General features: G+C 43.3%; 10 protein-coding genes and 1 pseudogene across 33 annotated transcripts in view; 6 read left to right on the top strand and 5 right to left on the bottom strand.

Moving 5' to 3' along the window:
• Window positions 1–28,805: 28,805 nt before the first annotated feature.
• On the bottom strand, window positions 28,806–53,966 carry mvk (mevalonate kinase). The gene is made up of 10 exons (XM_036935558.1): window positions 53,594–53,966; window positions 42,032–42,179; window positions 41,480–41,627; window positions 40,531–40,686; window positions 38,102–38,205; window positions 37,688–37,733; window positions 37,145–37,235; window positions 35,636–35,755; window positions 35,274–35,427; window positions 28,806–29,856 (listed from the first exon to the last, which is right to left on the bottom strand). Exons 1-10 carry the CDS (start codon window positions 53,669–53,671, stop codon window positions 29,705–29,707), a joined length of 1,197 nt encoding a protein of 398 aa, XP_036791453.1. The 5' UTR covers window positions 53,672–53,966; the 3' UTR covers window positions 28,806–29,704.
• Window positions 53,967–54,069: 103 nt separating this feature from the next.
• On the top strand, window positions 54,070–58,309 carry mmab (metabolism of cobalamin associated B). Its single transcript, XM_021621001.2, has 9 exons — window positions 54,070–54,257; window positions 54,731–54,795; window positions 54,881–54,974; window positions 55,062–55,119; window positions 55,208–55,280; window positions 55,388–55,485; window positions 57,337–57,401; window positions 57,498–57,557; window positions 57,653–58,309. Exons 1-9 carry the CDS (start codon window positions 54,151–54,153, stop codon window positions 57,735–57,737), a joined length of 705 nt encoding a protein of 234 aa, XP_021476676.2. The 5' UTR covers window positions 54,070–54,150; the 3' UTR covers window positions 57,738–58,309.
• Window positions 58,310–62,901: 4,592 nt separating this feature from the next.
• On the bottom strand, window positions 62,902–88,054 carry LOC110535760 (ubiquitin-protein ligase E3B). Of its 5 annotated transcripts, none has more exons than XR_002475305.2 (28): window positions 87,154–87,896; window positions 86,826–86,995; window positions 86,601–86,712; window positions 86,347–86,406; window positions 86,132–86,236; window positions 85,919–86,015; window positions 85,715–85,800; window positions 85,520–85,602; window positions 85,123–85,228; window positions 84,847–84,967; window positions 84,475–84,652; window positions 77,268–77,431; window positions 76,886–77,053; window positions 76,623–76,794; window positions 74,746–74,864; window positions 74,522–74,636; window positions 72,627–72,726; window positions 72,400–72,519; window positions 72,027–72,203; window positions 71,671–71,781; window positions 71,319–71,456; window positions 70,896–70,961; window positions 70,754–70,812; window positions 69,991–70,173; window positions 69,641–69,752; window positions 68,609–68,701; window positions 66,095–66,596; window positions 62,902–65,131 (listed from the first exon to the last, which is right to left on the bottom strand). XR_002475305.2 is itself a non-coding variant. In XM_036935555.1 (28 exons), the coding sequence occupies exons 3-28, from the start codon at window positions 86,984–86,986 to the stop codon at window positions 66,405–66,407; spliced, it is 3,198 nt and encodes a 1,065-aa protein (XP_036791450.1). In that variant the 5' UTR covers window positions 86,987–86,995; window positions 87,154–87,313; window positions 87,915–88,038; the 3' UTR covers window positions 62,902–66,404. The 5 variants fall into 5 exon arrangements, 4 of the variants coding, with proteins under 4 accessions (XP_036791450.1, XP_036791451.1, XP_036791449.1 ...); XM_036935555.1 differs by adding an exon at window positions 87,915–88,038 and having other exon boundaries at window positions 62,902–66,596; window positions 87,154–87,313; XM_036935556.1 differs by lacking the exon at window positions 87,154–87,896 and adding an exon at window positions 87,915–88,054 and having other exon boundaries at window positions 62,902–66,596.
• Window positions 88,055–103,327: 15,273 nt separating this feature from the next.
• Window positions 103,328–109,355, top strand: LOC110535030 (annotated as a pseudogene).
• Window positions 107,305–154,482, bottom strand: LOC110535759 (unconventional myosin-Ih). Of its 5 annotated transcripts, XM_036935551.1 has the most exons (32): window positions 153,777–154,482; window positions 150,631–150,780; window positions 150,313–150,428; window positions 148,453–148,651; window positions 147,956–148,036; window positions 147,583–147,762; window positions 147,320–147,418; window positions 147,008–147,121; window positions 144,375–144,446; window positions 144,089–144,208; window positions 143,923–143,990; window positions 143,722–143,827; window positions 137,227–137,307; window positions 136,925–137,016; window positions 136,569–136,663; window positions 136,363–136,409; window positions 135,418–135,498; window positions 135,036–135,141; window positions 134,748–134,865; window positions 130,959–131,072; window positions 130,793–130,869; window positions 130,643–130,711; window positions 127,888–127,972; window positions 127,519–127,681; window positions 127,324–127,407; window positions 118,417–118,510; window positions 112,600–112,655; window positions 112,302–112,437; window positions 111,996–112,066; window positions 111,640–111,737; window positions 111,366–111,465; window positions 107,305–110,403 (listed from the first exon to the last, which is right to left on the bottom strand). In XM_036935551.1, the coding sequence occupies exons 1-32, from the start codon at window positions 153,780–153,782 to the stop codon at window positions 110,377–110,379; spliced, it is 3,105 nt and encodes a 1,034-aa protein (XP_036791446.1). In that variant the 5' UTR covers window positions 153,783–154,482; the 3' UTR covers window positions 107,305–110,376. The 5 variants fall into 5 exon arrangements, 3 of the variants coding, with proteins under 3 accessions (XP_036791446.1, XP_021476673.1, XP_036791447.1); XM_021620998.2 differs by lacking the exon at window positions 153,777–154,482 and having other exon boundaries at window positions 150,631–151,075; XM_036935552.1 differs by lacking the exons at window positions 130,959–131,072; window positions 153,777–154,482 and having other exon boundaries at window positions 150,631–151,075.
• Window positions 154,483–166,468: 11,986 nt separating this feature from the next.
• Window positions 166,469–184,062, top strand: LOC110535758 (forkhead box protein N4). Of its 2 annotated transcripts, none has more exons than XM_036935549.1 (10): window positions 166,469–167,046; window positions 167,715–167,815; window positions 171,537–171,724; window positions 175,510–175,622; window positions 175,747–175,854; window positions 176,742–176,869; window positions 177,090–177,186; window positions 177,639–177,846; window positions 181,245–181,628; window positions 181,980–184,062. In XM_036935549.1, the coding sequence occupies exons 2-10, from the start codon at window positions 167,736–167,738 to the stop codon at window positions 182,303–182,305; spliced, it is 1,632 nt and encodes a 543-aa protein (XP_036791444.1). In that variant the 5' UTR covers window positions 166,469–167,046; window positions 167,715–167,735; the 3' UTR covers window positions 182,306–184,062. The 2 variants fall into 2 exon arrangements, with proteins under 2 accessions (XP_036791444.1, XP_036791445.1); XM_036935550.1 differs by having other exon boundaries at window positions 166,473–167,046; window positions 182,049–184,062.
• A 1,507-nt stretch (window positions 184,063–185,569) lies between these two features.
• On the bottom strand, window positions 185,570–226,532 carry LOC110535755 (acetyl-CoA carboxylase 2). Of its 13 annotated transcripts, XM_036935535.1 has the most exons (55): window positions 226,203–226,532; window positions 222,073–222,730; window positions 216,463–216,595; window positions 216,192–216,250; window positions 216,010–216,089; window positions 215,691–215,800; window positions 215,415–215,496; window positions 215,169–215,267; window positions 209,803–209,912; window positions 209,392–209,502; window positions 208,967–209,176; window positions 208,528–208,698; window positions 208,148–208,309; window positions 207,877–208,040; window positions 207,401–207,551; window positions 207,184–207,287; window positions 205,017–205,098; window positions 204,678–204,823; window positions 204,391–204,541; window positions 204,141–204,275; window positions 203,674–203,820; window positions 203,182–203,370; window positions 202,399–202,499; window positions 202,208–202,296; window positions 201,960–202,084; window positions 201,499–201,612; window positions 201,194–201,307; window positions 201,010–201,099; window positions 200,796–200,914; window positions 199,591–199,614; window positions 198,873–199,013; window positions 198,339–198,438; window positions 197,923–198,030; window positions 197,633–197,689; window positions 197,100–197,141; window positions 196,756–196,971; window positions 196,407–196,562; window positions 195,907–196,110; window positions 195,482–195,637; window positions 195,246–195,368; window positions 194,817–195,086; window positions 194,073–194,170; window positions 193,649–193,769; window positions 193,404–193,514; window positions 192,690–192,833; window positions 192,283–192,403; window positions 191,975–192,071; window positions 191,495–191,591; window positions 191,122–191,257; window positions 190,631–190,808; window positions 190,345–190,469; window positions 188,628–188,782; window positions 187,325–187,495; window positions 186,939–187,075; window positions 185,570–186,848 (listed from the first exon to the last, which is right to left on the bottom strand). In XM_036935535.1, the coding sequence occupies exons 2-55, from the start codon at window positions 222,708–222,710 to the stop codon at window positions 186,722–186,724; spliced, it is 7,401 nt and encodes a 2,466-aa protein (XP_036791430.1). In that variant the 5' UTR covers window positions 222,711–222,730; window positions 226,203–226,532; the 3' UTR covers window positions 185,570–186,721. The 13 variants fall into 13 exon arrangements, with proteins under 13 accessions (XP_036791430.1, XP_036791428.1, XP_036791432.1 ...); XM_036935533.1 differs by lacking the exon at window positions 216,010–216,089 and having other exon boundaries at window positions 216,112–216,250; XM_036935537.1 differs by lacking the exon at window positions 216,010–216,089 and having other exon boundaries at window positions 190,357–190,469; window positions 216,112–216,250.
• Window positions 216,943–253,925, top strand: pole (polymerase (DNA directed), epsilon). The gene is made up of 48 exons (XM_036935548.1): window positions 216,943–217,000; window positions 227,667–227,747; window positions 229,903–230,038; window positions 230,538–230,618; window positions 230,726–230,770; window positions 230,869–230,961; window positions 232,157–232,311; window positions 232,686–232,830; window positions 233,047–233,127; window positions 233,364–233,471; window positions 234,580–234,690; window positions 234,804–234,889; window positions 235,042–235,161; window positions 235,288–235,420; window positions 235,734–235,847; window positions 235,940–236,152; window positions 236,250–236,357; window positions 236,746–236,874; window positions 237,010–237,112; window positions 239,367–239,513; window positions 239,612–239,757; window positions 240,009–240,157; window positions 240,323–240,415; window positions 242,050–242,352; window positions 242,656–242,851; window positions 243,173–243,387; window positions 243,545–243,647; window positions 243,842–243,922; window positions 244,174–244,296; window positions 244,391–244,819; window positions 245,154–245,297; window positions 245,576–245,716; window positions 246,146–246,299; window positions 246,569–246,675; window positions 246,866–247,042; window positions 247,367–247,590; window positions 247,843–248,063; window positions 249,173–249,377; window positions 249,592–249,765; window positions 250,078–250,203; window positions 250,607–250,739; window positions 250,894–251,092; window positions 251,244–251,375; window positions 251,694–251,887; window positions 252,151–252,351; window positions 252,735–252,860; window positions 253,101–253,190; window positions 253,326–253,925. The coding sequence occupies exons 2-48, from the start codon at window positions 227,680–227,682 to the stop codon at window positions 253,443–253,445; spliced, it is 6,882 nt and encodes a 2,293-aa protein (XP_036791443.1). The 5' UTR covers window positions 216,943–217,000; window positions 227,667–227,679; the 3' UTR covers window positions 253,446–253,925.
• Window positions 253,926–256,502: 2,577 nt separating this feature from the next.
• On the bottom strand, window positions 256,503–261,314 carry p2rx2 (purinergic receptor P2X, ligand-gated ion channel, 2). The gene is made up of 12 exons (XM_021620984.2): window positions 261,117–261,314; window positions 260,198–260,333; window positions 259,801–259,872; window positions 259,452–259,527; window positions 259,242–259,338; window positions 259,032–259,112; window positions 258,765–258,912; window positions 258,308–258,438; window positions 257,938–258,028; window positions 257,739–257,804; window positions 257,552–257,629; window positions 256,503–257,106 (listed from the first exon to the last, which is right to left on the bottom strand). Exons 1-12 carry the CDS (start codon window positions 261,254–261,256, stop codon window positions 257,002–257,004), a joined length of 1,221 nt encoding a protein of 406 aa, XP_021476659.2. The 5' UTR covers window positions 261,257–261,314; the 3' UTR covers window positions 256,503–257,001.
• A 1,751-nt stretch (window positions 261,315–263,065) lies between these two features.
• Window positions 263,066–281,644, top strand: pes (pescadillo). Its single transcript, XM_021620980.2, has 15 exons — window positions 263,066–263,233; window positions 263,801–263,880; window positions 264,135–264,288; window positions 264,436–264,545; window positions 268,393–268,564; window positions 271,128–271,217; window positions 275,317–275,433; window positions 275,748–275,825; window positions 276,030–276,119; window positions 276,612–276,742; window positions 276,915–277,040; window positions 277,750–277,934; window positions 279,045–279,184; window positions 279,673–279,858; window positions 281,082–281,644. The coding sequence occupies exons 1-15, from the start codon at window positions 263,210–263,212 to the stop codon at window positions 281,163–281,165; spliced, it is 1,767 nt and encodes a 588-aa protein (XP_021476655.2). The 5' UTR covers window positions 263,066–263,209; the 3' UTR covers window positions 281,166–281,644.
• Window positions 281,645–283,742: 2,098 nt separating this feature from the next.
• The window catches only part of gal3st1a (galactose-3-O-sulfotransferase 1a), a 20,355-nt gene continuing 15,739 nt past the window's right edge, over window positions 283,743–288,358 (top strand). For 2 of the 3 annotated variants that reach the window (XM_021620983.2, XM_021620981.2), the window contains exon 1: window positions 283,806–285,056. The gene's annotated coding sequence lies outside the window, so the exon portion shown is untranslated. The other variant, XM_021620982.2, reaches the window with a different exon arrangement.

Genomic DNA, 288,358 nt, shown 5'->3' with positions numbered 1-288,358 from the left:
GGGAGTCTGGGAGACAGCAGGCTAGAGGAAAAGCACATGGCCTTCAAGGGGGGACATTGTATTCACAATGATTCTATTGGGGTTATTTTACATACAGTAACGACTTGACCCTTCTGGGGATTCCACTCTGCATTCAGATGAACATGGTAATGAATAGATTTTTTTTTCGCTTCGCAATATTGCTGGTGGAGACACCACTTATATGCTGACCACTGCGATTATGAGGAGCCGAGTGGGCGTCAGAAGTGAGGCACTCATCAGGAAATTACATCAATATACAGCCCTACAGAGAAAGTAGCAGAACCCTGAAACAACACTAACTTTAACCTCTTTGATGGATGACGATGCCATGTCTGTACCCAGGAAAGAAACCCAAATTATCAGAGAAGACAAACACCATTATCTATTCCTCTGCTTTAAACTGTAGTTTAAAAACATTTCTTTCAATAAGTCAGAGTTAGCCACAGGCGTCTAAAATTGGCAGGTTGGCATTTATTGTCATGAATCTTGCCCTGGAGGCAGAACTGAACGATTTTTCCTAGATGGGCTAGCTACAAAGTCAAAATTGTCTATATTGTAAAATGCCATTGAAAACAAAAATGTGCTTTTTGGTCTTAATTTAGGGTTAGAAGTGTGGTTAAAGTTAGGTTTAAAATCCAATGTTATGACTTTCTGGCTGTGCTAGCTAGTGACCACTCTGCAGAGCTGCCTCCAGGTCAAGATTCACGACGATAAATGCCAACCAGCCTAAAATTGCCACTGTACGTTACTCATTGTGACTGACACAGCCAATTTCCTCTGGTCCCCACCACACAGCACCAGCAGTTTTAACCTAATTTTTTCCCTACTGTCCTACCCAGTCTCACACTGTCTGGACGAGAGGATTAGCTAGCCTAGTCTCCTCTCTCCTCCCAACCTGGACTTGGAGGTAGAAGTAACACAGTTAACATACATTTGCACCCTCTATTTAGTATGCTTAGTACGTTACCTTTCGTATGGTATGTATTCATTTGTGGATGTCCATCACCCATTTTGTATGACATGTTGCGAATTACAATTCATTACAATATGTTACGAATTTTCAATACGTATGATACAGTGCATTCAGAAAATCTTCACACCCTCGACTTTTTCCCACAGTTTGCTACGCTGCAGCCTTATTCTGAAATTGATTAAATTGTTTTTTCCCCCTCATCAATCTACAACAATACCCCGTAATGACAAAGCAAAAACAGGTTTTTAGAAATGTTTGCAAATATATAAAATATATATATATGACATTTTCATAAGTATTCAAACCTCTGACTGAAGCACTTTTAGCAGGGATAACCGTCTCGGGTCTTCTTGGGTATGACGCTACAAGCTTGGCACACATGTATTTGGGGAGTTTCTCACATTCTTCTCTTCAGATCCTCTCAAGCTCTGTCAGGTCGGATTGGGAGTGTCTCTGTTCTATCAGCTTCAAGTCCACATTCTGGCTGGGCCACTCAAGGACATTCAGAGACTTGTCCCGAAGCCACTCCAGCATTGTCTTGGCTCTGTGCATAAGGTCACTGTCCCGTTGCCCCAGTCCTGAGCAGGTTATCATCAAGGATCTCTGTACTTTGTTCCGTTCATCTTTGCCTTGATCCTGACTAGTCTCCATGTCCCTGCCGCTGAAAAACATCCTCACAGCATAATGCTGCAACCACCATGCTTCACCGTACGGATGGTGCCAGGTATCCTCCAGATGTGACCCTTGGCATTCAGGCCAAAGAGTTCAAACTTGGTGTCAGAAAACCAGAGAATCTTGTTTCTCATGATCTGAGAGTCCTTTAGGTGCCAGTTGGTAAACTCCAAGTGTACCGTTTTCTGAGGAGTGGCTTCCGTTTGGCCACTCTACCATAACGGCCTAATTGGTGGAGTGCTGCAGAGATGGTTGTCTTTCTGGAAGGTTCACCAATCTCCATAGAGGAAGCCTGGATCTCTGTCAGAGTGACCATCGGTTCTTGGTCACCTCCATGACCAAGGCTCTCCTCCTCCGCACAGTTTGGCCGGGCGGGCTAATCTAGGAAGAGTCTTGGTGGTTCCAAACTTCTTCCATTTAAGAAGGATGGAGGCCACTGTGTTCTTGGGGACCTTCAATGCTGCCGAAATGTTTTGGTACCCATCCCCAGATCTGTGCCTCAACACAATCCTGTATCTGAGCATTACGGACCATTCCTTTGACCTCATGGCTTGGTTTTTGCTCTGACATGCACTCTCAACTGTGGGACCTTATACTGTAAGTATATATATATATATATATATATATATATATATATACACACACACACAGGTTAGTGCCTAGATGAAAAGTTACTAATTAGCTAAAATACTAAAATTGTCTGCGATGTGAACACGCAATCTTTGGGTTGCTATAAATGTGCGTTATAGCTCAGACACACCGGTAGGATTGTCAAACGTTTGCCTGCCGACAGTACTTAGCACCTATGAACAGTGTCGGCAGTCAATCTCTTTCGTGTTCACACAGCAAAGACCTTGAAGTCGTCAGCCACTCAGCCTTTTTTAAATTCTCCAAACCAGAAGTGGCAGTAGCGTTGTTTGTCAAAGCATGTCCAAGTGTGTTGCTTTATGGTCTAGTCAATGTTAGCTAGCTAGCGGCACTAATGTTGCTATTGTTGTAGAACGCCTTTGTTGATAATAGCCAGATGGCCACAGCTAGATAACTAGCTAGCAAAGATGGCAAATAAATAATTTAATTCACTCTCCATAATCGCATACAGCCCAAAAGATAAATGTTAAGCAAGCTGGCTAATGTTAGCTAAATGGTTAGCATGATTCACTAGCTAGCTAGCTGTTGTGCTAGCTAGGTAAAGTAAAGACACTGCAAAGACTCTCGGCAGCCAGCTACAGGCAGCTGCTTCATGGAAACGAATCCATTGTGATTTAATTACAATGCATTAGCTACAGTGGCCAGACAGCTAGCTTGGTAAAGCATTTAGTGTTGTGTGTATTTTATTGCACTCACCACCCCATTCGTTTCATATGAAATGTGTGTGACTGCCTTGCTCAGTTAGCAAGCTAATGTTAGCTAGCTAGCTAGTTAAGTAATAAGCTAGTGCACATGATCAAACGTAATTTTAAAAATCCTTCTTCCAGCACAAAACTACTTAGCTAGACGTAAAAGACAAAGACCAGAAAAAAATGAATTATGCAGCTTTAATGTTCGTCAGAACAATTCTGATTAAGAGGGTGGATTAGGGGCCTCACGAGAGGCACAGTGGTCTACGGCACTGCATCGCAGTGCTAACTGTACCACTAGAGATCCTGGTTCAAGTCCAGGCTCTGTTTCAGCCGGCTGCGACCGGGAGACCCATGGGGCGGTGCACAATTGGCCAAGCGTCGTTAGGGGAGGGTTTGGCCGGCAGGGATGTTATTGTCACATCGCGCACTAGCAACTCCAGTGGCGGGCCGGGTGCACTGCACACTGACACGGTCGCCAGGTGTACGGTGTTTCCTCCGACAAATTGGTGCGGCTGGCTTCCGGGTTAAGCGGGCGTTGTATCAAGAAGCAGTGCAGCTTAGCTGGGTTGTGTTTCGGAGGACGCACGGCTCTCGACCTTCTCGTCTCCCAAGTCCGTATGGGGGTGGCAGCGATGGACCAATTGGATACCACGAAAATGGGGAAAAAAAAGCGGTTAAAAAAAAGACTAAAAAAATTAAATAAGAGGGTGGATTAGACTGGAAAAAGTTCCCTTCCTTTTTCTTGTCACTCCTGTCAGCTGCCCAATATGAAGGTTTGTGCTTTCTGATTGGCTCAAAGTCAAGTTGTCAGCCACTGCCAAGCATTGCGATTCTACAAGTAGAAACAGCAGGTTTGTCGGTACCAGGTCGGTACAAAGCAGGTACGTATTTTGTTCTAGCAAGAGATGGAATGGCCTCCTACTGTGATAAGTACCTTTCATGCTTTATACACCCACCCATCTTCCCCCGACCAACCTCCCTCCTTTCGTTTTTGGCTTAAGTAACCTCTGTCTTACGTAACATATTTGACTAATTTTAGGGTCACAAATTTATGTTTACTATGTTACGTCTAGTCTTTGAGACAAGGCTGCTCTTCCTGCTCAAATGAATTTGCCTGTCATGGCCACCTGATGATGAATGGTAGGAAAGATAATATGTAATAGGTAGAGGTAATAGGCCTCTGGAATCAGTTGGGGTGGCAAGGTGAAGTCCGGCCTGGCAGATTGCCCGTCTTCCACCTCACCTCTTCATCCACCCACGCCACTGGCCCAGGCAGTGACCCCCTGTGGGGTCTCCAGGTGCACATCTAATACACACACCTGCAGCCCGTCAGCACGCCAGTCAGCCAGCGAGCCAGTCAACCTACATCATCAGCCGGGCGTCTGTTTTGACAAGGTGTCCAATTTGATCATCACGTCTCAGGGACCTTGCTTGGACACAGTAGATATAGTAAGTCTAGTGTCTATTGCTCTCCCATCCATATCAAAGGTAGTCAGACCTAACACGAAGTATCCTGCACCTGCCAGGCAATGCACATGATCTTATTTTGGCTTTATTTCATCACACTAAAATATACATTATATGAAACCACACATCTGTCTTTAAGGAGGCTACAGTACAAATGAATAGAAACAGTACCTTAAATACAGTATTATCTAGACCACTGGTTTTCAAAGTGGGGTCCCCAGGGGTCCGCAGTCAGATCTCAAAATGTATAAAGAAATATATATATGAGAGAGAGATGTATTTACATTTCACATTTTTTTAATGAATATTACTAAGAACAGATGAAACGACTTTTGGCTAAGGGTTCTGTGAAATAAGTTTATAGTGTGTAATACAATACAATGTAATGTAATGAATACAATGTATTCATCTACATATTATGTTCTTAACCCTGGGCAACATGGACCTGGGAGGCTTACAGGGATATTGGTATCCACAGTTAATCAACCAATAATTGTTTAATTCCCCAAAAAAAGGATGTATATTTTTTTACATATATGCATTGTAATTTAAGCTTTGAAACGGATTCTCTCTGACACATAGCAAAATGGGTGGATATGGATGATTTTAGCTTTAAAGCTGCAACAACAACAAAAATCTCTCTGCCCCATGACAAAATGTGTAGAATTGCAGAAAATTAGCTTGGAAACGACATCATTTACTCTCGAATACCAAGAGATGAGCCTTTAACATTTTCATTCCCAGGACCCCGAGACTCTGTTCGTCCTGCCATGCACTGCCGAAGTCAGTAAAACTCCTTATACACTATTTGTATCTCGCTCGAGTTGTATTCTGATTATGAAGGGTTCCTGATGAATTTGGCATCACAAAAGAGGTCCCCAGAAAGTTTGAGAACCCCTGATCTAGTTTCTCAAAAAAGGTCCAAAGGCCAAATAGCCCTCTTCTTCACCTCACAAATTACTGCCACGCCAGGTCGACTGATCCAGTAGTAGGCTGATCCATTTTTGACCTGCACTGTTGGAGCTCTGTGATTACATCTGCAACCCTGTGCATGTGAATAATAAACTAATCTAATCTAAGGAAAGGTCATTGATTTTATCCAGAGAGGAAGAGGCAAAAATAAGCCCAATGCGTTTTTATGGAATTATTTAGAACCTAAGCTTGTAACCTGCCTTCCTGCCTTTGGGACAACGACTCCCATTGTTAGGGCAGAGACATGAGAATCTCGTTATCATACACAGATTTCAGTTTTATCACCTACAACCATGTATGAACATCATATCAATCTGAAGTTTTACCCACGCTATACGGAATGCAATAATATTTCATGTGAGTTTACTAGGTAGACAATATAGGATTTGAATCCAAGATGGTGTAGCAGTCAGACGTCTTTGTCCTTCATCTTGCCGTGTCCCATGTATATATCTTTTTACATATTTTTCTTCGCATATCTTTTTTTATATTTTTCTAAACCTCAACTTCAAAATACTCTCCTGCAACCTGCCTCACCCAATGTGGTGTGGATCTGTTTTTTCTAAAGTATTTTTATTTACCTCGGAACCAGAATCCCCCAACAGAAGCTAGCCAGCTCATTAGCTACTAGCTAGTAGTCAGCTAACCACTGCTAGCAGTCATCAGCTAACCTTTAGCTCGGAAAGCTCTCGCCAGTTTGTACAACGCGACTCAAACCAGAGCATACCGGACCTATTTTCTCTCCATATTTCCCGGATTCGTGCCGCAAGCTCTGAACCTCTTCACCTGGATCATCGCAGCTAGCTAGCTGCAATCTGAGTGACTACTCCTGGCTAACGTCTGTCCCGAAGCAAGCACCAATTAGCCTGGAGATAGCCCATGCTAGAACCATTCTCCCGGCTATCTGAAGAGGCCCATCAGCCACTCCTGGGCTACAATACCCAGACCCCTTCTACTGCCGGTACGGGGCATGGAACCCCGCCAATCCTTCTGGACTGGACTACCGACGTAATCTGCCACGGCCCGCTAGCTGTCGAGAGCATATTGGACTGTTAGCTGAATAGATCCATCGGCCAATTTCTTGGGCCACTATACCTATTTTGACAATTGGACTTGGTCTATTGACATCACGACTGGTCTATCGACGTCACCACATGCGGAGGCTAAAACAGACATTCCTCTGTCTCTCTAAGGCACTACTATTAGCTTGCTAGCCCCGGCCTGCTAGCTGTCTGAATCGTCGTGTCTCCAGCCAGCCCAACCACTCACTGGACCCCTATGATCACTCGGCTACGCATGCCTCTCCCTAATATCAATACGCCTTGTCCATTACTGTCCTGGTTAGTGATTATTGTCTTACTTCACTGTAGAGCCTCTAGCCCTGCTCAATATTCCTTAACCAACCATTTAGTTCCACCTCCCACATATGCGGTGACATCACCTGGTTTAAAAGTCTCTAGAGACAATATCTCTCTCATCATTACTTAATGCCTAGGTTTACCTCCAATGTACTCACATTCTACCATACCTTTGTCTGTACATTATGCCTTGAATCAATTCTATCGCGCCCAGAAACCTGCTCCTTTTACTCTCTGTTCCGACGTCCAGTTTTTTCTCTACTTTTACTCTCTGTACTAGACGACCAGTTATTTTAGCCTTTAGCCATACCCTTATCCTACTTCTCATCTGATCCTCTGGTGATGTAGATGTTAATCCAGGCCCTGCATTGCCTAGCTCCACTCCTACTCCCCAGGTGCTCTCATTTTAACCAACCATTTAGTTCCACCTCCCACATATGTGGTGACATAGGGGGATAGATATCATCCTAACCAACTTGCCCTCCAAATACACCTCTGCTGTTTTCAACCAAGATCTCAGCAATCACTGCCTCATTGCCTGCATCCGTAATGGGTCTGCGGTCAAACGACCACCCCTCATCACTGTCAAACGCTCCCTAAAACACTTCAGCGAGCAGGCCTTTCTAATCGACCTGGCCCAGGAAAACTGGAAGGATATTGACCTCATCCCGTCAGTAGAGGATGCCTGTTTATTCTTTAAAAGTGCCTTCCTCCCCATCTTAAATAAGCATGCCCCATTCAAAAAATTTACAACCAGGAACAGATATAGCCCTTGGTTCTCTCCAGACATGTGACAAATAAAATTTGATTTGATTTGATTTAGACATGACTGCCCTTGACCGGCACAAAAACATCCTGTGGTGTTCTGCATCAGCATCAAATAGCCCCCGTGATATGCAACTTTTCAGGGAGGTTAGGAACTGATATACACAGGCAGTTAGGAAAGCTAAAGCTAGCTTTTTCAAACAGAAATTTGCATCCTGTAGCACAAACAAATGTTCTGGGACACTGTAAAGTCCATGGAGAATAAGGGCATCTCCTCCTAGCTGTCCACTGCACTAGGGCTAGGAAACACTCACCATCGATAAATCCACTATAATTGAGAATTTCAATAAACATTTTTCTACGGCTGGCCATGCTTTCCACCTGGCTACCCCTACCCCGATCAACAGCCCTGCACCCCCCACAGCAACTCGCCCAAGCCTCCCCCATTTCTCCTCCACCCAAATCCAGATAGCTGATGTTCTGAAAGAGCTGCAAAATCTGGAACCCTACAAATCAGCCGGGCTAGACAATCTGGACCCTCTCTTTCTAAAATGATCTGCCGAGATTGTTGCAACCCCTATTACTAGCCTGTTCAACCTCTCTTTCATATCGTCTGAGATTCCCAAAGATTGGAAAGCTGCCGCGGTCATGCCCCTCTTCAAAGGGGGAGACACTCTAGACCCAAACTGCTACAGACCTATATCTATCCTACCCTGCATTTCTAAGGTCTTCGAAAGGTCTTCGAAACAGATTACCGACCATTTCGAATCCCACCGTACCTTCTCCGCTATGAAATCTGGTTTCAGAGCTGGTCATGGGTGCACCTCATCCAGGCTCAAGGTCCTAAACGATATCATAACTGCCATCGATAAGAGACATTACTGTGCAGCAGGATTCATCGACCTGGCCAAGGCTTTCGACTCTGTCAATCACCACATTCTTATCGGCAGACTCAACAGCCTTGGTTTCTCAAATGATTGCCTCGCCTGGTTCACCAACTTCTTCTCTGACAAAGTTCAGTGCATCAAATCGGAGGGCCTGTTGTCCGGATCTCTGGCAATCTCTATGGGGGTCCCACATGACTCAATTCTCGGACCGACTCTCTTCTCTGCATACATTAATGATGTCGCTCTTGCTGCTGGTGATTCTCTGATCCACCTCTACGCAGACGACACCATTCTGTATACCTCTGGCCCTTCTTTGGAAACTGTTAACAAACCTCCAGACGAGCTTCAATGCCATACAACTCTCCTTCTGTGGCCTCCAACTGCTCTTAAAAGCAAGTAAAACTAAATGCATGCTCTTCTAACCGATCGCTGCCTGCACCTGCCTGCCCGTCCAGCATCACTACTCTGGAAGGTTCTGACTCAGAATATGTGGACAACTACAAATACCTAGGTGTCTGGTTAGACTGTAAACTGTCGTTCCAGTCGCACATTAAGCATCTCCAATCCAAAATCAAATCTTCCTATTTCGCAAACAAAGCATCCTTCACTCATGCTGTCAAAAATACCCTCATAAAACTGACCATCCTACCTATCCTCGACTTCGTCATTTACAAAATAGCCTCCAACACTCTACTCAACAAATTGGATGCAGTCTATCACAGTGCCATCCATTTTGTCACCAAAGCCCCATATACTACCCACCACTGCGACCTGTACGCCCTCGTTGGCTGGCCGTCGCTTCATACTTGTCGCCAAACTCACTGGCTCCAGGTCATCTACAAGTCTCTGCTAGGTAAAGCCCCGCCTTATCTCAGCTCACTGAGAGACTCATATCCCCTCACTAGCTTTAAGCACCAGCTGTCAGAGCAGCTCACAGATCACTGCATCTGTACATAGCCCATCCAACTACCTCATCCCCATACTGTATGTATGTATTTATTTATTTATTTATCTTGCTCCTTTGCACCCCAGTATCTCTACTTGCACATTCATCTTCTGCACATCTACCATTCCAGTGTTTAATTGCTATATTTTAATTACTTCGCCACCATGGCCTATTTATTGCCTTACCTCCCTTATCCTACCTCATTTGCACACACTGTATATACAGTGAGGCAAAACAGTATTTAGTCAGCCACCAATTGTGCAAGTTCTCCCACTTAAAAAGATGAGAGAGGCCTGTAATTTTCATCATAAGTACACTTCAACTATGACAGACAAAATGAGAAAAGAAATCCAGAAAATCACATTGTAGGATTATTAATGAATTTATTTGCAACTTATGGTGTATTAATGGCACCTGTTTGAACTTGTTATCAGTATAAAAGACACCTGTCCACAACCTCAAACAGTCACACTCCAAACTACACTATGGCCAAGACCAAAGAGCTGTCAAAGGACACCAGAAACAAAATTGTAGACCTGCACCAGGCTGGGAAGATTGAATCGGCAATAGGTAAGCAGCTTGGTTTGAAGAAATCAACTGTGGCAGCAATTATTAGGAAATGGAAGACATACAAGACCACTGATAATCTCTCCCGATCTGGGGCTCCACGCAAGATCTCACCCCGTGGGGTCAAAATGATCACAAGAACGGTGAGCAAAAATCCCAGAACCACACGGGGGGACCTAGTGAATGACCTGCAGAGAGCTGGGACCAAAGTAACAAAGCCTACCATCAGTAACACACTACGCCGCCAGGGACTCAAATCCTGCAGTGCCAGACGTGTCCTCCTGCTTAAGCCAGTACATGTCCAGGCCCGTCTGAAGTTTGCTAGAGAGCATTTGGATGATCCAGAAGAAGATTGGGAGAATGTCATATGGTCAGATGAAACCAAAATTGAACTTTTTGGTAAAAACTCAACTCGTCGTGTTTGGAGGACTGTGAAGCATGGGTGTGGAAAACCATGCTTTGGGGCTGTTTTTCTGCAAAGGGACCAGGACGACTGATCCGTGTAAAGGAAAGAATGAATGGGGCCATGTATCGTGAGATTCTGAGTGAAAACCTCCTTCCATCAGCAAGGGCATTGAAGATGAAACGTGGCTGGGTCTTTCAGCATGACAATGATCCCAAACACACCGCCTTGGCAACGAAGGAGTGGCTTCGTAAGAAGCATTTCAAGGTCCTGGAGTGGCCTAGCCAGTCTCCAGATCTCAACCCCATAGAAAATCTTTGGAGGGAGTTGAAAGTCCGTGTTGCCCAGAAACAGCCCCAAAACATCACTGCTCTATAGGAGATCTGCATGGAGGAATGGGCCAAAATACCAGCAACAGTGTGTGAAAACCTTACAGAAAACATTTGACCTCTGTCATTGCCAACAAAGGGTATATAACAAAGTATTGAGATAAACTTTTGTTATTGACCAAATACTTATTTTCCACCATAATTTGCAAATAAATTCATAAAAAATCCTACAATGTGATTTTCTGGATTTTTTTTCTCATTTTGTCTGTCATAGTTGAAGTGTACCTATGATGAAAATCACCGGCCTCTCTCATCTTTTTAAGTGGGAGAACTTGCACAATTGGTGGCTGACTAAATACTTTTTTGCCCCACTGTAGACATTTTCTACTGTATTATTGACTGTATGTTTATTTATTCCATGTGTAACTCTGTGTGGTTGTATGTGTCGAACGGCTTTGCTTTATCTTGGCCAGGCCGCAGTTGTAAATGAGAACTTGTTCTCAACTAGCCTACCTGGTTAAATAAAGGTGAAATAAAATGTTAAAAAAATTAAGCGGTGCGTTTTTACAGTGATTGTATAATTCTATATAGTCTTTATTTAGTCTCTTTTAATTCCATTACTCATATTACAGGAGGTACAGAAGATGTGGATTTGGCGACTTTGCACTTGGTCAAAACAATATGTTGATTCTTTCCAAACAAGGCATTTCTTTGGTTGCATCCAACTTTTTATTTAGACTTTTTTTGGAAGTACATACTGGCCGGGACGGCAGTAATGGAGATAGTTGCTCAGCGAATCTCGATTCTTTGGTATGTACTGAACGTATTTTGACGTGATTATTAGGCTTGAAAGGCTGGTGAATGGCAAATTGAATGGCTGCTTCCTGGGCTTAAAGGATAATCACCATATTCAAAGTCTGGTTCTGGTTCACTCCACTCTCATCTTGCCTGTAGTAGCAGTGACCAAAAAAACAGCTCTAATTTCCTGTGTGTCCCTGGTCTCTGCAGCTGTTGCAGTCACTCCCTCCCCCTTCCATTTCAACTGTAATCATGTAGCCATGCAAATGTTGTGCGGTGAGAGGTTGTGTTCCCCTCTCCGGGACATTATTCCCAGCTGCCGGAGCCCTTGACTTGACCACCCAGGGGAGGGGTGAACGGGAAGTCATCAGCACTATCACAGCCCAAGCGGGTGCACTCTTCATACCGCCAGGCAGCCGCTCCAACTCATAAAGTCCTTGACAACTTGACTAAAACATCCAATTTGCAGTCAGACCCCATTTGGAAATGACAAATAGAAATCAAGTTTTTTATATATATATATATATATATATATATATATATATATATATGAATATCCACAGTATATGCTTGTTTGGCCGACCGAAATGGTACCGGAGAAAAGGGAACCTTTTTTCTCCCATTGCGCTGCTATTCTACCCACAACATCAAGGATATTCATCGTCTGCCATGTTGGTGGGGCTGGCTGGAATTAGCAACTCCTGGGAGCTGGCGCTAATATGTCGGTGGGCACGCTGGCACGCTAGCACGCGCACCCCAGCAAGGGGGTAGGGGGTTGGGGGGGGGGGGCCTTTCACACTCCTAATGTGTAATTAGGAGCCATTTTGGAGCACTGCCTTCCACCACCGAAATTAGCTGCCTTTTATTAATCAGGCAGGCCAGCACAATGGCACGCTGGGTCCCCCTATAATCTAACACCAAATGTTGTTCTTAATTACAGGGCTGGGGGAGAGGCAGCAAGGAAAGGCCTGGAGCTCTTATGTATGCACCCCCTCCCCTCCCATATATTCTGCTTCCCAACACTATGTAGAACACACAAACATCAGACTGCACACACACACACACACACACACACACACACACACACAAAGAAAGCAAATGTAACCTCATAGATGCATGGTCCATACATTAAACACATTTGCATGTGTTGAATGGCAGCTCCACTTGTGAATGAGATCTTCTTTTAGTCAGGTCCATTCTACTTCCGGCGCCGACAGAGATGGACGCCTCGCTTGGCGTTCCTAGGAAACTATGCAGTATTTTGGTTTTTTTTATGTGATATTTCTTACAATGTTACCCCAGAAAATATTTTATTACATACAGTCGGGAGGAACTATTGGATATAAGAGCAACGTCAACTCACCAACATTACGACCAGGAATACGACTTTCCCGAAGCGGATCCTCTGGTTGGCCTACCACCCAGGACAATGGATCGGATCCCAGCCGGTGACCTAAAACAACAGCGCTGTAGAAGGGGCAGACGGAGTGGTCTTCTGGTCAGACTCCGTAGACGGGCACATCGCGCACCGCCCCCGAGCATACTACTCGCCAATGTCCAGTCTCTTGACAACAAGGTATACGAAATCCGAGCAAGGGTTGCCTTTCAGAGAGACAGAGACTGTAACGTTCTTTGTTTCACGGATACATGGCTCACTCGAGACGCGCTATCTGAGTCGGTACAGCCACCTGGTTTCTTCACGCATCGCGCCGACAGAAACAAGCATCTCTCTGGTAAGAATGGCGGGAGTGTATGCCTTATGATTAACGAGACGTGGTGTGATCATAACAACATTCAGGAACTCAAGTCCTTTTGTTCACCTGACTTAGAATGCCTCACAATCAAATGCTGAACGCATTATCTACCAAGAGAATTCTCTTCTATCATAATAACAGTCGTGTATTTACCCCCCCAAGCAGACACATTGACGGCCCTGAAAGTACTTCATTCGACTCTATGTAAACTGGAAACCACATATCCCAAAGCTGCTTTTATTGTAGCTGGGGATTTTAACAAGGCTAATCTGAAAACTAGGCTCCCCAAATTCTATCAGCATATCGATTGTGCTACCAGGGCAGTCAAAACCCTAGATCACTGTTATTCTAAATTCCGCAACGCATATAAGGCCCTCCCCCGCCCTCCCTTCGGAAAAGCTGACCACGACTCCATTTTGGTGCTCCCTGCCTATAGACAGAAACTAAAACAGGAAGCACCCCGCGCTCAGGTCTGTTCAATGCTGGTTCGACCAATCGGATTCCACGCTTCAAGATTGCGTCGATCACGTGGACTGGGATATGTTCCTCATTTTGGCGAACAACATTGATGAATACGCTGATTCGGTGAGCGAGTTTATTAGCAAGTGCATCGGTGACCCACAGCGTCTATTAAAACATTCACCAACCAGAAACCGTGGATTGACGGCAGCATCTGTGCAAAACTGAAAGCGCGAACCACTGCTTTTAATCAGGGCAAGGTGCCCGGAAACATGACCAAATACAAACAGTGTAGCTATTCCCTCCGCAAGGCAATCAAACAAGCTAAGAGTCAGTATAGAGACAAAGTAGAGTCACAATTCAACGGCTCAGACATGAGAGGTATGTGGCAGGGTCTATAGTCAATCACGGACTACAAAAGAAAAACCAGCCCCATCGCGGACCACGATACCTTGCTCCCAGACAGACTAAACAACTTTTTTGCCCGCATTGAGGACAATACAGTGCAACTGACACGGCCCGCTACCAAAACTTGCGGGCTCTCCTTCACTGTAGCCAATGTGAGTAAAACATTTAAACGTGTTAACCCTCTCAAGGCTGCAGGCCCAGACGGCATCCCCGGCCACGTCCTCAGGGCATGCGCAGACCAGCTGGCTGGTGTGTAGACCAGCTGGCTGGTGTGTTTACAGACATATTCCATCAAACCTTATCCCAGTCTGCTGTTCCCACATGCTTCAAGAGGGCCACCATTGTTCCTATTCCCAAGAAAGCTAAGGTAACTGAGCTATATGACTACCGCCCTGTGGCACTCACTTCAGTCATCATGAAGTGCTTTGAGAGACTAGTCAAGGACCATATCACCTCCACCCTACCTGACACCCTAGATCCACTCCAATTTGCTTACCGCCCCAATAGGTCCACAGACGACGCAATCGCCATCACACTGCCCTAACCCATCTGGACAAGAGGAATACCTATGTAAGAATGCTGTTCATCGATTACGCTCAGCATAACACCATAGTACCCTCCAAACTCGGCATTAGGCTCGAGACCCTGGGTCTCGACCCCGCCCTGTGCAACTGGGTGCAGGACTTCCCGACGGGTAGCCCCCAGGTGTTGAGGGTAGGTAACAACATCTCCACCCCGCTGATCCTCAACACTGCGTCCCCACAAGGGTGCGTTCTCAGCCCTCTCCTGTACTCCCTGTTCACCCACGACTGTGTGGCCATGCACTCCTCCAACTCAATCATCAAGTTTGCAGACGACACAACAGTGGTGGGCTTGATTACCAACAACGACGAGACGGCCTACAGGGAGGAGGTGAGGGCCCTCGGAGTGTGGTGTCAGGAAAATAACCTCACACTCAATGCCAACAAAACAAAGGAGATGATCGTGGACTTCAGGAAACAGCAGCGGGAGCAACCCCCTATCTACATTGACGGAACAGTAGTGGAGGGTGGAAAGTTTTAAGTTCCTCGGCGTACACATCACGGACAAACTGAAGTGGTCCACCCACCCAGACAGTGCGGTGAAGAAGGCGCAGCAGCGCCTCTTCAACCTCAGGAGGCTGAAGAAATTTGTCTTGTCACCAAAAACACTCACAAACTTTTACAGATGCACAATCGAGAGAATCCTGTCGGGCTGTATCACCGCCTGGTACGGCAGCTGCTCCGCCCATTACCGTAAGGCTCTCCAGAGGGTAGTGAGGTCTGCACAACGCATCACCGGGGGCAAACTACCTGCCCTCCAGGACAACTACACCACACGATGTCACAGGAAGGTCAAAAAGATCATCAAGGACAACAACCACCCGAGCCACTGCCTGTTCACCCCGCTATCACCCAGAAGGCAAGGTCAGTACAGGTGCATCAAAGCGGGGACCGAGAGATTGAAAAACAACTTCTATCTCAAGGCCATCAGACTGTTAAACAGCCATCACTAACATTGAGTGGCTGCTGCCAACATACTGACTCAACTCTAGCCACTTTAATAATGAAAAAATTGATGTAATCAATTTATCACTAGCCACTTTATATAATGCTTGCATACCCTACATTACTCATCTCATATGTATATACTGTACTCTATACCATCTACTGCATCTTACCTATGCCGTTCGGGCATCACTCATTCATATATTTGTATGTACATATTCGTATTCATTCCTTTACACTTGTGTGTATATGGTAGTTGTTGTAAAATTGTTAGGTTATATTACTTGTTAGATATTACTGCATGGTCGGAACTAGAAGCACAAGCATTTCGCTACACTCGCATTAATATCTGCTAACCATGTGTATGTGACAAAAACATTTGATTTAGATTTTGATTTGATAATTATTGGCACCCTTCATAAATGATGAGCAAAAAAATACTATAAAATAAATCATACAAATAACGAGCTATATTTCATGCTAGAAAAAAATGGGAAATGTTCAGAGAAAGAGATGTTGTTTACACTACTGTTCAAAAGTTTGGGGTCACACAATTTCCTTGTTTTCCATGAAAACATACATGAAATGAGTTTCAAAATGAATAGGAAATATAGTCAAGACGTTGACAAGGTTATAAATAATGATATTAACTGAAATAATAATTGTGTCCTTCAAACTTTGCTTTCTTCAAAGAATTCTCCATTTGCAGCAATTACAGCCTTGCAGACCTTTGGCATTATAGTTGTCAATTTGTTGAGGTAATCTGAAGAGATTTCACCCCATGCTTCCTGAAGCACCTCCCACAAGTTGGATTGGCTTGAAGGCACTTCTTACATACTATACTAGCTGCTGTCAAGCTCCCACAACAGCTCAATAGGGTTGAGATCCGGTGACTGTGCTGACCACTCCATTATAGACAGAATACCAGCTGACTGCTTTTTCCCTAGATAGTTCTTGCATAGTTTGGAGCTGTGCTTGAGGTCATTGTCCACTTGTAGGAGGAAATTGGCTCCAATTAAACACTGTTCACTTGGTATGGCATGGCAAAATGGAGTGATAGCCTTCTTTTTACCCTGTACAAATATCCCACTTTACCACCACCAAAGCACCCCCAGACCCTCACATTGCCTCCATGCTTGACAGATGGCATCAAGCACTCCTTTTCATATTTTCTGCGTCCCATGAATGTTCTTCTTTTTGATCCGTTCTCTTGCCCATCTTAATCTTTTCTTTTTATTGGCCAGTCTGAGATATGGCTTTTTCTTTGCAACTCTGCCAAGAAAGCCAACATCCAGGAGTCGCCTCTTCACTGTTGACGTTGAGACTGGTGTTTTGCGGGTACCATTTAATGGAGGACTTGTGAAGCGTCTGTTTTATCAAACTAGACACTCTAATGTACTTGTCCTCTTGCTCAGTTGTACACCGGGGCCTCCCACTCCCCTTTTTATTCTGGTTAGTGCCAGTTTGCGCTGTTCTGTGAAGGGAGTAGTGCGCAGCGTTGTACAAGATCTTCAGTTTCTTGGCAATTTCTCGCATGTAATAGCCTTCATTTCTCAGAACAAGAATAGACTGACGAGTTTCAGAAGAAAGTTATTTGTTTCTGGCCATTTTTAGCCTGTAATCAAACACACATAATGCTGATGCTCCAGATACTCAACTAGTCCAAAGGCCAGTTTTATTGCTTCTTTAATCAGGACAACAGTTTTCAGCTGTGCTAACATAATTGCAAAAGGGTTTTCTAATGATTAATTAGCATTTCAAAATGATAAACTTGGATTAGCTAACACAATGTGCCATTGGAACACTGGAGTGATGGTTGCTGATAATGGGCCTCTGTACGCCTAAGTAGATATTCCATAAAAAATCTGCCATTTCCAGCTACGATAGTCATTTACAACATTAACAATGTCTAAACTGTAATTCTTATCAATTTTATGTTATTTTAAATGGACAAAAAAAAAGGCTTTTCTTTCAAAAACGAGGACATTTCAAAGTGACCCTAAACTTTTGAATGGTCGTGTATATATATTAAAGATAGGGGTAAAAATGATTTGCACCCGCTTTCAGTGCTCCAGCATTCTACTCTTGTGAGAATAACGTGTGTGTGGCCAAAGAGCTATATTTTCATGTCATCTGACCATAGCACTACCTGGAGTTTGATAAACAGCATTGGGACTTGGACTGGAACCGGTGCTATGGTCAGATGACATGGAAGATAGAGCTCTCTGGCCATGGATACTAGTTGTGGGTTGGCCGTTGAAAAAACGGAAGCACTTTTTCCAACATTTTGTTACGTTACAGCCTTATTCTAAAATTGATTACATTGTTTTTCCCCCCTCATCAATCTACACACAATACCCCATAATGACAAAGAAAAAACAGGTTTTTAGAAACGTTTGCTAATTTATTAAAAACATGACATTTAAATATGACATTTACATAAGTATTCAGACTCTTTACTCAGTACTTTGTTGAAGCACCTTTGGCAGTGATGTTCGTTCGGGCCACTCAAGGACATTCAGAGACTTGTCCCGAGGCCACTCTTGCGTTGTGTGCTTAGGGTCATTGTCCTATTGGTAGGTGAGTCCTTCTAGAACGTTCTCCAATCTCCACAGAAGAACTCTGGAGCTATGTCTGAGTGAACATCGGGTTCTTGTTCACCTCCATGACCAAGGCCCTTCTACCCTGATTGCTCAGTTTTGCCGGGCGGCCAGATCTAGGAACAATCTTGGTGGTTCCAAACTTCTTCCATTTAAGAGTGATGGAGGCCACTGTGTTCTTGGGGACCTTCAATGCTGAAGAAATGTTTTTGTACCCATCCCCAGATCTGTGCCTCGGCACAATCCTGTCTCTGAGCTTTACGGACAATTCTTTTGACCCCATGGCTTGGTTTTTGCTCTGACATGCACTCTCAACTGTGGGACCTTATATAGACAGGTGTGTGTGCCTTTCCAAATCATGTCCATTGAATTTACCACAGGTGGACTCCAGTCAATTTGTAGAAACATTTCAAGATTGATCAATGGAAACAGAATGCCCCTGAGCTAAATGTGAAGTCACATAGCAAAGGGTCTGAATACTTACGTAAATAATGTATTTCTGTTTTTCAAAAATCTAAATTTGCCACAATTTCTAAAAACCTGTTTTCGCTTTGTCATTATAGGGTATTGTGTGTAGATGGATGATAACAAATGTATCATTCTCTCTTTTATCCATTTTAGAATAAGGCTGTAACGCAACAAAATGTGGGTCCTGAATACTATCCCGAATGCACTGTACGTAGATAGTGACACACAGTGCTTATTCTGAATCGCTACCACCTACATAAAACAAACTCCCTCCAAACCTCTCCCAAATGCCCTTCGCTGCATGGCAGAAGAAAAACACCATCCTCTCTTCCATTCCGAGAAGAGCATCTGATTGCTTTCAACAGGCGATCAGTGGATGACACTGGTCCTTCCTTTGTCCGCTAGCCGCACTGCAGTGGGAGTTGTCGCAACGCCGAGGTCAATAATTCCTGTAAAAGCTATAGGTCGGCATCTCAAATGGCAGCATATATAGTGCACTATATAGGGAATAGGGTTTGATTTGGGACACACACCCATAGTCTGCTTTTGGGATTCGTTAGACGGCACACGTGACAAGAGAGCCTGTCACTCAAAGCGTTATTGACTGGGTGTGTACTAGGGGACAGAAAAAGAAGTGGGAGCAGCGTGTCAATGAGGGCCAGAGGTGTCTCTGGTGTTATGACCACATTGGAGCGCCAAATGGCGCAGCTGCAATCACAGAGAGCATAGGGACTAGGAGGACACTGGTGTATAAGGACATTATACACTAATCATATTCAGGTATAGAAAGACAACAAATATAAAATAAAGACCTGGGTCCATATTCACAAAACGTTTCAGAGTAGGAGTGTTGATATAGGATCAGATTTCCCTTTTAGATCATGGTGAATGCAATTATATGTACAAATGGACCTGATCCTAGATCAGCACACCTGCTTTGCGACACTTTGTGAAGACAGACTCTGCTTTCCCCTCACCAAGAAAAGAAAAAAAAGACTTTATAACAAAGTTACTTTCTAAATGGTTCAGTTTGTTTATAAGCATGTTGTGTAGGTCTATATAGATCTGCAAAAACTTTGTTGCAGTGATCAGGGTAGACTTTCCAGCAAGTTTTAATATTGCATCGACTGTCGTGCTTCCAAGTATGCCCCCATATTGTCACCCGCCTCACAGGTCTCCACAGGGTTTCCTGGCAGGGGAGGTGGGGTGGGGGCCTGGCAGGGGAGGTGGGGGCCTGGCAGGGGAGGTGGGGGCCTGGCAAGGCAGGTAAGGGAGGAAAAAGGGCTGTGCTGTCTCTCTGACTGTGAGCCACTGGGGATCGCAGGCAAGCTATGCGACCGAAGGTGCACTGAAGCCTGAGTGTGACACCTGGGCTGTCTGTCACAGGGCTACAAACACAGACTTATGTGGCACATGACAGGACAGCAGTTGAGGCTGCAGCACTAGAAATAAAGACCCTGGCGACAGCGTGGAGGAGGTGCACACGGCTAAACAGCCCTCCATCGACCACTGGAATCCCAGCCTGTCTCTCTCGCCTTCTCTCTCTCTTAAAACATGTCAGGTTCCTACTGGGTTCAGGTCCACAGCCATAGGCGTCTGAAGGGACTGCCTGTGAAGTGTGACTGGCTCAGAGGAGGGGAGCTGGTGTGCTGCAGTCAGACAGAGCTGCATGAGGAAACAGAGACGAACGGGCTCTTAAGATGAATTTCCCTCTCCGCATTACTAAACTAAACTGATATCCAATTATGTTCCCCACATTGACAGGCTAACCGAGCAGTGGCGAGGCGCTCCAGCTCTGCAGCCGGCACAGCGTTGGCCCGGAGTGTCAGAATTGGCCAGGCGCGAGGCAGGACCTTGAAACCCCCAGGACCTTGAAGGAGATGTCACGAGGAGGCCGGAGTAAGTCCGCCAATTGACTGAGCGATGGTCCACACACTTGTCTGAAAGAATGACATTGCCGAGGGGGGAAAGACACAATTTTATCATTCAGCACCATTCACACCCTCTCTCCCTGTCAAGCATGCCATATGTCCCCATCACAGGTTGCCCTGCTGGCTTATCGAGTGTGACAGGGCCATTCACACAATACTCCCAATCAGACAGAATTGTCTGCAGAAAGAAAGGGGGGGGGGGGGGGGGGGGGTGTAACAAAAACACTGCCACCATGGCACAGTGATGGGCTGTCAGACAGAGGTCACCAACCTCCACAGGGCTCTGGCTGAGGACCTGCCAGCTGAGGGAGAGGGGCAAAGGTCAGGGGTCAAGATTTGAAGACACAACCACACACACAGTCCAGTCACTGTATAATGCAGTGAAAGGACAACTGGGTTCATGCGTGTGCGTGTGTAACAATGGCAGTCTAGTCACCAGTCCATTTTCCTAACCCCCGGACCATACCAGCCCTTTAATATACTTCATGCCAATCTTCCTACGTGCTGGGACAACTAAAAGTCAAACATCAAGGAGGGAAACTTAAAGGATTGTATCAGTAGGCCATCTTCCTTTTCCTGGGTTGTGGGGAAATGTTTACTTTGATATTAAAACATCCCTGCGGTGCTTAGCCACTCAGACCCAGACACAACAACACTGCAGATTAACATATTCCGCCCGATGATAATATGCATGGACAAACAAATCAGAGAGCAGAGCAAGAGGGAAAATAGAAGAGAGACAGCCGGTGGAGAGACAATATCACCTGATCTGTTGCATCTTAAAAAGAGGAGGGATGCCTCACCCCAAGTCGTTTAAAAAAAAAGAAGGAAAAAAAAACAAAAAGAACTAAACTTCCTGGTACATTTTGATATGAAAAGGTTTCTGAGAAATGATTGCTAATCTATGCAAAAAAGCAATCAGCGACTCATTCATAATGCATGAAAAAAAAAGAGATACCAATTTTGCAACGCTTTCAGATTTGAGATGTTATCGTGAATGCAGCGGATGAAATATGAACACTCCTACCTGTCCCATAGTAATTACATGAGCCCGAGTGGTCTAAACAGGCAGTGGGAGAGAGAGAGAAGGACTGGTGAGAAATAGATGGGGGGTGGGGGAGTAATTGTGTGTGTGGCCCCCAGTGGAGCACAGAACAGCAGGATATAGGGATGTGGACACAGAGCTTGTAATGGGGATGAATGCGTTTCCCCTATCTATGGATCCCATTGTTCCCCCGCTTGATTTCTTCATTTTAAAAAGGCACAGTGCAGTCAAAATTCAGTTTTTTCCTGTGTTTAATATCATATTGTACAATAGCTGATGAACATAACGCTGTAAATGTGTGAACACATTTGATCAGTGTTATTTCCTGATAGTTGCTGGTTGAAAAATAAAATCTACATGGGACCTTTCAATCGCAGGTTTGCATGGGCAGGAGTTTCAGTTTTCCATAGTGACATCACTATGCAGTAAATTGATTAACAGACCAATAAAGAGAGTTCCAAGCCTCTCTGCCAGTAATAGCTGATTTTCAGATTTCCTCTCCCCACACCACTTATTACATGAGAAGGTTTTTGGCTGAAAAACTATTTTTTTTACACATTTCAATGGAAATCTATTACTGTAAGGTACTTAAATTGTGAAATAATTTTATATTGAAGTAAAAATGGCTCCCATTGGGCCTTTAATGCTGCCTTTTAAGTATGACCGGTTGACATAGAGTTTTTATTGTCCATCAAACCACACTGTGGCGGCACGTGATTAAATACAAAGATCAACATCTACCACTCAAAACCTCGGAGACAAACAGACACAGCAGGATGCAATGAATTGGCAACTATTCCAGGGGAAATTAGTGTATTTTCAATTCAAAAGGCAGTTCAAAGTATGCATGTTAGAGTACGCGCGTCTCTTATTAAATGAACGCTAATAACATTTGTGCTTGGATATTTTGGTTCTTTAGAGAGCCAAATGCAATTACATTGAGTTCTTCTCAACGCGAGGTGGTAGCATGACGAAAGGATTGGCATCCGATTTGGCGTCGCTGCATTTCGAATACTAGACGCAACGAATTGTGCATATTTCCGATTGAAGCGTAATAACAGAGATCAAGATAAATCACTTAAATTGATGTAATAATATCACAAGTGAGCAAGTTCAATATTCACTTTAAATATTCATCCAAATTCTAATGTAGATACCGTTCATTCTACAGAAGACAACCACACAACCTGAGTAATCATTATTGGCAATGTTTATTTGGGGGGGGGGGGGGTGACTTTCTACAGGGTCTGTTCATTTAACCATGACAACAGGAGCGTAGCTGCTTTAGAGTTGAGTTGAACTTGGCTCGTTCGGTAGAAGCCTTTAATATATAGATATATTTTTTTTTAACAGAGCCTTGAGCGGCCCCTTCCACAACACAGGCGGGGGGGATAAAATACAGCTTCAGTACATCCTCTCACTCTTTTTAAAAAGCAGAGGAGACAGATCTTTCACAACTTTAATGTCAAGACGACACCTGAAAGCCTGTGTGAAGAGCAAAAAAAAACAAAAAAACGCTGCCACATTTCATGTTTCAACATTCCCGGCAACTTTGCCATAAGGGATTTGCTGTTAAAACAAGGAGAGCATGGATGAGGGGTGGTATACAAATGAATGGGGCTCTTCAAAAGGCAACAAGAAAAAGAGAGGCCTTAGCCTGCAATTAAAGAAGAGAGCTGCCGGCACTAAGGGGATGACATACTACCGTGCAGGTGTCCTTCACAAAATCAATTACCCGATCAATGCAATGACATGATACAATTCCATGATGGAATATGGTATGTGGAGTGGAAACCAGTCATGGTTTGAACTCGGATTAACTCATGTGATAGTCACAAGAGTGTCCCATTGCTTTTCCACAAAGTGGCACCAACGTTTCAGACCTCTTTAAACGAAGGGTGGGGAATTCTGTCACAGATTCCACCACACCCCGCTGGCCTTAATTGGGTCAGCAGACCCCTGCTTTCATCACAATCAGTCGCCCCCTACCCCCCTCCGCCCCTATCACTTCCCCCAAAAGGGCAACCTCCCCGCAGGAGGGTCACAGAGCACGTAATGAGTGAGAGGGGTCGCAGGCTAGACCCGCGAGGGCTTTCAGAGGCTGATGTCTGTCAGCCCTGTTTGTCGGTCCGTGCGTCTGTCTGGCGACCTCTCACCCTGACATATAGATGTACTCTACATATACACACGCCATCACATATAGATGTACTCTATACACACCATCACCTCTCACCCTGACATATAGATGTACTCTATACACACCCTCACCTCTCACCCTGACATATAGATGTACTCTATACACACCATCACCTCTCACCCTGACATATAGATGTACTCTATACACACCCTCACCTCTCACCCTGACATATAGATGTACTCTATACACACCATCACCTCTCACCCTGACATATAGATGTACTCTATACACACCCTCACCTCTCACCCTGACATATAGATGTACTCTATACACACCATCACCTCTCACCCTGACATATAGATCTCCTCGTATACTGTATTAAACAAAATACACGTATAAACATATGCATGTAAATGACCACATACTGCACTCAAAATCTCCAACTGACATTCTGAACAAAAATATAAAACACAACATGCAACAATTTCATTGATTTTACTGAGTTACAATTCATATGAGGCCTTAATCTATGGATTTCACATGACTGGGAATACAGGTATGCATCTGTTAGTCACAAACGCCTTAAAATGGGCCTCAGGATATCATTACAGTATTTTTGTGCATTCAAATTGCCATTGATAAAATACATGTGTGTAGTCCATAGTTCATGCCTGCCCATACCATAACCCCACCATGGGGTACTCTGTTCACAACATTGAGATCGGCACTGCTCGCCCACATGACGGCATACACATGGTCTGCGGTTGAGGCAGGTTGGAGAAATTAATATTACATTCTCTGGCAACAACTCTGGTAGACATTCCTACAGTCAGCTTGCCAATTGCACACTCCCTCAAAACGTGAGACATCTGTGGCATTGTGTTTGAACATTTTTGAGTGGCCTTTTATTGTCCCCAGCACAAGGTGCACCTGTGTAATGATCATGCTGTTCAATCAGCAACTTGATATGCCACACCTGTCAGGTAGATGGATTATTTTGGCAAAGGAGAAATGCTCACTAACAGGGATGTAAACAAATGTGTGCACAACATTTGAGAGAAATACACATTTTGTGCGTATGGAACATTTCTGGGATTTTTTTTTCAGCTCATGAAACATGGGACCAACACTTTACATGTTGTGTTTATATTTTTGTTCAGGGTAGATACCAATATAATGAACTGCAAGGAAAAACATGCATACGCAAATATTAGTCATGGTCAAGAACTATGTGACATCTTGTCAGTCAGTTCCAATTGTGTGTTGAAAGTGAATGGCTCCTGGGCGGCGTCGTGGTCTATGGCACTGCATCGCATGTGCCACCAGAGATTCTGGGTTCGAGCCCAGGCTCTGTCGCAGCCAACCGCGACTGGGACGGTGCACAATTGGCCCAGCTTTGCCTGGGTTAGGGAGGGTTCGGTCGGCAGGGATATCCTTGTCTCATCGTGCACTAGAGACTCCTGTGGTTGACCGGGCGCAGTGCACGCTGACCACGTTGCCAGGTGTATGGTGTTTCCTCCGACACATTGGTGCGGCGGGTTGGATGTGCATTGTGTCAAGAAGCAGTGTGGCTTGGTTGGGTTGTGTTTCTGAGGACGCATGGCTCTCGACCTTCGCCTCTCCCGAGTCCGTAAGGGAGTTGCAACGATGAGACAAGACAAACTACTACCAATTGGGGAGAAAAAAGGGGTTCAAAATTAAATTAAAATAAGAAAATGAATGGCTCCTGACAACATTTCACCAACTTGTTGAGAACAGAGGCATGATTGGTGCCACAGTGATCAGGATACACGACCACTCCATTGCACACACAAAATTAACCATCACATTACTCATGCATGAGCAGTAAAACTTCTGCATTCCTTATTACTCTCCCACAATGATTCAAACTGCACACCGTGAAAACAAAACCACCCCCCAAAAAATTACCATTTTACATCTCTCTTATCTCCTGGGACAAGGCTTTTAGGCTTGGGTAGTGTTCTCATTTCATCTCCAGTGTTGACATTCTCCCTCTATCCTTGACCCCCTTTCCGTGCTCCTGCTGTTATCTGAAATAATGTCAGGGTCTCCTTAGAATCTATTCATCAGAGCAGAAAGAAGCGGGCGCTGACATTGATAAAAGAAAACATCTGTGCCACAGGGGTAAAAGGGAGAGAGAGAGAGAGAGAGAGAGAGGGATGAGAAAGGGGGTCTTCAAATGAAACGGGCGTGACTGGGCAAGCTTTCTCCCTCTTCTCCCCCCTTGTCAATGCCATTTCAATTGAAAAGCGCAGTGGTAATTAAATTGCAGCAGGGGTTAGGGGCGACTGTGCCGAGCAGTGACGGGGGCTGCCCTGACATACAGATGACACAATTCTGGGGGATGGAAGGGGCGACAGGCGGAAAGGGGTGGTGGGGGAATGTGACAAATGGTGTTCATTCATATACAATGGCCAGGTCCACACTACTCAATCTTCATGACATTTAAAATTAAATAAAAATGGAAATTCAAGACTCAGATATCCCCAACTGACCTTTTCCAAAATGAGAGGTTTTTCTATACTCGGCTAATCCATATCTTACTGTATACGCAGCACAGGCTGACAATTCTGTTATGCTTAGGGGGTGAGCAGTTACGCAAAACGATTGGAACAAATTTGTCAGAACAAATGGAAGCGTGAGTCTCTGCACGCCACAGAGCTGTTTATCCACATTAGAGGGAAGCTATTCCAGAGGCTCCCTGAAGAGCCTTACCGATCCAGCCTCCACTTCCTGTCCTACACCACTTTTCTCACTAAACATTAAAAATGATCAAAAACAAACTAAGATCAATTTACTTTCCTAACTTTGAAAAGACATCACGAGAAACATGGGATGCATATGTACTGTTACACATTTAGCAATTCAAGATACCCTTTTTCCCCTATGACTATTACAGTGGGTATCATATGGATTGTTCATATTTTATTGGTGTTATAAAGTGGGATTAAAATTAATTTAATTGCTCTTTTTTGTCAATGTCTACACAAAACACTAATGCCAAAGTGGGAGAAACATTTTACTTAAAAAATTAAAAAAAAGATGAATGAAAAATCACCACCAAGTCAATACACCTTTGGCAGCGATAGTCTTCTTGGGTTGTTAGTTAGTCTTCTTGGGTTAGCCTCTAAGCCTCTGCCCATTATTCTTTTCAACATTCTTCAGGCTCTGTCAAGAGATCATGACTAGACAGCAATTTTCAAGCCTTGCCAGAGATTTAAGCAGATTGAAGTCAAAACTATCTTGGCCAGGAACATTCACTGTCTTCATGGTAAGCAACTCCATTGTAGATTTGGCCTTGTGTTGTATGTTATTTTCCTGCTGAAAGTTGAACTCCTCTCCCACGTGTGGTGTAAAGCAGGTATTCCTGTATAATCAATCGTTCCTGTGCTTAGTTAGATCTCCCATCACAGCCATTAGCAGTTCTAAAATCACGATGGTGACATCCCTGAGCAGTTTCCTTACTGTCATGCAGCTCAGTTCAGAAGGACAACTATATTTGCTGTCTCTGGGTAGTTTAATAAATCATCCACAGCATAATTATTAACTTGACCATGCTTGAAGTGATATTCAATGTCTGATTTGTTACTGTTACCCATCTACCAATCACTGCCCTTCTTTATGAGGCTCCCTGGTCTTTGTAGTTGAATCTGGACTTAACATTCTATACTTGACTGGAGGGACCATGTAACTTTGTGATTTGTTAAGTCAAATTTGACCCCTGAACGAATGTATGTTTGTCCAAACGAAAGGGGTGAATACTTATGTAACGACTATATTTTAGTTATTTTGTTTTCATTCATTTGTAGATTTTTTTTTTTACATGAGTATTTTCTGTAGAACAATGACAACAACAAAAACATAGATATTTCAATCCCAGCATCATGGTTCATATACACTCCGTGGTCAGTTTATTAGGTACACCCATTTAGTACCAGGTCGGACACCACTTTACCTCCAGAAAAGCCAGAATTCTTTGGGGCATGGAAACGTTGCTCAACCGCCACCAGCCTGTACCATTGACACCAGTCAGGATGGGACTCATGGACTTAAGCTGCTTAAGCCAAATCCTGACCATTAGCGTTACGCAACAGGAAACAGGTTTCATCGAACCAGGCAGTGTTGGTGATCGCGTGCCCACTAGAGCCTTTTCTTCTTGTTTTTAGCTGATATGAGTGGAACCCGGTGTGGTCGTCTGCTGCAATAGCCCATCCGTGACAAGGACTGACGAGTTGTGCGTTCCGAGATGCCATTCTGCGCACTGTTGTGCTGCACCGTTATTTGCTTGTTTGTGGCCCACCTGTTAGCTTGCACAATTCTTGCCATTCCCCTTCGACAGGCTGTTTTCCCCCACCAAACTGCCACTGACTGGATGTTTTTTGTTTGTCACATCATTCTCGGTAAACCCTAGACACTGTCGTGCATGAAAAGCCCAGGAGGCCGGCCGTTTCTTAGATACTGGAACTGGCGCGTCTGGCACCGATTATCATACCATGCTCAGAGTCGCTTAGGTCACTCATTTTGCCCATTCTAACGTTCAATCAAACAGTAACTGAATGTCTCGATGCCTGTCTGCCTACTTTATATAGCAAGCCACAGCCACACGTGACTCACCGTCTGTAGTAGCGAACCTTTTTCGTGAACCGAGTGGAGTACCTAGTAAACTGGCCACTGAGTGTATATTACAACCGTGAACACCAATGTGAAAGGCGGAGGCAGAGAGGTAGCCTACCTACCAATAGTTATTTTTAAAGGCCTTACAATTCTTGGTCTGTGGCGTGATGTCAGACATATTTGATGACCAAAGAAATCAAAGAAATGCTGTCATTTTCAAGTTCATACTCATCTCTTGGAAAGAAGAGCTTGAGGGGCTGTCTTCAAAAGATGGTCTCTCGCCACCAAAAATATGGAGGAATTACATTTTTGCTTTGGACATTGAGAAAACAATTCCCCTTATGTGACACAGAGAATTATGCACATTTTATTTTCAGTTTTAAAAAGGTTTGTATACCTAGGAATGCATCTGCTTTGGCATTGTATTAACACCTGAAGCAAAAACTGAATGACAATCTCTTCGCTACGATTTGCTCATGTCAGTTAAGAGGTTAGTTCATTCTTACATTTTGCTGCCATCTATACGACAAATGGCTCACAGCACCCTCATTTGAAACGAAGAACAAGTCAACCAAGGTATTGATATTCAAAAACAAGCGTAAACTGCAAACTGAAAAAAAGAAAAATAAATCAGGTGACCAACTTTGAGTTTGATGCAATGCTAATATTAAAAAGAAAAACAAATATACACTGGAGTCAAGGTCGGTCGCCTGTCTTCTTTCAATACATTTTTTACTCGTTTTTAAATACTAGCACCTAGACACACTGCTACGCACTGGGTTTATCTTGCTTTTTTGCAACATCTTCTTTTGAAGTTTCGTGGTAAGCTCCTGCTAAACCAAAAACAGTTTAAATACACATTAGTAAACAATCATTTCAAGCCAGGGGATAGGGAGGGCTACAGTGCATACCAAATAATGAAAATAATTTTAAAAGGGAGGTGTGATCACCTGCCTAGTGCCCCTACAATCTTAGTTCCATGACCCCATGAAATGGCAGAAAAATATATGATGAGTGGGTGATTAGCAACTGTCCTTCCCTGAAACAAAGAGGCTGTCTTGACGGTTGGTCGTTAGAGAAGCTGTATTAGCATTTATGCATGTCCCATGCTGTATTGTGCTGTAGCCAACTCTTCTGTTGGAAATTGTCAGGCCTTAACAATAGAAGACTTGGTAGGCCAAAGTAATGGAGCAAAGCATCACCTGTTCACCCATAGGAAGGGGAGACCCATGGCCAGTGGGTCTCAGTAGCGTGCTAAAACCTCCAGGGCCTCCTCTTTGACAGCGAGGGGAGAGTGCTGCTGCACGCCTTCTGCACCTACACTGGTCTCCCAGCAGTCATAGCCACAGTCTCTCAAGTCCTGGATAGTGTTCTGGATCACCGAGCACTCCGTTTCTACCAGAGGAAATCACAAAGAAAAACAAAGTCACAAACAGTGAGCTACATTCAAAACACACAACTCGACAGTGTTTGCCCCTCCGTGCGTGCCTCTTGTGCAAGAGGATTAGTTTACATCTGCGTAGGTTTTTACCTAATTCATCTCTGAGAATGACTTTGGCTGCTACACAATTGGCACCCTTTGCCCTGGATGCACCCTAGAGCTCTGTGCTGTGGGAGTCTGATGGCCGCTGTGAGAGCTGCTCACAAAGCCCTCGCCAGCAAACAGCAGAAGGGCGCATTCCAGCGGTGCCAAATAAATGGGACAAAACAAATAACTGGATTTAAAAAATGTGTAAGGGCTAGGGGTAAAAAAAATATTTAAAAAACACTTAGGGTGTGAATGTGTCAAATAAGGGAGCTATTTTTTATTTATTTATTTTATTTCACCTTTATTTAACCAGGTAGGCAAATTGAGAACAAGTTCTCATTTACAACTGCGACCTGGCCAAGATAAAGCAAAGCAGTTAGACACATACAACGACACAGAGTTACACATGGAGTAAAACAAACATACAGTCAATAATACAGTAGAAACAAGTCTATATACGATGTGAGCAAATGAGGTGAGATAAGGGAGGTAAAGGCAAAAAAAAGGCCATGGTGGCAAAGTAAATACAATATAGCAAGTAAAACACTGGAATGGTAGATTTGCAGTGGAAGAATGTGCAAAGTAGAAATAAAAATAATGGGGAGCAAAGGAGCAAAATAAATAAATAAAATAAATACAGTAGGGAAAGAGGTAGTTGTTTGGGCTAAATTATAGGTGGGCTATGTACAGGTGCAGTAATCTGTGAGCTGCTCTGAGAGCTGGTGCTTAAATCTAGTGAGGGAGATAAGCGTTTCCAGTTTCAGAGAGTTTTGTAGTTCGTTCCAGTCATTGGCAGCAGAGAACTGGAAGGAGAGGCGGCCAAAGAAAGAATTGGTTTTGGGGGTGACCAGACAGATATACATGCTGGAGCGCGTGCTACAGGTGGGTGATGCTATGGTTACCAGCGAGCTGAGATAAGGGGGGACTTTACCTAGATGTAGATGACATGGAGCCAGTGGGTTTGGCGACGAGTATGAAGCGAGGGCCAGCCAACGAGAGCGTACAGGTTGCAATGGTGGGTAGTATATGGGGCTTTGGTGACAAAACGGATGGCACTGTGATAGACTGCATCCAATTTGTTGAGTAGGGTATTGGAGGCTATTTTGTAAATGACATCGCCGAAGTCGAGGATTGGTAGGATGGTTACAATGGTTACAAGGGTATGTTTGGCAGCATGAGTGAAGGATGCTTTGTGGCGAAATAGGAAGCCAATTGTAGATTTAACTTTGGATTGGAGATGTTTGATGTGGGTCTGGAAGGAGAGTTTACAGTCTAACCAGACACCTAGGTATTTGTAGTTGTCCACGTATTCTAAGTCAGAGTCATCCAGAGTAGTGATGTTGGACAGGCAGTCAGGTGCAGGCAGCGATCGGTTGAAGAGCATGCATTTAGTTTTACTTGTATTTAAGAGCAATTGGAGGCCATGGAAGGAGAGTTGTATGGCATTGAAGCTTGCCTGGAGGGTTGTTAACACAGTGTCCAAAGAAGGGCCAGAAGTATACAGAATGGTGTCATCTGCGTAGAGGTGGATCAGAGACTCACCAGCAGAAAGAGCGACATCATTGATGTATACAGAGAAGAGAGTCAGTCCAAGAAATGAACCCTGTGGCACCCACATAGAGACTGCCAGAGGTCTGGACAACAGACCCTCCGATTTGACACACTGAACTCTATCAGAGAAGTAGTTGGTGAACCAGGCGAGGCAATCATTTGAGAAACCAAGGCTGTCGAGTCTGCCGATGAGGATGTGGTGATTGACAGAGTCGAAAGCCTTGGTCAGATCAATGAATACGGCTGCACAGTAATGTTTCTTATCGATGGCGGTTAAGATATCGTTTAGGACCTTGAGCGTGGCTGAGGTGCACCCATGACCAGCTCTGAAACCAGATTGTATAGCAGAGAGGGTATGGTGAGATTCGAAATGGTCGGTAATCTGTTTGTTGACTTGGCTTTCGAAGACCTTAGAAAGGCAGGGTAGGATAGATATAGGTCTATAGCAGTTTGGGTCAAGAGTGTCCCTCCCTTTGAAGAGGGGGATGACCACAGCTGCTTTCCAATCTTTGGGAATCTCAGACGACACAAAAGAGAGGTTGAACAGGCTAGTAATAGGGGTGGCAACAATTTCGGCAGATAATTTTAGAAAGAAAGGGTCCAGATTGTCTAGCCCGGCTGATTTGTAGGGGTCCAGATTTTGCAGCTCTTTCAGAACATCAGCTGACTGGATTTGGGAGAAGGAGAAATGGGGAAGGCTTGGGCGAGTTGCTGTGGGGGGTGCAGTGCTGTTGACCGGGCTAGGGGTAGCCAGGTGGAAAGCATGGCCAGCCGTAGAAAAATGCTTATTGAAATTCTCAATTATAGTGGTTCTAAATTTCTTGAATGGGGCATGCTTATTTAAGATGGTTAGGAAGGCATTTAAAAAAAAAAAACAGGCATCCTCTACTGACGGGATGAGATCAATATCCTTCCAGGATACCCCGGCCAGGTCGATTAGAAAGGCCTGCTCGCTGAAGTGTTTCAGGGAGCGTTTGACAGTGATGAGTGGAGGTCGTTTGACCGCTGACCCATTACGGATGCAGGCAATGAGGCAGTGATCGCTGAGATTTTGGTTGAAGACAGCAGAGGTGTATTTAGAGGGCAAGTTGGTTAGGATGATATCTATGAGGGTGGCCGTGTTTACGGCTTTGGGGAGGTACCTGGTAGGTTCATTGATAATTTGTGTGAGATTGAAGGCATCAAGCTTATATTGTAGGGTGGCTGGGGTGTTAAGCATGTTCCAGTTTAGGTTGCCTAGCAGCACGAGCTCTAAAGATAGATGGGGGGCAATCAGTTCACATATGGTGTCCAGAGCACAGCTGGGGGCAGAGGGTGGTCTATAGCAGGCGGCAACGATGAGAGACTTGTTTTTAGAGCGGTTGATTTTTAAAAGTAGAAGTTCAAATTGTTTGGGTACAGACCTGGATAGTAGGACAGAACTCTGCAGGCTATCTTTGCAGTAGATTGCAACACCGCCCCCTTTGGCAGTTCTATCTTGTCTGAAAATGTAGTTTGGGATGAACATTTCAGAATTTTTGGTGGTCTTCCTAAGCCAGGATTCAGACACAGCTAGAACATCCGGGTTGGCAGAGTGGGCTAAAGCAGTGAATAAAACAAACTTAGGGAGGCTTCTAATGTTAACATGCATGAAACCAAGGCTATTACGGTTACAGAAGTCATCAAAAGAGAGCGCCTGGGGAATAGGAGTGGAGCTAGGCACTGCAGGGCCTGGATTCACCTCTACATCACCAGAGGAAAAGAGGAGGAGTAGGATAAGGGTACGGCTAAAGCAATGAGAATTGGTCGTCTAGAACGTTTGGAACAGAGAGTAAGAGGTTGTTTCTGGGGGCGATAAAATAGCTTCAAGGTATAATGTACAGACAAAGGTATGGTAGGATGTGAATACAGTGGAGGTAAACCTAGGTATTGAGTGATGATGAGAGAGATATTGTCTCTAGAAACATAATTGAAACCAGGAGATGTCATCGCATGTGTGAGTGGTGGAAGTAATAGGTTGGATAAGGTATAGAGAGCAGGACTAGAGGCTCTCCAGTCAAATTAGCCAATAAACACTAACGAGAACAGCAATGGACAAGGCATATTGACATTAAGGAGAGGCATGCTTAGTCAAGTGATCAAAAGGGTCCAGTGAGTAGTGAGGTTGGTTGGGGTCACGGCAATTCAGACAGCTAGCCGGGCCATCGGTAGCAAGCTAGCATAGGATGGAGGTCTGTTTTTTGCCACCTCATGCGTTTCCATCGGTAGGATTAGTGGGGTTCCGTGTGGTAGAGGGGATCAATCCAATTCGCCAAAAAAATGTGATATAGTTATAGAGGCCCAAAAAAATTGTCCGATAGGTCTAGTCAGAGTTTGTTTTGATATTTTAACATGCGTGTCGTGATCGCGTTTGGTGTGGGGGGACAAAATACATTTATGCACGATGGCGCACACGCGCAAACGGTTTGGGTTCCGTGTTAGCCATCATTGATTTGGTCTCACATGCTGAGTGCTCATTGGCTATTAGAAGTAGTCCTTGTCTAATCGCATCGTAGCAATGCTCATACTACAAGATGCACAACCAACAGGGGGTCTGGTGAATGGAACAGCCATCATTGTTGAGTCCTTGATCCGCTCAAACTACACAAGTCCTGACGTACTGACACTAGCCCAAGTTCATAGGATTTCACCCCGATCATGAAAATTAGCCTGGGACAGCAAAAACGTGGTGAAACCGTGTGGCAACTGGCATAAGTTGGAAATTGAGTGGCACTAGCAACTCCAGGGTTGTGGGTTCAATTCCCATTAGGGGTCAAATATACTAAAAAAAATGATGCTCTCACTTGCTGCTTTGGATGAAAAGCCTCTGCGAAATAGCATATACTGTATTATTAGTAATAGTAGTATTTACTTAGCTGAAGAGCCAACCATAAGCTAAAGTACATCTCTATGTGGAGGAAAAAACATTACAATGCTCATCAGCAAAGAAATTATAAATATTTAGCACGTCACCAGACAGTGGTGGATTTTAACAAGGCAGGAGGATAGCAGGTTACTTCTACTGCATGCTCGTCCCTGCTCTACCTCAAATCAAAGCCTTTAAGCCCAAAGCTGATCTGAGAGCACTGGGAGGGAAAACAGACACTTAAGTAAACTTTTTGGAAAATAGCTTCAAACCACAAAAATGTGCAACACTTGCTTGCTAGTACAACAAAGCAAATCAACATCAGTTGGGGATATATTTAGGAGATCTTTAGCTGATTTAAAATGCAACGTGTTACAGGCTGCAGGCATAAACAAAGAAGGCAGTGGATTCAGACAGGTTCTCTGCCTGTTTTGTTTTTGTGGAAGATAGGATCCTGTTTGTCACTCTCCTGGCGTACTGACATATCCCTACTTCTCTACGCCGTCGGTTTGAGACTACAGAGCTTTTCCCTAAAACGAGGAAGAAGATAAGTACGACTAAGGTAGAGATTTCCAGGACATACAATAATTCCAGCAGGAAGGGACCCACCCCCACCCCCACATCCAATCAATACAATGGAGCCAAATCTACAGATGTCCTTTCATAGATCTCTCACTTTTAAAAGGATTCATTACAAATAGAAAATGGTAACTCTCTAACCCAAAATTAAGGTGAGGACCAAAGATGATGGCGATGCAGTGTAAGAACAAATAGGCCCCCCCCCCCCCCTCCCCCCACCTGATTACTGTAAGCCAGATAGTGAGGTAAGTAGATAGCGAGCTACAGTACCTGGTCTAAGCAGGGTGATACCACAGCCCCCTCCGCCGGCACCAGTCAGCTTGCTGTGTAGCCCTCTGGCCAAGGTGACACGGCACAGGGTGTCCAGCGCCGGGTGTCCTACACCCATCACGTTCAGGTGGTGCTGGTTGATGTCAATGAGTTCCTACGGTAGACATAATAGCAGCTGTCGTTTTTATTTGAGCTTTTTTTTTTTTGCATGAAAATACTATTTTGTCTTTTCATGCAGCTGTAGTCTTTACCGTGTGTAAGAGGAAGGGAATCATTTCTACACTGTGTCACACTGGTAGTGTGTCTGCAGCACCAGGACACACTGTCCATAGGCAACGTGTGCATGCATTTCCATACGGTACCTCCAGGATATTGTAGTGCTCTGGTGTGGGGATGTCGTTGGTCATCTCTGATAAGGTCTGCTCGCAGGTGCAGGAGACTGCATTCACAGATTCCAGTACAGGGTTTATAATAGAGGGAAACTGAGGGGGGGGGGGGGGGGGGACAGCAAATAAACATAGAATTAATACTTTTTACAAATAATTGGGAATTGAATGTAAAGGAATTGAACAACACTAAATATACTAAAGGAAGTCCACAGTGCAGACTAAAGCAGCAAATACTCATATCTCATCTAGTGGTCATAATCATTTAAACAGTCAGATACCGTACAGCAGCAACACAAAAAGCCAGTCACTCAGTGCTGAGTGAAAAACATTGCTTGCTCCCCCCCCCCCAATCATAACACTGCCAGTAACACCACCTATGTCGATCTAACAGAACAGAAGTGCTCACCCCTGTGGGTGTCGTCAAGGCAACGCCACACAGGGGTGCTAGCTGAGTGCTTCATCTCCATGTTTTATGAACTGGCCATTCCATATGAATTCAATTACTTTCTGACTGCACCCCTTTAGATTAAAAAAAAAACCTTCCAAACATGTTTGGCCATGTCAGAAGTGTTCAGAAAGGGACTCTTTGAATGCCCAAAGATTCAGGAGATTGAGCTTACAAAAAGGGTTGTCAAATAATTGTTTGAATATAGGGGGAGGGGGGGTGTCGTTGCAGTCATAGAAACAGAATTTCCATTTCAATTACTAACAGAAAGATGGACACCAGTCCACCCCCCGTTGAATTTCAACTTGAATGGAAATGTCTATTCTATTATCTATATTTCTATGATTTCAATAGGTTTACTGTGGAAGATTGACAGTTTATTTTAAAACAATGAATATTCCTACTCAGGTCATCATTCTCTGATGTGTGGACATCCAACCATCTTTCCAACCATTTTGAAAGTAGAATTTTTTTGTTCATTAAATCAGCCAAAACATGACAAAAGTATTCAAGAGCATGCTGTCTCAACCAATGGTGGGCACAACACAAACACCTCGGATTATGTACAATTGTATCTAAGCTACAACAGATACTGTATTTAAAATTAAAATAAATCACATTTAGATTATTAATTTTAAAGGTAAAAAAAAAAACCCTGTTTGTAAGATTATATCAAACTCAAACATTTATATTTTTCATTGATGGTAGGGTGGTTTACATGTAAGGTGGTAGGGTGGTACATGTTTGCCCATGGTAGGGTGGTTTGAGCACCTCTATCTCCTGAATGTTTTGGCATTCAGGTCCAAAATGTCACTTTCTGATAACTTCTACCACGGGCAAACATGTACGGAAGGTTTTGTTGAAATCTAAAAAGTTGTGCAGTCAGAAAGTGATTGAAATTACATGGAATGACCCAAAGGCACTCAATGCCAGGCCCCAGAGTGCCTTTCCCATACAAATGAAAGCACAGGCGATTACACTAATTACAGGGCTGGGGAGGTGAACACAGGGGAGATGAGATGGCAGCCATTTAGTACCTTGTTCATTTTGTCCTTCACTCCAGCAACAAGTACCTTGGTGCTGCGAGGGACCTTGGTGTTTGTGAGTAGGATCCTTAACATTGGGACCCTGCAAATGGGAAAATAAAAAAAGGCAGGTTAGCAATATAATACCACATGATGCACCTGTATTTGTCCAGGTGTTGCTACTGTTATGGGTTCCCTCATACGAGTGGCAATAGTAGAGTCCACAGAGGGAGCATCGCCTATCTTTTCCATTGACCACTCTTGTGACAGCATGGGCAACGCCGTCTTCATTCTAAAGTAGTCAATTTCAACTTCACTTGGGGATTTAAATTCCACCTGCCCTGCTGGAATGTTCGCTCAAGTGTATAATTCACAGGCTGACACCACCCCCCCCCCCCACACTGACCTGGATAACATTCTGGGATCCCTTCCCAACCCAGTAGACTACTTTAAAATGATGTCTGCTATCACAGTCTGTAAATCTGTCAATGTAAATTAGGCCCAGCGAGCATATTCATGGAAAGGTGATTTGTTAGGCAAAAAACTGTTCAGTACCTGTTTAGGGGTGTTATTTTCCCAGAATGGTATCTCAATATGCCACCTAAACAAAGAGTCAAAACAAAGTGAAAGAAATGGGCATCGGATGAAAATAAAGAACACAATAGAGCATACATTTTCTGACCGCAAAACAGCCCTCGCAACACACAAAGGAATAGTGCAGCACATTTCCCCTCCGTTTACTGTAACATCCGCACAAATAACGTCTGCCTTCTCACAGAGATCCTACAACAAGATCAATCCCTACAACACTGAGTTCTGGCAACATTTGTCGTCTGCAGATTGTATCATATCATTCCGTTGTAGTGTCCACATACACAGTTCATGGTATCATACATCACAATGCAAAGCTGTGTGGTACTGTGGTGTCTGTGGTGTTGCGTGCAAAAGGCAGAGGGATCTGGGTCTTACCCCATGTCCCCACGACGTTGTCCACCCCCGACGGGTTCCCATGGATGATCCTCTCCCCCTGAAACGCCCACCTGTTGATCAGCTCCATCTCCACCTCACCCCACCTGTCGAAACATGATGAAATATAGTAGAGATGATTACAATGACAATGTACACTGGGCATTCAAGCCCCATCAGCATTGCCCTGCTGTCCTTCAGTCTGTGCTTGTGATGAGCCCGACCCATACTAACATGCGAGGACATCAGTAACAAAGTCCTAACTGATTTTTGGAATAGCATCCTTCAGTGGCGGCAGTACCCAATACATGTGAGATAAAACAGTTTACAATTTGGCTCATTCATCCTGTAACTATTCCCCAGGTTGTTGCTGCAAATGAGAACGTGTTCTCAGTCAATTTACCTGATAAAATAACGGATAAAAAAAGTTTATAAAAATAAAGAAATTGGGATTTGAAATCGACCAACATCTCTGAAGAAGACTGGAAAACAATATGTAGAACCCACTGTACCACTGACAACACAATGGCAAGAATTCTTCTGGAAAAACGTGCCATTTTTCATAACCTTAAAACTACAAATGAATTACAAATACTGGAGAAACTGCAACCAAACAGAAGTAAATCATTCACATTGTGGGCAGGTATACAGTGGGGCAAAAAAGTATTTAGTCAGCCACCAATTGTGCAAGTTCTCCCACTTAAAAAGATGAGAGAGGCCTGTAATTTTCATCATAGGTACACTTCAACTATGACAGACAAAATGAGAAAAAAAATCCAGAAAATCACATTGTAGGATTTTTAATGAATTTATTTGCAAATTATGGTGGACAATAACTATTTGGTCAATAACAACAGTTTCTCAATACTTTGTTATATACCCTTTGTTGGCAATGACAGGGGTCAAACGTCTTCACAAGGTTTTCACACACTGTTGCTGGTATTTTGGCCCATTCCTCCATGCAGATCTCCTCTAGAGCAGTGATGTTTTGGGGCTGTTGCTGGGCAACACTGACTTTCAACTCCCTCCAAAGATTTTCTATGGGGTTGAGATCTGGAGATGGGCTAGGCCTCTCCAGGACCTTGAAATGCTTCTTAGGAAGCCACTCCTTCGTTGCCCGGGCGGTGTGTTTGGGATCATTGTCATGCTGAAAGACCCAGCCACGTTTCATCTTCAATGCCCTTGCTGAATGAAGGAGGTTTTCACTCAAAATCTCACAATACATGGCCCCATTCATTCTTTCCTTTACACGGATCAGTCGTCCTGGTCCCTTTGCAGAAAAACAGCCCCAAAGCATGATGTTTCCACCCCAATGCTTCACAGTAGGTATGGTGTTTTTTGGATGCAACTCAGCATTTTTTGTCCTCCAAACACAACGAGTTGAGTTTTTACCAAAAAGTTCAATTTTGGTTTCATCTGACCATATGATATTCTCCCAATCTTCTTCTGGATCATCCAAATGCTCTCTAGCAAACTTCAGACGGGCCTGGACATGTACTGGCTTAAGCAGGGGGACACGTCTGGCACTGCAGGATTTGAGGCCCTGGCGGCGTAGTGTGTTACTGATGGTAGGCTTTGTTACTTTGGTCCCAGCTCTCTGCAGGTCATTCACTAGGTCCCCCCGTGTGGTTCTGGGATTTTTGCTCACCGTCCTTGTGATAATTTTGACCCCACGGGGTGAGATCTTACGTGGAGCCCCAGATCGAGGGAGATTATCAGTGGTCTTGTATGTCTTCCATTTCCTAATAATTGCTCTCACAGTTGATTTCTTCAAACCAAGCTGCTTACCTATTGCAGATTCAGTCTTCCCAGCCTGGTGCAGGTCTACAATTTTGTTTCTGGTGTCCTTTGACAGCTCTTTGGTCTTGGCTATAGTGGAGTTTGGAGTGTGACTGTTTGAGATTGTGGACAGGTGTATTTTATACTGATAACAAGTTCAAACAGGTGCCATTAATACAGGTAACGAGTGGAGGACAGAGGAGGCCTCTTAAAGAAGAAGTATCAGGTCTGTGAGAGCCAGAAATCTTGCTTGTTTGTAGGTGACCAAATACTTATTTTCCACCATAATTTGAAAATAAATTCATTACAAATCCTACAATGTGATTTTCTGGATTTTTTTTACTAATTTTGTCTGTCATAGTTGAAGTGTACCTATGATGAAAATTACAGGCTTCTCTCATCTTTTTAAGTGGGAGAACTTGCACAATTGGTGGCTGACTAAATACTTTTTTGCCCCACTATATATATTAGGACATACGTTACACGGTGAGAGAACCGTGCATTGTCTGACTGTGCATTGAGTGGTGCAAGTACTCTACATAAAACTACAGTACATGCAGACTAAGACAAATATGGCTTACATTGTTCCAATAGACAATTTAAATGTTGCAATGTTATTAGATCTAGTAGACAATTTGTTGTGCAGTCATTACCTGGCTGTGCTTTCCTGGTCACTCAGTAGAGAAGGGATGGTCCCACTGGCAGAGAGCAGAGCTGCAGCCAGGCACACAGAGTAGGCAGCACTTGACCCCAGACCCGCTCCAGTTGGCAACTCTGACCACACAGACACAGTCAGGCTGGGTAACTCCCTGCGATGGAGCAAGAACCATGAACCAAATTCTCATTCTCAGCTTAGATGTGCTTATATCTAGGAATAGGAAAGTAGTATGATTTATTAAGACTAAGATAGGCTAGGGAGAAAAGTATATCATTTGGGTGGAAAAGATACAATAAATAAACACTTTCCATTAAATCACTTTAAAACTGGGCTATTGTTTGTACCTACTACTGTTCGTAAGAGGCTTTTGGGCACCCATCTCACACAAAAACCTCACACTTTGCAACAGCTCATACAGCAAAAATATCCAGAAAGCACACTTCCTGTGATCTTAATCAAACAGGCCAAAGGACCGAGGCACAGCAGTACTTTCCCTCGGGAATGACTAGTGTGGTGTGCATATGTGCATGGGTGTGAGCTGAGTAGACTTGCTCCGCTGTCAATGTCCATGACAGTCAGACTCCTTTTGGGCAGACAGGAAACGCGGGTGCTCTAAACTAATTGTGGAGCTCTTCTCCCCAGGGACAAACACATCCAGACTTGTTAAGGCTGCAGCGGGGGCCCAGTGCCAGCCTCTAATTAGTGGCTGTCCGTCCTGTCAGAGCCCGTCCACTCCTCTCTCAAACACACTAGCCTAGCGCTGCCCGCGTCAGCCCCGATTAGGCCTACTCTTTAGCATCCGCCCAGCTCCCAGCTGCTTAAGTCTTCCTCACTAGCATGGGGTCTGTATTGTTCATTAGAGGTTTGGTTCTTGGGTGTCAAGATTAGAATTATCCTTTGTTAACACTCCTATATAAATTAGCTCTATCAATTTCAATTCTTACCCTGACCCAGCAAAGACAGAGAGGTAGATGTAGAGGAAGGCTAAGATGGCCATGCTGCGAGTATCCAAGGTTCCATTTGATACGCCAACCAAGTCTCGCAGCCTCCTGACAAGCTCTGCATCAAGCTCATTCACATTCCCCAGCTCGGCTGTAAGCAGAATTACAAAAATAGACAACATTACCATAGAAGAATAAAAACAAAGCAAACCAACAATTATATTTTGAGCTGTTGTTTTACAGCTTGATCAATAGTTTTGGGGTTCAAGTCCAGTTCAGGCTCTCTCCCAAATTTGCTGCATTGGTGTCAGAAGTGGAATGGAGCTGCTGGGAGGCCATTATGTCCCATAGCACGGACACAAGGATATGACTTTCCAAGGGGGTAGTGTAGCAAACTTAGTACAACACCTACCTTGTCAGGAGGTTTAAGCCTCTTGGTGTAATGGCTAAGGTGTTGGACTGAGTCACAGGGACCAGGGTTCCAATCCCACTCGGGCCACCCCTTCAAATTCACTACAGTACATTTCAATCCTCCAGCCAGAAAGCACCTCTCACCTCCAGAGTCAGGAAGCAGCTGCTTCAACTTGGTCACATCCCAGCTGAGGAAAGTGTTGATGTTGGGGAGATTGATGCAGACTTTACTGGTGGATGTGGCTTGCAACCGTAGGTATGTGCGCAGGTTCAAACTCACAGCCAGAGCCACCTAGCAGGGGTTGGAGAAAACAGACCTCTGAATTGTTGTTGTGGTTATAGTCAAATCAATTTCATGTCAACAACCAATCTTCTTTCAGTGCAAACACAGAATAGACTGTGTCTGTACTGGGTGAACAACTTTCATGAATACATGAGTGTATAAAGATGTTGTATTAGCCTGGGGGCAATTCCATGGTAAAGGAGGTGCACTGAGACTCAGGTTGTTCACTTAAAATGTTACCTATGCCAAAAAAAAAAAAAATCAAAGTTGAACAAACCATACAAACTCTACGCACAATGAATACTTTCAACAATTTACACAGAAAATGTTTCCAAAGCACACGTACTATTAAAACTGTGGAGATCTGCCACTGTTTTTTTGTGACCATTTTACAAAAACTCTTAAATATCTGCTCTGAATTAAGATTAAAATATGTCTGCAGAAAATAATGAGGTGTCAGCTATGATGACACCTTGACTTAGAACAAAAACTATTTTGGTTATTGAACTACAGTAACTGAACTGGATTTACACCAGGGAACAGCATTGCGGTAAAGAATTACATCATGGGTTTCTGTTCTGTACTGCACAAAAATGCATAATTATGGTTATGAATGTCATTCTCTTTATGGTGACGTATCCTCAACAGGTACACAAAGGCAGAAATATGCAATATCCTTATTTTGCATATTTGGGTATTATCCTACACACAGGCTATTATTTTAATGAGCTCTGCCACCAAACAAGACCAAATTTGGTTGGTCCGGACCAAATCTGAACCAATCATAGACGTCTATATGTTCCACAAGTTTGGGCAGCACAGAAGAGCTCAGTAGAGTACAGTATAGTTCATTATAGTGTAGTGTACTCAACTCTAGTGGGCTCTACTGTGTATTAGGGGTGTGACGTATAAATTCAATTAGGATCGTTAACTTTTAGAAAAGCTCCCTAACCAATCGTTTTAGTTTTTCACAAAATTAAAATCACAGTGCAGTTAACTTAGCACTAACAGGTCCCGATCACCATCATAAAGGGGGGAAACGAATTAAACAAATACCTAATGCAGCAATGCTGTAACGTTAGGAGGAAATCCGTATCTTTCAAATTATTTGCCATGGATATAAAGCGCTCCGCTCGTCATTAACAGTTGGAAAAATGTCAGAGTGAGACAGTGAAGCGGCAGCAGCAAAATCCTGTATGGGAATACTTTGAGAAATTAAATGAGAAGGTGGTGAAATCTGCTAACCTTGCGAGGTGAAACTGAGCTACAGTGTCAGTACAGGTGCAACGCTGAAAGGGAGGGAACATGAGACCCAACCCGTTGCTGGCAGCAGTGCGATAAGGGACGTAGTGAGAGAAATCTCAGCACCGACTACAGAAAGTATTGCAATTGATATGCAGACACTGTCAATGGTAGAGGATGACGGCTTCAATGTCCGAATGGCATATCTATAACCAGACGGAAGATGCCGAAAAAAAAACGTGACAGCCCGGATGGAGAAATTGTATGATTGCTCTGCAAGTAAAAAGCGCGCGCTCTCAAACACCATGCGTGGCGTTAACAGCAGATTGTTGGACATCGATGAACAAGCTGTCATGCATCACTGAAACGAGCCATCACACAGCCCATGTACTGACATCTGAGAACAATGGCATTAACTACCATTGTTGCCGAGTGTGTGGGGGACAGCAGTAAGAGTGCAGTCTGGTAGGTATCCAGGACTTCAGTAGATTAAACTGCATTGCCAACTAGCGGTCAAAACGCAGAATCATATCTCAATCACGTCATTTTAGGATTTTTCTTATGGTTTAAACTTGAACAAAGTGGTACACTTGTCACATCCCTACCACAGATTGAACAACGAGACAGATATTTCACTGAATGTACACTACCCGGTCAAAAGTTTTATAACACCTAGTCATTCAAGAGTTTTTCAATATTTTACTATTTTCTACATAATAGAAAATAATAGTGCAGACAACAACACTATGAAATAACACGTCTTAAATTAATGATGGACTGTCGTTTCTCTTTGTTTATTTGAGCTGTTCTTGCCATAATATGGACTTGGTCTTTTACCAAATAGGGCTATCTTCTGTATACCATCCCTACCTTGTCCACACATTCCACACATTAATTTAAGGCACACCTGTTAATTGAAATGCATTGTATAACACTTGTTACTACATGATTCCATGTGTTATTTCATAGTTTTGATGTCTATTATTCTACAATGTAGAACATGTAGAAAATAGTAAAATAAAGAAAAACCCTTGAATGACTAGGTGTTCTAAAACTTTTGACAGGTAGTGTATAAATGTGAAGCATCAGCTTGACATTTCCACTGACAGGCAGGGGGAGAAGATGGAACGATGGATTTTGGCCTACATTTTCTTATTGATCTAACATTTGCTCTCAATACAGTTCTCTGTTCACAAAACTAGAATATGTTATGAACAGTTTGGACTAAGTTCTGTAGACTTTCGGTTTAAAAAAAAATCGTGCTGTGTAGAACGAGTGCAAAGGTGAATTGAGATATTGCACACGTGCACTTCGGAGTAGGCGTTCCCTAACGGAAATATGCAGATGTGTGCTAAAACGCGCCAATAGGATCACGCTAGCGCATGCTTGACTCTGCCCACCTCCTTGCTTGTTCTGCCCACTTGGAATCATTTGTTCCCACTGGAAATGACAGGTACTGGTCTATCTTGGTTTAGTTATAAATCTACTGTGCACTGTACTGAACTCTACTTTTCTTTACTGTCACGATACCAGAATTTTGACTTAGAAACCAGGTTAAGGTTTAGTATCACAATACTAAAAAACAATTAAAAAACACAATACCAAGGCAAAAAAAAAGAAACCAAAGTCACAGAAAGATCCAGACAAACTCAGCTAACAAAAAGCTCTGTTCAATTGTTGAGCTTCTTTTGAGTTCAATATACACTTTTTTTACATCAACATTTTTCAGAGGCAGCCATGAATGCATTAGTGAATCAATCATAAAATCAATCTAACTACATAACATAATAGTATCCATTTATTATGAACAAAAATATAAACGCAACATTTTAATTGATTTTACAGAGTTAGTTCATATGAGGAAATCAGTCAATTGAAATAAATTCATTAGGTCCTAATCTATTGATTTCACATGACTGGGAATACAGATATGCATCTTTTAGACACAGATACCTTAAAAAATAAATAAATGGGGCTACAATGGGCCTCAGGATCTCATTACAGTATTTTTGCATTCAAATTGCCATCAATAAAATGCCTGGCCATACTTTATAACCCCACCGCCACCATGGGACACTCTGTTCACAACGTTGACATCAGCAAACCGCTCGCCCACGAGACGCTATGAGACTGGTTGGACGTACTGCCAAATTCTCTAAAATGACGGAGACGGCTTATGGTAGAGAAAAGAGCATTCAATTCTCTGGCAACAGCTCTAGTGGACATTCCTGCAGTCAGCATGCCAATTACACACTTCCTCAAAACTTGAGACATCTGTGGCATTATGTTGTGTGAAAAAAACAGCACATTTTAAAGTGGCCTTTTATTGTCCCCAGCACAAGGTGCCCCTTTGTATTGATCATGCTGTTTAATCAGCTTATTGATATGCCACACCTGTCAGGTGGATAGATTATCTTGGCAAATGATAAATGCTCACTAACAGGGATGTAAACACATTTGTGCAAACAATTTTAGAGAAATACGCTTTTTGTGTTCATATTTCTGTTCAGTGAATTTGAATGGTAAATCTTTATTGATAAACTGGGTAAATCAAGTTGTAGCCTAGGCCTATTCAAACAGGAGTGTGTGCATGCATTAAGTTACGGAGCGTGTTTTGGCTGATTTCATGGGGCTACAGATGAATCAACTTGCAACCTGTTTCATTGGACTGATCAACAACATTTAAATAGAAATGAGCTTAATTTATAAACGTGTGAGCTGTCTCTTTAACCAGTAATGGCATAGTTCAAGAGAGAACAGGGAGGCTGCCCATCAGAGCCCCATTCACACATTCTGTTCGCTGAGGCAATAGATCATCTTTGGGAGGGACCAATTTTAAGTGAATTAATAAAAGTTTTTGTGGGAATCAACTTGGGTAAAGTGACTTTCTGTATCATAATCAGTCACATTGACCCCAAAACACATGGAGTTGGATACAGTGCCGGAAAGAGGAGAATGTTAGCTTCCTTATGAGACCAACATGAGCGCTCTCTACTCCAAATATCAAGCGAGTTACGTGCCATTCACAGAAGGTTGGTGGCACCTTCATTTGGGAGGATGGGCTCGAGGTAATGGCTGGAGCGGAATCATATCAAACACATGGTTTCTGTGCGTTTAAAGCCATTCCATTCACTCTGTTCCATCCATTATTTTGATCCGTCCTCCCCTATGCAGCCTCCATTAGTGCCATTTACATGCGGAACATCACCAAACCATGAAATCCATTGACATGACGTGTCCGTGTTCTTCTTACACACACAAAATGACATCTTGCTCTAACTATACAGACATAGTGTCCGTCTGCATCGTTGTCGTGCACAAATATGCATACACGATCACATGTATACGTTTGTACACATACAAGCAACGGGATACACATTGGCTACATTCACTTATTTTCACACATGTACATGTGTGACAGAGAAACTCATACTGCATATGTTCGAAACATGTGTGAGGACTACGTGTGGTGTGCACGCGTTCGTGGCGCATGTGCACATGCATGTGCAGACATGCATGCACATCCCATGTAGTCCTCGCACATATCATGGTTGTGACCCTTGCTTTTTCCATGTCAGATTACATTCGGGGAGAAGGCTTGGTAGGATAAATGATTAGCGCGTTAAATAACATCTCTTTATAAAATACGTGTCGCAGAATGTGTATAGGCTATACTCAAACAAATTGTTTCAGTCTGACACGTCCCCGAGCACAGAGTAAACTACATCTGAAAAGAGCTAAACCAGGGAAGAGGATGGAGGAGATGAGAGCTAAAAGGGGTCAGAGTAAGCTCTGGGCTCTCTAAGCAGCAACTAAAATGAGAAATGTTAGAGAAAATATGTCCACACACGTCCCGAGAGAGTGAGGACTGATCGTCTTTTTTTTTGGATCCAATTTGTGTGGGAGTCTTTGCCGCTGGTCCGCTGGCTTGAGCTGACAAACGTTTGATACAATTCTATGTATCAAGATTCAGGAAGACACCAAGTTCATGTATCGATATTTTGTACTTGTGCCACACAGAGGACTTGGTCTGAAATTGTCGGTAGCACCCGGATGTCTGCCCTTTTTAAATCCAGGGTTCCATCCTGGGAGCGGCATCGCGTGGACATTGGCGAAGTTGTTGACATAGTGGACGATTCGCTGAATGTCCTCGTAGTACAGCACCTGTTTGCTGGCGAGACGACCACCACACTACTTCTTCCTTGGAACCACACCACGTTCCTTGTAGAACTTTATCACTGCTGTCAGCTTATTTGTAGAAATTCTGAAACCAGAAAATAAATGACTGAAAACATGCCTTTATGTGCTGAAAGGAACAATGTATTCTGAGCTCTTATTTCTATTCATGATACAGCCTACTACTCATTCTTCCTGAAGTACCTCATTACCACTGTTGCAGCTCCAATAATAACAGAAAACATCCAAGTTCTATTACTCTAAAGAAAACTTAAGTGTAGGAACGTGAATGTTTCTCTTCAGATTTGCTTGCCATCAAGGAAATATGTCCTCTGATGTTTGCTCCTTTTAGAGCTGAACGTTTTCTTGCAGAGGTTCTTGGAAAAAGCTACTCGTTTTTTTCTCTGGAAAAGTAAGATAACAATATATAATTCTTTAACATTCAGTCATTGTCATCTATTTTGGCCAATACATTTTCAAATATCAATAATTACACAACCTGCACTCATTCAAATGCATACGTGAACACACACAAACAGTACACAGTTTTACTAGTATTGATATGAAGGTATTTGATAACGTTATTGATGGCCATTTCATGCATTTATGTAACCTGTCTTTAGGACAAATATAAGCACCCACCACACACGCACAGGTTGAATAAGTTACTGTAAATATTTTAAGGTCTCGCTCTCGGCTTTAATACGCTAGCTAGCTAGTCAGTCTATTTGTCTCATCACACACACACACACACACACACACACACACACACACACACACACACACACACACACACACACACACACACACACACACACATACACTAAACTTGACTAATAGTTGAATGGCAAGCACTTACCATTGGTGAGTTCATTAAAACTGGTCACGTCTCGACCATCTCCTTGGGGGTAAAAAGCAAATAGCAGGGCCTCCCTTCATTGGACTTGCAAGTGCACCTGAACTCGAACCTTTTCAATTTCTTGTCCAGAATCACTGACATATTACCCCTCAACCGACTGAAGCACCGTAATTGAAAGAGCCAACATTAACGGGTGGTCTTCCTCGGTTGCCTCAAGGGGCTTGGCCTCAACGTCGGTGAGCTCGTCTGACTCGGTGTCTGTGCTGTCTGGAGTCGCTGATGGACACACTCTCTGGCTCAGGTGTCAAAATGTAGTCGGCAATAAGTTGCCAGCCCTGATCGTCTGAAACAGCTCCCAGCACAACATTACTATTTCCTGCGAATCCATTGATGCAGTAGAAATCTAAGCTAGCTAGCTAAGGTGTAGGCAGTAGTAACAGTGTGACTAAGTGTAACCGACGTGAAATGGCTAGCTAGTTAGCGGTGGTGTGCGCTAATAGCGTTTCAATTGGTGACGTCACTCGCTCTGAGACCTTAAAGTAGTTGTTCCCCTTGCTCTGCAAGGGCCGCGGCTTTTGTGGCACGATGGGTAACGATGCTTCGTGGGTGTCAGTTGTTGATGTGTGCAGAGGTTCGAGCCCAGGTAGGGGCGAGGAGAGTGACAGAAGCTATACTGTTACATATGCATGATGGGTTTTTGACAGATGTTAAGAAACAGTGTAGCCTGAGGTAAAGTTTTTGTTTACTGCGGATAATACACTACTGTACGAAAATAATAGGCTATTCAATTGTATTACAGCTTCATTCAAAATATATAGTGTTTTTCAATGCGGGATCCTTTTTGTTGGTACCCTTCCCCAGATCTGTGCCTCAACACAATTCTGTCTCGGAGCTCTACGGACAATTCCTTCGACCTCATGGCTTGGTTTCTGCTTTAACATGCACTGTCAACTGTGGGACCTTATATAGACAGGTGTGTGCCTTTCCAAATCATGTCCAATCAATTGAATTTACCACAGGTGGACTCCAATCAAGTTGTAGAAACGTTAAGGATGATCAATGGAAACAGGATGCACCTGAACTCAATTTCAAGTCTCATAGCAAAGGGTCTGAATACTTATGTAAATAAGGCATATGATTTATTTTTTTATTTTTTTTGCAAAAATGTCTAAACCTGTTTTCGCTTTGTCATTATGGGGTATTATGTGTATAAAAAAAAATATATATATATATATATAATCAATTTTAGAATAAGGCTGTAACATAACAAAAATCAATAGTCAATATACTTTCCGAATGCAATGTATGAAGGGCCTATATGTATCAACTGTCACAGTGAATGCCTTTGCTTATACGTTTTGTACGAATTAAATTAACATGTCAAATGCATCATAAAATAATATTGTGCCTATTTAATGCAACCCTTGCTGATAATAGATCGCAAAGCAGCATAAAACCAAGCTAAACAATTGGAAATGACAAGTTCAGTTTCTCATTCATAGCTTAACAACACATATCAAGTGCAAGTGCTCTTGGGGGGCATTTAGGAGGTCTTTTAGGACGTCTTTTAAGGCGGAACGCCCAAATATCCTAATGATTATGATCGCACTTCCTCAAATATTATCGCGACACTTCAGTCATAACTGAAAAAAAGTATTGAAAAAAAATAATTACAGGGGGCAGTTTGGGAAAAAAAACAAATCCTGTCAGAATCGTACTAATCCTTCACTCTGCAGTCTGACTCATCCCAAACCATCTCCATTGGGTTGAGGGCGGGGGATTGTGGAGGCCAGGTCATCTGATGCAGCACTCGATCACTCTCCTTCTTGGTCAAATAGCCCTTACACAGCCTGGAGATGTGTTTGGATCATTGTCCTGTTGAAAAACAAATGATAGTCCCACTAAGCCCAAACCAGATGGGATGGCGTATCGCAGCAGAATGCTGTGGTAGCCATGCTGGTTAAGTGTGCCTTGAATTCGAAATAAATCACTGACTGTGTCACCAGCAAAGCACCCCCACACCACCTCTTCCATGCTTCATGTGGGAAATACACATGCGGATATCATCCGTTCACCTACTCTGCATCTCACAAAGACACAGCAGTTACAAATGTCAAATTTCCACCAGTCTGATGTCCATTGCTCGGGTTTCTTGGCCAAAGCAAGTCTCTTCTTCTTATTGGTGTCCTTTAGTAGTGGTTTCTTTGCAGCAATTAGACCATGAAGGCCTAATTCAGGCAGTCTCCTCTGAACAGTTGATGTGCTTGTTACTTGAATTCTGTGAAGCATTTATTTGGACTGCAATCTGGCATACAGTTAACTCTATTGAATGTATCCTCTGCAGCAGAGGTAACTGGGTCTTCCTTTCCTGTGGCGGTCCTCATGAGAGCCAGTTTCATCATAGCGCTTGTTGGTTTTTGCGAATGCACTTGAAGAAACTCTTAAAGTTCTTGACATTTTCCAGATTAAGACATGAAGGTCAGTCAAAGTAATGATGGACTGTCATTTCTCTGCTTATTTGAGCTGTTCTTGACATTTACCCTATTTGGTAAAATACTATCTTCTATATACCACCCCTACCTTGTCACAACACAACTGATTGGAATTTATTAATGTGTTTGAGACAATGAACTTAACAAGGTACACCTGTTAATTGAAATGCATTCCAGGTGACCTCATGAAGCTGCCTGAGAGAATGCCAAGAGTGTGTAAAGCGGTCATCAAGGCAAAGTGTGGCTACTTCAGAACAAGAATGTGAAAAATCTCCTAAAATATATTTAACACTATTGGTTACTACATAATTCCATGTGTTATTTCATAGTTTTGATGTCTTCACTAATATTCTACAATGTAGAAAATAGTAAAAATAAATTAAAACCCTGGAATGAGTAGGTGTGTCATAAATTTTGACTGGTACTGTACATATCCAAACCAGAAGCCATGGATTACAGGCATAATCTGCACCGAGCTGCTAATTACAGGCATAATCTGCACTGCTGCTCTTGCTTTTTACAAGAGTGAAGCGTGTAGCTTGTTGTTGGCCAATCCATGAGTCATCAAAGCGGCAATAGGCTACAGTCATAGAGCCTCGCTCTGTGTGTTGCAAAAGTAAGAAGATATCTAATCAATGGAAGTGAAAATGACAAAATTATAAGTTAAAGGAGAAGGATAGGCTACAATGACCAAGAGCCAACAAGTAGGCTGCTAGTTAATATTCTGAATGGAGTTATTTGTAACTAGGATTAGAAAGTGCATGCACTGCAGCCTCAGCCTACCTACCTAACTTCTCACGGTTTGATCCAGTCAAGACCAATACTACGTAATCATACGATGATAAATAATCTAGCTATGGCAGCTATTAGCCTACTATAGCGTGAGTCAGCTTGGTTGGTTGCTGTCTCATCTCTCGCTTTCTCCTCCCCGTGTCACTCGCTCACAGTACGGCCCCTCCCTGCCTGTTAGAGCGGCACATCTCTCCCTCCATCCTCTCCCTTTAATAAAAAAATAAAACAATTCTGCTGCTTCCCTCACTCGGATTGGAATGGGTCTGGATCCAACTAGGTCTAGTTGTCCTCAGGTCCATTTCGGAACGGGTCCAACGTACAATTGTGATGAGGCATATCTGGGAAAGGGTATACAATAATTTCTGCATCATTGGGAAATTTAAAAAAATGACACTACCCAGACTATGCCTAGAGCTGGCCATCCAACCAAACAACCTGGCAAAAAGGACTTTGAGGGCCTCCCGGGTGGCGCAGTGGTTAAGGGCGCTGTACTGCAGCGCCAGCTGTGCCATCAGAGTCCCTGGGTTCGCGCCTAGGCTCTGTCGTAACCGGCCGCAATTGGCCTAGCATCGCCCGGGTTAGGGAGGACTTGGTCGGTAGGGGTGTCCTTGTCTCATCGCGCACCAGCGACTCCTGTGGCGGGCTGGGCGCAGTGTGCGCTAACCAAGGTGGCCAGGTGCACGGTGTTTCCTCCGCATTGGTGCGGCTGGCTGCTGTGTTAAGAAGCAGCTTGGTTGGGTTGTGTATCGGAGGACGCATGACTTTCAACCTTCGTCTCTCCCGAGCCCGTACGGGAGTTGTAGCGATGAGACAAGATACAACAAGATACAACAACAATACCATGAAATTGGGGAGAAAAAGGGTTTAAAAAAAAAAAGGGTTTAAAAAAAAAAAAAAAAAAAAAAAAAAAAAAAAAGGGCCTTTGATCAGGGAGGTGACCAAGAACCCGACTCAGAGAACTACAGAGTTCCTTGGCCGAGATGGGAGAACATGATAACGAGATCTCTACAGCACTTCACCAATCTGGGCTTTATGGGAGAATGGCCACGTCACTCCTGAGAAAAAGGCATGACAGCACATCTAGAGTTTACAAAAATGCATGTGAAAGACCGGGCGGGCATAAGGTAAAAGATTCTGGTCTGATGAGATAAAAATGTAACTCTGACCTGAATGCAAAGCCCATCTAACCGTGAAGCACGGTGGTGGCAGCATCATGCTATGAGGATGCTTTTCAGTGGTAGGGACTGGAAGACTGGTAAGGCTAGAGGGAACAATGTCTGGAGCCAAATACAGACAAATCCTTGATGAGAAACTTCTTCTGAGTGGAAACTACCTTGGAATGTACATATTTGCCCCAGTCTAACAGGACAATTCCCCCAAGCAAGACTGGAATGGCTTCAGAACAAGAATGTGAAAATCCTTGAGAGGCCCAGCCAAAGCCCAGACTTGAATCTCACTGAAAATATGTGGAAAGACTTGAAGATTGCTGTTCACCACCACTCCCCATCACTCTAAAGAGGTTGAGAAAATGTGCCAGGAAAAATGGGGGGAAAATCCCCATATCCAGATATGCAAAGTTTATACACACACTCAAGACGACTCAATGCTGTAAAGGTGCTTCTACGAAGTATTGACTCAGGGGTGTGAATACTTATTTAAATTAGATCTCTATTTCATTCAATACATTTGCTAAAACGTCTAAACATGTTTTCACCTCGTCGTTATGGAGTATTGTGTGTAGATGGGGGAGAAATTATATTGAATCAATTTTGAATTCAGGCTGTAACACAAAGTGTGGAATAAGGCAGGCGCTAGCTAGGTGGTCCACTGATTATACTGCGCTCCAACGTTACTATACTTACCTTGCCATGCACGACAGCGTGTTCTCCGTGGAGGATAGCTTTCCCAGGTGCAGACATGATACATTCCTTGATATGCATTCTGATAGCGGGCTAAGTTTTGGTACAGCGAATTTGTTAAGTAAATTATTAGTTGTTAGCAAGGTAACTAGCTGGCTAGCCTCCAGACAATTCGCCAGGAAAACGTTATCTGGCAATTATTAGTGATACGTCAACCACTCCGAATGATGAGGGGTCGTCTATACACAATCCCGATGTATTTTTAAAAGGGATAAAACGTCAGTATGAAGCTGTTGCCACTTAAATAGCTTGCTACCGTAATTATAGTGGAAACATCATGCGACAGTGAACTGTCAACACAACGCAGGCAGCCAGCGGGCCATAGCTCTGCTTCATGTCCAATCAGCGCTAGAGGTGAGATGTACAGATCTTTTGCTAGCCAATCAACATCCTACTCTGTCCCTCGTGCCATTGGTCGTGCGACAAGCTGTCCATCCCACGCACATACGGATACCAGGGATAAACAAGAGGCACAACGCGCGTTTTTATATTATGCAAACATGGCTTCAATGATTACCAAACCATCTCACCTACGTTGTATCCTGACAAGGACTAGCAAATGTTTAGCTGTGACTTGGACAAAGACATCATTTAGATCAGAAAGAAGGTAGCTGTATGGACCATCGCTTCTTATACAAATATTTTATCTTGTTTGGTAGCTAGCTAGCTATGTGCCATAGTTATTTGACACACAGTTAGCTTACACATCAGTGGAGGCTGATGGGAAGAGCTATAGGAGGACGGGTTCCATTAATGGATGGAATTGGATAAATGGAACGGAGTCAAACATGTGGTTTGCATAGGTTTTGATACCCTTCATTTATTCTATAACAGCCATTACAGTGAGCCTGTCCTCCTATAGCTCCTCCCATCAGCCTCCTATGCTTCACATGTAACGTTAGTACTAGTCACACAGGTAGTGCAAGAGAATGGGATAAGAAACACACCTGAAATTGTTGTAGATGACGGCTAACTATGCTAGCCAATAATATTGCCTACAGACAGACAGCTGAAATGATCTTGCTTGCACTGATAGCCAAGCTAGCATAAAGCTCTTGGTTATATTTTTCTCCTGTAAAGTTATGCCTCCAAAACTGATGGAGAAAGCAGGATCCCCAAAATATACACTAAAACTGGTGATAAAGGTGAGTATGCAAGCAAGTTATTGCACATCATATGGTGATTTCAACAAGGAACGCTTTGTTTATCGTCTTCCTGTCATTGCCAAAGGTTTCTCTAGCACTTACACTGGAGAGAGAAGACCCAAGGAAGATCATGTGTTTGAAGCATTGGGAACAACAGATGAGTTGTCATCAGCGATAGGGTAATGTGATGTCCATTCCTTCTATTGGGTATTATGCTTTGTTCCTCCTTACTGAATTTATTCACCGTCTTGTGTTGTCTTCTGCAGCTTGGCCAGGGAGTTTTGTATCGACAAAGGCCATACATTCACAGATCAACTGGACAAGGTCTGAGTTGTAACTTTTTCCCGTTCATTTATGGAGAGTAATGACGAACGTTGTCTTGCACTCAACGTTTACCCTTCTAACCCCACAGATTCAGTGTGTCTTACAAGATGTGGGATCCAACATTGCCACACCTCAGTCATCTGCACGAGAAATTCATATAAGTAAATGACTTAGTGTAAATAATTTTGAAGAATCATTCCACACAGCTTACCCGAGTCAATGGTCTTCTCATTGTCCTTATTATACTCTCTCGCACTCCTGTCAACAGAAAAAACTAAGTTCAGTTCCCAACCAGTGGCAGACCTTGAAGGCTGGATTGATGAGTTCACAGAGAAGCTTCCACCACTGACGAACTTCATATTACCTGTAAGCACTCACACACTGGATGAATCTTTTAGAAAACTGAAATGTTATTTAAAACGTGATGTGGAATTGTGAGAGGCTTAGGGGTTCATATTCCAAATACATGAGCTGACAATATGTTCAAGGTAAAACAGCAGGAGGCAGATAAGGTACTGTAATTGTATTTGTGAATCCATGTGTAAAGCAACTCAATGCATGTGTATGGACTTGTACTACAGTGCATTCGGAAAGTATTCACACCCCTTGACTTTTTTCCGCATTTTGTTAGTTTACAGCCTTATTCTAAAATTGATTAAATATTTTCTCTAATCTACACACAATACCCCATAATGACAAAGCAAAAACAGGTTTAGACATTTTTGCAAATGTATAAAAATAAATCACATTTACATAAGTATTCAGATCCTTTAGTCAGTACTTTGTTGAAGCACCTTTGGCAGCTATTACAGCCTCGAGTCTTCTTCAGTGTGACGCTACAAGCTTCGCACACCGGGTATTTGGGGAGTTTATCCCATTCTTCTCTGCAGATCCTCTTAAGCTGCAGATCGGTGTGATGGGGAGCGTCGCTGCACAACTATTTCAGGTCTCTCCAGAGATATTTAGATCGGGTTTAAGTCCGGGCTCTGGCTCGGCCACTCAAGAACATTTAAGACTTGTCCTGAAGCAACTCCTGAGTTGTCTTGGCTGTATGCTTAGTGTCGTTGTCCTGTTGCAAGGTGAACCTTCGCCCCAGTCTGAGGTCCTGAGCGCCCTGGAGAAGGTTTTCATCAAGGATCTCTCTGTACTGTGCTCCGTTCATATTTCCCTCGATCCTGACTAGTCTTCCAGTCCCTGCCTCTGAAAAACATCCCCACAGTTTGATTCTGCCACCACCATGCTTCACTGTAGGGATGATGCCAGGTTTCTTCCAGACGTGACGTTTGGCATTCAGGCCAAATAGTTCAAACTTGGTTTCATCAGACCAGAGAATCTTGTTTCTTATGGTCTTAGTCCTTTAGGTGCCTTTGGGCAAACTCTAAGCTTGCGGTCATGTGCCTTTTGCTGAGGAGTGGCTTCCGTCTGGCCACTCTACCATAAAGGCCTGATTGGTGGAGTGCTGCAGATGGTTGTCCTTCTGGAAGGTTCTCCCATCTCCACAGAGGAAATCTGGAGCTCGGACAGGGTTTTTGGTCACCTCCCTGACCAAGGCCCTTCTCTCCCGATTGTTCAGATTGGCCGGGCAACCAGCTCTAGGAAGAGTCTTTGTGGTTCCAAACTTCTTCTATTTAAGAATGATGGAGGCCACTGTGCTCTTGGGGACCTTCAATCCTGCAGACATTTTTTTTGGTACCCTTCCCCAGATCTGTGCCTCGACGTAATCCTGTCTCGGCCCTCTACGGCGCAATTCCATCAACCTCATGGCTTGGTTTCTGTTCTGACGTGCACTGTCAACTGTGGGACCTTATATAGACGTGTGTCCCTTTCCAAATCATGTTCAATCAATTGGGTTTACCACAAGTGGACTACAATCAAGAAACATCAAGGATGATCAATGGAAACAGGATGCACCTGAGCTCAATTTTGAGTCTCATAGCAAAGGGTCCGAATACTTATGTAAATAAGGTATGCTTTTTTTTCTCTTTTCTTTTTTTAGACATTTGCAAAAAATTGCTTCATCATTATGGGGTATTGTGTGTAGATTGAGGAAAAATGTTCATTTTAGAATATAGCTGTAATGTGGGAAAAGTGGAGGGGTCTGAACTTTCTGAATGCACTGTGTATATATTAGTGTTATTCATAAGGACCCTTTTTGGGTGAATACATTGTCTGTGCATATTGGTTTGTGTTTTTATCTTAACTTCTCTGTCCGGTTAGTCTGGAGGAAAGAGCAGTGCGGCCCTCCACATAGCACGGACAGTGTGTCGCAGAGCAGAACGCAGGTGAGTTCCAACGAATCATACGGTTGTTTAGACCCAACACTGTATAACGTTGTGATAGCCCCAGAAACAGCCATAACACTCGTCTTATCTTTCCAGTGTTTCCCCTATTGTGCGGTCAGGTGAGGCCGATCCTGATGTTGCCAAATATTTGAACAGGTATTATCCTTGTATAAATGTGCAGATGTATTATCATGCGTTTAAGGAAGTGGTGTACTCTTGTGAGGTAAATGATTATCAACGTCTTCCCATAGATTGAGCGACTACCTGTTCACAGTGGCCAGGTACACAGCCATGAAAGAAGGCAACGAGGAGACGATCTACAAAAGACCCGAGTGACACACGTCTACACGTGAAAGATCAAACCAGGGACCTTTGTGGAACAACGTTTGTTCTGCTTCTAGGTTGAATTAATCAAGTCATCGGCATTGTTTTATGTGAAAGGCAGTTCGATGGGTCTAAGTTTAAATACTGTATCTCGTGATGGAACTTTTCCTAGATTTCAAATAAACACTTGAATCCAAATTTGACTTCGCTAGAGGCAAAATCTAAACGTACGTACACTACTTTTGCCATGCGGTACTTTTTAAAATGTTGCAACAACCATTTTTGAACAGGATAATAATAAAATGAGGTTTGATTTTGTAATGACGCGCACAAGTTATAATCCTGTATTGTGTATATGAAGCACAGGTTGTATCACAAGAAGCTTTCAATACAATTTCTTTATCAGGTATTTCAGAGAACTGGATGACTAGCTTTTATCACTCGGCATCAGAAAGTACACTTTTCTAATGAAAACAGATGAGACTCCATTTTGAATTATCATAAACCTATATTTGTATAGCATTTCTACAAACTCTTATGCTGTCATCCGATGCTGCAGTAAATAAACTTCTTCCATCATCACATTACCATTATCTTCTACACCTCAACTGTAAAGTGCTGAAGGTCATATTGGAAACCTATTACAACTGGTCCTCAGAACTGTACTGTCGGTTCAGATATCCTCATTTCACACTGGGCTCTCCAACATCTTTTCAACAACTATGGTGGATGTTTAACCAAGCAAGCATAGTACAGCCCGGTCCGGCTCAGTACTGTGAAAAGGGCTCTGTCTTCCAACTCACACACCGTCACTATCTGGCACCAGGCCTGGCTTTTCTGGGAAATGCTACTGGCCCAGGTCATAAGAGACAGATTGTGATCCTCGTATGGCGGGTAATGCAGGTGGGTGATTGAGCAGTCATGATTTCCTGTGTGAGAAGCTATTAAAGCTGTAGCACACAGGGTAGGTGCCAGTGTTATGGGTTCCTGTCAAGTGGAGTTTTAAACAAAGATGGAGGATTATTGCACTTAACCCTAATTTGATCCGGGGTCACCGTACTACTATGGCTGACCCTGTAAAGCACATTTCACTTCACCTTTCATGTGTATGTGACAATAGTACCCTCCAAGCTCGTCATCAAGCTCGAGACCCTGGGTCTCGACCCCGCCCTGTGCAACTGGGTACTGGACTTCCTGACGGGCCGCCCCCAGGTGGTGAGGGTAGGCAACAACATCTCCTCCCGCTGATCCTCAACACTGGGGCCCCACAAGGGTGCGTTCTGAGCCCTCTCCTGTACTCCCTGTTCACCCACGACTGCGTGGCCACGCACGCCTCCAACTCAATCATCAAGTTTGCGGACGACACAACAGTGGTAGGCTTGATTACCAACAACGATGAGACGGCCTACAGGGAGGAGGTGAGGGCCCTCGGAGTGTGGTGTCAGGAAAATAACCTCACACTCAACGTCAACAAAACTAAGGAGATGATTGTGGACTTCAGGAAACAGCAGAGGGAACACCCCCCTATCCACATCGATGGAACAGTAGTGGAGAGGGTAGCAAGTTTTAAGTTCCTCGGCATACACATCACAGACAAACTGAATTGGTCCACTCACACAGACAGCATCGTGAAGAAGGCGCAGCAGCGCCTCTTCAACCTCAGGAGGCTGAAGAAATTCGGCTTGTCACCAAAAGCACTCACAAACTTCTACAGATGCACAATCGAGAGCATCCTGGCGGGCTGTATCACCGCCTGGTATGGCAACTGCACCGCCCTCAACCGTAAGGCTCTCCAGAGGGTAGTGAGGTCTGCACAACGCATCACCGGGGGCAAACTACCTGCCCTCCAGGACACCTACACCACCCGATGTCACAGGAAGGCCATAAAGATCATCAAGGACATCAACCACCCGAGCCACTGCCTGTTCACCCCGCTATCATCCAGAAGGCGAGGTCAGTACAGGTGCATCAAAGCTGGGACCGAGAGACTGAAAAACAGCTTCTATCTCAAGGCCATCAGACTGTTAAACAGCCACCACTAACACTGACACTGACTCAACTCCAGCCACTTTAATAATGGGAATTGATGGGAAATGACGTAAATATATCACTAGCCACTTTAAACAATGCTACCTTATATAAATGTTACTTACCCTACATTATTCATCTCATATGCATACGTATATACTGTACTCTATATCATTGACGGTATCCTTATGTAATACATGTATCACTAGCCACTTTATACTATACTATGCCACTTTGTTTACATACTCATCTCATTTGTACATACTGTACTCGATACCATCTACTGTATCTTGCCTATGCTGCTCTGTACCATCACTCATTCATATATCCTTATGTACATATTCTTTATCCCCTTACACTGTGTACAAGACAGTAGTTTTGGAATTGTTAGTTAGATTACTTGTTATTACTGCATTGTCGGAACTAGAAGCACAAGCATTTCGCTACACTCGCACTAACATCTGCTAACCATGTGTATGTGACAAATAAAATTTGATTTGATTTGATTTGATATGTATTTATTAATTTACTATGGTGCTGCTTACCAGACCTTATTATGGAAGAGTAGATCAAAAGTCCAGGGTTGTGTTCAGTAGGGAGCAAATGTTTTGAAAAAAGGGAGATACTTTTTTGTTGTTGTCCAATAACAAATTTGTTCTGCTACAAAAACAATCTGCTTTAATGAACAAGACCAATGTCTCCGCACTGAGAAGAGATAAAGACCAGAGGCAGCGATCTGACCCAGACTATTTTAGAACCTACCTACTCCCTGAAAAGGCAGGACCACCATCAGGCTCTGCAGGACCCTGTCATTGGAGCAGCGTATAGTATGTGTATAATCAGTGCCATTTCTAGGAACAAGCCCCCCCCTTACGAAGTCAGTCGTGGTCTCAACTTACTGTTAGTTAAGATTAACCAGTTGAGCTGACAGACGTTTTACACTGTTTAGCTGTGGGTTTCGTCATCAATCTAGCAAGACGGCAATATTTCATTAATGTGCTGTTTCCCCCCTAGAAAGCTATGACCTTTATGTCTGTCTGAGAACAAAAACAACTTTCAACCCAAATGATCTACTACACAATAAAATAATAAAACACATACAATATATGATAATACTGCCTCCACTCTTCTGGGAAGGCTTTTCACTAGATGTTGGAACACTGCTGCAGGGACATGCTTCCATTCCGCCACAAGAGCATTAGTGAGGTCGGGCACTGAGGCCTGGCTCACAGTCGGCGTTCCAATTCATCCCAAAGGTGTTCGATGGGATTGAGGTCAGGGCTCTGTGCAGGCTAGTCAATTCTTCCACACTGATCTCGACAAACCATTTCTGTATAGACCTCGCTTCGTGCACAGGGACATTGTCATGCTGAAACAGGAAAGGGCCTTCCCCAAACGGTTGCCAAAAAATTGAAAGCACAGAATCATATAGAATGTAATTGTATGCTGTAGTGTTAAGATTTCCATTCACTGGAACTAAGGGGACTAGGCCGAACCATGAAAAACAGTCACAGTCCATTATTACTCCTCCACCAAACTTTACAGATGGCACTATGCATTCGGGCAGGTAGTGTTCTCCTGGCATCCGCCAAACCCAGATTCGTCCGTCGGACTGCCAGATGGTGAAACGTCAGTCATCACCCCAGTGAACATGTTTCCACTGCCCCAGAGTCCAAAGGCAGCGAGCGCATGGTGATCTTAGGCTTGTGTGCCGCTGCTCGGCCATAGAAACCCATTTCATGAAGCTCCCGATTAAGTTATTGGGCTGCCGTTGCTCGGTAGTGAATGTTGCAATGCAGGACAGATGATTTTTACACGCTTCAGCACTCGTCCGTCCCGTTCTGTGAGCTTGTGTGGCCTACCACTTAGCGGCTGAGCCGTTGTTTCTCCTAGATGTTGCCAATTTACAATAACAGCACTTACAGTTGACCGGGGCAGCTCTAGCAGGAAAAAAAATATGACAAACTGCGTGTAAAGGTGGCATCCTATGACGGTGCCACATTGAAAGTCAGAGCTTGAGTACGGGCCATTCTACTGCCAATGTTTGTCTATGGAGATTGCATGGCTGTGTGCTCGACTTTATACATCTGTCAGCAACGGGTGTGAATGAAATAGCAAAATCCACTAATTTGAAGGGGTGTTCACATACATTTGTAATGAAATGTACATACATATACATACACACTGAGGGTACAAAACATTAAGAACGCCTTCCTAATATTGAGTTGCACCCCTTTTGCCCTCAGAACAGCCTCAATTCGTTGGGGCATGGACTCTACAAGGTGTTGAAATCATTCCACAGGGATGCTGTCCCATGTTGACTCCAATGCCTCCCACAATTGTGTCAAGTTGGCTGGATGTCCTTTGGGTGGTTGACCATTTTTGATACACACAGGAAACTGTTCAGCATTGCAGTTCTTGACACAAACCGGTGCCCCTGGCACCTACAACCATACCCAGTTGCCCATTCATCCTCCACACATTCTAAAAGATAAGTCTTCATGCAGGGCTCCCCCAGCCTGGTCCTGCAACACATAGACAAAAGCCAGTGTATTCGTATGTGTAAACCAAACAAGTTGTTGTTACTGTAGTAGTCCATAACAAATCAGAATTCAGTATGCCTTCTGCATGTCAGGTGACCATTACTCTTGCATGCATAGCAGGCTCTTGCTTTCCCACTAATGCTGTAGAATGTTTACCTCTCAAACAGGCTTTAAAAAAAAAATATATATATATATATATATATATATATAAATAAATAAGCCTGCTGAAAAAGTGTATACTAAACAGAGGACAGACCCTGGGCAGTAAGCATACCATTAAACCCCCAGTATCAGAGGGAAATGACTTAAAATCAGGCAATGCAAGTAAACCAGTCACAGATGTGATAAAGAAATTCAAGTTGTTCGATCCTGTCTCCTTAACTTTCTGAAAGTAATTTTGATCTCAACGATGAACAATGTCCTTAAGTTTGAGAAACAAAAGTAAATCAATAAATCATTGCAGATTGGTAGTAATAACAAAGTAATTAATGTGAACTTTGACAGCGAATTGATGCGTCTGACTAGTTTTAATGCACTTACCTCCGCAAAGCTGTGAACCAGCGCGTTGGAGAAGGACTTGGATGGGTACTCGTGTTTTTTTTGTGTTTATTTTTTTTTAGATAAATGATCAGAAAACAAACTGTTTCTGAAAAGGACGCATTGATATTCATGCTCACAACCCAAACATCAGAGTCGACTGACAGATTGGGGTGCTTCGGGTGTGCACAATATAAACCAGCATGTGACACAATCAAACTTTGCAGATAGTAACGACATTAATAGAGAACTGACCATAGAGAATGATAGAGGCCTCTAGTGGCCAAAAGGCAATTTTAGCATGGGCAGCGCCATTGAGGGCTTCCACCATTTTAACGCAGTCAACTGGGTGTGACTTGCATCTTCATTGGCTGATCCCTCCTGAATACCTGGAGTCATGTCCAACCGGCTCATCAGGAAGGATCAGCCAATCGTGAAGAAGAAAATGTACTACGTTAAAATGGAGATAACCTCAATGGCGCTGCCCATGGTGTCAGACGCTATAATGGCAGATAAAGATGCATCTCTATGAAACTGACAGAACCTGTTCTTCACAACTGTTATATCATTATTTAATTAATAAATACCGCTCTGGGCTATACAGAACTTGTCCCGAAGTGAGAAAATACATGGATTGATTCCTCTAGAAATAAAACCAAGACACACTCACTTCAGTTGATAAGTAAAGTTTTTAGAATAATTATGGTTAACAATTATGTTACTGTTTTTACAGAATAAATAGTATCTTACACAGACATGTTTTACATTGAAATTGAGTTTTCAATTACCTGCATTTCACATAGTGCAACCAGTTCCCAAAGACACTTCACAGATTGTGAGGGGACAGTACTTTCATAGAAGTATGTTGCACATTTCCTGGATTTATTTTTCTTCTAATTCATAAAAAGATATAGCGAGATTTCATGACATCGTTTAAAATGGAGGAGTGCCCTCATTAAAACACCAGACAGAGCTTGTGAGGTATCCTCCAGTCTTCTCCGGGACACTGACCATTTCCATTCCATGACTCATTTCTAACCCATTTCAGCATGCTGAAACAATTGATGGAAATAAAATGGGTAACTGTAGTCAGAATGGCACCACTGAAGTGAAAAAGATGCAGTCAGATTGTAGTATAACTACAGTATGCTGCAAATACTGCGTCCAAAATAACTTTTTTTTTACTGCAGTAATTTTGCAGTGTAACTGCAGTTCAAGGTACCAGTCGACTGCAGTTACTGCATTTTTACTGCAGTTTCAAAACTGCAATCTTTTTTTGTAAGCGAATGATTCGTCAGAGGTCCTTGGGAAGTAAGGAAATATATCGCAGTGATCACAACAGACTGAACATTGAGGTAAAGTCTTCCCATAGAGTCACTAAGACAAATTGTCATTTCTATTTGTCAATGAGATTAATGGCATTTATAAATGGGGGGGGAAATGCCTGTACAGGTATGTTGTACCCCCTTAATATTCCTATACACAGACAAATCGAGCACAGATTTCAGTTAGCAAAGCAATTCAAAACCATATAGAACCTTGTTTAATGCCCATAACATGCCTGTATAATCATCAGAACTAAGTTCTGTTAACCAGTGGCCAGGATATATAAGAGATAGTTATTAAATGGTGCTTAAAAAGGCTTTATTCCCTTTTTTTATGACCAGAGCCATGTCTATGGTTCTGACAACCGCTCAGCGCACACATGTACACCCCTCATGAAACAGTTTTGCATAAAATACTGAATCAACAAATAGGCTATTGCTTTTAAAATCAGCCTGTTCATCTTCCACATGATTAAAACTAAGGACCCTTTGCTGCCTCGTCTGCAACCACCTTGACGTTGGAACTACACGTCACTAACAACTGCCCCAAATTGTCTCTTTTTATTTGCCCCTTTGACGTTTTGCATGGTGTAATTTTTTCCGATCTTTAGAATATTTTTTTTTTGTGTGTGTCCCCCTCACAAAAAGAGCAGGGTTATATGTGCAAGAAAGAGTAGGTAAGAAAGGAGAGGTTAGAGAGAGAGAGAGACACACAAGCAATGCTTTCAGATTCACATGATCAACCAGCCCATGACAAATAGTATGGTTTGCTCCCTGTGTATACCCTTTTCCACGTGGCTGTAAGGTTACCAGACACAAGTGAGAATCAGTACATGCTTGACACCAAACCTTCCTGGGTTGGACGGTTCAGTGGCGGTAAAGGGAGCATGGGACTTCAATTGTCTGTAAGCAGGCTCAAGTCCTTGTCCTATGTGTTCATGGCTTGATTCCATTCCAAGAGGCATGGCCAATCCTAGTGGATATAGAGAAATGTTCATGATTGACTTCACTGTAACAGATTAGTTTGGGAATGTCACAATTAGGGACATGCAAAGTGGAAAAAACAATGGTTGTCAATGTTGTGTCCGCATGTTATATGCATGTTATATGACCCAGATATTTCACAGCAAAACATATTTTAAAAAACAGAGCCACGGTATTATCCATTTTCAAATGCAACAAGAAAAGAGACTCCGGAACCATGACAGAAGATAACGGGGACATCTGGTATCAAATAACGGCATGGAGTTTGGTTTAAGTATTGATGGCATCACTTCGGGTCACAAATGCATTGCTGTGTAACATGAATTTGAATACATTAGAGAACAGGCTCCAAAGCTGTTGTCAGGTGACTGACTGTAGTGTGTGTGTGTATGGGGAGAGAGACAGATCGTCAGGATTTAATTCCCTAATTAACCCACGAGGGACAATAAACAGATATGACACAGGCGCCAACACGTGACCACATCTCCGTGGTCAGAACTTGTCGTTGAACACGAGGCGGTGATTTGTCGTCTCTTTATGAAAAGGTGCTTCCGTCATGTTAAAAACAAGGTTATTAAGACTCGCCGAATGACAGCGGACAGTTGCTCGGGTAACATCCTGTTCCAGCAGGTAGAACAAAGCTTCATATGATTTTGCTCCAGTGTGGAGTCTATCGCGTGTAATCGCTTGCATTGCATCTATATTGCTTTCCAGTTTGTTTAACGTGGGAGTGCTAGATCCAAGTATCGTTCTGTTAAGCCTGAGAAGAAATAGTAAGACACTGAGCCATTTTAGTTCAGCAATGTGTTAGGTTAAACATTCCTCCTTGTTTCGATTATTAGCATGGGTTTGGTTTTCGGGTGTGTGGGAGTAAAGAGTGACTGTTTCTATTGTGCTGTTCCCACAATTTCTTTAGCTACTTGTTTATAAAAAAAAAATGAAATAAACTCACATGGGCAATGACTGCCACTGGTCAGAACATAAGTTACCATGGTTGCACAGGCAGCAAATAGGGTTGAAAGCCCTTGGGGTGGGTGGAGTTTCCAGAATCCAGACTGATTGGGGTAAAAGAGGGTGGCGCTCTTCTGGTTTCCTAGACTGGGATAAAGATAAGGGGGTATCCTATTTGTTTCGCCTTCAGCTTTGGTGAAGCTCCACTGACTTGACCGGCTGCCACCCTTAGCCTGGGTAAGGAGGATGCTCTTTAGTTGTTTATCCTTTAGTTTTGCTGGCAGCAGACCACGAGCAGGGGGGAGTTTATTTTAGGAGAGCTCAAAACCTGTGTTCATACTGATGGCATAGCGGAGCTTGTCACGCAGGATGCTTTTCTTGCTGTAGTTAGGCAGCTTGAGCAGGTTGAAGCAGGTGGATGAGGTGGGGAGGCGGCCGCCAGGCTCCTTCTTCCGGATGGTGAAGAAACCCCGCAGGACACTGCCCAGGGTGTCCCCCGTGTCCTAGAGAGAGATGGGTGACAGGAGCGTGAAAACACTAACACACGGAGAACCAAAGTAGTCTCAAGGGACTGACTTCCCAAACCTAAGTTCTTCAACTAAAATAGGCGTACTAGTTGTGTGTGCTGGGGCGGCAGGTAGCCTAGTGGTTAGAGCGTTGGGCCAGTAACCGAAAGGTTGCTAGATTGAATCCGCAAGCCGACAAGGTAAAAATCTGCCATTCTGCCCCTGAACAAGGCAGTTAATCCACTGTTCCTAGGCTGTCATTGTAAATAAGAATTTGTTCTTAACTGACTTGCCTAGATAAATAAAAAGGTTAAATATATATACACTGCTCAAAAAAATAAAGGGAACCCTAAAATAACACATCCTAGATCTGAATGAATGAAATATTCTTATTAAATACTTTTTTCTTTACATAGTTGAATGTGCTGACAACAAAATCACACAAAAATTATCAATGGAAATCAAATTTATCAACCCATGGAGGTCTGGATTTGGAGTCAAACTCAAAATTAAAGTGGAAAACCACACTACAGGCTGATCCAACTTTGATGTAATGTCCTTAAAACAAGTCAAAATGAGGCTCAGTGGTGTGTGTGCCCTCCACGTGCCTCTATGACCTCCCTACAACGCCTGGGCATGCTCCTGATGAGGTGGCGGATGGTCTCCTGAGGGATCTCCTCCCAGACCTGGACTAAAGCATCCGCCAACTCCTGGACAGTCTGTGGTGCAACGTGGCGTTGGTGGATGGAGCGAGACATGATGTCCCAGATGTGCTCAATTGGATTCAGGTCTGGGGAACGGCCGGGCCAGTCCATAGCATCAATGCCTTCCTCTTGCAGGAACTGCTCACACACTCCAGCCACATGAGGTCTAGCATTGTCTTGCATTAGGAAGAACCCAGGGCCAACCGCACCAGCATATGGTCTCACAAGGGGTCTGAGGATCTCATCTCGGTACCTAATGGCAGTCAGGCTACCTCTGGTGAGCACATGGAGGGCTGTGCGGCCCCCCCAAAGAAATGCCACCCAACACCATGACTGACCCATCGCCAAACCGGTCATGCTGGAGGATGTTGCAGGCAGCAGAATGTTCTCCACTGCGTCTCCAGACTGTCACGTCTGTCACATGTGCTCAGTGTGAACCAGCTTTCATCTGTGAAGAGCACAGGGCGCCAGTGGCGAATTTGCCAATCTTGGTGTTCTCTGGCAAATAAATGCCAAACGTCCTGCACGGTGTTGGGCTGTAAGCACAACCCCCACCTGTGGACGTCGGGCCCTCATACCACCCTCATGGAGTCTGTTTCTGACCGTTTGAGCAGACTCATGCACATTTGTGGCCTGCTGGAGGTCATTTTGCAGGGCTCTGGCAGTGCTCCTCCTGCTCCTCCTTGCACAAAGGCGGAGGTAGCGGTCCTGCTGCTGGGTTGTTGCCCTCCTACGGCCTCCTCCACGTCTCCTGATGTACTGGCCTGTCTCCTGGTAGCGCCTCCATGCTCTGGACACTACGCTGACAGACACAGCAAACCTTCTTGCCACAGCTCGCAATTGATGTGCCATCCTGGATGAGCTGCACTACCTGAGCCACTTGTGTGGGTTGTAGACTCCGTCTCATGCTACCACTAGAGTGAAAGCACCGCCAGCATTCAAAAGTGACCAAAACATCAGCCAGGAAGCATAGGAACTGAGAAGTGGTCTGTGGTCACCACCTGCAGAACCACTCCTTTATTGGGGGGGGGGGGGGTCTTGCTAATTGCCTATAATTTCCACCTGTTGTCTATCCCATTTGCACAACAGCATGTGAAATTTATTGTCAATCAGTGTTGTTTCCTAAGTGGACAGTTTGATTTCACAGAAGTGTGATTGACTTGGAGTTACATTGTGTTGTTTAAGTGTTCCCTTTATTCTTTTGAGCAGTAATATATATATATATATATATATATATATATATATATATTTATTTTTTAAACAAACATGTGGCTTAGGACTTTCCAATGATCCAAGTGTTCTCACCTGATCATCGGACACCTCCACACAGCGAATGGAGAAAGGGGGCTTGAGGTAGGCAAAACCCAGGAGGGGTGGTCTCGAACAGCTGGTGACAAACTGTAAAAGCAGAACAACAACAACGGAGGATCACATAACTATACAAGTGCAAAGGGCGTTCTAGAGCAGGGGTCTCAAACTGACAGCCCCGCAAGCCAGCGTAATGCAGTTAACGTATGAACAGTAAAATAGCATTTTATACTGAACAAAAATATAAACGTTAATTGTAACAATTTACAAGAATTTACTTTATTACACTACATAGAAGGAAATCAGTCAATTGAAAATTCATTAGGCCATAATTTATGGATTTCACATGACTGGGCAGGGGCCCACCCAATTGGTAACCAGGCCCACCCACTGGGAAGCCAGGCCCAGCCAATCATAATGACTTTTTCCTCCACAAAAGGGCTTTATTACAGACAAATACTCCTCAGAACCATCCTCCCCTCTTCAGATGATCCCACAGGTGAAGAAGCCGGATGTGGAGATCCTGGGTGGCGTGGTTACACGTGGTCTGCGGTTGTGAGGCTGGTTGGATATACTGCCAAATTCTATAAATTGACATTGGAGGCGGCTTATGGTAGAGAAATTAACATTCAATTCTCTGGCAACAGCTCTGGTGGAAATTCCTGCAGTCAGCATGCCAATTGAACACTCCCTAAAAACTTGAGTCATCTGTGTCATTGTGTTGTGTGACAAAACTGCACATTTTAGAGTGGCCTTTTATTGTCCCCAGCACAAGGTGCACCTGTGTAATGATCATGCTATTTAATCAGCTTCTTGATATGCCACACCTGCCAGGTGGGTGGATTATCTTGGCAAAGATGAAAAGCTCACTAACAGGGATGTAAAGAAACATTTTTGAATAATAAGCTTTTTGTTCATATGGAACCTTTCTGGGATCTTTTATTTCAGCTCATGAAACATGGGACCAACACTTTACATGTTGTGTTCATATTTTTGTTCAGGATAGTAACATTTGGGGGTTGTTACTACCTTGAGGAACATGGCCCTTTCCTCAGAGGAGAAGTCACTGGACAGGATGTCCCACAGCCAGATGATGACCCGATGGCTGCTGTGGAAACCTCCATAGTACACTGTGTGTTTCCTGACAACAGGAGAGAGAGCGGGCAGGAAAGAGAGAGCGAGAGAGACCATGTCAGCAAGCACCTTCACCTTGGCTTTACAACCTTACACAGTCAACTCACTGTTCGTTACCCAATCAAATGGGACATTCAAACCTAGGATTATAGGATTTCAGGATTTCCCTACAATGTTTGGGAATTGGCAGGTCGAAGAGCTGTGGAGAAGCTAATTGAGGGGAAAGAGGGTGGAAGGTCACGCACTTGAGGTCATCCAGATCTATCTCGGCGTTGTCCCCGGAGACGAGGCGCTGGACCTCGGGGGTGGAGAACATGTGCAGCCACTCTGGGTTGATGATGCTGCGGAACCCTCGGATGAAAGCTGCCGTTTGCTCTTTTATCTGCGTGTGCATGCGGAAGTGCGCCATCAGGTGGATATAGCTGATCCTGCAACACGGACAACGTCAAAGGTGAGGTTAAGTCAGACTCGGAACACCATGGGCCTCAGGGTTCTCCCCAGCATTTTTTAACAAGGTGGTGCTGCCGAGTACTGTGGGGGGAGGCCCAGGGGGGCCATTTCCTATAATCTAGAGCCAAACATTTCCTTTCCTTTTTTTTTTAACATAGTGGTGCAGACAGTCCGCAAGATGGCACAGCGAACCGCTTACATCCTTTGGGGAGAACCCTGGGCCTGTCTAGAAACAACCCTCTAGCCCTTCCGCCTAGGTACTTGTGGAGAACTGAAAAGTTTTGATAGATGTACTAGCGTATTGCTTATTATACCTATCTACCTTGCCCTGTGATAGGCTTGGTAGGACATACACCATATTGCTTACACCTATCAGATCTCCACAACTGTCAAAGGGCCGGGTGTAGGGGCTAGGGGTTGTTCCTGGACGGAACCCCACGTCGTCATCCAACCCAACTTGTTATAACTACAGGGACAATAAACAAGAGTGTTAACATCAAATGACATCAGCAAATGTAAAAATATACATGTTTGTTCTAGATACTGTATCTTTCTCACTTGTTTTCATTGGTGACTGGCATCGTCTTTCCTCCAGGAATCAGCTCATGACAGACCAGCTGCGATATGACACGAAGACAGTATTAAGAGACGAGAGAAGAGTTCTGTTTTTCTACATTCAGAGAAAAACTATGGCTTCTACCTGTCCCATAACATCCTCGTCATACGATAGCGTCAGTCCTAGATCACCAACATCCCCGTCGTAGCGCTGGAAAAGGACAAGACGAAGATCAAATAACTATTTTGAGTCGACTTCCACAACTTCGGAGTGATATTGATCACAGAAAGTAGCGACGGATTAACAGCGAAGAAAAAAAAACTTCTCAAATCAAAATAGCAGTCACCATAAACCAGGGTCGTGTTCATCAGGCACCAAGCAGAAACAAAACAGACCGAAACAGAGAGAAAGGACCTCATGGACTTATACAATAAGAAACACTCCCTTTTGTTTTCAGTTGCAAATTGTTTTGAATCGTTTTCCATTGCGTGCTGTAATGAACATGATCTCAGGAACTAAACAACTATCAGTGTCTGTGTGTTGGGAGGGGGGAGGGGTCTTTCTGACCTTAATGGAGGTGAGGTTCTTGTAGAACTCAGAGTCCAGGGAGGGCAGCTCGTCAATGGAGCTGTAGAAAGTGCTGTGATGGTGGCCCATGACCTGGCCGAGGAAGAAGGAGGCGAAGGGTACGTCTACCACGATACCCTGAAACACACACACACACACGTTGATCTCATGGACTATCAGGCTTCGCATCGATAGCTCCATATATAAATTGTGGCAACATTTCTCCAGACCTATCCCTCAGCATTATAGCGGGAAAAAGTGGTGAGTTGGGCTAGTGGCTTTAAAATAAGTCATTCTTGTTACATATATGGTCATTTCACATGAATAACATCCTCTGTGAGCGCAGGCACACCTCATACATGGCTTTTCCGAGCATCTTCCCCACAAACTCAAAGAGCTGCAGGTGGTTCTCGTGGATGTAGGACGTAGGGGAGGGGTACAGCCTCTCATTGCCACTGGTGGTCTATGGGGGGAGACATCAGCATAAAATCAGCAGCAGCAGTGGCTAAAAGTACCTTGACACTATTTGGAATCTTTCAAAAGACTATGAGTGTTAGCTTTAGCCTATCCTGGAGTGCCAGGTGGGCAGTGTATGCACTTTTGAGACTTGTCTATTGGTTCCAGTACAACAGGCAAGCTCAATCAAGCACAGATACAGCACTCAAAATTATTTCAAAAAGTATTTGAAGCAAGGTCTGGAGAGCCAACCTTAAAGAGGTTGAGAGCCGGATTGAAGACTTTCTTGATGATCTCTTCCAGGAACTCCTTGAAGACGCCGTCCTGGTCGATGCCGGCCTCGTCCACACCCAGGTCGTTGACAAACTTCACGCGGATCACACCTTTGATGGAGTTGACGGGCAACCGGCGGAGCTGGTCATAGCCATCCTTATGAGAGAGTTCAGACACAAAGAGTTTGGGTGATCAGTTTGGGTATCAGTTACAACCACCATGCCTGACTGTATTTGACATCAGGCTCTGTGCCAATATGTACCCTTTGCATAACACTGTTTCGAGAATACATTCTTAGTGATATGCTAGTGTGGAGGAAAACATGCAAAAGATGGATACATCCATTTCATACCTCTAACATCCGTGAGCGGCGAATGGTGATATGGGTGACATGCGGAGAGGCGGAGCTGGTCTCCACCAATCCCAAGGTTTCCTTCTCCTTGGTGACAATGTTTCGGAACAGCAGGACCCTCTAAAGTGGGGAGGACAACGAGTGAGACACTATGTGCATTATTGGTATAGTGAAACGACAAATACGAATGCCAGGGAAGGACAAATATTATTTCTGTGCAGACTCACGTTTTTGTGTGGAATGACATGTGGGATGTACTGAAGTAACAGCTGAGCTCTCCTCTTGCCCTTCTCCAGCTCTTGGAACAAAAGGCTAGGCTTTAGATCCCTGGACACAAGGGGTGAAAGAGTGAGTCAGTGAGTGTACCTTTTCAAATATAATTTTTTTTCCCCTACTGATCAGGCCTGGGACAAATACAGTGCCTTGAGAAAGTATTCACCCCTTGACTTTTTCCACATTTTATTGTGTCACAAAGTGGGATTAAAATTGATTTAATTGTCATTTTTTTGTCAACGATCTACACAAAATACTCTAACGTCAAAGTGACAGAAAAATTCTGAAATCTAAAAATATTTATGGATAATAAAACACTGATATAATTTGATTAGATAAGTATTCAACCCCGAGTCAATACATTACAGCAGCTAGTCTTTCTGGGTAAATCTCAGAGCTTTGTACACCTGGATTGTACAATTCTTCAAGCTCTGTCAAGTCGGTTGTTGATCATTGCTAGACAGCCATTTTCAAGTCTTGACATAGATTTTAAAGCAGACTTAAGTCAAAACCATAACTAGGCCACTAAGGAACTTTCAATGTCATCTTGGTAAGCAACTCGTGCATAATTGAAAAAAAAGCAACTCGTGCATAATTGGCCTTGTGTTTTGGGTAATTGTCCTGCTAAAAGGTGAATTCGTATCCCAGTGTCTGTTGGAAAGCAGACCAAACTAAGTTCTCCTCTAGGATTGTGCCTTTGCCTGGATCTATTCCTTATCTTTTTATAATAAAAAAAAACTCCCTAGTCCTTGATGATTAGCATACCCATAACATGATGCAGCCACCACCATGCTTGAAAATATAAAGAGTGGTAACTACGTGATGTGTTGGATTTACCCCAAACATAGTGCTTTGAATACAGGACAAAAAGTTCATTTATTTGCCACATTTTTTGCAGTATTACTTTTGTGGCTTATTGCAAACAGGATGCATGTTTTGGAAAAATTGAATTCTGTACAGGCTTCCTTCTTTTCACTCTGTCAATTAGGTTAGTATTAGGAGCAACTACAATGTTGTTGATCCATTCTCAGTTGTTTTCTAATCACAGCCATTAAAAACTCTATAAAATGTTTTAAATCCCCTTTGGCCTCATGATGAAATCCCTGAGCGGTTTCCTTGCTCTCTGGCAACTGAGTTAGGAAGGACGCCTGTATCTTTGTAGTGACTGGTTGTATTGATACACCATCCAAAGTGTAATTAATAACTGCACCATGGGACATTTAATGTCAGCTACCAATAGGTGAACTTCTTTGCGAACCATTGGAAAACCTCCCTAGACTTTGTGGTTGAATCTGTGCTTGAAATTCACTGCTCGACTGAGGGACATTACAGATAATTGTATGTGTGGGGTACAGAGATGGGGTAACATTTAAAAATCATGTCAAAAACTCATTGCACACAGAGTGAGTCCACGCAACTTATTATGTGACTTGTTAAGCACATTTTTACTCTTTCAATTATTTAGGCTTGCCATAAGAATACTTATCGACTCAATACATTTCATCTTTTCATTTTAATGAATTCGTAAAGATTTCTAAAAGCATAATTCCACTGACATTATGGGTTATTGTGTGTGACACAGAATCTAAATTCAATCAATTTTCAATTCAGTCAAATACTTCCAAGTACTGGAGGTGGGCCCAACATGGCTTGCGTGGAGTACTGGGTGGTCAAAGTTGGCACAAATGTTCCATTGGTTCCATTGTGGTGGGAAAGCTTCATCAAGCGCTCCTCAAGCATTTGACCGCTACTGATCACTAGGATCACCTTAGCAGGTTTTGGGAAGTGCAAACTAACTATGGGAAGGATCAGGGATTAGGATAAGTATGTTTCCCGGAGGGGCACTTACTTGCGCAGCCAGTTGTCATCAGGGGAGAACCTTCTCCTGCAGTCCCGCTCGTAAAGCACCATCAGCCAGCCGTGAACGCTGTGGAACAGGTCCAGCTTCTCTCCCTTGGCATTCTCTGTCACAGACAACATCACATTAAGTTAATGCACACACTCAACGACCCTATCCTCAAGACATCGCCTTTGAGTACGACAAGAATTCAACAGAGGGAGGAGGAGACTCACCCAAAATGCCATCCCAGACCATCTTGTAAACAAACGTGTTGAGAAATGAGGAGATGGTTACAAGCTCCTCCGTCTTAAACGAGATCTGCTCTTCGTAAACTTCAATGTCATCCAGGATCCTGTATAACACACAAAGGATGGTCAACATATAACATATACAGTCGTGGCCAAAAGTTTTGAGAATGACACAAATATGAATTTTCACAAAGTCTGCTGCCTCAGTTTGTATGATGGCAATTTGCATATACTCTAGAATGTTATGAAGAGTGATCAGATGAATTGCAATTAATTGCAAAGTCCCTCTTTGCCATGCAAATTAACTGAATCCCCCAAAAACATGTCCACTGCATTTCAGCCCTGCCACAAAAGGAGCAGCTGACATCATGTCAGTGATTCTCTCGTGAACACAGGTGTGAGTGTTGACGAGGACAAGGCTGGAGATCACTCTGTCATGCTGATTGAGTTCGAATAACAGACTGGAAGCTTCAAAAAGAGGGTGGTGCTTGGAACCATTGTTCTTTCTCTGTCAACCACGGTTACCTGCAAGGAAACACGTGCCATCATCATTGCTTTGCACAAAAAGGGCTTCACAGGCAAGGATATTGCTGCCAGTGAGGTTGCACCTAAATCAACCTTTTATCGGATCATCAAGAACTTCAAAGAGAGCGGTTCAAATGTTGTGAAGGCGGCTTCAGGGCGCCCAAGAAAGTCCAGCAAGCGCCAGGACCGTCTCCTAAAGTTGATTCAGCTGTGGGATCAGGGCACCAACAGTACAGAGCTTGCTTAAGAATGGCAGCAGGCAGGTGTGAGTGCATCTGCACACACAGTGAGGCGAAGACTTTTGGAGGATGGCCTGGGGTCAAGAAGGGCAGCAAAAAAGCCACTTCTCTCCAGGAAAAACATCAGGGACAGACTGATATTCTGCAAAAGATACAGGGATTGGACTGCTGAGAACTGGGGTAAAGTAATTCTCTCTGAATCCCCTTTTCGATTATTTGGGGCATCCGGAAAAAAGCATGTCAGGAGAAGACAAGGTGAGCGCCACCATCAGTTCTGTGTCATGCCAACAGTAAAGCATCCTGAGACCATTCATGTGTGGGGTTGCTTCTCAGCCAAGGGAGTGGGCTCACTCACAATTTTGCCTAAGAACACAGCCATGAATAAAGAATGGAACCAACATCCTCCAAGAGCAACTTCTCCCAACCATCCAGGAACAGTTTTGTGACGAACAATGCCTTTTCCAGCATGATGGAGCACCTTGCCATAAGGCAAAAGTGATAACTAAGTGGCTCGGGGGAACAAAACATTGATATTTTGGGTCCATGGCCAGGAAACTCCCCAGACCTTAATCCCATTGAAAACTTGTGGTCAATCCTCAAGAAGCGAGCGGACAAACAAAAACCCACAAACTCCAAGCATTGATTATGCAAGAATGGGCTGCCATCAGTCAGGATGTGGCCCAGAAGTAAATTGACAGCATGCCAGGGCGGATTGCAGAGGTCTTGAAAAATAGGGGCCAACACTGCAAATATTGACTTTGCATCAACTTCATGTAATTGTCAATAAAAGCATTTGACACTGATGAAATGCTTGTAATTATACTTCAGTATTCCATAGTAACACCCGATAAAAATATCTAAAGACATTGAAGCAGCAAACTTTGTGGAAATTAATATTTGTGTCATTCTCAAAACCTTTGGCCATGACTGTATAAGTAAGCACAGAGATGGGATATTGTATTTAGGGCTAGTTTCCTGGATACAGATTAGGACTGAAAGAGGTGCTTCTTAGTCTAGGACTAGACTTAATCTATACTTAGGAAACCACCCCATACTGTATAACGTGTAAGTTATGTGTTAGCATTTCATGGAGCTCACGTGATGAGGTGTCTGGAGCAGTCACAAAACAGCATGAGCATGGCTAGCAGCTGTTTAGACTCCTCTGTGTCGTTGTTCAGGCACTCTATGAACAGCTTGAGCCCTCCTTGGGGTCCTAGTTCGCAGATGAAGGCCCACAGCTTAGGCAGCAGGTCATCCAGGTAGGTTAGGCCTGAGGGGGACAGCACCGAACACAACATGAGAGAATGTGCGTGTGCGTGTGTATGCGTGCCTGATTCAAATGGAACTATGCAGGGACTCACCAGTAAGGATTTGCAGTCGTATCTGGGTGAGCGTGGTGAGGGCTGTCTGGTACAGTACACAGATACTGCACACTTTCTGAACCTCTGCGGAGTCCACCCGTCTCCCGCCAACTGGCTTCAGGATGTTTCGTACTGAGGCAGACTTCTGAAATGCCCGCTTGAATAGACCTAAGAGGAAACCGATCCAATAAGGTTAGTTCATTGTTTTAAAAAACACAACTTATATTATGCACTTCTATAATATAATCTGGATCAAACAACAACAACCCAGGTATGTGATAATAAATCTGATAATGGTGTCAAAATAAATAACCCATGACATTAAACGATTAAGTGCCTGATGAGAAAACAAAAGAGAAACTGAAATACAAATTCAACTTACTCTTGACTGGCAGGTTGTTTTGGGATGTGGTAGGTTGTGGCGGAGGCGTGGGCTCTTGGGTCTCCAGCTTTTTGCTGAGGACGTCACTGAAGAGAGTCCGGATCACAGGCATGCCCCACAGGTACTGCAACTGCTTCGTGACCAGTGGCATGGACTCATTCAGACTGGAGGGATGAAGTAAAGGTTGAGTGGGAAGGGGGTGGGTGGGTGTGTGTGTGTGTGTGAGATCGAGTTGGTCCCCCCTTTGCTGCTATAACAGCCTCCACTCTTCCGGTAAGGCTTCTCCGCCAAACCCAGATTCATCCGTCAGATGGTGAAGCATGATTCCTCACTGCAAAGAATGTTTCCACTGCTCTAAAATCCAATGGCAGCAAGCTTTACACCACTCCAGACAACACTTGGTATTGCCCATGGTGATCTTGGTACGTCTAATCGGCCATGGAAACCCATTTCATGAAGCTCCCAATTAACAGTTCTTGTGCTGACGTTACTTCCAGAGGCAGTTTGGAACTCGGTAGTGAGTGCTGCAACCGAGGACAGACAATTTTTACGCGCTACCGCACTCGGCAGTCCCATTCTGTGAGCTTGTGTGGCCTACCACTTCACGGCTGAGCCATTGTTGCTCCTAGACGTTTCCACTTTACAATAACAGCACTTACAGTTGGCCGGGGAAGCTCTAGCAGGGCAGAAATTTTACAAACTGACTTGTTGGAAAGGTGGCATCCTATGACGGTGCCACGTTGAAGGTCACTGAGCTCTTCAGTACGGGCCATTCTACTGCCAATGTTTGTCTATGTGCTCGATTTCATACACCTGTCAGGAACGGGTGTGGCTGAAATAACTAAATCCACTAATTTTGTAGCTGAATAAACTAGAAAATAACATGGCTTGTGAAAGTATTCATCCCCCTTGGCATTTTTTATATTTTGTTGCCTTACAACCTGGAATATATATACATATACAGTGCCTTGCGAAAGTATTCGGCCCCCTTGAACTTTGCGACCTTTTGCCACATTTCAGGTTTCAAACATAAAGATATAAAACTGTATTTTTTGTGAAGAATAAACAACAAGTGGGACACAATCATGAAGTGGAACGACATTTATTGGATATTTCAAACTTTTTTAACAAATCAAACTGAAAAATTGGGCGTGCAAAATTAATCAGCCCCCTTAAGTTAATACTTTGTAGCACCACCTTTTGCTGCGATTACAGCTGTAAGTCGCTTGGGGTATGTCTCTATCAGTTTTGCACATTGAGAGACTGACATTTTTCCCCATTCCTCCTTGCAAAACAGCTCGAGCTCAGTGAGGTTGGATGGAGAGCATTTGTGAACAGCAGTTTTCAGTTCTTTCCACAGATTCTCGATTGGATTCAGGTCTGGACTTTGACTTGGCCATTCTAACACCTGGATATGTTTATTTTTGAACCATTCCATTGTAGATTTTGCTTTATGTTTTGGATCATTGTCTTGTTGGAAGACAGATCTCCGTCCCAGTCTCAGGTCTTTTGCAGACTCCATCAGGTTTTCTTCCAGAATGGTCCTGTATTTGGCTCCATCCATCTTCCCATCAATTTTAACCATCTTCCCTGTCCCTGCTGAAGAAAAGCAGGCCCAAACCATGATGCTGCCACCACCATGTTTGACAGTGGGCATGGTGTGTTCAGGGTGATGAGCTGTGTTGCTTTTACGCCAAACATAACGTTTTGCATTGTTGCCAAAAAGTTCAATTTTGGTTTCATCTGACCAGAGCACCTTCTTCCACATGTTTGGTGTGTCTCCCAGGTGGCTTGTGGCAAACTTTAAACAACACTTTTTATGAATATCTTTAAGAAATGGCTTTCTTCTTGCCACTCTTCCATAAAGGCCAGATTTGTGAAATTTACGACTGATTGTTGTCCTATGGACAGAGTCTCCCACCTCAGCTGTAGATCTCTGCAGTTCATCCAGAGTGATCATGGGCCTCTTGGCTGCATCTCTGATCAGTCTTCTCCTTGTATGAGCTGAAAGTTTAGAGGGACGGCCAGGTCTTGGTAGATTTGCAGTGGTCTGATACTCCTTCCATTTCAATATTATCGCTTGCACAGTGCTCCTTGGGATGTTTAAAGCTTGGGAAATCTTTTTGTATCCAAATCCGGCTCTAAACTTCTTCACAACAGTATCTCGGACCTGCCTGGTGTGTTCCTTGTTCTTCATGATGCTCTCTGCGCTTTTGACGGACCTCTGAGACTATCACAGTGCAGGTGCATTTATACGGAGACTTGATTACACACAGGTGGATTGTATTTATCATCATTAGTCATTTAGGTCAACATTGGATCATTCAGAGATCCTCACTGAACTTCTGGAGAGAGTTTGCTGCACTGAAAGTAAAGGGGCTGAATAATTTTGCACGCCCAATTTTTCAGTTTTTGATTTGTTAAAAAAGTTTGAAATATCCAATAAATGTCGTTCCACTTCATGATTGTGTCCCACTTGTTGTTGATTCTTCACAAAAAAATACAGTTTTATATCTTTATGTTTGAAGCCTGAAATGTGGCAAAAGGTCGCAAAGTTCAAGGGGGCCGAATACTTTCGCAAGCACTGTATATATATATATATATATATTTGTAAAAAATGGGGGGGGGGTGTATCATTTGATTTATACAGCCTACCACTTTGAAGATGCTAAAAACAAATTGTGAAAGAAAACAAGAAATAAGACAAAAAAAAATGGAAAACTTGAGCATGCATGACTTTTCAACCCCCCAAAGTCAATTATTTGTAGAGCCACCTTTTGCAGCAATTACAGCTGCAAGTCTATTGGGGTATGTCTATATAAGCTTGGCACATCTAGCCACTGGGATTTTTGCCCCTTCAAGGCAAAACTGCACCAGCTCCTTCAAGTTAGATGGGTTCCGCTGGTGTACAGTAATATTTAAGTCATACCACAGATTCACAATTGGATTGAGGTCTGGGCTTTGACTAGGCCATTCCAATACATTTAAATGTTTCCCCTTAAACCACTTGAGTGTTGCTTTAGCAGTATGCTTAGGGTCATTGTCCTGCTGGAAGGTGAACCTCCGTCCCAGACTCAAATCTCTGGAAGACTGAAACAGGTTTCCCTCAAGAATTTCCATGTATTTAGCGCCATCCACCATTCCTTCAATTCTGACCAGTTTCCCAGTCCTTGCAGATGAAAAACATCCCCAGAGCATCATACTGCCACCACTGTACTTCACTGGAGGGATGATTTTCTGGGGGTGATGAGAGGTTTTGGGTTTGCGCCAGACATAGCGTTCTCCTTGATGGCCAAAAAGCTCAATTATAGTCTCATCTGACAAGAGTACCTTCTTCCATATGGTTGGGTAGTCTCCCACACGCCTTTTGGCGAACACAAAACGTGTTTGCTTCTTTTTTTCTTTAAGTAAAGTATTTTTCTGGCCACTCTTCCGTAAAGCCCAGCTCTGTGGAGTGTACTACTTAAAGTGCTCCTATGGACACTCTGCTGTGGAGTTTTGAAGCTCCTTTAGAGTTATCTTTGATCTCTTTGTTGCCTCTCTGATTATTGCCCTCGTTGCCTGGCCCATGAGATTTGGTGGGGGGCCCTCTCTTGGCAGGTTTGTTGTGTTGCCATATTCTTTAAAAAAAATTTACAATGGAGTTAATGGTGCTCCGTGGGATGTTCAAAGTTTCGGATATTTTTTATAACCGAACCCTGAACTGTACTTCTCCACAACTTTATCCCTGAACTGTTTGGAGAGCTCCTTGGTCTTCGTGGTGCCGCTTGCTTGGTGGTGCCGCTTGCTTGGTGGTGCCGCAGACTCTGGGGCCTTTCAGAACAGGTGTATATATTCACAGATCATGTGACAGATCATGGAACACTTAGATTGCACACAGGTGGACTTTATTTAACTAATTATGTGACTTCTGAAGGTAATTGGTTGCACAAGATCTTATTTAGGGGCTTCATAGCAAATGGGGTGAAAACATATGCACGCACCACTTTTCCATTATTTATTTATTTTACAATTTTTTTGAAACAAATCATTATTTTAATTTCACTTCACTAATCTGGACTATTTTGTGTATGTCCATTACATGAAATAAAAATAAAAATCTATTTCAATTACAGGTTGTAATGCAACAAAATAGGAAAACCGCCAAGGGGGATGAATACTTTTGCAAGGCACTGTATATTTTCTTCAAATGATTTTGAAATGAAATTCTGTGTTGAGCGGTTAACAAATTAACAGGTCCTCATATATGATTAATTTAGAGTTATTTATGCAACTTTAGTGGTGAAACAAACATTGGGCTACATGTTTTGATTTTTAATACATTCTGCAGGATGTGACTAATGATTTTCCCTTTTTACGCATGAAAAGCATGAGCGCTGCTTTGTTTAATTTTTTGCACAGGCTGCACACACTTTATCAGTCTCTCATTCACAATTTGACAAGCAATTGATAATGCCTAGCGGTCATGGTGCCCTTGAATAAATATAATAATTCTTTCCCCCAGCTGAGTTCTCCAAAGCACCTCTCACTCACGTGGCTTTCTCAGATACCGCAATTCTTATTAGTCAATGACCGTCACGTGATCAGGTCCTTCTCACAGGCTACAAGTGAACACACACATCTGGGACGGAACTGCGCTCGTACTTATCAAATTCTGAGGCGCATATTGAAGATGTTGGAAGGCCAAATGAACAGCAAAAGCACTAGCCTATGTCAATCTACTAACTCCCATAGTACAAAAGTTGACCTATTCTATTGGTGCGAGAAATAAATATTCCAAACATAATCTGGGACAGTTGTCGAATGCGACAGATCCCAAATTAAATACAACCACTAGCATAAAAAAACACGTTTAAAGCAATTAGGTTGATGCAACAGATCATAATATTTAGCTCATTGATTGTCAACTAGATTAAGTCGTGGGACGATATTTTCTTGAGCGGAAGGTCGGGTGCCAGAACTTATTTACAAATAATTTGTAGACTGCAAATTGGCCACAAGAAGCGCAAACCAATATAACGTTTGATTAAAACATAATCATTTTAAACCTTGCTTACATTTGTATACGATCACATCTCTCCATTATACGTTGGAATACTTGGGAGCAGATTTCTTAAATTAAAATCACTTGGAGCTGATTTCCTGGTGTTTTTACAGTCTTATGTCCAACAATTAATTGAAAATGTTTTGAAAGTTTTTTTCCTCAGAAAACCTGGGGGGGGCCAAATAAAACCACCCATGGGGTGCCAGTTGGGGATCCCTGGTTTAGCTTAAAATGTTGATAAACTATTAGGCTATTTCTTCACATTATAAGCTCACGGCAGTAGGCTATAACAGTGAATATTGAGAATGCAATTAGCGGGAAAATACCATTCTCAAAAGTGACCGCAAATGCAATTATACATGTAATGCTTTATTATAATTATTATATATGGCAACAATTATCTTCCCCAAACTTGAAACTCGGACGCTGCCAGGGCCTCCCGAGTGGCACAGTGGTCCAAGGCTGTGCTACTAGAGATCCTGGTTCGAGTCCAGACTCAGTCGCAGCCGGCCTCGATCGAGAGACCCGCGAGGCAGCACACAATTGGCTCAGCGTCATCCGGGTTAGGTAGGGGAGGGTTCCGGGTTAAGCGAGCAGTGTGTCAAGAAGCAGTGCGGCTTGGCTGGGTTGTGTTTAGGAGAACGCACAGCTCTTGACCTTTGCTTCTTCCCGAGTCCGTACGGGAGTTGCAGTGATGGAACAAGACTATAACTTCCAATTGGATACCACGAAATGTATGCTAGTTAGGCTCCTATGTATGCTAGTTAGGCTCCGCACCAGTTGTAAAGCAAATTAATGTTCTTAATTTTAAGAAGTTATTTGGCCACGCAAAGGGGTTTGCGACTATGATTTGAAAAAGTTGTAAAAAAAGGCATGCACTGTTTCTTGCCTCACTGCACAGAGGCTGGGCATCATTCACAAGTGATACTATATCATTCACAAGTGATGGGCTAATATTGTCAACAATCAGACTATTCTTGATTTAATCTAGTCTTTACATATACTAAATAATATATGTGTGAAATTTGTTTTGATTTAGAATGGACCATTAGCATGACCTGTCTCAAAACAGGGGCATGGGAAAGAAATACATGTTATCTATGCACTTAAATAGGGAATGGAGGACGCTTTTCCCATGGTTCACTTTCATGCCAGCCAGTAAAGAGAAGCAATGTGCTTACTATTAGGAAAGTTGATAAATAAATATAGTAGGTCTAGCCTATAGAAAACTGATAAGATCCTCCTCTCTTTAATAGAGGCCATCAAAACGCTTTTCTGGGGGCCTCCCGGGTGGCGCAGTGGTTAAGGGCGCTGTACTGCAGCGCCAGCTGTGCCATCAGAGTCCCTGGGTACGCGCCCAGGCTCTGTCGTAACCGGCCGCGACCGGGAGGTCCGTGGGGCGACGCACAATTGGCCTAGCGTCGTCCGGGTTAGGGAGGGATTGGTCGGTAGGGATCTCCTTGTCTCATCCCGCACCAGCAACTCCTGTGGCGGGCCGGGCGCAGTGCGCGCTAGCCAAGGTTGCCAGTTGCGCGGTGTAGCCTCCGACACATTGGTGCGGCTGGCTTCCGGGTTGGATGCGCGCTGTGTTAAGAAGCAGTACGGCTGGTTGGGTTGTGTATCAGAGGACGCATGACATTCAGCCTTCGTCTCTCCCGAGCCCGTACGGGAGTTGTAGCAATGGGACAAAATAGTAGCTACTACAACAATTGGATACCACGAAATTGGGGAGAAAACGGGGTAAAAAAAAATTGTTTTAAAAACTCTGTTTTCTCAATTGCATAGCCTATAGAAATATTGCACAACATGAGCTCATGGGCTCTCATTAAGTATTTGATTAGATTTTTGTTTACATTTGTCAGAGTGATTAGAGGGACAATAGAGTGCTGAGTACAAGGCAGTTAGCAAGTTGGTAAGCTACTAATGACCATCAGCAGTATCAGAGCTTGGAGAAGGCTAATGACTCGTGACTGCCGGTGTGGAGTAACGCAGACACCATAACTGTCCTAGTTGAGATCCCATTTCATAGCCCAGTCCCAGATCGGTTTGTGCTGTTTTGCTCCTAAGGTCATTGACACTTGATTTTGGAATGACAACAACCATAAGAGTCGGCAAGAGAGCACAAACCGATCTGTGATCAGGCTATGAGGATGTCTCACTGACCCGTAGTCTACGGTTTGGGAGAACCAGCCAAGGACAGGGTGCCAGTGGGTGAGGTTAGATTTCTTCTGGGACACGTATCTCTGGCAGTAGGACAGCATGTCCGTCAGTTCCGTCACAAAGTGGTTGGCCTCCTCCTCCAGTACTTTCTCGTTGAGGTAGCCCAGGTGAATCAGGTTACCTACAGTACAACAGGATGAAATGGAGGCCCCGCAGAGCAGCAACCCCAAATAACTGATTCAATATGTTTCCCACAGCACCGCACAGAGAAAGACACGAAAGAGACAAAAAAAAAGGCAACTCAAACATGCACACTGACAGTAGTAGCCAATATTGCCATAGAATAGATATGAGAGTCAGTGTAAACGGCCCTACCCAGTAAGCACAGTGTGTGGCTCCCCTCCAGGCAGACACAGATGTCGACACACTGCTCCTCGCAGCTAAGGAACAGGATGAACTTCCTCAACAGGTCGTGGGTCTGGATGGTGGTCATGCACTGCACAGAGACAAGCACACACTCAGAGGCTTTGTCATTGTACAAGCTATTATATGTTTATACAATAATGTCTATATATCTGAAGTGGCACCCTACACGGTGCACTAGGTAGAGAATTGGCTGCAATTTCTTCATTTTGAGTGTTTAGCGTTTACCTCTGGGGTGATGGTGTAGATGTGGGAGACAACTGCTGGGACAGACATGATGTGGATGAGGAGAGACCTCAGCAAGTTGTCAGAGAAGTGAGCAGCAATGACAGGTCTGTAAAATAAAGACAAGTTACACTAATGGCTCCCGAGCCTTCTTCAGCTCCAAGCATTCCTAAAAGGTGACCAAGCAGATCATACACTATGATAAGATAGGACCTCATATTCCATGAAGCTAAGCCACTTGATTTGTTTTTCTTCCAACAAACCCAGTTACAGAGGGAAGTGTGAGCAAGCAGAACATTGGGTATATACAACAATAGATCTGGCCCAGGCTCTAGTGATGCAGAGACAATTGATCCGTGGTGGTCGAATGGGAATGAGAGAGCTTCCAGTGGCCACTCACCTTAATGCCAGTGTGAATACTGCTGTGAGTGTGCCCTTGGTAAGTGAGGGTCTGGAGCGTGCCAATCCGTTGGTGAGTAGAATCTACCAGGGAATACAAAATTGCAGAAACCACCAATAAAACATCAGCAACATAATAATAATAATTCCAAAAGCCCTGATGAAAAGATGGAAGATGTCGTATGAGTCACTGTACCTGCAGTATTGAATAAAATCCCTTTTGATTGAGATGCCCCATGATGTTCTCACAGATCCGGGTCAATGCTGGTCTGAGGGCCTCGCCTACCACAGAGGGAGAAAAAAAAATGGAGGATTCCACTTTGTCTTTTTCCTTTCAACATCAAGACACTTATATAGAGGAGGTATGTGTACTGCAGCAGTGGTTTGACCTGAGACCGACCTTTCCCTCTCACTATCTTCCAGGTTGATGTGTCTGTGAAAGTCACCAGCATGGTGAGGTACAGAGTCACCAGCTTATTGTCCTGCATGATGTCAGGCTACAAGAGACAGAAGGAAGAAGGGGTATAAAGATCCAATTATAACATTTCAATATTTAAAATGGTACACCTGTTTTCTTAAAGAAGGTTTTTATAATCAAAGCATTCTGATTTACCTTTAATTTTTTCAGGAACTGACAGGAGATCCACAGGAGATCTTTAATCTGCTTGATCCAAGGGATGGTGAGGTCTTTAGAAAGGGCCAATGACACATACCAAACCTGATAACAAAGAACAATAGATTATTATATATAAAGTCAGAGTCAATCACACTCTGGGTTAATTAAAAATCTGTTCTCACTGATGATTCCTTCACTATAATCATACTCACTTTGGGCTCATTTTCAACATCCATGCTGCCAAGAATGGAGCGACAAAGCTTCTCAAATCTCTGTAGTTAAAAGCACCATAGCTTGTTAGTTATATGTACACTAAACAATCTCAAGTACCATACTGATATGTAATCATTCATTTGCCTTTCAATTAGTAAATAAGAGACATCATCCTGTAAGAGACAATTAATAACAATGTACAAAACATACATTCAAATCAGTGAGGGTAAAGTGTAGGGGTTAAAGAACTTACCAACTTATCATCTTGGCAAAAAATGAATAGTAACTTCTGTGCAATTTTAAAAATGGATAGTGCGTTTCTTTTTGTGGTCCCGGCATCTTGGAATAAGTCATCAACTTCTTTCCTAGTAAGAAAGAGAGCATTCATACATTACTTCAAAAGGTTTATTCACAAACTAGTCTCATGAAAGATTGTGTGTCCTAATGCATAACAGCACGCATTGCTTGTAAAGCGAACCTTATTTGTTTCTGGAGTCTGCAGCGACAGAGGAATCTCCTGACCAGCGCTTGAATTAGGGTGGCTGCTCTGTCCCTTGCTTTGTACCCCTTCCTCTCCTCACGTGCCTGCCTGGCTTTGTCCAGAAACTCAGACTTGGAACTCTGAGCTGCACTAAACATTGTGCACCCCTAAGGTCAGGCAAAATGGACAAACTTAGTTGGTGCTGAAACATAATAGGGATGAATATTCATGGTCAAATTAACACATCTATAGTCTCAGTGTGGGAAGGGGAGGGGAAGAACCATACACTGGAATAGAATATGAATACATTCAAATTAAGGTATACCTGTGTTTTCCTCTGGTCTTGCCTAGACCTTTGCAGCTCAGAATGCGCTATGCTTCTCAAGTCATTTGTACATCCTCGAGATCCAAGTTTTTAGACACCCTTCGAGAGCTATAGCTAGCTTGCGCTTCGGTTAGCCCAGCAAAAGCTACAATTGTCAACTCTAGGAAAATAACTATTTAAATAACATATGTAACATTAACACGTCATTACAACTTGAGACCATGTTAACTAGCTAACGTTAGCTAAATTCGCTAGCTAGCTAAATTGACGACGTTGTCTGGTCTCAAACGTTGACATTCCTAAGGCAGGTAGCTAGCTAGCAACATAAACTATGTTTTTATCCAATGGACAAACTGACAATGTGGTACCAATCAATTGTATCGGTTAGTTAGCGTACTACAGTAGCGTTAGGTAGATAACTAGACCCGGCAAATAACTCGCTAGCTTTTGTCGCCAGTCAGCTAGCTATTATGGTTAGCTAGCTAGCTGTGTTGGTTAGCATAGCAGATTAGATACTTCATCGCCACCAATTGATTGATATACTTGTCAAAGCATTTTACTAACATGAAAAACGAAATAAAACATTACTCAATAATAACCGAACGTTCACTGGAAATGACACCCTCATTAAGTAGAGTCCGTACGCTGTTTCAAAATGTAAACAATACACATTGACTGCATCCAATTTAACCATTAATCCTTGCACTGTCGCACAGAATATATTGTGAGTGGGATGTAATTGTGTGAGAGTAGACACTTACATAATAATTTCAGTATTGATACATTGTATGTATACTGAACTATTAGCATTTATTTTGTCACAATTACTCTTGTTTGAACTGGATCTCTTCAATTAAAGCGTTTGATGCAACTTATAGGAACTATAGGTATTGCTATGAAAAGGGGGGAGCTATTATTGGTTACTCCTTTGTGGGGCGGAAGCTAATTAGTGACGTATAACAATCCAACGCTATTTATGGCTTATAAAGAATCACTTGTTGAATCTTTTTTTTTTCTTAATGTTTACCATTCTCATAGCAGCAGGATATTATGCTGGCAGAACAATAGCGTATTTAGTTTTCTCTATATAAGAGTCCCAGTTTTGCTTCTGTCCCTCTCCTCGCCCCTACCTGTGCTCGAACCAGGGACCCTCTGTACACATCAACAACAGTCACCCACGAAGCATTGTTACCCATCGCAGAGCAAGGGGAACAACTACTTCAAGGTCTCAGAGCGAGTGACGTCACCAATTGAAACACTTAGCGCACACCCGCTAACCACATCTGGAGCCCCCACAAGGGTGCGGGCTCAGCCCCCTCCTGTACTCCCTGTTCACCCATGACTGTGGCTACATACGCCTACAACTCAAATATAAAGTTTGCAGATGACACAACAGTAGTAGGCCTGGTTACCAACAATAACGAGACAGCCTACTGGGAGGAGGTGGGGTCTTGGCCCCTAAGACCATCACAAACTTTTACAGAAGTACAATCGAGAGCATTCTGTCGGGCTGTATCACCGCCCGCAACCACAGGGCTTAACCACCCGAGCCATGGCCTGTTCATCCCGTTATCATCCAGAAGGCGAGGTCAGTACAGTTGCATTAAAGCTGGGATGGGAAAGCTGGGAAAAACAGTTTCTATCTCAAGGCCAACAACTTGTTAAATAGTCATCACTAGCCGGCTACCACCCGGTTACTCAACCCTGCACCTTAGAGGCTGTTGCCCTATGTACATAGACATGGAATCACTGGTAAATTTAAATGCAACAACAGTCACTTTAATAATGTTTACATACTTTTTTACTAATTTCATATGTATATACTGTACTCTACTATATTTTAGTCAATGCCACTCAGACATTGCTCATCCTAATATTGATATACTTCTTAATTCCATTCCTATACTTTTAGATTTGTGTGTATTGTTAGATACTACTGCACTGTTGGAGCTAGAAACACAAGCATTTTGCAACACCCGCAATAAACATCTGCTAAATATGTGTATGTGACCCATAAAATGTGATTTGATTTTGATTTATGTAGTGTAGGTTAAGAGGAAGAATAAACTGATATCACAATATGCCTTGCTCATATCGATATCAAACAATATATCGAATTGTCAACATTGGTGCCCACTACTAACCCTAACCCTAACCTTAAATAAATAACACATTTATATTTAAATATAATTTAATTATTAAGAATATATCTTAATTTCATCAGTCTGCTGTCTCCTTCAAGCATAAAACCTTAACTTCTTTAAACAAAGTAATTTACTCTCCAATAACTCATATAGGCAACAACACATCCATTACGCCGATCCTCAACACAGGGGCCCTACAAGGGTGCGTGCTCAGTCTCCTCCTGTACTCCCTGTTCACCCATGACTGTGTGCCCACACACGCCTCCATCTCAATCATTAAGTTTGCAGATGACACAACAGTGGTAGTGCCTGAATCACAACAACATTGAGAGAGACTACAGGGAGGAGGTGAGGGCCCTTTTGCAGAGCAGTGCCAGTCAAATAACCACTCCCTTGACATCAACAAAACGAAGGAGCTGATCGTGGACTTCTGGAGACAGCAGAGGGAGCATGCCCACATCCACATTGACGGGCCGCAGTGGAGAAGGTGAAAAGCTTCCTCGGGGTACACATCAGTGGCAATCTTAAATGGTCCACTCACACAGAAGATGGAGGCTGAACAAATTTGTCTTAGCCCCTAAGACCCTCACAAACCTTTACTGATGCACCATTGAGTGCATCCTGTCGGGCTGTATCACCACCTGGTACGGCATCTGCAATGTCTGCAACTGCAGGCTCTCCAGAGGGTTGTGTGGTCTGCCCAACGCATCACCGGGGGCACATTGCCTGCCCTCGAAGACATGTACAGCACCCTGTGTCACAAGAAGGCCAAGAATATCATCAAGGTCCTCGCCCCTAAGACCCAAGGTCCTCAGTGTGGAATAGCAGGCTAACGTTAGTGGTTGCGTTGCAATGCTTGCAGTTGCCACTGATTCCTTCCAAATGACTCACTGTTGAATTTGCGATTTCTGACTTGTTGTGTAATCTTTATGTCCAAATGCCGATGAGCACCGATGCGTTTTTATCTAAATTTTCTCTTCATTATTTCTATTGATATGACAAGGATTAAAAAGGATTTGCCAGTAGATTGTCGACTTGATTCATGATTATGATTGCTAGCTAAGACTTTGAAAGTAAGATGTTGACATGATCAGTCCAATCAAAGCTACTGGACATATAACGTAATTTGACATAATTTTATCTTTGACCAATGACCTTGAGCTTTCTTGGATGGGCACTTGTAATATAACTCTATGGCAGGACCCAAAGGGTTGCAATTTTGGATATCTACCCTTACTAAGCACTTAAACTTGTTGATGACGTACTGTCCCCATGAGTGACAGAACACTGAGCCAAACACGGCGCAATGCTCCTCTTTTTGCTGGCTCGCCCCCCCACCACCACAGAAAGCACTGAGCTAGGCTGAAACACCTGCATTTTGGAGCTGCCTTACTTAGGAAAACAAAAAAGAGACCAAGTATGTATGCAGCTTTATTAGCTCAATTATATATATTATTTTAAATTGTTTGTAAACTGATATGTGACACGTATTACTGCCAAAGTAACATGCAAAACAGACAAGCCCCCCAAAACAATATTCATAGATTTTTATTTTATTTATTATTATTATTTTTTGCAAAAAATGTGGGGCTCTGCCCTGAATGACGGGTCGCCACTGGTAATCGCTGCCAAAGGTGCTTCAACAAAGTACTGAGAAAAGGGTCTGAATACTTATGTAAATGTGATATTTCAGTTTTTTATTGTTAATACATTTGCAAAAATGTATAAAACCTGTTTTTGCTTTGTCATTACGTGATATTTTGTGTGCATGATTGATAAGGGGGGAAAAAAACTATTTTAAAATGAGGCTGTAACGTAACAAAATGTGGAAAAAGTAAAGGGGTCTGAATACTTTCCGAATGCACTGTATATATACTGTATTTATATATTTATACTCCCGACTCGAACATTGCTAATCCTAACATTTTTTTTAAGGTGTTTTTTTTCTCCAACTGATATTCAACACACCAGTCAATTAATTCATTGGTTTGGGATTAATGTAACACAGGATTAATATCCAGTAATCCATATAGTGTGCTCTGTATTATTCAGTCCCCCATGAAATAACACCATACAGTATACACATTCTACTGACCCTACTGTGTATTCCCAACCACACTTTTACCTCGGCACATCAAATGTTTTTTTCTTTGTAAGCCAATTTGTCATTTCTAGGCCTATAGCGTATTGCATTCTGACTAATGGAGTGGGTGGGGTAGAAAGTGCGGCTGGGGATTTAGACCACAGTCCCCCAATAAATAAAGTTGTATATAGATTCTACAGACCCTACTGAGTAATCCCAACCCCATTTTAATTTGGCACATAGAATTGTTTTTTTTTTCTCATTTTTTTAAGCCAATATGTAATTGGCCCTACAGTGTATTGCATTGTGACCACTGGAATGGGTGGATTATAAAGTGCTGCTGGGTATAACAACCTCAGTCCCCCATTTCTTATCAACAAGCCAATTTGTAATTTATAGGTCTAAGGTGTATTGCATTGGGACCAATGGAGCGGGTGGAGTAGAATGTGCTGTATTTAGACCTCAGTCCCCCATGAAATAACACCATACACAGAGGCTTTAGAAAGTATTCACACCGCTTGACTTTTTCCACGTTGTTGTGTCACAGCCTGAATTTTTAAAGGATTTCATTGAGATTTTGTGTCACTGGCCTACACACAATACCCCATAATGTCAAGTAGAATTATGTTTTGATACATTTTTACAGATTCATTTAAAAAAAAATGTAAGCTGAAATGTTTTGGGTCAGTCAGTATTCAAACCCTTTGTTATGGAGTAAAAATGTGCTTAACAATTCACATAAATTGCATGAACTCACTGTGTGCAATAATAGTGTTTAACATAAAACAATGTAATGGCTCTCATTTCTGTACCCCACACATACAATTATCTGTAAGGCCCCTCAGTCGAGCAGTGAATTTCAAACACAGATTCAACAACAAAGACTAGGGAGGTTTTCCAATGCCTCACAAAAAAAAGGCACCTATTGGTAGATGGGTAAAAAAAAGTGGATATTGAATATACCTTTGAGCATGGTGAAGATATTAATTACACTTTGGATGGTGTATCAATGCACCCACTCACTAAAAAGACACAGGCGTCCTTCATAACTCAGTTGCCGGAGAGGAAGGAAACTGCCCAGGGATTAAACCATGAGTCCAATGGTGACTTTAAAATAGTTATAAAGTTTAATGGCTGTGATAGGAGAAAACCGAGGAGGGGTCAGCAACATTGTAGTTACTCCACAATACTAACCTTTTTTATAACCTTTATTTAACTAGGCAAGTCAGTTAAGAACAAATTCTTATTTTCAATGACGGCCTAGGAACAGTGGGTTAACTGCCTGTTCAGGGGCAGAACGACAGATTTGTACCTTGTCAGCTCGGGGATTTGAACTTGCAACCACTTGGTTACTAGTCCAACCTAAATGGACATAGTGAAAAGAAGGAAGCTTGTACAGAACAAAAATGATTTTTTTCTAATGCATATTGTTCGCAATAATACAGAAGAGTATTAGGACCAAGTGAAGAGAAGAAATACATTAACTGCGGTGCAATATTTCTAGAATGAAGTCCCAATATTTTGAGAATAAAGTGGCAATATTTTGAGAATGAAGTGGCAACATTTCAAGAATGAAGTGTCAATATTTTGAGAATAAAGTGGCAATATTTTGAGAATAAAGCCTAAATTAAATTGTATGAATAAAGTGGCAATATTTTGAGAATAAAGTGGCAATATTTCGACATTAAAATGAAGTGGTTTGTGCTGTGTGCACCACCATTGAAATGCCTGAGTTAGATGACCTGGTGAAGCTGTACTTTAGAGGGAAGTAGGGGCGCTGAGGGTGCTGCAGCACACCCTGAAAAATCTGATATTAATAAAAAAATATATATGATTTTTTTTCATTCTTTTTTCACAAAAGTAGTGCACTTGGCTTTTATTAGTCCTCTATTAGCTGACCGATATCAACCTCATTTTCGAACGCTTTTAAAACCCTGAAGCCAAGTGCAGAAACTATGGATACAACTTCTTCCATGCTCACACATGATCTTATTGTCATGCATTTAATAGCATGCTTCTGTTAGCTGACACATAATGACAAAATACACTATCATAATTTCCTCCAGTAAGACAAGGGGTGGAGGTCTGTGTATATTTGTAAACAACAGCTGGTGTACGAAATCTAATATTAAGGAAGTCTCAAGGTTTTGCTCACCTGATGTAGAGTATCTCATGATAATCTTATGGTTCCAGTGGTCACCAGAGGGTAGCAGATACCGTCATAGAGACATTAACGTCACTCAGGTGTGTCCAATTTACTCATTATGATTTCCCTGTTAAAAGAGGTGTGTTTTCTTTTGTACTTTGCAGAAGCTTGAATTGTTATCCGTGTGTGTTTGTTCCTTGAGTGAGTTTGCGAGACTTACTGTTTGTTGTTTTTGCAAGTGTACTGTGATCCTGCGGCTACCGTTTCTCTGTAAAGTATTACGTTTATCCTTAACCTCTGATTCCTCGTATGGTCTCTTCTCTGCATCTGGGTCCAACCTTACCACGTCACAGATAAGCAGTAGACCACACTATTTACGTACCAAGAGAGTTTTCATCATAGCTGTCTATATACCACCACAAACCGATGCACACTTAACGAGCTGTATAAGGCCATAAGCCTTACCGGCTCCGACGCTCATCGGATGTGGCAGGGCTTGCAAACTATTACAGACTGCAAAGGGAAGCACAGCCGTAAGCTGCCCAGTGACACGAGCCTACCAGACGAGCTAAACTACTTCTATTCTCACTTCGAGGCAAGCAACACTGAAGCATGCATGAGAACATCAGCTGTTCCGGACGACTGTGTGATCACCGTAGCCGATGTACGACTTTTCAACAGGTCAACATTCACAAGGCCTTCGGAACAGATGGATTACCAAAACGTGTACTCCGAGCATGCGCTGACCAACTGGCAAGTGTCTTCACTGACATTTTCAACCTGTACCTGACTGAGTCTGTACTACCAACATGTTTCAAACAGACCACCATAGTCCATGTGCCCAATAACACTAAGGTAACCTAAATGACTACCGACCCGTAACACTCACGTCTGTAGCCATGAAGTGCTTTGAAAGAATGGTCATGGCTCACATGAACACCATTATCCCAGAAACCCTAGACCCACTCCAATATGCATACCACCCCAACAGATGATACAATCCCTATTGCACTGCGCACTGCCCTTTCCCACCTGGACAAAAGAAACACCTATGTAAAAATTCTGTTCATTGACTACAGCTCAGCGTTCAACACCATGGTGCCCTCAAAGCTCATCACTAAGCTAAGGACCCTGGGACTAAACACCTCCCACTGCAACTGGATCCAGGACTTCCTGACGGGCCGCCCCCAGGTGGTAAGGGTAGGTAACAACACATCTGCCAAGCTGATCCTCAACACAGGGGCCCTCGGGGGTGCGTGCTCAGTCCCCTCCTGCACTCCCTGTTCACCCATGACTGCATGGCCAGGCACGACTCCAACACGATCACTAAGTTTGCAGATGACACAGCAGTGGTAGGCCTGATCACCGACAACAATGAGACAGCCTATAAGGGGGAGGTCAGAGACCTGTCCGTGTGGTGCCAGGACAACAACCTCTCCCTCAACGTAAGCAAGACAAAGGAGCTGATCGTGGACTAAAGGAACAGGCTGGCTGAACAGGCCCCCATTCTCATCAACGGGGTTGTAGTGGAGCGGGTTGAGAGTTTTATGTTTCTTGGTGTCCACATCGCCAACAATCTATCATGGTCCAAACCCACCAAGACAGTCGTGAAGAGGGCATGACAAAACCTTTTCCCCCTCAGGAGACTGAAAAGATTTGTCATGGGTCCCCAGATCCTAAAAAAGTTCTACAGCTGCACCTTTGAGAGCATACTGACACTGGTTGCATCACCACCTGGTATGGCAACTGCTCGGCATCTGACTGTAAGGCGCTACAGAGGGTAGTGTGAACGGCCCAGTATTTCACTGGGGCCAAGCTTCCTGCAATCCAGGACCTATATAATAGGCGTGTCAGAGGAAAGCCCATAAAATTGTCAGAGACTCCAGTCACCCAAGTCATTGACTGTTTTCTCTGCTACCGCATGGCAAGCGGTACCGGAGTGCCAAGTCTATTACATTTGTTTTGTACACTGCTTCCACTCGCTGTTTATTATCTATGCGTAGTCACTTCACCCCTACCTACATGTACAAATGACCTCTAACCTGTACCCCTGCACACTGACTCGGTACCTGTATATACAGCGCCTTGCGAAAGTATTCGGCCCCCTTGAACTTTGCGACCTTTTGCCACATTTCAGGCTTCAAACATAAAGATATAAAACTGTATTTTTTTGTGAAGAATCAACAACAAGTGGGACACAATCATGAAGTGGAACGACATTTATTGGATATTTCAAACTTTTTAATAAATCAAAAACTGAAAAATTGGGCGTGCAAAATTATTCAGCCCCTTTACTTTCAGTGCAGCAAACTCTCTCCAGAAGTTCAGTGAGGATCTCTGAATGATCCAATGTTGACCTAAATGACTAATGATGATAAATACAATCCACCTGTGTGTAATCAAGTCTAGGTATAAATGCACCTGCACTGTGATAGTCTCAGAGGTCCGTTAAAAGCGCAGCGAGCAACATGAAGAACAAGGAACACACCAGGCAGGTCCGAGATACTGTTGTGAAGAAGTTTAAAGCCGGATTTGGATACAAAAAGATTTCCCAAGCTTTAAACATCCCAAGGAGCACTGTGCAAGCGATAATATTGAAATGGAAGGAGTATCAGACCACTGCAAATCTACCAAGACCTGGCCATCCCTCTAAACTTTCAGCTCATACAAGGAGAAGACTGATCCGAGATGCAGCCAAGAGGCCCATGATCACTCTGGATGAACTGCAGAGATCTACAGCTGAGGTGGGAGACTCTGTCCATAGGACAACAATCAGTCGTATATTGCACAAATCTGGCCTTTATGGAAGAGTGGCAAGAAGAAAGCCATTTCTTAAAAGATATCCATAAAAAGTGTCGTTTAAAGTTTGCCACAAGCCACCTGGGAGACACACCAAACATGTGGAAGAAGGTGCTCTTGTCAGATGAAACCAAAATTGAACTTTTTGGCAACAATGCAAAACGTTATGTTTGGCGTAAAAGCAACACAGCTGAACACACCATGCCCACTGTCAAACATGGTGGTGGCAGCATCATGGTTTGGGCCTGCTTTTCTTCAGCAGGGACAGGGAAGATGGTTAAAATTGATGGGAAGATGGATGGAGCCAAATACAGGACCATTCTGGAAGAAAACCTGAAGGAGTCTGCAAAAGACTTGGGACGGAGATTTGTCTTCCAACAAGACAATGATCCAAAACATAAAGCAAAATCTACAATGGAATGGTTCAAAAATAAACATATCCAGGTGTTAGAATGGCCAAGTCAAAGTCCAGACCTGAATCCAATCGAGAATCTGTGGAAAGAACTGAAAACTGCTGTTCACAAATGCTCTCCATCCAACCTCACTGAGCTCGAGCTGTTTTGCAAGGAGGAATGGGAAAAAATGTCAGTCTCTCGATGTGCAAAACTGATAGAGACCCAAGCGACTTACAGCTGTAATCGCAGCAAAAGGTGGCGCTACAAAGTAATAACTTAAGGGGGCTGAATAATTTTGCACGCCCAAATTTTCAGTTTTTGATTTGTTAAAAAAGTTTTAAATATCCAATAAATGTTGTTCCACTTCATGATTGTGTCCCACTTGTTGTTGATTCTTCACAAAAAAATATAGTTTTATATCTTTATGTTTGAAGCCTGAAATGTGGCAAAAGGTCGCAAAGTTCAAGGGGGCCGAATACTTTCGCAAGGCACTGTAGCCTCGTTATTGTTATGTTATTGTGTTACTTTTTATTATTTGTAACTTTAGTTTATTTGGTAAATATTTTCTTTCTTGAACTGCACTGTTGGTTAAGGGCTTGTAAGTCAGCATTTCACGGTAAGGTCTACACTTGTTGTTTTCGGCGCATGTGACAAATAAAGTTTGATTTGATTTGATTGGGAGTACCATAGGGTGGTGCACAATTGGCCCAGTGTTGTTCGGGTTTGGTCGGTGTAGGCAATCATTGTAAATAATAATGTGTTCTTAACTGACTTGCCTAGTTAAAAAAAAAAAGAACGTTTTTTTTACTTTACTCTTTATGTTTTTGACAACTTTTACTTTTACTCCATTATATTCATATAGAAAATTACATACTTTTTACTACATTTTCCCTGACACCCAAAAGTACTAGTTACATTTTTAATGCTTAGCAGAACAGAACAATTGTCCAATTCCCACACTTATCAAGAGAACATCCCTGGTCATCCCTACTGCATCTGATCTGGCGGACTCACTAAACACAAATGCTTCATTTGTACATGTGTGAGGGAGTGTGCCCCTGGCTATCCATACATTTACAAAACAAGAAAATCATTCCATCTGGTTTGCTTAATAAAAGTAATTTGAAATGATTTGTACTTTTACTTTTGATACTTAAGTATATTTATAACAAAATACCTGTAAATTGGTATAGAATCAGCTTGATCCCCTCTGTCAAAGACACTTGGACCTTATTTTTTTTATATTTTCAGTTATATTATTAACAAACACACCCCAATAACTGACTGTGATCTGGCAGTGTTACTCCACCTTAAGATTTGCATTTGGCGAAAGTCTCGGCAAACGCATACTCAGGCTGACTGGCTCTCGTTCAGGCAAATGAGAAATAAGTGCACTCAGGCTATCCTGAAAGCCAAAGTTAGTTACTTTAAGGAGCAGTTTTCTCTCTGTGGGTCTAACCCCAAGTAGTTCTAGAAAATGGTTAAAGACCTGGAGAATAAACCCTCCTCCTCACAGCTGCCCATGTCCCTTAATGTTGATGATGTGGTTGTTACTGACAAGAAGCACATGACTGAGCTTTTTAATCACCACTTCATTAAGTCAGGATTCCTATTTCACTCAGCCATGCCTCCTTGCCCGTCCAACATTTCCTCATCTCCCACGCCTTCTAATGCGACTAGCCCCGATGCTCCTCCCTCTTTTTCCCCTGCCCCGCTACAAAGTTTCTCACTGCAGGCGGCGAGGTGGTTAAGGAACTCCTTAAACTTGACCCTAAAAAACATCCAGATCAGATGGTTTAGACCCATTCTTCTTTAAGGTTGCTGCACCTATAAATCACCAAGTCTATCTCCAACCTTTTTAACCTGTCTCTCCTCTCTGGGGAGGTTCCCATTGCTTGGAAGGCAGCCACGGTTCATCCTTAATTTAAAGGGGAAGATCAAGCTGATCATAAATGCTATAGGCCTATTTCTGTTTTGCCCTGTCTATCAAAAGTGTTGGAAAAACTTGTCAATAATCAACTGACTGGCTTTCTTGATGTCTAAAGTATTCTCTCTGTTATGTAATCTGGTATCTGCTCAGGTTATGGATCTGTCACTGCAACCTTAAAGGTCCTCAATGATGTCACCATTGCCCTTGATTCTAAGCAATGTTGTGCTGCTATTTTTATTGACTTCGCCAAAGCTATTGATACGATAGACCATTCCATTCTTGTGGGCCGCCTAAGGAGTATTGGTGTCTCTGAGGGGTCTTTGGCCTGGTTTGCTAACTACCTCTCTCAAAGTGTGCAGTGTATGAAGTCAGAACATCTGCTGCCTCAGCCACTGCCTATAACCAGGGGTGTACCCCAAGGCTTGATCCTAGGCCCCACGCTCTTCTCAATTTACATCAACAACATAGCTCAGTAGTAGCAGTAGGATGCTCTCTCATCCATTTAAATGCAGATTATACAGTTTTATACTCAGCTGGCCCCTCCCTGGATTTTGTGTTAAACGCTCTACAACAAAGCTTTCTTAGTGTTCAACGAGCTTTCTCTGCCCTTAACCTTGTTCTGAATGCCTCCAAAACAAAGGTCATGTGGTATGGTAAGAAGAATGCCACTCTCCCCACAGGTGTGATTATTACCTCCCTGTGGTTTTGAGCTTGAGCTAGTCACCTCATACAAGCACTTGGGAGTATGGCTAGATGGTACGCTGTCCTTCTCTCAGCACATATCAGAGCTGCAGGCTAAAGTTAAATCTAGACTTGATTTCTTCTATCATAATTGATCCTCTTTCACCTCAGCTGCAATACATACCCTGATTCAGATGACCATCCTACCCATGCTAAATTACAGAGACGTAATTTATAGATCGGCAGGTAAGGGTGCTCTCGAGCGGCTAGATGTTCTTTACCATTCGGCCATCAGATTTGCCACCAATTCTCCTTATAGGACACATCACTGCACTCTTCTATAAACTGGTCATCTCTGTATACCCATTCGCAAGACCCACTGGTTGATGCTTATTTATAAAACCCTCTTAGGCCTCACTCCCCCGTCTCTGAGATATCTACTGCAGCCCTCATCCTCCACATACAACACCCGTTCTGCCAGTCACATTCTGTAAAAGGTCGCCAAAGCACACATCCCTGGGTTGCCCGTTTTTTCAGTTCGCTGCAGCTAGCGACTGGAACGAGCTGCAGCAAACACTCAAACTTGACAGTTTTATCTCAATTTCTTCATTCAAAGACTCAATCATGGACACTTTTACTGATAGTTGTGGCTGCTTTGCATGATGTATTGTTGTCTCTACCTTCTTGCCCTTTGTGCTGTTGTCTGTGCCCAATAATGGTTGTACCCTGTTTTGTGCTGCTACCATGCTGTGGTGCTGCCATGTTGTGTTGCTACCATGTTGTTGTCATGTTGTGTTGCTACCAAATCAAAGTTTATTTGTCACGTGCGCTGAATACAACAGGTGTTCACCTTACAGTGAAATGCTTACTTATAGGCTCTAACCAATAGTACAAAAAAGGTATTAGGTGAACAATAGGTAAGTAAAGAAATAAAACAACAGTAAAAAGACAGGCTATAAAAGTAGCGAGGCTACATACAGACACCGGTTAGTCAGGCTGATTGAGGTAATATGTGCATGTAGATATGGTTAAAGTGACTATGCATATACAGTATGATGAACAGAGAGTAGCAGTAGCGTACCATGCTGTATTGCTGTCTTAGGTCTCTCTTCATGTAGTGCTGTGTTGTCTCTCTTGTCGTGATGTGTGTTTTGTCCTATATTTTTATTTATTTTTTAAACCCAGCCTCCGTCCCCGTGGGATAACTTTATCTTTTTGGTAGACCGTCATTGTAAATAAGACTTTGTTCTTTACTGACTTGCCTAGTTAAATAAAGGTTCAATAAAAACAATATAGACTTTTACTCAAGTAGTATTTTACTGGGTGACTTTCACTTTTACTTGAGTCATTTTCTATTAAGGTATCTTTAATTTTAGTATGAAAATTGGGTACTTTTTCCACCACTGGTAATATCTTTTGAATGAGGTCTCCTTATTACCATACTAAACTGACGTCATAGTTTGTTCTCCTGGCAAATGTCAGTGCAGTATTATCATAAGGAGATGTTTACTTGTAATACAGAGGACGAATGGAGGGAAAAGGAGAGGCAGAAGAGGTCAAAGAGAGAGAGGGAGGAAGAGGGTGGCTTGAGTCGGTTAAAAATTGCGGGAAAAGGGGAGATGTTAAAGAATGGTAGAAAGTGTAAGCAGAGTGAGCTGAAGACAGGCGGAGAAATGAAAGTGAATGAGTGTAACGGATGTGAAATAGCTAGCTAGTTAGCGGTGGTGCGCGCTAAATAGCGTTTCAATCGGTGACGTCACTTGCTCTGAGACCTTGAAGTAGTGGTTCCCCTTGCTCTGCAAGGGCCGTGGCTTTTGTGGAGCGATGGGTAATGATGCTTCGTGGGTGACTGTTGTTGATGTGTGCAGAGGGTCCCTGGTTCGCGCCTGGGTATGGGCGAGGGGACGGTTTAAAGTTATACTGTTACATGAGGGCGAAGAGTTGGAAGGTGATAGGTTTGGTGATGTTCTCGGAGGGTCAGGATAAAGATGAGTCTGTGACAGTCGGAGTGAAGTTTTTGGAAAAAGTGTACTCTTGCCTTTTGGCTGATCCATTTGTGGTTTCAGGGTGGGTGAAAACGGAGTTGGATGCCATGGAATCGGTGAGGGTAACCAGAAGTGGTCTTGTGATAATTGGTTGTGTTTCTGCTGGTCAGAGGGTGAAGGCGCTCCACGTTAAATGAATGGGGGCAAGAAATGTGAATTGTTTTGCTCTCAAGAAAAGGGCGCTATTGAAAGGAGTGATTACTGGGGTAGCAGTAAATGTAAAAGTTTTCCATCTGAAGGGGAAGATTCCCGGTGTTTGTGATGCTCGTAGTTTAGTGTGACAGACAGGGTGGCATGAGTGGTGAAACAGAAGAGTCGTTGTCTGTTCTTTTGAGTTTTGATGTTGAGTCTTTGCCCAACAAAGTGATATTAGAATATATAAGTTATCCTGTACGAGCTTTTGTGCCGAATACATTAAGTTGTTACAGGAGTCAAGCTTAAGGGCAGCAGTGTGTAGGTGGGAAGTTCTTAGGTGGGAGAAGTTATTTTTTCTTTTTTTCACCTTTATTTAATCAGGTAGGCCAGCTGAGGACAAGTTCTCATTTACAACTGTGACCTGGCCACGATAAAGCAAAGCAGTGAGACAAAATCAAATAACACAGAGTTACACATAAACAAACGTACAGTCAATAACACAATAGAAAAATCTATGTACAGTGTGTGCAAATCTAGAAGAGTAGGGAGGTAGGCAATAAATAGGCCATAGAAATGAAATAATTACAATTTAGCATTAACACTGGAGTGATGGATGTGCAGATGATGATGTGCAAGTAGAGATATTGGGGTGCAAAAGTGCAAGAGGGTAAGTAATAATATGGGGATGAGGTAGTTGGGTGTGTTATATACAGATTGGCTGTGTACAGGTACAGTAATCGGTAAGCTGCTCTGACAGCTGATGCTTAAAGTTAGAGAGGGAGATATAAGACTCCTGTTTCAGTGATTTTTGCAATTCGTTCCAGTCATTGACAGCAGAGAACTGGAAGGAAAGGCAGCCAAAGTAAGTGTTGGCTTTGGGGATGACCAGTGAAATATACCTGCTGGAGCGCGTGCTACGGGTGGGTGTTGCTGTGGTGACCAGTGAGCTGAGATAAGGCCTAGCATAGACTTATAGATGACCTGGAGCCAGTGGGTTTGGCAACGAATATGTAGTGAGAGCCAGCCAACAAGAGCGTACAGGTCGCAGTGGTGGGTAGTATATGGGGCTTTAGTAACAAAACGGATGGCACTGTGATAGACTACATCCAATTTGCTGAGTAGGGTGTTGGAGGCTATTTTTTAAATTACATTGCCAAAGTCAAGGATCGGTAGGATAGTCAGTTTTATGAGGGTATATTTGGCAGCATAAGTGAAGGATTGCGCAATAGGAAGCCGATTCTAGATTACATTTTGGATTGGAGATGCTAAATATGAGTCTGGAAGGAGAGTTTAGAAGTGTGCAGAAGGGCATGAGACAAATGAATGTGTAGCATAGTAGTAGATCTGTACCAGTATGGAGGGAGACGCCAACAAGTGATATATGTTTCAGTAAGATTGGATTTTTGTATAGCAATGGTTATCAACTGTACTGCAGGGATGGAACGTAACTCGCAGAAAGTTGAGGTTGTGGTGGCAGCTGCAGAGAGGTATTTGGGTGTGCAAGACTTTACATCAGAAAAGTTACAGGGTGTGTTAAGGTGGGGTTGTCTCCTCCTTTTAGGTTGTTGGCCTGAAGTGGGACTAAATAGATTTAAATAGTGGAGTAGGGTGGTGTTATTTTTTAACATTTTTTTTTTTTTTTTTTTTTGTGAGTGTTGTAGATTGTAGGGTATTTGTTTATCAAGCAAAGTATAAGGGAGTTATACTCCAGTCTAGTAATTGACGGTAATGCAACATTTGTTGAATGCAAACCGCCGTTAAACATAATCACATAAGAAGTTCCGCTGGCAAAATACTAGTGTCCGGAAGTGGGTGATTCCTGACTCGAGCTGGTGCTAGATTACCTAAATCTGTTGGGGGTGGGTTCTATGGTAGATATGACTGAATAATGTTATTGTTCTAAATCACATGGTAGTTAGCTAGCACTTTCGGGAATAGAAAACATTGAATCAATGATCACTCATTTGTCAAATGTGGGACATTCTTGTCTCTTTGGCCTAACGTTAGCTAGTCTTCTTGGTTTAGTCCAGTACTGGACCTTACATGTTCTGTTTAAAGGGCGAATTGGGCTTGGAAGCCAAAACAGCCAAATATTCAATCTAAACATGATTCGGTTCTCATTTGCGGTACTGTATGTTTTTTTTAAATATCATGTCAAAATAATTTCACAAATGCAAAATACAGCGTTCCTATACAATGTATAGTATACATTGTTTTAACAGTTAAAGCTGACAGTATTTTTCCGTGGCTTCTATTCCATTTACACACAGGTGTTCGGAGATGCAGATAGCGAAGTTAGTTAGAACAGGTCGTCCACTGTCTTCCACTGTAACATGGAAATATGGCCGTGTGGGAACTCTAAACCTATAAAGGTGTGTACTAATTTAAACTTTTTTGAAAAGTATTTGTCGCTGATTTTTAAAGATACATAAAGATTATGTTTCCCAAACCGTACCGCACGCGATGCGTTTTAACGTTCAGAACGAACGTTTGGGCTCTTTTAACAACACTCCTGCGGCCAACCCAGGCCAGAAGGTATTATCGTCAATAGGCGCTACTATGAATGGGTTATCCTATAGTTAGCTAGTCTGCTAACGTTAGTTAACTGGGGGGAGTCTAGTTATGTCTAGAATATAAAGCTGTGGTTATGTATGTGACCTGTGGCCAAAACAAAAGTTAGCTGCCATTCGGTGAGTGGAGGGTACGTTGCAGGGCAACTAACTGGGGAAGACGACCAACTGTGAGAATTGAGAATCAAATTGGTTTTGGGTTAGGCCATAGCAGGTCCTATGGAGGTCCTCACAGGCAGTGAAGGTACTGTATCTGTCAGACGTCAGTGGCACCACAACGCATGGTTGGAGGGATCCAGAGTGTCTGAGTGAGGAGTCTTTGTAACATGCTTCTGTATTTTGCTATCCTGGTCCGAGGTCTGTCTGTGCTGTCTTGCCAACTCCTAAATATTCATTGTCAAGCGTCAAGACGAGCATGACAACGAGCCTAGGAATTGGCAATGGGCAATTCTTCAGGAACAGAGTGATTCTAAGTCTCAGCTTTTTCACTTTAAAATGTATGTGAAACGAAAATCAATGATTGCAGAGTTAAACAAACCATATAACTCTATGCACAATGACTACTTTTAACAATTTCCACAGACATTTTTACAAAAACACGTTTACTTCAAGAACAGTGATGGTTTGTGCTGTTGGTGCCATCATTCTGTTATCAAACTTTGCATCTGCACTGTTCTTTAAGTAAAGGTGTTGGTAAAATTTTCAGTGGAAATTGTTCAAAGTCATCCTTGTGCATAGAGTTGTATGGTTTATTTAACATAGAAAACATTGTTTTTTGTTTGGGATACATTTTTAAAGCGAGAGCTCTGAGTCTTAGCATCACTACCATGGAATTGCCCCCATACACTAATTACAAATGAAAGTGGTCTCTAATCTGGTGCTTGTCCCTTTCTAGGCTGGATCTTGATTGACCGGTGTGGGAAACACTTTGGGACAATTCTGAACTACCTTAGAGATGGAGTGGTGCCACTCCCAGAGAGTCGTCGGGAGACTGAGGAGATGCTGGCTGAGTCCAAGTACTATCTGGTCCAGGGCCTGGCTGATGAGTGTCAGGTAACCCTCACCCTCAAGACTGGTGCAGCCACCATAGTTGCTTGAATTGTGCTGGAAAGGACCATGTCAAAATGAAAATATTAGAGCCAGTACGGTTTTGGTCGGCACAATGGTGTGAAATAGTTTGTCTCATCCCTGCACCCACACTCTGCCTTTGTATAGCTCTACTTCCTCTCACTGCCTCTACCTCCTACAAATATATCATTACTGGCCCAGCCAACCCACCCAATCTGTTAGAGGATCTATGTCCAAATTCATATTGATTCTGGACAAAATCTGTCTTTACCGTCTAAGTATGACTCATGTTTTTATTGGTGTTCTAGAACAAAGAGTCGTACGAGCCGTTCTGTAAACTTCCCCTGGTGACATCATCGAAGGAAGATCACAGACTCATTGCCACCTCTAATAAGGTATTGTTGACTGAGTCAGGCATCAGAGTGAAGGACAAGTCCGGTATTTACTAGGGAAGATCTAGTCTCACATATTGAATATTTACTGGCATCTTCCTCTGTTGTTTTGTCTCTACACAGCCTACTGTCAAACTGTTACACAACAAAAGCAATGATAAATACTCCTACACCAGGTGAGACTCTTACGTCTATAAAGACAAATTGGCAGTGAATTATGGTTCCGTTGTAGTCGGAAGTTTACATACACCTTAGCCAAATACATTTAAACTCAGTTTTCACAATTCCTGACATTTAATCCCAGTAAATATTCCCTGTCTTAGGTCAGTTAGGATCACCACTTTATTTTAAGAATGTATAATGTCAGAATAATGGTGGAGAATTATTTATTTCAGCTTTTATTTCTTTCATCACATTCCCAGTGGGTCAGCAGTTTACATACACTCAATTAGTATTTGGTAGCATTGCCTTTAAATTGTTGAACTTGGGTCAAACATTTTGGGTAGCCTTCCACAAGCTTCCCACAATAAGTTGGGTGAATTTTGGACCATTCCTCCTGATAGAGCTGGTGTAACTGAGTCAGGTTTGTAGCCTCCTGGCTCTGCCCACAAATGTTCTATGGGATTGACGTCTTTGTGATGGCTACTCCAATAACCTGACTTTGTTGTCCTTAAGCCATTTTGCCACAACTTTGGAAGTATGCTTGGGGTCATTGTCCATTTGGAAGACCCATTTATTTTCGACCAAGCTTTAACTTCCTGACTGATGTCTTGAGATGTTGCTTCAATATATCCACATAATTTTTCATCCTCATGATGCCATCTATTTTGTGAAGTGCACCAGTCTCTCCTGCAGCAAAGCACCCCAACAACATGATGCTGTCACCGCCGTGCTTCACGTTTGGGATGGTGTTCTTCGGGTTGCAAGCATCCCCCTTTTCCTTCCACACATAACGATGGTCATTATGGCCAAACAGTTCTATTTTTGTTTCATCAGACCAGTGGACATTTCTCCAAAAAGTATGATCTTTGTCCCCATGTGCAGTTGCAAACTGTAGTCTGTCTTTTTTCTGGCGGTTTTGGCGCAGTGGCTTCTTCCTTGCTGAGCTGCCTTTCAGGTTATGTCGATATAGGAATCGTTTTACTGAGGATATAGATACTTTTATATAGATACTCCAGCATCTTCACAAGGTCCTTTGCTGTTGTTCTGGGATTGATTTGCACTTTTCGAACCAAAGTACGTTCATCTCTAGGAGACAGAACGCTTCTCCTTCCTGAGCCGTATGACGGCTGCGTGGTCCCATGGTGTTTATACTTGCGTACTATTGTTTGTACAGATGAACGTGGTGCCTTCACTAAATTTCTACCAAGGATGAACCAGACTTGTGGAGGTCTACAATTTTTTTCCGAGGACTTCTTTCTTTAGATTTTTCCCATGATGTCAAGCAAAGAGGTACTGAGTTTGAAGGTAGGCCTTGAAATACATCCACAGGTACACCTCCAATTGACTCAAATGATGTCAATTAGCCTATCAGAAGCTTCTAATGCCATGACATAATTGTCTGGAATTTTCCAAGCTGTTTAAAGGCACAGTCAACTTAGTGTATGTATGTACACTTTTGACCCACTGGAATTGTGATACAGTGAATTATAAGTTAAATAATCTGTCTGTAAACAATTGTTGGAAAAATTACTTGTGCCATGTACAAAGTAGATGTTCTAACCGACTTGCCAAAACTATAGTTTGTTAACAAGAAACTTGCGGAGTGGTTCAAAAACAAGTTTTAATGACTCCAACCTAAGTACATGTAAACTTTCGACTTTAACTGTAAATCTCAAGTGAAAAATCTGCAATATCGCACAACATATCACATAGCCACGTCATTTGACATTGCAATCTGATGTCCGACAGCATAGTCGATGATGTGACATGCAGCCGGTTGTTGCAGGCTTCCCCTTCCTTCCCTCCAGGCAGTAACTCTGATGACAACATGTTGAAAAACATCGAGCTGTTTAACAAGCTGTCCTCAACAAAGACGTGATCGGCAACGAGATCTGCTGCTGGTCCTTATATGGCCAGGGCCGCAAGATCGCCGAGGTGTGCTGCACCTCTATCGTCTACGCCACAGAGAAGAAGCAGACCAAGGTAACGCAAGTGAATCATACTCTGGGATGGCTTATAGTGGGATGTCGTCATTAAGATATTTTAATCAGCACAAACTGGGCAAGTACATCATGTATCTGGCTTCCATCTCTGATGACAGAACTGATTCCTTCTTAGTAAATTATTTCAATTCATGAGTTGGTTGTCTCTAACCTTCTGTTAGCATAAAATAGAGTACTTTAATATGCCGTTGTGACATTTGTTTTTTTAACAAAGTACAGGCGTACTTTACGTTCAGATAACATAATACCCAGGCAGACAGACATACATAAATGCATATATATCATATCCACTCCCCTACCGTTCCAGGTGGAGTGGATCTACGAGGAGCCCCTCAACATCCTGCTGTACGAGTCCCAGGACGGGAGGGGTCCTGACAACGCTCCGCTGGAGGCCACAGGGGGTGCCGCCGGCCACTCGCACCACGTGGACGAAGACGAGGAGCGCGTTGACAGGGTGCGCAGGATCCACGTCAAGCGGCCCGACGACCGCACACACCACCACCAGTAACTCCTGACTGACCTCGACCATACAAAGCCCGGCCCTAAATGTCTGACCCTGGACTCAGTGGAAATCTTCTGTGCCTTACTTCCAGCGCCTCTCCTTCTCCCTCGTCTTCCCCACTCCTACTCTCACACAGGAGCTCACTGCTGAGGATGAGAGACGAGTTGAAGCGTAGTGTGATGTGGTGAAGTTGTTTCACGTGTGTTCATTTGTAGGCTATCTTGTTGTGTGTAGTGCTCTGAGGAATTGTTTTGTTTTTCTCATCTGTCGGTTGGTGGTTGCAGAGTTTGGAGGTGATGATTTGTTTTTCTACTGTGCGTGAATGTAAATAGGATTGTTAATGGGACTGGAAATGTGTGGAATGGAAATGTCAGTTGTTATACTGGAGGGAATTGCAATGTCAGCATCGTGTTCTTTGGTCCTTGCTATAATGCAATCCAGAAGAACAAGAATCATGCAACGTTTGTCACTGAGTTTTTGGATGTGTTGAAAGAAAAGTCTTCTAAGTTTTTGAAGAAGCTGTATGATGGCTGTCAATCAGGTGTTCTACAATAAAAGCCCACTAGGGGGCAGTATCGAATCAGATGATCTCATTGTGTCTGAGACGGTGTCGCTGCTCGCAGCCTTTCATATTCTATCAATTTCCAACTATTTTTGTTGCATTTTTTTAATTCACCCTATTGAATATCAGTCAACATTTAGTTGATTAAAAAGATATCATACAATAGAGTACCTCTACTCTCCCACAACCACTTTTTAATTAATAGGATTTCCCATTTAACCCATTGTCCCTTCTTGCCATGTAAGTGATTGCTTACAAGGGAAGAACTTGAGCTGTGACGTGTTATCCAGGTTGATTGAATGATGGAGCTCCAAGGCTGAAGGAGGAGAGAGCTCTCTCCTACAAGCTTTTAACAGGCAGATCATTTAGACCTGGCCCTCATCAGGGTATTCATTAAGGAATGTAACTGTATGTCCACATGTGTTCTCTTTTAGGAAACCATACTTGTGAAGACATCTGTCTACAGATGTCCCGCATTTAAATGTTTATAGATACCTCTTATCAAATAATTTAAGATTTCTATAATGTTGTGATTTTATTTTTCTAATTTCATTTGAATGTTGGTTGAAATACAAAATTATGATACACATGACTTTGTTCCAAAATCAATGATTCCTAGCCTGACGGTTGCTATAGTACAAAAATATATAATGTACTATTTTAGAGAGTAAGTACACTTTGCTCTGAATTCAACAACACCGTAATGTGAATATTACATCTGAAATACTAAACCAGCAGAGACATAAAGGCTCCCTTAGCCTTGAATTCACAAACAGAAATGAATTGAAATATACAAGTGTGTGGTAGATCATAGACATGACACAGGTTTGTGCTTTTCTTGGGTCCCTTAAAGAGATTCTCCGGTACTTTTGTATACTTATTAGTCAGTAGTTATGAAAGTAGTGCTCATGAGCCAAAAGTGGTCCCTGAAAATGGCATAATATGTCACATACTGTATGTGCACGACGTCATTTCTCTCTCTCTCTGCTGTGTCCACTGAGCCGTTGGGCCCGCCCTGCAACTTTGTTGGATAACACTGTCACTCAAATGCAAGCTCATTGGCTAGAACTCAAATTGCTAGGTGGCTGGCCACGTGAGGTTAAATTTAGGGAAAATAACGCAGCACATCTTCAAGAAAAGTCGCTTTCAAACTACAAACTACAAATTGACACATTCAGCCCAATGTGGGAGGTTTAAAAATACTTTCTTAGTCGCCAAAGTACCGGAGTATGTCTTTAAATGAACACTTGGTTGGCTCCAGTCAATTCTATCACACAGGATTGGTGCATAAGAAGAACTGAAATATATTTTCTTAAGAGATTGCCTGATTGACATTAAATACATTGATTGATTCAATGGTTTGTACATTTGCAGTTTCGGGTTTTCTGAAAGCAACAGCTGTAGGTATTTTTGGGGTGTTCATCTCTAACAAAAACCAGCCTGATCCCAGATTTGTTTGCAACTGGCTATTGAGTTTGTGTACAACACAAACAGATCTGGAATCAGGCAATACAAGAGCAAAAATCTTGGTCTAATCCAGATGATGTGTCTGTCTGCTGGGTGCCTGTCCATCCTCTCCTTAGTGTGTCTCTATGTCCTGCACAGGTCATCGAGCCCTGGTCCGAGTGGAAACCTAGAGTGACAAATATGTCATTCGTTCAGCCTGCATGTGTTGATCACCTACATTGTGTTAATTAGGGGACGTAACAGAAAACATTTGAAAACCCTTGCAATTAAATGAAAGATTCCTATTGGACACGGTAGTCCCTCTTTGTTTCAGTCCATTTTCTTCCGTTTGGTGCCAAATGAATGCGATCCTGGAGCTGCCTGCTGCAAAAAGGACTCCGCATTCCTTTTTGTATGGTTCACAGTATGTCCATAACCCAAGGTAGAGCATGCCCTCATGAAAAACCATACAATAACTGCATCTTACTCCAAACATTTGTTAACGTTTCCTATGTTTGATATCATATCAATGCGATCACAGTCATTTCAATATTTGTTTTTCTGTTCTGTGTATAATGCCACTGGGAAGCCAAAGGAAACATTCTACTAAAAATAAATGTCTTCTTTGTCACGAATCCCGCCGAAGATGGTGCCTCTTCCTGTTCGGGCGGCACTCGGCGGTCGTCGTCGCTGGCCTACTAGCTGCCACCGATCCCCTTTTCTGTTTCATTTAGTTGTGTCTGATTTGTTGCACCTGTTTTTCTGGTTATGGCGTTTGATTATTCTTGTGGTTTCTTTTTTCCGATCAGTTTCGTCTTGTTTGTTTGGACTGGGACTTTACGCGCCCTTGTGTGTGTGGCGTGACCGTCTCTCTGGTTTTTTGGAATATTAAAGATCCACATCTTTGGAACGACCCTGCTCTCTGCGCCTGACTCCTGCACTCACTACTTATTGAAGCCGTGACATTCTTCTAGCAGCTAAAATAAAAATCTGCAGAAAGCATGTGATTCTAACCAGCTGTGCACGAGCCTGGTCCCAGATCTGAGGCAAATTATGTGGCAATGGCCATAGGAGTTGGCCAAGACAGCACAAACAGGTCTGGGAACAGGCAACCAGGCCCCTCTCAGCAGCAGTAACAGCATCACTCACCACCATGAGATGTCCATTCTTGTCCTTGTACACCATGGACTCCTGGCCACTGCTGAATTCCACAATGCCCTCTTTCCCTGCCTTCATCTGAAACTTGACGCTAAAAAATAACCACATATCATAGTCATATTCACCCAGAACTCATTGGAAAACACTGGAAATTGTTACTGAGTGGACTATCCTAAATGAAATAACAATCAGAATTAAGCTCATCTGGCCTCTTGATCCATCGGACTAGAACTCCCAGAATCAATCCTGTCAGCCACAGCCTTACCTGCCCTGGACCACGTTGATGGCGCTCTGCTTGTTGGCAACCACGCTGAGTTTGGTCAACGCTTCAAACAGGTGGTCACACTGCATGATTAGGTCCCCCTGGGCACACGAGGTCAGGACACATTGGATAGCATTAGGACTGTGTCTGAAATGGCATTATATTCCCTGTATAGTGCAATACTTTTGACCAGGGCACGTAGTGCACTATATGTAATAGGGCGCCATTTTGGATGCACATCGGATTCCATTTTGAGCAGTTCCTGGTTAGAATCACTTGAATAACAGAGGCACTACACGGACATTACCAGGCTATTATTCTATACGCTGTGTGAGGGTGTGGAGACCGTGTCCTCCTACCTTCTGCTTATCGTCTTCACTTGGAATATGGAAAATGATGATGCCATCACTCAAGGTACTGACCGACACACCTGTAATCGAGTAAGCAGCACTCACACAGATCAGTACACTTTAAAACCAAATCTATTCTATACAACCAGTATTTATCCACATTAGTCCCATTGGGGAGAATCCGAACTTCCCCTTGTGAAAATGTGACTTAAATGGAAGTTAAGATTCGTCTCATTGAGATCAAATCTATTTTGCAAGAGAGATCAGACAAGCTAGAACCCCATCCATCCCATCCACAGCATGCTGGATGCTCACCTTTCAGAGTAGTGTACAACACTCTCTGCTTGATCTTGGCATCATCCACCACATAGGCAGCAGTCTGTGTGAGGATGAGCTGCCGAGGTCGGGCTTTAAATCCATTCCTGTCGTACTTCACTATTGGTATGCTGTACTGCAAAGAGAGAGAGAAGAAAGATGGTGGGAGAGAGGGGCGAGAGAGAGAAGAGAGATGGTGTAAGAGTACGAGAGTGAGAGTGAGAGAGGGAGCAGGAGAGAAAAAGAGAGAAAAGTTTTAAGTGTCAAGGACACACTGCAACACAAGTGTCTTGATTACCTTGATTCCTTCATGGCGAATCATCTGCAGGACCTTCATATTTATGTCCTGTTCACCTGAAAAAAGAACATAGCGCAAAATGTGGCATTTGACCCTAAAATACGAGTTTAAGTAAGACACCCCATAATACACAGATACTATTCACTACTACAGGGGTTTCCAAACGTTTTTGTTCCACAACCCCATTTTGATATCTGAAAAATCCTGCGACCCCAACCTGGTGAAAAAAAAAATGTAATTAACAGCCGATGTTAACTTGTTTATTTGGGGCTGTGGCAGTCAATTTAAAAACTTTCTAAGAGTGTTTCTGATTGTCTTTTTAACTCACCATCACATTGTAATGTGGGGCTATGACAGTCAATTGCAAATGAGTCTGACATAGTCTCTTATCTTACCACCACTAACGAGATGGGTGTGCTTGATGGGTGTGCTTGATGCATGTCGTGTCGGAGCTTCTCAAAGTCAAGGGGCGTGGTCAACAGTGCGCACCTCATCTCTGAGGTCACATCCAAACTGGTTCAATATTTGGTTTAATGCAGGAGAGAGCACTGAATCCAGCTTCACACAGATATGAGCTGGTGAAGGGTAGCCTACCACAAGTTTTATGGTGTTTTTCAGACAACTCGGAACTCAAGGTCAAATTATGACGTCAGTGATCTTCAGGTCGGAAAGCCGGAGCTCTGGAAAGAGGCCCGAGGTCCCGAGTTGGAATTCCGAGTTGGATGACCATTTCTTTCCGAGTTTCCAGTTGTCTTGAACGCACTGAAGTCAGAGATTTCAGAGTTCCCAGTTGTTTTGAATGCGACATAAATGCTCAGAGGGAAACGGCAGGGTATTCCCGTTGAGTCAGGAACCAAAACTCCTCTGTAGTGACCCGTAAATGCATTTGGTCACATGACAGCTCAATCAGCTGTTCGATTTCACTTACCAGCATGTCAGCAGAGCCAGGATCACATTGAAACAGATTGGGAAGTACATTGGCAATAAAAAGTATGTGAACCCTTTGGAGTTACCTGGACTTCTGCATAAATTGGTCATAAAATTTGATCTGATTTTCATCTAAGTGACAACAATAGACAAACACAGTCTGCTCAAACTAATAACACACAAACAATTATATGTTTTCATGTCTTTATTAAACACACTGTGTAAACATTTCACAGTGCAGGGTGGGGAAAGTATATGAACCCTTGGTTTTAATAACAGGTTGACCCTACTTTGGCAGCAATAACCTCGACCAAATGTTTTCTGTAGTTGCGCATCACACCTGCACAACGGGCAGGAGGAATTTTGAACCATTCCTCTTTACAAAACTGTTTCAACTGCAATATTTTTGGGATGTCTGGTGTGAACCGCTCTCTTGAGGTCATGCCATAGCCTCTCAATCGGTTTGATGTCACAACTCTGACTGGGCCACTCCAGAAGTCGTATTTTCTTCTGTTGAAGCCATTCTGTTGTTGATTTACTTCTGCGTTTTGAGTCATTGTCCTGTTGCATCATCCAACTTCTGTTGAGCTTCAATTGGCGGACAGATAGCCTTACATTCTCCTGCAAAATGTCTTGAAAAACTTGGGAATTCATATTTCCATCGATGATAGCAAGCTGTCCAGGCCCTGAGGCAGCAAAGCAGCTCCAAACCATGATGCTCCCTTCACCATACTTTACAGTTGGGATGATGTTAGTTTTGATGTTAGTGTGCTGTGCCTTTTTCTCTCCACACATAGTGTTGTGTGTTCCTTCCAAACAACTGAGATGTTAGCATGTCCCAGAGATTTCTTTAAGACTAGCTGACACTCTAAGATTCTTCTTCACCTCGTTGAGCATTCTGCGCTGTGCTCTTGCAGTCATCTTTGCAGGACGGCCACTCCTAGAGAGAGTAGCAACAGTGTTGAAATTTCTCCATTATAGACAATTTGTCTTACTGTGGACTGATGAACATCAAGGCTTTTAGAGATACTTTTGTAACCCTTTCCAGCTTTATGCAAATCAACAATTCTTAATCTTGGGTCTTCTGAGATCTCTTTTGTTCGAGGCATGGTTCACATCAGCCAATGCTTCGTGTGAATAGTAAACTCACATTTTGTAAGTGTTTTTTATAGGGCAGGGCAGCTCTAACCAAGATCTCCAATCTCGTCTCAATGATTGTACTCCAGGTTAGCTGACTCCTGACTCCAATTAGCTAATGGAGAAGTCATTAGCCTAGGGGTTCACATACTTTTTATCAACAGACACAGTGAATGTTTAAATGATCTATTCAATATAGACAAGAAAAATACAATCATTTGTGTGTTATTAGTTTAACCAGACTGTTTGTCTGTTGTTGCAACTTAGATGAAGATCAGATCTAAATTGATGACCAATTTATGCAGAAATCCAGATAATTCCAAAGGGTTCACATACTTGTTCTTGCCGCTGTAGGTCAATATGCGCTCTTCCAAGTGTTGGAGGTGAGCAGGCATCAATCGTGTGGGACACTTTACTGATGCTGTTTTCTGTTAGAAACATGCACAGCCGAGGGAATGGGGCATGGTTTGCTTTTGAAAGACTCTCCAATAAGAATTCCTTCCTTTGAATCCACTGATTCGGTCACTCAACTGTTGAATGTTTTTGTATTTCCCCTGCATGCTTGGGTTCGTTCACTTTCCCAAATATGTCTGTTACATAGGCAAGGAGACACATTTTATTTCCATTACAAAGTCGACCAAGTCTCTCTTTTTATTATATATTTTTTTAACATCTATTGTGAATGACAACAGTTCCCCTCTCAATTCGAAACATCTTTCCAACACTCCCTCTTGATAACCACCAAGGCTTGGTGTGAAATAGAACATTGTCATGCTTTGATCCCATATCTCCACATAGGTTTGCGAACAGGCGTGCGCGTCCTTGTGAATTGCATCCCCCGACATGTAGAGCGAACAAAGTTAATGCATGGGCATCTCGGCACCTCACAGCTAACGTCCATAACCTGGGGAGTTTTTGAGTCGTTCAGTCAGAGTCCCTCTTGATTGCTAGCAATAGCATCAATTATTTGCTCAACAGTGTTATCTGGCAAAGGTATTGATGTGAGTTTCTGTGCCTCTGTCACCCCACACATTGTTTTCACCATATCAATTGCGGCTGGTAGTATCAGTCTCTGGACTAGTGTGTGGTTTCACAGCGTAGCAGGTCTAGACGTTCACAGTGGGAATGGTTCAAGAACAACGGTCAAGTGTGAATTTGATCTTTTAGATGTGAATCATTTTCATTTAGATTTGTATGGTTAACCACATGACAACGAATTTGAGGTACAGAGACGATATTGTAATATATATATGGTACCAGGCAAAAGTTTGGACACAGCTACTCATTCAAGGGTTTTTCTTTATTTTGACTATTTTCTACATTGTAGAGATGTACATTAAAACTATGAAATAACACATATAGAATCATGTAGTAACCAAAAAAGTGTTAAAGAAATCAAAATATATTTTATATTTCAGATTCTTAAAATAAGCCACCCTTTGCCTTGATGACAGCTTTTCACACTCTTGGCATTCTCCCAGCCAGCTTCATGAGTCACCTGTAACACATTTCAATTAACAAGTGTACCTTGTTAAAAGTTAATATGTGGTTTTTCTTTCCATCTTAATGCGTTTGAGCCAATCAGTTGTGTTGTGTCAAGATAAGGATGGTACACAGATGATAGCTCTATTTGGTAAAAGACCAAGTCCATTTTATGGCAAGAACAGCTCAAATAATCAAAGAGAAATTACAGTCCATCATTACTTTAAGACATGAAGGTCAGTCAAATCTGAAAATGTCAAAAACTTTGAAAGTTACTTCAAGTACAGTCACAAAAACCGTCAAGCGCTATGATGAAACTGGATCTCATGAGGAGGATGAGTTCATTAGAGTTAACTGCACCTCAGATTGCAGCCTAAATAAATGCTTCACAGAGTTCAAGTAACAGACACATCTCAACATCCACTGATCAGAGGAGACTGCGTGAATCAGGCCTTCATGTTTGAATTGCTGCAAAGAAACCTCTACTAAAGGACACCAATAAGAAGAAGAGACTTGATTGGGCCAAGAAACACGAGCACTGTCAGTGATTTATTTAGAAAACACTTAACCAGCATGGTTACCAAAGCATTCTGCAGGGATACACCATCCCATCTGGTTTGTGTTTATTTTAAAACATTTTAATGTCATGCCCTGACCATAGAGAGACTTTTATTCTCTATGTTGGTTAGGTGGGGCTGTGACTAGGGTGGGTTATCTAGGTTATTGTATGTCTATGTTGGCCTGGTATGGTTCCCAATCAGAGGCAGCTGTTTATCGTTGTCTCTGATTGGGGATCATATTCAGGCAGCCTTTTCCCACTGGGTTTTTGTGGGATCTTGTTTTTGGTTAGTTGCCTGTGAGCACGCCATTAGCTCCACGTTTCGTTTGTGCTTTATTGTTTTTTGTGCCGGTTCACTAAATAAATAGTTAAACCCATACCATGCTGCACTTTGGTCCGACAGTCCTTACAACAACGTTCATGACAATTTAACTAGGCAAGTCAGTTGAGAACAAATTCTTATTCACAATGACAGCCTAGGGACAGTGGGTTAACTGCCTTGTTCAGGGGCAGAACAACATATTTTTACCTTGTCAGCTCGAGGATTCGATCTAGCAACCTTTCGGTTACTGGCCCAATGCTCTAACCACTAGGCTACCTGCCGCATATTGGGACTATCATTTATCATCACTATCATCACACCTCCAGGCTGTGTAAGGGCTATTTGACCAAGAAGGAGAGTAATGGAGTGTTGTTTCAGATGACCTGGCCTCCACTATCACCCAATCTCAACCCAATTGAGATGGTTTGGGATGAGTTGGACCGCAGAGTGAAGGAAAAGCAGCAAACAAGCGCTCAGCATATGTGGGAACTCCTTCAAGCTGTAATCAAGGCAAAAGGTGTCTACTTTGAAGAATCTAAAATATGTTTTGATTTGTTTAACACTTTTTTGGTTACTGTCATGGATCCCTCTGGAACTTTCATAGCGCACACCTAGCAGCTATTCCCACTGATTGTATTTGTATAATGTCCCCTTTGTTCACCATGGTGCTGTCGATTATTGTTACTACGTCTGTTGGTGCGTGTGAGTACCTGTGCTGTGTGTTATGGGCTTTCGTGCCCTTGTGGATTGTGCAGATGATTACGGGTCTCGTCCCGTGCGATAATCATTGTGTGCGTGTGTTATTTTATTAGAGGTACTCCACGCTCTTTTGTTTGAGTTTCAACCCTGTGTTTTTGTTACGTGTTTGTTTGGTCTTTGTCCTTGTGCCTTAACACAGCACGCCGTAATTTGGGCATAATAAAAAAAACTATTACGCATTCCTGCGCCTGTCTCCCGAATCTCTTCATGCCAAAGTGACAGTTACTACATTATTCCATATGTGTTATTTCATAGTTCTGATGTCGTCACTATTATTCTACAATGTAGAAAATAGTCAAAAATTATGAAAAACCCTTGAATAAGTAGGTGTGTCCAAACTTTTGACTGGTACTGTATATATATATATATATATATATATATACGATATACAACTATATATATCTAAAAAATATACAGTGTGTATATATATATATATATATATATATATATATATATATATATATATATATACACACACTGTATATTTTTTAGATATATATATAGTTGTATATCGTATTTTATTCTCAGGATTTTGGAAATTCTCCTGCAACCCCATATCAGGTCCCCTCCTGCGACCCCACATGGGGTTGCGATCCCTAGTTTGGGAACCGCTGTGCTACTATATACTGACTGATTCTGGTGTCCACATAGGGTTGGGAGACACTCTGTGGGTAGCTGTCCTTCTTGCCCTTGAAGATGACACTGGTGATCCCCTTGAGTTGAAGCTGGGAGGGAAACGCAATTAATAAACATCACAAAGATGGAATTACACATTCATGTGATCACAAACATCTGCATAGGCTATACAGGTTATACAAGGTTTAAAATCCTAACCTTTTAGGCCCCTATGCCTACAACACAGTAAATAAAATAAAACATGTACAGTACTGCAACAAAAGTCTGTTGCCTACTATATCCATGACGTAATGGATAGCAAAAATCTAGTTTTTATTTATCTGACTTTCATTTATCTGCATGTTCAGCCCTTAGATTGAACAACAATTTCACGTAAACAGTTGATTTCATGAGTTTGATTCACAAATGTCAATTTAAAGAAAATACGGTCCGCCAAAACAAAAATGAATGAATTTATATGAAGCTGTAAGTACAGAAATGGTTTGCTCAGTGGGAAATAAATATCCAACTCGTCAGTGACAACTGTCAGGAATTTGGAGTGAAAGTGTGAGCTTATTACTGTATTGTAGACACTATGTTCTGGGATTTCCTACGATCTTCTATGTAGAAGAACCCCTTACCTTCTAAAAACTCTTGTGTAGCTAGAGCGTGTACATGAGAGTCTCATCTTTTCATAGATAGCTTTTAATCGTTTTTAGTAGCTTAACCATTCGGATGTTTTAGTAAAAAAGACCCAGCCCGGAGCCTCTTCGGGATCTGCTCTTGTCTCTCAAACACTGCTCTAGCTCAGCCCCCGTTAATCACACAAACGAATGATTGGTATGGATGCAGAAAAAATAGACGACTCCAATGGTACAACCCAGAAGTCTGTAGCTCAAACACACTTTGTGTTTTAAAAGTCCTAAACAGGGGTGGAAGTAACTAATTACAAATACTCTTGCTACTGTAATTGAGTAGCTTTCCCGAGTACTTTGAGTATTTTTCTAAGTCAGTAATTACATTTTGACTTAAGTATGTTTTGAATTAATTATTGTATTTCACTACCTTTTTAAAGCCATAAATTACAGACTACAATTTTGTAGGCTATTCATAGTTTATCATGATGTTACATGGGCTGGGGCCCCTCAAATAAAATGTTGCGCATTGCTCACCAAACAGGCCAATCCAATTAAGACGTGCACGCAGACTGAACGATGATGGTAGGCAGATTTTCAAAAACGCAAAAATAACTTTGTTAGTCTGACTTGTCGTGAAAGAGAGTAAAACATTTTTTTTATCAAAGCGGTGTGTGTGAAAAACAATGGAGACGGAAGAGACTGAGGAGAGTCAGGAGACAATCCAGACACATACCCAGTGTCTGTGTCTTCTGGAAAACACAAGGAGGAGAATCAATGGTTGCATTTCATTGACCAGTTCTCCTTCAAGTACAAGAGAGGCCATCCTTACAGCTACAGTAAGTTAGCTAGCTAGCTGCATGGCTAACCAGCACCCGAAAATATTAGCCGTTATTGTGGCTAGCACGTCATTGTCACTATGTATGGTGGGCTAGGGAACAACATTAGCGAGGCTAACATCAAAAACAAGTGAACTAGCTAGCTATTTAGCTAACATTAGCTTGCTTGGTCATGACATATTTCGAGAGATTTAGGATTTTTAGCTATCTGATGTACTTAGTCATGTGCAAAGTAGGATAATGTTAATCTAAAAGCCAGACTCAGTAAGTATAAAATAGAATTGGTCAAGTTTCATTATTCTTTTATTCATTATTCGTTATTCGTTAACTATATTTGGTTAGATCACTCAGATGATGTATGAAAGCATAAAATAGCCAAGTATCACATAATTCAATCACATAAAATGTGCAGCCGTTCATTACACATTAATGAGAGTTGAAGTAGGCCTATCATTCATTACATTAACCTTAATGATTGATGTATTCATTCAACATCAGTGTTTCTCACAAATCATGTATTGTCTACTCATCAATCTCATTTCATTGACTGTGTGTCTGCATGTGAAGTGAGAGAGAACAATACATTAATGCATCTTGCATATGACTGTGTGTGTCAACACAATAGCTACAGCTAGACATAGGCTCATCTCATTAGGCAACTTTTTAGGTCTGAGAACATCTGACAGACTCATTACAGTCTCAGTATCTGAGAATAATAAGCAGTGATTTTAGCATGTAAATGTTGGTGGGGCAAAAAACAAAAAGTTGGATGCATTCCAGCAAAGCCACTACACAACACTAAACAACACTTATTGCAATATAACAGTGACAAACGGTGCCCACAAACTGTTAGGGCCTACATAAAGCTGTCCCAACAGCAGAGTCCCAACAGCAGTCCCAACACCTTACCACTGCTACACCTGGCTTTCCGCGGAGCCTTGTCTGGCAGTGAAACAGTTCATTCAGCCTCATTTACTGCCTTTAAAAAAAACTGCTGATATGGCTGACTTGCATAAACAAATGTGGTTTCTGGATGACAAGCGGATAAGAGGCAATCCGTATTTTCGATTAAGACATTAATGAGCGAAAGACCACCTATCTAGTCAATATAACTATTTGTTCAGCACTTTTGAAATGTACAGCGACAGAATTCAGAACATGGGCCGTTTTTACAGTGTACTCCCTGTACAAGTCAGAACCGTAGGATAAATATAGGGGACATATAAACAGACAATGAAAGCTCTTACAATATTCGATGATTGCATTTCTCTGAAACAGGTTATAGGATACATGTGCACAACCAAGTTAGAACAGAACGGTGAAAATAGACCAAATTATTAGGGTAAGGCACATTGAACACCGTTTGGGTCTTTGCGTGTCAAAAAAGATGCACGTTATATAACACTATTTGACACGTAAATAAGCCTTTAATTTGACACGTCAAATAACACAATTCTATTATAGAATGTTGTGTGTACTGAATTTCCAAGCGCCACCACTACTATCAGTAGCACTGTCAAAACTGTCCAAAAATGTTTGGCAAAGAAGCACACAACAGCCACGAACTATGTGTTTACAATACCACATTGGTGAAAATAGACCAAAATATTATGGTGAGGCACACAACATATACTTAGTATTACTTTCTTAGCTACAGTATACATTTCTCCCTGGCATATTACATAATTTATGCAGCAGAACACAATACATTTTTGGACTCATCTTGTGAAGGTGGCGTGACGGTCCTTTGTGCACTAATTTTGTCATCAAACTTTGTCATCAAAGTCTGGCATTCTCTGGATTTATAGTGGGAACTCGGGGGAAAAAACACAGAGCCACTCCATTGAATAGCAGGCTAACGTTAGTGGTTGCATTGCAATGCTTGTAGTTAGCCACTCTTTCCTTCCAAACGACTCATTGTTGAATTTGCGATTTCCAACTTCTTGTGTAATCTTTATGTCCAATGGCCGATGAGCACCGATACGTTTTATCTATAATTTCTCTTCATTATTTACCTTCATATGATAAGGATTAAAAAGGATTTGCCAGTGGATTGTTGATTCATGATGGTGACTGCTAGCTAAGACTTTGAAAGTAATATGTTGACATGTTCAGTCCAATCAAATCTACTGTAAATATAACGTGATTTGGCGTCATTTTATCTGTGGCCAATGACCTTGAGCCTTCTTGGAAGGGCACTTGTAATATAACTCTATTGCAGGACCCAAAGGGCTGAAATTTTGGATGGCTACCCTTACTAAGCACTTAAACTTGGGGATGACCTACTGTCCCCATGAGTGACAGAACACTGAGCCAATCACGGCGTAATGCTCCTATTTTCTGCTGGCTCGCCCAACCACCACAGAAAGCACTGAGCTAGGCTGAAACACCTGCATTTCAGAGCTGCCTTACTCAAGAAAACAAAAAAGAGAATGTGTGTGTAAGCAGCTTTATTAACTGAATAATATATATTATTTTACATTGTTTGTAAACTGATATGACACGTATTAATGCCAAAATAACATGCAAAACAGGCAAAACAATTGTGTGCAACGCTGTCATCAAGGCAAAGAGTGGCTACTTTGAAGAATCTCAAATATATTTTGATTTGTTTAACACTTTTTTGGTTACTACATCATTCCATATGTGTTATTTCATAGTTTTAGCTAGGTTAGCTACCTAGCTAATTTTAATAATATTAGTGTAGATGTGTCGAAACACCTCAAAACAAGACATGGTATCAATAATAAGATAAAACTAACTGAAACTATCCACCTACCATTCCCCACATGGCAGCTTCTTGTCATTGTTGCTAGCTATCTGGCCACCAAGAATCACAACAACACAGGATTTCTGCCCCATTGAAGCATTGTTTTCGTGACGTTATCAGCTAACCTGTCTATAGAGCTAGAGCCTCCATGTGGCAATTTATTAGATATCTAGGCTAATCAATGGAAGATGGAAATATAATAACAGAACTAAAAGTTAAAAGAGAAGGAATGGCTACCACACCAAGAGCCAACAATGGGCTGCTACTTAATAATCTGAATGGAGTGGAGAAAGCACACAGTTAAAGTTATGTAGCTAGTCTCAATTAGCCTAGCTAACGTTAGCTAGCTGGCTAGCTAGTGTAACTAGCTTATTTTGGTTTGATGTGGTCAAGACTGGTACTATCTCCTCAGATGAGATTATACATATCTAACCATAAATTAAGGGCTCCACACAGTTAACGGATCCGTGACGGATCCAACGGAGCTTTGCTTGTGTAGTCCTGAAGTTCTACATACTTTTGTGCAGCAGAATCTTTGGAACACTCCATAGCTCCTATTCTAACCATCTCTCGCCAGCTTTGTATTCATCTTACCTGATGAAATTGCTGTACAATATGATCTTGTTGCCATCTAATGCACATTCAGATAAATCAGCGCTGCATAGGTCTCCCTGTCTTCTGCCGTGCCTTGATTGTATTACTGCTGATGATATCTGGAAATGTGCATGTACACCCTGGCCCATCTACTGTTGCAAGACCCAATTCTGTCTTGTGCTCTGATATATGCTTCACTGATTCTGGTCTCGTAAAAGCCTGGGTTTTCTGCACGTTAACACTAGAAGCGTATTACCTAAAATTGATCAATTGAAAGTGTGGGTTCACAGATCCAATCCAGATGTGTTGGTCATTACTGAGACGTAGTTAAGGAAAAGTGTTTTGAACACTGATGTTAACCTTTCTGGTTATAACCTTTTTCGGCAAGACAGATCTTCCAAAGGTTGGGGAGTGGTACTCTTTACCAAGGATCACCTTCAGTCCTCGGTTGTCTCCAACAAGTCTGTCCCCAAACAATTTGATTCTAAGCATTAAACTTTCAAATAGCTCTTTGTTGACTATTGCTGGGTGCTATCGTCCTCCATCAGCACCGGCCTGTACCCTACCTACCCTAAACTCTCTCCTGGCCCCTTACACTAAGTCTGAATTTGTCATGTTAGGTGACCTGAACTGGGACATACTTAAATCCACCTGACCAAGTCCTAAAGCAATGGGACTCCCTAAATCTTTCTCAGTTTATTACCAATCCCACAAAGTATGACTCCAAACATCCAGAAAAGGCTACTCTCCTCAATGTTACCCTCACAAATAATCCTGACAGTTATCAGTCTGGTGTTTTCAGTAATGACCTTAGTGATCACTGTTTTACAGCCTTTGTTTGTAATGGCTGCTCAGTGACATGACATGTCCTGATTTGTCATAGATGCTTGCTAAAAAACATTAATGAGCAAGCCTTCCTTCATGAACTGGCCTCTAAAATGATATAGAATCAGCTTCATCCCCTCTGTTGAAGACACTTGGACTTTCTTTTTTGATATTTTCAGTGTTATTGTTATCAAACACACCCCCATAAAGAAAATGAGAACTAAAAACAGGTTCAGCCCATAATTCGACCTTGATCTTGCAGAGTTACTCCACCTCAAGAATTTAATTTGGCAATTGCATTATAGGCCTATTTATATTTTGCCTTAACTTAGCAATAATCAACTGACTGGCTTTCTTGATGTCTATAGTATTCTCTCTAGTATGCACTCTGGTTTCCGCTCAGGTTATGGATGTGTCACTGGAACCTTAAAGGTCCTCAATGATGTCACCATTGCCCTTGATTCTAATCAATGTTGTGCTGCTATTTTTATTGACTTGGCCAAAGCTTTTGATATGGTAGACCATTCCATTCTTGTGGGACGGCTATGGAGTATTGGTATCTCTGAGGGGGTCTTTGGCCTGGTTTGCTAACTGCCTCAAAGAGTGCAGTGTATAAAGTTAGAACATCTGCTATCTCAGCCACTGCCTATCACCAAGGGTGTACCCCAAGGCTCGATCCTAGGCCCCACGCTCTTCTCAATTTACATCAACAACATAGCTCAGGCAGTAGGAAGCTCTCTCATCCATTTATATGCAGATGATACAGTCTTATACACAGCTGTCCTCTCTCCGGATTTTGTGTTAAGCGGTCTTACAACAAAGCTTTCTTAGTGTCCAACAAGCTTTCTCTACCCTTAACGTTGTTCTGAACACCTCCAAAACAACTGTCATGTGGTTTGGTAAGAAGAATGCCCCTCTCCCCACAGGTGTGATTACTACCTCTGAGGGTTTAGAGCTTGAGGTAGTCACCTCATACAAGCACTCGGGAGTATGGCTAGATGGTACACTGTCCTTCTCTCAGCACATATCAGAGCTGCAGGCTAATGTTAAATCTAGACTTGATTTCCTCTATCGCATTCGCTCCTCTGTCAACCCAGCTGCCAAACTAACATTGATTCAGATGACCATCCTACCCATGCTAAATTACGGAGACAATTTATAGATTGACAGGTCAGGGTGCTCTCGGGCGGCTAGATGTTCTTTATCATTCTACCATCAGATTTGCTACCAATGCTACCATCACTGCACTCTATTCTCCTCTGTAAAATGGTCATCTCTGTATACCCGTCACAAGACACACTGGTTGATGCTTATTTATAAAACCCTCTTAGGCCTCACTCCCCCCTATCTGAGATATCTAATGCAGCCCTCATCCTCCACATACAACACCCGTTCTGCCAGTCACTTTCTGTTAAAGATCGAAGTTAAAGGTCCCCAAAGCACACACATCTCTGGGTCGCTCCTCTTTTCAGTTTGCTGCAGCTAGCGACTGGAACGAGCTGAAACAAACACTCAAACTGGACAGTTTTTATCTCAATCTCTTCATTCAAAGACTCAATCATGGACACTCTTACCGACAGTTGTGGCTGCTTTGCGTGATGTATTGTTGTCTCTATCTTCTTGCCCTCTGTGCTGTTGTCTGTTATGATGCTACCATGTTGTTGTCATGTTGTGTTGCTACCATGCTGTGTTGTCATGTGTTGCTGCCTTGCTACGTTGTTGTCTTATAGGTCTCTCTTTATGTAGTGTTGTGTTGTCTCTCTTATCGTGATGTGTGTTTTGTCCTATATTTATATATTTAAAAATATATATAATAATATCCCAGCCCCCATCCCACCAGGGGCCTTTTTCCTTCTGGTAGGCCGTCATTGTAAATAAGAATTTGTTCTTAACTGACTTGCCTAGTTAAATAAAGGATAAATAAAAATAAAAAGACTGTTAAATCACTGTGGAGAACCCTTTAATCTACCAGTGCAAGTCGACTTGGTTGCTCTCTCTCCCCCCTCCCTGCTCCCCTCGTCTCTAGAGTCACAGGCGCACACCGCATTTGGTTCATTGTTATTTGTTGCATTTCCATGAGGTTTTGTTGTTGCCTTTAGAGCTAATTTGACATCAAATCTTTTGGGTATGTCCAGTGTGCCCTGGCACTCCCCATATTGAGAAGGGTGCAATTGCGGCCTGCAATTCGGGCCGTTCCTGCATGTTGGCATTCCTGCATCTGCAGGAACCCTTCTTTATACTTCTATTGGTAAATGTTTATGCTAGGACAGATGGGAGGCAGGGGGGGCGCTCCAGTATAGTAGGTGGCGTTAATGCACAATAACGTTGGATGGCATCCGCCGATAAACCCCACAGAAGAAAGGGCGGGGGGACAACTGTAGCTAGCTAGCTGTACACCGGTAGACAGTGACCTTCGTCCCAGCCTGTCGGGCACAGATTTGGCATGGGTCCTGAGATCCTCAAAAAGTTCTACAGCTGCAACATCGAGAGCATGACTGGTTGCATCACTGCCTGGTACGGCAATTGCTCGGCCTCCGACCGCAAGGCACTTCAGAGGGTAGTGCGTACAGCCCAGTACATCACTGGGGCAAAGCTTTCGGCCATCCAGGACCTCTACACCAGGCAGTGTCAGAGGAAGGCCCTAAAAATTGTCAAAGACTCCAGCCACCCCAGTCATAGACTGTTCTCTCTACTACCGCATGGCAAGCGGTAACGGAGTGCCAAGTCTAGGACAAAAAGGCTTCTCAACAGTTTTTACCCCCAAGCCATAAGACTCCTGAACAGGTGGTTACCCAGACTGGTTACCCAGACTATTTGCATTGTGTCCCCCCCCCCCCCCCCCCCCCAACCCCTCTTTTACGCTGCTGCTACTCTCTGTTTATCTTATATGCATAGTCACTTTAACCATACATCCATGTACATTCAACCTCAATTAGCCCGACCAACCAGTGCTCCCGCACATTGGCTAAACGGGCTATCTGCATTGTGTCCCACCACCCGCCAACCCCTCTTTTTACACTTCTGCTACTCCCTGTTCATCATATATGCACAGTCACTTTAACGATACCTACATGTACATACTACCTCAATACGCCTGACTAACAGGTGTATGTAGCCTTTGTCATTATACATAGTAACAGTACATCTACTTGAGTAGGATATTTCAGTATTCTATCAAATTCTGGTCCTAATTCAAGACTGGCGTGATGGTGGGACTCATTGGGTAAAAATGGAAAATGAAGGAGTAATTATGGTTTTACCTGTGCCTTCTGTTGTGCAGTGATACCTCTGATATACTTCCTCACCATGAGACGCATGTGGAGCTGACGTAGGATCTCTGAGGTCTGTACAAGTAGAGCAAGCACAGTTCCACAGCCAAGTTTCACTGAACTTCCCCTTTAAGCAAAATAGCCATCCTCAATTCAATGTAATTTAATTCCAATGTCAATACATACCTCCATCAATACCGGTGGAGGGGTTAGCCAGCTGGTTTTATCCAGAACCATTTTGGGGAGATTGTCTTTCAGCCTGTTTAGGTAGTTCTGTCTGACAAAGGCCAGGTATTCTGAGTTATCGGTGGTCTTTGCCTCCCCTCTGGCCATGTATCCTTTAATAAACCTGGGATAGAAAATTATCAAATTGTTCATGTATTTGTAACACTGCCCTCTGTCTTCTGTGACTGTGCTAGGAAATGATAAGCTTCAATCCACTATGGACCTAAACTATGACATAGTCTAGATTATAAACGAGGTTATGTAATTTTGGTTGATGGGTCAACATTGTAGTGCTAGAGCCTGAAGATATAACCTCGTCCTCCATCTTACTTCTTGATGACCTTGACAGCCCATTGTCTCCTCCCTTTCGCTTTCCTGGCTTGTACTCCTCGCCAGCAAGTCTCAATCTTGGTGGCTAAGGATCACATGACACAACAGGTCTCTTAATAAAAAATGGAGAGAACGGTGAACTCATTGAATGTCTCTGTATATTTAGTTTTAGTTCAGACTACTCCATTCTGTTTCCATGGCCAGCTAAATTAATATACAGCTTGTCTACAATGTTCCTGCTCTCCAAAAAAATTTACCATTTATCCTATATCATGTGACACACATCATAATACACTGAACAAAAATATAAACTCTACATGCAACAATTGAAAAGATTTGACTGAGTTACAGATTGTATAAGGAAATCAGTCAATTTAAATAAATCCATTAGGCCCTAATCTATGGGTTTCACATGACTGTGAATATAGATGTAATGGATTTCCTCCTCTTCGTCTGAAGGAGAAGGATAGGAGGACCAATGCGTGGTAAGTGTCCACTGTTGTTTATTTAAAACACAAACTGAACAACAAAACAATAAACGTAACGTGAATAACCGAAACCGAAAACAGTACCGTGTGGTGTAAAACACAGACACAATCACCCACAAACAAACAGTGAAACCCAGGCTACCTAAGTATGATACTCAATCAGAGACAACTAACGACACCTGCCTCTGATTGAGAACCATACTAGGCCGAACACAGAAAACCAACCTAGAAACACAAAACATAGAATGCCCACCCAACTCACGTCCTGACCAATTCAAACAAACAAATAACACAAATACTAGGGTCAGAACGTGACAACAGATATGCATCTGGTAGGGCCGTGGATCAGAAAACCAGTCAGTATCTGGTGTGACTACCATTTGCCTCATGCAGCGTGACATATCTCCTTCACATAGAGTTGATCAGGCTGTTGATTGTGGCCTGTGGAATGTTTTCCCACTTCTCTTTAATGGCTGTGGGAAGTTGCTGGATATTGGTGGGAATTGGAACACGCTGTCGTACACGTCGATACAGAGCATCCCAAACATGCTCAACGAGTGACATGTTTGGTGAGTACGCAGGCCATGGAAGAACTGGAACATTTTCAGTTTTCATGAATTGTGTACAGATCCTTACGACATGGGGCATTATCATGCTGAAACACAAGGTGATGGTGTCAGATGAATGGAATGACAATGGGCCTCGGGATCTCGTCACGGTATCTCTGTGAATTCAAATTGCCATTGATAAAGTGCAATTGTGTTCTTTGTCTGTAGCTTATGCTTGCCCATACCGTAACCCCACCGCCACCATGGGGCACTCTGTTCACAACATTGACATCAGCAAACCGCTCGCCCATACGAAGCAATACACTTTGTCTGTGATCGTGAGGCTGGTTGAACGTACCGCCAAATTCTCTAAAACAACATTGGAGGGGGCTTACGGTAGAGAAATTAACATTCAGTTCTCTGGCAACAGCTCTGGTGGACATTCCTGCAATCAGCATGCCAACTGCACACTCCCTCAAGGCTTGAGACATCTGTGGCATTGTGTTGTGTGACAAAACTGCACAATTTAGAGTGGCCTTTTATTCTCCCCAGCACAAGGTGCACCTGTGTAATGATCCTGCTGTTTAATCAGCTTCTTGATATGCCACACCTGTCAGTTGGATGTATTATCTTGGCAAAGGAGAAATGCTCACTAACAGTAATGTAAACAAATTTGTGCACAAAATCAGAGAGAAATAAGCTTTTTGTGCATATGGACAATTTTGGGGATCTTTTATTTCAGCTCATGAAACATGGGACCAACGCTTTACATGTAGCATTTATATTTTTGTTCAGTGTATATTTAATAAATATATGCCATTTAGCAGACACTTTTATTCAAAGTAACTTACAGTCGTGCGTGCATCCATTTTTGTTTTATATGTGGATGGTCCTGGGAATCAAACCCACTATACTGGTGTTGCAAGCACCATGCTCTACCAACTAAACTACAGGCAGTGTTTGGGAATAGTGAACTACATGTAGTTCAACTAGTAATTTAACTACATTTTACAGTAGCTTAGTGGTAGTTGAACCTAATTCAAATCTAGGTAATCTTTTCAGTAGTCAATTACTTTTTTGCCATGTTAACCCCTCTGCTAACATATGAACCTAAATTGATCTGTTCTTCTGATTTGTAGTCTATGATATAGAATTTTTCACGATGGAGTAGTTTGGATGTAGTGAACAACTTTTTCAACATTTTTCTTAAAGCACAACTCCACCACTTTTCAACCTCATTTTCATTACCTCCAGCACAATACCAGTGTCAACATATTTTCACAACGGCACAGTTCTACGTTTTGTAGAAGTTATAAAGTTAAAAAGTTCTACCCGATGACATCATTAAAGATGAACAGTTATTTTAAAACACTACGAGATTCGCAGTGATGTGAGGAGCAAGAAAAGACCCTCCCTTTGGCTAGAAACTCTTGCAGCTTTTGAAAATCCCTGTTTTTTAAATTTTAATTTCTTCTTATATTTTTTTTTTACCACAGATCATAGAAATGTACTGTTTTCACATATGTAGACACTGGTTTGGTGCTGGAGATGATGAAAATGAGGTTGAAAAGTGGCGGACTTGCCCTTTAAGGGTAGCTTTAGTGTAGCTTAATGTCTTCTAGTGTGAAGGAATTGGTAGCTTGGTAAACTATATTTTTAGAGTAGCTTCCCCAACAATGGCTACAGAGGACCACACCATGTAGCCTAGCAGTCACTTACCGGCTTCTTTCTGTCTTCTGAATTGTCCTTTTTGCCAGTATGCCTTGTACTGGGCCTGAATCCTTGATGCTGTAATATCAATGAGTAATATTAAAATCTCTATGCAAATAAATAAAACCTCTTGATTTATCTTAGTTTTCCTGTCCTTACCAAGATCATGTTTGCAGACCTCAAAGGCATCCTCTGTAGCAAAAAGTGTCCTGGGGTGGCGGATAAATATCTTGGTTCTAAAGTGAAATGGAAAGGTAACAGAGTTCTGTATGAACCAATTTAGTCAAGGAGAAATGAGTTGCCCGCACTGGTTAGCTGCTCTCACCTGCCCATTTTGTACTCATCTGGCAGGTAACCTAGGTGCTGCACCAGCACTTCCACTCCTTCTGCAGCCACTCCTCTCCAATAGGGCCAGGTGGCTGGGCATAGGGGCTTGTATCTGGAGGTGGATCACACATCACCTGATTGTCCTAGACCTAGATGGAGTAGGCCTAATGCTCTACAGTATGTTGTACTGCATGTAATACCTGTGCTTGTTTGTGTTGAGACACAAGACAAATTTCCCCAAGGGGACACAATAAAAAATTAATAATAATGGACAGGTAGACATTTAAAAAATAGGGGATGGTTGTCAATTTTTTTTTTACTTTGGGGAGTGTTGTGTTTTTTATTGGGCACAGGGGAGGGTAGTGCATTTTTTTTCAGTCTTTAGCAGGTTTTACCATATCATTTTTGGTTTATAACTTCTTACACATAGTCACATTTCCTTATCTGCTTGCATGTGCCTCCACCATATCAATGTGTTTTGGTATGTCCCTTATGCACTACACTTTTCTACACACTAACTTATACTGTGCCTCAGATCAGTAATAGTCTTCCAGTCTAACTGTCATAGTGACATATGTAGTTGTAGGTGGATCGTTTGTCAAGATATGCAATAGGCTAACTAGCAATCATACCACATATAAAAGCATTCAAAGCAGCATCAGTTTTCAATGTGAATCCACAATAACAAATAGGAATAGCTGATAGACAGTGTAAAGGCCAGCTGCATTATTGTGCATGAAAGAACAGTGAAGACATGAGACACGCAGATCAGAAAGCTCCCCTGTAGATCTTGTTTAGGGACAATACAATTATCCTAGCTAGACTAGCCAACAACACCACAATGCAATGAATAATTGTATTACTGTTTTCAAGTGTACAAAATGATACACTAGGCTGCAGTGAAAATATAACTTGGCAACGGCATTGATTTCAATGTTTCATTCCATTTGGATCAGTTGTGGATCTCCTCTCGGCAGTTTATAAGGTTTAGAAAGACAGTAGCAGGCCAGTCGCTGTATTTTTAATTCTGATACTGATGCGCTGTCTGTTGCAGATCATCAGTCTCCCATGTCGTCCTATAATAACGTGGAAACATAGGTTCTAGGTGCACGGGGAATGGCCTAACGCTTTAATACAGCCTAAATATTTACAGTATAATTTAACTTTTAAAATGTATTACCTTTTATATGTGGTACGAACATTCACAATGTTTTAATCTGATAAGGGATTAGGCTACTTCAAAAGTCTCCCATAGGCATGCACGCGTTTGTCCAAAATATAATTCCAGCATCCTCAAAATGGCTTCACATTAACCAGGTTCCATCCAACATTTTTATGCGAGTAGAGTACACTCTTAGAAAAAAAAGTGCTATCTTGAACCTAAAAGGGTTCTTCGGCTGTCCTCATAGGAGAAACCTTTTGAAGAACCCTTTTTGGTTCCAGCTAGAACCATTTTGAGTTCCATGTAGGACCCTTTCCACAGAGGTTTCTCCATGGAACCCAAAAGGGTTCTACGTGAAATCAGAAAGGGTTCTCTCAGGAATCAAAAAGGGTTCTCCTATAGGGACATCTGAATAACCCTTTTGGAAACCTTTGTCTAAGAGTGTACATGTAGATAAAACATGTCACGACATCATGGGAAAGCATGCAGTTTTTTAGGATACAGATTAATTAAGTTATGATGAACTTCACAAGGTGGTGAAAGTGCACGGTGATGAGCTTTATGTTCCTTTCAATAAATATCAAGGGTTCAGGCGACATGAATAAAATCCAATCAAATCAAATTGTATTGGTCACATACGCATGTTATAGAAGAAATTTAGAAATATTAGGACGAGCAATGTCGGAGTCCGGAGTATATATATATATACATACACACACAGTATATACATGTAAATGTGATGGGATGTATAGACATTATGGCCATCATGTGGATAGAATATATAGTATATCTGAAGAATACATGTGTAGAATAGTACATGTACAGCAATGGTTGAATAGGATGGACTTGACTAGAATACAGTATATACATATGAAATGGGTAAAACAGTATGTAAACATTATTAAAGTGACCAGTGTTCCATTATTAAAGTGACCTGTGTCCCATGTCTATGTACATAGGGCAGCAGCCTCTAAGGTGCACGGATGAGTAACCTTGGGTGGTAGCCGTCTAGAGACAGTGACTAAGTTCATGGCAGGGTGCTGGGTGGAGGCCGGGTAGTGATGGCTATTTAACAGTCTGATGGCCTTGAGATAGAAGCTGTTTTTCAGTCTCTCGGGCCCAGCTTTGATGCACCTGTACTGACCTAGCCTTCTGGATGATGGCGGTCTGTGGCTCGGGTATGCGTGGCCACGCAGTCATGGGTAAACAGGGAGTACAGGAGAGGGCTGAGCATGCGCCATTGGTGTTGTTGTCTACCTTCACCACCTGGGAGCGGCCTGTCAGGAAGTCCAGGACACAGTTGCACAGGGCGGGGTTCAGACCCAGGTCCCCGAGCTTAATGATGAGCTTGGAGGGTACTATGTTGTTGAAGGCCGAGCTGTAGTCAATGAACAGCATTCTTACATAAGTATTCCTCTTGTCCAGATGGGATAGGGCAGTGCAATGGCGATTGCATCATCCGTGGATCTTTTGAGGCGGTATGCAAATTGCAGTGGTGCTAGGGTGTCGGGTAAGGTGGAGTTGATATACTCTTTAACTAGCCTCTCAAAGCACTTAATGATGACAGAAGTGAGTGCTTTGGGTCGGTAGTCATTTAGTTCAGTTACCTTTTGCTTTCTTCGGTACAGGAAAATGGTGGACATCTTGAAGCAAGTGGGGGCAACAGACTGGGATAGGGAGAGATTGAATATGTCCGGAAACACTCGAGCCATCTGGTCTGCGCATTCTCTGAGGACGCGGCTGATGATTGATGTTTGGCTGCCGTTTGATAAACAAAAATAATTTTTGTCCATAATAATCACATCATTTAGTAGGCTAACCCGCACTGTATCTGCGAGCAGTTGACTAGAACGCACATGCTAATAGCAGAGTGGGAATATTCGCTATACTTACGCAACATTTTTTGTGACAAAACCATCAGTATGCCTAGAGTTGACTCTGTTTCATGTCGATGCGTTGTTTCTGTTTTGCGTTGTTTATTGTTGTGTTTATGGTTTTGTTTATTTATTAAAACGCTCGCTCCCTGTACTTGCTTCCCGACTCTCAGCGCACTTGTTACAATTGACTTCAGGTATCCCTGGTGGTAATTTCCACAACAATTTTTTGTTTTACTGACATATAACCAACCATTCAATCAATCTAAACTGTGCAGCGGCCATTTGATGAATGGAAAGAGACATCTGTTACAAAACACAAACGTTCAATGACATTCAATACTGGGTAGGGAGGGATGTATTTTCTGTTGGTCAAGATTGACATAGTCTATTTATTGTGGTGTTAACGCAAACCGTGATATTGAAGTTGCCGAAGTCAGTATGCTTTATAGTTGTGTGCTGCATTGACACAAATCTGTTGGTGGAAGATTTGTTGCATATATATATATATATATATATAATTATAAATATGGCATCACAATGTTGAACATCTGACTTATTTTGAGTTCATTCTATGAGGGGGGGTGTGCAATTTATTTTACTGTACAAGAGCAGGGTCATGTGAAAATATTTTTTACGTTTGGGAGGTGGATGCAATTTTTTGACCAGGCCCCTAATATCAACAGCTCATGTGAAGGCAAAATCATAGGCTGAAATTCCTCCCTCTACGTAATAAGTTCTATTGTCCTACCTCTGCAGAAAAACGTCATAGCGGCATCGGTATGCAAAACCTGCCCGTCTGACCCTAAGGTGTTCCATCAGCCCCAGGTACTTCACTTGGTGCCGAACCAGCACGTCGTCAAACTGCCCTGTTGTGCGTGTGCGCACACAAAAGGAGGGAAAGACAGAGGGCAAAAGAGAAAGAAAGGAGGAGAAATTGCTTCATAAACACAGTTGGCAGGTTGCCGTTTTGCAGTTTGGAAGTGCCACCAGCTGGTGAAGATGTGGTGCACGTGGTGGAGGTCAGAGGGTCTCTCACCTGGCTGTTGGGACTCGTTAGATTTGAGGCAGCGCACATACCAGGGCTCCTTAGACATGAGGATGTCTGTCAGTCCCAGCAGACTGCTCTTAAACTGGCTAGCAACCTACAAAGAAACAGGCCTGGAATCAGTGTCAGTTCTAGCAGACTGCTTTTACAATTTAGTGTTGTTTCAAGGGGACAATGAATAATCTAATTTAAACACAGAGCACATTGCTTTTCTCAGTTATTGGTAATTCTGAAAACGGTACGTCCCCATACAGCCATGCTATATTTAATATGTTATACTATTGAGGCAATGTACAAGGAAAGAAACAATGTAATCGTGACTTCAGGGGGACAGATGGGAAAGAGGTGGGAGAAAATCTTGGTGAGCTGTCACCGTCTCTGGTCGCCGCCTGCCATCCGACTCCTTTGATGCAAAGCACTCTCTGACTATGGTATTTTTAGATTGCCGCATCACCTGTGAGTAGGGAAAGGGGGGGGGGGGTTAAACAATAGAATTAGGAATTAAAATAACAGAATGGACATGAACCTGATGATTGGATAAAGGTCAGCCTTTTTGGTCAAGGAGGTGCCAGTGCTATGATAAGATATTGTGTCAAATAAAGAATTTGAAGAATTGATCGGCACTGTATGTTAGCTAGCCAGTTTTAGAAGAATGATTCCATACATTTGTTTTTATTAACTGCCAATATGACAACATTCCATTCGAACAATGCAGTCAATCCTCAGCTGAAATCAGTTGATGATAGGACTTCTACAAGTTGTAAATGCAACAAGTACTAATATTGTATCATATAAAAGCACAAATGTAGTAATTTATGGTGTGTTTACATATATACATAGAGGCTATTTATACAGTACATTTGTATAATACCCATATAAACTGTATTTATAATTATATTACAATATTTTAGATTGACAATAATTATATTACACAATTTTTGACATATCACATGCCTTACTTTCATTTTCCTGCATAAGTAAAATCAGGATAATGCCTCTCCTGCCATTTATTCCAATTAGACTAGTTTGGATTTCTCCCTGACCAATATGGCTGCCATTCTCCCCCCATTCTGGAACTTCGAGGGTTTATGACATTGCCCCTCTAGTAATTTAATAGGATCTCTTTGGGATAAACACACACACACACACACACACCACCCATCAAGTGTATACCCAAGACCCATTGGCCAAATTCACTGCATTCCCCTCCTCCTCTATTATTTACAATAAGTCTACAGGAGAGTAAATAATTAAGGAACCAATTGAAGAGTCCCTTCCTCGTCTCACATAATACATGAGTAGAAACCTGCAGACTCACATCTTTGATGTTTCTGTATAACAGGTCATTGTTTTTGCTGAGGAACCCTGGGATGACACAAATAAAAACAATAACAACATGTGAGAGAGTGTCCTGAATGAGAAGGGACACGTGATAGTGGCAGTGAGATCTAGTAGTAGGACATGTAGGGACATTGAGGAGCAGAGTAACGCCCCCACTGGGCCTGACACCATGGTTTCCCTTACCCACAACACAGTAGGTGACCTCCCCGGCGTAATGCAGAAGGCGAAAGTTGCCCCTCTCCAGCGTCTTACGTGTCTTCTTGTCAGCCAGCTTGTGCCTGCAGTCAATGGGATGGAGAGAGGGATGAAGAGTGAGAGGAATGTAAGGACAGAGCCTTAGCTCATTGTGTCGACTCACAGGGTGGGACAATAATAGATCTATCAGCAAAATGTTTAAGGCTTTGGGCTTAAGTGATAAGGGAGGTTGATTTAAGTGATAAAGTTACACCATTGTATATCCTTGAGAAGGGTTGTGCGTGGTCAATATGTACGTTTGCAGGAGTGGGGGGCCGGGAGGGAGGGGAGGTAGCTACACTCACGTGACGAAATGAGGGTGACTGTCTAATTTTTCCTCAAGCCTCTCCAGAAACGTGAGGTCAGTGGCCTCTCCAGGCCTCAGGCACTCTTCATCCTAAGAAAGCAACAAGATTATCACCGCTCGCCATTTCAGCCTATGTCCTTTCCAAAACCAATAGGATGCTTCATGTTACTGTATGGGTTCAGTCTTATGGGTGTCCAAAATGGCACCCTATTCCGTATGTAGTGCACTTCTTTTGCCCAGAGCCCTGATCAAATGAAGTGCAATTAGATAGGGAATAGGGTGCTGTTTGTGTGTCCTCACCAGCACTGAGATGATGCCCCTGTGTTTCTCCTCCACTAGGTCACAGATAATCTTGTTGTTGAAGAACTGGACAGGCTCCCACTGAAGAGGAAAGGAAATAGGTGATAGGAAAACATGGGTAAGTGAGGGAAATACTACCTGAGTCAAACTCAACAGAAACATCCACAACCCACTGGGTCATTTCAGCATTGACAATTGGGTAATATTTGGTTGTTACGTGATCAATAAGATTACAACATCAGAAAGACAGCCGAAAGTTTGTTGAATTCCCAATGTGTTATCACTATGCTTTCAACCATCTAAAAAATGACCAAATTCCTATGGAAAATCAATGTCAAATTTTTGGTTAGGTTGTCACCAAACTTTTTTATCACTGCGCTTTCAAACATTTAAAAGCACAACAAGGTTCGGTAACACTTCATTTTCAGGGGTCCTTATTACAGTGTAATAACAATGTAACATACAGAATTATATTAATAAATAAATAAATTTCCTTCATTATGTCGAGATCACAACTTATTTATCTCATGATCGTGACATAAAAAAAGTTGTTTTGGGAAGATCACAAAATAAACTATGAATAGGAGTGTGGACGTATTGATGATGGATTGACAATAATACTATGGCTGAAGCGGCAGAGCCCACAATGGATCAGCGCATACGTTTTTATTGATTGCTACGCTAAGCGATGGTACATTTCATGCTAACACCATGCTTTCATTTGTGTTTGGAGTTCATTATCAGTTTATAAGTTAGAATGTTAGCAAGCTAAATGTCACTTATCTTGAGTTAAAAGCTTGTGGAGCATCTAAGCCCTCATGGGGCATTTAAATCCTGAATGATGCCTAACAGGCTGTGTGCCACCCCCAAGACAACAGCCAATCTCATGCAAGCAACAACGCAGTTGGCTAGTCTTATGAGCGAGCTAGCTAGTTAGTCTTGTGAGCGAGCAAGCTAGCTAGCTAGTTCGTCTTGTTAGCTAGCTAGCTTGTTATCTTCTATAGAGCTCCATTTTTATGGAATGGTCTGCCTATCTATGTGAGAGACGCAAACTCTGTCTCGACCTTTATGTCTTTACTGAAGACTCATCTCTTCAGTAGGTCCTATGATTGAGTGTAGTCTGGCCCAGGGGTTGCATTACCCTTCCTGGCCTTCATTTTAAAGCGTATGGAATGATCCAATATCACTATATCATGGAATGTTGTTGAGAGCATTTTTGGAAATAGAAATGTAGTAAATTCTTGAATAGCTTTTCTTACTTTGAGAAAAATAGGATTAGTCTTTCGTAGCTGAGAATAGTAATCTCCGGGTGTCCTGTAAATTATTTGTAGCGATATAATTTTTCAGCCTCTTTGGAGGTCCCTTGAATGTGCCTTTTTTATTTCTATGTCTGCCAATCTTATCGAATGTACATTATGCTTTAGATCACCTTCTAAAATAATAGTTACTGTCTGGATTTGATCTAATATAGCTTGAATTCTATCAACAACAAAAAAAAGATTTGCCCCTGGTGGGATATACAATGGAATCAATGTGTAGTTTTCACCATATAAGGTACAATTCAATGTTAGAAAAATGGCCTTCTTGGTCCGTGTACTGGGATATACGGGAAAAGGATGTATTCTTATTTATCAGGATGCCTACACCTCTGCTGTTGCTACAGTAGGTGGCAGCATAGGCCTCTCCAACCCAGCTCCTCTTTAAATTTTAAATTCCTCCTTTTTTTTAAATGTAACATTTGCAGGAAAACCACATCTTCTGACAACCTATTTTTACGTGTTCAAGAACAATAGGCTTCTCTCTTTTTTTGGAGCCCGTGCAAATTCCATGCAATAAATTGTTGGTCCTGTATAAAATCAAATCAAAGAACCAGATAAAACTTTTTGGCAGACATGTCATATGAGGGCGGTGGGTATTCCATGATATGGGAGAGTCACAGTATGAATACATAGTTATTGTATACATTACATACATAAAGCATGTGAGCATGAGGGCTGAGTGGACACTTAACAGAAAACGTACAAAAACATAATGCAACGTACTTCTTTGTAGTTTGAGGCACTATGCCTTTTTAGGGCTTTTAAGATCCAACTCCTCTGTACCAAACGTTTGTGGATTATGTCGTTGTACATACAGTACCAGTCAAATGTTTGGACACACCTACTCATTCGAGGGTTTTTCTTTATTTTGACTATTCTACATTGTAGAATAATAGTGAAGACATCAAAACGATTAAATAACACATATGGAATCATGTAGTAACCAAAAAAGTGTAAAACATATCAAAATAGATTTGAGATTCTTCAAACTAGCCACCCTTTGCCTTGATGATAGCTTTGCACACTCTTGGCATTCTCTCAAACAGCTTAATGAGGTAGTTACCTGGAACGCTTTCAATTAACAGGTGTTCCTTGTTAAAAGTTAATTTGTGGAATTTATTTCCTTCTTAATGCTTTTGAGCCAATCAGTTGTGTTGTGACAAGGTAGGGGTGGGTATACAGAAGATAGCCCTATTTGTTAAAAGACAAAGTCCATATTATGGCAAGAACAGCTCAAATAATCAAAGAGAAACGACAGTCCATCATTACTTTAAGACATGAAGGTCAGTCAATCCAGAAAATGTCAAGAACTTTGAAAGTTTCTTCAAGTACAGTCACAAAAACCATCAAGCGCTATGATGAAACTGGCTCTCATGAGGACCGCCACAGGAAAGGAAGACCCAGAGTTACTTCTGCTGCAGAGGATACGTTCATTAGAGTTAACTGTACCTCAGATTGCAGCCCAAATAAATGCTTCACAGAGTTCAAGTAACAGACACATCTCAACATCAACTGTTCAGAGGAGACTGCGTGAATCAGGCCTCCCTCGGACAGAGCCCCGCTCCACTCTCACCAACAACCACCAACTGAGCTATAAAGACAAACAAGGAATAATAATTTCTCAACATCTCCTAATCTGTCCAGAACTCTTATTCATATTCATCTTATTCATTTTACATCAGGTTTGCAATTTTTTTTAAATAAATGTACATTGTAGTATTGTTAAATCCTTCTTTCTCTCTCTCCCAAGCCAAACCCATCCCTCTCCACCTCACTCTTCCTGTTTTCTGGCCCCTTTACCCCACCCAAGGCATGCTTGTCCCAACCTCCTATCCTTACCCACCCAAGCCAAGCTTGTCCCAACCTTCCATCCTTTCCCACCCAAGCCATGCTTTTGTTTCTCCACCCGCCTCTTGAGGATTGGCCACAAGTTCTCAATGGGATTAAGGTCTCGGGAGTTTCCTGGCCATGGACCCAAAATATCGATGTTTTGTTCCCCGTGCCACTTAGTTATGACTTTTGCCTTATGGCTGGAAAAGGCATTGTTCGTCACCAAACTGTTTCTGGATGGTTGGGAGATGTTGCTCTCGGAGGATGTGTTGGTACCATTCTTTATTCATGGCTGTGTTCTTAGGCAAAATTGTGAGTGAGTCCACTCCATTGGCTGAGAAGCAACACCACACATGAATGGTCTCAGGATGCTTTATTGTTGGCATGACACAGGACTGATGGTAGCGCTCACCTTGTCTTCTCCGGACAAGCTTTTTTCCGGATGCCCCAAACAATCGGAAAGGGGATTCATCATTGAAAATGACTTTACACCAGTCCTCAGCAGTCCAATCCCTGTATCTTTTGCAGAATATCAGTCTGTCCCTGATGTTTTTCCTGGAGAGAAGTGGCTTCTTTGCTGCCCTTCATGACCCCAGGCCATCCTCCAAAAGTCTTCGCCTCACTGTGTGTGCAGATGCACTCACACCTGCCTGCTGCCATTCCTGAGCAAGCTCTGTACTGGTGGTGCCCCGATCCCGCAGCTGAATCAACTTTAGGAGACGGCCTTGGCGCTTGCTGGACTTTCTTGGGCGCCCTGAAGCCTTCTTCACAACAACTGAACCACTCTCCTTGAAGTTCTTGATGATCCGATAAATCGTTGATTTAGGTACAACCTCACTGGCAGCAATATCCTTGCCTGTGAAGCCCTTTTTGTGCAAAACAATGATGACGGCACGTGTTTCCTTGCAGTTAACCATGATTGACAGAGGAAGAACAATGATTCCAAGCACCACCCTCCTTTTGAAGCTTCCAGTCTATTTTTTTAACTCAATCAGCATGACAGAGTGATCTCCAGCCTTGTCCTCGTCAACACTCACACCTGTGTTAACGAGAGAATCACTGACATGATGTCAGCTGGTCCTTTTGTGGCAGGGCTGAAATGCAGTGGAAATGTTTTGGGGGGGATTCAGTTCATTTGCATGGCAAAGAGGGACTTTGCAATTAATTGCAATTCATCTGATCACTCGTCATAACATTCTGGAGTATATGCAAATTGCCATCATACATACTGAGGCAGCAGACTTTGTGAAAATTAATATTTGTGTCATTCTCAAAACTTTTGGCCACTACTGTAGATTGTATTGGGGGGAGAGGGAAAGGATATGGTCTCAATGTACAATAAGATGGTCTTAGGCATCCCTGTATGTAGCCTAGTGCACTCATTGTTTTTTCCTACTTCGTCCACTTCTCGGAGAAGGGGGCTCTCCTCCTTCAACTGGGAAGGTTTCTTGTAACTAGGGCTTCATTGGCGCTTGTGAATTCCATCCTTTGCGTTCCCTTCCATACCCACTGCACTGCTGGGAACAGAGCTGAGGCTCGATCCCCTTTTCCTACAGTAACTGTCTGATTGGAATGTATTCCTTGCGTCTCTCTTTCAGCTTAGCAGCCTGGCCGAATCGAATGGACCAACCGTGGATTTTGATCTCCTTCCCCCCTGTGACCTCAGAATGTTAATTTTGGTTTGATAGTTCCACAGTTTGAAGGTTACCATGCTTGGGTATTTAGCGTCATTTTGTTTCATGCCGATCCTGTGGCATCGTTCCAGATCTTCTGGTGATATAGCCATGTGAAGTTCCTCTGATATCAGTTTGACCACATAGCTGGTACGGTCACCTTTTTCCTCAATTTCCGGTAAGGACAATATTCTCATGCTGTTTCGTCTAATTCTATTTTATTGCTGGTCCAATTCATTTTCTAATGTTTGCAACTTTGTTTCCAAAAGACTAATTTTGTTATCTTGCTCATTCATTCAAATGCCTTGTTGTGCGTGTGACACGATCGCCTCTACATTCTTTTCGAGCAAATCCACTTTTGTAATAACAAATTGTAGAAGTTGTTTGGATTCGTGTCACCGCTCTGTTTTACCAACTGATTGGTTCGCAGTTGTACATAACAGTTGCTTGGGGATATATAGATTTAGAGATTTTTGAGGCTTACTGTAAACTTTGTTGTCTGGTTTCTACATATAACCACAGTTTTGTCGGTACAAACGTGCTATTTTGGGCAAACCAAGTACAACACTGAGTACCCCTCTTCATATTTTCAAGCAGTGGTGGCTGCATCATGTTATGGATACGCTTGTCATAGGCAAGTACTAGGGAGTTTTTGTTGTTGATAAAAATAAATGGAATAGAGCGAAGCACAGGCAAAGTCCTAGAGGAAAACCTGGTTCAGTCTGCTTTCCAACAGACACTGGGAGACAAATTCGTCTTTAGCAGGACAATAACCTAAAACTCAAGGCCAAATACACACTGGAGTTCCTTCCACTTTGACATTACAGTTTTTTATTTAGAATGTTGAGAATTTCTTTTTGAATTTGTTCCATTTTAATCCCGATTTGTAACACAGCAAAATGTGGAAAAAGTCAAGGGGTGTGAATACTTTCTGAAGCCACTGTCGTTTTTGAATTAACTTGTTGAATTCCATTTGATATCAACCAAAGCTTGAAACCCTTGGCCTATATGTATTGTCTAGTTTTAGTTGAGTCCTGGGTTGAATTGAAACAATAGCTGTGGATTACTTCACAAATGCTATATAGGCCTAAATTTGCATCATTGATGATATATCATTGAAATATGGTTATCTTTCATTTGCTCTGTTAAACCTATCCTTTAGAATGTCTTATATAACAACAGTGAATCTATTAAGTGGAGACTTGGTTAAAGCCCTGGATGGGAGACCAAAGACAGATCAATTCCCAAGTAGGAGTTGCTGCTCAGTATAGTTTGTTTTCTTATAGTGGATATTACGTTGAAGATCTGACATTGTTTTAAATGTACAAATTCAACATATTTTATGCAAAGTTTGTCTGTGTTGAAAATTGGTTATCTCGATGACATAATCCTGTGGGTGAAATTTCACCTTCAAAACAACAGTTGAAACTGCAGCAGGTTGATGACTTAAAAAAAAATCCTATGTATTTTCCTCGTAGATTCCACGTCACAATACGTTGACAAATTATGTTGAAACAACATTGTTTTAATCAGTTTGTTCCCAGTGGGAAGGCATTCCAGGATTCAACAATACCTATAATGCCAAAGTAATACTTTGACGAGGTAAAAATTCCATATTACATGTATTGACTAAACAGAACCAAATAGAACCCAAAAGAATAAATGACGTTTACCCCAATATTCTCTGCTTCGTACTCCTCCTGCTCCGACTTTAAGGTCAGCTGGATAAAAAGCTGCTGCAGTTTCTCGTTGCAGTAATTTATACAGAACTGTTCAAAACTGGAATTGACAGACAACATATTTCAATTGAAGTGCACTTTAAAATGTAGCCCAATAGTTTTCTACAATGTACTGCACAACTTAGGTCCACCTACCTGTTGACATAGAAAACTTCAAAGCCATAAATGTCTAGGAGACCAATTACTGTCTTCCTTGAAGAGTCCTGTCGAAAAGATTTCAGGAAACTGTGGTCATTCACACGGATCACCAATGCTCCTGTTTTATCTTGACATGTACTTTTCACTTACTGTATCTGCTAACCTTATTTTCCATGGAGTCGTTGATTTTATTGACCAGCCAGGTGAAGGTGCGTCCATAAATGGCTTTGGCGAGGGCATCTCTGGCATAGATGGCATGGTCCACTGTGAACGGGCTGAGCACCTGGATGTTGATGAAAAAGAAGGCACACATTAACAACTACCTGACCTGACGAGTGAGTTAAGTTAGAAATGCCCATTATTAGTGAGTGTAGTCCCTGCCTTCTCTCTCGACATTCATTCATTCATTCATTCATTTAGTCATTCACCACCCCTCTTCTCCTTCTCACCTCATCTGTTTTGGCCTCAATCTTCCTGGATGTCAGCCCCTCCTGCAGCACTTGAACATTGACGCCCAGCAACTACAGATGATCACACACAACACAAAGTCAGCAAAGTACAGGGACCGTGGTCTGCAAAGCATTGTTGTGGAGTGTCGTAAGGACTAGCAAGGCATTGGCATGGTGTTGTTGTGGAGTGTCTAAGGACTAGCAAGGCATTGGCATGGTGTTGTTGTGGAGTGTCTAAGGAATAGCAAGGCATTGGCATGGTGTTGTTGTGGAGTGTCTAAGGACTAACAAGGCATTGGCATGGTGTTGTTGTGGAGTGTCTAAGGACCAGCAAGGCATTGGCATGGTGTTGTTGTGGAGTGTCTAAGGACTAACAAGGCATTGGCATGGTGTTGTTGTGGAGTGTCTAAGGACTAACAAGGCATTGGCATGGTGTTGTTGTGGAGTGTCTAAGGACCAGCAAGGCATTGGCATGGTGTTGTTGTGGAGTGTCTAAGGACTAGCAAGGCATTGGCATGGTGTTGTTGTGGAGTGTCTAAGGACTAACAAGGCATTGACATGGTGTTGTTGTGGAGTGTCTAAGGACTAGCAAGGCATTGGCATGGTGTTGTTGTGGAGTGTCTAAGGACTAGCAAGGCATTGGCATGGTGTTGTTGTGGAGTGTCTAAGGACTAACAAGGCATTGGCATGGTGTTGTTGTGGAGTGTCTAAGGACTAGCAAGGCATTGGCATGGTGTTGTGGAGTGTCTAAGGACCAGCAAGGCATTGGCATGGTGTTGTTGTGGAGTGTCTAAGGACTAGCAAGGCATTGGCATGGTGTTGTGGAGTGTCTAAGGACCAGCAAGGCATTGGCATGGTGTTGTTTTGGAGTGTCTAAGGACTAACAAGGCATTGGCATGGTGTTGTGGAGTGTCTAAGGACCAGCAAGGCATTGGCATGGTGTTGTTGTGGAGTGTCTAAGGACTAGCAAGGCATTGGCATGGTGTTGTTGGGGAGTGTCTAAGGACTAACAAGGCATTGACATGGTGTTGTTGTGGAGTGTCTAAGGACTAGCAAGGCATTGGCATGGTGTTGTTGTGGAGTGTCTAAGGACTAGCAAGGCATTGGCATGGTGTTGTGGAGTGTCTAAGGACCAGCAAGGCATTGGCATGGTGTTGTTGTGGAGTGTCTAAGGACTAGCAAGGCATTGGCATGGTGTTGTGGAGTGTCTAAGGACCAGCAAGGCATTGGCATGGTGTTGTTGTGGAGTGTCTAAGGACTAACAAGGCATTGGCATGGTGTTGTGGAGTGTCTAAGGACCAGCAAGGCATTGGCATGGTGTTGTTGTGGAGTGTCTAAGGACTAACAAGGCATTGGCATGGTGTTGTTGTGGAGTGTCTAAGGACTAACAAGGCATTGGCATTGTGTTGTTGTGGAGTGTCTAAGGACTAGCAAGGCATTGGCATGGTGTTGTTGTGGAGTGTCTAAGGACTAGCAAGGCATTGGCATGGTGTTGTGGAGTGTCTAAGGACCAACAAGGCATTGGCATGGTGTTGTTGTGGAGTGTCTAAGGACTAACAAGGCATTGGCATGGTGTTGTTGTGGAGTGTCTAAGGACTAGCAAGGCATTGGCATGGTGTTGTTGTGGAGTGTCTAAGGACCAGCAAGGCATTGGCATGGTGTTGTTGTGGAGTGTCTAAGGACTAACAAGGCATTGGCATGGTGTTGTTGTGGAGTGTCTAAGGACTAACAAGGCATTGGCATGGTGTTGTTGTGGAGTGTCTAAGGACCAGCAAGGCATTGGCATGGTGTTGTTGTGGAGTGTCTAAGGACCAGCAAGGCATTGGCATGGTGTTGTTGTGGAGTGTCTAAGGACTAACAAGGCATTGGCATGGTGTTGTTGTGGAGTGTCTAAGGAATAGCAAGGCATTGGCATGGTGTTGTTGTGGAGTGTCTAAGGACTAACAAGGCATTGGCATGGTGTTGTTGTGGAGTGTCTAAGGACTAGCAAGGCATTGGCATGGTGTTGTTGTGGAGTGTCTAAGGACTAGCAAGGCATTGGCATGGTGTTGTGGAGTGTCTAAGGACCAGCAAGGCATTGGCATGGTGTTGTTGTGGAGTGTCTAAGGAATAGCAAGGCATTGGCATGGTGTTGTTGTGGAGTGTCTAAGGAATAGCAAGGCATTGGCATGGTGTTGTTGTGGAGTGTCTAAGGAATAGCAAGGCATTGGCATGGTGTTGTTGTGGAGTGTCTAAGGACTAGCAAGGCATTGGCATGGTGTTGTTGTGGAGTGTCTAAGGAATAGCAAGGCATTGACATGGTGTTGTTGTGGAGTGTCTAAGGACCAGCAAGGCATTGGCATGGTGTTGTTGTGGAGTGTCTAAGGACTAGCAAGGCATTGGCATGGTGTTGTGGAGTGTCTAAGGACCAGCAAGGCATTGGCATGGTGTTGTTGTGGAGTGTCTAAGGACTAGCAAGGCATTGCCATGGTGTTGTTGTGGAGTGTCTAAGGACTAACAAGGCATTGGCATGGTGTTGTTGTGGAGTGTCTAAGGACTAGCAAGGCATTGGCATGGTGTTGTGGAGTGTCTAAGGACCAGCAAGGCATTGGCATGGTGTTGTTGTGGAGTGTCTAAGGACTAACAAGGCTTACTGTTGACACCCAGAGGAGCTCAGCGCTGTTGTTCAACGTGGCGTAGCCTTTGCTGTCAGGCTCAAACTGCACGTTCCCTAAGTGGAGGACGCTTGCGATGACCCCTAACAGGTCCTGTGGAGAATGGAGAAATGCGGGTTAGGGTTAGGGTTAGGGTTAGGGTTAGGGTTAGGGTTAGGTTTGAGGTGGTGGCCAGAGTAGTAGTAAAGCAAAAATGATGTACAGCGTAGTAGGGCACAGTATAGCACAATAAGCAATTGAATGAATGTCATCACAAAAGCTGTTTCCACAAGCAGTGTGACAGCAACTCACTTGTATGTCTCTCTCGTCAAAGTCGATGACGGACAGGGCGTTTCTCACTGTCTTCCAGTCATTCTTGTCATTGATTGAGGCCACGTTGGCACACTCGCCCTTTTTGAGAGAGGGAGTCAACATTACAGTGGCACCCATGCATGGCTCCCACCAGTTGGCCTAGCTCTAGCTAGCCCGTCAGCGGACTACAGTGGTTGCCCAAGCATGCACCAGTTAGCCTAGTCCGAGCTAGCACATCAGTTGACCACAGTGGTAGCCCATACTTGCACCAGGTAGCTGTAGTGCTGGCAGTTGCTCTCGAGGCCTAGTTGATGCAGCAGGTCCTCCTCTCCTCCCTTCACCAGCTGGTAGAAGATGTGGAAGTTCCTCTCTCCGTGGTTCTGATGGACCACTCTGGACTTCTCCAGCAGGTAGCCCAGGATGTGCCCCCCCACGGCATCCCCCTGAGAGTGCCAGACATGTGACAATGATTAATGATCCAATTAGCCTCAACAAACTGCTTATCTGAAGTGCCAGGTGGGTGGGGAATGCAATTTTTCTCCAATGCGCCATGAAGCGCAGCAAAAATATTTGAAAGAAACAATACCCTGGTATGCCTTCTGCTTACTTTAAGAACATAAACCCATCCATCCTTACCTGGATGTCAAACTGGATATCCATGTACTTCCCGAAGCGGCTAGAGTTGTCATTCTTCAGTGTTTTGGAGTTGCCGAAAGCCTGTGGAGGAAGAACAAAGGTGTTAGTCACTAAGAGGTTAACTACAATGTTTTCTTAACCTTTATTTTATTAGGCAAGTCAGTTAAGAACAAATAATTATTTTCAATGACGGCCCAGTGGGTTAACTGCCTTGTTCAGAGGCAGAACGGCAGATTTTTGCCTTGTCAGCTCAGGGATTTGATCTTGCAACCTTTCGGTTACAAGTCCAACGCTCTAACTACTAGGCTACCTGCCACCCCAAAATAAACTATGTGATCCATGGTGTGTGATAGCCTGGTCCCAGATCTGTTTGTACAATATAGTCATGATGGCAATGACTATAGCACAGCACAATGGCGAGACAACACAAACAGATCTGGGACAAGATCTGACCAGATGTGTGATAACAGTGAATGACAGGAACTGTCCGATCAGACCTCCAGCACAGGGTTGGACAACAGCATCCGGTCCCTGACATTGTCCAGTAGGGTGGTACTGGGGCAGCTCACAGCGTAGTACTGCAGGATCTTTTTGGAAGCCTCTGTCTTGCCAGCGCCACTCTCCCCAGAGATGAGGATGAAGTGGTTGTTGGCCTCAGCCAGCATGGTGTGGTAGGCATTGTCTGCCAGGGCAAAACTACAGAAATATAGTGTGTCAAGTGAAATGTATATTCACATTCCAGATTTCAAATTTCTTCAACGATGCAATGATGATAATGATGGTATATGCTGCTCCCATGCTTTAGGTCTGGACCCACCTATGGTATTTTGTCAGACAGCCGTATAAACACTGTATACATGTTGTATATGGATGATTCTACAGAAGTGGTGCAAATTGCAATCCCACCCCCTCAACAAAAAAAAAAACGATTTACCAAAACAGTTAAGTCTCCAAATGTCAGACATTTATTTACATGACAATACATTCTAATTCAATCCAAGGCAATAATAAACATATTATTAAATTAATATAGTGCAAAGTCATTGTTTATACACGTATTTCAATTGAGTTGAGGTTGTTCTAATCCCTTGCTCCTAAACTTCATGTTTGACGATAAAGCTATTAACGATTTAAAATTTGCATTAACACTTTTACTTCAGTAGAACATATGGAGTTGTTATTTAATTACATTGAAACATACTGATCTAATAAGTCGTTTTGTTCATTTTTAAACATAAAAAATGCAGTCCCACCTTTTAATGTCACTACCGAAACACACATGAAAAACAGCCCCAAAGAAAAACAGCCCCAAAGCATGATGTTTCCACCCCCATGCTTCACAGTAGGTATGGTGTTCTTTGGATGCAACTCAGCATTCTTTGTCCTCCAAACACGACGAATTGAGTTTTTACCAAAAAGTTATATTATGGTTTCATCTGACCATATGACATTCTCCCAATCTTCTTCTGGATCATCCAAATGCTCTCTAGCAAACTTCAGACGGGCCTGGACATGTACTGGTTCTGGGATTTTTGCTCACCGTTCTTGTGATCATTTTGACTCCACGGGGTGAGATCTTATGTGGAGCCCCAGATCGAGGGAGATTATCAGTGGTCTTGTATGTCTTTCATTTCCTAATAATTGCTCCCACAGTTGATTTCTTCAAACCAAGCTGCTTACCTATTGCAGATTCAGTCTTCCCAGCCTGGTGCAGGTCTACAATTTTGTTTCTGGTGTCCTTTGACAGCTCTTTGGTCTTGGCCATAGTGGAGTTTGGAGTGTGACTGTTTGAGGTTGTGGACAGGTGTCTTTTATACTGATAACAAGTTCAAACAGGTGCCATTAATACAGGTAACGAGTGGAGGACAGAGGAGCCTCTTAAAGAAGAAGTTACAGGTCTGTGAGAGCCAGAAATTTTGCTTGTTTGTAGGTGACCAAATACTTATTTTCCACCATAATTTGCAAATAAATTCATTAAAAATCCTACAATGTGATTTTCTGGATTTTCTTTCATAATTTTGTCTGTCATAGTTGAAGTGTACATATGATTAAAATTATAGGCCTCTCTCAACTTCTTAAGTGGGAGAACTTGCACAATTGGTGGCTGACTAAAAACTTTTTTGCCCCAATGTATATGTCTACCTGACATATGTTGAAAGATACAGGATACACATTTGGAGAAGAAATTCAACCCCCAATTTGTACCACTTCTGTAGAATGACCAGTATACCATGTATGGGCTTATCCTGTGGTATGACATATCCTCTCACAACTGACAATCAAAAAGATTTGCAAACAGACATGCAAAAACACACACACACACACACACATTGGCGTGCTAATTATATGACACTCACATATGCGGTGGAAGCTCAAAAAAGTTGACGCCCATGTATATATCCATCTGTTTTTTACTGTAGATATCCAACTCTTTGTAGGGGTTCACAGACACTAGCAGAGTGCCTATATAGGTCTTCATGTGAAGAAAAACCTGGTTAATAACTGTGGTTAATATCTGTAAGTTGATAGCTGTACATTCTCTAAATGTTTCCCAGAATGTTACTTATAATATATCTTTCCTTCAACTATTGCAACAAACAGGGTCTGCAAGTGGTGTCATTATACATCATGCTATGTATGTTTTTAAATGTTGGTACTAAGTCGACCAAACTCACATAGATTAGGTTCTCACTGAAGCGTTTCTTCAGGTTGTCTAGGAAAGCAGTCTCGCTTGTGTGGGCGTCCAGCAGGACAAAGTCCTGGATCCCCACGCGGTCCCGTGCGGTCAGAGCCCCCTCCATGTCCAGCTGACCCCGGGCACACCCCTGCAGGCAAGCACATGGAAATAACATTTGATTTGAAGGGTACCTACATAAGGACTGGAAGAATGAAGAAGATAAGCGTTTCATAAATGTATTATTATACTGCTTATGAATGCATTTTATGGATGTTTTTATGTAGTTCTACGTGATTTTTTTACAGGCATCCAAACAAAAGTGGATGGATAAGAAGGATGAATATAAGATGCGATACAAAACTTTAATATTGTCCATAAATTAATTGGACAGAACGAGGCACACCTCTCCAATCCATGAGCAAAATCAGATATTGTTTGCCTAAAACTAAGGATTTGTGTGCTTTCATGAGATAGGAAATTGATTAATATTATATCATATGTATATCATGTGTACTGTATAACCATGCAGCCAACATTTAATGTAAACAATTAGCAATTACACCTCCATATTGTATATTTAAGTCAAGTTGCAGAGGGGTCCTTGGTTACCCAGCGGAGGTGTGAAATCCGCAGAAAAAGCTAAAGTTAGCTGTTAGCTCTATTGAAACGAGGGCTCTGTGGGTCTCATGGGGCTTTGAAGCAGAGCCCTCTGATTGTGCAATGGTAGTCTACAGACAGAAGCTAATGACTGCTACAGAGCACATAGTACGGAGGCGTCGGCCAGCGGCCCGTAAACCACCACACCACCCTCACCATGTGCAAATGGAACAGGGGAACGACAAAACAGCGGCACATTTAAGAAAGCAGAGTGGGAAAAATTCCACCAATCTGTTTTGCATTCTCAACACCAACACTTGGTCCAAAGGTTTTTTCCCAGCTTTTGTTGGTTGGTTTTTTTCTCCTTCTTTGGAAGGCAGAAATCCTTTGATTCTCAACTCTCATTTAAACATTTTAAAAAGATAATCCATTGGATGTAATTGACACAAAGCCCTTAGTCCCCCACCCCCAAGTACCCTTTCCTATTCCATAGCCCTCATTACTTCTGAGAAAGGCCAAGTGTTTTTGTCCTGTAAATACCATGGAGCAGAGACAAAAATAAGGTTTTTAAAATGCAGTCTACAATCCATTACATATAGTCCCCCAGCATATCCATTCAGTAATTATTCATTAGAAAACATTTAATGTCACAATCAATTTCATGCTGGCCAGTCAAAACACAATAGAGAAGATTTGCCCTATGTTTGGATGAGAAGGGGGTTCGGTTGGACAGAGGAAGGGTGAGGGCAAAGGAGGGAGGGAATGAGGGAGAGGGGCAGTATTTGTCTGATCTGAGAGCCCTCTGAAATGGGGCCGTCTTGAGACAACGGGGCAGACTAAATAGTGCAGTAACGGTCTGTGTCCCGCTGTTTGCTGTGACACTCATTTAGTGTGCCCTGAGGGCGGACAATAGGGGCTTGTTCCAAGCAATCCTGTGCTGCAATTTGGACTTCATTACCCTCCTCACATGGGGCCTCATGGATGGATGGAGGGGGGCTAGTCGGATGAGAGCACCCCCCCTACCCCCCCATTAACCCACCCCCCAATCCCACCCCCTCTTCTTAACAATAACCCTCACCCCGTGTCTCTCACCAACCCCCTCTCAGCATTCCCCCCCCCACTTTAAGCCAATGAGACAGGTGAACAATATCATTGAAGGCACCCCATTTGAGATGTCAAAATCAATCTACTAATATGATGGTAGTGGTGTTGGCTGTGTGGGGTATTTGTGACACCCCATTCCTTCATGGGAACAAGCATCTCTCAAGGCAGTGCAAACAGATGATGTGCAACGCTCAGAGACAGGGGGGATTTGGGAGTCTACCGTACAGCTCCATAACAGATCATATGGACAACGGGTAAATATTACTGTTAATACAACTACCTTGATGGACAATTCCTGTATTTGGAGAGTGGTCACAGTAAACCAATAACTGTGCACAAGACACTGGATCTGTGAGGGAACTGTATCGGAGACAGACTCAACACAGTGTAACATAATTCAATGGACATATGTATTTTCCATGTGTCTCTCCATCTAGGCTATACAGAATTTATAGACTGATAAAAGTGACTCATTGTCAGATCAGGGGACCAATAATTGCCTTTTAAAAATGATGATGTTTTATTTTGTCATATGCACTGGATAGGTGAAGTGAAACGTGTTGTTTTATCAGGGTCAGCCATAGTAGTGCGACGCCCCTGGAGCTTAAGGGCCTTGATGAAGGGCACATCGCCGGATATTTCACCTTGTCGGCTCAGGTATTTCGAACCAGCGACCTTAGCAGTTACTGGCCCGATGCTCTAAGCGCTAGGCTAGCTGCAGCCCGCCCAATTAAAATGTAAATGAATGAATTAAGAGATGCCCCTTCGTCTCGGTCTAGAGTGTCAAACAACGTCACCTGAGACAATGTTGACCTCATCTCGTCCCCGTGAGAGAACTGCAGGAGGGGAAAACAAACTAGCAAGACCCAGTGAAAAATAGGTCATATAAACATTAGGCACCAAATGGAAGAAAATGGAATGAAACAGGGAGGGACTACAAAACACTCATGTTTGTTTTCTGTTGCAAAACATTTTCAAACGATTTCCATTGCGTACCCTAATGTACAGGACCATGAGGAAAACATATCCGTCTTCTAAGGATGGAATGAATCTGCCTCCCTCCCTTCTTCTATTCCGCCCCACGGTATGGAAGCCAATCTCTTTGCCTGACCCACACGATCCTGTTACGCCCCACTAACAAAGAGTGGGCCTCCATCCCTGTCGTAAGCACTTTATCTATCTATGTTCCACTGGCTGGGCCTCTATGCCCCCTCCCCCCCCCTCTAAATCTAACACGGTCAGGCAGTGAGCACCCAAAGGGATGATATTGGTTATTTTATCTTTTAGCATGAATCAAACTTTCGACTTTAAAGCATTTCAACTAGTTAACGCTCTTAGGGGCCAAGGAGCAGCAAGGAATGTTTTACAGTAGACCTTATGAAAAGTTAACATCCCATCTGTGAAAAGACAAAATGGTACACATACAGTACATTTGAAGCATACCTGCATTCTCCAAATCTGTGTGGGTAAGTTCTCAGTCAAACTCAGGAACGGGATGATGACATCCAGGTTGGATGTAAATTCTTCACCCTCTCTGGACCAGAGTTATGTCACATGTGTGCTGACAGTTAGTTGGCAAAAATCCAATTCTGAAGAAATGGTGTATTTACGGTACAGTCCTCTCTCTCCTCTGTAGCCGCTACCCATTAAGTAAAGATCTACCACAGGGTATGGTGGTGCTGTATACCTGCGTGCTCTGCTCCTCCACGCCGTGATCGCACTGACCCATCCTCGGGAGACTGCGGCCCAGCTGCTTAATCTATCATTCATGCCGTCGAGAACGGAGGTGGAGGGAGAGGGAGATCTTATTCGGTGCTTACCTGAGTGGTCTACTAGCTCGATGGGGTGTAACACAAAGATGCAGAAACACAATCCAATCCAACCGTCCTCCGAGTCGCTCTCGTTAAGCGTGCGCGCGTGTGTGTCATTGCAGCAGCACCACCACCACAGCAACCCCCTGCTGGCACAGCATAGGTCCTGTTAATGATATTTGATTAGACAGATAAACGACGGGCTAATTACAAACTACTCAGTTTATAGTTCTACCAGGCCACTACTATTTCATAAGGGTCCCTGACTGCTGCTGCAAATACTCCCTGCTCGACATAAGGCTGTTGTCAAGGTGCCAAACTGGGTCATATTCACTCATCCACACCATTGCAAAACGTAGCAAAATGTTTAGCAACAGAAAATAAAAATAAGAAAATAAAGTGTTTCTTATTGGATAAATTTAGATAATCCCTGTTTCCATCCGTTTTCTTCCATTTGGGGCCCAATGAATACAATCCTAATATCAAATCTCAGAGCTCTCTGATCAGAAGCTGTTAATTGTTGATTCACAAAACTTTGCTTGGAGTTTGCACAATGGAAAACTACACATGCTTGACAAGAAATGCCTAATGTTTACAAAATAATCTCCAAAAGGCCAAGGAATACAAACATAATGGCCCTTTATACTCCAATCATTCTCTCACATCATATTAGCCCACTTTTTGCCCTAATAATACACAGTTGAAATAAAAAAAGAGACCACTTTTAAAATAAAAACTTTAGCCTGAAGACTGTTTGTGGTCTTCCCCACATTTACTATTCACAGGGAAAGACCATAAGGGAGCAGTAACCTGGTTATCTCAGTAACATGGTAACCTGTAGTAGCAAACTCACACACACACACACACACACACACACACACACACACACACACACACACACACACACACACACACACACACACACAGGGGAAGCACAGGTGTCCGTTTCCACTGACACGATGACCAAATGAAAAGATCCAATTTCCTTCTATTTGTGGCAGTTGGAGCTGCTTCCCAGCATTAGAGTAAAGTTAGACATAATGGATGTTCAGATGTTGCCCATTTCAATTATCCACCCTCCACTCCGAGAAGTTGTCAGGGGGCTTCTTTTGCCTGAGCCCCTCGCCTCACTCTCCCCAACCAGGGAGCCCAGCAATGCTTGTCCAATCTTAACAAGCTTTGAGCTACCCACTGGGCTGATTCTGCACGAGACCCGGTTAAATCCAATTACAGAGGAGTCAGAGAGGTTGATTTTCCCATTAGAGATTCCATGCTGAGAATGAAGGCTGGATGATACCACTCACATCTTCAGACCATTACTGCCAGGTCCCTCTCTCTCTCTTTCTCATTCTCTCTCTCTCTCTTTCCCATTCCCCCTATTCCTCCTTCTCTCTCGCTCTCAGTTTTTCTCTCTTTTCTTTCTCTCATAGTCCATCATAGTAATTTTTTCTGAGTAGCAGAACGAAGAATGGGCCCCCGTCTTCAGTTCAGGTCCCCGCCTTGGAGGATAGGATCAGCAAGTTTACTTACTCCCTGTATACAGTACATCGAAGGCAGTTCTTTACTTTCACAAAATGTTTGTCTCTCTCTTAGCTGAGGAAGCTATATGATATAAAAAAAACACCTGTATTTCTTTTAACTTACATATGATTTCAGATGTATGTGTGAACAGCATTTCCCCCCTATGTATAGCACTGAATACATTCCTGCGGTGGCAATATAATTTACCCCTGCAATATCCACAGTGCAGAAAAATAGGAATGCACAAAGGATAAGAGTGGAAAAATGACTGAAAGTTATTCCCAACATGGCCGACGTTGTACTATGGCCATTGCACTATGCCCTATTGGCCCTGGTCAAGAGTAGTGCGCTATAAGGATGCAGCCTATCATAGACAAGGCTAAATACAGAGAAAAAATCAGGCAGCTTGACATTGAAGTGTCCATGAACCATCCATCCCTCTGGAATACACAGCGACTGCTGTGTCTTTTTCAAAGGGCATATTGATAGATCTTTTGGAGTTGAGGCAATGTCTAAAGCCGCCGTTGTGCGGAGATCACCCGTGAATGAGAATACAAATGTGTCTTCATCTTACCCTCTAAGCCCATGAAAAGGGCTGTCCTCCCAAAGAACACAGCTGATTGGTCTTGACCCTGGTCACACAAAGGTAAACCCCATTTACCACCTCGAAACCTGAAAGTGTGTGATCTCCCAATACAATAGCACTGTGACAGAGGAACAGGAGCAACCTTTTTGATATTAGGCATATGCAGCGGTCTCTCAGAGCACGGTCACTATCTGCCACGTCACATAGAAGTCGTGGCAACAAAAAAATAATCCAGACTCTTGGAATGATCTCGTCAGCACGACTTAGTATCTTGTTAGAAAGACTTAGTATCTCGTTTGAATGACTGATTATCTTGTTCAAACTACTGAATTGTTATTTTGTGTTAATTAGGTCTCATTTGTTGTGCACTGCCAGTTGTGCTAATCAGACCGTTGCTGCAGCCATTTATTCACTGATTCCATCCGTTGATATGCTTCCTCACTGACAGTCCTTTTGATAGCCTAAAGAAAGTGCTGCTTTTGAGTGCCAGAGCGTGTTAGTGGGCGAGTGTGGAGCGAGGAGCGGGTGTAATTCGTCTGGAATGGCTGGAGAAGATCAAAAAAGAAAAAAACGGCCTTTTCTCCCACTCCAACTTCGCTCTGGTAGTGCTCAGACACAAGCTCTGGGCATGCTCTGCTTATCTTTTTTTCCCCCTTTATCACTATTCTTTTGATTAGGCCTATTTGGTTGTATTTATTTAACCTACAGTAGCCTATATCCAGTTTATATTCTACTTTCTACCACTAAGATATCTAGTTTCTATTTTGAAGGACTTCAAATGTAGGGTAGGCTATACATGTTTTAGGTAGGCTATACATGTTTTAGGTAGGCTTTACATGGGCTCAGTGGTGATTTTAGCATGTACATCTTGGTGGGGCAAAAAAAAATGTGGGATGCATGCCAGCAAAGCCACTATACAACACAACACTAAACAATACATTAATTGCACTATAGCGGTGCCAAACGGTACCGACAAACTGTAAGGGTCTAAATAAAGCTGTCCCCACAGCAGTCCCAACACCTTACCACTGCTACACCTGGCTTTCAGCGGAGCCTTGTCTGGCAGCGAAACAGTTCATTCAGGCTCATTTACTGCCTTTAAAAAAAACATAGCTGATATGGCTGACATGATGTACAAACTATGGCAAGTCAAGTCAGAGCCGTAGGATTAAAAAAAAGGCGGCATATAAGAAGACAATGAAAGTTCTTGCAAAATTCGATGATTACATTTCTCTAAAACAGGTTATAGGCTACATGTGCACCACCAAGTTAGAACAGTAGGCGAAATTAAGAGGTGAAAAAATACCAAATTATTAGGGTGAGGCACGTTGAACTTTGCCTGTCAAAAAAGATACACGTCATATAACACTATTTAATGCGTCAAATAAGCTTTTAATTTGACATGTCAAATAACACATAATAACACAAATAACTGTAACGGGATTCTTCCTGGGAAGGAGAGGAGGACCAAGACGCAGCGTGGTTGAAGTTCATGGTTCTTTAATAACTAGAAACTATACATGAACAAACTACAAAAAACAAGAAACGTGAAAACCCAAAACAGTCCCGTGTGGTACAAACACTGACACAGGAGACAACCACCCACAAAATACATAAAGAATATGGCTGCCTAAATATGGTTCCCAATCAGAGACAACGATAAACACCTGCCTCTGATTGAGAACCACTCCAGGCAACCATAGACTTTCCTAGACAACTCTACTAAACACAACCCCATAAATCTAATAAACCCCTAGACAAGACAAGACACATAAATCACCCATGTCACACCCTGGCCTAACCAAAATAATAAAGAAAACACAGAATACTAAGGCCAGGGCGTGACAATAACACTATTATAGAATGTTGTGTGTGCTGAATTTGCGCCACCTCAGTAGCACTGTCAAAACTGTACAAAAAAAGTTGGCAAACAAGCACACACCAGCCATGAATGATGTGTTTACAGTACCGCGTTGGTGAAAATAGACCAAATTATTATGGTGAGGCACATGGGCTACTAACAGCTCACTACACAACATACACTTAGTATTACTTTCTTAGCTACAGTATACATATCTCCCTGGCATATTACATAAATTATGCAGCAGCATACAATACATTTTCTTTGTGGGCTAATTTTGTCATCAAACTTTGTCATCAAAGTCTGGCATTCTCTGGATTTATAGTGGGAACTCGGGGGAAAAAACACAGAGCCACTCCATTGAATAGCAGGCTAACATTAGTGGTTGCATTGCAATGCTTGTAGTTAGCCACTCTTTCCTTCCAAACGACTCATTGTTGAATTTGTGACTTCCAACTTCTTGAGTAAACTTTATGCCCAATGGCCAATGAGCACAGATACATTTGTATCTATAATTTCTCTTCATTATTTATCTTCATATGATAAGGATTAAAAAGGATTTTCCAGTAGATTGTCAATTTGATTCATGACTACTAGCTAAAACTTTGAAAGTAAGATGTTGACATGATCAGTCCAATCAAAGCTACTGTAAATATAACATGATTTGACATCATTTTATCTGTGGCCAATGACCTTGAGCCTTCTTGGAAGGGCACTTGTGATATAACTCTATCGCAAGACCCAAAGGGCTGAAATTTGGGATGGCTACCCTTACAAAGAACTTAAACTTGTTGATGACCTACTGTCCCCATGAGTGACAGAACACTGAGCAAATCACGGCGCAATGCTCCTCTTTTTGCTGGCTCGCCCCCCCCCACCACCACAGAAAGCACTGAGCTAGGCTGAAACACCTGCATTTTGGAGCTGCCTTACTCAACAAAACAAAAAAGAGACCATGTGTATGCAGCTTTATTAACTGAATTCAATATTTTTTTTTACATTGTTTGCAAACTGACATGTGACTTGTATTTATTTATTCATTTCTGAATGACAGGTCGCCACTGCATGAGCTATGAGCCACTGTCAAATGTATGAATAGAAACACCCTAATATTAATCAATTTAATTAGGCTGAAATAATCATACATAATAAAGGCCAGTATCAGCTTCTTTTGATAAAGAAATTGAATAAATAGTCTCAAACTGCAGCGGCAATTGATTTGTGCACAGAAGCAAGTACCAACAAGATTCTTAAACAGAAAAACACACATGTGAAAGCTTAATTACATAAAGGAATATTAGTGGGAAAATACCCAGAATATAAACAGGAGAATGGAATATATTTGAAAAGTCTAAAATTGAAAAATACATTGAGATGAAGCTGCCATTATGTGTGGATCGCTAGTTCAAAAACAATCTGATATTTCTTAGTGTCTATTGTTACATACATGTTACATTTTTTAGATTTGATTGGCCAATTACATATTATTACAAACCTTGACATCATCAAAATCATAACATAACAAGTCACATTTGTAGGAAGTAGGCTATTCATTGCCTTTCTTGCCCATTGTCACGTCTACTCCCGCTCCTCCCCTCCGATCGCCGGTAAACTAACCAACCGTCCTGGGATCCATCATTACGCACACCTGGCTTCAATCATTATGCAGTACCTGCACATCATCATCAGTCACACCTGGACTCCATTACCCCACTTATTACCTCCCCTATATCTGGCACTCCCTTATGTTCTTTCCCCAGGCAGTATTGACTGTGTGTTTCATGTCTATATGCTACTCATGTTTGTTATATTGTTCAATGTTCTGTTTAATATTAAACTCACCACCTGCACTTGCTTTCTGACTCCCAGCATATTTTAGTTACACCTGTGGAGTCCCTCACAATTCATAATAAAAATTTGAGTATTATAGTATTTTATAATAATAATAATATACAATTAAATATATTTAAAATTAAATAGAACATATTTTTCCATACATTTATACGAGTAGAATGCATGTAACTGGTGTCAGGGAAAGTCAAATGCAGGAGAGCAGAACTTGTTGAATAGCTGGAGCAGTTTAATATATAAAACTAACGGCATACAAAACAACAAACACATGGGTACCAGTAACACATAGCACAAATACTTACAAATAAACAATTCCCGACAAGGACATGGGGGAAAATATACAACATGTAATTAGGGCATTAAAACCAGGTGAGTGTGAAAACAAGACAAAACAATTGGAACATGAAAAATGGATCGGCGATGGCTAGAAGACCTGTGATGTCGACCGGCGAACACCGCCCGAACAAGGAGAGGAACCAACTTCGGTAGAAGTCGTGACAGTACCCCTCCTTGACGCACGGCTCCAGCCGCGCGTCGACACCGGCCTCGGGGACGACCCGGAGGGCGAGGTGCAGGGCGATCTGGAAGGAGACGGTGGAAGTCCCGCAGCATAGAAGGGTCCAACACGTCCTCCTCCGGAACCCAGCATCTCTCCTCCGTACCGTACCACTCCCAGTCCACGAGGTACTGAAGGCCCCTCGCCCGACGTCTCGAATCCAGGATGGATCAAAAAGTGTATGCCGGGGCCCCCTCGATGTCCAGAGAGGGCAGAGGAACCTTCCTACGCTACTCTCGGGGTGAAAACCTGAGGTAAGGCTGACCGAGACCCCCAGATGTTCCATGAACGCCCTCCAGACCCTCGACGTGAACTGGGAACCCCGATCAGACACTATATCCTCAGGCACCCCATAGGGCCGGAAGACGCAGTCTGTAGCGCCGTAGGGAGAACGGGCAAAGGGAAGAGACAACAGGACTTAGAAAAATGATCCACAACAACCAGGATCGTGGTGTTAACCTGTGAAGGTGGAAGATCGGTTATGAAATCCACCGACAGGTGCGACCACGGCCGTTGTGGAACAGGTAAGGGTTGTAACTTACCTCTGGGCAGGTGCCTAGGAGCCTTACACTGGGCGCACACCGAGCAGGAGGAAACATAAACCCTCACATCCTTAGCCAAAGTGGGCCACCAGTACTTCCCACTAAGACAGCGCACCGTCCGACCGATCCCAGGATGACCAGAAAAAGGTGACTTGTGGGCCCAATAGATCAGGCGTACAGACGCCCAGCTGGACACTGAGGGGGAGCGGGCTCTGCACATGACGCCCGCTCAATGTCCGCGTCCAGCTCCCAACCTACTGGCACCACCAAGCAAGAGGCGGGGAGTATGGGAGTGGGATCCATGGGTCGCTCCTCTGTGTCATACTGCCGGGACAGTGCGTCTGCCTTAACGTTCTCGGAACCTGGTCTGTGCGAAAGGGTGAAAACAAAACGGGTGAAAAACATGGCCCACCTTGCCTGGCGAGGGTTCATTCTCCTCGCTGCCCGGATGTACTCCAGATTGCGGTGGTCAGTCCAGATGAGAAAAGGGTGTTTAGCCCCCTCAAGCCAATGTCTCCACACCTTCAAGGCCTTGACGACAGTCAACAGCTCCCGGTCCCCCACGTCATAGTTTTGCTCCGCCGGGCTGAGCCTCTTCGAGAAGAAGGCACAGGGGCGGAGCTTCGGTTGCCTACCCGAGCGCTGAGAGAGCACGGCTCCTATCCCAGCCTCAGACGTGTCCACCTCCACTATGAACGCCAAAGAGGGATCCATCCGGATGGGCCAGCACGGGCACCGAGGTAAACAGAGCCCTTAGTTGCCCAAAAGCCCTGTCCGCCTCAACTGACCACTGCAGACGTACAGGACCACCATTCAGCAGTGAGGTAATGGGAGCAGCCACCTGACCAAAACCCCGGATAAATCTCTGGTAGTAATTGGCAATACCTAAAAAAATCGCTGCACCTCCTTTACCGTGGTGGGAGTCGGCCAATTACGCACGGCTGAAATGTGGTCACTCTCCATCTCCACCCCTGATGTGGAAATGTGATACCCTAGGAAGGAGAAGGCTTGCTGAAAGAACAGGCATTTCTCAGCCTTGACGTACAGGTCATGCTCCAACAGTTGTCCAAGTACCCTGCGCACCAAGGACACATGCTCGGCGCGTGTAGCGGAGTATATCAGAATGTCATCGATATACACCACTACACCCTGCCCGTGCAGGTCCCTGTAAATCTTGTCTACAAAGGATTGGAAGACTGATGGAACATTCATCAACCCGTACGGCATGACGAGGTACTCATAATGCCCTGAGGTGGTACTATGCGCACCTGAGATCCAGTTTTGTGAAGAAGCGCGCCTGTGCATTGACCCAATTGCTGTGGTATAAGAGGTAACTGTACCTCACCGTGATTTGATTGAGAAGTGGAGTGGAGGCCCGAAGGTACCCCTGACGCAGGGATTTGGAGACATATGTCTCCATAGCCACTGTCTCCGCTTGCGACAGGGGATACACGTGACTCCTGGGAAGTGCAGCGTCTACCAGGAGATTTATCTCACAATCCCCCCATCGATGCGTAAATAAATGAGGCCTTATTAGACAAAAGAACAATTCTGTTTTCAAAAATTACTAAGTCATTCAAATGAGATACTAAGTCGTTCAAACCAAATACTAAGTTGTTCGAATGAGATATTAAGTCATCCAGATGAGATACTGTAAGTCCAAGAGTCTATTTTTGTTGTTGTTGCCTTGGGCTTCAGGGTTTCCGTAAGGCTTGAAACTGCAGGAGAGGACTTTAAATGGGGCATAGATCAATAAAATAGCCTGTCTGAGAGAGTCACCCCTGAAGTTCAACCTCTTTGACTATTTCCTCTCTGTCTGAAGCTAACAGATGACTGCCTGTGTTAGAGCAGTTCAAAGTCAAAAGTTTATGGCAGTCGTTAGCTGTCCTCCAGAGCATACTCCAGGAGAACTTCATTGACAGTCCTGAAGGAGTATATCTTTGCTCTCTCTAGACCATTTTAGAACTATAAAAAAATATATGTTTTTATTGTCACATAAACCGGGTAGGTGCAGTGAAATGTGTTGTTTTACAGGGTCAGGCATTGTAGTAAGGCGCCCCTGGTACATCGACTGATTTTTCACCTTGTCGGTTTGGGTGTTCAAGCCAGCGACCTTTCGGTTCTAACCATGAGGTTACCTGCCTCCGCAAAAGATAGAGAATATAAAATATAGAATGGATGGACTAGTGGCAGTCACTTTTTTGTAACTCTTTTTGGTGTTTTTGTCTTTTTTATAATGGAGAATGAATATAATGTCAGAATAGCATCTTGTATTGTCTGATTGTCCCCAAATGCTTATTTGGGTGTACTACTGGAGTCTAGAGACCATGTCCAGTCACCCCTCACTTTTTTCACCTTAAAAGGTCAGAGCTGACACTGATGTCGACCTACTGGAGTGTTCAGGATTATTAAGATACTGTCCATACATCAACAAATGTGTAAACTTCCATATGGGTTGGTTCAGTGGTCACTTCTACACTTATCAAACACCCCTTGAATTAAATAAAGCCATGTTCTTACCACCAACTTCTTATTAGGTAGCAATTGGCAGCAACTGCCAAAAGCAACAAGGCCTTTGGTCCGAATGACCCCAAGTCTGAGGTCAGCCCATCAGGTCAACCCTGGCCTAATCAGGAACAGAAAGGCTTTGGCTGCATGCTGAACTCTCCTGCTGCACTTTGGTTAAGCACTGCTGACAGCTAGCTTCCTCTTTCTGGCCATGAGGTCACCCTGGGTAATGTGTCATTCCGGGGGACACTCTGGCTCTGGCTCTCTGGCTGGGGCGCCTATTAGAAGTGTCCAAAGGACAGACAGGGGTGTTTTGGGAAACACTTAGGTGCAAGACAAAAACAGAGCCACCAAACACTGGTTGTTGCTTCTTTTAGAGAGGGAATCCCGTTGTTCCCCCCATTATTCCTGAGAGAGCGGAATGTCATCACTGTGTTCACTGAACCGCAGGGAGTCGTTTACTGGGACTTCCTTGACTGATGCAAACAGTGGTGACAGTACTTGTTTAAGGGGGATCTGGTGATCTTGGCCATATTAATAAATCATCTCAGAGCAGGAGAGCTGATCTATGAGCAGGTCCCCCCTGTCCATGCATGTCTGCTCTGAGTCTTTATGAATATGGGCCCAAGGCCTCTTTCCCAGTTGTGATGTAACTTAAACATTATGATGATCATGCCAGATAGATACTTCGTTATTTACGAGGGAACTTGTTTACGTGTTTCCCAAACAAGCGCGTAGAGAGAACGTTTGTGATGCTAAGTGCATTGTTAGAACATGTGTTGATACTGATAGGATCGAAAGAAAAGCATGGGCCGAAGATGTAACGTGCATTTCCCAGAACACCACACAGGGAGAAGGTATCTACGTGCGTCGTTGGAACATACAGTATGTGTCGATACTTAAAGGATCGAAAGTGAGTGCTGCTTTTGTAAAAGCTTTCTCCATTAAAATCTTAACATTGTAATTGTTTCACAATAGGCCTACTGACGACGGATCAGCTCCTATAGAGATATTACCACCTACTGCTGCAAATGTTGAGGCGGCTTATTTTAATACTTACCCTATAATAATACACTAAATCAATATTTGGCACATCATTGCGCACGTTAGGCTACACATTCGGAAATATATTGAGGCAAAAACTTTGACAGTAGCCAAATAGCAAAATCAAACTAAATTCAAAGAGCATGAAAATGTTTTTCAATCTCATTGAAATATACTGTATACACCTATAGCCTATACTGTAGGTAGGCTATTCATCTTGTAATGCAATCATCTTGTTTTTCATTTTAAGCATATTTATATAATTTGCTTGTTTGTAACAATTGCAAAGACATTGGCACATGTGTATTTAACATTAACTTAGTTGTGAAGTTATCGGCGGTCACAGAGATGAATAAACACTGTGATTCTGTGTTTAGCAGATAACTTTTGTGTAAAAAGTGACGAAAAAAAAAACATTTAACGACGCACTTAGCTATTCTACGAGTGGTTTGGGGCAGGCGTTAGATTGGGAGAGTTTTCAAGTGCAACGTTAAAAACAATGTTTTTTTGGAAACAACGATAACGATGAACTTCGCCTTAAAATGCTATTGGGAAACCGGGCACTGGTTGATTGCCTTGGCTGTAGACAGTGTCTGTATGTCACACACTCCAATCGTTTACCAGTATAATTTAACTAATGTAACCACTTGTGAAATCATTTGAGAGTGCAAAGGGCACAGTCAAAAGGACAAAAGGACTGTATTAAACACACAAGCAGAACTCGAAATATTTAGTTACAATCCCATCATTTCTCTGTCAACATATTTGTTTCTCTCTCTTAACAGCAACAATATTATAAAATAGACTGTAGTGATAAATAAACCATTATAATTTTACATATCTATGGGAGATCCCTATAAATACAATAGACATGCATGAATCAGTGAAGGGGTTTGTGTTCCTCGGTAAAAAAAAATCTAACTGAAGCCCTGTGAAGAATACAGTGGAAGTCCACAGGCTCTAGGACCTAAGCGTTCAGAGTCTTTGATGGTCTTATTTTGTCCGTTACGTTCATGCATGTAATCGTTGATTGTTTCTATTGTGACAGCGCAATTTACCATCTGTGGTGTCCCATGGGGTTGACACTGTCATTGGCTCTATCCCCACAGACTTAGAGGAATTTATGTTAATTTCCCGTTGTGAATTGTACTTTTAGAAGTCTTTCCAATTCTATTTGTGTATGTGAACGTGGTCAACAGATTTTAAATCTGGTAAACCCACAAAATAAGGTAAGTAAAAAAAATATATATATATATTTTTAAAGTAGCCTATAGGCCTAAACAAGGAAAACTTTTCCTACTTTTAACAGTCTTTACTCTATTTATGGGTGCTTATAGCCCATAAGAGTCTATTGCTACTATTTATTGTCGCTTGAAGACTTGTCGAAATACTGTCTGTGTTCCATAACACAGGTTGACCTCACCAGCGCAAATCTCCTCTGACAACTGTCAACCTTTCCAGCCTTGAGGTTTCCTGGGCTCCTACCTCCCATGCGCGCCTCCCAGGCTATTTTTTCCCGCTTTTGTGCAGAGAAAGACGCGGGTGCAGTGGCGGGGAAACAATTGTCTGCAAACACTCGCCTAAAATGTACATTCATTTAGACGCTCACAAGTAGCGAGACACCATCACAGTCGAGGGTCTCTATTTTTTTGAATACTTAAAAAAAAAATGGAATTTATGGAGATGGACTCGACATTAACTTATTGAAGGAAAATTGTATAGGCTAAAAATAGGCTATAACATTTTACTTGATCAATTATTCCGCTTACTTCTTAGTATATATATATATATATATATATATATATATATATATATATATATATATATATATATATATATATGTGTGTGCTTTTTTTTTTTTTACAGGTTAGTGCTGATTTTCAATTTAGGCTTGGCAGAGTGATGAAGTGTTTTGTAGCCTATTGTAGTCTAGCGACGCATCTAAAGTGCACCTGCGCATCGGTCATAACCAAAGCAATTTATTTTAGCTGACCAACCAAAAGTATCACACATATAGGTTATCATCTGTCATCTTACTATGACAATTGTCAACAATATTGGATAAAGTCTCAGTGGCTGCAGCTATTGAGCGCGATATCTACAGTTTATCCAGGAACTGCGCACAATCCCAATAATTAAAGGAAGAACTAGCATATAGGCCTAAATACAAAAAGTAAGCACAGACTGCAGATCTGTTTAGACTGTGTGGATGGTGTGCTTGCTGTCTTCCACGGGACTGTCACAAGTTGTTACATTGGCAGCAGGCCCCTTGAGCAACAAGGGTAGACCTACTGCGCATGACAGTCTGCTGGACAGTTCCAGAGAGGGAAATTTAAAAACGGTTTTTGGGAAACAAGTGCAGCACAGTGAAAATACAGTAGGCTACACGGGGCTCATCGCCAGCTCAAATTTGCTGCAGATAATTCTAAACAGGTAAGATTTTCATTTTTTTCTCGGAATTACGAGAACGACTATCAGCAAATAGTTGTAGGCCTAAGACTTTGAGTGAGAGGGGATCATTTCAATTAGAGGACAATTGATATGTCAGTAAGGGTGGGAAACGCGGCGATATTTTGGGATTGCACATCAAGTATAAATTTTTTAAGCAATCAAGTTAATAAATAGCCTTGTGAACTTAAATGAAATAAAAAGCGATTATTGGTAAAATCAATAAATTGATTTACACCATCATTTTTACACCAAAAAGATCTCACGTGTTGTTTTCTATGTTAATATTAAAGTGTTATGTTTTTGCCATAAGAGGTGATATGATTGTCATTAGCTTATAACAGTAGGTCCCATCATTAACTGGTCATAATCCGATTCAGATGGTTTTCTATATACATTCATTGTAGCTTGTATGATTAAATAAATAATAGAAAATTATTGTTTTTCCCCATAAGTAGTCTGTTTGATGTGCTAATATTTTATTTATCTAAATGCCAGTATAATAACATATATAATGAGTTGCTAAAACAAGGAAACAAAGGAATTCAAATTGTTGTTTCAGTTTTGAAAACAGAAATAGACCCAGGCCTAAATGAAATGAAAGCACTGTAGCCTAGATGTCTTACGCAGTTGCACTGTTTCCCTTGTTGCAGCATTATCAAACATCCCAGGAAATGATAGAAAGTAGAATTACGACCAGCATGTCAGGAATTCTCGAAAATTCAGGTCATCATCCCTCTCCACAAGACTACAGGTAAGACTGGATTTATAACATTCAGTTACTTTACAGACAGCCTTTGAATGATTTTAACCAGACTAAATCCTAACCACCGATATAAGGTTTTTGATACATCTTGTATTTTGTAAAGTTGGCAACGCTTAAACACTGAAAATATGGTTCAAAATGTTCAGGCATAAGGATAATTCCAAGATATATTTTCCCAAAATATCCCTATATGTTTCATCTAAATGTAGATGGACAGCTCTTTCAGTGAAGGGAGGGGGCTTATGAAAAAGTGGAAAGAAAAAACAACAACCTTAGAATGAATGATTTTCAGTCTGAATGGATCTGTCAGAAACCATCAGCTCTGTTAACACTCCCGCTGTCGGCACACGGAGAGACTGAGCCTCTTGGCCCGCCGGCTCCGAGGGGGAGATGGGGCTCTCCGGGTGACTACTGCAGAGAAGTGGCTCCCAATTAGGAGGAGGAGGTGGAGGGAATAAGAGGGGGAGGGGGTGGAGCGGGGTGAGCTGCAGTGTTGAACGTGTGTGACTGGTGCTAGATGGGGGACACCATAGTCCAACATGCCTTGCCTCGCTGAACATCCACTTTATTGTGGGTTAAGTGTGTGGGAGGGAGGGAGGGAGGGAGGGAGGGAGGAGGGGTCTAGAGATGTTTGCGAGATTTTCAGACAAGCGTTAAGAATGGGACCTCCTTGCATAGTTTTCATTCGTTTAACACGTTTAAGTAAGAGTCATAGGCTAGGACTGTTTCCAATCGAGTTGAAATATTTAGTTCAAATCCCACTAATCATTAAAGGGATGTTCATGTTTTACTCAAAACACAACCTAACATGATTTTTGTACCTCTTTCATTTGGAAAAAAAGGTCCAAAACACCTTACAAACACCCCAATACTCATTCATGAATCATGTCTGCATTTGATGCATCTCAATGTCATGTCTGCATTTGATGCATCTCAATGTCATGTCTGCATTTGATGCATCTCAATGTCATGTCTGCATTTGATGCATCTCAATGTCATGTCTGCATTTGATGCATCTCAATGTCATGTCTGCATTTGATGCATCTCAATGTCATGTCTGCATTTGATGCATCTCAATGTCATGTCTGCATTTGATGCATCTCAATGTCATGTCTGCATTTGATGCATCTCAATGTCATGTCTGCATTTGATGCATCTCAATTATAACACTCAAAAGTAGATTGAACCTCCATAAACGTCAGACGTCCTTGACAGAGGGATACTTGTGTAATATGAGTTGGCTTGGTGTGCTTGTAAGGTGCTTTAGACTATTTCAGAAAGAATTGTGGGGGGGGGGGGGGGGGCTATTGGGATACTGACAAAACACAATAACTATCAAATACCTATGTAAATTAAACAAAATACATATCCCAATAACTGTATTGGGGATCCAACTACAGCCAAGGTAAGTGGAAAAATTCTGTGAAGTTGCATTGAGTTGAAACAATAAAAAAGCTTCTTAAATGTATAACCACTCTTAAATGTATAACCACTCTTAAATGTATAACCACTCTTAAATGTATAACCACTCTTAAATGTATAACCACTCTTAAATGTATAACCACTCTTAAATGTATAACCACTCTTAAATGTATAACCACTCTTAAATGTATAACCACTCTTAAATGTATAACCACTCTTAAATGTATAACCACTCTTAAATGTATAACCACTCTTTAATGTATAACCACTCTTTAATGTATAACCACTCTTAAATGTATAACCACTCTTTAATGTATAACCACTCTTAAATGTATAACCACTCTTAAATGTATAACCACTCTTTAATGTATAACCACTCTTTAATGTATAGACAAACAGAGATATTGATGAAAGGATTGATCATCCAAGATATCCAAATTATATTTTCAAGCATCTTTGAGGCTTTACAGTGTTTGTTTACATTTACGATGTTTACAAACAGAGTAAAACAAGCTTATATTTTGGATTCTGATGGGGTACAACAACTGAACTAAACTCATGAGGCATTTTTCTAAGTTATATTCTTCAAGAAACAATTGTTATTATTATTCATTTGTAAGCCAAAAAATGTATGTAGCAACTGCAGATTGCTCCTTTGAGGCCAAAATAATAATATTTTGGGCATATGCTTCCATTGGAACTAGTGCTCTCTAAAATGTGTTTTACCAATTTGGATTTAGCCTTAACTATATATATTTTTGGTGTGTTTTTTTCTGCTGGAGCGAGAGAGCGAGAGAGCGAGAGAGAGAGAGAGAGAATGTACGTGGCGGATGTACATGTGTCTTTTTGGGGGGGGGGGGGGGGGGGGGGGGTAGAGGAAGCTCATACTTCAAAGCTCAAGATGAAATAGGTGTTGTCTGTGGTGTACAGTTTCACAGGAGCTTCTGTCTCTCTGCTTTGAAAGAGACGGTTATTCACAAGCCTTTACTGGCACACGCAGTCAAGGTGTCCAAAGCCCTGGTGAAATGATGTAATTTATTCAGGTGACAGGTTGAGTGAGCAGTGTGGCCTGACCTCCAACCCCTCACCCCCACCTTCCCCCAGGGCCTTGTCTACTGCCCTTCTGCAGGGAGGGAGGGAGGGGGGGGGCATTGAGGGGAGAGGCTGGAAAGGGACAGGGAAGCAGATGGCATCCTACTTGTCTCTTGTGTGAGAGCTGTCATTCCAACAGATTAATGCAGGGACTGTTTTTTTTTTTAAACGGCAAAGACAATCAAGGAAGGGTCTGGGGGGAAACAATAGAGCCACGTGCCACTGGGCAGATTTGTCGTTTGGGACACAATCACTTTTCAATAGACAAGGCCAACTGTTACAGAGCAACATGTGCCGCTCTCCCATGTTTTCAAATGATCTCATGCGCTGTGTACGTATGATTCAGCCAATGGTTAGAGGGAGATTGTGGTCACCTGACATAGGGGTGATTTTGCTTGCAGTTGGGGTTGGGTTGGGGTCCTACGGTGTTCAGACCCACAAAGAAACTGAATAGTGAGTGTTGTCATAGCGACCCCAATTACTGAACCTTTCTACAGTAAGTGTGTGCAAAGACGACTGGAGAGGATTCAAGAGGATTCCTCTCTTTTCTTCCCGCAGAGCCCTACTTAAAAAAAAAATAAAATAATGATAAAAAGCTGAGAGGCAGGCCCATGCCCCGATTAAGCAGAAATTATACAGTAAATCCTAACTCATTTCATTGTACGCTGGTAAGGAAATTCATTTTAGACTTTTTTGTACAGTATTTCCCAAAACTGGGGAAGTAAACATTAAAATGTCTAATGTTGATGAGGAAGTTCACAAGCAAATTTGAAGAGGGATTAATAATGTTGAGAATCTTGGCTAGTGTCCATAATGTTACTATTGCAGTAATTACCTAATTAAATAGCACTCTATAATCTACTTGTGGTAAATCCCAGATAAAATGATACTCCTGAATAATGACTTGTTCTCACTTCTCCCCCTCCAGTATTGAATGTATTACTTTACAATAACTCGCTGTTCAGTCAGTGTATTTTATATTTGCCCTAGATATAACCAGACCTGGGTTCGAATACTATTTCTAAAATGTTACTTTCTCATTTGTTTAAGAGTTTGCACTTTTGGGACTTTTGGTATTGGTTCTATCGCAACAATGCTTTCAACTAGTATTTGAACCCAGGTCTGTATATAATGAACAGTTGTAATCTAGGCTGTGTATCTGAGTGGTTGTGTTGCTTGTGTCCCGCCTCTGCAGACTTCTGACCACAGACCCCTCCCAGCTCTGCGAGGAGGATCTCCCCGGGGACCTGCAGTCTTTGTCGTGGCTCACCTCTGTAGACGTTCCCCGGCTTCAGCAGATGGCCGATGGTCGCGGTGGTGGCGAAGGAGACTTCAACGGGCCTTCCCAGGGGCTGGGGGCCAGCCTGCTGGAGCAGCAGACAGGTTTATTTTCATATTCTTTTTATTTCACCTTTATTTAACCAGGTAGGCCAGTTGAGAACAAGTTCTCATTTACAACTGCAACCTGGCCAAGATAAAGCAAAGCAGTGCGACACAAACAACACAGAGTTACACATGGGATAAACAAACGTACGGTCAATAACACAATAGAAAAGTATACAGTGTGTGCAAATGTAGTAAGATTAGGGAGGTAAGGCAATAAATAAGCCATAGTGGCGAAATAATTAAAATGTATCAATTAACACTGGAGTGATAGATGTGCAGAATATGAATGTGCAAGTAGAGATACTGGGGTGCAAAGGAGCAAAAAAATAAATAATACGGGGATGAGGTAGTTGGGTGGGCTATTTACAGATGGGCTGTGTACAGGTGCAATGATCAGTAAGCTGGTCTGACAGCTGATGCTTAAAGTTAGTGAGGGAGAAATAAGACTCCAGCTTCAGTGATTTTTGCAATTCGTTCCAGTCATTGGCAGCAGAGAACTGGAAGGAAAAGCGACCAAAATAGGAGTTGGCTTTGGGGATGACCAGTGAAATATACCTGCTGGAGCGCGTGCTATGGGTGGGTGCTGCTATGGTGACCAGTGAGCTGAGATAAGGCGGGGCTTTACCTAGCAAAGACTTATAGATGACCTGGAGCCATTGGGTTTAGCGACGAATATGAAGCGAGGTTCAGCCAACGAGAGCATACAGGTCGCAGTGGTGGGTGGTATATGGGGCTTTGGTGACAGAACGGATGGCACTGTGATAGACTATATCCAATTTGCTGAGTAGCGTGTTGGAGGCTATTTTGTAAATGACGTCGCTGAAGTCAAGGATTGGTAGGATAGTCAGTTTTACAAGGGTATGTTTGGCAGCATGATTGAAGGATGCTTTGTTGCGAAATAGGAAGCCGATTCTAGATTTAATTTTGGATTGGATATGCTTAATGTGAGTCTGGAAGGAGAGTTTACAGTCTAACCAGACACCTAGGTATTTGTAGCTGTTCACATATTCTAAGTCAGAACTGTCCTGAGTAGTGATGCGAGACGGGCGGGCGGGTGCGGGCAGCGAACGGTTGAAGAGCATGCATTTAGTTTTGCTTGCATTTAAGAGCAGTTGGAGGCCACGGAAGGAGCATTGTATGGCGTTGAAGCTCATCTGTAGGTTTGTTGACACAGTGTCCAAAGGGCCAGAAGAATACAGAATGGTGTCGTCTGCGTAGAGGTGGATCAGAGAATCACCAGCAGCGAGAGCGACATCATTGATGTATACAGAGAAAAGAGTCGGCCTGAGAATTGAACCCTGTGGCACCCCCATAGAGACTGCCAGAGGACCGGACAATAGGTCCTCCGATTAGACACACTGAACTCTATCTGAGAAATAGTTGGTGAACCAGGCGAGGCAGTCATTTGAGAAACCAAGGCTGTTGAGTCTGGCGATAAGTATGCGGTGATTGACAGAGTCGAAAGCCTTGGCCAGGTCAATGAAGACGGCTGCACAGTACTGTCTAATATCGATGGCATTTTAATATCGTTTAGGACCTTGAGCGTGGCTGAGGTGCACCCATGACCAGCTCGGAAACCAGATTGCATAGCAGAGAAGGTACGGTGAGATTCTAAATGGTTGGTGATCTGTTTGTTAACTTGGCTTTTGAAGACTTTAGAAAGGCAGGGTAGGATAGATATAGGTCTGTAACTGTTTGGGTTTAGAGTGTCTCCCCCTTTGAAGTGAGGGATGACCGCGGCAGCTTTCTTTAGGGATCTCAAACGATATGAAAGAGAGGTTGAACAGGCTAGTAATAGGGGTTGCAACAATTGCGGTGGATAATTTTAGAGAGGGTCCAGATTGTCTAGCCCGGCTGATTTGTAGGGGTCCAGATTTTGCAGCTCTTTCAGAACTTCAGCTATCTGAACTTGTGTGGAGGAGAAATGGGGGAGGCTTGGGCAAGTTGCTTTGGGGGGTGCAGAGCTGTTGACCGGGTTAGGGGTAGCCAGGTGGAAGCATAGCCAGCCGTAGAAAAATGCTTATTGAAATTCTCTATTATCGGTGGTGACAGTGTTTCCTAGTCTTAGTGCAATGGGCAGCTGAAGAATGTTAGAATGGCCAAGTCAAAGTCCAGACCTGAATCCAATCGAGAATCTGTGGAAAGAACTGAAAACTGCTGTTCACAAATGCTCTCCATCCAACCTCACTGAGCTCGAGCTGTTTTGCAAGGAGGAATGGGAAAAAATTTCAGTCTCTCGATGTGCAAAACTGATAGAGACATACCCCAAGCGACTTACAGCTGTAATCGCAGCAAAAGGTGGCGCTACAAAGTATTAACTTAAGGGGGCTGAATAATTTTGCACGCCCAATTTTTCTGTTTTTGATTTGTTAAAAAAGTTTGAAATATCCAATAAATGTCGTTCCACTTCATGATTGTGTCCCACTTGTTGTTGATTCTTCACAAAAAAATACAGTTTTATATCTTTATGTTTGAAGCCTGAAATGTGGCAAAAGGTTGCAAAGTTCAAGGGGGCCGAATACTTTCGCAAGGCACTGTAGCTGCGATGATCCGGTATAATGATCCAGAGCGGCAGGAATCCAGTGATGTGGTAGAGAGAAGCAGTCTGATATGCTCTGGGTTGATATCATGCTGTGCAGACTGGCAGGTGTTGTCCGAACTAAGGCTGGCTGGTGACCGAGAAAAAGGTGAAGACCGCTAGCCGTGGCTAACAAAGACTAGTAGCTAGTTAGCTGGCTAGCTCCTGATGGAAGTTCCAGTTAAAAGGAATAAAAAATAGCAGATCCGTACCACATTGGGTGAGGCGGGTTGCAGGAAAGTATATTTAGTTCGTAGATAGAAAGTGAGATTAAGATATATACGAAAAAGGGCCTCCCGGGTGGCGCAGTGGTTAAGGGCGCTGTACTGCAGCGCCAGCTGTGCCATCAGAGTCCCTGGGTTCGCGCCCAGGCTCTGTCGTAACCGGCCGCGACCGGGAGGTCCGTGGGGCGACGCACAATTGGCCTAGCGTCGTCCGGGTTAGGGAGGGATTGGTCGGTAGGACCAGCGACTCCTGTGGCGCAGTGCGCGCTAGCCTCCAGGTGCACGGTGTAGCCTCCGACACATTGGTGCGGCTGACTTCCGGGTTGGAGGCGCGCTGTGTTAAGAAGCAGTACGGCTGGTTGGGTTGTGTATCGGAGGACGCATGACCTTCAGCCTTCGTCTCTCCCGAGCCCGTACGGGAGTTGTAGCAATGAGACAAGATAGTAGCTACTACAACAATTGGATACCACGAAAATGGGGAGAAAAAGGGGTAAAATTCAAAACAAAAAAATATATAAATAAAAAAAATAGTACAAAAAAAAAGATATATACGAAAAAGACTGGCTATTTACACAGGATAAGACATGGGATAAGACAAAGACAAACACACACGACCATGGATTCAATGTGAGATGCACCCACACTCCACGTTGGTGGGGCAGCGCCATTTCAAATCCACACACATATGCTTTGATTGGATAGTTCAGGAGTACAGCTAGGCCCGGATGTTGAGGAGGACAAGTTAGCCAAAGCCATTGCAGTTGGAAACAAGCTTTAACTGCCAACCTAAGACTTGCAAGACAAATAAAATCGTTAAAGTATAAGGGGGTATAGACTCGGGCATGGGCTTGCAAATGCATCCTCCTTGAACAATCACAGATCTGATTATTGAAAGGAATAGGAGTAGTATATCTACAGGGCCGATGTGTGGAGATTGATTGGAGACTGACCTGGATGTTGTACTTCTTCCTTCCTCACAGCTCAGATGAACAATATAACCATGGCAGGGGGACAGGGAGCCATGATCCACCTACAGAGCAACATGCAGCACAGCCCCCTGGGAATTAATGTCATCACCGCCCAAAGCGGAAGTGTACGTTTTGCTTCCCGACCAATTATTTATCAACACATTTTTTTTAAATCAATGCTTATACTCTAGGACAATAAAGTACAGGAAAAACGTAATATACTAAACTTGTCCTCGGTCTACTCCACAGATGTCTCCATTCTCCATGAATGGGCAGCCCTCCCCAGGGTACCAATGCCCTGCCTCTGTCTACCAACCTACACCCCAACAAGTGTTCACTCTGACCCAGACTAGCCAGGTAACTACGTCATCCCTGCAACTGGGCTGTGGATGCAGTTTGTTAATTAGAGATGAATTGTTACATACACTGAGTGTATAAAGCATTAGGAACACCTGCTTTTTGCATGACATAGACTGATCAGCTGAATCCCAGTGAAAATGATGATCCCTTATTGATGTCGCCTGTTAAATCCACGTCAATCAGTGTAAATGAAGGGAAGGAGATTTTAAGCCTTGAGACAATTGAGACATGGATTGTGTGTGTGTGCCATACAGAGGATGAATGGGCAAGGCGAAGTGTCTTTGAACGGGGTATGGTAGAAAGTGCCAGGCGCCCCGGTTTGAGTGTGTCAAGAACTGCAACGCTACTGGGTTCTTCACGCTCAACCGTTTCCCATGTGTATCAAGAATGGTCCAAAGGTCATCCAGACATCTTGACACAACTGTGGGAGGCATCGGAGTCAACATGGGCCAGCATCCCTGTGGAACGCTTTCAACACCTTGTAGAGTCCATGCCCCAACGAATTGAGTCTGTTCTGAGGAGGTGCAACTCAATATTAGGAAGCTGTGACTAATATTTTGTACACAGAATAGTTTGAGTATTTAGTGTTACTAAAATAGTTATAAGAGCTGTCCAGTGGATAACTAAGTTACAATGTAAACCTGTTAATATAGTATTGTTATTAGAGTAATTACAGGGTTATTACATGGGTATTAGAGCAACGTAATGTAATTCGTTAGAGATTACTCTACCAGTTTACCGCCTGCTGCTGATTAAGGGTTTGATATTTAGATGCCATTCATTCAAACAACAAGAAATATGTTTTTGAAATAAGTTGAAAATAATACACGATACAGATTTTCTAGATTGTTCACTAATTTCTCATTGCCCTCTCTCCCTCTCAGTGTACTCCTGCTGGGCTCTATGGCAATGTCTCGTTCAACAACCAAAGCCTGTTCACACAGCCGCGCCTGGTTCCACAAAACCAGGACCTGCAGCCCAAGACTTTCCCCAAGCCCATCTACTCCTACAGGTGAGCTTCCCCCTGGGCCATGTGGAATTATAGTATTATTGTATTGCCTGAGTCGTGTTCATTAGGGCAGACAAAGGAAAAGGACAAATTCAGGTAGTCCTTTCCTTTTTTCAGTCAGTTTTCTTCCCTTTGATGCCCAGTGAACACGAACCTGGTCTAATTATCCACAGTATGTGTAGCCTAATGCACTTATTGCCTCGCTACTTCGGTCCATCCTCAGCTGTTTGATCTCTATGGCTCTGAAGAACAGCAAGACAGGCAGTCTCCCAGTCAGCGAGATCTACACCTTCATGAAGGAACATTTCCCCTACTTTAAGGTATGACTCGATCGGATCCTCTCAGGCACGTGTGAAACTCATTCCACAGAGGGCTGAGTGTCTGCGGATTTTCGCTCCTACTTTGTACTTGATTTATGAATTAAGGTCACTAATTAGTAAGGAACTCCCCACACCTGGTTGTCTAGGGTTTAATTGAAAGGAAAAACCAAAAAACTGCAGACACTAGGCACTCCATAGAATGAGATTGACACCCCAGCTCAAAGGGCTGGTTTCCCAGACTCAGATTAAGCCTAGCGATGGACTAAAAAGCACGCTCAATAAAGAATCTCCATTGAGTATGCTTTTTAGTCCAGGACTAGGCTTAATCTGGGCCTGAGAAACTGGCCTAATATTCAATAGGGATTGGGGAAGCAGATATTTTAGGTAAGCATTGTGCTAAGTCAGTCGTTTAAATGTCTCCTTCCTCTTCCTGGGTTTTCATCCGCCTGAAGACAGCACCAGACGGATGGAAGAACTCAGTCCGACACAACCTGTCGCTAAACAAGTGCTTTGAGAAGGTGGAGAACAAGACGAGTGGGTCGTCTCGTAAGGGCTGCCTCTGGGCCCTGAACCCGGTCAAGATCGACAAGATGGAGGAGGAGATGCAGAAGTGGAAGCGTAAGGACCTCCCAGCCATCCGCCGCAGCATGGCCAACCCAGGTGAGACCACAGGACCAACTGAGGCCCATTCACACATAACCTGGGTCCTGTTCAACAGGCACAAAATGAAAGAAAAGGGAAGGAAACCGGGAGGGACAACCTTTTCCATTGCATAATGTTTAAAAACGTTTTCCTTTGTGTACTAGAATGAACATAGCCCATCAATGAAGAACACTCACCACCACCAATTATGATGATTATGCCCATTCAGTTTTATATGTCAGTGTGGCAAGTGTCATGGCTACAGTTGGCTATGTTACAATTGATGACAACATTCTAATTCAAGAATAAACGAAAGAGGTTATCCATTTGTCACATTTGGTGGACTGCTATAAACAGGGCTGGATTAAGAAATCATAGTCACACCCTCATTTTCGGTAAACAAATCTGCGCACCGAGATGCAATTGGATGCGTGGTAAATTTGATGTTAAAGAACAACAAGAACCCGTATAATAAAGCCATAATAACATCAATTATAGCAAATGTATAAAACATAAAAACATAAATACCTTATTTACATGACTATTCAGACCCTTTGCTATGATACTTACATTAGAATTGAGCTCAGGTGCATCTTTTTTTCCATTGATCATCCTTGAGATGTTTCTACAAATTGATTGGACTCCACCTGTGGTAAATTAAATTGATTGGACGTGATTTGGAAAGGCACACACCTGTCTATATAAGGTCCCACAGTTGACCGTGCATGTCAGAGCAAAAACCAAGCCATGAGGTTGAAGGAATTGTCCTTTGAGCTCCGAGACAGGACTGAGTCGAGAAACAGATCTGGGGAAGGTTACAAAAAAATGTCTGCAGCATTGAAGGTCCCCAAGAACACAATGGCCTCCATCATTCTTAAACGGAAGAAGTTTGGAACCACAAGGACTCTTCCTATAGCTGGCCGACCCAGCCAAACTGAGCAATTGGGGGAGAAGGGCCTTGGTCAGAGAAGTGACCAAGAACCTGATGGTCACTCTGACAGAGCTCCAGAGTTCCTCTATGGAGATGGGAGAACCTTCTAGAAGGAAGCAGCACTCCACCAAGCACTCCACCAATATGGTAGATTGGCCAGACGGAAGCCACTCCTCAGTAAAAGGCACACACTTGGAGTTTACCAAAAAGGCATCTACTGTAAAGATTCTCAGACCATGAGAAACAAGATTCTCTGGTCTGATTCTTTGGCCTGAATGCCAAGCGTCACATCTGGAGGAAAACTGGCACCATCCCTACGGTGATGCATGGTGATGGCAGCATCATGCTGTGGGGATGTTTTTCAGTGGCAGGGACTGGGAGACTTGTCAGGATTGAGGGAGAGATAAATGGAGCAAAGTACAGAGATATCATTGATGAAAACCTGCTCCAGAGTGCTCAGGACCTCAGACTGGGGTGGGGGTTCACCTTCCAACAGGACAACAACCCAACAACACACAGCCAAGACAACGCAGGATTGGCTTCCGGACAAGTCTCTGAATGTCCTTGAGTGGCCCAGCCAGAGCCCGGACTTGAACTCGATCGAACATCTCTGGAGAGACCTGAAAATAGCTTTGCAGCAACGCTCCCCATCCAACCTGGCAGAACTTGAGAGGATCTGCAGAAAAGAATGGGAGAAACTCCCCAAATACAGGTGTGCCAAGCGTCATACCCAAGAAGACTCGAAGCTGTAATAGTTGCCGAAGGTGCTTTAACAGAGTACTGAGTAAAGGGTCTGAATACTTATGTAAATGTAATATTTCAGTTTTAAAAACCTGTTTTTGCTTAGTCATGATGGGGCACTATATACTGAACAAAAATATAAACACAACATGTAAAGTGTTGGTCCCATGTTTCATGAGCTGAAATATAAGATCCCATTAATTTTCCATACTCACAAAAAGCTTCTTTCTCTACAATTTTGTACACAAATTTGTTTACATCCCTGTTAGTGAGCATTTCTCATTTGCCAAGATAATCCATCCACCTGACAGGTGTAGCATATCAAGAAGCTGATTAAACAGAATGATCATTACACGGGTGCATCTTGTGCTTTGGACAATAAAACATCACTCTTAAATGTGCAGTTTTGTCACAAAACACAATGCCACAGATGTCTCAAGTTTTAAGGGAGCGTGCAATTGGCAACGTCGTTTAGAGAACTTGGCAGTACGACCAACCGGCTTCACAACCGCAGACCACATGTAACCACGCCAGCCCAGGACCTCCACATCCGGCTTGTTCACTTACGGGATCGTCTGAGACCAGCCACCCGGAGAGCTGATGAAACTGAGAAGTATTTCTGCCTGTAATAAAGCCCTTTTTGTAGGGCTTTATTGCTTCTATTGGTTCTAAAGACAGATTAGTCTTCTCTTTTCAGCGAAAGGCATTGGCTTTCCAAACTGTATGTTTTTCCTGCAAAACAGACAGCAGCAACCAACCATAGAAATATAATCCATAGATGGCAGTTCCCATTTAAGTCAGGACTGGCAGCCATTGCTAGTGTACCCATGAGTTTAATAGTCAAATTGCCAGGGTAAGAAGTTCCAAAACCCTTCTATGGATTATGTCTATGGCTACAACGCACCAAGCTATATATTTGGCACGCATGCTGGCCAAATTGTGGCCTTCCCGACTGCAGGCAACCAGTAACTGACAAAGTAAATGAAACACTTGAGTAAATGAGGGATACAAATAATAAAATGTGGGAGTGGGAAGCATTTTCCTGGCATGGTTTAGGTCCAGTTGTAGAATCTATGCCATGGTGCAGCTCGTGTTGGCCTTTTAAGATACCATGTTGGTTTTTCCTTTATTTTGACATTTTACCTGTATTGTATGTGCTTGTGCTAAAATGTAATCCACTGTTATTTTTGAGAAACTATTGATCCTCTGTGGCTAAATGATGCTCTCTGGTGCATCTTGAACATTGAGAGCGGGCTCCTGTAGTTGGATAAACAAATGCAATTAGTATTTTTCTTTTGCCTCTTGTGCCCAGCCCCCGACTCACACAATTGACCAGTCACATCAATTTATTATGCAGTTCATTTTTTATTAATCAGTTACCCAATCAAGGCATGCCCCCCCCCCCCCCCCCCCCTACCTCCTCTCCTTCCCCCATCTGACAACTGACAATTAGCAGAGCAGCAGCAGGGAGCAGCAGACTGTCTACGCTCATTGAGAGCGGGCTCCTGAATCCTCCTCTGGTTGGCGGTTGTAGTAAAATAATAAAATATATATTACATATGGTAAATATAATCTATACTGTATATATTTACTTTATTTATTTAAAAAAAACAGCTGCCTCTTGGGCCCTGGTAAGCCAGCCCTTGTGATAAGCAGCATCACAGAGAAAGAATCTGCTTTGTTTTTTACATTTTAAAGGGAGTCATCAGTCGCTGAACTGGTCTGCTCCCTCTTTCCCTGTCAGATGAGTTGGACAGGTTGATCACGGACCGGCCTGAGAGCTGCAGACGGAAGCCCATGGACCCCGGGATGACCCGTCTGCCTATCTGTCCATCTGGCCTATCCCTGCCTGTCCCGGGCCAGATGCAACCCCAGCCCATGGTCACCCTGTCCCTGCAGTGCCTGCCCATGCACCAGCACCACCAGCTCCATGCCCAGGCCAGGCTGGCCCCGGTGTCCCCCCCCCCTGCCCAAACGCCCCCCCTCCACACCGTTCCTGACCTCTCCAACAGCCTCCTCGCTACCCAGCATCCCGGCAAGCAGCCGCACGAGTTCTACAGTCTCCATGGTGAGGTCAACGCAGAGGTGGACACACTGGACACCAGCATCATGGACTTCGCTCTACAAGGTGGGCAGCTATAGTACTAGTCACAACATTATATACAGTCTTAAAACTCCAGTGCAATCAAAAATGTGATTTCCTGTGATTTATATAGATTTCCACACTGTGAGGTTGGAATAATATTGTGATTTTCTTCTATTATGATAATGCCCTTTTAGTGTAAGAGTCGTTTGAAAAGACCACCTGAAAAGCGGATGTTTTGGCCTGCCTGACATCACCAGGCAGTAAATTGGTTAATAGAACAACCTGAGTTCCAAACCTCTGCCAATAAAATTGCTCTTGCCAAAAAAGCTATTTGTTTCTTTTTCACCATTGGGCCTTTAACAATCTGCATACCAACGCGACTTTGCACGGCAGTTGGGCCATTTTCTTGGCTTTCAGAAGCAGTGATGACCAGTGACGTGACACGATTACCTCCTTCCCCAGGTAACCTGTGGGAGATGAAAGACGACAGCTTTAACCTGGAGGCTTTGGGCACCTTCAGTAACTCTCCCCTGCGTTTGTCTGACTGTGACATTGGCACCATGACGGGCAGCCTCCCTCCAGTCTACAGCGGGGGCAGCATGCCCTTCTCAGACCTACAGGTGACGGGCATGTACACCTCCTACGCCGCCCTGGACACCCTCTCCTCACAATACATGGGCACGCCAGGCAACAGCAAGCCCATCACTGCCCTGCTTTAATGAAAACATCCCCTGCACCACAGAGTGGAACCACAAGGGGAGAGCTACAACAAGGCATCTACTTGTCAATCCCACTCCTGGCACCAAAAAGCCCCCACATCCTCCACTGAAAAGCCTGAATCCTCATCGCTTTTCTTTATCCCCGATGACAGAGCAACTTGTGTTGCCATACCTAAGCCACTACTTCAGATGAGAGAAAGAAGTCTGCTCGGAGGGTGATTTGATCAAAGTCATTGCTTTTTTACCTGTGTGGTTTTACAATAGGAGTAACCAATGAGGAAAAGGGAAATTCGGGAGGAAATTGACTAAAATATAGTGATGTCTCTGGGGGGAAACTTTGCCAAGCAAAGACCCCAGAGCTGTCCTACACTGTTCGTACACAAACCTAGCAGGCAACAGGAACCATCTCTGCCAGTTTTGTACAATGTTGACTTTCCTGTGTTTGTAAGCCTTACCATGGCACTGTTAGTTCCCTGTTATTTACCCATTGTGTGTATTGTGCTAGGCAGTATTACTGTGATGTTTTATTTATTAAATGGCAGCTGGAGAAGGGGAGGAATTTATCAAACACCGTTTACTGTATATTTGTGTTTTAAATCCCTGTGATCTCCACTGAAAAGCTTGTTTCTTAAACAGTATTTATCCATACATTCCAAAACCTGTCTAATAATAGCATTTGTAGACCATTTGACAAATTTCAGCATTTGAAAATATGCTAAAATCTGTCAAAGTCCAAATTCATAATATTCATTGAATTATTCACAACTTTTGGGAGGATGTCAGGCTACATGTACTGTAAAATCACAATGGATAAATAAAAAGTTACTTGCTGAAAACAGATTCATTCCATTTATTTACAGATACTATACATTACTCTAATAAGGGGTAAGTACATGGCAGATATTTTACATATATTATTGACAATTTCAAATGGATATCTGGTATTTTGATGAAGGCAACAGCAGCAGAACGGCTTGGGGACCCATTATACCCTTCTCTGCCCCTGTTCACCTGCGTTTAAGCAACAATCAGCATTATATTAAAAACAATGAAAACACACATCACAGTCAGTCATATCAATGTCAATTTGTTCCAAATTATTACTATACAAATACTACGGGTGTGAATTTATCCACCTGCATTTATATAGGATTATTCACTCAGACTCCAGCATACACCATCACTGACAACAAAAAATTACAAACGAAATGACTCAGGTGTATTTGTTATTCAGTCAAAAAAAACAATAATGCAAAGAAATTCAAGGGCACACAAATAAACACTGGTTAATAAAAACTAAAAAATATTACCTGACTTTCAAATTGTACAGGTTAGTCTTAAGGGCAATACTGACATATCCCATTTTTTGATTAAATTAATGAGGGGGAAAAAATGAAATTGTCCTACTAGACCATTGTCACTGAAATGATTCTGTAAATGAAATGAATTAAAATTAATTTAATGTAATTTAATGTCACTGAAATTAGTCAATATTTTATCTTATCTTTATTTAAACTAGCAAGTCAGTTAAGAACAAATTCTTATTTTCAATGACGGCCTAGGAACATACTTGAAGTAAAGGCTACACATCACCCAACCCCCAGACAGGCTTGTGTATTGTCTTTGCACTGGCACATAAAAAATAAAGTATTTTACATGGTACACAAATGAGGGCTTTGTTCGGCCCCTGGCTGGCGTACATTCAAAGGTCGGCACACATTCTCCCAGATATGAACAGAATGATCAACACACCAGAGCAAAAACCCTGGTCACCCCCGTTGTAAAATGCCAGTGTACAGCATTAGCAATGAGAAGCTTGATAGAATACTGATAAAAAGGCACATGGTCCAATCCATTCAATTCATGTTTTCAAATCCTATTGATAAAGTGAATCAGAAATGCTAAAGAGTAGTGGTGGTTCCCTCTGATCATAGCAATGTTAAAACTACATGGAACCAGACCTGAGTTCAAATACTTCGACCATTTACTTTAACCTGCCTGTCGTGTCAGGTGGGCGGGGGGGTTGTACTTTTGATAATTAGGTGTGATTAATGAAAATGGTTTACTCTTAAAAAAATGTTTTCAATTATTATTATTCCACTGGAACCTGTAGTGCCAAAACCGTAAAAGCTACAAACACCAAAAACAGCCCTTTCCCAATGCATTTCAATGGCCATAGACTAGAATGGTAAAACTTTAGCCTATAACTAGAAACACCTTTCAAACTTAAAAATGTGTAGACCAGTCTGGAATAGGTTGATTGTTTACAGCTTTTTGATAACTTTTATACTTTTAAAATGTGCATAAAAGCTCCATATGCTTGATTTGGAAGTATTTGGATTCCCCACTGCTCTTGAACCGCTAAAACTACAATACCACACCAATATGTTGCCATGTACAGCGCATTCAGAAAGTATTCAGAACCCAATACTTTTCCCACATTTTGTTACGTTAGTCTTATTCTAATATGTATTAAATAAATCTACACACAATGAAAAAGCGAAAACAGGTTTTTAGACATTTTTGAAAATGTATATAAAAACACCTTACTTACGTAAGTGTTCAGACATTTTGCTATGAGACCCAACATTAAGCTCAGGTGCATCCTGTTTCCATTGATCATCCTTGAGATGTTTCTACAACTTGGAGTCCACCTGTGGTCAATTCAATTGATTGGACATGATTTGGAAAGGCACACCTGTCTATTTAAAAAGGTCTCACAGTTGACAGTGCATGTTAGAGTAAAAACCAAACCATGAGGTCAAAGGAATTGTCCCTTGAGCTCCGAGACAGGATTGTGTCGAAGCACAGATATGGGAAAGGGTACCAAAACATTTCTGCAGAATTGAAGGTCCCCAAGAACACGGAGGCCATCATTCTTAAACGGAAGAAGTTTGGAACCACCAAGACTCTTCCTACAGCTGGCCGCCCGGCCAAACTGAGCAATCAGGGGAGAAAGGCCTTGGTCAGGGAGGTGACCCAAGAGTCACTGACAGAGCTCCAGAGTTCCCCTGCGGAGATGGGAGAACCTTCCAGAAGGACCACCCTCCACCAATCAGGCCTTTATGGTAGAGTGGCCAGACGGAAGCCACTCCTCAGCACAAGGCAAATGACAGCCTGCTTGGAGTTTGCCAAAAGGCACCTAAAGGATGAAACCAAGATTGAACTCTTTGGCCTGAATGCCAAATGTGACGTCTGGAAGAAACCTGGCACAATCCCTACGGTAAAGCATGGTGGTGGCAGCATCATGCCGTGAGGATGTTTTTCAGTGGTAGGGACTGGGAGACTAGTCAGGATCGAGGGAAAGATGAACGAAGCAAAGTACAGAGAGATCCTTGATGAAGTCCTGAGCACTCTGGAGCAGGTTCTCAGACTGGGGTGAAGGTTCCAACAGGGCAAAGACCCTAAGCATATAGCAAAGACAACGCAGGAGTGGCTTCGGGACAAGTCTCTGGATGTCCTTGAGTGGCCCAGCCAGAGCCCAGACTTGAACCCGATTAAACATCTCTGGAGAGACCTGAAAATAGCTGTGCAGCGACGCTCCCCATCCAACCTGACAGAGCTTGAGAGGATCTGCAGAGAAGAATGGGAGAAATCCCAAAATACTGGTGTGCCAAGCTTGTAGTGTTGATTTTTGTATAATTTAGAAAAAAATCCCCAAATCTGTTTTTGCTTTGTCATTATGGGGTAGTGTGTGCAGATTGGTGAGGGGGAAAAAACGAATGAATCCATTTTAGAATAAGGCTGTAACGTAACAAAATGTGGAAAAAGTCAAGGGTTCTGAATACTTACCGAAACCCCCGGGCGATTTTATTTGGCACCCCAAGCTGAAGATTTAAAAAAATATATTTCATTTGTTGAACATAGAAGACTAAAATCGCTAGGAAATCAGCTAAAAGGGATTTTAATTTAGGGAATCTGTTCCCAAGTATTCCCACGCATAAATAGAGAGGCATAAGTGATCGTATTCCAATGAAATCAAGGTTTAAAATTATACTGTTTTTGTCAAATACTATATATGTTTTGGATTCTTGTGGTCAATTTGCAGTGTACAAATGATTTATAACTATGTTCCGGCCCCCCGACCATCCGCGGAAAGAAAAATAAATCTACCCAAAGCAGGGACCCTTGATCTAGTGCATGTGTAGTGTATAGTGCTGCATGGTTATAGCGTATGAGCAGCCCGAACTAGCCCCTAACCCTGAGAATTAGACACGTTTTGGCTTCTTTGGCGCCTTAGCTTTATTGTCTCAACTCAACAATAGAAAGTAGGAGGCACCGATGGGGAGATAGTGCATGTGTCCCCCTGCCCTGGGTCCACATTCCACAGACCTACTTATCTATTCTCTCCCCTATGCTAGAACTTCAGGGATTTCCTGTGTAAGGCATTGGGCAGCTCAGCCTCAGATCTGGAGTTTAACTGGGCGCGGTGCCGTCCATCGTGGCCAGCAGGTGGGAGATCTTGGCCCTCTGGGATGGAGTGATGGACTGGCTCATGTGGATGATGCAGTCCATGGTCACCTCAGGGTTGGCCTGCACAATGCTGGGATAACACACACAGTACATACATAGGATTATATGCACACAGTACTTTCAAGTGTAGAAATGTGTGTGTGTGTGTGTGTGTGTGTACCTGCGGATGTGTTTCAAGGCGTGGTCCCTCTTCAGGTACTTGATGTTCTCTCTGATGGCGGATCGTGTGCCGTCCTCTTTGGCCAAATGCTTCTCCAGCCACTCCACCACCGCTTTGTTATTGTCCCAAAGGTACGCCTGGAAATGAAGCACAGAACCTAACTCTAAAAACACTTCTACACACCATGGATTGTAATAGATTGTGTAACCGGTGGGATTCAAACCTGGGTCCCCCACGCAGTAACCCAACATCTTAAACACTGGACCAAAAATAACTAAATGTTCCGAGGGTGACATGGGATTAAATGTTTCAGACAGGGGTACATTACAATAGGATAACCTTGCTTGTATCACATGAACAGAGCAATTACGTTGTGACATCCATACCTGGACCGTGCCCTCTGTCTCCACAAACCAGCGGCGCAGCATGGACTGGATGTGTCCGTCACTCAGCTCTGGGTTGGCCTGCAGGACCTCACACTTCACCACGCCCTCCAGCAGGAGGCGCCGCAGACGCCAGTAGAAGAAGCTCCGCACATTCTTCCAGTCCAGGATGTCCTGCATGTGACCACCAGGTTACATAGACCATAGAGTGAGGGACACTAATGACCCATGGCAGGTGTGGAGAATGGGACCAGGCATCACATATTCATCTCCTGTCTGCCCATTGAGGTCTCATTGAACTTTATTTTGCTTTCCAGGGTTTGTTCTGGCACCTTCCATTGTTTGATTGACTATCACAACTGGGGGTTGGAACCAGTTCAGGGAACAGAACCAAAAACCGGAAAATATTGGAATCCTTCAAGGAACAGAATCAGAACGAAAGTGATCTACACTGTTCTGGAACAGAACTGTCATTTTAAAAGAATGGCAACCGGTTAATAAAGTTATTTTATGTTCTGGCGTTTTTTCCAGTACCAAAAAGAATGCAACAAAACACCTATGCAAAGCCCTCACGTTGTCACTCAGAAATGTATTCCACTGTCTGCCTGCCAGATGTGGCTACCTGCCCGTCCCTCTCCGAAGCATAGGCTACTGTAGTCTATCGACATTTCAAACATGATTCAGAAATTAGGGAGAGAGATTTTTTAATTAAAGAATGGATTAACTTTTTCAATACTAGTTAAGGTTACTATAGTTATCACATTCCACATTGGATTTATTAACTTTAAAAAAAGGTTAGGCAGCTAGCTCTGGTCCAACGCTAAGCCAACTCTTGGAAGTTCAAGGACATTCAAAGTTCGTTCATAAAAGCCGCTCTTCTGTTGGTATAATTTTGTGTAACTAATTCAGATAATGTATGTCATAACAAGATGCCCAGAGCCTCAAGCCAAGCCTCCTCCACCATCTCTCACTCCCCACCCACAAAATTTCAGTCGCATTTTGCTATAGTTGCATGTAAACAACTATAGCTTGCCCACTCCATAGCAAGCTGCTCTATCCGCACTGATTGGTGAAGTAATTTTATGTTGAGCTAAATGTTTAAAAAAAATAACAGACAGTGACGATATAAACCATAACGTTTTTTGTTTTCAAACTGGTTCAGAACTTTATTTTGCTAGTTGGAACAGTGGAAAGGAATTTAAATGTGGGTTCCATTCAGAACGAAACTATTTTTTTGGGGGGGTTCCAACCCCAATTATAACACAAAGTGTTGTTGTAAAACACAAAAGGGAGGATTTTATTTTACCGTGATGGCACCCTTCTCGTGCATTCTACCAGGGGTGTCGTGGAGGTCCACAAACTGCACTGCCACTTGGTGGTAGATGGGCAGCAGGAACTCCTCTCTGGCCCTCAGCTTGGCTTCCAGGTCCTTCCGCTGTTTGTCTGTCAGCTCCGGTGTACCTGGCCAGTCAAAAGGATTTATTAACCAATGTCTCCTCCCTGTTCATTAGGACACAGAATTAAAGAGGTTTAAAAACATTTTGCAATAAAAAGTGGAACATTTGCATTTCTTATTGGCCAAGTCCAGGAAGTCTTTCCCCGTTTCAGTCCCTGTTCATTAGGACACCGAATTAAAGATGTTTTTAAAACATTTTGCAATGGAAAGCAGAAAATTAGCATTAGCAAGTCCAGGAAGTCTTGTTTCCTTTTGTTTGGTGCCTAATGAACACGACCCAGCTGTTTTCTGAATGGTTGTCGAACCCCTGTGACTCTAGCACTGGTGGAAAATGTACCCATAGTAAAAGTAAAGATACCTTCATAGAAAATGACTCAAGTGAGTCACCCAGTAAAATACTACTTGAGTAAAAGTCTAAAAGTATTTGGTTTTAAATATATCAAAAAGTAAATCATTTCACATTCCTTATGTTAAGCAAACCAGCCGCCACGATTTGCTTGTATTTAACATTTATGAAATAACCAGGGCACACTCCAACACTCAGACATAATTTCCAAATGAAAAATGTGTTTAATGAGTCCGCCAGATCAGAGGTAGTAGGGATGCCCAGGGATGTTCTGTTGATAAGTGTGGGAATTGGCCAATTTTCCTGTCCTGCTAAGCATTCGAAACGTAACAAGTACTATTGGTTTCATGGAAAATGTACGGAGTAAAAAGTATTTTATTTTCTAAAGGATTGTAGTGGATTAGAAGTCAAAAATATGAATAGTAAAGTACAGATACCTAAAATAAAAAACGTAAAAACTTTCCAACACTGGACTCTAGACATGGAAAAACTTTAAAAGGTCCTGAACAGTCATTCTGAAAAGTACTTTCTCTCATGGCTAACTACCAGGACATTTGAAAAAAATATACATCTCCCGTTTAGCATGTCTCTTGTGATGCATCACAGACAGATGTGCTGACTTTACAACTGCGTCAGAGTTTTGAACGACCCTCCCTCCCCCCTTTGTTCCAAGTTAGCTGAAGACATAGCTAGCCAGTAACTAGCCAGACACAGATGAAAGGGGAAACATATAAGTATCTTTTCCATAGATGAATAGGGTCAACTTTAAATTAGATTTGCTGATACCCTACATTCCGAATTTTGGCACCAGTAGAGTAGCTATCTAGCTATATAAACCATGCCACTCTGCAAACACATCTTCTCCAATTTTGGTTACAAGGTGGCACTTATTTAAATTAGGCAAGAGAATATCATGTTATCATCGGTGTATTAAAATGAGCGTTAATGTCACCCTATCCCCTTAATAATCCCGCCTCCTAAATCTAAGTGTTTGACATGGGGGAGGGGCCCAGTAACTTTATGATCACACTTTATCAATGTAGAAGCAACAGACACTTTTCATAATTTGATCTGGTTTCCTTCAAATATCATAACTTCACAAACACGATTGACTGTTCATGACCTTTAGATTTTTTTTTTTTTTACAATGCTAACTAAAAAGAAAACACGATGCCTATCGTACATATGGGTGGAACGACAGGTACTGTTGTAAGAGTTTACCAGGCTGTTTACCAAGCTGTTCAGCCAGACCGGCGTAGACCGAGTCGATCCGGCGCATGGTTTTCAACAGGTCCTTCCTGCGATACTTGATCTCCACAGTGCCCTCTGCCTCTAGCACACCACCCCTTGACAGGGAGAGGGGAGGGGGAGAGTGGTGGAGATGAGACAACAGGGAAAGGGGGATGAGAGAGAGTAGAAGAGGGAAAGGAGTAAGAGAGCAGCTCATTCACATTGACTCTGGAGAGAAGCTGCCCTGCCATGTTTTTTTTTTTTTTAAAAGGCCCACCTGCTCTCTCTGTCTGCGTAGAGCTCCATGCACAGAAGGTTGATGGTGGGATCGATCACCACCCAGGATCCCCCCCTCAGCTCAGCGTGCGGCGGGATGTAGATCAACACAGGCTGGCGGAACTCACGCAGGCCGTCCACGATATAGGCCCCATACTTCAGCACCTGGTCGTACATGTCTGAGAGAAATAAAAACGGACTTGCAGTTGTGGTAAAACCAATATTTACAATATAGTTTCGAGATTTAGAAGAAAAACGAGAAGAAAAAAAAACCCCGCTGTGTTGTAGTGGGGGTTTTCCAGTCAGGACCAGACTAGGGTTCAAATACTATTTGACATTTTTCAAATGCGTTGAGCATTTGCATTAGTCTGGCTGGAGTGACAGGTGAGCGTGACTTGCACTTGAGATGTCCTAGTAGTCCCATTGCAACAGGCAAGCTCAATCCAGCAATCCAACAATATTTGAAATGATCCCAGGTTGGCCAGTCAGTACCCTTCATTCCCCCGGAGAAGCCTCTCCAGTTGGCGAACACCATCAGAGGCAGCCGCTCACGGTTGAAGTCACGGATGGCCTGGGCCGTCTTGAAGGCAGAGTCCGGAAACCACACCTGGCCGGCCTGCTGTACCAGCTGAGTGAGTGAGTGTGAATTAGAGTGAGAGAGACACACACAGAGGGATGTTAAACTCTGTTGCAGGTGTCGAATGAGTCTGCATTACCTTGTCAGATCATGTGTCCCCTTTTTGAAAATGAGCAAAGGCATCAAATCTTAATTCATGATGGTTGACTAACATGTCGCCTTGGCATACGGCCCAAGCAGGTCCAATACATAATCACAACATATAATGGAGGACACAAAGCCACTCACTCTGGCCTCAGAATCCAAGTTTGCTGGATCGGCAGGGATAGCCACCTCAACGGTGCGTGTTTCCACAGCGATGACGCCAAGGGGAATCCCTCCTAACCTGTGGTGTTGCGTTACAAATTAGTTGGCAGTCTGCCTTCGGAACTGCTACATCTCAGTGATTCCATATCCTGCAGGTATAATGCTGAACAAGCTGTTCTAATCATCGATGAGCCTTCATAATTGTATGTAATAATTAAAATGCTATGTCTCTCTCTCCATGTATCAACTGACTCGAAATGATTGATATTTAGTAAGGGTCATTTGAGATGAGTATAAGACGTAACGGGGATCAAACATGCTCATGACTAGTCTTAAAATGCATGAATGTATTAAAACTGCATTGTACCTGCAGCTTTTAAGAAATTGTTACCCATATGTCTTCTGTAATAATTTATATTGCGCGCATGTGTGTGTGTGTGTGTATGTATACAGTACACTCACCTGGCTCTGCCCACCACTACTGTCTGGGCCCAAGACCCCATCACTTCCATGAACGAGCCATGGTCACAAAATCCACTCTGCCAGGCTCCTTTTACAGCTAAACACATCACAACAAAAATCATCTATGACAGCAATATGGACAGTGTATCGCAAACTTTTTTATGCACTTTAAAAAGTTGGATTTGATATAATTTAATATTCAGTACACTGCACTGGGTGACATAGCCATGTCTGTCAATTCAGGGGCTGGGAGAAATAGAATCTGGGCAGAGTTAAGAGGGTTATGTATGCTGCAGAGTGTGTCTCACTGGGGTGGGGCCTCCCGGCCAGTAGCCAGCGGGGGTCATAGGGAGCCTTCGTGGGGGTGAACTCGATCTCCCTCTCCACTGGGTCCTTGGGTGGTATCACCGGCACCGGAGAGTGCTTGGTCTGAAATAAGAGTAGAACAATGTGCTGACAACTCCTATCTGGGGGTTGGTCGGTTGAGTTTGACCTCTTACAGGACATCTTCAGCCTGGTCTGAGATCTGTTTGGGCTGTCTTGCCAAATTGGCGTCTCAGATTAAAAGTGCTGATCTAGGATCCGTTTTGTCCATCAGATCATAATGAATATGATTACATGGACAGAGGGGATGTGATCCTAGATCAGCGCTCCTTCTCTGAGAATCTTTATGAATATGGAGTCAGACCTGGTCTTCCTCTTTTTCATAATGTACCTTCGGCATATAGGAGAGCCACCGCAGGATAGTGAAAACGCCCTCAAAGTCATCGGGCACCGTAGTGTGCGTCACTCCGTTGTTGTGCATGATCTGGACGCCTCCCAGCTGGTTGTTGGAGGTGTACACTTCTCGACCCAGAACCTGTAACGACAACAGCTTCACTGTCAAGGGCAGTGGAAACGCGTCACATATCCAGAGGATTATAGGACATTGCAGTTATAGCGATTTAAAATAGGTTTCACTACTTAACATTGGATCATTCAGAGATCCTCACTGAACTTCTGGAGAGAGTTTGCTGCACTGAAAGTAAAGGGGCTGAATAATTTTGCACGCCCAATTTTTCAGTTTTTGATTTGTTAAAAAAAGTTTGAAATATCCAATAAATGTCGTTCCACTTCATGATTGTGTCGCACTTGTTGTTGATTCTTCACAAAAAAATACAGTTTTATATCTTTATGTTTGAAGCCTGAAATGTGGCAAAAGGTCGCAAAGTTCAAGGGGGCCGAATACTTTCGCAATGCACTGTATATAAAATATGTTGGTAGTATGAGGGTTAGAGGGGTATTTTAGTTGAAAAACACATTTTCATATATTATTTTGAACATACGAGCTCCCATGGTTATCCTAACAGTGGGCCTGTGTATACTTCTTATGTAAGTCTCAGAGTTCTAAAACGCATGAAGAATCCAAGCAGACGGGACAGAGACGTACCTTGTTGAGGGCTCCAGCCCCGGTCAGGATGATGTGGGAGTTCTCCACCTGGATGACCCTCTGCCCCAGACGCACTAGATAAGCCCCGATCCCAATGGCACGGCACGTCACCTGCAGTACCCAGGACATACAGTACCATAGCTTCAACATAACCCAGGTCGTTAAGCATAGCATGCCTTGTGGCTTATCTAACACCAGACAAAGAGATGTGTGTGTGTGTGTGTGTGTGTGTGTGTCCTCCTGACCATGCTGATGGTGATGATCTCGTCATAGGCCTGGGAAGACTCCCCGGCGATGGTGCCTGATCCTCTCAGGTTCTCCACCCCAAGACCATCTTCGGTCCCTATGATGTCAGTGATGATGTACCTGGAGTCCAGTCGACGGGATGGGGAGAGAGTGAGTCAGCGAACCTCTGGGATACCAGACTGTGTGTGTTAGCTGTGCTAGTTGATAAGGGTGACGAGCACCAGAGGGGTATACTACAAAGCAGGTTCAAGGAGTTAGCTGGCTGACCTGCCATAACATTGTGATATTTGAAGATAAGCTTGAAAATGGGTATAGATATGTCGTTTGAGCATAAAAAAAAAAAAATGTCCCAACAAATCAATAGTTAACTAATTGATCCTGCTTTGTAGTACACCCCGCAGGTGACGGGCGTGCGTGTGCCACCTGGACTCTCCGCCCTCCTCCACGTGGTGGCAGTGGACAGCGTTGGTGGAGCTGATGCGGGTGTAGTCCTGGGGCGTCAGGTACAGGTACTTGAAACCCTACAGGTGGAGACAAGCAAACAGTCATCAGTTCCAAGAAAGTGGGCAGACACAGAAACAGTGTAGAGTCTGATAAGAGGTCATCAGGATTACACCTTGCCATTATGCCCCACAGAGAAAATCAATCACACCCACTCTTCTGATCACCAGTCAGTTTGCCCGAAACATTAGACCACGCCACCAGCACATGGTAACAAATCAGCTTTGCCAGTGTCACACAGACAGAAGGAATAACATTAAGTCAGAAAAATAAAAATCTTAAGAAACGTAATTTAATTTGCATTGCCGTGACCTCTGCTGCTGCAAATCTACTAACATTTCTAATTAACATTTCCAGAGTGCATTTTTTCCACCTTTCAAATCAAACTTTATTTGTCACATGCGCCGAATACAAGAACTTTAGACTTTAACCTGAAGTGCATACTTACAAGCCCTTAACCGACAGTGCAGTTGAAGAAGAGTTAAGAAAATATTTACCAAATAAAGTACATTGTTGCATAGTATGCCCTTACAAGTCAAAACCCTTTTTACAAGGCCACTGAAGACAACTCAGTAGCAGGCGCGCTCAACTGAACAGTCCTTGTAAAGAAAAGGTCTTATGTACACTGTAGAATCTACTGTTATGTAGTGACTGGTGATAAGTCACCTTGTAAGGGTCCTGGGGGTCGGTCCAGGCAACCTGGAACATGTGTCGTATCTCCTCGGCCAGGCCGATGCGCGCCCCGCTGTTGGCTGAGATGTAGATGCGTGGAATGCCCTCGGCCCGGGCCATCTCCGACGCCCGCAGGAACAGCTGGTCCTCCTGGGGCCCGAACGACCCAATCATGTAGGTGATGTCGTTGCAGATGATGATGATGTCGCGGCCCTCGGGATACTCTGGAGTCTTCATCCGCATCCGGAAGGCTACCATTCCCACCTGGGAGAGAGGGATAAAGAGCCAAGTAGAGTATTCGGGATTGCCAGGAGGGTTTCGGGACAACATAAGGGGCTTTAAAAGAAAGATGGCCTTTGCTCGTGTCTGTAACACTAGAATATGTTGTAGCTCCAATCCACGTGAGCACGCTATGTGCTCTACCTCGTTGTCTCCAGGCAGGCGGTTCATCTGCACCAGTCGGTCATGCGGGTCCAGCACCAGCTCGGTGCACATCAGCACGTCTTTAGGGTAGCTGTCCCCCGGACCCCAAAGCTTAAAGAGGGCCTATGAGACACAAAAGGTTAAAAAAACAGATTAATTAAAAAAAATGTTTAAGTACCTGCAGTTAAAAAGGGTCAAGTGTCAAAAAGGAGAGAGAAAGAGAGAGGAACCCCCACCTGTCGGAACATCTCTGGGAAGTCGTAGACGTAGGTGGTGCCCAAAGTCTGGGCCTGGAAGCGTTTGGACTGCAGCAGGTCCTTGGTGACATAGGGATGGTTGATGAGCATGCCGTGCAGAGGGCCTTGCTTGTCCCCGTACGACTGGAACATGATCTAGAGGTCAGAGGGGAGACGGAGGTCAGTTGTCAGCTGCAGATCATTGCATCGAACGGATAGAGAAACTGAAATAGAAGTGTTTATAACTGATTTGTTAAGCCTCCATATGGTCTTCAGGAATACCCTGTGAAGCGTTTAGCAAAATGTAGACCCTGCTGCACTGCGAATTCAACACTTTCTCTGGCTGTGCATCGTGCACCAATCTGTGCCAGTGAGCTGATCCCAGCCTGCGTGCCGGTTTATAGTGCTCTTCCTGATCGGCCTACCTGTCCCGTTGAGGGGTCTGTGACCTCCTTATACAAGCTGATGTCCAAGTAGTAGCCGGACTCGTTGGTGAGGAACAGACGGATGGGGATGGCGGTCCCAGTGGGCGTCAGCCGGATGTTGATCTTGAGCTCGGCCTGGAGCACCCGGAGCTTCCACAGCCTACTGCCGTAACGCATCACCATGGAGCGCACCGACTCCTCAATCTACAGGACACAAGAGTGGCAACACATACTGTAGTTCATATACACATCATGATATAACACAAATCACTTTAACTAGCTCATGAAACCCCACAATCCTTTGTGTTAGGCAAACATGCTTTTCCTCGTGTGTATGGGCAGGAGTGCCCCTGTCATTTCTGGGCAATATTTCTGTCCATTTATGGAACCCTTTTTGGATCAGGAGCCACATAAGCCCCCTTTAAGATGGACTATTACTAAAATGGGATTGTTGTCAAAATCCTTTGTCTCGGAGGAGCCAACAGCACAGGCACACGGACCTTGGAGGGGTCCATGATGACGGTCGGAACAAAGTTGAGGAAGATGTGGTTGCAGTCGGTGCGCCATTTGGTGTTGCTGAAGGCCACTTCCAGCTCATCCATGGCCTCCAGGAGAAGACGCTCGCCCTCGTTCTGTAGGTACTCAAATGACGCTTCCTGGACAGAGAGAAAGGGGTGCCAGCGTTTTGAGAGAAAAGTCATGTTCCAAGCAAGACACAAATGATTTATTTTCAATGTAAGGGAGCAAAATCAATACATGTATTTTTAACTCCTGTTTAGAAGAGAGTTTTTGTAAAGGGGCCTCCTTCCACCCCTGCACTTGTGTGGCGTTTATTCCCCCCCTCCGTACCTTTGTGATGAGGTCAGAGTGGCGCATGATGGCTCGGATGAAGTAGCGGTAGTCTGTGACCTCAGCGCCCTCCTGCACGCGAGCCGCACCCAGGTACTGGTGCATCTTGCTGTTGGCACAGGGCACGGCCGTCAGGTCAAAGTTACGCATGCGGTTCAGCTCCAGCTGGAAGGCCAGAGCAGGCTCCAGGTTCCTGTAGATACGGTCCTCCTGAAACTGGGAGAGAGACACACACAGGTGGAGAGAGAGTGGGTAGTGTTTTAAAGCTGTTCATGTATAAAAAATGTCTAGTTAATGTAAAAAAAAAAAAAGAAAAAAAAATTGTAAAGAAGTTGTTTTTTTACCCCGTCTCTGGCTCTGAAAGTGAAGAACTTGGGAAATTCCCTCTGGTAAAAATCAAAGAGGAAAATTAGATTCATCTTGGTCGTATTCATTAGGCACCAAAAGGAAGAAAATTGACGGAAACAGGGAGGGACTACCTGAAGTTGTCCAATAAGAAATGCTCGTTTTCGTTTTCTGTTGCAAAACGCTTTGCTGCGGTGTGCACTAATGGAAACGACCCTGCTTTTATTAGCCATAGTTTAATAGTAAGTTAATATGAAGTTAATAGTATATTAATAGTAAATCCAAAGTAGATTAAAATTAAGTTAATAGTAAGTCAAATCAGATTAATAAGAAGAGATGACGGAGCACTATTAACAGTCGTATTCAACAGCAGCAAAATGATATTTCAAAATGTAGCCTCGTACGACCATCTCGATCTCGCGAGCTTACAATCCGGTTTTGCTACGCGGATTCCGTGCAACAGAATGGAAGCTTGCGAGATCAGGATGGCCGTACGAGGCCATTTCAAAATGGTCTCGTAGAAACATCTTACCCTCTGTGCGACTAAAAACGTGATCCTTCGGATGCCGTGCTCAAAGAGTAAAACCTTCTGTAATAAGAAATCATCATATCAAGTATAATCATAGGAGACACCCGGGATAACAATGAAGAAGGATCCTAACTTCCACTTCAGTCAAATATTCACTTAATCCTGTGTTTGAGGTCAACGGGAGACTAAGTTGAAATTCAACGTGAGCAGAATCTAGGATTCACCCCTATGAGGAAAAAAGCCCCAACATAATTATACTGTGAGAGTTTGGTGGGATGAACCGTGCTGCTGACCTTAGACTGGGCGAAGGCAGCGAAGGCTGTGACCAAGGTATCGTCATCCTCTGTGTCCGCCGACTTGATGGACACATTGATGATGTGGATGGGGTTCTCCTTCATGTTCTGCTGGAGCGCACGGGGAAATAATCACAGCTTAGTGAGAAATGTCAGCCTTCACCTCGTATACCAAAAAAAAAAACACCCAGATTGTAGCTGTATAGTTCATATGCAAAGATATCTATATCATATCCATTTCTTATCTAATGAAACAAATTTGTTTTAAGCAAAAAAAATGTTTTTTGTTGTTGTTCTAATGAGGTATTTTCTCGCCAATATTTCTGTCCATTTAGTAGACCCCTTGTGGCTTGAGAGCACCCCCCAGAAGCAACAATTCCATAAAGCCTCTAAACACAATCCCATCACACGGTCACCTTGCAGTTATCCTCCTCGTAGAGGCTGGGGCAGGCCTCGGGGAAAAGCGGGCTCTCCAGGAGCGGGTCAGCAAAACTGGAGATAACCTCGTCAAAGTTCCTGCACACAAACCCAGCAGACGGACACACACCTAATATTCCACTTGTTTTGTGTTAACCGCGACTGTTCGCTAAAGTTATCTAACAGTCTGAGAAGATTGTGTGCCGCGAACGTAAAATGTCTGTTTCGGGTCTAAACTTCCACTAAAAATAATCAAGTGGCCATGTGGACTTTCTACTATATTTAGTAGGAATGGTTAAGTCGTTTACAGTTTGAATATTGTCGCTAGAAAGCCACAGTAATCCAAAAAAAAGTAGCTGTTTGATGTTTCACTGTAACACTTCGGAATGTTCATTCAAATCGTTCAACTGAAATTGTGGCAACATGTTCGCTGCAAACAGAAGCTGAACTCGCCTCAGGTCAGGACAAGGCTTATATTACCAGACATCCAGACAAACCAGACATCCAAGAGTTGTTCTCTGTGGGTTTTTTACCTTTTGAAGTCTTCGAAACACTGGAAGGCCACCATGGCTCCCATGCGCTGACATGGGGGAGAGAACGCCCCATCTAGGAAGAGTTCGCTACCCTGCCGCCTCATCTCAAACTGTCCCACACTGTTCACCGGCATCGTCAACCTGAGGTAAGGGACGACACACTGGTGACACCTGGGTAGGGTTGGGGTGGGCACTGGGAGCAATGGTATAGCATACTGTACCTGTTCTCTTTCCACAAAGCATAACAGACAGCAACATCTATGTTTACTAGACATGTTTTGTTTGATAATACGTTCGAAATTAACTGACTGATTGTGTATAACTGACTATGGTTGATTGAAAGAGGCAGGGCAGATTACTATAGTGGCCTAAGAGGGTCAAATCTGCAACTGGAGAATACAGAATGCGCTTTTTGTCACAAAAAAAAAGGTTTTAAAACACACATTGCAAACAGTAGGTCAGACAAAGTACATATGCTTCTCATAAGGTACTTATCTCTATGAAAGTTGAGAAAGGCAGTACATTTTTTTTAAAGGGTATAAATTAGGAAGGAGGTGGTGGAGGAGTCCTTCGGCAGAGGTTTATGTTTTTTTGTGTTTTTTTTATAAAGATGGGGAAGAGCAAAACAGCGCATTCAGCCATGCATTGCTAGGAGACATACACAGACGGAGCTAGACACAGTGTGGCAGGCTGCCTGGAAGGAGGAGCTGTACTCTACCTGTTCAGAGTAGGGCTGCTCCCTCTGAAATCAGATCATTGACAGGTGAATGTAAGCAGTGGATGATCAACCTTGACCACAATGCATTCTTATTAGTTTCACTTTACGGCATACTCTAGCTTTGCACATTAATAATGACCATGAAAAACCATTCCAAAGTTAAAATGTTAAAAGTAGCTAATGGGTAATTTTATTTTAACTACTGGGTGTGATTGAGATCCATTGTGATTTATCAAGTTGCAATTACAAAACCTGACATTAACAAAACAGGATAGAGCAGAGGGGAAAGCCGAAAGTCAATCATTTGCAATTGGGCCTGACTTTCAGCTAATTGAATTTTCGCAACTGTGAATTTTTTTTTTTAAACAAAAAAGGAAGTCAGTTTCCTGGTTTGTGGAATTAGAGCTTTGGCATCTTGATAGTCCATCCCAATAGTTTACTTCTGCCTGGCGGTTTGCCCCAAAATGGCAGTGGAGAAACAATTACATTGAAGGGCTTGTCCCAAAAAGGAGAGGGTTATGGGGGGTGTCAGGGAGGACAAAGATGATCTACTGCTCTACACAAAAGGAAACAGCACACAGACTGTACCATGACCAGGGTTTACAGGCCCTATTTGTGCTCTCAGTATAGGGACTGAACCACACGTTCTCAGAGATGCTGAGCATGTAGAGTTGAATGGACTACGTGTTGGCGCGCGCCGAGTGAATCACTCGGGTGAATCTTTTGCGTGTTGATGGGGAGAAATGGGAAATAGGAGCAGATCAATGAGAACCAGAGGAATACTGGACTGCAGAGAGACGGTATAAAGACGGACCAAAATAAAATACGATTGGCTCATTCACTAACAAATATACACCAAAAAAAAGATGGCCATTCACATTGCTTGAGAATCATTGAAATCCTTATGCGGTGAAAAGTAAATTAGCTAACTATATATAACCAACTTGCTTTTCATTAACGACACAGTTAGCATAATGGCACAGTTGTAACTTTAGGTTGTAAACTAAACGTCTTTCCTGTCTATTTCAAATTGCACCCTACCCTACCCCTTCTATCTCAACTCAAGACTTTCTTTTTTTTTACCGGGGATAGTTGGCAGCTATGGCAGCCGTGTATTGAAAGTGGCAAATCCAGAGTTGGGACATTGTAGGTTGTTTGTTGTAGAGCTGCTTTGTGACTCTGGTAGAGAACTGGTGGCTGGGTACCTGTTGGGGTGGGACGACGGCAACATGAACTGGAAGTCTACGGCACACGTCCCGTCCTGCAACTGGTGATGCTGGAGGCTGTTCAGCTCGTAAGCAATGTAGCCCCTTCGCACGTACACCTACAGGTAGGGGGCCACGATAGGAAAACCTTTTGAGCTCAAATCTACATCAGGATGAAGCCATGTCAGGTTTATATGCTGTGCACTATGCTCACCTCCAAGGCAGCCATGCACACCACCCGGTTAGAGTGGTAGAAGAAATTGGGCAAGACGTCAAAGATGGAGGTCTCAGACAGGATGAGTTTCTGCCCGAGGGGTAAAGAAATATTATCCTTCGGATCTTACGGAAGTACAAAAAAAACACAAAAAAAGCTGTTTTGGAGAAATCGTGACGCTCACCTTCAGGTTCTCTGGGCAGAACTGGTGTCCATACATGTCGATGGCAGACAGAAAGATGGACTCCACCTGGTTGTGCCTCAGTTCATAAGAGGGCAGATGGGAAGCGATCAAAACCTGAAAAATACACACGTGTCCATCAATAGTCAGAATGTTGTTTTGAAGCCACTAAACTACAATATGTAGTGCCCATCTAAGTGAATAACAGCTACCATCTTACCAGACTGACTGGGGGTCTTAGAATGTTGACGAGCGGTACACTCCGCTGTGCGAAAACATCATTCAGTACAAACAGTTGCGAAACGTACCTGTCTGGCACGCAGTGCCACCTTTGAGTTCTCCATCTTGTTGAGCTGTGTGAGCTCGTTCAGGATGACCATCAGCTCGTCTGCTAGGGTGGGGTCCCGCCCACACAGCTGATCCTATACGTCACCAGGGACACACAGCACACTCCCTATTAGCATTGGTGAGTCTTGAAACATGTCCCCGTCACCATCAATTGCCGATGAAGGAAAACTGCAGTGTTTACACTGAAGAAAACTACACTATTTTAAAAAGAGTGGTTTCATTATCCAGTGAAAGTCAATGAGAAAAACAGTTCGCAGGTTGACCCCTCCAAAACAGCAAAAACATTAGCGCAATGAAGTTTCCTTTATACTGAATTTATGTTTAAGCTTCATTTCATTGTTCTTCATCAAGTGGATGCGAAGTGGTGGGTGTGAGTGAGAGTGAGAAAGAAGAGAAGAGGAGAGAGAGAGAGAAGCCTTACGATGAGTATGGTGACCAGGACGTTCTTCTTGGAGACCTGAGCGTGAGAGAAGATGCTCTCCAGCACAGGGGTCATGTCAGGCTTGTACTGCTCCCTCAGGTTGATCACACACTTGTCGTAGTGAGCTGTTCACAAAAAGGGATAAAAAAAAAATAATGTGGCCATACAATGCATCACCGCGACATGAAACAAGTCATAAACAGCAGGATATCGTCTCGATTAGATCCACAGTGAAACACCAAAATCACCTTGCTGGAACTGCATCTCCACCTGAAGGTAACACTTGAGCAGATCCAGCACCACAGACTTCATGTATCCTCGGATTCCACTGCGGTACCTGCGGCAAATTCATCCACCCACTATTACAATCCAACATCCTATCTGAAGTCGTACATGTCATGGAGTGATGATTCAGGTAATGAAATAAGAGAAGTGCGACCTCTGCACCAGCTGGACGATACTCTGAGTGTTCATGAAGAACACTTCCCGGTCGGCCTTCTTCTGAAGGGTGGCTGCGTGGCTGTCCAAGATACAGGCAATCTGAAATGGATGGGAAACCAATTCACCAAGTGTACTGTAGAGCAGACCTGGGTTCAAATCAGGGGTTGGAACCAGACGTATTTTCCAATCGTTTCGTTCCGCTGTTCTGACCAGCATAATAAAGTTCTGAACCGGTTTGAACCAGAAAAAAAAGGGTACCCGTTTATATTGTTCCTTTAACTACAAAAAGCAACACAGTTTTGACATTTAGCGCATTAAATTACTCCACCAATCAGTGGAGATAGAAAACTGCTCTATAGACCAGGAAAGCTAGTTGTTTACAAGCTTGACTCATACAGACAAGTGCTGGGCGTGAGATGCGACTGAAATTCTGCAGGGTGGGGAGAGAGCGAAAGAGACAGACGGGCACGGAGGAGGCTTGGCTTGAAGCGCTGGACATCACGATATGACTTGCATTATAATGCGTTTAGGATATTAGCAGTAGGCCTTCACTCAATTCCATAATTATTGATATACTACTAGATTCCTATATACTAGCGGCTAATACGGAGGAACCTTGTTCCCGGTTCTGTTTCCGTTCTTCAAAAAAAATCTTGTTATTTTCCAGTTGTTTTCGGGTTCTGTTCCCTGAACTGGTTCCAACCCCTGATTCAAATACACACATGTAGAAAAGTTTCAGATACTTTGAGCGTTGGCTACAGCTTAAGGCTAAGTCACCCACCCTCTGGCTCGGGAACTGGCAGAGCACCGAGGTGATGTTGCTGGCGTACTGAGCCATGACCTTGCGGATGGCCTTCTCGACGCTGGGCGGGATGCGGCTGGCTACGCTGGTCATTAACTCCTGGAGCTCCAGCAGGGGCAGCGAGGGGTCCCGCAGGGTCTTCATCAGGGTGTCCACCCACTGCTTTACCTGCAGGCAGGAGGGGGGGGGGGGAGACATGCTGCCATCACACACCCCAATATCACACCCCCGTCCCACAGCTTGACCGACTTCCCTATTCTACAGTGTGCACAAGGCATGCCATTCTATTGCCTGCGTTCCAGACACGTCTTTATAGAAATCATCCAAGAAGGACGTGGTTCCGGAGAACTTAAAGCACTTCTTTGGGACGTTGTGAGATCTGATCGTCTGCTAATAACGACAAACTGGAATAAAGCAGTAAGCCACTGTACTGGTACGCGCTGCACAGCTGCAGTGGGTGGAGGCCCTCACCTTGTTGCTGAAGTAGGGCTCGGTGAGGCAGTAGCCGGCCATGACCTTGACCAGGTTCTCCAGGACCATGTGGAAGACCTGGTGGAGCTTCTCCCCCACGATGGGCAGCGGCTGCTGGGCCGGGAAGGAGGCCGTGTTCAGCTCCACCTAGGAGACCCACAGGAAGATAGGGTTCAGATAAAAACAGCCTTCAAATGTGGTCCTGACCACCAAGCCACCCTGCGATTGACTGACTGAAAGTGTGTGATTTACATGACCTATGTTTTAGACGTATAGCATCATTTTGTGATTTGGATCGTATTAAATGATATTTCTTCAAAAAGGCTGCCTCCTATAATAGCTGTATTAAAGGCTGCGCCCAAAACGGCACCCTGTTCCCGATATAAGCCAAGTGCAGTATATAGGGGATAGGTTGCCATTTCAGATGCAGAAAGAGTTGTATAGAAGTTGGTGAATGGGTGACTTGCTGGTTGGATGTTGCTGGGATCATCCAGGTCCAATCTTGCCACCACACAGCCAGGCTCCAGCACCGCCCCGTGCCTCTTCACATAGTGGACACAGCCCGACTCCACCACCGTCAGCGTCATCACCATCTTCATCACCTGCAACCGTAACGCAGACCTCAGTCCGTGTGTACACACACACAACCAATCTAATGAGGATCTAATTGTCATACCCAAACTGGTACAGTATGTTCTCATGGAACCCTCTGCTCACCTCGATCTCCGCATATGAGTTCCCGGCGCAGATATGGCCTCCATCCTCCACCAGGTACTGCAGGAGTTTACCAGCAGAGGATGACCTCAGCACCGTGGGGTCCCTCTCCTTCTCAAACACACACGTCTTGTTGCCAACAGTGATGCGGTAGCTAGAGGGTTACAAACACATACGTTCACGATGGAGCATCAACTCCCAAGTGAGACAAATGATGACCATTTTGAAAGTATCGATTTCATGGCCAGTCCATCCATCCATTCAGATTTGAGATGGACAGGAAGTCTCACCTGTCCACTTCCTCCTTCATGTAGGTGGTGTAGCTGCTGCCGTTGTAGGAGAGCAGGAGCCCGCCGTCGCTCAGCCGGTGGACGTCGATCTCGATGTCCGAGCCGTTCATGATGATGACGTACGTAGTGGGGGACTGGCGAGCTACCTGTCAGTCATAAAACACAGTTGGGGGTTGAATTGGTTGATAACTTCCTCTTTAGACACATTTTCACTTAGTCATGCACTGACGTCAATGGGCGACTAAGTGAAACCATGACTGGTTAGGATTTGTCCCCGAGAGAATGAGGGAGTTCAGTCATGACAGAGAATGAGAGAGGTGTAACATCAGGTCCTCCTACCTTGAGGCAGTATTTGACCCCCTCGTAGATCAGGTCCACATCAACAGTATTCAGCAGACTGGCTGCGGGCAGCACCTGGCCTCTACAAGAAGACATTTCACATACTGGATTTAGAAAAGTACATAGCACAAGCATTAGAGTAATAAGACAGGCTAGGGAGACATTGAGATTCTCTTGCTGCTTACAGAGGTGTTCGCGCCCCCCCCCCCCCAAAAAAAGATTTAAAAGCATAGGATTGGTGTAAGTTGAAGTCGGAAGTTTACATGTGTAATTGCAAACCGTATGGCTGGTTTGGAGCAGTGGCTTCCTCCTTGCTGAGCGGCCTTTCAGGTTGTGTCGATATAGGACGCGTTTTACTGTGGATATAGATACTTTACCTGTTTCCTCCAGCATCTTTACAATGTTGTTTGCTGTTGTTCTGGGATTGATTTGCACTTTTTACACCAAAGTACGTTCATCTCTAGGAGACAGAACGCGTCTCCTTCCTGAGCCGTATGACGGCTGCGTGGTCACATGGTGTTTATACTTGCGTACTATTGTTTGTACAGATGAACGTGGTGCCTTCACTAAATTTCTACCAAGGATGAACCAGACGTGGAGGTCTACAATTTTTTTTCTGAGGTCTTGGCTGATTTCTTTTGATTTTCCCATGATGTCAAGCAAAGAGGCAGTGAGTTTGAAGGTAGGCCTTGAAATACATCCACAGGTACACCTCCAACTGACTCAAATGATGTCAATTAGCCCATCAGAAGCTTCAAAAGCCATGACATCATTTTCTGGAATTTCCCAAGCTGTTTAAAAGGCAGTCAACTTAGTGTATGTATACTTCTGACCCACTGGAATTGTGATAGTAAAATAATCCGTCTGTAAACAATTGTTGGAAAAATGACTTGTGTCCTGCACAAAGTAGATGTCCTAACTGACTTGTCCTAGATGTCCTAACTGCCAAAACCAACAAGTAATTTGTGCAGTTGTTGAAAAACAAGTTAATGACTCCAACCTAAGTGTATGTAAACTTCCAACTTCAACTGTACATATTTTACAGACACAGTATATTTTAAAATGGTTATCTTTTGTTTTTAGTCCTTCAGGTAGTTAGATCAGCCCAGCAGAGGAGTTGATGATGCCATTCTTACACTCCTCAACATGGCCTATAGACATCTAGAGGGTGCCAAATCCCATGTCAGAGTTCCGTTTGTTGACTTTTCTTCTGCCTGGTTTTGTGGCTGTTGGACTTCCTGAGCCAGAGGTCACAGCGGGTCATAGTAGGTCCCCACGTGTCAGACATCACAGGCTCTCCTCAAGGATGTGTTTTGTCCCCACTCCTGTACATTAATAGTTGTACTAGTTACCATCCTGACAGACACCTCGTTAAGTTTACTGATGCATGATGATGGGAAACACCATGGCCCGGTCCTAAACGACTGTAGAGTGGCGTGACGAATCACACTTGGTCCTCAATACCAACAAGACCAAAGAGATGTGCATAGACTTCAGGAAGCGAGCAACACCTACCTCTGCAACATCTATCAGAGGTCAGAACATAGAGAATATAGAGGAATCGAAATATCTGGACTCTTGGACTATATGCTTCAGCGGAGTAAATGTACAGACCTGATATACAAAGAGAGTCAACAGAGACTGTACTTTCTCAAAAAGCTGGGATCTTTCAAAGTAGACAACTATACAGACTCTGTTTTACAAATCTTTCAATGAGAGGGTTTTAACTTTTTGTTTATTGTTTGTTGGTTTGGCACTGTCAGCCAGAGAAATATGCTGCCACAGTAAGCAAGGTACATGGAGTCAAACAAACAGGCCTGGAGGAGATCTTTAATGTCAGGGCTCTCCGCAAGGCTCACAAAATCGTTTTCGACCCAAACCACCCCCCGTACCTGGACTTTGAACTACTCCCCTCTGGGTGCAGGTACAGGGCACCCCTCGGCAAGAAAAACAGAATTAGACAATTTGGGCCAGGTGTGATATCCCTCCTAAATAGCTGGGGCTAATGTTCCTATCCACTCAGTAAGGCCAGCAGGTTAGTCTCTTTTTATTGGTATGTAACTGTTATGAATGTTGTATTGTCAATTAGTTTTGTTATTTAAATGCCACTTTAAACTGCGACAAAATGTCCCCAAGGGGACAATAAAGTCAGTAAAGTAGTACTCACCTTTCCAGTGAGTGCAGGAAGTCAGACATGCTCTTCCTGAAGCTGGCGTCCGCCACGTGTAACGCCCCACAGACAACGCCCAGCGTGGTGTCTGGCCTCTCTGCCTTCGGGGGAAAACACGCCACACACAAGCACGTTAGAAGATTTGTTTTTACCAACTGTTAGATTTACAGGATTGAAATGGTTCAGATTCACACTTCACAAGGGTGCTCTCTACCTGAACTTTATCAGCGATGAGATTATCCAGCCAGCCGGTGTCGATGTCGTTGTTCCTGAAGCTCTCAGTCTCCAGCAGCTTGATGAGGTACTCCACCGTGGTCCTGAAGTCCCCCCGGATACACAGCTCCTTCATGGCCACCACCATGTTCCTGCACCACCACACAGTAACCACCGCCACTATCACCACCCAGTTACAGCAAGACACCAACACACACCGTTAACTCATGCTGCATTCCAAACGGAACCGGGCCTAACCCATACACCCTAGTCGCTCCTGTAGATCTGAGGATTGGAAAAGTCTTACGATAATAGCTTCACCTTGCCTTCAGATTGGCCGGGTGGAATTGTTGCTTCCACCTATCCAATCCTCTCAGGTCTCCAGGAGTGGCTAGGAAGTAGGGGCTAGGGGTCGATAGAACCATCATCGGAAGGACTGATAGTCTAGTCTATGGCAGAAGGTAAGGAAAAACTCACGAAATGGCCTCCTCTCGGTTCTCCCCCCAGGAGAAACAGTGGCCGAACTGGGAGTCAGCAAACTCATGCAGACCCCCAGCAGCCCCCACGCTGAAGTAGCCCCACACGTTTTTACTGCTGCGGAAATTGAGCTCCTGCACCGTGCCCGAGCTGGGCTTGAAGCCCTGCGAGTTACAAGGAGAGAGGACGGGCCAGTTGTGAGCCTACAGAACCCATGCCATCGCTTGTTTAGAATGTGGCCGGCCAGCCCTGTAGAATTAAGAATGCACACCTCGTCTGGGTTCTCGCTGGTGATGCGGGCCGCGATGACGTGTCCCCGGGGACTGGGGACACAGTCGGGGGCCTCAAAATTGATGGTGGTGTCCCCCCAAGGCGTCTCTCCATACAGCACGCGGATATCTTTAATCCTGTGGAGGGGGATCCCCATGGCTATCTACAACAAAGGAAATTGACCCAGTTAGACCCAACATGGTCTATCTCCAATCAGTCCCTAGGGCTTCCAGAACATAACATCTCAACAACCACATTAATATGACATAGCAATTTCACTGAGACTGCGGAAAAATATAACCTGGAATGCAAAGGACCAGAGATTAAACCACGAGGCTGTGATAGCTAGGGTGAGACCCCTGACCTCTGGCTGAAGCGTACCTGGAGCTGGGCGGCGGGCAGGTTGACGTCTCCGATCATCTCTGTGCATGGGTGTTCCACCTGCAGACGGGGGTTGAGCTCCAGGAAGTGGAAGCTCCCGTCCTCAGAGAAGAGGTACTCCACAGTGCCTGCACTCACGTAGCCCACCATCTTAGCCAGCCGCACTGCATACTGACATGGGGGGGAGAAAAGAGAGAGAGAGAAAGAAAGAGAGAAAGAGAGAGAAATAGAGAGAGAGAGAGAGAGCTCACGTTCATTAGGCACCAAATGAAAAACAGACTGAAACAGGGATGGGCATGCCATTGTGAAACATTTTCCATTGCATGCCCTATAACTTTTAGTGTCCAAATGGAATATTAAATTGGAAATGGCAGAGAGAAAAGTATCTAAATGTCAAAGTGGAGAATTTAAAGATGAGGAAAGCCCCTCTGTGTCTCACCTGCTCCATGTGCTCGAAGGTGGTGGCAGATGCTATGGTGGCCGGGGCCTCCTCAATGATCTTCTGGTGTCTCCGCTGGATGGAGCAGTCTCGGCCAAACAGGGAGATGGCGTTGCCGTACTGGTCGGCGAGGATCTGGACCTCCAGGTGACGGGCATGCTGGGCCAGCTGCATGACGAAGATGGGCGAGCCGGGCACCTCCGCCTGCACCTGTGGATGGGGATCCGTCGCATGATTTTTGTTAGATAATTTACTAAAAACAAGTTCAAACACACACACAAGCAGATACGCTGCGTTAAACATTGTCGACGACAACACCAAGTCGCACAATTCATTTCCTGATTGTGGTCCTCGGACACTACGTCCCCCAGCAGCAATGACAATCAGCATACAGGTGTGTGGTGTAACAGTGTGACGACACAAACCTGTCTAAAGAAGCTGGCAAAGTCCTCAGCGTTGTCCACCTTCCGGATGCCCTTGCCCCCTCCTCCTTCTGACGCTTTTATCACCACCGGGTAGCCAATTCTGTCTGCTCCCTTTAAAGGAGAAAGCACATTGAAAATGAAAGGACATTCAGCAACCCTACCCTTAAAATCTAATTTTACTGTATAAAACTAACGCATTTCTTCAGTTTGCTCCACTATTCATGAACCTTGGTTTGTAACCGAATAGCAGCCATATTTTATTTTCTCTGGGAAAAGTACATTGAAATATATTGTTTCAGACATCTTTAAAAAAAAAAGGGGGGCATTATTTCAAACAGAGGGATTGCCTAGAAAAGGTTGTCAGTGTGGTTTCAGCGTTAGTGAGGCGGGTGATGGCGTGGAGCTGCTTACCGCCAGTCCATCGTCAGCGTCGCGCACGCAGCCGTGCACGTAGACCTCCGGAGGCACGCTAATCACGTGGCCCAGCCTCTGGTCGTCCTCTGTCCAGTCTACTCTCAGACCTACAGCACAGGCAGGAGAAAAAGACATTTTTAATTTTTATTTATTTAACCTTTATTTAAACTAGGCAAGTCAGTTAAGAACAAATTCTTATTTACAATGACGGTCTACCCCAGCCAAATCCGGATGACGCTGGGCCAATTGTCCGCTGCCCTATGGGACTCCCAATCACGGACGGATGTGATATAGAGAGACCTCGCATTATACAAATACACTAATGACAGAGATAAACAATAGGCTGTGTAGGCACATTAGAATAATCATCAAAACCATGTAAACACGCCGCAACACAAATTTCAAAGTAGAGTTGGTCAACCATGGTTTTTTCCAGTGCTGTAATAAATGAATTATTTTACTATATCTTATGTGCTAGCTAGCCAGCCAATTTTAGAGACGTTATTCCATAATTGTTTTAAATAACTGCCAATATACCAATATTCCATTCAAACAATGCAGTCAACCCACAGCCATACACTGGTTGAAAACAGCTGATGATAGGACTTAGACAAGTTGTAAATGCAACAAGTACTGACATTGTATCACATTAACTAGCTAGCCATTTCACTTCAGTTACACCAGCCTCATCTCGGGAGTTGATAGGCTTGAAGTCATAAACAGCGCAATGCTTGACGCACAACGAAGAGCTGCTGGCAAAATGCCCAAAAGTGCTGTTTGAATGAATGTTTACGCGCCTGATACTTAGATACTTGTATGCTCAGTCAGATTATATGCAACGCAGGACACGCTAGATAAAATCTAGTAATATCATCAACCATGTGTAGTTAACTAGTGATTAGGATTGATTGTTTTTTATAAGATAAGTTTAAACTAGCTAGCAACTTACCTTGGCTTACTGCATTCGCGTAACAGGCAGTCTCCTTGTGGAGTGCAACGAGAGAGAGGCATGTCGTTATTGCGTTGGACTAGTTATGTTGTAAGATTGGATCCCCCGAGCTGACAAGGTGAAAATCTGTCGTTCTGCCCCTGAACGAGGCAGTTAACCCACCGTTCCTAGGCCGTCATTGAAAATAAGAATGTGTTCTTAACTGACTTGCCTAGTTAAATAAAGATTAAATAGAGGTGTAAAAAAAAAATTAAAAAGGCAAAATCGGTGTCCCGATTCCCGATTGTTATGAAAACTTGAAATCGGCCATTCCGATTAATCGGTCGACCTCTAATTCAGACCCCTTGACTTTCCACATTTTGTTGTTACTTTACAGCCTTATTCTAAAATGGATCAAATAAAAAGAAATATTCAGCATTCTACACACAATACCCCATAATGACAAAGCCAAAACAGGTTTAGAAATGTTTACAAATGTATAAAAAACAGAAATACCTCATTTACATAAGTATTTAGACCCTTTGTGCATCCCGTTTCTACAACATGATTGGAGTTCACCTGTGGTAAATTCTATTGATTGGACAGGATTTGGAAAGCTACACACCGGTCTATATAAGGTCCCACAGTTGACTGTGCATGTCAGAGCAAAAACCAAGCCATGAGGTCAAAGGAATTGTCCGTAGAGATCCGAGACAGGATTGTGTCGAGGCACAGATCTGGGGAAGGGTTCCAAAAAATGTCTGCAGCATTGAAGGTCCCCAAGAAATGTGGCATACATCATTCTTAATGGAAGAAGTTTGGAACCACCAAGACTCTTCCTAGAGCTGGCCACCAGGCCAAACTGAGCACAATCGGGGGAGAAGGGCCTTGGTCAGGGAGGTGACCAAGAATAAGATGATCACTCTGACAGAGCTCTAGAGTTCATCAGTAAAGATGGGAGAACCTTCCAGAAGGACAACCATCTCTACAGCACTCCACCAATCAGGCCTTTATGGTAGAGTGGCCAGACGGAAGCCACTCCTCAGTAAAAGACTCTCAGACCATGAGAAACAAGATTCTCTGGTCTGATGAAACCAAGATTGAACTCTTTAGCCTGAAACCTGGCACCATTACTACAGTGAAGCATGGTGGTGGCAGCATCATGCTGCAGGGATGTTTTTCAGTGGCAGGGACTGGAGACTAGACAGGATTGAGGCAAAGATGAACGGAGCAGAGAGGTCCTTGATGAAAACCGTCTCCAGAGCGCTCAGGACCTCAAACTGGGGCGAAGGTTCACCTACCAACAGGACAACGACCCTAAGCACACAGCCATGACAACACGGGAGTGGCTTCGCGACAAGCCTCCGAATGTCCTTGAGTGGCCCAGCCAGAGCTCGGATTTGAACCTGATCGAACATCTCTGAAGAGACCTGAAAATAGCAGTGCAGCAACGCTCTCCATCAAACATGACAGGGCTTGAGAGGATCTGCAGAGAAGAATGGGAGAAACTCCCCAAATACAGGTGTGCCAAGCTTGTAGCGTCATACCAAGAAGACTCAATGCTGTAATCGCTGCTAAAGGTGCTTCAACAAAGTACTGAGTAAAGTGTCTGAATACTAATGTAACTGTGATTTCAGTTTTTATTTCTACTAAATTAGCAAAAAGGTCTAAACCTGTTTTTGCTTTGTCATTATGGGGTATTGTGTGTAGATTTATGAGGGGGTTAAAACCATTTTTAGAATAAGGCTGTAAAGTAACAAAACATGGAGAAAGTCAATGGGTCTGAATACTTTCCGAAGGCACTATCTTTCAGAGCCTATTTATACAGACTATTTGTATAAAACATGTATTAATTGAAATTATAATTATGACAATATTTTAGGTTGACAATAATTCTATTACACAATTTCTGATTTATCATTTGCCTTACTTTATTTTTCTGCGTTAAGTAAAATTACTTCTTAAATGGCTACTTCCAATCAGACAGGTTTATATTTCTCCCGGACCAATATGGCTGCCATTTTCACCCCATTCTGGAACTTTTGAGGGTTGATGGCATAGCCACTAGTAATTGAATATGATATCTATGGGAGGCTCCCTATTCTACTTCAATGGCTTCACCTCATCCCCCTCATTCAAATTGAGATTACACTGCTGCCACATCGGCCACAGTTGGACAACAAAGGCAGAGGCAAAAAGGCCCACGTTTTGCACAACAACGATGCGCAGAGTGTAGGCCTTGGAATTCAGCAAAGGACCAGGCTACAGTCGAAAGGCACTGAGGTTACCGTGTACAGTCGTGGACAAAAGTTGAGAATGACACAAATATTAATTTCCACAAAGTTTGCTGCTTCAGTGTCTTTAGATATTTTTGTCAGATGTTAGTATGGAATACTGAAGTATAATTACAAGCATTTCACAAGTGTCAAAGGCTTTTATTGACAATTACATGAAGTTGATGCAAAGAGTCAATATTTGCAGTGTTGACCCTTCTTTTTCAAGACCTCTGCAATCTGCCCTGGCATGCTGTCAATTAACTTCTGGTCCACATCCTGACTGATGGCAGCCCATTCTTGCATAATCAATGCTTGGAGTTTGTGGGTTTTTGTTTGTCCACCCGCCTCTTGAGGATTGACCACAAGTTCTCAATGGGATTAAGGTCTGGGGAATTTCCTGGCCATGGACCCAAAATATCAATGTTTTGTTCCCCCGAGCCACTTAGTTATCACTTTTGCCTTATGGCAAGGTGCTCTATCATGCTGGAAAAGGCATTGTTCGTCACGAAACTGTTCCTGGATGGTTGGGAGAAGTTGCTCTCAGAGGATGTGTTGGTGCCATTCTTTATTCATGGCTGTGTTCTTAGGCAAAATTGTGAGTGAGCCCACTCCCTTCGCTGAGAAGCAACCCCATACATGAATGGTCTCAGGATGCTTTATTGTTGGCATGACACAGGACTGATGGTAGCGCTCACCTTGTCTTCTCCGGACAAGCTTTTTTCCGGATGCCCCAAATAATCGGAAAGGGGATTCAGAGAAAATGACTTTACCCCAGTCCTCAGCAGTCCAATCTCTGTACCTTTTGCAGAATATCAGTCTGTCCCTGATGTTTTTCCTGGAGAGAAGTGGCTTCTTTGCTGCCCTTCTTGACACGCGGCCATCCTCCAAAAGTCTTCACCTCACTGTGCGTGCAGATGCACTCACACCTGCCTGCTGCCATTCCCGAGCAAGCTCTGTACTGGTGGTGCCCCGATCACGCAGCTGAATCAACTTTAGGAGACGGTCCTGGCGCTTGCTGGACTTTCTTGGGCGCCCTGAAGCCTTCACAACAACTGAACCACTCTCCTTGAAGTTCTTGATGATCCGATAAATGGCTAATTTAGGTGCAATCTTACTGGCAGCAATATCCTTGCCTGTGAAGCCCTTTTTGTGCAAAGCAATGATGACGGCATGTGTTTCCTTGCAGGTAACCATGGTTGACAGAGGAAGTGCAATGATTCCAAGCACCACCCTCCTTTTGAAGCTTCCAGTCTGTTATTCAAACTCAATCAGCATGACAGAGTGATCTCCAGTCTTGTCCTCGTCAACACTCACACCTGCGTTAACGAGAGAACCACTGACATGATGTCAGCTGGTTCTTTTGTGCGCAGGGCTGAAATGCAGTGGAAATGTTTTTGGGGGATTCAGTTCATTTGCATGGCAAAAAGGGACTTTGTAATTAATTGCAATTCATCTGATCATTCTTCATAACATTCTGGAGTATATGCAAATTGCCATCATACAAACTGAGGCAGCAGACTTTGTGAAAATGAATGTGCCATTCAAAACTTTTGGCCACGACTGTACTTACTAAACCTTAAATTATATTTTTCCAAAGGACACAGAGGCTGCATTTACACAGGCAGCCCAATTCTGATATTTTTCCCACTAATTGGTCTTTTGACCAATCACATCAGCTCTTTTTCAGTTATTCACATTATTTTATAGTTCCAGGGAGGGGTTTGACTGTCTACTTGACCTCTGATTGGCTGAGTTTGAGATCAGCCCTTCACATTTGAGTCCAAGTGTGAAAGAAGGTGTGGCTGAGTTAGGTTCTCTTCAAAACAAATTGTCAATAAAAGTCTGTACCTTCTTGGTGCAGTCACAAAACCTGTATCTGATGATTCTGTCTATTGATTATTGAACTGCAAAATGTATTCATATTGCTAAAGTATTAGCTTTGATGATGTACCACAGACAAGCCATTCTTTCCCAACTCCTTTCAATTCCGGGCCTCGTAATAACCTGACAGTCCCTTACAATCATTAGTCTCAATATACAACCCACTCAGTAACCCAGTCAGAGTCCTAATACTGTATGTTAGGAGTATTATGTAGTAGGGGATAGGGAATGTGGCAGGGTTGTCTGAGGGTAAGGGTGCAGGCAGAGAGGTACATCACCTGATCCACTCCAGGGCAGGGTGGGGATGTCTGCGCTCTGGGCCACGATGGAGGAGGCCACCTTATCTCCCAGAGCCCACATGGCCTTACTGGGCGGCCCTGAGACACGCACCAACAAAAAAAATCAACAACGATATCTACATCGCAATGAATGGCGCTTGTGTTGTAATGTCATTAAACCTGAAATTACCAATGGGAAATCATTACAATCCAATAATCCACAAACGGCTTAATGCAGGGCTGTACCTAAGAAAGAGATTCCGTTCTTGTCCAAGAGCTCAGGTAGTTTGGGGTTCTCAGAGGCGTGACCCCAACCGGCCCAGACCCCCTATGAACAATAGAAAAAGCAGAGATCAGAGTCTGAGCCATAAAAATAGAATTACTTGATAAGACCAAATCCCTAAGAACATGGGAATTTGACTGGAACCCTCATGGCCGCCGGTCCACTTATCATAGAACATTGTGACTTGATTTGGGATTGGGAATGTCTCTGTGGGTGAGAGTGGAGGAACACAGTCTGACCTGTACAGGAATCCTCTTGGCGATGTCTACGATCAGCTCTACATTGGCATAGTTGTTGTTGTTGGCTCCGCCTGGGACTGGTACATAGTGGTCCGCCATTTTGATATACTCTATAGAAGAGCCACACACAGACAGTCACGCCAGTTATTTTTCCAGAGGTTTCAGGGAAATGATTTAGATATTTCCATGGAGTCATTTAATGAAAATAATTTATAGCGTTTCCCGCTGTAGACTTTATCTCCAGATCTGCTGAGTGGCACAATAAGGAACATCCTTCTGGAACTGCTGCTGATGACCTGCGAAAACCTGTCTCACTGACCTGCGTTGGCTTTCAGGTCCTCAGGGGTGACCATCACCACAAAACGGATGGTCCTCTCGTTACGGAACATCTCGTAGGACCAACAAAACCTGTCTCACTGACCTGCGTTGGCTTTCAGGTCCTCAGGGGTGACCATCACCACAAAACGGATGGTCCTCTCGTTACGGAACATCTCGTAGGACCAACGGCGGATGGAACGCATACATTTGACCGCTGCTATGCCATTATTAGCTATCAGCACCTTGGTAAAGAGAAATAGGTGGAGAGCAAAAGTGAAATGGAGAGAGAGAAAATAAAATAGTTTGAGAATAAACGACAATACTCTAGAACAACGTTGACGCTGTATTTTGGCTGCTTAGTCTGTTGCACGTATATTGACGAGGAGTTTAGTAAAAAAATGTGACAATTTTGCTACACTCATCCAAAAGGCACAGACAGACAGGGACGTCTTACCTTATTTATGACCCGGTTGCCACCGAAGCGGGTGACAAACTCGGCTGGCGAGGCCACTGTGAAGTCTCTCTGCAGCTCCATTTTCCGGATCTCGCGAACCTTCTTCACCAGGTGTGGGTGAGACATGCTAGGCCTGGAGAAAAACAGACGAGTTGTTGGCGAAGACCACAAATGTGTCAATGCCTCATTTTTTGTCAACATTTCGTGTTGTAACCTACACTTTCATTTTGGATCCTAGTACCAACTCAAGCGAAACATCAAGCAACCGCTAATTTCTGTGATGTGACAAAACGATCATGTAAAGTATGTCCCGGTAAAATTGGACATTGGACTACTCGAAGAACATTCCCATCCAGCGCTAGCAAGTTACAATATGCTATAGGCTACTTGACTGTCCCAAGTGGAAAACCATTACCGAACTCAGTAACAAAACCCATAACAAGGAGGAAACAGCAGCATCGGTAATCGATGGACCATTACAGCAGTCAATTGCACTCTTCAGCGGGTAGCAGCTGTGCTGTTGTTTCTCAGGTCACAAGTAAGTGCCTTACCTTCTCTGTAAAAATCTTGTCAGCTATGCCAGGGACGACAACAGTAAAGCAATAGTTTTAAAAATGAAAACGCAAAGCAAACTCTTTCGTCTTTTAAAAACCTGCTGTATGTAAAATAGTGTGCTACAGCTTGGAAAATAAATACACGTGACTCTGGATGACAACAAATGTTTGTTTGCAACATTAGGGCTAATTTTCCTAAAGAAGTTAAATACGCGTCGTTTTATTTCCTTGCCGCAATACCAACGAGTATCACGATACTGCTATCGTCAGCCATATCCTACGCAAGGTATTCAGTCTACCGTGACAAATGTTTAAACTCCGCTACGATCTGACAGTTGTCAACGCATTGCTAATCCTCTCTTACCTACCTACAGAGGTGTCTCAAAGATAGTGTGGCTCTGGTAATTAAATTCCTGCACACTGCAAGTACGCACGCATAAACAAGACTTCCCAGACCACAGAGCCAAGCAAAGGTTAACGTGTTATCAGCAAAAAGGACTTGTGTAACTAGGCTATCATTAGCAAAGAATTGTACCATCTCTCCATCGTGCCAAACCACCAATAATATCCATATTCATATGAAAAAGATAATGGAAACAATGACAACTTAGTGAGAATTAACCTGGAAATGGATTTCAAATTCTCAGTTTAACATGATCACTTAAATTAGTAGCCAGACTCATTCAGAAGTTCACTACCGAGAAAGAGCCAACACTCAACTCTATAGCCTACCAGGGAAGGGAGTAAGAGGAAGTCTGGCACTTCCACTGAACAGGACATTTGATAAAGCATAAAGAGTGCTTAGGGAGGAATTTCATGTTGTTAGACCCCATAAATGACATGTGTCCTCTTATATGTCAATGTTGTAACCTACAGTATTTAATTTTGTAACCTAGTACCTACTCAAGTGAAACATCAAGCAACTGGCACTCACACGTCTGTGTTGTGACAAATCTACGCATGTAAAGTATGTCCCGGTAAAGTAGGACATAAGACTACTAGAAGAAAATTCCCGTCCAGCGCTAGCAAGTTACAATATGCTATAACCTACTTTACTGTCCCAAGGGGAAAGCCCATCATCAGACTCTGCGACAAAACCCATAACAAGGAGAAGGAAACAGCGGCGACATTGTTAAAAATCGATGGACCATTGCAGCAGTCAGACAAAGTTTAGTCTCTAGGTAGGGTAGCAGCAGCTGTGCCGTTGTTGCTCAGGTCACAAGTTCCTTACCTTCTCTGTAAAGCCAAAGATCTCGTCAGCCATATTTTACACAGGGTGTTCAGCCTACCTAGATAGACGAATGTTCCAACTCGGCTACAATCAGACAAGATGTCAATAAAACAAAGTACTAATCCTCTCTGTTACCGTCAGGGAGGTGCGTCAGAGATAGTGTGGCTCTGGTAGTCACAGCACGTATAAACAAGACTTCCCAGACCACAGAGCCAATTAAGAGTTCACGTGTAATCAGCAAAAATGCATAGTTTATTTAATTACACACGCAAGGCCTGGCAGGTAATTTTACAATCTCTCCATTGTGCCAAACCACCAGTAATATTAATATGAACCAAGTTCATATGCAAAAGGTATGATACAATAACAGGGTTCAACATGATCACGTGATGACTTAATAAGTAGCCAGACTCCTTCAGAAACTCTGTCCACTTCATTGAAAGCTGACACGCGACATAAAACGATAGTGTACCAGGGAAGGGTTAAGAGGAAGCCTGCCACTCACTTCCACCATTTCAGTGAAGTTGATTCTAGTGGCTATAAATTATGACGATTCAATTATGGATCACTGAGAAAAACAATGTCAAGACCAGAAAGAAATCTGTACTCAGCAGTCTCCTCAATCCATATACAAATGAGAGTTGAAGCTATAGCTAGGCCTAGGGAAATCAAATATTAGGGACAGTTCACCCAAATTACAAAATGTTTAACATTTAAAATATGTAGGCTAAATGTTTTCAAATGTCCTACACAAATTATCTTAAAAGTAACTTCATTGAGATTTGGGATGATTTGGACTTTGTCCAGTGTGTCTTCTCTACAATTCCAGGGCATTGAGAAGGTGGAAGTGTGACCAAGAGGAGGAGACAACAACTGTAAACTCTGCCATAGATAACTCTTCTGGGTTCATACTTTAGGCACCCTACAACCGTGAGGACTTTTTGACGAGGGTCATGTTGTAATACCTATCAACTTAGCTTCACACACACTGCCTCCCTGGTATTAGGGTGTCCTGTATTCATGACAGCCCTAGTGGCCTGATACTTAAACCCAGAAGTATAGGGCCGCTAGGCGTTTTTCTGCTTTGTTGTCCTCTCTGAATGTATGGGTTCCTTATACAAACACCACACTCCCTGCGTACATGTGTTTTTTTCTAGTAGAAATACATCCATAACGTTCCGTTCTATCCTGTATTTCTATCTAATGGCCGTTTTGGGTATTTAATATTACCACAGGTGTCTGCAATTACCTCTGGCTCACTGCGTGGCCTAATCTGTCCCACTTTGTGGAGATATCCTCTGATGAAGGTCTACTGATCGAAAGCTCAACTAGAATGAATTGCTGTTACTCCGGATGATTTTGGACAAATTTAAACATGCTATTTCAGCCCTCAGGCAACCAGCCTAGCCAAACTTCTGAAAGACATTACATGTGCCTAAATAACAAGTGCGCGTGCAGTGTAAGTCACAATCCTGGCATGGCCAATGAGTAAAATGTTGACAAACATCACTAATGACACGGGGTAGTGTTCACTGGGCGCCACAGCTCATTCTTCCTCCATCCAATCTAAAATGATCCGGAGGATGGAAAAGTTTGGCATCGCAATTCCATTGCTTGGCTTGCCAATGTTCTATTTCAGTAAGGGCTGAAATGGGGGGGAGGGGATATTCAGTTAGACTATAGCACTGTAGGATTGCAGGAATTCAAGCCAGAAGTCAAAAGAGTTACAGTACTTTGGGGTTTCATATTCCTGTGATGAAAGTGCACTTGTCAAGCTCCAGACATTCTGTTTGGCTAGTTTTGCAGTCTTTCAACTCATCAGAGCCGACATCTGACTGATAATGGACACGATAAGAGTGACGCTGAGACTTTTCACTTTAAAATATGCCAAGCAAAAACTTGATGGCAACAAACCATACACCTATTTGCAGAAGGCTTCTTGTAACAATTGACACAGAACATTTGACTAACAGAATGACAGTAAAATCTCTCACAGTTTATGAGACCAGGGCCTTGAAGTTAGAGCCGACAAGGTAAAAAATTATACTTTTTTGACCTTAAGCAGGGCACTTGACCCTAATTGCTCCAGGGTCGCCGTCAATAATGGCTGATGCCTGGCATGACCCCACTCTCCGAGGGTGTCTCAGAAGGAGTTAGGAAACAGGACAACAATTAAGATTCAAAAGATGTCTGCAGAAACAATGGGAAACATTGACTTTGTCCACTGTTCCGCAAAAATAGTTCCCTTCCTCCATTTGGGCTTTTTAGATGTGGTCACCCCAATTCCACCGGTGAAAACATTGCTACTGCAGCATGTTAAAGCTTGGGGTGCCAAACTCATTCCATGGAGGGCCTAGTGTCTTCTGGTTTTAGTTTTTTTCTTTTCAATTGAGACAACCAGGTGAGGGGGGGATCCATACTGGAACTAGGTGAGGCTTCCATCTCCCTACATCGCAGATTGGTTCTGATGTGTGAATAGCGGAGTTCAAATCTGAGACCAAAACAATAAGACCTTCACCAATCCCTTCCTCTCAGCTGAGCCACAACCTCCCCTCTCCAGTCACACAGGCAGAGCAAAACATTCTTCACCCACAGACTCACATGGAACGGGAACAGAGCACCGCAGTGTTTGTTTAGACGCGTTTTGACAGTCTTGTCTGATATCTCTCTCTCTCACTCACACACACACACACACACACACACACACACACACACACAGAGGGTGCATCAATTATCATTAAAGTTAAATACAAGTTGTCCCTTCACAAACCACCAAACTAAAGCTTATCATAACCTTCATGCACATTGTAAACAAAAACTTGAAGGTTAATCGTTTCATGTAGCAATTTTGCAAACTGACTGAAATTGCCAAAACATAGTTGTGTAAGCCTACACAGTAGCATGATGTCAGTCAGTGCTATTCACAGGCCTATGCTACTTCTTAATATTAGGAAAAACAAAAGGCTTATTTACAAAAAAACAAAAAAAAACACGATAAATTCTCAGTAAGTTCTTACCTTTCTCCTCTTTCAGCTTCACCTCCATGGTAATTCCTGCACAAGTGGCTCAAGTCTACAAACAAGTGTTTAATACTTGGCTCAGAGTGGAATGGGGCGGTCAAAGAAGTAGACTTAGATAAGCTTAGCTGACCAACTACCCCAGATATCCATCACGATATCACCAAAAAAATATAAACAATAGCTCCTCGTGGCCTATACCTAAAGGCCACGTACAGCAAGTCAAATGTATTTGCAGAGACCTTCCAAGGGCGGGATTAAGGTTTGTCTAGCTACCATACAATACGTCGTCGTGTGGCCCTTGGGACTCGGACCCTGGTTCTCAAGGTCAGTCAAGAGACATGTTCCATTAATAGTGCAGAGACGTGAGGCATGCGACAATAATACAGTTCACTGTCAGCGGCATGATGTGGTCAGGCGATCACAGGCAGGCTGGTTGTTTGGAGACAGAACACAAGGCAGCAATCATACCACAATGTGGTTGGCAAAGTTCCACTCAGGCCTGGCCAACACTTGGTCTCGCCTGTTGGGCAACAACGCACTCTACTGTCAGTGAGAGGCTACTGCACTGACAGGTACCCTCACCTCACTAGTCAATGAGATACGAGCTAATTTGCTCAATGGTCCATTTATTTATTCATACTGGGTTACTGGAGCAGGCACTTGCATTCACCACCAACACATTCTGAACAAAATACATTTCAGATGTCACCCGACTAGAGAAATTGAGGATGTCTAAACTGGTTCTCGATTATGAAAACAAAAGTTAACTTGAACTAAGGGGCAAAACAACATTGCATTGGCCTACCTCATGCCAGGGGAGGTGGTGGTTAACGTTACTGATTGAACTTGCTGTGGGGGGGAGAAGGCGGTTGAGGTTGCTGATGCAGTTTGCCGTACGGTGGAGGCGGTGGCCTCGGAGGAACTCGAACCTGTAGGGGGTTTCATGGTCAAAGGCGGCTCGTCATCTGATGAATTGTCCTCCGATGCCCCCAGGATGAACTTGAGACAGGCTCGTCGAACCTCGGGGCCTGAGCTAAGCTTGGGTCTGGTCGTTCTACTGGGAGGTTGAGGAACGACGAAGGGAGATGGTTGGGTCTGTGTGTACTGCTCTGTCATCCCCTCTGAAGAGGCCTGAGGAGGCTGGGAACCCCCTGCCCTGGGTATCATGGGTCCCTCAGAGGGGTCAATGTGGGTTTGGGGACTGTTGGCCCCACTGTCTGAGGTAGATGATGCAAGAACCATTGGTGTGGAGTGTTCAACAGGAGCAGGGGTGTGTACAGCTGCGGTGGGACCATCGGCCGCTTGCATCTCCTCTTGTGCTGCAGCTGCAGAGCTTCCACACCCAGTCGGAGTTTCCACACCTTGGTCCAGCATCATCTTGTCCTTAATCCTCCAGAGTAGCCACAATACGAGCAGAAATCCCGAGAGTAGAAGTGGGAGCATTCACAGACATCCTCTTGAAACTGCAAATCCATGAAAAGAGAGAATTAACCTAAGTATGATTCTAATCCAAATGTCGTCACTGTACCAACAAGGAAATTAATATTGATTCAAAATGAATTATGTGACTGCCTCAGATGTAAGGAATTCTATCAAGTGAACAAGCAATTGTTACTAGAGGTCGACCGATTAATCGGAAAAATATATATAAGTACACCTTTATTTAATCTTTTCAACTAGACATGTCAGTTAAGAACACATTCTTATTTTCAATGACGGCCTAGGAAGGTGGGTTCAGGGGCAGAAGACAGATTTTCACCTTGTCAGCTCAGGGGATTCAATCTTGCAACCTTACAGTTAACTAGTCCAACGCAATAATGACCTGCCTCTCGTTGCACTCCACAAGGAGACTGCCTGTTACGCAAATGCAGTAAGTCAAGGTAAGTTGCTAGCTAGCATTAAACTTATCTTATAAAAAACAATCAATCATAATCACTAGTTAACTCCACATGGTTGATGATATTACTAGATATTATCTAGCGTGTCCTGTGTTGCATATAATCTGACTAAGCATACAAGTACCTAAGTATCTGACTGAGCGGTGGTAGGCAGAAGCAGGTGCGTAAACATTCATTCAAACAGCACTTTCGGGCATTTTGCCAGCAGCTCTTCGTTGTGCGTCAAGCAGTGCGCTGTTTATGACTTCAAGCCTATCAACTCCCGAGATAAGGCTTGTGTAACCGAAGTGAAATGGCTAGCTAGTTAGCGTGCGATAATAACGTTTCAAACGTCACTCGCTCTGAGCATTGGGGTGGTTGTTTCCCTTGCTCTGCATGGGTAACGCTGCTTCGAGGGTGGCTGTTGTCGTTGTGTTGCTGGTTCGAGCCCAGGGAGGAGCGAGGAGAGGTACGGAAGCTATACTGTTACACTGGCAATACTAAAGTGCCTATAAGAACAGCCAATAGTCAAAGGTTAATGAAATACAAATGGTATGGAGGGAAATAGTCCTATAATTCCTATAACTACAACCTAAAACTTCTTACCTGGGAATATTGAAGACTCATGTTAAAAGGAACCACCAGCTTTCATATGTTCTCATGTTCTGAGCAAGGAAACGGTAGCTTTCTTACATAGCACATATTGCACTTTTACTTTATTCTCCAACACTTTGTTTTTGCATTATTTAAACCAAATTGAACATGTTTCATTATTTACTTGAGGCTAAATTGATTTTATTGATGTATTATATTAAGTTAAAAGTGTTCATTCAGTATTTGTCATTATTACAACTAAATAAATGTTTTTTTAATATTTTTTTATATTGTATTTTAAAAATCGGCCGATTAATCGGTATCGGCGTTGAAAAATCATAATCGGTCGACCTCTAGTTGGAACACTGCTGCAGGGACTTGCTTCCATTCAGCCACAAGAGCAATAGTGAGGTTGGGCGTTTACGCCTGACTCGCAATTGGCGTTCCAATTCATCCCAAAGGTGTTCGATGGGGTTGAGGTCAGGGCTCTGTGCAGGCCAGTCAAGCGCTTCCACACAGATCTCGACAAACCATTTCTGTATGGACCTCGCTTTGTGCATGGGGGCATTGTCATGCTGAAACAGGAAAGGGCCTTCCCTGAACTGTTGCTACAAAGTTGGAAGCACAGAATTGTAATTGTATGCTGTAGGGTTAACACTTCCCTTCACTGGAACTAAGGGGCATAGCTGAACCATGAAAAACAGCCCCAGACCATTATTCTGCTGCAGGGCCAAGGAAACACATTTCCTGAAGCTCCCGACGAACAGTTATTGTGCTGACCTTGCTTCCAGAGGCAGTATGGAACAAGCCTGTTACAACCGAGGAGACCATACGGGCTACTCGCTTCAGCACCCGGCGGTCCCGTTCTGTGAGCTTGTGTGGCCTAACACTTCGTGTCTGAGCCATTGTTGCTCCTATACCTTTCCACTTCACAATAAGAGCACTTACAGTTGACCAGGGCAGCTCTATCAGGGCAGAACTTTTACGAACTGACTTGTTGGAAAGGTGGCATCCTACGACCGTGCCACATAGAAAGTCACTGAGCTCTTCAGTAAGGCCATTCTACGGGCAATGTTTGTCTATGGAGATTCCATTACTGTCTGCTCGATTTTATACACCTGTCAGCAACGGGTATGGCTGAAATAGCCGAATCCACTAATAGGAAGGGGTGTCCACATAGTGTACCTAGTAGTGTACCTTGTAGAAAATCAGATATACAATCTGAATAGATTAGTCTTTCTCTCAATGCTTTACCAACATTATACAGAGAACTGACTATGTGGAGGTTGCCCCAACCACTGATCAAGGGTCAGTTATCTTCTTAGGTCTTTATCCTGCTAATTGTCAAGGTCAGGGAGTAATGTAATCTGATCCTAGTTCTGTGGTAAAGGGCAACTTCTACCTCATAATGAAAAGGACAGTCTAAAAGCACTAGACACAAATAGGCTGTAAAAAAACAATCAGCCAAATATGCTGTCTTGACAGTGCACGAGGTAGCCTGTAAATTACTGTATAATTAACCCAAATGGAATCATTTGCAGAAAAAAACCTTTTGCAGTGTTTTCGGGGACTAGGCTACATGGTACGGCAGAGCGAGGCAGGCTTTTCCTTCACTACTACCTTGTGACCAGTACACAACCGGTCTCTGGCAGCTGAAGAGAGAGAACCGAGTGGGTTTAATTCACAAGTGGGTTTTATTCACACATGAGCACGGCTGACAGCTGTCCTTGTCCCATATGGGGGAAAGGTCAGCCGTGAGGGAATGGAGTGGGGAGGGAGAGGGACAGACAAGTCATGTAAACAACAGTGGTATAGGATGAAGCACAGGACGAAAGGGCCAAATGATACCATGTCACATAAAAATACAAAATAAAAGGCATACTCTTCTCTGCCAAGTTTGAACTTCGAAGTGAACAGGCTCCTGACTCAGAATACTGGAGGGCCATTTCTAATATATGCTTTCCTCTGACATGCTTGAGTAGATTGTTATGTGCTCAATGCTCTGATTTCTAAGTATGCCCATGCAATAGTTTAAGTTTATAAAACATCAGACTAGGTCAGAAGTGATACTCATCTCATCAATATTTCAGATGGGGTAGTCTACAAAAGTACTAACGTTAGGTATCTCGGACATTGATTACAGTAGACTATCAAATCTCTGGATTTGGTGCAAAAACATTTTTCAGGGCCAATTCTACACAATATCACACAAATGTGGATGGATAATCCTGGATCTCAGGCCTAGGCTACATGTCGCATAAAGTTTCAACTCCCCAATGCTAAAATAGGCAACAATATATAGTAAACATTCCTAACCAAGCTGGGCATTGACTAGTTATATGGAAGCAAGAATAGCCTGGCTAGCTAGCTACACTCTTTACCGCGTTTTTGAAAGCCAACTATTGTCCGATGACTATGGTTAGTTCAGTACTGTAGCTAGTTAACTAATTAGTTGTAGGCTTACCTCTACCGTCCATTGCAGCTTTATTGGGCGTGTTGATGCTAACAATTGTGATGTCGACTAGCCACACGCGTGCAACAGATTAACCGTTTACCGTTTCGGAACCAAACGGAAGCAACAGAGAAACTGGAACGACCGAACGAAACAGGGCGGGACCTACCTGAATATGTCCAATTGAACCTCTCGTTTTTGTTACAAAACGTTTTTCGTTTTGAGTAAACGGTGTCAAAGAGTACACATCTTACTGTCTTATTATTATTATATCTAGCTACATCGCATGCTCACGTTGGCATGATTCATGTATTCGACAAGAGTAGATTTATTTCTAGTGAGTGGGCTAACGTAATAAATCTTGAGGTTCGGGGTCGCGATTGTTGGCATAGTTACTGAGGGGTTTCGATTATCGTTCAGGTCACGGGCCATAGACGGCGACCTGCGGCTCAACATAATCGAATTCGCAACATGTTTAGCTCGCTATGTGGTGTTGTGCTGCTAAAAATTGTTTTGGTTTGTCGCTAAAATAATCAGTTTTTCATTAGTGACTAAATTAAAACCTTGTAGCTATTATGCAAAACAATATTGCCATCAATCAATGATGCAACCTTATTCTAAAGGGGCAGATGTCTGAAGTTGTCTTCATCTAGTATTGCCTGGATGAAATGCATGGATTTTGTGAGTTGATTTCACTACCTGTAAAAAAAAACAAAAAACAATGGCCCTACAGTGTGAAAATTATTTGCAGGCAGCACGGCTGCGTTCATTACACAAACACGTAATAGAACAAGGAGTGCTGTACTGAACGACCACTTGAAAATCAGGGAGGGGTTCAGTTGTGGTTTGAAAATGCACCTCTGCCCTTTAAAAAAATACTTCAATCATTGCTCAAGCCAAACCCCAGCACATCCACCGAATGGCGTAAACGTACCTCAAAGTCTGTTCAAGAACGTTTTGGGGGAAACGTGTCGTACAGTAACGTAGCAAACGTCCAAGCGAACTGAACGCACCCGAGTTGCTACGTTTCAAAGGAACGATGAGAGGGAAGGGCTTGCGAAGTACCACCCCAAAGGCGGGGCATCCACAGAGACGTAAGACTTGACCACTCCCAAAACAATCTCGCGGCAAGAGGAGAGAACGCGCCAAATTCTGACTTGCAAAAGAACAACACCTACGTCTGTCAAAGCCTGCTAGGCTAGCTATCTAATGAGAATTTGAACGAGAAAAAGTTTTAGGGTTTCAGTTGGGTGTACGGAGAGAAGTTATTTGCCATATGCAAACCATTTGCGAGCAGTTTTATATTTTGTGTTTTCAACACAGTCAACAGTTTCGCGTGGCAACTAACGACGTTCGCCAACAGTTATCTAGCTAACGTTAGCTGTAGCTTTCACTTGCGAGGTGGATTTGCATATCTCTCACAAACTATTTGTCACTGAATGCAAGTTACCTTTTTTTCGGCCACGTTACCCACAGAATCCCGTCCAAGATGGTTTTACAAAACAGTGGACGGTACAAGTCAGAGAGGGGACAAGGGGGTGACCAGGACAATCAACAGTAAGTCACTGCCTGAAATGGCTGCATGCAAGTTTCAATTCACATGTCAACAAAATATCTCTGGTTAGCCCAATATTAGACCTCTGATTAATTACTTACTTAAAGAGACAAGATCTAAGGGCATTCTATGGCGACAGCGTGCGAGCCTGTACCTTTATACAGTGGGGCAAAAAAGTATTTAGTCAGCGACCAATTGTGCAAGTTCTCCCACTTAAAAAGATGAGAGGCCTGTAATTTTCATCATAGGTACACTTCAACTATGACAGACAAAATTGGAAAAAAAATCCAGAAAATCATATTGTAGGATTTTTTGTATTAATTTATTTGCAAATTATGGTGGGAAATAAGTATTTGGTCACCTACAAACAAGCAAGATTTCTGGCTCTCACAGACCTGTAACTTATTCTTCAAGAGGCCCCTCTGTCCTCCACTCGTTACCTGTATTAATGGCACCTGCTTGAACTTGTTATCAGTATAAAAGACACCTGTCCACAATCTCAAACAGTCACACTCTAAACTCCACTATGGCCAAGACCAAAGAGCTGTCAAAGGACACCAGAAACAAAATTGTAGACCTGCACCAGGCTGGGAAGACTGAATCTGCAATAGGTAAGCAGCTTGGTTTGAAGAAGTCAACTGTGGGAGCAATTATTAGGAAATGGAAGACATACAAGACCACTGATAATCTCCCTCGATCTGGGGCTCCACGTAAGATCTCACCCCGTGGAGTCAAAATGATCACAAGAACGGTGAGCAAAAATCCCAGAACCACACGGTTCATTCACCTAGTGAATGACCTGCAGAGAGCTGGGACCAAAGAAACAAAGCCTACCATCAGTAACACACTATGCCGCCAGGGCCTCAAATCCTGCAGTGCCAGACGTGTCCCCCTGCTTAAGCCAGTACATGTCCAGGCCCGTCTGAAGTTTGCTAGAGAGCATTTGGATGATCCAGAAGAAGATTGGGAGAATGTCATATGGTCAGATGAAACCAAAATAGAACTTTATGGTAAACTCAACTTGTCGTGTTTGGAGGACAAAGAATGCTGAGTTGCATCCAAAGAACACCATACCTACTGTGAAGCATGGGGGTGGAAACATCATGCTTTGGGGCAGTTTTTCTGCAAAGGGACCAGGACGACTGATCCGTGTAAAGGAAAGAATGAATGGGGCCATGTATCGTGAGATTTTGAGTGAAAACCTCCTTCCATCAGCAAGGGCATTGAAGATGAAACGTGGCTGGGTCTTTCAGCATGACAATGATCCCAAACACACCGCCCGGGCAACGAAGGAGTGGCTTCGTAAGAAGCGTTTGAAGGTCCTGGAGTGGCCTAGCCAGTCTCCAGATCTCAACCCCATAGAAAATCTTTGGAGGGAGTTGAATGTCCGTGTTGCCCAGCAACAACCCCAAAACATCACTGCTCTAGAGGAGATCTGCATGGAGGAATGGGCCAAAATACCAGCAACAGTGTGTGAACCTTGTGAAGACTTACAGAAAACGTTTGACCTCTGTCATTGCCAACAAAGGGTATATAACAAAGTATTGAGATAAACTTTTGTTATTGACCAAATACTTATTTTCCACCATAATTTGCAAAAAATCCTACAATGTGATTTTTCTGGATTTTTTTTCTCATTTTGTCTGTCATAGTTGAAGTGTACCTATGATGAAAATTACAGGCCTCATCTTTTTAAGTGGGAGACCTTGCACAATTAGTGGCTGACTAAATACTTTTTTGCCCCACTGTATATATAACAATTGGTACCTGATAGCTAGTTTCATGCTGCTAAAGTTACATTCATAAAATTGTAGACGGTTCTGACCGGAGAATCGCTGAGCAATGTACAATAAACTATTACATCCTTTTTTTAGATGCTAGGCTGGGGTCCAATTGAAATGCTGGTACTCAGTTCATGAAGTAAACTTAAATAACAACTCAAAATTTGGAAAAAACAAACATTTAATGATTTCTTAAATAACTTAGGAGTAGAAGTTATGTTGAATTAAAATCCCTTCCTGAGTTGACTGCCCTCAATCGAAATGACCCCAGCCCTGCTGCGTGGCTAAATGAATAGTTAACTAGTTAGTTAATTACACATACACAAAACAGTCACACTGTAGAAGTATTTCTGATGTTATGTATTCTCCTCTGTAGGGATGACCGGTCATCCATGTCGGCTGCTATCCGGCTGGAGCGCAGCCAGTTCACCGACGAGATGGACACCCGCTTCGGGTTCGAGAGGATGAAGGACCCAGGAGAGAAGACTGGCTGGCTCATCAACATGCACCCTGTAGGTCAACCACACAGACCAGAATGGGCTCTGCAAAGCAGATGATCAGGATGCCCTTAAGTTGGACCTGCTCTCTTTTAGCTTCATGTATTTCATGTTCTATTTTTATGATAGTTGTATTTGTATATATTTGTTTAACCTTTATTTAACTAGGCAAGTCAGTTAAGAACAAATTCTTACTTACACTGATGGCCTATCTGGGAACGTTCTGCCCCTGCCTTGTTCAGGGGCAGAACAACAGATTTGTACAGATTTGTATGTCAGCTCGGGGATTCGATCCACCAACCTTTCAGTTACTGGCCCAACGCTCTAACCACTGCCGCCCCAAATTGGGGATTGCATTGTGGAAGACTCTTTCTTAGGCTGACATAGACCAATAAGGTATTTATAATACAAGTCTGGTTCTTGTGCCGGAATTTAAGAACTGTTTTAGCAAGGCTTGATCATCTCATCTTAATGTGACTATTGTCAATATCTAATCCTCCTGTTCCCATCTCAGACAGAGATTCTGGACGATGACAAACGGATGGTCAGCGCTGTGGACTATTATTTCATCCAGGAAGATGGCAGCAGGTTCAAGGTGAAGATCTTGAGCACCTGATATAAACACTAGTGCAAGACTGATCACAATGGCGATGTTCAGCTGCTGCAATCTCATTCTTCTGTTTCACTTTCCTTTTGTTGTAGGTACCCCTCCCCTTTAAGCCCTATTTCTACATAGCCACTAAAAAGGTAAGTCAGGGATGACCAGGTACTCGGGTTTTTAAATGAACAGGCTTTATTGCTTCTCATATGAATGACAACGTCGACCACCCATGTGCCCCATCCAGAACTGTGAGAGAGAAGTCATCTCATTCTTGTCCAAGAAGTTCCAAGGGAAGGTGGCGAAGCTGGAGATGCTCCCTAAGGAGGACCTGGATCTGGTGAGAAACCAAACCATAGCCCATTTAGAAAAAGATAAGTCACTGAATAATAGACGTATAAAGTCATTGAGCTCGTGATCATTCTTAAAATGTGAAATTGTGTTAACCCTCTTGAGTCTAACACCATGGCCGGCCCCGCTCGTGCGTTATCATTTTGTCTATCCCCACCAGACGTCATCATGACACGCATGTTAAGTACCAAAATCAAGTGTGAATCAATTCTATTAATTTCGGGGCAGGTTGAAACAGATATGAAAGATTCAACGACATTTAGCTAGCTAGCAGTTGCTACTTAGTTTGTTCTGGATGAACGTCGGGTTGTTTTTTTATTTTACCTGACGTGCATATGGTCCTCTTTTTGTAGCTGATTCTCTGTAGAATTTTTAACCAGGAGTCATACAAAATAGTGTCTTTCTCTACTCTGACGATTTAGTCCACAGATAAAAAGGGAAACCTAGTTAGTTTTTAGTTAAACAGTATTGTGATTGGTCTCTTCTCGTTTGTCTTTCAAGCATCCGCGTGGGTTTGTATCTTTTTGATCTCCATTAAGGATTGGTCTTGCAGCGCGTCGAGCATCTCAAGTAGAACCAAAAAAAGTTACATGTGTTAGTTACCCTGGTCCCAAAAAGCCTATTCATTTTTGGTCGTTTTTTAATTTTTTTTTACTGCTCAGTACCAGGTTACCTTCAGACGAGTCTTGTGAAGGTTATGGGGTCGTCGTAGAGCAAAAGGGAGAACGCTTTCGTGTTCGTGAGTCTTAGCTTTCGATTATTATTTTGATATTAGTTGGTAGCTCAAACCACTCAGGCTATTTGTGAGAAGAGCTGTTTGCAGTTGGGACGTCGGCAACTTGAGACAAGTCTCGTGAAGTCTGTGGGCGTCGTAGAACAAAACAGAAAATATGTTTGCATTCGTAAGGGTCCAAATAGTTTATAGCTCAAACTGTTTGGACTTTTCGCCATCCTGCCATCTGACAAAACGCAAGGCGCATGTCTACCACACAGGCTAATGGCTAATACCGGCAGATTCAGTCTGTTACGCTGCAGCAGGACGTCTCTAGCGTACACGCACTGGGTTTTATATAATAAAACGTGATGACGTCAACAACGTCCACGCCGGCTCAGACATTGACCTCTGTGAGATGGCATCCAGTATTATTGTAGGATAACCATGTCAACGTATGTTTTCTCCGTAGCCCAATCACCTGGTGGGACTAAAGAGGAGCTACATCAAGCTTTCATTCAACACTGTGGATGACCTCATGAAGGTCAAACGGGAGATCTCGCCGGCGGTGCGCAAGAATCGGGAGAGGGAGAAGTCCAACGATACCTACACCTCAATGTTATCGAGGTACAGTATCTCAGTGACTCGTAGACTGACGGTGTGATTTTGGTAAACATTTTATTTTATAGCCCTATTGCCACTTTTTTTAAATGCAGTATTTAATGTGAAAATACTTGGTAAAATGTTGTACTTTCTGGTAATCATCTGAAAGTCTTTAAGAGTTAACTTTGTGGTAAAAATGGTTACCTCCTGATATTTGTTACAATATAGTAATTCTTGGGTGTTCGTTATGGTGTTAGCGTGTAGTTTCTCGGTTAAAACCCTCACAGGCTGTGGAATGAAGTGTTACTGTGATGTGGAGTGCTGTAGCACAGTATCATCGTGAAATTCTATTATTCTGGGTCTTTCGATCTGTTTTTGACGAGCTCTCTGCTCATCAGTGCGTTGGCAGGAGGCAGTGTCTCGGCAGCGGATGAAGATGGCCTGTCCAAGAAAACCTCCGACCAGATGGACAACATAGTGGACATGAGAGAGTACGACGTGCCTTACCACGTGCGCCTGTCCATCGACCTTAAGATCCACGTGGTAAGGGCCTTGGACGTTCCTGCTTGGCCAATGGATAGCCCGGGCTCCCAGATCCTTTTTGTGTTATCTCGCCACAATGACCATTGGAGTTGGCCAGACGGAACAAACGGATCTGGGACCAGGCTAGGCAGTGGGTGTTCTGTGGAATGATGGGCTTTCTCTCCACAGTAATCCCCTATGAAGACTTACAGTTCACATTCTTTGTTTCTTCCCTAGGCTCACTGGTACAACGTTCGGTACAGGGGTAGTGCATACCCTCCAGAGATCATACTGAGAAGCGACCTGGTGGAACGACCAGTAAGAACATGTTTTAGTTTAGTTTTTTTAACTTATGCCTGATGGCCATCTATCTGATGTTTTAAAATGATTTCCAGTTGTTTGGGATTATCTTTGAGCCATCCAGGTTTTTCTTGTTGTCCAGATACAACGATCTTTCTCTATCTTCATTTTTATAATTTAATTGACCGAACTCACAATCTGACTGACATTCCGAGCAGTGTTTGTAGTCGTGATTTTGTTTCCCTGTTTTTCAGGACCCAGTTGTGCTGGCCTTTGACATAGAGACCACCAAGCTTCCTCTGAAATTCCCTGACGCAGAAACGGACCAGATTATGATGATATCCTACATGATCGACGGACAGGTACGTTGGACCAGCCTGGTCTCAGGATTTGGCAAGACATTTCAAACTGCTATCTTCAGGGATGCAAACTAGTCACCTTTCGGCTAAATTCGCCGGGGAGAGAGAAATGTTGAGCAACGTTGGCCAACTTATCCGATTAAATAATTTAGTTTATGGTGTGAAAATGAGCTTGTTAATAAAGTCAGGCAGCTAACATTAGCTAGCTAACGTTGCAACATCAGATGAGCTAACATGAGTAACCTAACCAATTCTCTATAGTATTAACTGGTATACGACTCCTTGCCCTTCCTCAAGTTATAACGCAAATACTATAGTTGCCTACTGGACCCTGGCAATCTGTGTGAAACCTTAACTAGCTAACAAACTGAACTAACAGTAATGTTTCCCCCCTACAGTATGTAGAGGGAAATGAGAGAATTAGGTGAAAAATGAGGCGTTGCTTGTCAAACAAGTGGATTCAGGGATCAAGTGTAGCTGGAGCTGGGCCTGGCTTATGCTGGACGACAGTATGGTGAAAGGAACACAACACACTTAACCTTTTTTTCACCTATTCAATACAGTGGATATAAAGGGGTATGCACGCATGTAGGCTTGTGCACTTGAACGATGTCTACTATAGTGGCCACTATAATAGAGCAAAAAGAGAATGCCTGTTTGTTTAATTCTGTGTCTACTTAAGATGGTTTTTTTTCCCCTAAGTGCAATATTTAGCTGTGTCTGGTCACAAGCGTTCTATTGTAAAGGCTGTCATGGCTAACAGCAATATTAGTGTATTGTTTTTCTATTTGCAGTAAAGTTGGATTTCTTTTTTTTTAGGTTAGGTTCACATGAACCACTTTTTCTTTGACACACAGAGACGGATCATGTAGATCATATTCTTTGTTGTTTAATTGGTTAAAACCTGCGTTCCCACCTAGCAGGGATTCTTTTTTTGCATGTTTCAATGCCCCCCGTAGTTTACATCCCTGTATCTTAGTTGTCGTTAGCACAAAAGCACATCCCGATCTGGGTCTACGATGAGGATGTCCTAATCTGGAGCTCTGGATTTCCTGTCTGTTTCCCGTCTGCTTCTTTAACTGATGTCTTAACTGTTCATGATTCCTGCCAGGGCTACCTGATCACAAACCGAGAGATTGTCTCTGAGGACATTGAGGATTTTGAGTTCACCCCTAAGCCAGAGTACGAGGGACCCTTCACTGTATTCAATGAGCCGGACGAGGTAAGGAGGGGAGCATCAATAACGAAAGACAAGTAAACGCCTACGGGCATACATAAATACGTACAATATAAAGACATACATACTTGACGACATGCTGTGTTCTGTGCTTGTAGGCGGGTCTCATTCAGCGATGGTTCGAGCACGTCCAAGAAACTAAGCCCGAAATCTTTGTCACCTACAACGGAGACTTTTTCGATTGGTGAGGCGGTCTGGGGGACAGATCAACCGATCAACTCTTTGATCAACTGAATTTAGTTTGGTTTACTGTGCTCAACTGATCCCCCCCCACTTGCCTCATCACTCTCCCCTCATCCTTATCTCTTTCCCTCTTCCACTTCTCCCCTCCAAAAGGCCCTTTGTGGAGACCAGGGCTGCCCACCACGGCCTGAACATGTACAGAGAGATTGGCTTCCAGAAGGACAACCAGGGCGAGTACAGGGCTAGCCAGGCCATCCACATGGACGCCTTTAGGTAAGGGCCACCATGCATCTCATAACACAGTGCCTCGCTATCTGTGTGGTGTTGTACCTGCACAAATAATGATACGCGCACACTAACACAAACTGTCTAACCCACCTGTGTGTGTGTGTGTGCCAGGTGGGTGAAGCGTGACAGCTACCTGCCGGTTGGCAGTCACAACCTGAAGGCGGCGGCCAAGGCCAAGCTGGGCTATGACCCAGTGGAGCTGGACCCCGAGGAGATGTGCCGCATGGCCACAGAGGAGTCACAGGTCAGCTGGTGCATTCTGGGAGACACAAACACAGGCACCGCTTTTAGAAGTGGTGAGATAGGTCCTATCTCAATGTCTTTCTCTGAGTCCTGATATCCTATCTCCTCGCCGCTTTCTAATTCGTGTTGGAGGAGAAGGTCCAAGGTCCCTCCCCTTTTCGAGCCTCTTATCCAGTGTATTTTGAGAAGGAGGCGGCGTGTAAGAGAGGTTGCAAGGGATGGAGGAAAGGTGAATTGAGAACGAGTTCAAGTTGTGGGTGTAGATGTGATGCAGGTTGGTTGTCTGACTGTTTTTCCCATGGCTGTGTCCCCAGACTCTGGCCACTTACTCTGTGTCGGATGCCGTGGCCACGTATTATCTTTACATGAAGTACGTCCACCCCTTCATCTTTGCTCTTTGCACCATCATCCCTATGGAGCCGGATGAGGTTTGTCTCTTATCAGTTTGTCAGTTGAAACATGGACTGTGGGGTGGTGGGATTGGACTATTGCTCACTGGTGTGTGTGGTTGTGTGTGCAGGTGCTGCGCAAGGGTTCGGGGACCCTGTGTGAGGCGCTGCTCATGGTGCAGGCCTACCATGCCAACATCGTCTTCCCCAACAAGCAGGAGCAGGTGTTCAACAAGCTGACAGACGATGGTCACGTCATGGACTCTGAGACCTACGTGGGGGGTCACGTGGAGGCCCTGGAGTCCGGCGTGTTCCGCAGCGACATCCCCTGCCGCTTCAAAATGGTATGGCACTACTCGGGGCCCAGTCCGGTATTTGCCTGTGTGGGTATTTAGTTGACGTGTTTTGTTGACACGGTTTTCTTTCTGGTGTGTTGGACAGAATCCGGCGGCATTCGACTTCCTGCTTCAGCGGGTGGAGGAAACGCTGCGTCACGCCATCGAGGAGGAGGAGAAGATTCCCCTGGAGCAAGTCACCAACTTCAACGAGGTTTGATTTGATTTAAAATACAGGACATAAAGAAGCCACGCCAGGCCAACCAATACATGTACCAAAATTGCCGAGGATTATATAGACAAAAAGTTAGACTTGTTTCCATTGTGGCCCGCCCATTATCATGCCATCAACCTCCTTACATTTAAAAACGGTGACATCTATAGCGTTACCAACTTCTCTTGATGTGCAATCTCGGGCAACAAAACACCATCCACTCTCATTGTCAAAGTAAAAATGTTCCCCCTAAAGAAAGGGGAACATTGGAATTGACCCCCATAATGTATTTTCCATTTACACACTATCTTCACACTATTTACACACTATCTTTTCTCTGCAATGAAATGCTGTACTTTCAATGAATCATCATCTGCCCTGTCTGCAGGTGTGTGACGAGATCAAGAAGAAGCTCCTCTCTTTGAAGGAGGTCCCCAACAGGATCGAGTGTCCACTCATCTACCATCTGGACGTGGCGGCCATGTACCCCAACATCATCCTCACCAACCGCCTGCAGGTAAACTACACTGCTGTGTGAATGCGCGCACGTGTCAACAATGGATGCTCCCTTTATTGCGTGCATCATTTCGAAGGGCTCGGTCTGGCAACGCTCCAGAAAGCAACACTGTTCTGTTCCCTTTCTCTTCCTCAGCCCTCTGCTATGGTTGACGAGGCCACGTGTGCTGCCTGCGATTTCAACAAGCCGGGGGCCAACTGTCAGAGGAAGATGAGCTGGCAATGGAGGGGGGAGATCAGTAAGTTCATGTAGTGTGTGTGTTGTTAACTCGAAATGACACAACGACAAGGTTCCAGTTTAACAAAGTTTACTATACTATATGAACACACAACATGGTAGCCATTCCACTCCAGGCTAGGTCCATCAACGATAAGACTCAGGCGCACTCTTGACTGAGTGATAGTCCCGTAATTACAGAAATATAGGGATACATAAAACACTAACTTAACATGTGTTGCGGAGGTCAGCTCTTTTTAGACTGGCCTCTGTTTTCTGCTGCTGTACCAGTGTCACCCTAAGCCCTTGCTTTGCTTTAAAGACGGTCTATTTCAGAGATGTAACTTGTCACAATGGCTGAAACTTAATGTTAAATTCATATCTACCTACCATCGTATCCAAGTCAATATGACACCAATGTCGAGGAAAATTAGCAAATCAACTTGATTGGGGGCGGCAGGTAGCCTAGTGGTTAGAGCATTGGGCCAGTAACTGAAAGGTTGCTAGATCGAATCCTCAAGCTGACAAGGGTAAAAATCTGTTGTTAACCCACTGTTCCTAGGCCGTCGTTGTAAATAAGAATTTGTTCTTAACGGACTTGCCTTGTTAAATGTTTTAAATTGGAGGTACACAACAAAACTTTCATCATTAGCTGTCCAGTCGTTACCAAGACCCACATACTGGAATTTTAACAAGGTAGTTTTCAGAAAAATTATTTCCACCCACCTAGCTCAAATTCCAGTCGTCGGATTAAAACGAGACTATAGTGTCCGTAAAGTGACCATTTGACATAAAACATGTTGGATCGACTAAATTTGTAGGTGCAATAGTTTCTTACGTGTTGATAATTTATCGCTCTCACGTGCCCATTTCTGTCCATTAAGAACCAACGATGTGCTTCCTTTTTGAAGCATTTCCGACAATGCGAACATATTTTTCATGTCGACCAATTAGATGGCTAGCTAGCCTTACCTAGCTAACGTTAGCGTGCGTACCCAAAGTACAGCAGTTAGTCTCTGTAACTAGCTAACACCAGTTATCTGAAAGATGGCTAACAGTTAACTAACGAACAGGAAAAAATCTATTTGGTTGTGGAAGGTTTTTACACAAATTACTTAAGCCATTAGCAGCTAGCTGTTTGAGAAGGTTTGAATCCTAAGCAACCTCCATACACATTGTTTGAAGTACAATAGACCAACATAGCTACTGTAGGTCAAAGCTGTGTGCTGGAAAACCTTGGTAGAGCATGGGTGGAGTAGGCATTTTGGTGCTCCATGTGAATTTCTTCTGTTTTTTTGGGGGGTGGGGTGCTTCATGCCAATGCCTGCTTCTCACTTAAAACAGTTTTTTGTTTTTAATGGTAATTAGGGCTGGGCAATATGGCTATGAATTGTCCAGAAATCTATTTAATTGTTTTAAATAAGCTTTTTGTACAATTTTAAATACACGGCATTTAAAACATTCAAGCAATAATCAAATAAATTCAGGGCTTGTGAAATGTATACCTCGGCTAAATATAAGTCTTCCACAACCATAAAACCCACTAATAATTTAATTATTTTTATCAAAATAGTTTACCCTGCTTTTTTTTTCTTCAATAATCTGGCTTCCAACTCAGTCTATGAAAATGCCATTTTTGTTCCAAATTTAACCAGAACCATGCCACACTGCACATTCACTAATAATGAATGACTTCAAGTAGAAGGCATTAGAGAAAATCTATTCAAGTCTCATTTAAGTGTCTCAAGCACAAGCCCACATGCTAGTGAGTCAGCCAGCGGATCTCTATATTTCAAGTTTGCCAACTTGGATCCATTTGCCAGCTAGTAAGGTAGAACAGTTGAATTGTCATGAGCACACCCTTCTGTCCGTCTCCAACGGTTTGAACAGCGTGCTAGCCTGTCCGCTTTGTTCAGATGTTCAAATCAGGTGGCCTATCTTCAGTGTCCATATAACCCGATTTTCTGTTGGACCAAATGGCAAGTTGAAACCGCTTGTCAGAGAGAAAGAAGTGATCTCTCATCTTTGTTGTTGTGAGTGGCAGGGGGGGAGGGGCTTTGTGTGCGTGCATGCGAGTAAATGGGAAGAGGTACGCAGCACAGAAGGAGACGAGACCAAAAGGCAACAAGCGGACATAGGCGCTCATAAAAATAATGATTGAAAGGCATTTGGAATATCGTGCTCAATTTTATTTGGATTAATTCAATATATTGCCCTAATTGTAATTGCCTCTTTCTTCCCTTCCCGCTCACCTGCTTGCTCCGCCCTGTCTGCAGTGCCGGCCAGCCGCAGTGAGTTCCACCGCATCCAGCAGCAGCTGGAATCAGAGAAGTTTCCTCCGCTCTTCCCTAACGGCCGGCCGCGGGCCTTCCATGAGCTCAACCTGGAGGAGCAGGCCCGCCACGAGAAGAAACGCCTGGGCGGTGAGCGAGGGAGAAATTTAGATTGCCCAGAAGTAGTCGGTGAGTTACTGTTGTGCACTTCACTTCATGACATTCGCGCGCTGTCTGTTCTGTCCCAGACTACTGCAGGAGGGCCTATAAGAAGGTCCGCCAGACCAAGCTGGAGGAGCGGGTCACCACCATCTGCCAGAGGGAGAACTCCTTCTACGTGGACACTGTGCGAGCCTTCAGAGACCGTCGCTATGAGTTTAAGGGACTGCACAAGGTACTTGCCAAAGAGCTACCATACTTATTTCCTCTTCTCCCACTAGAAACTAGCCCCAAAGATATCATGCATACAACGCAAGGTGTGCATTTGACATGGGGAGGAATACCATTTTTACACTCGTGCCAACCCAAACCGTGCTGGCTTTTTGTTGTTGTTGTTGTCGCTACATTCATGATTCCAGGGACAATGCCTGTCCGCAGCGTGTTAAGTGTTTCCCTCTCTCCTCTCCGTCCTCTGTGGTCCTGCAGGTGTGGAAGAAGAAACTGTCTGCAGCCCAGGAAAGTGGTGACGCTGCCCTGGTGAAGCGCTGTAAGAACATGGAGATCCTCTACGATTCTCTCCAGCTAGCCCACAAGTGCATCCTCAACTCCTTCTATGGCTACGTCATGAGGAAAGGGTAGGTGCAGCTGCAGCGTCTCTCCCCCCCCTTCCCAGAGAGGAATATTTACTTTTATCGAGAGAGAGAAAAAATGATCTGGGCTGTGTTCAGTAGGTAGAAAATGTTTTTGCAACCTGTTGACAGTGCTGCTGTGTTTGTGTGGTTGCCATGTCTTTCCACTAGGGCCCGCTGGTACTCCATGGAGATGGCTGGCATCGTGTGCTACACCGGAGCCAACATCATCACCCAGGCCAGAGAGATCGTGGAACAGATTGGGTAACTAAATAATGTCCATCCTCTTAAATGCTTTCTTTTTTTAGCACTCATGTCATGGAGACTTGTCTTTTTAGAGAGACCTGTGTGTAGTGCTGGGTAGCACACGGATCATGCATGAACAGCACTCTGCTTCACCATGGCTGTACATGGCATGGTCACAGGTATTTTTTTATTGTTACAGTGAATATACCCTGAACAAAAAATATAAACCCAACATGTAAAGTATTGGTCCCATGTTTCATGAGCTGAAATAAAACATCCCAGAAATTGTCCATGTGCACAAAAAGCTTATTTCTCTCAAATTTGTTTACAGTACTGTTAGTGAGAATTTCTAATTTTCCAATGCAATCCATCCACCTGACAGGTGTGGCATATCAAGAGGCCAATTAAACATCTTGATCATTACACAGGTTCACCTTGTTCTGGGGGACAGTAAAAGGCCACTCTAAAATGTGCCGTTTTGTCACACAACACAATGCCACAGATGTCTCAAGTTTTGAGGGAGCGTGCAATTGGCATGCTGACTGCAGGAATGTCCACCAGAGCTGTTGCCAGAGAATTTAATGTTTAATTTCTCTACTATAAGCCGCCTTCAACATCGTTTTTGAGAATTTGGCAGTACGTTCAACCGGCCTCGCAACCGCAGACCACGTGTACGGCGTTGTGTGGACGAGCGGTTTGCTGATGTCAACGTTGTGAACAGAGTTCCCCATGGTGACGGTGTGGTAATGGTATGGGCAGGCGTAAGTTACAGACAACGAACACAATTGCATTTTATCGATGGCAATTTGAATGCACATGAATACCGTGATGAGATCCTGAGGCCCGTTGTCGTGCCATTCATCTGCCACCACCATCACATGTTTCAGCATGATAATGCACAGCCCCATGTCGTGAGGATCTGTGCGCAAATGTCCCAGTTCTTCCATGGCCTGCATACTCACCAGACGTGTCACCCATTGAGAATGTTTCGGAAGCTCTGGATCGACATGTACGACCGCGTGTTCCAGTTCCCGCCAATATCTAGCAACTTCCCACAGTCATTGAGGATGAGTGGGACAACATTCCACAATCAACAGCATGATCAACTCTATGACAAGGAGATGCCACTCTGCATGAAGCAAATGGTGGTCCCACAAGATACTGACTGATTTTCTGATCCACGCCCCTACCTTTTTTTAAGGCATCTGTGACCAACAGATGCACATCTGTATTCCCAGTCTTTTGAAATCCATAGATTAGGGCCTATTTAATTTATTTCAATTGACTGATTTCCTCATATGAACTGTAACTTGGTAAAATCTTTGAAATTGTTGCATGTTGTGTACCAAGCAAAAAGGCAGTAACTGCTTATTTGGTCTAAAAATGAGTTAATGTTATTTTTGCTACATTAAATACATGCTTAATCATGTGGACAAGTATCCTGCCTCTATTGTGTTTTTTAGAAAATGGGGGTCATGTTAGCAGTAACTGCATAAAGTTACTGTGAAACCAAGGTAAATTAAAGCAATTGTTCTCAGTTCCATTTTGCTTGGTAGGGCAGCATAGTTTCCTCCCCCCTCCCCATATATATTTTCTGTTTTCGATGCAAACTCGACCACTTATGTTACGGTGTTTTGTCTGTGGCACTACAGGAGGCCTCTGGAGCTGGACACGGATGGTATCTGGTGCGTCCTGCCCAACACCTTTCCCGAGAACTTTGTGGTGAAGACGAGCAACGAGAAGAAGCCCAAGGTGACCATCTCCTACCCGGGCGCCATGCTCAACATCATGGTGAAGGAAGGCTTCACCAACGACCAGTACCAGGAGCTGGTGGACCCTGCCTCGCTGACCTATGAGACGCGGGCGGAAAACAGCATCTTCTTCGAGGTGGACGGGCCCTACCTGGCCATGATCCTGCCCGCCTCCAAAGAGGAGGGAAAGAAACTGAAGAAAAGGTACATACTGGCGATTGGGGGGGAATATGGAGAATGATGGTTCTCCTTTCTTGGTGGCCAGCTGGCATCATTTATCCAAATTGAATTAGTAGTCACATGCTTTGTGAAAAACAGGTGTAGACTAACAATGAAATGCTTACTTGCGGGCCCTTCCCAACAATCAGAGAGAGGGAATCCAGCCAATGACATTGATAATCACATGGTTACGACATTCTCCTGATAACACTGATTGCGACATTCTCCTTATAACACAATTGCGACATTCTCCTGATAACACTGATTACGACATTGCCCTGTGTCCAGGTACGCTGTGTTCAACGAGGACGGCTCGCTGGCCGAGCTCAAGGGTTTCGAGGTGAAGAGGCGAGGCGAGCTGCAGCTCATCAAGATCTTCCAGTCGTCTGTGTTCGAGGCCTTCCTCAAAGGCACCACTCTAGAGGAGGTGTATGACTCGGTGGCCAAGGTGGCCGACTACTGGCTCGACGTGCTCTACAGCAAGGTAACGTGCTTGTTTCCTGGCGCGCGCCCGTGTGTGATAACTTTACATTTGATCAGTTCTTCATTCATCCATGTACTAAAAGAGCGATCCAACCTGGGCCGTTGTAATAATATTCCCCATCTCTGCTTGCATGTTGAAAGCTACATCAGCCGGACCCCGTTCATTCGGGGGGGAAATGTTGCGGAAAGTTGCAGATTGTCAATAGTAGAGAGCTGACGTGATTCCCCGTTGCAGGCGGGGCTACATGTCAGAGGGCGTGTTTGTTAGAAGTAATCTGAGCGTTCTACTATGCTGTGTCCTGACGGGATTTGTTTTGCCCAGGCTGCCAACATGCCAGACGCGGAACTGTTTGAGCTCATCTCGGAGAACCGCTCCATGTCGCGGAAGCTGGAGGACTATGGCGAGCAGAAGTCCAACACCATCAGCACGGCCAAGCGTCTGGCCGAGTTCCTGGGTGACCAGATGGTGAAGGACGCCGGGCTGAGCTGCCGCTACATCATCTCCCGCAAGCCAGAGGGCACGCCGGTCACGGAGCGGTGAGGCAGACGACCCACACTCCACAACCATAGACTGACAGTCATGGCTCCTCACTTCCCGTTTTGTCTTCAGCTCATTTTAGTGTAGTGTCGCTTATTGCTAATGACGACAGTGGAGAAGTGTTAATTCCTCTCTCTCTCGTTCTCTCTCTGACAGGGCCATCCCCCTGGCCATCTTCCAAGCTGAACCCAGTGTTAAGAAGCACTTCCTGCGCAAGTGGCTGAAGATGCCCAGCCTCCACGACCTGGACATCCGTTCCGTAAGTCTCTGGGCGATTTTCACTTCATGACGCTTCCATATTGGCACACTGCAATGCAGCGATACAAAGACTGTTGATGTGCTGAATGGGCGATTTAAAAAAATATATATATATTTGTATAAGAGTGACGCAATTCTTATAGCGTTTTAGCTGAGTCACAGTCACTAACGAGTTTAGCCATGGGCTCTCTCCAGATCCTTGACTGGAGCTACTACATTGAGAGATTGGGTAGTGCCATCCAGAAAATCATCACCATTCCAGCTGCCCTGCAACAGGTAAACCCACAGCAGCTCTGATCCGTGGCTCTGAGGTGAAGGTGCTCCTAGGTGTAGATCTAGGATCAGCTTGCCCTCCCCGAATCCTAACCTTACCCATTAGTGGGGGGTGGGGGGGGTGCAAAACTGATCCAAGACCAGTGCCTAGGTGCAACTTCACCCTACTCCTGATCCATGTAGATTATTTCAAGTTGTACCTGCTCCGTGCTCGCTGCTCACCCTATCTGGTCCCGTTATGATCCGGGCTGTAGGTGAAGAACCCCGTGCCCAGAGTGCGCCACCCGGACTGGCTCCACAAGAAGCTGCTGGAGAAGAACGACATCTACAAGCAGAAGAAGATCAGCGAGCTGTTCACCAGCGAGGGCAAGAGACAGGTACACCCGCCTAGCCAACGGTTAGCGGCGACACGCACAGAAAGACGCACACACCCACTCACGCCACTCCCCCTCTCTTGCCTCCCCCTCTCAGGTGGCCCATCATGCCCTGGAGGCAGGGCAGGCGGCTGACATTGAGGACTTTGGAATGCCTGCCCGACCCCTGCAGCCGGCCATACTGATCAGCACGAAGCGCAAGCGGGTGTCGCAGGGAGAGAACAGCCAGGCCGTGGAGTCCCAGGAGATGGAGCTCACCCAGTCCTGGAGGGAGATCCTCGGCCCTCCACCACCCACTGGGGAAACGCAGGAGGCGCGCCTGGTGTGGCTGCGCTACCACAAGAAGAAGTGGGAGCTGCAGCTGCGGCAGAGGAAGGAGCGCCGGAAGCGCCGGCGCCTGCTGGACGGCGAGGTCCAGGCCATGGGGGGAGGGGTGATCCGGGACGCGGGCCCCGCCACAGGCCTGGGTAGCTTCCTCCGCCGCACGGCGCGCAGTATCCTGGACATGCCCTGGCAGATCGTACAGGTGGGTTAAGTTAGGCCTACGGGGGGGGGGGGGGTCAAATAACATTTAGTTAGGCCGGTTTCCGGGACACAGATCAAGCCTCGTGCTGATCTAAAAAAGCATGCTGCTGCTCAATCTGTTTAAAGTATTTTGTACAGGACTAGGCTTAAACTGTGTGCACGCTGACTAAAACGCTTTTGTTTTGTTTCTGAATAGTTCATGGGAACTGTACAGAACAGAAGGAAAACAACCTGTATATATCTTGTGAATGCTCTTCCTAATTAATATAATGCTTAAACCCAGAAGTCTGTGTGTGACTGGATGTCCTGTCCTCTCCTCTCTCTCTCTCCCCCAGATTGCAGAGACCAGTCACCCTGGGCTGTATAAGCTGTGGGCTGTGATCGGCAGTGACCTGCACTGCATGAAGCTCAACATCCCGCGGGTGTTCTACGTCAACCAGAAGGTCCCCAAGCAGGAGGAGGGAGCCACATACAAGAAGGTACATGTTAGTCCCATGAGAGACGGATTGATTAATAGACCCGTGACAATCTCCCTCCGCTGACCGCTCAAGCCTCCCGACCCTCTCGTGAGCGTCAGTCTACTCTTGAATGATATGTCGTCGGTTTCAAATTGCCTGGCTTTTTTTTTGTTGGTGTCGCTTAAAAGCTTGTTGGGTTTTTTTTTCTTCTTTGTAATGAAAAGCTCTATAAATGTAAAATTTCTCATCATTACTGTTATTATTTGATGACTGAGCACTCTGTTTTTTGTTCTGTGCAGGTGAACCGCCTTCTGCCACGCTCCAACGTCGTCTACTACCTGTACCAGTACTCTGTCCCTGAGGACATGTACCAGGAGCACATCAACGAGATCAACGCTGACCTCTCTGCCCCAGACATAGAGGGGGTCTACGAGACACAGGTACCTACCAGGGGTTAGGATAGGACAAGGTCGTGTTCCTCCTGGATGTGTACAAGAAGCAGTTAGGTGGGGTTAATCCAGTGTTGTGTGTCTTGGTTAGCGTGTTTAACATTTCATAGCTAGGGAAATCTAATCAATGGCTGTGTTTTGAGTGTTAGTCTCTGTGTGTGCAGTACAATTTTTTTTGTTATACATATATATAAACAGAATTAAGTTTTAAAATAAGTTTGTAAAATAAAAGTCCAGGTAGCCCAGGCATGTTTTTCATCTGTTTTATTTTGTTTGGTGCCTAATGAACAACCCTCTCTCTCTCTCTCTCTCTCTCTCTCTCTCTCTCTCTCTCTCTCTCTCTCTCTCTCTCTCTCTCTCTCTCTCTCTCTCTCTCTCTCTCTCTCTCTCTCTCTCTCTCTCTCTCTTTATTTCCCCCAGGTCCCTCTGCTGTTCCGGGCCCTGGTACAGCTGGGCTGTATGTGCATGGTCAACAAGCAGTTGGCCCGGGACCTGGGCGGCCGGGAGGCTGAGACGTACGACCTGGAGCACCTGGAGATGAGGTCCCTGGCCCAGTTCAGCTACCTGGAGCCTGGTAGGACTAGCTCCCACTGACACTGCAGATTCCCTTCACTGTTTCTCTACTGTGTCTCAATGTGTCGTCCATATATTTGACATCTATTTGTAATCTTTCTTTACCTGTATTTTTTTTAAAGTTATTGTGTTGACTGATTTGACATTTACTATGATGTAAATCAACCTAAACCTGGCATTTCTTCCTTTTGGTGCCTAATGAACACGACCCCTTACATGGAACGTGACGATGGGAGCGTTGAATCAGTATTGTTGTGTTGTCTTCCCCAGGGAGCGTCCGACACGTCTACCTTTACCACCACAGCCAGGGCCACAAAGCCCTGTTCGGCCTGTTCATCCCCTCACAGCGCAAGGCCAGCATCTTTGTCCTGGACACGGTAAGACCACACCTCATCTACTCTACCCAGGCACCCTACACATCAGATTTCCCCTTTAAAATAGTTGACTTTTCCCTTGTACTGCTTCATTACACAAACGTGTGACGCGAGAGTGATTAATTTCCTAGGAAATTGTTGAAGAAAAAAAAGACATCAAGTCCCCTTCGTCTTCCTCCCCTTCCTACCTTAGGTTCGCAGTAACCAGATGCCCAACCTGAACACCCTGTATGGGGCAGAGCGTACAGCTCTGCTGGAGAAGACCAGCGAAGAGCTCCTGCCCCCCGAGAAACACACCTTTGAGGTGCGGGCTGAGAACGACGTGAAGGCCATCCACCGAGCCCTGCAGCGCATACTGCTCAACTACAAGGTACCTCCATCCACTGCACCCCTGTCACCTGCATGGTTCTGCCACTCTATTGCTCTCTCCAGCTTGTTCTCGGGTGTGTTGTTTTGTTTAGGCCTTCTCTGTCTCTAAAGTTTTCAGACTTGCTATTGAAGGTGTAAGGTTATATGCTTATCACAGATGAATAGGATAGAGCAGTGTCGTTTTGCAACTGAAAACGTAAATGAGCATTTCTTATTGGGCAAGTGCAGGTCCTCCCTCCGGGTTTCAGTCCAATTTCTTCCGTTTGGTGCATAATGAACACGGCCCTGGTAACACTATTGACCGTTGTCCTCTCGCTGTATTCAGGGGGAGCGCCGCGGGCCCACCCTGATCGCAGTGCAGTCCAACTGGGAGCTGAGGCGGCTGGTGGCGGGCATGCCGGTGCTAGAGGAGTTCCCGGTGGTGCCGGTGCATGTGGTGGACGAGATCAGCTACAACGTGCTGGACTGGCAGCGCCACGGTGCCCGCCGCATGGTCCGCCACTACCTCAACCTGGACAGCTGCCTGTCGCAGGCTTTTGACATGGCCAGGTAGGTAACACAGCACGAGACTAGGTCTGTCTCCTGGCTCTGTACACCTAGCACAGTCTACATGGCACATCTGGAATAAGAACCCTGGGGGGGGGGTTACGTTACATTCTATTTGTGTATATACAAAAACAATATAATAATCTTCACACTTTACATATTTAGTCTGGGGTTTCATTTGTGTCATATCATTGACTTTTATGCTCATTTTGGGCTACTGTCGCTTACTGTTCCCTCTCCTCCATCCCACCTCAGATACTACCACTTGCCGGTGGGGAACCTGCCCCACGACGTGTCCATCTTTGGTTCTGACCTGTTCCTGGCCAGGCACCTGAGGAAACACAACCACCTGCTGTGGCTGTCCCCCACCGCCAGGCCTGACCTGGGGGGCAAGGAGGCCGACGACAGCAGGCTGGTGATGGAGGCTGATGACCGGGGCTCCATGGAGATCAACGCTCAGGGCTGCTACTCAACAGGTAGCCAGCCTTACTCATTCACACACACCAGAGCTGGGCCGTATAGACAAACGGTCAAATCATGATACATTTAAACATTTAGCTTGATAACAATAAATACAACCAATAAAATGAAAAAATACATGAATACGTAGTTGCTTCCCCATAGCGATTTTTTTCAGATGTCTTTGATACAAGAAAAAATGTCAATTTCTTCCATCATATCCAGGAGATGCATGATTTGCTATTTTGATGTGCAACATTTTAAAAATATGACCCAGAATTATCTCATTTCTTTTGGCTCTTTTTCTAGATGAATTTGTCAACCCCCCGAAAAAAATTGCAAACTTACGTAGGCTACATCATTCACCGCCGGAGGAAGTGGGAATCCAAAAACACTTTGCTAGATTGCGCTAATTATGATTTTGGTGCTCGATAGCTATGTCATTTTAATGAATGTCCTACTCAAACTTCCCAGCTCCTAGGCGTGGGCCTACTTGATGTGTTCACTGCAAAGGCCACGCTCCGTGTGCACACCAAAACCGTATGGCTTAGCCAGCTGTCGTCGTAAAGTGGTGCCATTTGCTCGATATTGAGAGTTGAGAAATCGATGAGACACGCACAGGAAGCTGAGACACTCTCCCATCTTTTAACGGAAACGACAGTAGTTAAGTAGTTGCATTTTGAAAGGTTGCACAATGTCAACGGAGTGGGTGATGGAGTGGCTCACTCACACAGCGTCGAAACCCGGGACAGGCAGATACTTTCAGATGTTGTCATAGCAGGAATTCATATAGTTCACATTACCGATGACCAAAGAATGGTTTTAGGGACGTTGTGTAGCATAATCACACAAACATAACTGACAAATGCAAAATTGAAGAAAGAGATAGGAAAATGATGTTGCCTGTAATTATTGGGGTTATCATCCCTGCTCTAATACAAACATTATGGACAACACTGACACATTGAAGTAGCCCCAACCATTGTCTTGTAGTTAGGAATTAATCAGCTGTACATAGCAACCAGTGATGCGGTACATTTTAAAACAACTTCATTGGGAACAAATGGAAATATGCTTTCAACTAGTTTTCAACCTGCTTTCCCCTGTCGTTCTACTGTGTTTTCAGTGTGTGTGGAGCTGGACCTGCAGAGTTTGGCTGTCAACACCATCCTGCAGTCGCAGCATGTCAACGACATGGAGGGAGGAGCCAGCCTGGGCGTCAGCTTTGACGTCATCCAGCAAGCCTCGCTGGAGGAAATGATGTCGGGGAACCAGGGCGCCAGTGCCGTGGCCAGCTACGACGAGACCGCCCTCTGCTCCAACACCTTCAGGTGACCGCTTCGTAATAACATGCAACCACTGCCGCCGACACCTCGAAACACCCCAGATCCCTCAAGCAACCCGTTTCGCCTCTAAACTAACTAGCCTGCGTGTTGTTGTTTTTTTGCTGATTTTTACAACGTTTCCTTGCACTGTAGCCCAGCACAGGTTAAAATAATGTACTTTTATATATCAAGTTTGATTTGATGTATTGTCTGCGAGCAGGATCCTGAAGAGCATGGTGGTTGGCTGGGTGCGGGAGATCACGCGGTACCACAACGTCTACGCCGACAACCAGGTGATGCACTTCTACCGCTGGCTGCGCTCGCCCAGCTCGCTGCTTTACGACCCGGCGCTGCACCGCACCCTACACAACATGATGAAGAAGGTATTCCTCCAGTAAGTGACACTGCCCAACACACACAACCCTACTTGGCCCTTGGTTGTTTCCATTGGAGTCAACTGTAGACATTTCAAATGCAGCTTTATCTGGGGGGGGGGGGGGGGGTGATGACGACATGATCAGAATTCTTATTGTTGGTATCATTTTATGTGATTGGACACAACAATTTATTTTTGTCCCAACTTTGAAAATTTAGAAATAACAATTTTACTCAAATTGTATTAATGTATTCTAATTCTAAACGGTCTGTCGTCATGTATTGACGTTGGATGCCTTGATGAATGGCTCTCTCTGCTCTCCTATCTCAGGCTGGTGGCAGAGTTCAAGCGGCTGGGCTCCACCGTGGTGTACGGGAACTTTAACCGCATCCTCCTTTGCACTAAGAAGCGGCGGATTGACGACGCCATCGGCTACGTGGAGTACATCACCAACAGGTTGGGTTAGCTAACCTACCCGTAGGGCAGGCCCGGCGTCGTCCCTGGTTAGGGGAGGGTTTGGTCGTCACTGTAAAATAATAATTTTGCTGTCTATCAAACATTTCTAGACCTAATAAACAAACAGCGCTCGTAAATCAGTGATGCGTGGTTAGAGAGTGAGTGCAAGCCCTGTTTAGTTTGTTGTTTAATAAATTCAGAGCTAGATCGCATGGGGTGAAGGTTTGTGGAAATTAGTCGTCACCTTTTTTTGATTTCATGCAGCCAAGCATACCGTCACCCTATGGGTTCAAGCACTAACCATAAATTAGTAGGCAAGGTTTTGTTTTATGAACTTTTTTTTTTTTTCCAACTTGTTCTGACTGAGGTTGTTTTTAAAAAAAATAATAATAATCTTCCTCAGCATTCACTCGCGGGAAATCTTCCACTCCCTCTCCATCTCCTTCTCCCGCTGCTGGGAGTTCCTTATGTGGATGGATCTGGCCAACTATGGAGGCGTGAAGGGCAAACTGCCCTCCAGCGTCCTGTATGGAGAGGTACCTTCTAGTTCTACTTCTGCTAAATATGTGTATGCGACCAGTACAATTTAATTTCACATTTAACGGATGTGTGTGTTGTTTTTCCTATGTCTCATAACCAATGAAAATATTTGGGGTTGAAATGACACTCACTACCTACATTGACTTTCAGAACGGGACAGCCCAGAAGAAGGGGAAGGAGAATGGTGAGGAGGGCAGCGAGGACGAGGAGGAACCTGACGAGGAGGAGGAGGAGGATGGAGCCAGAGAGGTGGATGACGTGGAGGAGCTGATCGAGAGCAGCTGGAACATCATGCAGTATCTGCCTCAGACCGCCTCCTGTCAGAAATACTTCCTCATGATCATCTCCGGTAGGCCAGCGCACTATCGCAAGCATCGTCATCATTAGCCTAGCACGTGTACAGTGTTTGATCCAGAATGAAGTTGGAGGGGGTCCGTGGGCACAGCTCCCTGATTTCCTGTGCTCGTCTGTCTTTTACCATGTCTCCTCTTTCCTCTCAGCCTATATTGCTGCCATCTACCACAGCATGCGGGAGGAGCTAAGACGCAATGCCCCGGGAGCCACGCCCATTAAGAGGCGGGGCGGAAGCCAGACTTCCCAGCAGGCAGCAGGAGATTCCACAGCACTTCCCGGTAAGTAACGAGAGAGCGGCACCACAACCATACGCAGACATAAACAAAGTTATTTTGGTGTGAAAACAGAGGAGTGACCACCACGGGTGTCTAAGGTGATCTGGTTTGTGTCTAATCTCCAAATAGCTTTTACATTGCTGTCCACCACTTACTTCCTGTGACTACTAGACAGCTACATTGTTCGATAGTCTCCCCTAGCTGGCTTACACTGGACAACCCAGCAATACCTGACTATTAGCCAGCTATAACCTTCAATAGTCTCCCCACCTATCCAGTCTAGCAGTCTACAGATGAAAATAAGCTGTCTCTCCTCCACAGGTATGATCTCCTTCTCTCAAGAGTATGTGTCCAGCGAGCTGACCCAGAACTTCTTCACCATCACCCAGAAGATCCAGAAGAAGGTGACAGGCACCCGGAGCGTGACCCAGCCCTCGGAAATGTTCCCCGTCCTGCCTGGCTCCCACCTGCCTCTCAGCAACCCAGCCCTGGAATTCATCAAATACGTCTGCCAGGTCAGTGACTGGGAACCAGGGTCATATTTATTAGTGCACACCGTAGCAAAGCATTTTTGCAATGAAAATGTATAATTTCTTATTGGGTAAATTCAGGTAGTCCCTCCCAGTTTCAACCCGTTTTGCTTCCGTTTTGTGCCTAGTGAATTCACGCCAGAGTTGTATTCATTAGTGCACACTGTTTCAAAACGGAAAACAAAAATGAGCATTTCAGTTCTGTTTTCTTCCGTTTGGTGCCTAATGAACACAACCTTCCCCTGTAGGTCCTCTCCCTGGATGCCAACATAGTGAACCAGGTGAACAAGCTGAAGAGGGACCTGTTGCGTCTGGTAGATGTGGGTGAGTTCTCGGAGGAAGCCCAGTTCCGCGACCCCTGCAACTCTTACATCCTGCCCGAGGTCATCTGCCACCACTGCAACTTCTGCCGCGACCTCGACCTTTGCAAGGACCCCTCGGTGGCACAGGTCAGTGCCCCCCCCCTACAGCTCATCCAATCCGATTTTATGATTTTTAAACACTGATACTGATTATTGGAGGACCAAAAAAAGCCGATACCGATTAATCGGCCGAATTATTATTATTATTATTATTATTATTATTAATATTATTAATATTATTATTATTTGTGTGTGTATACTTATATACATACATACACACACATATATATGTATGTGTGTGTAATAATGACAATTACAACAATACTGAATTAACACTTTTTTATTTTAATATAATTCAAATTAAATTGATTTTGTCTCAAGTAATGAAACATGTTCAATTTGGTTTAAATTGTGTGTGTGTGTGTGCTCCTTCGTGTTCACTATGTAAATCATCTGTTCGGTGCTCACAGGACGGCTCTGTTTTGCCCCAGTGGTTCTGCTCCAACTGCCAGACCCAGTATGAGACTGAGTCCATTGAGATGGCCCTGGTGGAGGCCTTGCAGAAGAAACTCATGAGCTACACTCTGCAGGACCTGGTGAGGAAACACAACCTCATATCTGACGCATCCTTTGGGATTCATATGACCTGGGTCGTGTTCATTAAGGAAAGCGACATAATACGTTTTCAAAAGGAGAAGTTCAGGTAGTCCCTGCCTGTTTCTTCAGTTTGGTGCCTAATGAACACAACCCAGGTTCACTACTTAGTAACTACTGTTTTCAGGAATTGTGACCGTGTCTCACTGGGAAGTAAAAACGTGCCTTGCGTTCCCTTGCAGGCTTGTGCCAAGTGTAAAGGAGTGAAGGAGGCCAACATGCCTCTTTACTGCACTTGTGCAGGAGACTTTGAACTCACCTTCCCCACCAAGGTTTGTGCTCCTCCAACCCATGTGTCCCTAGCCGTGTTAAAACGATGTGCCACCCACTATAATATCTTAAATTCAAAGGTTATGAACCATTGTGTTTTCTCGGATATGTAAAGGTCTCCTCTTCTCCATCCACAGAGTTTCTCAGAGCAGATCAAAGTGTTCCGGAACATCGCCGCACACTACAACATGAACTTCCTGGAAGAGACCATTGACTGGCTACTGGTCATGAGTCCACAAATAAGCCAGTCTAGATGATGAGCCATAGTCTGAGTCTGTGAGCTAAAACTGGCTTTTGTGGCTGTATCTGGAGATCCTGTCAGTTACCAGGGTTGTGTTCATTAGAGCACACCGCAGGCTTTTTCTTATTGGACAAATTCACCCAGATGTCACCTGCTTGGAGATATTTAAATGCAGAATGGACAGAATGGGAATATTGCTCACTTTGAGACAGAGCTTTGATGTGACAATAAATTATGATAATGCATCTTTATTCCTCTATGCTTTTCTATACTGTAGCTGTAAAAACAACATAAACATACATTTCTTGACCACCCAAGTACTGGAAATGTAAATGAGTTGTCAATCAGCTTTCCAGTCTCAATGCGAAATTGTAGATATGGTGTTTTGACTTTGTATAGGAATGCTTATTGATGAGAGAAATTATAGGCCTCTGGTCAAGGGTTTCATATTGTCTTAATATTTTTGTCAATAAATATTTTTTTGTAATGAGTACACAATGGACAGTTTCTTTCAATGCACATTTTCTGAAAGCAGAGTTTGTGAGATCCTCTATCAGTCCCGTTTATCAGTTTCTGTTTACATGGACACATCTGAAATCAGGCTACCTGATGACGCTGATAAATGCAGGAAATCGGCACTCATAATAAACGTTCTTCCACAGCGAACATGTTATCTTTTTGGGAAGCATATTTTATTCTTAATTCGGGCAAGTGAAGTGAACTACTTCGTATACATTGTTGTTCCGAACTCACTTCACTCACACTAAAGAGGGAGGCTCTCGTCCGGTGCTGGCATATGCGCAGATCAAATATACCGCTGGAACGCCGATTTTAAGTTGATTACTTGTCCTAATAATTCAAAAGATTGCTCAGAAAACCAGGTGTTATAATCGGCGTATGCTTATTTGATTTTGACCTTACGCCGATTTAAAATAAACCGAGTAAAGTGTTGACATGACAATTGCATACTCTGCAATAATCTGTTTAATATCGAATTATTAATGCGCATTTAAACACTCATTGAGTGCTGCTGCCCAGATCAGGAAACCCCACCATTCCTAAACATAATATGGTGACTCTCCTTCCTCTGTAATTGGATGCGAATGTGGCTCAGAGGAATAGTCAGAGTTTTTATTTAATGGAGATTAAAATACAATTATGTGGGGTGGACACAGGGATTGAACCCTAGTCTTCGGGGTCATAGACAATTAGGAGAGATCCATTAGATGTGAGTTTCAGTGTAACCAGAACGAACACAAGGCTATCGGAGCCTGCTGCTCCAATACCAACGTTGTATCATTACTATACTGCTGATATTGTGAGGATGATTTGCCTGGAATTGAAATGCCAGTTTAGTGCAGAAATGCTTGGCTTTAGCATTTGTTGGTTTAGCCTATCTGGAGTGAGGATGATGAGGAAGAGGGCACATTCATCCCTGGCTCCCTTTGTTGTCATCTGTAAAGAAAACATCTACTCGTTATGGCATATCCCAGTCTAGATCAAAAATTATGTTAAGCCATCTACCTCCATCACGATAACCTCATTGTTCCAGAGAACTCACTTTGCTGATGGGCATCTTTCTCAGACCAGTAATCTAATTTCACATCTACACTGGAGCTGAGTCTCACAATTAGATTGGTTGCATTGGGTTGGTTCCCTGCCGACCGACAGTTTGTTTTAAACGATGGAGTGAAATACAGAGCTCAAGATATTTACGATTTCACTTTTTACGCTTCGTTTTCCTATGGAATGTTGCAGGGGGGGGGGGGGGGGGGGGGAATGCCAATGCAATTGAACGGAGAAGGGTGTCTCCTTTGAATGTTCCAAAATGAAATAAATATAGAACTCATTGCATTAAAACAGCATTAATAGCATTGTCTTGCTTTTTCTTGTTGCGTCCATGGTATCTGACTCTGTGTGTTCATATCACCTAGTTCCAAAGTGTCATTGTGGCTGTCGACAGACAACAGCAATCCATCGACTGCGTAAGACACTGATCCATTAGACCTCAGACGTCAGTCCTTTTCACTATCGATGTTTCTATTACTCTCCACGAGTCCAGATGGATGTCCCACAATCTTGTTATAGAAACCATTTTGTGGGAAATGTCATCATTATTTGATTACTCTCTCTGAGCTCTGAGTGTAGCTCTCCTCTTGGACCTCTGTGCCTTTTTATTCCCGTATATGCTCAGCATCAGTAATCTACATGAACATTGAAGGAGGCAATCTGAGTCCCAGAGAATATTGTCTCCCTGAATATAGTTTACTGTGTCATCTTGTTTGATTGATCCAATTATTAAAAGTCATGATTAATTGCAACATTTACCTGGAGCTTAACGCTGCAGATAGCACTGCTGGGTTATTTGAAAAGTCCTAGACAATCGATCAATATTATAATAATACTTTTAGCAATGATGTTTATCTTTAATTCATAATCTGTAGAAACGATAGGAATAAAAATGTTCTGAACTTTTGTGAAGTATCACAGCACAGTTGGTAAAATATATGGCAAATAGAAATCCAATATGAATGGCGTTAAGAGAGAGAGATGGGAGGAGTTGAATGGAGCTGGTTGGGACAAATAAGAAGACAACTCATGTAAAATATACTGTGTCTGTAAAATGTATATAGGTTCAGAACTGTTGTGGAATAGCAGTTAATAAAAATATATGGCAAAATCAAAAATCAAACTGGATGGACACCAGAAATAGATGTTAGAGGAAGGCCTGGACTAAAAACAAACTAAATATAACTATTGTAAAATAGATTGTGTCCGTAAAATGTATATAGTATGTATAAGTTGGAAGTAGAAGCCTAGGTGTTCTTGTTTATTAGTTTACTCCAATTAGGGGAGGGGTGGTAGGTTTTGTGGGAAATAAAGGAAAATGTATTTTAAAAATATGTCTGTGTGTGTATATATGTATATATGTATATGTGTGTGTGTATATATATACTACAATGGTCAGCCTTTTGAAATGCATAGTTCTGTGTTTTCAAACCAGAAAAATCCTGTTTTCTTATTCCTTCCAATCTGACATGTATATGATTGACTGGCAGAAATCACGTTACAAGTTGGTTAGACATTTATTGTTATGTTTGCATATATAGATTACAGTATACAGTTATTGACTTGGTTCGGGTTAGACTGTGGAAAGAGGGTTCTCAGTAAAAATTTCCTCCAACATGTTTAGCTGATTGCTGTAAATGATTTGGTTTATTTTTCTTGTGTTCAATTCAAACAATTTGCAATCATTTGAGATTGGGTTTAACAGTATAATTTCAGTCCCTGTCAATTGAACTGGACATGGAATTTATTTATTGGTGTATAATTCAATTCCTGAACCAACAGGAATTGACATGGAATTGACACTAACCCATCAAGTCTTGGCTGTCTTTCAGTTCAATTCCGCAGAGGTGGACCCGTCAGAGGCCTTTCTGCGGACGTCTGAGACCGATTGGGGGAAAGGCCGTCCTGTCTGTCTGTCTGTGTGTCTGTCCGTCCAACAGTCAGGTGTCTGAGGAATAGCATCCTCCATGCATGTGGCCAAATAGCACTGTAGCAGCAGGACATCACAGGGCCACTCCCTCTGACAGGTCTGAGTGGTTGGAGCCATAGCTGATGGTGAATTCTGTGGGAACTGTGAGGAGCTGGCCGGGGCTGGGAACTTTACTGTCCTGAAGAAATATACAGTCAGAATAGCATAACATTACTTTAGACCAGGGTTTCCCAAACTCGGTCCTGGGGGCCCCCTAGGTGCATGTTTTGGTTTTTGCCCTAGCACTACACTATTCAAATAATCAAAGCTTGATGATAAGTTGGTTATTTGAATCAGCTGTATAGTGCTGGGGAAAAAAACAAAACGTGCACCCAGGATGGGCCCCAGGACTGAGTTCAGGAAACCACGCTAGAACAATATTAACACACAGGTAGGGACTAAGGCTAAACTATTACAATATTATATGAATACTTTTACACAATACGCACACTTTTACACACTACCATATTCTTTGGGAACTAAATGACCTAACTGGGTGTGCAATGATAAGTGCTATAGCAGAAAATGGTTAGCAAAAGAAAATATGATCATGAATGCATGGAATCAACTTGTTATTGTCTTACATCATCAAACTTTCTGTCACTGTAGATATCGTTCTTGTCAATGAACGTGAGCATGATCCAGTCACAGATAATGGAACACTGGAATGAAGAAAAGTAATATATCAATGAATAACTAGGAGATGGTAGGAAACTGGTACAAACAGACGACATCCACACATACCACGGGAGTGCTGAGAATCAAACTCACTATTCCAACAGATGTCATGGCTGTCACTGTGTTGATGATAGTTGGGATGATGCTGAATCGTCCAGCCTGGAGAGGAAGTATTGCAGAAAATGAGATTGACAGAGTCCATATCGCTCTATGTCACCGAGTAATCGTTCTTAACAACTGGTTAATGGTTAATGGAGTACTGATGAAGGATGTTGAAGAAGGAACTTCATACGTGTCCATGAACTATGACGTCCAGACGAATCCCGAAGGCCTTGATAAGTGTCCGGAACTCTTCTCCGTCCTTACTGTAATACTTGGCAAACCTAGACCATTTTACAAGTCAAGACCTGTATGCCTCTTCATAACCAAGTTACAGCAGAGATCGTCTTAAACGTTACAGTAGGTCATGTCAATGAGATGGCAATAGTAAAGACATGATCGTATGCACTAGGCACCAAACCGAAGAAAATGGACTAAAACAGAGAGAAACCAATCTGGCGAATAAGACACACGTTTCCTGGTTTCTGTTGCGAAACATTTTGCTATCGTGTGCACTAATGAATACAACCCAGGCGTTCACAAGATGCTATGAAGAGGCTCACCTGAAGTTGTAGCCAGAGCTGGGCAGGTTCTTCCGAAGATCCAGGCGACGGAAGGAGTACGTGGGGGTACACTCTGAGGGGTCCAGATCAAGGTCACACTTCCAGTTGATGAACACTCCAATCACTCCCCCCTGACAGGACACAATTGATGAGCTGTCTAACTGAACCATTACAGCCGCTCTATCCAACACATCTTCTCATTCCTCCTTAATGTGGATTGTTTCTATTAGTTTTGATTGCCATTATCTATTTAGCTACTTATTTCCATGATCTGTAAACACCGTCTGATTTTGAAACATCACACACGCACACATATTGTTAGAGACGCTAGACTGAGATCATGTGTTCTGTCGTTCATGTGAGCCCCGAATAATAAGGGTTCTCTATGCTTAATATGATTTGTAAAATGGGATATACAGTGTCACTGTCTGGATGTAGATTGCGGGTGTAAACGTACAGTCCTGCAGAGCTCGCTGAACTTCTCCCTGGCCTGTTCTGCGATATAGCCCAGCCGGAAGATGGGGCAGTAGGGGTGTTCCTTCTCATTGTAATGACACTTATTCAGATATTTCTGCCCATTTCGTTTGTTTGGTTTGATGTTTCCTCTGCGAAAGAGATAAGAGAGAATTGCTTGCAGAAACAGTTGAGGCTGCATATTAACAGGGAAACAGTTCCCTTTACAGCCGTGCGTGCGTGTGGGTTGTTGAGGGGGTTCATACTATACCTCAGCACTTTAAATTTGGGGAAATGGATGGCATTCTTGATGTAAACAGTGAAATTGATGGCCTCTGCCAATGCCGGCTCCCTGAAGGCCACAACAACAGATTTCTCTTTATTTTGTGATTTTACAAGTGACTTATTCCAGACTAGGCAGACAGTCATTTTGTTTGTGACTGCTTACTATCTAAAATGTCATATTGATATTGACCCTCACCATATTGCAGCATAGTCCTCAATAGGACACCAGGTCTGAATCTCACAGGTCTTGAAAGCCTGGTTGTAGTAGGGAACACAGCGCCCAGTTCTCTGTCCTACAGGAAACACATCAGACTGAATGCATTAGCTGGACCATCTACTGACAGACAGATTCATAGAAGTGGCTTAGTGGGACTTTTCACTTAGTTTCCTCTTTTTCAGTCCGTACCATTGCCATCAAAGTTCACTTCCCTTGAGGTGCAGTCAGCATCCTTTGAGCAGTTGGCACTGGGAACAGTGAAATGCTAAGAAAAGAGGAAAGTATCATTGTTTAGACATTATCAGCTTTTCCCAGCTGTCCTGCTGTGGGGTGGTAGTGGTAATGATATATCACATTATCTTACAGAGCTTTTCCTGGAGACAGTGCGAGATGCAATAGTAGAGTATGGAGCGAGGCACACAACTTAATTTAAAGCCCTAGAATTGATCCATGTAAAATGACTGTAGTATTTTTTTATTGAGTTGGTTTTTTTTGGGTTTCAGGAGAACACGTGTGGACAATGGTTGAGACCTCTCACCTCAGCACACGTGCCTTGCCTCTGATTGTGTGTGACCTCTCGTCTCAGTATTGTGCTGATCACGTCACCGCCCTAGAGGTGAAATGCCACAGGGAAAAAAGTACAGCACACAATGGTAACTAATCACATAGGCTACATGTAGAAAACATACAGTATAGCTACATATTGCATCATCTTTTTGACACCTATTTTTACCTATGATCCTTGCTTGATGAATAGAGACAAACGTGCATGTTCAGGATCGACTGCATTGCAGTCGGTGACCGCAGACGGACTGATCTACAAATCATCGTGTTTCCTGACGGACTCATTATTATTTGTAAATCAGTCCGTTTTCTTAATCAGTGATCGTGCGACTGAGCAAAATGTACAGTACCAGTCAAAAGTGTGGGCTCACCTCTGAGGGTCGGACGTATTCCACCATGTCCAGGATGTGGTCACCCTGCAGGGCTGTGCCTTTCATCTTAGTGTAGACTGAGCTCTCTGGCCTCGTCTCACTGTCCTGATAGGCTTTCTGACTGATAAAGACATACCTGTAGAAGGGTGATATGACAGCCACAGAGTACCTTCTGTTCTGTGGACAAATCTAGTCTTTCCAAGTGACTTGAATTGCACTTTAATGCACGCCCACACTTGCGCTTATTCAGACAATAAAGATCTCAGTTCATTTCTTTTGGGCTTCGTGACATACTGATGACTTTGAGGCATACTTAAACATTTGAAACTTGATTTTAAATGTTTGTAAAAGCTGAGATTTGATGTTTATGAGTAGACAGACACAAATCTCTGTCAAGGACCATCAGGAAAATGAAAATCGATGAAAATTGGTCAATTTGGATCACATTACACAATGATGGCCAGCGAGACTACAGTTGTCCGTCTTGACCACAGCAATCGTTATGTGCTTACCATCAATTATGCTGTATATTTGTTTGGAGATTTGATTGCGAGTGAAAGGCATTTCCTCACCACAAAGTGGCTATTCTCAGCAAATGATTCATTTCACATCACAGTGTTATGGGTAGTATAGCTATTGAAAGCAAAAAATATGGGTCCACTGACAGAACATTTGATCTGAGCTTGAAAATCAACCAATGTTTTTGTTTAAGTTATCATTCTTTACTTCTTATGCTTTCCAATACCGGACTTAACATTGCCTTGTTAGGCACAGTATCTGCAATATCCAAGGCAGGTCATGGATAATGCAACATAAATACTCAATCACAACAACAAGAAACAGGATAGTTACACACCAAGACAATACCATTTCAAATGGTATATTTTTATGCATGCATAAACAGGAGGCCAGTACTTACCAGATGAAATAGGTGATCACAAGAAATTGAACCCCCCTATATATGACTCCAAGTTTTTTGTTTTTAACCACCATTACCTTGGGGGTCTCATAGTCCCAGAAACCAAGAAAATAATCCTTAATAAACTCAAGCAGTCCCATTGTGATTTCTGAGTTTATTAGCTGTCTGTTCAGATATGAGGTCCTGAGTGACTTGTTCCCAGATACTTCCAAGTTTATGTAATGAGTCAGAGTCAGTCTCACTCTGTCTCTGTCTCGCATTCTCTCTCTCTCTCTCTCTCTCTCTCTCTCTCTCTCTCTCTCTCTCTCTCCCTCTCTCTCTCTCTGCCTCACCCCCTGTAGTACTGTTCTCAATAATACATAGCATAAAATTGATTAGGCGGCACAGTTTTATTCCTGATGGTTTATTTCTGTGTGTGTGTGTGTGTGTGTGTGTGTGCGCGTGCGTGCGTGCGTGCGTGCGTGCGCAGTACCAGTCAAAAGTTTGGAAATACCTATTCATTCGAGGGTTTTTCTTTATTTTTACTATTTTCTACATTGTAGAATAATAGTGAAGACATCAAAACTAGGAAATAACACATATGGAATCATGTAGTAACCAAAAGTCAAATTTGATTTTACATTTTAGATTCTTCAAATAGCCACCCTTTGCCTTGATGACAGCTTTGCACACTCTTGGCATTCTGTCAACCAGCTTCACCTGGAATGCTTTTCCAACAGTCTTGAAGGAGTTCCCACATATGCTGAGCACTTGTTGGCGGCTTTTCCTTCACTATGCAGTCCAACTCATCCAAAACCATCTCAATTGGGTTGAGGTTGGGTGATTGTGGAGGCCAGGTCATCTGATGCAGCACTACATCACTCTCTTTCTTGGTCAAATAGCCCTTACACAGCCTGGAGGTGTGTTGGGTCATTGTCCTGTCTAAAAACAAATGATAGTGCCACTAAGCGCAATCCAGATGGGATGGCATATCGCTGCAGAATGCTGTGATGACCATGCTGGTTATGTGTGCCTTGATTTCTAAATATATCACTGTTACCAGCAGAACACCCCACACCATCGCACCTCCTCCTCCATGCTTCACGGTGGGAAACACACATGCAGAGATCATCCATTCACCTACTTTGGTTTGGTTGGAACCAAAAATCTAAAATTTGGACTCATCAGACCAAAGGACAGATTTACACCGGTCTAATGTCCATTGCTCGTGTTTCTTGGCAAATGCAAGTCTCTTCTTATTATAGGTGTCCTTCAGTATTGGTTTCTTTGCAACAATTCGACAATGAAGGCCTGATTCAAGCAGTCTCCTCTGAACAGTTGATGTTGAGATGTGTCTGTTACTTGAACTCTGTGAAGCATTCATTTGGGCTGCAATTTCCGAGGCAGGTAACTATAATGAACTTATCCTCTGCAGTCTTCCTTTCCTGTGGTGGTTTTCATGAGAGCCAGTTTCATCATAGTGCTTGATGGGTTTTACGACTGCACTTGAGGAAAAGTTCTTGAAATGTTCCGTATTGACTGACCTTCATGTCTTAAAATAATAATGGACTGTCATTTCTCATTGCTTATTTGAGCTTTACTTGCCATAATATGGACTTCTGTTTACCACCCCTACCTTGTCACAACACAACTGATTGGCTCAAATGCATTAAGGATAGAATTGATTTGTTTAACACTTTTTTGGGTTATTACATGATTCCATATGCGTTGTTTCATAGTTTTGATGTCTTCACTATTATTCTACAATGTAGAATATAGTAAAAAATAAAGAAAAACCCTTTTGACTGGTTGTGTGTATTTGAATGAATTATGAATGAATTCTTCAAAGTCCAACTTACTTCCAATGAATAGATAGACACACATGGGTCATCTAAATTTGACTGATTTACTTTTATGTTTTAGGTCTTTTATATTCAGGCCTTAAAATGGACAGCTTGAGGTGTCGGGGTCCTGCGAGTTTATTCCGCGCATGTCACACAACACGTGCATCAGCCACGGTATTTTTTGGTGGTGGTTGTGTTTACATGATTGTCGAGAGAAGTAAAGCCAAACAAAAGTATTTTATTAGAATAACACGAAAATATCTATTGTAAATGGGGGGTCTACAGAAAAAGAAGGTAAGGTTGCCACTGTCTGTCAAATTAATTGTCCAACGATTTAGCTAGCTACGTAAAGCTAAAGTTGGCTACAGTAGTGTATCCGAGCACAGCATTAAATAGCTATGATTGTACTTTAGGCCTAACATGTTTAGGTAGCTGTTACCTAGTTAGCTGTAAAACTATAATCTTGCTAATAATAAATGTTTTGTAATAGATTGCTTGCATGAAACACGTATTTTGTACTCAACTATTGTAGTTTACGTCGGTCTAGTCTTGTTATATGCCGTTGATGCAGATTGTTTTCAACACTTCTATACTAGATAGTTAACGTTGGCCTAGCTGCTAACATTAACGTTAGTACGGTACATCTTCACCTGGTGAATTAAAAAATACAATAGTACTAAATAGTGATAAAAGATGCGCAGAACATTGTCAGCATCATGCTTTTTGTGAATTAGTATGGTTACACGTGTTGTAGTAACAATCTAAGAATGTCATCCTCCCTAAAAGCCAGGTTTCTCCAATACCCCACATCTTTTACTGTCTTCATGTTTTGTGAGTAACTGTAAACCCATTTGTATTCAGTATGAGAGGGGCTCTGCCACCAACTACATCACACGGAACAAAGCCCGCAAGAAGCTGCAGCTAAGCCTGGCAGATTTCAGGTACTGGGTAACGTTACTACTGACCCACCACAACTTGGGTGGTATTCATTAGTACACACTGTCGCAAAAGTTTTACAATGGAAAATACGTGTTTTGTGAGTTGTAGGCCCTCTTTATTCCAGTCTGTTTTCTTCCCTATAGTGTCTAGTGTAAACAGCCTTGTACTCTGGTTGTGAATGTAATTGCATGGTTGCCTCTGGTATTAGTTTCTGCTATGCCAAATTGAGTCTGCATCTTTGTCCTGTGTTCCACAGACGCCTGTGTATTCTGAAAGGCATCTACCCTCATGAGCCTAAGCACAAGAAGAAGGTGAACAAGGGTTCCACGGCCCCCCGCACATTCTACCTGTTCAAAGACATCCGGTTCCTCCTGCACGAGCCCATCGTTCGAAAGTTCAGAGAGTACAAGGTAATGTTTTATACTAGTGTTTTGACTACTATACAGACATCTTTGTTTATTGACATTTTTGTACCAGACTGTGAATTTTCAGTCCACTATTTTCAAATCAAGGGGCAAATCTAGTAAGGCTGCCTTGTCCTGTTCTGTCTCTGGTAGGTGTTTGTGCGTAAACTGAGGAAGGCATATGGAAAGGCAGAATGGACAGGGGTGGAGAGACTGAGAGATAACAAGCCTGGCTACAAACTGGACCACATCATCAAGGAGAGGTGACGTCTCAATCCACTGCAGTGCCAACTGCAAACAGGAGATGGCAATGTTGAGCATACAATTACATACACTGAATGTTCAAAATATTAGGAACATTTGGCTCTTTCCATGACCGTGAATCCAGGTATAAGCTCTGATCCCATATTGATGTCACCTGTAAAATCCACTTCAATCGGTGTAGATGAAGGGGAAGAGACAGGTTAAAACTTCCATTCAGAGGGTGAATGGGCAATACAAAATATTTAAGTGCCTTTTGAACGGGGTATGGTAAAAGGTGCCAGGTTCACCGGTTTGTGTCAAGAACTGCAACGCTTCTGGATTTTTCACGCTCAACAGTTTCCCGTGTATATCAAGAATTGTCCACCACCAAAAGGACATCCAGCCAACTTGACACAACTGTTGGAAGCATTGTAATCAATCTGGGCCATTATCCCAGTGGAATGCTTTTGACATTTTGTAGAGTTTGTGTCCCGATGAATCAAGGCTGTTCTGAGGGAAAATGGGGGAGCAACTCAATATTCAAATCAAATTTTATTTGTCACATACACATGGTTAGCAGATGTTAATGCAAGTGTAGCGAAATGCTTGTGCTTCTAGTTCCGACAATGCAGTAATAACCAACAAGTAATCTAACTAACAATTCCAAAACTACTGTCTTATACACAGTGTAAGGGGATAAAGAATATGTACATAAGGATATATGAATGAGTGATGGTACAGAGCAGCATAGGCAGGATACAGTAGATGGTATCGAGTACAGTATATACATGAGGTGAGTATGTAAACAAAGTGGCATAGTTAAAGTGGCTAGTGATACATGTATTACATAAGGATGCAGTCGATGATATAGAGTACAGTATATACGTATGCATATGAGATGAATAATGTAGGGTAAGTAACATTATATAAGGTAGCATTGTTTAAAGTGGCTAGTGATATATTTACATCATTTCCTATCAATTCCCATTATTAAAGTGGCTGGAGTTGAGTCAGTGTCAGTGTGTTGGCAGCAGCCACTCAATGTTAGTGGTGGCTGTTTAACAGTCTGATGGCCTTGAGATGGAAGCTGTTTTTCAGTCTCTCGGTCCCAGCTTTGATGCACCTGTACTGACCTCGCCTTCTGGATGATAGCGGGGTGAACAGGCAGTGGCTCGGGTGGTTGATGTCCTTGATGATCTTTATGGCCTTCCTGTAACATCGGGTGGTGTAGGTGTCCTGGAGGGCAGGTAGTTTGCCCCCGGTGATGCGTTGTGCAGACCTCACTACCCTCTGGAGAGCCTTACGGTTGTGGGCGGAGCAGTTGCCGTACCAGGCGGTGATACAGCCCGCCAGGATGCTCTTGATTGTGCATCTGTAGAAGTTTGTGAGTGCTTTTGGTGACAAACTGAATTTCTTCAGCCTCCTGAGGTTGAAGAGGCGCTGCTGCGCCTTCTTCACGATGCTGTCTGTGTGAGTGGACCAATTCAGTTTGTCTGTGATGTGTATGCCGAGGAACTTAAAACTTGCTACCCTCTCCACTACTGTTCCATCGATGTGGATAGGGGGGGTGTTCCCTCTGCTGTTTCCTGAAGTCCACAATCATCTCCTTAGTTTTGTTGACGTTGAGTGTGGGGTTATTTTCCTGACACCACACTCCGAGGGCCCTCACCTCCTCCCTGTAGGCCGTCTCGTCGTTGTTGGTAATCAAGCCTACCACTGTTGTGTCGTCCGCAAACTTGATGATTGAGTTGGAGGCGTGCGTGGCCACGCAGTCGTGTGTGAACAGGGAGTACAGGAGAGGGCTCAGAACGCACCCTTGTGGGGCCCCAGTGTTGAGGATCAGCGGGGTGGAGATGTTGTTGCCTACCCTCACCATTAGGAAGGTGCTCAGGGAATAGAAAATAGGCAGTGACTGCCAATACTCACTTTTTGCTCCTGCCTATCTGGAAGCCTTTTCCTCATAGCTAAGGATCTGGATCATGTTCTGTGCATGTTATTTTACGCACACTATGTAGGGCTGGGCGGTATACCGTATTTTATGATATACCGGTATTGATGCATGGACCGTTTTGGGTTTTTACTTTACCATCTACATCTCTAGTGTAATGTTATAGTTTACTCCGCTACTTGAGTTCTCTCTCCGCTCTCTCTCTCCATGCTACTTACCACACAGAACTTGCCTTGCCCACTGTCACTCAAGGAGTGCCCTTTTTGTTGGTCGAGTACGAGACACTTGCGTTCAGTTTGCCTGGCCAATGCAGCGATGTTGATGACTACAATGCTTTTTAATACAAATCCATAAGCATTCTATAATTGCACGATTAAATTCTTTATCTGCAAAAAACGCTAGTTTGTTATTTCTTAGCACATTGTGGCTAAGTCGTGTTAGCTGCTAATCGCTAGTAAGCTGGCTAAATGTACTGAGTCAGACTAAACAGAGCTAGCTATAGAGCCTGATAATACCAGTGACGGTGTAGGCCTAAATCAGCATGTTGATTGTGCAACAGTATCTTCTAAATGAAAGAGGAGTACGCACAGCATAAATATGTTAGCTACATGAAGTAGTGAAGATAACGTTTTAATGTTGCCAAAGATTATAGGGTCCCCTTGGAAGCACTAACCAACACTTTGGTTCCTACCCTGTCACAAAACTCCGGCATTTTCATTTGTTGTCATGTCAATTAACACTGTATTCAAAGTGCCCACTATTATCTTCTAACTGTAGAATTATAATAATCATATTTTTTTCCCATGCTTCCAACAGTTGACCCAAGTGTTTTGATCTAAATCGCAATTGAAACATTTGGTTAAAAATACGGCCTAGATTTTTTTTTTTGCCCCATATCTTTGCGGCCCTACGTGGCAGTGTGGAAATGATCTCAAATGAGTGCAGAAATGAATGAAAATGCAGGGAATTATTTTTGGTTTAAGTTTAATTGAACAGTATAAAACGATCAGAATGTAGAAAGACCCATTGAAATCACATAGAATGTATGTGTTGCCACCCTAGGGTCACACACTAATCGTAGAAAATGTATAACCTTTATTATTCAAAAACAAATACAGTCATACCGTCAATTTCTTTTTAAATACCGTGATAGGATATTTTGGCCATGTCGCCCAGCCCTTAAACAATGTAGCTGCTGCTGATGATGAACTGTTGTTTCTCTTTAAGGGCGCTGTACTGCAGCGCCAGCTGTGCCACCAGAGACTCTGGGTTCGCGCCCAGGCTCTGTCGTTACCGGCCGCGACCAGGAGGTCCGTAGGGCGACGCACAATTGGCATAGCGTCGTCCGGGTTAGGGAGGGTTTGGCCGGTAGGGAAATCCTTGTCTCATCGCGCACCAGCGACTCCTGTGGCGGGCCGGGCACAGTGCGCGCTAACCAAGGTTGCCAGATGCACAGTGTTTCCTCCGACACATTGGTGCGGCTGGCTTCCGGGTTGGATGGCGCTGTGTTAAGAAGCAGTGCGGCTTGGTTGGGTTGTGTATCGGAGGATGCATGACTTTCAACCTTCGTCTCTCCCGAGCCCGTACTGAGTTGTGCGACGAGACAAGATAGTAGCTACTAAACAATTGTATACCACGAAATTGGGGAGATAAAGGGGTAAAATTCAACAACAACAAAAATGATAGGGAAGCAGCACTGGGAGCACTGAGCAGAAGCTATGAATGCAGCAGAGTGGGCAGCAGCTATGTAACAATACAAATCCTGCACATGCACAGAGATCTCCATATCAATAGCCATGGCAAGTCATAAGATCTCTATGGTATTGAGCCCTGTTTACGGCTCATGTCAACACATAACATTTGTAAAGGATGTCCTACAATTCTGCTGAGGGTTATGTTCGGGTCTATTTGTGTGCCAGGTACCCCACTTTCATCGATGCCCTCCGTGACATCGACGACGCCCTCTCTATGTGCTTCCTGTTCTCTACCTTTGCCCGCACGGGGAAGTGCCACGTCCAGACCATCACGCTGTGCCGCCGCCTCACTGTGGAGTGGATGAACTACGTAGTCACATCTCGCTCTCTCAGGAAGGTAGGAAGGACGAGACTGCAGATGTGTCCTTGCTAACATAAATAGTTGGTCCTCAATAAAAATGAGTGTGGGCATGATTGATTGATTAAGTAATGATACTGACTGTTACTTGTACAATAGCCTCTGAAATGGATTTAAGTCATGACAATTGTGTATACAGTGCATTCAAAGTTTTCAGACCCCTTGACTTTGGCAAAACATTTAAGTTACAGCCTTATTCTAAAATTGATTAAATATTTTTTCCCCCTCATCAATCTACACACAGTACCCCATAATGACACAGCAAAAATATTTTTTATCAAAAAAAAAAACGGAAATATCACATTCAGACCCTTTACTCAGTACTTTGTTGAAACACCTTTGGCAGCGATTACAACCTCGAGTCTTCTTGGGTATGAAGCTACAAGTTTGGCACACCAGTATTTGGGGAGTTTCTCCCACTCTTCTCTGCAGATCCTCTCAAGCTCTGTCAGGTTGGATAGGACCGCTATTTTCAGTTGTCTCCAGAGATATTCGATTTGGTTCAAGTCCAGGCTTTGGCTAGGCCACTCAAGGACATTCCGAGACTTGTCCCGAAGCCACTCCTGCATTGTTTTGGCTGTGTGCTTAGGGTCGTTGTCTTGTTTGAAGGTGAACCTTTGCCCCCAGTCTGAGGTCCTGTGCGCTCTGGAGCAGGTTTTCATCAAGGATCTCGCTGTACTTTGCTCCGTTCATCTTTCCCTCAATCATGACTAGTCTCCCAGTCCCTGCCGCTGAAAAACATCCCCATAGCATGATGCTGCCACCACCATGCTTCACGGTAGGGTTGGTGCCAGGTTTCTTACAGATGTGACGCTTGGCATTCAGACCAGAGAGTTCAATCTTGGTTTCATCAGACCATATAATCTTGTTTCTCATGGTCTGAGAGTCTTTAGGTGCCTTTTGGCAAACTCCAAGCAGGCTGTCATGTGCCTTTTACTGAGGAGTGGCTTCAGTCGGGCCACTCTACCATAAAGGTGTAATTTGGTGGAGTGCTGCAGAGATGATTGTCCTTCTGGAAGGTTTTCCTATCTCCACAGAGGAACTCTGGAGCTCTGTCAGTGACCATTGGGTTCTTGGTCACCTCCCTGACCAAGGCCCTTCTCCCCCGATTGCTCAGTTTTGCCGGGCGGCCAGCTCTAGGAATAGTCTTGGTGGTGCCAAACTTCTTTTGTTTAAGAATGATGGAGGCCACTGTGTTCTTGGACTTTAGAATTCTTTGGGGTGTCTTTCCCCAGATTGGTGCCTTGACACAGTCCTGTCTCAGAGCTCTACAGGTAATTCCTTCAACCTCATGGTTTGTTTTTTTTCTCTGACATGCACTGTCAACTGTGGGACCTTATATAGACGGACAGGTGTGTGCCTTTCCAAATCATGTCCAATCAATTGAATTTACCACAGGTGGACTCCAAGTTGTAGAAACATCTCAAGGATGATCAGTGGAAAAAGGATGCACCGGAGCTCAATTTCGAGTCTCATAGCAAAGGGTCTGAATACTTATATAAATGAGGTATTTCTGTTTTTTATTTTTAATACATTTTCAAAAAAAAATCTAAAACCTGCTTATGCTTTGTCATTATGGGGTATTGTGTGTAGATTGAGGAAAAACATTTATTGAAAACATTTTTGAATGGGGCTGTAATGTAACAAAATGTTGAAAAATTCAAGGGGTCTGAATACTTTCCGTATGTACTGAACAATAATATAAATGCAACATGCAACAATTTAAAAGATTTTGCGGAGTTACAGTTCATATAAGGAAATCAGTCAATTTAAAGAAATTCATTAGGCCTAATCTGTGGATTTAACATGACTGGGCTTAGGCCCACCCACTGGCTGGGCCTGGATCCCCAATCAGAATTTGTTTTTACACACAAGGGCTTCATTACATACATACACACACACACTCCTCAGGACCTCTCCAACGCCTCCTCAAATGATCCTGCAGGTGAAGAAGCCAGAAGTGGAGGTCCTGGGCTCGTGTGCTTACACGTGGTCTGCGGTTGTGAGGCTGGTTGCCAAATTCTCTAAAACAACAGTGGCGGCAGCTTATGGTAGAGAAATGAACATTAGGTCATTAGCGCTGGTGGACATTCCTGTAGTCATAATGCCAATTGCACGCTCCCTCAACTTGAGACATCTGTGCCATTGTGTTGGTTGACACAACTGCACATTTTAAAGTGGCCTTTTGTCCACAGCACAAGGTGCATCTGTGTAATGATCATGTTTAGTCAGCTTCTTGATATGCCACACCTGTCAGGTGGATGGATTATCTTGGCAGAGGAGAAATGCCCACTAATGGCGACGTAAACAAATTTGTGCCCAAAATATTTTTTTTTTTTAGCCCATGACACATGGGACCAACACTTGCCGTTTGTTTTTGTTCAGTGCACTTAGCAGTGTTAGAAGCCTATTAAGTGTTGTGAAAGCAGTTTTGGAGTGGTTAGTTCACATTGAATTCGTCTGAATGAGATGCATGCTCTATAGCAAAGAGAATAACTGATATTCCGCATTACACTTGACATGGTTTTGCTTTCCCTGGCAGGTTTTCCTCTCCATCAAGGGGATTTACTATCAGGCAGAGGTCCTTGGACAGCTCATCACCTGGCTCGTGCCCTACCAGTTTGCCCATGATGTAAGTGCTGAGTCACATCACAGCAGTTCAAAGAGACATTTTTTTATTTTTTATTTTATTTATATACTTTGAATTTTTATTGATTTTTCCACTATGTACAGATTCACCATAGTAAAATGTATACAAAAAAATACATGCAAATGACCGGGGTTCAGGGATACGTTGTGTACAATATTCACATCACCAACGTACATACAGTTATGTCATAACCACATTTAGTAGTTAATGTCCCATTACTGAGCCTCAAACCATATAAATTTCTCCCATCTGGCCTCAAACTTGTTTTCCCTTATTTCTTAACAAATAAGATATCTTTTCCATATCGACTTATTGTATAATGGCTAACCAATCATCTAGTTTGGGAGGATCTGATTTATACCATTCTTTGTTATTGCTTTCTTACTAGCTGCAAGAAGGTTCCTAATCATATACTATTCACATGCCCTTATTTCATCCTGTACATTTCCTAGGTAGACAACCAGAGCAAGTCCTAGGCACACCATCCTAGCCCAGGATGTCTTTAATAGTAGAACACACGTTATCCCAAAACACACATTTTTTGCATTTCCAGAAGATATGATAGTGGTTAGCTCCCATGTGTCCACACATTCTCCAACACATTTTTTGCATTTGCAGACATTTGTTGCGTACAAAGTTCACTCATCATTTTAACTGTAATAAATAATCAATTCAGGTTCTTCCAATGTAACTCTGTCCATATTTTTGAGTTAGTGGTTGCCTGTTGTGTTGTACACGCTTTTCCACTCTTCATCTTCTGAGATTTAAAGTGGATTCATTTTTCAAAAATGTCCTTGCTCTACAACAGAGTTTTCTTTACTTTCTATCAAGCCTTGGTACAATACTGAGATTACTCTACTTGCCTATATGCTTTACTAATTGCTCTCAAAACTCAATTTTAGTCCATGGTTGAGTTTATATGCTTTAGCTACTTTGAGAGTAATCCACTTAACTGTTTAGTATCTAAAAAATCCTGGTTCTGTATGTTGCCTTTAGATCCTGAAAACATAATCTTCCCATTCTCAACAGTGGTACACAATGCTGTTAAACCATGATTAACCCAATGTTTAAAACTCTGATCATATGTGCCAGATTTAAATTTGACATATGCACATATCATCATAATAATTATTCTCTCCAATTTTGTGTTTCCAGACCATATCAAACCGAATATCTAACGTGAATGTTGTTATTGGGTCCAGTATGTCCTCCATGGTCTTAAATAGTTCCCTATCTCCCGCCAACGTTTGGGTTGGCTTTCCCGTTATGCTCCTCTCCTCTCTCCTCTCCTTCCATATTGCACAGTAACTTTGATCACACCATTAAACTATGGATCTGAGTTGTGCTGCATAGACACATTCTCAGGTTGGGTAGTGCCCTCCCTCCTTTATCCTTGAAGTTGCAATGTGCAGTATTTAATCCTAGGTTTTTTTGCCATCCCAGATAAATCTCGATATCAGTTTGTCCCATACTCTATATTGACTTTGAGGTATTATAATTGGAAGAGATTGTACTTATTTCAATGTTCACACTTCTATTCTGGAGTTGAAATACTATGGACCATCTCAAAACACCTCTCTTGATCTACATTTATATGGTTGTAGTTCGCTTTATATATCTTCGAGGGAATTCCACTTCAAACCAAATTTGGTGTTCATTTCTGGAGAAGGAGAAGTTAAATGTCAGGATTTGCGTTTTTAAGCACATTCAATTTATATCCAGAGTAATGACCATATTCCTGTAATAGATTCATCAGCTTAGGGAAACTTGGCTCTGGGTTATTCAAATACACTATGACATTATCTGCAAATAGTCCAATGATGTTCTTCTCCCACAGTAAAAACCCCTAGGTTCTCTCTCTAATTGCCTGCGCTAGAGGCTCTATATACAGGGTGAAAAGTGTGGGCGACAAGCATCAACCCTGTCGTGTGCCCCTTTGAGGTTAATCTTGTTTGTCAGATTCCCATTCACCTTTTATTCCAGCTTTCGGATTCTGATAAATGACTTTGATTCATAGAAATGTCCTATTCACACAATCAAACGCCTTCTCTGCATCTAGGCTAACCAAAGCTTCACCTTTCTCCAATTTTTGAATAGCATTGATAAAATGTAAAGTCCTTCTAATATTTTCTTGTGTTTGACAACCCTTAATGAATCCAGTTTGGTCTTAATCAATCATATCTGGCATGAACTTCTCAAATCTCTTGGATATAATTGAGGTATAGAGTTTATAATATACATTTAAAATTGACACGGCAGTAGCTATTACATTATTTCTTTGCCTTTGGTTATTGAAATAATAGCTTCCTTCCACGATGGTGGAGTAAGGCCCTCATTCAAGGTCCAATTGAAAGGTGATCTAAGCAGTGGGGTCAATTCCGCAAAGGTTTTGTACCACTCTGATAGGAATATGTCGCTCCCAGAAGATGTTGTTTTTAACTCTAGTAACTGCACTCACTATCTCTTCCTCTATAATGGGTGCCGTGAGCGCATCATTCAGTTTTTTTCCCCAATAAATGGAAAATTTAGAGAATTGAGAAACTACTTCATTATATCCTCATCTGCTGTGGGTGTTTGAGTATACATGTTTTTGTAATAGCCCTCAAATATATATGTGCTATCAAATTGTATTTGGCACATGCACCGAATACAACGGGTGTAGACCTTTCCGTGAATTGCTTACTTACAAACCCTTAACCAACAATGCAGTTCAATAAATAGTTTAGAAAATATATTTTAACACAAGAAAATTACATAACAACAATAACGAGTCTATATACAGAGTCAATGTGCGGGGGTACAGGTTAGTCGAGGTACTTTGTATGTGTTGGTAGGGGTAAAGTGACTATGCATAGATAATAAGCAGCGAGTAGCAGCAGTGTAAAAACAAAATCAAATCAAATTGTCACATGCGCCGAATACAACACCTTACAGTGAAATGCTTGCTTACATATATAACATAATGATGGAGCAACAATAAAATAACAGTAGCGAGGCTATATACAGGGGGTTCCGGTACAATGTGCGGGGGCACCGGTTAGTCGAGGTAATTGAGGTATTATGTATGTGTAGGTAGAGGTAAAGTGACTATGCATGGATAATAAACAGTGTCGCAGCAGCGTAAAAATGGGGGGGTGGTGTGGGGACAATGCAAATAGTTCCGGGTAGCCATTTGATTAACTGTTCAATGGCTTGGGGGTAGAAGCTGTTAAGAAGCCTTTTGGACCTAGACTTGTTACTCTGGTACCGCTTGCCGTGCGGTAGCAGAGAGAACAGTGTATGATTTGGGTGACTGGAGTCTATAAAATAATAATAATTGTGGCCTTCCTCTGACACTGCCTGGTCTTGACAAAGCAGTATATCCTTTGCGTCGGACTCGTGGTTATGGTCATGGGTCAGTGTTTAATTTGTCTACTTTTGTGGATCTCTTATCTTACCAAATACAAAATATATCTGTGTATTCATATATCTAGCAGTCTTGTAGCTTTACGGCCTCCCCTCATGAATTCTGTTTAAATTATTGTTACTAAGAATATAATCTATTTTTCTCCTGGTTTCTTAAATTTGTTGTGTATCAATGGATCAAGTGATCTTTTCTTTTTGTTCCATACCTTTTCAACTCCTTAATCAAATTCTGATATATAGCCAATGAAGCTTTCTTCTGGAATGTTGTGAGTGTGATTTAGTTTCGCACAAATGACAACCTTCACTGCATCCCATAGAATATTAGGATTCAACTTATTGTTTTCCTCTATACACCTCCTTGTTTTTATTTGGATTACCATTGAATGTGAGAATTTTGAACAAGGCCATCTTAGATGTTTAGATGTATGCCCATAGAAATTATACAATGGTCGGATACATCAGATATCCCAAACACACATTCCTTCACACTGTGCTCATAGAAAATAATCAATCTGAGAATGGAGTGAGAGACATTGCTTGATGGCAAATTTAAGTTGATGCTGTTAATTGTGGGTAATTTAGAGGAACTTGATAAGCGTACGTGGCAATGGCTCTCCTCAACATTGACTCTACAATGCAACCTTTCAGGCTTAATTATCTATCCTTTCTCCCCCAGCACCCGACAGATGTGGACTACAGAGTAATGGCCACATTCACAGAGATGTACACGACCCTCTTTGGCTTCATTAACTTCCGCCTCTACCAGACCCTCAACCTGGTCTACCCGCCTAAGGTAACCCAGTACCTGGACTTAACTTGCATCGTGTTCATTACGCAACAAGCGGAAGAAAACGGAAGGAAACTGGGAGAAATGAGAAATAACAAATGCTTGTTTTTGGTTTCCGTTGCAAAACATTTTGCTACAGTGTGCCCTAATGAATACGATCCCGTAGAACCATTTCAGCCATCTCGCGTCACAAGCGGCACCTTTTTCGTAACCATGTTCTTTTTGTAGATGAACATTATATTGTCTTGTAGTATACAGAGATCATTGGCCTGCTATTTGTTGTCTGTCTGCGCTGTGGCTAACTCTACCCATCTCTCCAGCTGGACAGCAAAGCTGAGTCTGAGCTGAAGGCAGAGCACGAGGAGGACTACGCTATGGACTCAGAGAGCTACTTGGAGGTGGGCCTTTTCATCACTGTTAGGATTGATACAAATCAACGAGTAAACTAAATATTAACTTGAGGATTCCTGTATATGTCGGACAGGAAAACATATCTCTTTATTGATCTGGGCTACCAGCCTGTCCTTGATGGTACTCTATCAGTAGAAATGTGTTTTTAAGCTGTGTGTAAACTGAACCTGTGAGTTTCATGCGCTCAACAGAAACTGTCAGCCCTGAGTGCCAGCCTGGCACGGGTGGTCGCCACCGCGGAGGAGGAGGAGAACCAGCTGGACCTTTTCCCTACCGAGGGGGTAAGGAGACTGAGTAAATTAGCTACCAGGTGGTCAGGAGTGTGTTATGACCAATGCCTCCCACGTTCACCTTTCATTCCTTCCATTTAGAAAGCCCTTTCTTTCCCAGATCTTTGTGGTTGGAGGAACTATTTGTAGCGCACCCTCGTCGTAAATTTATATTTCTGATACAAAAGTCGTCCTCGGTATTTGACGTTGATGTACTTTCTAAATCACTGTTAGGCAATTTGAAGATGGGATAAAAATAACTGATAGAAATAATTGCTCACAGAAAAGCCACACTCTGAAAATCAGTGGGTCTACAGAGAGAGGCTCACGTTATTCCCCGATGGATTCACCTCATTAGCAGTGTTAGATTGGGCAGCACTCCTCGATGGCTACAAGCTGTTTTATAAACAACATGATGCAACCAAACCACCCCACTAACTGCCTGTGTACCCTTCTAAAAGCTTTTCCTGTCTCCTTTCACCCACCCCTTCTGTCTTTCTTCAGGAGGACCAGGAGAATATGCAGGCCAGAGAGAAGGAGCAGAAAGAGCAGGAGGCCCAGAAAAGGCTTTTTGAAGGGCTCAAGTTCTTCTTGAACAGGGAAGTTCCCAGAGAGTCACTGGCTTTTATCCTGAGGTGAGAACCGCCACAGACATTATGGCACCCTGGGAAGTAAAAGCAAGCCAAAGCTTTTGGGGACGGTTTCCATGCCACACCGCACCTCAAAGGGGAGCTTTGATCCACCATGAAGTGAACCATTGTTTTTTAAAAGTAAAAAAAAAAATCTCCATCCCTTTCTGTCTGCCAGGTGTTTTGGTGCCGAGGTGTCCTGGGACAAGTCCCTCTGCATCGGTGGCACCTATGAAGTGACCGACGAGACAATCACTCATCAGATTGTAGACAGGCCTGACATGGACAAGCAGTACATTAACAGGTGAAGGGAACCCGACGGTTCATATCACTTTATCTGCACTCATTGCAGTCGTTGCCAATGTCTTGCCATTCATTCACAAACTTTGCATGAATTTTATTTCAGCCAGGGCTATTTTACAGACCCAAGTGTTTTGTTGCCCGGCTGCTAACTGTTGCTCTGGTTGGGGGGTTTCCTTCTCCTTCAGTCCCCCCTCCGAGATGGGCTCAGCTCATCCCCACAATGCCCCCTTTCAAAGGGCCTCTTCCTGCTCTGGCCGCTCAAAGGCCCCTGTTATCCAGGGCTTCCAGGGGGTGGAGTCTGTGGGCAGAGCCACGTGTGACAGTTCTTGTCCCCTTTATCGCTCTTCGTAGAGCTTAGCTTTAAACAGGGTACATAATGCCGACACTATGGGCCTACTAACCCTGTCCAGACCTTTATGTCTTTAGCTGTTGCCAATTCAACTTGCCAATGTGTGAATGGTCTCAAATATTTTTGGAATGTTTAAATGTTACATTCAAAGGTGGGTTGGGTTGGCTGACTGTAGTCCCAAAGGTGCAAACTCCGCCCATCTGGCACTCCAGACTGTCTGGATCAAACACTTAAAGTATTTGAAAGAAGACGGCTATTATTTGAACCCAGTTTGATCCATATCTGTGTAGAAACCTTGGTCGTAAAGGAGGCAGGCAGGTGTGTAACTAACCTTGTGCCTGGTGGTCATGTCCTGCTCCAGGTACTACATCCAGCCCCAGTGGGTGTTTGACTCCGTCAACGCCCAGATGCGCCTGCCCGTTGAGGACTACTTCCTGGGGACGACGCTGCCGCCCCACCTCTCGCCCTTCGTGGAGGAGAAGGACGGCGACTACGTGCCCCCGGAGAAGTTAAAGCTCATGGCCCTGCAGCGGGGGGAGAAGCCCGGTAAGAGCCGAGCAGAGCTGGACTCTGGTCAAAAGTAGTGCACTGTAGAAGGGAATAGGGTGCCATTTTCCTATGCAACCTACAGTTAACCCGCTAAAATAAAAGACATTTTAACATAGTGTCTTAACAGGGCTTTGGGCTATTTGCTTCAATGCACCTTGGCATAGATTCTCAAAGTATCTGGAACTCTATGGGAGGGATGCGACGCCGTTCTTCCACAAGAGATTACATCATTTGGTGTTTTGAAGTGGAAACCTGTCTCCGGTGCCGCTCTAGAATCTCCCATAAGTGTTCATTTGGGTTGAGATCTGATGACTGAGGCGGCATGGCATATGGTTTACATCATTTTCATGCTCCTCAAACAATTCAGTGACTACTCGTAGGGGCCAGATCGAACCCAGATTTTAAAACAGAATAAATAGTTTAAACAAAAAAAAACATCTAAAATGTATTGAACTTATTAGAAAATGGATTAATTTGCCCAATATTATTATCATAAGACATTAACAAAATGCATCAGAGATTTGTATTTTCCTTTCTGAACATTCTGCCCATCTGTCTGCGCGTTTGTCTGTCACTATTTGTAGCCGTTAGCGATGAGTCTTAATGTAATGACAACCGTCTTCTGGTAGATGGAAAAACCTTATCAATTACATGTTTACTACAAAGTAGCGTATGCCTACCTGGCAGAATATGATTATTTGCATCAATTCAGTGGCCATTTGTTTAGCAAACTCTAACATCACTAACCAACGGTCTCTGGCTGGTGCGCATTTTAATCCACATTTCTTCGATTTTTACCCTCGAGGTCTCCTGGTGTGGTTTAAGCATTGTTGTGGACTTGGAACATCCAATTTTGTGGATGGGGGCATTGTCATCCTATAGGGGCGTAGCCATGGTGGCCAAAATAATGGCCTGCTGAGCATTTTTATACATAACCCTAAGCATGATGGGATTGTAATTCTTTAATTAACTCAGGAACCACAACTGTGTGGAAGCGCCTGCTTTCAATATACTTTGTGTCCCACTCTCCTTCACATGTTTCTGCACCTGCATGATGTATGTTGTGTTGAACTAAAATGTTCAACCATTTGTTTCTTTAAATATCAGTACAAGAGGATGAAGAGGAGGAGGATGAAGAAGAGGAGGAGGAGGATGATGATGAAGAGGAGGATGATGATGTGGACGATGAAGAGTTGACCGAGGAGAAGAATCTGAAGAAGCTGGAGGGTACGCGAGCCCAGGGCAAGGTGAGAGAATCCTATCAGTCTCTACACCAGGGTTCCACAACTGGTGGCCCAAGGGCCGAATTTGGCCTTGGGTGATTTGATCTGCCCCCTCCCAAGTTTTCAACAAAATATATACATTTTAAAGTCCGCTATAAGTGGTTTTAATTTTGAAGAAAAAAATAATAAGTAGTATTCTATCGCATTATAGAGGGAGGTTGTATTATTGTATAGAAATTTTAAGCAAGGTTTTGAAATGGTTTTAGTTAAATATTATATCAGTTTGGGTTTCTTCCGGTCAATTTGCAGTCTACAAGTTATTTAGAATTATGTTCCTGACCTTCCGCTCAAGAATCTTCCCGTGGCTGAATCTAGATGACCCTTGCTCTCCAGTTTTACCATCTGAATGGCCTGTTTCATCTAACATAAAACATTATCGTAGGGCGTAGTGCACTATAGAGTGCCATTTTGGACACACCCTTAGACGTCTCTTTTCTCTCCTATCCCCGCAGACTTTGGCGGTGAAGGTGACCCCCGGCAAAGTGAAACCCTGGGAAACTGGTTCCGTGGGGAACAAGGTGCGCCTTGAGCAGGAGGAGAAGGCAGAGGAGAAGCGTCTGGCCATCATGATGATGAAGAAGAAGGAGAAGTACCTGTACGACAAGATCATGTTTGGCAAGAAGAGGACGACCCGAGAGGTGAGTTCCCTCCGCTGCGCACCGGCCAAACCGACAAGGCCATCACTGCGTCCCTTTGCCTGTCGATGGAGATAGATATTTACATAGGTACAGGGTTGTGAAAAAGTATTTCCCCCTTTCTGAATTTTCTCTGTTTTAGTGTAATTTTTTACCTTGAGTTGTCAGATCTTCAACCAAAACCTAATATTAGATAAATCTGAGGGAATAACACAAACATTTAAGTTTTTTTGTTTTAATATTTTAAAGTGATGCAACACCTAATGCCCCTGTATGAAAAAGTAATTTCCCCCTTACACTCAATAACTGGTTGTGGCACCTTTAGCTGCAATGACTCCAACCAAACGCTTCCTCTAGTTGTTGATCAGTCTCTCACGTCGCTGTGGAGGAATTTTGTCCCACTCTTCCATGCAGAGCTTCTTTAACTCAGTGACATTTGGGGGTTTTCGAGCATAAACTGCACTTTCAGGTCCTGCCACATCTCAATCAAGACAATGATCCAAAACACACAAGCAAGTCTACATCAGAATGGCTGTAAAGCTACACATTTCAAGTTTGAATGGCCAAGTCAAAGTCCAGACCTAAACCTGATTTTGAGATGTTGTGGCAGGACCTGAAATTAGTAGTTTATGCAACAAAAAAAACTGATTAACTCCGGAACCACATGTGTAAGGGGGCAATTACCTGTGCACATGGGCATTGGTTCCTTTTTAAATTTGTTTACTAAATAAATCAAATAAGTATCACATTTTGTTATTTGTTCATGTTCACTCATGTTTCCTATCTAATATTAGGTTTTAGTTGAAGGTCTAACAATTGGTGTCAAAAATGGAGAAAGTCCGAAAGGGGACAAATACTCTTTAACGGCACGATTGATGGATAGATAGACAGACGCAGCACATTACTGTGTTGGACCCATCAGTACATTTGCCTCGGGAACAGCTAGTCTCACAGCCGTATTAATATACATGGAGGTAGAGGATCAGGCCTGACATTTTGGGATAACTGGCAGTGTACTTTCCACTAGGCTGCTATCTTTGTACCTAATACCTACCTATTGAGCTGTAGGGATAATGATTAACAGGGTTTGAATAGACAGGCCCTGGAAACCTTGCTCGCTAAAACAATAGCCCTTTTAGAGCGCATGTGACCTTGGTTGCACACCCATGAATTCTCGATTTTACTCCACTGTTCATTAACTCATTAACTCTACTTTCCCCTCGCAGGTTAACAAACTGACGGCCAAGAGAAAGGCCCACGAAGACGCCAGCAAGGCTCAGAAGAAGCAGAAAAAAGCCAAGAAGCAGTAGCCGCTTAAATACTTGTGTTTTTTCTGTTGTTGTATGGTCGTCAATCATACAAGGTTGAAGTCCCATGAAACGCCATAGGTTTATTCAGAAAAAGTTGGTCCCATTGAACATGATGAGTGTTAACCATGTGGTCACGCATATTGGCAGGTGGAAAAGCTGGAGGAGTCACATTGTGGTGAAATATTATCCACCCTGCCTCAACCATCGCGAGGTGACTGTTTGCTTTGTTCTTATTTGTGTGAACTCAGATATTCTGGTCAGTACTCTGTACCTGAACCCCCCCCCCCCCAATGATTCACCCTATTTTAATCTATGATGTGTAATTAAATGGGGTTCTGAATTCTTTAGTAGAGTAACTTGTTGGTGTCATCAGACAAATTTAAATTTGTATGAAACTTCCCCATGAGAACATTTTGTATGCTTAAAAAAGGTGACTCTTTCCTTGATATGTACTTCAAATAAATTGTTTATGGACTTTTGTTTTTGGTTCAAATTGGGCCACTTCTTTTAACTTTAGGGCGGTGGGTAAGGTGTGGCAGCAATGCACACGGTAGTGCTTAGTTACCCCTGTCAACCTAGCACTACCTGTCATTTATGTCCAATCTTTCTTTGCTTTACGCGTTAGGGCCTGTTCTCAAGACTTTCCGTCATGAAAGTTTCAGTGGTGCGGTTCCTTTGGATTAAGATTCTTGCATCACTGTCCATTGTAATGAATTACTTACCGTTACTTCTAGTCACTGCCACTGACTGGGAGTCAAATTCTGCTAGGGTTGGCGGGGCTTGAGTAATTTCTTGGTGCCGTGTGACACTGATGGTTTGTTGACAACCGTAGCATGTTAGCTGTCCATAGCTGGGTGAGGCTTAGAAGTGACTACATAGCAGCTTAGGAGAATGGAAAAGGGTTAGGCTCTATCCAAAGTTGTCAGCGTTATTTCCGACGCGACAACTAGATGGCGCTGTACTGGTAGCCACAACCATACAAAGCATCAGTCTCGACCAATGACTGTATATGAATGGACAAACCCATCGATCACGTGGCCCCATTCATTGCTATGTGAAGATAGTGCCTTTTGAAGGCAAGGAAGTCAGTTTTAGCAGCTAGGATGGTGTTTTATGGGGTTGTCTTGAAAATCTACATGCACTGTTTGAGTTAGTCCAGGAAGTGATGTTGCAGGCTAGTTTGGTGCTGCCCTCTCCTTGAGTATCTCCAGTTGAAGGCTGACCGTGGTGCTGCCAGTAGCAACTGAATAATTCTTAACTTCTGTGTGTTATTTTGAAAGAACTGGTTCAAGGACATACATCTGGTGTAATAGAAGCAATTATTGGTACCCTGATTTTCTTTTTACACGAAGATATTGACCCCAAAGATTTTTCCCGTTCACTAGAATGGGGATGCTGGTTTTAAAAAAAACAATGCCAGCAGTACCGCGGTCCGCCTTGACCTTCATGGCTTCAGTGAGAGCGGAGAGTCGTTCTCCCCTGATCTCGACAAGTCATCAGTGTCATAACACTGTCTGTCTGTAAATAGCAGATGGTAGCCTTCTTGGTTTCAGATGTGCAGTTGGGCCAACTCTGATACCAGAGATGTGGAATCTGATGCCGCCACATGAGGATCGTGGCGTGGAGGTTGCCATGGTTTCACTGTTCACTTTTCCACACGTGTGAACAGAGCTACCCATCCACCTTTGCTGCTGGAACTGTGATGTGAAAGCACCCCCTCCCTACTTACCAGCATGCCATATCTGCATTCCACACATGCCCGCCTAGTCCGAGTCTCAGCCTGGCACTCGCCAGGACGCACCCCGTTCAACAAAAGACTGAGTGTTGAGGGGGGAAGGGTTAGAGGCAGGGTGGGATGATCAGCGTGATCCCTATGCTTTCTCCTGGATTGAAAGGCTTTAGTGTGTGGAAAGTGAGGGACAGTGTCCACCTCCCTTTACTGTAATAGTCAGTGCTGTATGACAACATATTGTCACATCCCGCTTCCCAGAGTAAAATGGACTAATCAATCTTTGGCTTGTATGTCTGGATCATTCTCTATTGACACTGTGATACTGCCGTTAAATGGACAGTAGTGGTACCAAATACAGTTGTCCATATTCTCACGAGTCCAAAGAAGTCGGCAAATCTCCATTGAAAGTGCATTTTGGTCCAGGAGTAGGCTTAATCTGAGTCCGGTAACACGCCTTTATTATGAAACTGAAAATGCAGAATGAATCAAATCAGCTTTTTACGTAAGATCTCCTGCTGTTCCTCACAATTAGATTTACTAGGATCCCCATTAGCCGACGCCAATGGGCGACAGCTAGTTTTACTGGGATACCAAGACATTACAGACCAAAGACTACAGTTGACATACATTTAAAACATTCATTAACATGTCGTGTGTTTGCATCTATCAGTTACACACATATGTCAGTACATACACACAAGTACTGTAGGTCACGTGTGGGAGAGGTGTTGCTTTATTTGTTTTTTGAAACCAGGGTTTGCTTTTCACTGGCGCTTTATGAGGTGGAAGGGAGTCCCATGCACCCATGGCTCTGTATAATACTGGACATTTCCATTTCCTTGTTCTGGACCTGGGGACTGTGAAAAGACCACTGGTGTCATGTCTGGTGGGGTAAGTGCTTGTGTCAGTGCTGTGTGTAAGTTGACTATGTAAACAATTTGGAATTTCCAACAAATTAATGTTTCTTACAAAAACAGTCAGTCTTTCCTCATCTCTCAGCCAGGAGAGATTGGCATGCATAGTATTAATATTAGCCCTCCGAGTACAAGGAAGAGCAAGACATGCCGCTCTGTTCTGGGCCAGCTGCAGCTTAACTTGGTCTTTCCTATTAATGTATTACATATACCTTTTGATTCTTAAGTAATATAACTTACAAACTTAGTACAGAATCCATATATCATAACCCAAACAATGTATAGTTTCAACATATACATAAACTGTTGGTCCTTCAGTTGAGAACAGCAGAACATTTTTCAAGCCCATCCCTCAAGTTCAGCTGTTTAGTTGAAAAATGAATTGTGGCTATTGTTCTGTAATGTAACTGGGTTCACCACAAAACAAAGTGTACATGAAATGCAATACCCATGTCTTTTCAGTGTATTTATAACCTATTGTTCATGTTGTGCCCAAGAACATCCCTTAGCCGTGTGTATTACTGATAATCCATGGGTTCTCATGCCTTATTGCTTAATTCATACTTCATTATGTTATTAATCCTATTTTTCATTTTGTTTTCAAATGATCTATATGCACAGCTTGCTAAAGTAGTCTTTAGAACAATACGGTCGTGAAACAGAGCAGGCTTGATAAGTTGGCACAATCGTGGGCTTTGTGCTTTGGCTCTCTGCATGTTATTTTTAAACAATTTGCTAGCCCTCCTATCAGCTTGCATCTCAGACTTGAGTCCAGTGTCTGCTCTCAATAGCCTTCTGTATAAAGACAGAAAAGAGCCCTTCCCCTGTCCCTCTACCCCCTCACTCTCTCTCTCTCTCCCTCTCTCTTTCTCTATGTGCCTCTCTCTTTCACACACTGTGTCAAGTCCCCTGACAGGGAGCCTGATCACGTTGAGAGTTGAAAGTGGAGGAGGAGGGTGCCAGAGACATCAGGTTTGCATAATATACAGAGAGAGAGAGCACCTGCCAGGTGAATGGGCTTCTGAGCGTTGGGCTGTCATATGTAATGATAAGGAAAGTACTGGACCATGTGGTGGGGTTGTGACAGCATGTGCGATCCAACGGGAGCAGGAAAAAGGCACCAGTGGACCGGACAGCTCTTCTTATACTCACTGCTATACACTCTGAGGAGAAACAACCGTCCTAGGTTTCAACTTCAGTGGCATTTTTAATCTAACTGCAGTTGCTGGATTTATGCACAAAAGGGTAAGTGTTATTTTTCACAAAGAGAATCACAGATTTGTATATTGAAATGTATACTACAGACCGATTTATGGTTCTCAACAGTGATGTAAAGTACTTCAGTAAAAATACTACTTAGGTTGTTTTGGGGGGTATCTGTACTTTACTATTTACATTGTTGACAATTTTACTTTTACTCCACTACATTCAAAAATCAAATATGTACTTTTTATTCCAGTACATTTTTCCTGGCACCCAAAAGTACTCGTTTCATTTCAAATGCTCAAGCTGGACAGCAAAATGGTCCAATTCACACCTATCAATATAACGTGTTGTCATCTCTACTGCCTCTGATCAGGCAGACTCACTAAACACAAATACTGCATATGTAAAAAATTGTGCCATCTGGTTTGCTTAATATCAGGAATTTGATCTATAGCAGTATGACAATTGATTATTTTTTTCACAACTGTACATAAGTACTTTTTAAACCAGATACTTTTAGACTTTTACTCAAGTAGTATTTTACTGGGTGACTTTCACTTTTACTTGAATCATTTTCTATTAAAGTGTCTTTACTTTTACTCAAGTATGACAATTTAGTACTTTTTCCACCACTGGTTCTAAATACCTATTTTTTTTGTCTTATTCTTTAGAATCGGTATAATAGAATGATCATAATGTGCAACTAAAATATCTTATCTCAAGTTTGAGTTCTGAAATTTGGGTTGAAGAAAATTGTTTCAAATGATAGAGCAGCCAATATGGCCTGTTACAGAACTGATAATACTGTTACACTATACTCACTGGTTCTAGGGGGCCTAGGCTTGCCTAATTGTTCTGTAACCTGACTACCCAGCAAACATGGCCCTATTGGCCCCATTTGGGTATTTGGTGGGAAGGGTGGGCAGGGGCTTAGCATGGGCTTAACATGGGCTAGCCCACAACAACCCCATCAGCCCAACATGGGCTAGCCCTGCATGGGCTTTCCCCATACCAAGCCCACACCAGTACAACACAGGCTAGCGCAGTGGTTCCCAACCTTTTTCAGTTACTGTACCGCCAAGTACATTTTGCTCTGCCGATTAGTATCCTTGAAGACTAGCTGTCGCCATAGAGCCCCACAGTGGAGGTGTCATAATACCCATCAAAACGAGCAGTCAAACAGGGAAATGATTCCAAATGGTTTTCCACCATTCAATTTTCCCATTTTAGAAACACTTAAAGTACAGGCTTTGTTTTGTGTAGGCTTACCCTGGCATGACATTTTGATAACCATGTAAATCTCTTTCGGACAAGGTGACTTATATCAATATATTTGGCTCTATTTACTCTCATATTCAAAAATACTAATTAGCATCAAAGTAGGCATCAAATCACTGCAAGCTCCTGCACGTCATCTCTAACGGACACCTTCGCTAACAGGTATTGTGTCAATTTAAAACCTGCACAAGACATTTCACAGAATTGTCCATTTAAAGAAACGTAGCCAATTTATTAATTACTACATTTAGCGAACATTAGATAGTTAATCCAGAAATTCTTACCTAAACCTTGATGGATTCTGGGTTCTAACTCCTAAACTTGGAATAGGGTTAATTATCAGGTATCCTATTGAAATATTGAGTGCTTAGGTTTAGAGGGGCTACACCAGAAGTTAATGGTTATCTGTAGGAGGAAAGTATATGGTGGGGGCAATTAAGCTTGGAATGTACAGAGTGTAGGGAAAACGATCACATGGCAGGCATTGATAAAGGGAGAGAGTCATGGATTAGTGATGAAGGGGGTCGAGGGCAGGTCAGGTCACGTTAAGGGAGAAGGAACAGTTTTTAGCTTGCGTCACTTAATTTCCTGCCTAGTAACAGAGATGTAGTATTTGGAGAGAAGGAGGAGATTACACCTAAAATTGGGGTACATATACCACCGCTATTGTGAACATGTTTTTTTTTTCGGTTCAGCTGTTCGATCCTTTGGGGGACGATAAACTTGCTGTTAGCTTTTGTAGTGTCAGCCGAGTTCTTACTCTGATAATTAGAACCTAACAGCCTCGATTCGGCAATCTCGTCCAGGTCATCATGGCATTTGTAGTTTTTTACGATAGACAAATTAAGAGCTAATTAGCATTTGGGGGTAAAAAAAATCCTTTATGGGAAAATGAATGGTTGAAAATACGATTGGAACCATTTCCCTGTTTGACCGCTAGGTTTTATGGGTATTAAGACTCATACTATGGTACTCTATAGGCATCGGCAAACAGGGATCCTAATAAATCAAATCAAACCCTCTCGTGCATTTTAAGCCTACAGTCTCATGAGTCTGCTCAAGTACCCCCTGTGGAAAGGCCAAATACCGCCTGATTAGGAACTACTGGCCAAGCGGGAACCAGCCCAACATGGGCCAGGACCCCACCAAATCCAACAAGGGCCAGCCCACACCAAACCAAACAAGGGCAAGGGATAGCCCACACCAAGCCCAGTTACTTCATAATGTAGATGCGTGGACTCATTAGAATATTTGGGGGGCGTGGTTTGCAAATACCACAATTCATGTTGTTAAGTTTTTAAAAAATGCTGACAGAATACATTCAAACTAAATGAGGGTTTGGAACATTAAAGCCAATTATCTTGGAATAATCTTTTTTCAGATAGAACCTTATAGTTCTAAGTTCAGAAGATACAGTTGAAGTCGGAAGTTTACATACACCTTAGCCAAATACATTTAAACACAGTTTTTCACAAAACATTTTAAGAATGTAAAACGTCAGAATAATAGTAGAGAGAATTATTTATTTCAGCTTTTGTTTCTTTCATCACATTCCCAGTGGGTCAGAAGTTTACAAATACTCAATTAGTATTTGGTAGCATTGCCTTTAAATTGTTTAACTTGGGTCCAACATTTAGGGTAGCCTTCCACAAGCCTCCCACAATAAATTGGGTGAATTTTGGCCCATTCCTCCTGACAGAGCTAGTCTAACCAAGTCAGGTTTGTAGGCCTCTTTGCTCGCACATGCTTTTTCAGTTCTTCCCACAAATGTTCTATAGGTTTGAGAACAGGGCTTTGTGTTGGCCACTCCAATACCTTGACTTTGTTGTCCTTAAGCCATTTTGCCACAACTTTGGAAGTATGCTTGGGGTCATTGTCAATTTGGAAGACCCATTTGCAGCCAAGCTTTAACTTCCTGACTGAGGTCTTGAGATGTTGCTTCAATATATCCACATACTTTTCCATTCCTCATGATGCCATCTATTTTGTGAAGTGCACCAGTCCCTCCTGCAGCAAAGTACCCCCACAACATGATGCTGCCACCCCCGTGCTTCACTGTTGGG

Source organism: Oncorhynchus mykiss, chromosome 11 (genome assembly GCF_013265735.2).
Source record: "Oncorhynchus mykiss isolate Arlee chromosome 11, USDA_OmykA_1.1, whole genome shotgun sequence".
NCBI classification, from domain to species: domain Eukaryota; kingdom Metazoa; phylum Chordata; class Actinopteri; order Salmoniformes; family Salmonidae; genus Oncorhynchus; species Oncorhynchus mykiss.
The sequence above is the reverse complement of the archived record's forward strand: the minus strand, read 5'-3'. Positions and strand labels throughout refer to the sequence as shown.

What these genes read in the sequence shown, in the direction of transcription:
- p2rx2 (XM_021620984.2), bottom strand. Translation starts at nt 261,256, where the DNA reads ATGGGACTGCTTGAGTTTATTAAGGATTATTTTCTTGGTTTCTGGGAC. An exon ending in CCCAAATTTAAAGTGCTGAG is followed by an intron (nt 258,913 to 259,031) that starts GTATAGTATGAA and finishes TCTCTTTCGCAG; the next exon opens with AGGAAACATCAAACCAAACA. An exon ending in TCAGCGAGCTCTGCAGGACT is followed by an intron (nt 258,439 to 258,764) that starts GTACGTTTACAC and finishes GTGTCCTGTCAG; the next exon opens with GGGGGAGTGATTGGAGTGTT.
- LOC110535758 (XM_036935549.1), top strand. Translation starts at nt 167,736, where the DNA reads ATGATAGAAAGTAGAATTACGACCAGCATGTCAGGAATTCTCGAAAAT. An exon ending in CCCTCTCCACAAGACTACAG is followed by an intron (nt 167,816 to 171,536) that starts GTAAGACTGGAT and finishes CCGCCTCTGCAG; the next exon opens with ACTTCTGACCACAGACCCCT. An exon ending in AACATTTCCCCTACTTTAAG is followed by an intron (nt 177,187 to 177,638) that starts GTATGACTCGAT and finishes ATCCGCCTGAAG; the next exon opens with ACAGCACCAGACGGATGGAA.
- LOC110535760 (XM_036935556.1), bottom strand. Translation starts at nt 86,986, where the DNA reads ATGTTTAGTGCAGCTCAGAGTTCCAAGTCTGAGTTTCTGGACAAAGCC. An exon ending in TCTACACCATCACCCCAGAG is followed by an intron (nt 84,968 to 85,122) that starts GTAAACGCTAAA and finishes GTCTCTGTGCAG; the next exon opens with TGCATGACCACCATCCAGAC. An exon ending in TGGAGGTGTCCGATGATCAG is followed by an intron (nt 66,597 to 68,608) that starts GTGAGAACACTT and finishes ATCTCTCTCTAG; the next exon opens with GACACGGGGGACACCCTGGG.
- mmab (XM_021621001.2), top strand. Translation starts at nt 54,151, where the DNA reads ATGGCTTCAATGATTACCAAACCATCTCACCTACGTTGTATCCTGACA. An exon ending in GAGTTGTCATCAGCGATAGG is followed by an intron (nt 54,975 to 55,061) that starts GTAATGTGATGT and finishes TGTCTTCTGCAG; the next exon opens with CTTGGCCAGGGAGTTTTGTA. An exon ending in TGCACGAGAAATTCATATAA is followed by an intron (nt 55,281 to 55,387) that starts GTAAATGACTTA and finishes TCCTGTCAACAG; the next exon opens with AAAAAACTAAGTTCAGTTCC.
- mvk (XM_036935558.1), bottom strand. Translation starts at nt 53,671, where the DNA reads ATGCATATCAAGGAATGTATCATGTCTGCACCTGGGAAAGCTATCCTC. An exon ending in ACGCTGTCGTGCATGGCAAG is followed by an intron (nt 42,180 to 53,593) that starts GTAAGTATAGTA and finishes AACCCCTGCTAG; the next exon opens with GTGGCTCTGGCTGTGAGTTT. An exon ending in GCTGCTTCCTGACTCTGGAG is followed by an intron (nt 41,628 to 42,031) that starts GTGAGAGGTGCT and finishes TTCTGCTTACAG; the next exon opens with CCGAGCTGGGGAATGTGAAT.
- pes (XM_021620980.2), top strand. Translation starts at nt 263,210, where the DNA reads ATGGGGGGTCTACAGAAAAAGAAG. An exon ending in CTAAGCCTGGCAGATTTCAG is followed by an intron (nt 263,881 to 264,134) that starts GTACTGGGTAAC and finishes TGTGTTCCACAG; the next exon opens with ACGCCTGTGTATTCTGAAAG. An exon ending in AGAAGAGGACGACCCGAGAG is followed by an intron (nt 279,859 to 281,081) that starts GTGAGTTCCCTC and finishes TTCCCCTCGCAG; the next exon opens with GTTAACAAACTGACGGCCAA.
- LOC110535759 (XM_021620998.2), bottom strand. Translation starts at nt 150,864, where the DNA reads ATGAAACGCTTATCTTCTTCATTCTTCCAGTCCTTATGTAGGTACCCT. An exon ending in TATACAGAAACATCAAAGAT is followed by an intron (nt 135,499 to 136,362) that starts GTGAGTCTGCAG and finishes CCCTACTCACAG; the next exon opens with GTGATGCGGCAATCTAAAAA. An exon ending in AGAATGGACATCTCATGGTG is followed by an intron (nt 110,404 to 111,365) that starts GTGAGTGATGCT and finishes TTGTCACTCTAG; the next exon opens with GTTTCCACTCGGACCAGGGC.
- LOC110535755 (XM_036935533.1), bottom strand. Translation starts at nt 222,710, where the DNA reads ATGCTCCCACTTCTACTCTCGGGATTTCTGCTCGTATTGTGGCTACTC. An exon ending in TGCCCGCCGCCCAGCTCCAG is followed by an intron (nt 208,310 to 208,527) that starts GTACGCTTCAGC and finishes CCTTTGTTGTAG; the next exon opens with ATAGCCATGGGGATCCCCCT. An exon ending in ACGAGAAGGGTGCCATCACG is followed by an intron (nt 187,496 to 188,627) that starts GTAAAATAAAAT and finishes GGTCACATGCAG; the next exon opens with GACATCCTGGACTGGAAGAA.
- pole (XM_036935548.1), top strand. Translation starts at nt 227,680, where the DNA reads ATGGTTTTACAAAACAGTGGACGGTACAAGTCAGAGAGGGGACAAGGG. An exon ending in TGGCCACAGAGGAGTCACAG is followed by an intron (nt 235,421 to 235,733) that starts GTCAGCTGGTGC and finishes CTGTGTCCCCAG; the next exon opens with ACTCTGGCCACTTACTCTGT. An exon ending in AGTTTAAGGGACTGCACAAG is followed by an intron (nt 239,758 to 240,008) that starts GTACTTGCCAAA and finishes GTGGTCCTGCAG; the next exon opens with GTGTGGAAGAAGAAACTGTC.